Genomic DNA, 219,670 nt, shown 5'->3' with positions numbered 1-219,670 from the left:
ACCCGCAAAAAAAAGTAAACTCACAAAATGCATTATTTGGGTCTTTACAATAATTCACTAACACTTGAGGTTCCAAAAGGAGGTTTTCCCAGCAATGACATAGAAAATAAATTTTTGGTTCCTCAAAGAACCCTTCAGTAAACTGTTCTTAAAAGAAGACCCCCCTCAACCCCCGCCACTACACATTATAATGTGATATGATAAAGTATATGCCCATTTCATTGACAGTGTAAGTCTGCATAAAAGAAAGGGTTTGTCTACAAGAATAACAAATTATGATTATGATTTATTTTCAGGCTTAGAAATATGCAATACACACTAACACATGCACAGGTAAGTTAAAGTCCACGTGAACCGGACATTGTTGCCTACTTTATTTCAGTATCGTGGCGTATTTCCAGCTGTAACGGAATATTGAATATAGGGCAGGGTTTTTATTTTTGCGCTCCTTCTCTCCATCTCTCATTTGCAGCAAACTAATGGTTGGAGAGGTGTGGTTAAGGATATTCTGACCAAACTGTCAATGTCATGAGAGTAGGAACGCCATTCCAGAGCGGAAGCAAATGTTCAGATTTTGATTAAAGATTACCAAGACAATTTTTTTTTTGTTTGGTTTATTTCCCCCAACATATTAATTGTTCACCTCTTAGTGCAATAGGCACTAACAAAATGAACATTGTAAATTTTGGTTTCATGTGGACTTTAAAATCTAATTTAAAAATTCAAATTAATTAACTTCTCAATGTAATTTCATCCAAATATGAAATATCTTTCCCTGTCAATTTACAGCTTCAATAAAAAGTGCATTACACATTGCCTGTGGTCAATGTCAGCTTTTCCACAGCAAGGCAATGGACTTCTAGACTTGGAGTAATTGGAGCTCAACATCATGGCGACTGCCCTTGGGCCCCAGTTTTACATAAGCTTAAATTACAGTAATGCAGTCACCCATGCCCAGCATGTTGTCATCGCAAACCATAAAACGTAAAATAAGACATTCATCTAAAACACGCTTCCGCTTCTCACACAAACAGACTCTTCTGAGAAATATGAATTAAGTTTACAGCCTCAGCACTGAATTAATCTAATTTAAATCTACGCTAATGAGAATATTGCTGTGAGAGACGGCAGAGTTCTTGCTTGATTTAATTAAGAACAAGAAATGAATCCATAAGAGGATTTTCCCAGTGCTCTTATAGATACATTATCATTTTAAAAACCTCCTTCCACAGAATCGCATTGTTAATATGGAATCTGTCAGATCCTTTTAGAAATGCTTTTCACTCAAACGTTCCTCTGGGATGTTCTGCCATTACTTTATTTCACTGTTCCACACTCTATCAATTTCACAGAAAGTTAGTAACGGTCTCTCATGCTGTCCTCCGCTTGTACGCAAAGATTATTTTCGAGCTTTGTTGTGTCACTCTGTTTTTGAAAAATTACTGTCAAAGTGTCACCACGGATGGGGGGCATCGTGAGCGGCCTGCTTAAGCCCACCACAGTGGCGAATTTTTCTATTTGTAACACTTTCACCTGCTTTCACCCCTATATGAGCATGTTCTGCATACTAACATCTCAGAGTGGGAAAACAACAATGTTCTTAGCAATCTGTTATGTTGCTCTGTTTTTGCGGACGCCTGAAGGAGTTTGGGACTCTGGAATACTTTCGGAATTGGTTGATCCGCACAGTAATTGTGTATGTAAATGGTTTTGTTGCAAGGTAATAGTGAAATCACTGGTTCAAAACGTCAGAAAGCACAAATCAGCAGAACACGCACATACAAATCAACACCTAAGCCTTTCTCTAATTTATTTCATCTGTATTTAAAATCCAGGCCGGTGTTGCCTTAAACAAAAAGAGCATTAACAACCCAGGCCGCATTGGTAATGAGTGTCACAGAAGCAGCGTGGACTACAGCACATGGTGACGTATGTGCTCTATTGTTAGTGTAATGAACACCTGGACATCAGTGTAGTGCTAAATCAGACACGGGGAAGCAGCCACTCTTCACATCTGTAGCGCTGAAACGCAAGACGCTTCGCTTTTAAAATGAAATCTTTGTAGTTAGGAAAGCCGTGATTATGTATTTCATGCCAACTATTTAGCTCACACTGTACACTATAATGATGGAATTATTTGTAATGTTTCTGAAAGAAATATCTTATGCTCACCAAGGCTGCATTATATGTAACTTGTTATTACAATTTAAAATAACTGTTTTCTATTTCAGTATATTTTAAATGTAATTTATTCCTGTGATGGAAAAGCTGAATTTTTAGCAGCCATTACTCTAGTCTTCAGTGTCACTTGATCCTTCAGAAATCATTCTAATATGCTGATTTGCTACTCAATATATTTTTGTTGCTCAATTATTAATAATGCCTTATAATGAATTATCAAATCGAACAGAGTCTTTAACCATTTTCAAAAATGTGACCCTGGACCACAAAACCAGTCTTAAGTCGCTGGGGTATATTTGTAGCAATAGCCAAAAATACATTGTATGGGTCAAAATTATCAATTTTTCTTTTATGCCAAAAATCATTAGGATATTAAGTAAAGATCATGTTCCATGAAGATATTTAGTAAATTTCTTACAGTAAATGTATCAAAACTTATTTTTTGATTAGTAATATGCATTGCTAAGAACTTCATTTGGACAACTTTAAAGGCGTTTTTCTCAATATTTTGATTTTTTTGCACCCTCAGATTCCAGATTTTCAAATAGTTGTATCTCAGCCAAATCTAGTCCAATCCTAATAAACCATACATCAATGGAAAGCCTATTTATTCAGCTTTCAAATCTCAATTTCGAAAAATTAACACTTAAGACTGGTTTCGTCGTCCAGGGTCACAAATCATCTAAAGACACATCTTTTTCGCCAGCACCTGACCAACTAATATTAACACTTTCCTATTCTAACAAAAAAAAATCACTAGCTACAGGTACTGTGCCAGACTAACTGAGACTGCACTCTCAACGGTCTGATTGCTTCTATTGTTTTCATTTGTACGTCGCTTTGGATAAAAGCATCTGCTAAATGATTAAATGTAATGTAAATGTAAACTAATTATCATGCATGTGCGACTGTTAAGTACAGCTTTGTTTCTTATTTGTTACCATGTACATACACTTCAGGTAAGTACTTTGTGTTACCACTCATTTGCCTGTAGGTACAAGATATTTGTACTATGTATGTACCAGGGAAGTAAGTACACATACTGTAAAATAAAGTGCTACCGAAAACAGTTGTTTAAATTGTAATAATATTTAACAATACTAATATTTTTACTGTATTTTTGATCAAATAAATGCACCATTGGTGAGCATAAGAGACTTCTTTTAAACACATGAAAATGTTTTAATTATCTCAAACTGTTTCCCAGTAGTGTAGTTAAGTAAATTAGGACACAACAGGAGAATATTTGAACCTATCATACTTCTATCATATTACAACCACTACAATTAACTAGCTTCACTTTCTAGTAAATACAAATACAGTTTCAAAATGTTGGCGGAGTAGTTTGAAAATCAATTATTTTTGCAGTTTTGTTTGGTGTCACCAGTATCACAGCAATTACACAGACCATCTTTGTGTGGTTGTGGACATAAGACAGACAGTTTCCATCATTAGAGTCTAACTTACACCAACAGAGATCAAAATGGTTCGAAATTTCATCAGCCACATTCAAACCCAAAATCATAAGAACACCCCCTCTCACTAAACTACACAGCAATGGAGACCACAGGAGCGTGTGCATAATTTATCACGCCAGAATTTCATTAAGTGGCTTGATTAAAAATAACAAGCCCTCCTTGATGGAAACTGATATTGCTCTTGATGATAAATGTTCATTAATTGCTGCTAAGGTACATTTCTTTAAGATCATTCATTGAAAGCAGTGGTCAGTATGTGGTCCATTCCAGTGCATTGGGTACAGAAGTTTTTTATGATCCGAGTGTAGCTGAAACCAATTCGACCAAACTGAAGAGACCAATTAAAATCCATAAAAGATTATGAAACTTTCAGACAATTAACGCCTTGACTTTCTCAGACAAGCAGCTGACATCACAGCAGGAGTGAAAGTGGAAAAGGTTCCTTCTTTGATGATTATTTTATTATACTTCATATAGTAGAGCCTAGCATGGTCTCCAATATCTCCCAAATCTATCAAGTCTAGCTCAGATTTCTTTACATCATATACAAAAAGTAATACTATGTGTATACTGTTCAAAAGTTTGGGGTTGGTAAGATTTTTAATGTGTTTTAAAAGAAGTATCTTACGCTCACCAAGGCTGCATTTATTGAATCAAAAATACAGGAAAAAGCCTTTAAGCCTTTATTTTTTATATATACATTTATTTTTTATTTTACAGTATTCTTTAATGAATAGAAATGTCAAAAAAAAAACAGCATTCATTTGACAGAAATCCTTTGAAACATAAATCTCTCTCTTTCACAGAATATATAGGCTAAATCATGTATTATGAATACTGTTATAATTTATATTACTTGTGCTTTATATTGTCATGATATTTTGTAGCTTTTTCAAAGCTTCAGTAGGATTGAAGTAGTGGGCTTATACATGTACTGCTCAATTACTACTGAATATATTAGCCAACAGCCGTAATGAGGAAGAAATTAGTTAATAATGATCACATCTGTCAGACAACGCTAGCTAGCTTTAGGGGTGCCTTTGAAATGCTGCTTTCATTTACTGGGGTTGTCATCCAAATAGCATGCACAATTGTGAAAAAAAAAGTGTTTTGAGAGGACAGGATGCCTAAACCAACAGCTTGCATTATCACTTCTCAGTTTATTTTAAGCATATTACATCAGTTTTTGTATGGGCCACTAACTTGGTGGACATTGGCTCTTTTTTTGGGCTGTGATGGGTTGAGAAATCTTTACCTCAACACTCTGCTGCAGAATCTGTGCTTATCCTCACAGAATAATAAATGACAGTAGAGGGGCTGGGACAGATTGTTCCTAAAAGCAATCTGAGGTTTTAATCTTTTGGATGACAGATATCAACCTTTGGTTTTTCATAGTACAAATTGAATCTGTTTACAGTACAGATTCAGCATAATTGGACAATTACAATAAATATTATGTGCACGAATTTAATTTGTGTGCAATCATGTTATCCTGAAATACATGTTATCCTGATGAAATACACCCACTTCACTGCCAGAAATGAGCAATTAATTGGATTGTCACATTTTCACAGCTGGATTTCAGACTGTTTCTTGAACCTCCCAAAGCCACACTGTAAAAAATGACCGTGATTTTAAAGGTAAAAAACTGTGAAAAAGCTACAGTAAAAACCTGTTAAATGGTTAACGGTAAGTTCCCCTAATATGTACTGTGAAAAACTGTAATAGACATTTCTGACAATTTTACGGTGAAGTACCGTTTTTGGAAGTGAAAAAGAATGTAAAATTTACAGGGAAAAACCGTAAATTGCCGTTCCCAGAATTCCCTGCATTGCATTTCAAATTTTGTTTGAATTTGATGTTTTTTCTTTGAAATAACTAGGTTTTATCTTAGTTTTTTCTTATCAGTTATTTTTATTAGGGTTGTGCGTTACATCTAATGTTGTTAAATTAATGTTTATTGCATATTTCAGTTTAATGAGTCTCACCATGATGGTGTTTAGTGTTTGTGTGAATGACACTGTGCACCTTCTACTGTATATATGTTATTATTTAAAATTTGCTTGTGATGGGCTTTGGTTCATCATGTGACTTTCTCATCAACTCCTGCATTTGGTGGTTATCAGTGTATTTCAAAAGTACAAAACAGATTTCAGTACTTCAATAGGTTGGTATATTAACATTATATCAGTTAATGAAATTACGGTATTTAACTGTAAATTTAAGTTAAAACCTAAAACATTGCTACCGCATATTTTATGGTAGAATTCCGGCAACCACAGCTGCCAGTTTTTTACCGTAAATTGTACGGAATTTTTTTTACATTGCACCTTTGGTAGAGTACATACTGCATGAGAATGCTCTGTAAAAGTAAATGTAACCCTATGTGTGTTTATTTTTTATTTGTGATTTATCTTCACCATTTGGTGTCACCAAGCCTGTAAGGAAGGATGAAAGCGCAACATAACATGATAAGCCATGTTGATTTTCTTTCTCATGGCCTGATGTTGCACTTTTTCTGATAGAACTGAAAATAATGTTTGCTTTTGTAAATCACCTGTTGAGTGTTTTTATGATTATTGCACTGATGACTCAGTAAACATCATTTGTCACAATAAGGTGTCTTGACAATTTAGATTTATCATTTTTATCCACATGGTTTTGCTCTCAGAACGTGTTTTTGTAGCATATGCTTCTTGAATCACAATACATAGCTATCCAAAAGCCAAACAAATGACTATAGAAGAAAGAAATATGTAAATGAGTCTATTTTTTTGCATTTCACTAAAAGAACATTTCTCTCCACAAAGACTTTAGGATTTCACCAAATTCCCACAAAAAAACCAAAAAAAAAAACCAATCCTTTCAGAGACAGCAAAAAACAACATATAGATATAAGTGGCTCTGAAACTCACTAAATACATCAACTAAAATGAGTCAGTTTTAAAGAAACTCACTTTGACCAGTGAATGTGAAACCAGTTTTCCATTTGAAAGGATCAGTGTTGAGAGATTTAGTTTGGCTAACATGAAAATGCTGGATTTCAATCCATTCAAAGGAGTACAAGCAATTTAAACACTTGGCAGGGATGCTTTGCTTTGCCTCCGACTCCCTTGTGGTGCAGAACTAAGTAATTTTGGATATTGGCAGGGAGGAAACTATTCTTCATCTTCCTGAGCAGTGGTTCTATGCTGGTGTTAACCTTTCTGTCCTGACTTTTCGGGAGTACAGTCAGCCAGTAGGTTTTGCCCTGCTCAGTATGAACTCATGCACCTGAGGTTTATAGCTTTGGAACAGGAACAGATAAAGAGGAGAATCATTTTAAATGGACAATAAATAACCAAACGCCACATTCAGTTCCTAAAAACTTTGTTTACTTTAAAAATCTGTCAACATTTCCTATGGAAAAGTTTCATATTATAGATCAAGAGTGTCCAATATGCGTGTTAAGTGAGGTATTGAATTTAATATTTCAAAGAAGTGAACAAGGATCAAGCGCTCTGTGAGGAAAGGTTATCCCTGTTTCAGAGCTGGAGTCCTGTAATTGTTTCAGTAAGGTATTATGGGATAAGATTCCATCAGAGGATGTGACCTTTAGCTCCATTAAACATTCAGTCAGTCACCTTGTGCTCAAATACCTCTAATTAGACCAAAGTGCTCTAAAAATCATCACACTGGACATCCTAGCCCAAAATGTACAATCAATTTGTTGCTAACCTGTGCACTTGGAGGAATTACAGAAATCCCTTATGTATATGAGTTACAGTCATGTGTATAAAGAACATAAAATGATACTGAAGTGTATACAGCATTTTAGGGGGTCAAAGAGGCTGGTTAGCATGCCTCTTGCTGGTAGATGTTGTATTTATGGAAGCCTGTATCTACCACAGAATACAGAAATAAAAGTAACAGACTTGTTTTTTCTTACAATTCAGACTTTTCACAATTCAGAACTGCAAGATATAAAATCAGTATATCAAGATATGAACTTTATTCTGAACTTATCTCTCACAATTCAGAATAAAAATGGCATTTGTGACTTGATCTCACAATTCAGAGTTTACATCTGACACACATTGGAGGGACAGGCACACAAGGGTACATCAGGTAAGAGCTTTCTTATTAACAAAACTGAAGGCAACATCAAAAGGTAAGTGCAATAACTCAGAGTTCAATGAAGCTCAATAAACTGACGAATTAAGCATCCTTATCTTTCCCTCTTAGTGGAATCAACTGGAGGAAGCCATCCATGGAGCCACAGAGATCCAGCATGTAAGTTATCAGACAGATGAAGAGCTTGTAACCTCAAGACCAGACAATGTGGGTATGGATTGAGTGAAGTCTTATAGGGAGCTTGATTAGTGGCAACAGGTGAGGAGGATTCCCTGATGACCGTCAGGTGTGAGTGATTACAGATGGAGTGCAGGTGAGTGACCAGAAGGATGCTGGGAAATGTAGTGCGGTTCAACTGGTGACTGTGACAATATCTCACAATTATGAGTTCATATCGCACAATTCTGAATTTATATCTCACAATTCTGAGTTTATATCTCACAATTCTGAGTTTATATCTCACAATTACGAGTTCATATCGCACAATTCTGAATTTATATCTCACAATTTTGAGTTTATATCTCACAATTCAGTTTATATCTCGCCATTCTGAATTTATATCTCACAATTCTGAGTTTATATCTCACAATTATGAGTTCATATCGCACAATTCTGAGTTTATATCTCACAATTATGAGTTTATATCTCACAATTATGAGTTCATATCGCACAATTCTGAATTTATATCTCACAATTTTGAGTTTACATCTCACAATTCAGTTTATATCTCGCAATTCAGAGTTTATGTCTCACAATTCAGAGTTTATATCTCACAATTCAGAGTTTATGTATACATTTTTTTATTAAGTTTTATTTTAATTTTAATTTTACTACTTCAACAAACTACATGGAAATGAAAGAAAATTGAATTTATAAATGTGTGTATATATATATATATATATATATATATATATATATATATATGTATATAGATGTATGTGTGTGTGGTTGTACATACACATATATGTTTTTTTGTGTGTGTGTTTGGCTTAGTGTTATGTTAGAATCATTATTATACTCTTTAATATATTGTTTTTAGCTTTATTTTTTTGTTTTCATTTAAATGTTAAGTTTTGAAATTTTGTTGTATGCATTTGTCATTTTTATTTAATTTCTTTATTTTTTTAAATGTGTGTATATATAGTATTTATAAAGTTTTAGCTTTTAGTTTTGGATCTGTTTTAGTTGTTTTAATACTACAATTGATTGCTTCTGTTGTCCTCATTTGTAAGTCGCTTTGGATAAAAGCGTCTGCTAAATGACTAAATATAAATATATAATATATCTTAACAAACCATACATCAATGGAAAGCTTATTTATTTATGATGTATAAATCTCAATTTCAAAAAATTGACATTTATTACTGGTTTTGTGGTCCAGGGTCACATTATAGTGGATATTTCACCAGGGCCAATTTCATATAATAATTCTGGAAGGTGCTCCGGCAGATGAATTGAATGCTACAGATAACTTTCTCTAGATATTATAGACCTACTTTAAGCATTTAGGAAGAAACTGACAAAATAAAATCCATCAAAAGTGTAGTTTACATCATGCCACATCAACCCTAGTGTCACCACAGAACTGAGCGCTGGACCTCCTAATGTGCTTACACCGACCTCACTAAAATATTCAAGTCCATCTTGAAGCCCAATATGTTTAACAAGACCTTAACTGCCCGGCATTTCTCCGACACTGCCGAGTCGATGCTTTCGGTCCTGCTCTTCACAGCAGTTCATTTCGCTATTCAATAATTACTAGGTTCATTGAACTATGAAAAGTGTGATTCAACTCAAACCGTAGTTGATGAACACATCACAGCACAGAGCACCTTCATCTGCCTCCCATTTACACAGGGACGTTAAGTGTTGAGCACGCCCAGCTTTCACAACGCTGAAGGTCATGGTGTTCCCAAACCCTGCCCTCTCACTCCCATCTGTCAGTATCCCACTGATATATTCTAAATGTGCAACACACCTGCCAGACTTCACCAGTGTGTGTGAAAACTGTTGGAGCATCAATATTATCAACTGGACCACAGGCTGTTATGTTTTTAGTTTCACCTTTTTGATTTCCAGTAAAATGTTAATAAAGTGTATTCTCATGTAAACAATAAAATAAATACTTTACTTGAAAAACAAAAAAGAGGATTAGACTTTTTTCTGTGTCTTTTAAAAGCTTACAGTAAGTGATTATTTTCTCCAATAATGTAAGAAAAATAAAATCAAGGTTTCATGGTTTACTTTATAAAAACAAGTCTTTATAGAGTACCTTTTGCAATTTTGCTTTTAAATGTATCTTCTTAAAATTGGTCTGGAAAAAACTCCAGATGGCAATAGGTGAGAAAGCGCCTGAGCCTGAATCCTTATATGAATTCCTCCACTTCGTCCATACAGTTAATGAAAGCTTGAATGTATGAAGCCCCTAAAGGGATATGGTGATTAAAAAAAAAAAAAAAAAATGAGATGGGAGAAAAATTATATTTCAATGCATTTGCATTCAAATATTGCGTTCTCCTGCAAAATTATTGTGTGTTCCCCAGAGAAACTTTGCATTCTTTTGCAAAACCTTTACATTTTGCAAGCAAACACAAAGATTCTCTGGGGAACGCAAAAGTTTTGCAAGCAAACACAAAATAAATCTATGTATAAAAGCAATCTAATTTTTGAACAGAATGTTTGCTCCCATCTCATTTTTCCATCAGCATGACGTAGAATTGTGCAGAATCATTGTGTGTGGGTGTGGGTGTTTTTCAAAAGAAATAATATAGTATATAGTAATCAGAACTAATTATATGTTATATTTTAACGTGGTGTGCATTATACATGGTATATATTTTGCAAAGAGTGAATGCTGAAAAGCTGTTTTTGAACTGAAGAGTAATTTTTGTAGTACAGTGTACAGTGACTTCTTATAAATCAAAATATCAAAGAAAATGTTATTCAAGACATACATAGGAACTTCTTTTCTGCAGCGTATGATTAATCTCACATGAGTAATATTCCGCTGTTGTTGTTGTTGTTTTTCAGAAGGAACCTTGAAAGTTTTCTCCTCTTCTGTCAAAAACTAAAGATCTATGTCAGCAGTTCTCCTGCTGACACACAAACCATTAAACGCTCTGCGGGACGCTGAGAAAGAGAAAAGAAGTTAATGTATGGGACGCGTTATTCAACAGAGCAGTCTGTCTGATTTGTTATAAAAATGGATGACAACACCTGCCAGTCACCCATAGCCAACCGGTGGAGGGGAATAGCGAGTCAGTCAGTTGTGAATTTTATAATGACATTCTAGGAGGAGGTTGAATTTTATATTGTGGCAGAGATGGAGTTTTCAGACTTGCACTGATAAATTGTCAAAGCCAGAGACATCACTTTGGGCCTGCTTTATCACACTCATACTATTTGCATGCATTGATGTTCCTCTATCAATAGGAAAAAAAGACATTCAGGTTGATCTAGATTTAAAAAAAAAAAAAAAAACTCAAACTATTAAGTGGAAATAATCAATCTAATATGTTTTGTATTATCTTGATCAGCCCATCCTCCATCTTCATTTTTAAGAGCTCTGCTGTCTGATTCATTCTTGCATATCACAGAAAAGAAGGATAAGACTCGTAAGTGTTTCCTCTCCACAGTTTTATCTTACTCTTACTTATCGTTTAGCAGCAGCAGGCTCACAGCCTTGACAGCACAGCACAGCTTAACAGGCTTAAAAAGGCAGATGCACGGTCAGAGCCAGATCACCACGTTCTGGGTCAAAGACCTGGATGTGATGAGGGAGATCTGGGATGCCTGGCAGATGTTCTCTTATCAAAAACTCAGCCATGCTCTCCATTTGAAAGCCACCCTTAGCAAATTAATGCTGTTTAGTGTGGGATGAGAGAACATAAGGAATATGGCTGTGTTTGGTTAATAAAAAAATTTGTATTGATTGATTGATTGATTGATTGACTGAAGTCTCATGCTTTTTCAGAAATGCAAGTAGATCAAATCATCTTTAATTGTTGTGGTAAAGAAAGTTTTTCTGTTTCTAAGTGCAACACAGTCCCAAAAAAGGAAACAAAATTTCCAGTTGAAATGGCCACTAGGCGCAGTAAAACAGTCAAATAAAGCCTAATTTTCTGCGAGATTTGAAAACTGATGCATTTAAGGTTATCGTCACATATCCAGCTTCATATACATGAGTTTTCTAACTCAGTAGGTTTGCTTGATAGCTCACTCGATACGGGGTTGCACTTCGGTGAGCTTCGGTACGAAACAGCTCAAATCCTCATAAGGAAGTTAAAATAGCACAGCTGCATCAACAAATGCATATTTATTATCACTTTTGCATTTGTTAACACTATCGGGTAGGGGTGGGTTTGGTGTTGGGGATATTTCCAACATGATAGAGCATTAACTTTTAGTGACACTCATCGTATATTTGAATTATGAACCACCGCAATACGTACCTAAAGCAACGCAATAAAAACACAGCAATACGTGCCTATATCAACGTAACAAAAACGTGCCAGGGTCATGTATTGAACCCACGTTTTAGCGCCACTTACTGGACGTTTCACTTTGAAACTGCCGCGAAACGTGCAGTTAGGTGCTGCAGAAATGTATTTAGAGGCACGTATTTCGAATGAGCCGGGGTTGAAGAGTTCAGATGCAAAAGCCTCTAAGTGCCATTTGAAATTTTCTTCTAAAATGAGCATTTTTATCAGGCTCCTATGTTTATGTTTAATTATTTCACATTAATGGAAACAAAAAGAACCTATTTATTGCCATTAAAGTGAAATTACTGAACCTACAAACAGGAGCCTAATAAAAAAGCTCATTTTAGAAGAAAATTTCAAACAGCACTTAGAGGCTTTTGCATCTAAACGCTTCATATAGCATTCTAAAAAAGCAATGCTCACGTAAAAAAGTAAAACTTTTTTTTTTTTTTGTTAAGTTATTTTTATGGACTTTTATGCCTTTTTATTCTGATAGGACAATAGAGAGACTACAGGAAATTACTGGGAGGAGTTCGGGGAGCGGGATCGGCAAGGACCCCGAGACTGGAATCGAACTTGGGTCGCTGTGAACACAGTTGCACTATATGTCGACACACTAACCACGTTTAACTTTTAAAAAACACATGCTGAATTGACCCTTCGCATCGTGCATGACTGACAGGTGATCTGACCAATCATAATGCCGTATCTGCCGTTTTGTCCAACAAACAACTCAGACAGGAGAGTAGATTAATTTCGGTTTTGACATCTTTCTGCGGTTTAAATAAAATAACCTCTGATGTTCATTCATGTTTATTTCACGCTTTAAGTAAATATGAAAAGATGATTGGTTCACGTGCCGCTTGAACTGAAGCGCTACAGCGATCTGTCACAACACATTAAAGGATTGTGGGTTTTTGCGAAGGGTCAAATAATATCTTGCATTTTTCTCACAGTATGCCTTTCTTGATGTTTAAAAACATGAGACGCAGCACAGTGAAATTAAAGAAAAATAAATGTAAGTGTCACGTTTTGCCTGTTTTGTATTCAGACTCTTACCTCACCTGTTTTCCTTCCTGCAGACAACCTGTGACATAAAGATGCATTGAAATTCTTTTAACGTGAGCACTGCATTTTTAAAAAGCTATGTTATTCATAAAACACTACAGAAATATGTATGAAAGTTTATGTGAACAGCTCCTAGCACAAACTCCAAACAGCATATAATAGTGGTGATTCGTTTTGAATAAATCTGTGTATTTGAACGAGTTGGTTGAGTGAATGATTTAAATGACTCCATTAAAAAAAAGTGGTAATTTGTCACCACCTACTTGCATAAGGATGTAAGCTGCAGAAAGAGTCAAATCATTACATAGCCTATAGATATATAGCTCTATATAAAATCACAAAATGTTTTGTGCATGTGCAACATTGATATATGGATATTTTTGATATATATTTTTTATTTTAACGCTAAAAGTTCAGCCTTGGGTATGTGAATAGAATCCTTTAAAGCAAGTTATATAGTGCTGTACTGTATAGTTAATATGGCACCAGTCTTAATGCAGCACAAGTGTGACGTTTTGAAGAATAAAAGTTGTGATGTTTTCACATGTTACTATTGAGTTTTAAAATTCTCAAGGTAAAAGTCATCTTTAATGTTTTTTTATTTTTATTTTTAATTCTTTATTTATTTTTAATGGCTAACTCAATTCACATTAAATTATAATATATATGCCCCCAGCTTTTAGCCAGTCCATCATCATCTGTGAATGTGAAAAGACAAGAATAAAACAAAGAAATCAATATTTGCCTCCTTAATTCTGTTTCTAATCTCATTCTTCTATCAGTCCTCCCATTTTATTCTCTTCTCTCAGCAGAATGATTAATTGACAGGAACAGGATTTACATTAAATCAGCCTATGCCTTCATCAAATCTCTTCTTATAACCTCTTTGTTCGTAAATAAACAGTGAGGATCTCAACTGCTCACACTTAATGTATATTAATGAAGCCATGCACGTTGTTAATATAGCATCATTCATTAATATTGTAGGATATGTCCCAGATGCACTTACTGATGGAAATGGGTGATTCAGGATGATCGAGTCTAATGCCAAGAACTGCCGTTTTAGTTGCTGAAGTATAAGCATTCATTATGATGAATCTTTTCCTGCAATAAGATAGCAATCTTCATGTTTAGCTAAATACTGAGGGTCACCAGACCTCAACTTTGAGTGGTCCTTTTTACAAAGATGAGTAATACTGTTCATAGGCTCGGCTCAGACATTCATTTAAGTCACCTTGGAACCAAACACTGGAATTATTTTCACATACTGCATGTAATTCATTTCTATTACACAATCGTGGGTCAATTATTCCAGTAAAACAGGCTAAATGTGTTTTAATTTCTATGTGTATTATCACAAATAGTTTGATAGAGTTCAAATAAGTATGATTTATTGCCAAATCAGCTTAAAAAGTGTGATAGTTTTAGTAAACTAAAATGGTGCAAATCAGTGTCAATCAAAAATGGCTTGTTCAGCAGTGTCGGCAAAATATATTTATTGCTTCTGATGGCTAAAATTGATAGATTGATAGAAAAAATGTGCAAACATTTTCTGTGCATCTATTTCTAGCTTTAAAGGGATAGCTCACCTGAAACTGAATGTTCTGGCACTACATTTTATGTGAAGAATATCCTGGCAATTTGATATATTTTTTTCAATATGAAAGTGAATGAGGACTGGAGCTTTCAAGCTCCACAGTGACAAAAAAAGTCCAAATGTATAATTATACAAGTATTTAAATACTTGAACCTTTCTGGGCCTTGAATGTGTCAGTTGTGTTGCTGTCTATGCAGGGTCAGAAAGCTCTTGGATTTCATCAAAAATATCTTAACTTGTGTTTTCCGAAGATGAACAAAGGTCAAATGGGTTTGGAACGACATGAGGGTGAGTAATTAATTTTGGGTGAACTATCCCTTTAAATACTGTACATGAGTATGTAATAAATTAGCTTCATTTAAAGTGCTTTTGCTGGAGTGCTGTTTGGCACAGACTTGAATGAACTGCATAATGGTGCTTTAAAGTTCCATTCACAGATAAACTAGACGGAGAGTTTGCTCAAAGACAGGCGGGGAAAGCAATCATGCTTCAGTGCACCTTTTCCAAAGACGTCTTGGCCAAAAGCACATTGCATCAACTTGCCAGACAGACAGCTCTCAAGTTCTGCATGTGCCATTGTCAAGTCTTCACATCCACTGAGTCAGAAAAAGAACATTTCTTCTACCATCTGTTCTGAGAACTCCAGCCTCATGCAGCCAGACTCTCTTCATGCAGCTTTTCACCATCGAGAACATGCAGCATCAACACAGGTCTGTGTATTAAAGAAGTCTTTTCATAGAGCTCACTGGCTGTCAATAGTTCGACATAAAGTTTAAAGTCACATTTCATAGTGGCTGCTATTGAAGTCAGAATGATTTGTTTTGCATTCTATATAAGCCTGCTCATCAGCAGGAGTTAATAGAGGCCATTCATTCTGAGCTGGGTTATAATGGTAGCCCTGTGGCTCTCTCTCTCTCCCACGATTTGTCGGAACCCAGGGTCAGTTATTTAAATAGAGAAGTTTCATTGTTATAGTACAGCCCTTAAAGTGGAGGAAATGTTCCTGATCAGACTGTACTGTATTCTCCTGAGGGATGGCAGCAAGTCGTTTGGGTAATGTAAGGCTGTCCCTCATACACTTTAAAGGACATTAGTCTCGGAAAGTTTTGCTGCTTTGTGTTGTGCATGGTGATTTATCATCATTGTGGGATGGCATTTTCAGATTTGAGTCCCCAAAACAATCCACTGGAAAGTTTTTAAACAAGCTGACCTTTAAAAATTACCCAAGAATTCACTGTTATATTCGTGATGGAGCTCTGAATATCCAGGTGAATTTCCTTACATATATCAGCATCAAAACTACCAAAAAAAACCCCCAAACAAACAAGAAAAACAAGCTATATTTTCATGAACCAGTGTTTACCCTTCCTATTATTTATATGAACTTATTATGAGGATTTCAGGAGTTAGTCAACCAAAAATGTAAATTCTATGATCATTTATTCTCCCTCATGCTGTTACAAACACTTTTGTAGAAAATAAGGTATTTGGAAAAAAATGTGAAAAAGAAAGTGGATGGGGGTGAGGCACTGTCTAGCTTTAAAAAAAGAGTATCACAAAAGTATCATAAAAGTACCAAGAAAGTAATCCATATAACTTAAGTTTAAATTGACAAGGTGAAAAAATGTTGGCAGTATTCTCCTCATTTTCAGCAAACTATTCATTTAATTTGTACACAAACTTGTGACATTTTGGCCTTACAAGAAACGTCCTTTCATTTACAACATGAATTTATGCATAGAGTTCCAAGTAAGCCAATCAAAAGAAGGCTTTTCCTTCACACCTGCTCTATTTACTTGAATAACTGACAGAGTTTTGGTCTGAATCACCTTGTTGGAAGGAAAGAGCACGCCGACGGCGGAGACCAGAAGTCACTTTCACATTTGACTTTCAGAGCCAAATGAATGCTGACTCCTACATTTTCCACCAGGCTATTTGAGTGCTGAACTTTTCAACTTGAAAGCTGTAAGCCGATTTCTGAATAGTTTACGATATAGAGCTTTGGTATAAACAAACTGTATCCACAGTAGTTGAACTGTGTTCAACCATATGTAGGTTTTATTTTTTCAACTGTGCTTAAAGGGATAGTTCACTCAAAAATTCTGTCATTATTTACACTCCTTCATGTGATTCCAAACCTGTATGAGCTTATTTCTTCTGCAGAACCTGAAAGGAGATATTTTTTTGAGAATGAATGTTTTTGTTTTTGTCCATATAATGAAAATCAGTCCACAGAGGAAAAAAAAGTAAGGTTTGGAAGGACATGAGGGTGAGTATGATACCAGAATTTTTATTTTTTGGGGTGAATCAATCTGATTCTGAGGAATATCAAAAAACCAAAGGGCAATTGTTGTTTCCAGTTTCTAAAGCAACAGGGTTGTTTGATTTACCCACATCTTATCATTATTCTCTAAGGAGAGTAATAGCTTATCCACTGGCAGACTATAAGTGAGGCACTGGCAATGTAGTGCACATACAGTATATGACCTACTACAAATCTGAAACATGAATATAAATCCATCAAATATCTTCATTCATGCATGTATATATTTGAAGTTCCCTACATTGTTAAAGCCATATCAGTGCTGCACACAGTATTTGCACTTATAACCTCGCCGTGGTTTCATTGCATTGGCCTTATAGTCTCATAGCCCTAGCACACATGGTTTGGCATCAAATCCATTTTTCTGTCTACCATGTCTAAAGTCCATGCACTCAGATCCAGTCCTCAAATCCGCTTTCTGTTGCTGTAGGGGAAGTCGGGGCTTGGTTTTTTGTGTCCAAAGTCTTGAAGACCATTTGAAGGCATCTAATTCAATCCTTGCCCCCAAGACAAGACGCACAGCTAATCTTCTGTGGGCACCAGTGATGTTTGCTCATATCTGGCTGTAATGTGCCATGTAATCTCGTTTTAGAAAATTTGTCACCTAACAGCTGTTAGTAAGAATCAGGAGATTTAGCTGTGACAGATAAAGGCCGTTTAAAGTCACATGGAATGGAAACTGCGATCATCTTTTCTTCCCTGTTGTGACGTATATTCCAATGGCTTCTCAAATGGGAAACGAATTAGGGCGGGACTTGAATTTGTCCATTGGGAATTGACTGAATAGTTTTTTTTTTTTTTTTTGATTATGGGGGCACATGAATTAAGAACTGAAAATTTTGATAATGGTGAAAATAAATAAATGTATTGATATAAATCATGATAGGTCCATTGGAGATTAAACAAAAAGATAGATCCAAATGCCACAACCTCAATTAACTATAACCATTTTAATTCCAAACAAATATTTACTAAAAACCAAAATATAAAATAAGTAGCCTGCTCATATACTAATAGATAAACTTTACAGTTTGAAATGAAATTTATAGCCTACTTATTATTCATTTCCTTAAAAAGTCAGGAAAGCAATCCTATCAATCAGATCAATTACAGGGTTTTGAAAAGAAGGAGATTGTGATTAAAGAATGCAGCACTTGTATTTTATTCTTACTGATGTTTATGTAACAGCCCCGCCTCGTTTCCAACCTTCTCAGTCTCTGTTGGAGGGACTGAGATTGTCCCTCAGTGGATGCTGAAGGTTACCGCGTGCGTAAAGCGCGCGCTCAGATGCTGCGCGTTGCTCACACTCCGCTTTGACTCAAACGGATATGGGTTGCTCCTGCTAAGTGTAGTTTAACACCTCCACAAAACCAGGAAAAGCATATTTACATCATGTTCAGGTTCTTTTAATCGCCAAAATGAAATTTCCTCGTGGAAGTAGTCGTGTTTGCCGGTTTACAGAGGTTGTTTCCAGCCGTGGAGCTGTAATTGAGACAGAAGAGGAATACAGTTACAGTCGCTCGGATGGACAAGTGTATCCGATGGAGAAAAGTGGATTTAAAATCTAAGAAACGGGATACTTCCGCTCTTTGGATGAAAGTTGCGGTTTTGAAGGTACAGCACGGCATTTTCTCTCTTTTGTGAACTAGTTTTTTTTCTGCTCATGAATAATTAGAAAGCGTAGTAGAGCTGCTAATTAACAGATATTCGCTGATGCTGACACTTTAAGAGAAACTTTATTCCGCGGCGTGGGGAAAAACCAGCATTTGTTTTAAACGAGTAGGCTATGTGTGGACTGCTGGTTGTAATCTTTTCTAATTAATTTAGAAAGTGACAAAATTGCTGTAATTTCTCTATGCGTACAATGATGTGTGAGTGTGTGTTTGACAGAGAGAGAACGAGAGAGAGGCAATAAGAGGGTAAGGGAGAGGAAATATGGTTGTATCCCATGTATTTTATAGGTCTTGTTTTTAATTCACAGAATAGCTTAATTTTAGAGTTTCAGTTTTGGTGTTTAGGGTCTCACATTATATTAGAATATTAGAATTTAACTACTCTCTGTATATATTTTTAATTGCATATATTATATAGGTCAAACTGCACTATACATATGCAATTATGTTAATCAAATGTCTAATTACACATACCTGCGTTAAAATCTATCACAATATAAATAGTATATATACATATATTATATACATATACAGTGTAATTGTCAAATATAGATAGATGGATAGATAGACTTCTGTATTGATGGAGACAGTAAAGACAGGAAACAATGCGGAGAAGAGTGGGACAGTGGGTGGCTGATATTCATATAGTACACTGTTTATTTGGAGTCCTGCAGTAACCATAACCATAATGTTAACCCTAACCTTTGCAGCAGATGCAAATCTTAAGTTTCACATAACAGCATGTATGTATGTACACAATAATTGCACTGTATCTAAATAGGACACCTAACATAATATAAGTTGTGACTTGTTTTTGTTCCTGCAGACATTTTTTTTCTTCTTCTAATGAACAAAAACTTATCTAAAGATGCATGCACATCCTGAATTGTTCTGATTGAAAATCCCATTATAAACCTAACAAACAAACAAGCACAATCACAAATTATTGATATGAGAAAAAATGAAAAGGCATCATTCAGTTGAGCTCTGCAGGGAGTGTCAACTCTGAGACAGCTTTCATGATCAAAACTGACACTGAGAAGGCTAAAGAGGCAATTATGTGTAAAAACCAATAAGTGGTGGTCCCTTTACACAAGAGTGGGTTATATCTGTGATGATGGTGTTTTGTATGGGTTTTTTTCCCCCAACAGAATGCATTTTTACAATCATATTGAACGGTCTAAGTGATGGCATATTGCTATTGCACATTTGCACATTTATGTGGCACATCTGCCGACAAGGCACTGCTCAGACCCTGAGTGATGTTACATTCGAGGTGCGGCAAGGTTCAAGCATTCTTGCCTCTGTCTTTTTCCTTTATATATCTTTCTTATTTACATAACATTAGTAAACATACATAACATTACAAAGCAGTGTAAAATGACCAATTTGATGTGTTCAAATAGAATTTGCAACATGCTCCAATTTGACATATAGCCAGGCATTTATAAAAGTTTTATGGTAAATACAGTCCACCCAATAATGAAAAATGTGTAATCTCTAGGATGTTGTTCCAAACCTGTGTGACTTTCTTTCTTCAGAGGAACACAAAATAAGATTTACATTTATTGTATGCATGGGGAAGAAAATATAAATCCTTTGAACTATCTCGTTAAGAATTACCTTGTACCTTCTTTCTCAAAGCCATAAGAAATGATCTATTCATGACGTACAAAATAATTTGAGAAGACAAGTAGACCTTTGTTCTGAGTTTGATATCATTTAGATGGCCAGAATGGGTTCATTTGTCATGAAATGCAAATCAATTTCATCCATTTCCACATTTGGGCTATAATAAATTTGGTGCTGAGCTCACACAAATTTTGCAAAATCTGCTAAATATGGAATGAAAAGCAACTGCTCACTGTGCAGTTTCCTTTTTTCTAAGATTGCAGAGACAGTATATACTACAAGCCCGTTTGTTGTGATATTTTGTGAAATGCTCTCACCTCCCCACGTCCACTTATTATTTAGCTGATACTGCTTATGTTTCTGTCTGTTTTCTTGGACATCTTACAAGGGAAACAGTAGGGAGGGAGGAGACTTCTGTCCTAGTTAGTCAAGTCGCATCCAGAGTTCAAACAGGCTTTTCAGGACAGCTGTGCGAACGATCACCCATAAATAAAGGATAGACTTTACACAGTGTACCATGCGGCGCAAGGCCACGGCCCTGTGCTTTCTAGTGAAAGCTTCTGCTCAGGTGTTCCAATAAGAAATTGATTTTTCATGCCAAAACTTAGTGGCACACGCTGTGCAATCTGGTTGATATGATAAAACACACACTGGGATACAAAACACGTGACTTAAGAAAATTTAATTCTGGATTTCTTTCATAAAAAAACTCTTGTCTTTGGTTGTAGAGTCTCGGCTTGGCTTCAACCATCTGATGGAAGTCTTAACGGAGTATGCCTATAATGAAAGCTTCTTTGAAAATGGATCCCGGGGCTTCAATGGCACGGAACAAGGGGGGCGGCACCAGTACAATTATTACGCCATGCTTCTCACGCTGCTCATTTTCGTCATTGTCTTCGGCAACGTGCTTGTGTGTATGGCCGTCTCGAGGGAGAAAGCCCTGCAGACCACTACCAACTACCTGATAGTCAGCCTGGCTGTGGCTGATCTGCTAGTTGCCACACTTGTAATGCCATGGGTGGTTTACCTTGAGGTAGGTATCAGCGTGATTGGATGATAAAATGGATTAACAACCGACCATCTGTGGTTAACATTAATGCAAGCATGGGTTATTGAATTATTCTCACATGATAAGACTGTAATTTCTTGCGCCATCTTCTTCATAACTCATTAGAGTCAATCTGGGCATGAATTAACTAAGAAAAGCTGCAGGCACCGTCTTAAACCTCATTCTAGCCAATCAATTTGCAGTAGCCACCAGCACATGTCTAATTCTAGAAAATTTGATCCTAGCCACGGGTTAGTAGTTATTTTCAACCAAGAGAAGCCTCCCTGGTGCATGTTATTGAGCCATACATATTAGCAAAGCTATCAAATATCAAGCAAAATCCATAGGTTTGTAATGTTCATGCAGAAAATAATGCAAGCAGGTTGATTGTGTGATTTTAAACTGAGCTCTGAACAACGGGTCAAAAGTGAACACTTCAGATGCAGCATATCAAATTTACAGCATTATTATAACTCGCTATATTAAATTAGCCTTTTGATATTTTGTGATGTGTTGTTTTTCTCCTAAAGGGCAGCACCGAGTAACTGCGTTCTCATCATTTATTTAGTTTGAATCATTTTTACGCGTGAACAGAACATTAAGGAGCGCTATTGTGAGATGGTTGAAATGATTATTGGCTAAATAAAAATTGCTGTTGTTGCGTTGCAATATGAAAGTCCTCAATATTATTATTAGGGCCGATGAGATCATCATTCCAAATTTCCATAAACAACTTCAGAATATCTTCAGAACATGAATGAAAATGAGTCATGAAAATAACCTAATTATACTAGCAAGAAATGACCAATAAAATCAAGCGCTTTAGCTTAGCTGCAGGGTTGGGCCAAACTGACAATTTAAGAAATGTTCTCCTTTCAGTTCATTAATATGAATTTGAATTGAATTGTCCACGCCTCACAGTGTGTTGAATTAGAATTGATTCAATACCTCACTCATAAAAACAGTCCTTCACCAACTGCTGACATAACAATGTAACGGGTAAAAAGAGTCACTGCCACTAACAAAAATTATTCAAATTCAATTCAAAACTTATTTGTCACATACACAGATTACTGTTCAACTAGAATGAAATGTCAACTTGCATTCTAACATAGTTCATTCTTATGGCAGTGGAATACATTTCCATCCATCCATTCTTCCCAACGTTTATCCTCTGAATACATTTCATTCTATTTAAAACTTTTTTTTTCTTAATTCAGGACTCAAACAGAAATGTAAATGCATTCTCAGGTCAGTTCTGAATGCCACACAGCTCTGATTTATGGTAGCACGTTTCCGTTACGAAATAAAAATAAAATGGTGAGTTAATGTCTCACAATTCTTACTTTTCTTCTTTGAATTGTGAAAAGCAAAGTTCAAATTGTGAGATATAAACTCAGAATTGCGAGAAAACCTCAGAATTATGAGGTAAAAAGTTACAATTTTTAATCTGTGGTGGAAAGAAGCTTCCATACTGATTAGCTCTTTCTGTGCATGGCAATTTAAAAAAGTTTCTATTTCTCTACACACTACATGCTTGTTCTGCAGACCTCCCTCTCTTCTTCTCCCTCTATTAGTGCAAGGACATGTTTTGATCACTAGCGACGTCTGAGAATGATAGTGGTGAGGCTCATTTCATCTGAGTTTAGAGATATGGTGATGAACTGATTCAGGCAACTCGCAGCCGCTTTCATTAGAGGTGTCAAATAATTCTTTAATCAATGACAGCGGTGCAAACTCCAGAGGCGGGGACCTAAGACCATCAAGAGGTTTCTGAGTCCCTCGGCTTGCCTGAGGACACACATTAATCAGAGGCAGCTCAGAAAGCTCTGCTAGCCAACTCAGGAGATGCGAACTGTGGATGAGGCTGACCTGTGCTATATTGCTTCTTTCTGCCAGTTTTATTGCATAAACCAAAGAAAATGCCAATATTTTATTGGTTTAAACATTATTATAGTGGCTAAAGCTGTTGCAAATTGACTCCTGCAGACTTGCAGATGAGAAAGACAGGTGGTTGTGGTGTTAATATGAATATTTAGAATCTAAAGATATTAATAATACGCAATGCTTGCCAGTTCTAGCAAGTTACTAACTATTGCACATTTGCAAGCAAACAGTGTAAGTTTGCATTCAGATGCATTGTTCTACAATTAGCAGAGCGTTTAGTTGTCCATGTCTGTCCTCCCAGGTGGTGGGAGAGTGGCGGTTCAGCACAATCCATTGTGACATCTTTGTCACCCTGGACGTGATGATGTGTACAGCGAGCATACTCAATCTATGTGCCATCAGTATCGACAGGTAGGTGTTTCTGCACTGCCATTATAAGAGTGGTCTAATGCTGACCGAGACATAATTTGGTGGCTCAGCCTAAAAGAGGGACCAACTCAGCTTTTGCACACCTGAAAATAAACCAGATCTGGTGCTGAGGTTGTTATATATAGATGACAACAACTTTATTGTACATTGTCACTTACAATGTCACATGAGCTCAGAATAGTAACAAATACTTGTGAGATCAATAGCGGTTCATGCTAAACGTCTCCTCTATTTATATAGTAAGTAATCAGAGACTAGAAGAAAAGTCTTAAAAGGATTACAGAGGTCATGGGAAGCACCGATATGTGGTTCTATACATCATAGGTCACATGAATGCAGGTATATTTGGAAAATTATGTGCTGAGGCATGCAGGAATATGATACAGGTCATATAAGGCCTGTAAGATAACAACACATTTATTTTTGTCTTGTATCTCCCACAGGTACACAGCTGTAGCCATGCCTATGTTGTACAACACACGCTACAGCTCCAAGAGGAGGGTCACAGTCATGATTTCTGTCGTCTGGATTCTGTCTTTTGCAATATCATGTCCACTGCTGTTTGGACTCAATAATACTGGTAAATATAGGGGGAAATATATTCACTAACTAGATTGCCAGGCCAACACTATTTAATAGTTCAGGGTCAGTACGAATTTATTTATTAATTATTATCATTTAAAAAAAAAATCATTATTATTTTTGGAAAAGGAATGAATATTTCTATTCAGCAAGTATGCATTGAATTGGTCAAAATTGACAGTAAAGACATTTACAGTATAATGGTACCAAAGATTTCTAAATAAATGCTGTTCTTTGGAACTTTGTATTAATCAAAGAATTCTGAAAAAATATATATCAGGGTTTTTACAAAAGCACAACTGTTTTCAACACTGAAAATAAATCTTGAGCATCAAATCAGCATATTATGATTTCTGTCGATAATTTGACACTGAAGACTGGAGTAATTGCTGCTGAAAATTCAGCTTTGCTATCAAGTGAATAAATTACATTTTAAAGCATATTCACATAGAAAACAGTTGTTTTAAACTGTAATAATATTTTATAATATTACAGTTTTTTGAGCATGAGAGACTTTAAAAAAAATAATAATAAATTAATTAAATTCTTACCGACCCCAAACATTTGAACAGCAATGTACATTACATGTTTTTAGTAGAGCTGTCAATCAATTACACTTTGTAATCCTATGATATTCTGATTAATTAATCAATTTAAAGGCAATTCACTGCATGCATTTGTGGAGAAATGCCCTTGAATTAAAATAAAGACATAATATTTTTGTGGCAGACATTATGAAAAGAAGCATTAAAAGGCTATATACTGTTTTATATCTGTAAGCTTATCTCTGATCTACTGTCCATTACTGTGCACTTTGTCTCATCTTATATGCATTATTCTGCATGTAAATTAATAACCAAAAGGAATATGACAGCTAAACTCTGTGTAAGTAGATCCGCTTGTCTTAAACTTGAACAAATGGCTTCTGCTTATTAATACTATTATGGCACAACAGCTTGCACTTAAGAGCTGAATTTACAGAGTATTAGTGTCATTAACTTGCATGCACACTGGTGTTAGGGGCAGCTAAAATTAAGTTAGGTCACCACTTCATTTAAAAGTTACATTAGAGGAAGTCATTTAATCAGCATTCTTCTGCTTGAATGCTCGTGCTGGGAGGATGAGGTCAGGGATTTGTGGGCATGAACAAAACAAATCATAATGTAAGAGACTGGGAAGTTGAGCATTATACTCTGCAGTATTTAAAGGTGCCATAGAATGGAAAACTGTATTTACCTTGGCATAGTTGAATAATAAGAGTTCTGTACATGGAAATGACATACCATGAGCCTCAAACACCATTGTTTGTAAATCTCGTGAATAAAAAAGACCACTGAAAAATGGTCACTAATCACAACCACTGATCACTAATAGTTACGCCCCCAACATTTGCATATACCCACCCATGTTCTAGGCCAGCCGCCAGCTGAACCTACACAGCCGAATCATCAGTTCTGCAGGTATTGTGAAGAAACAAGCAAGGACAACAGCGAAAATGGCAGATCATGGAAATAAATGTTATGTTCCAGGCTGTGCAGGGGATGTGAAGTGCAGGGATGGGTTGGTGTCTGTATTCAGAAAGGCACAGAAAGCAAATAATGTGTTCTAATAAAATAACACGAGCCACTAAAGGGACATTGTTAGCTCCTTGCTAGCTGTAGCCTGTTACATTGCAGTACATAAGATTTCACTTACCACATAAACAGAGTAAGGAGAGATGACTCAGGACGATGGCGAATGATTTACAGATCCTGAGCACCACTGACAAGCATCATAGTATAAACAGAGTTCGTGCGATCGCGAATCTCGAAAGCGAAAGTAAAAAGCGATCATGCATACGAAAGCAGTTTCAGTGCCCCGCATATTAATAGCGGCTCCCTGATGCCCGCATTTTATATACAGTATAATTACCCGACGATATAACTGTGAGAGAAAGTATTGAAATATATATTTTCCACCCTGTGTTTCCTTCTTGCTGTGTGAGCTACAGAAATGAGCCGCACTGTGAAACAGCCAATCAGAGCAGAGCTCAACATTGAGCCACACTGTGAAACAGCCAATCAGAGCAGAGCTCAACATTATTATTCATGACCCTTCCAAATAAGCCAATAACAGACCATTTCATTCTAGGGAGAAACCCTAGGGTTGTAAATGCACATGTAAAACCATTTCTGGAGAATTTTTGCCCTTACCTAAGCCACATACCTTCTATGTAGATATCAGAGAACAATTTAAAATATTGTATCAATGCATTCTATGGCACCTTTGATACAAGCATTATGTCAGCTGCTGCATTGATACCTTTATGCTTTCCCTCTGTGCCTGTTAATTTGTTAATATATTAGTATGTATTTAGGAGAGAATTTTGTATTATTCAAAAACAGATTAAAAATGCACATACACAGTGATGTAAATACACTTAAAACCAATATCAACATCTATACCTATCTAGTCAGTAAACTCCATTTTGTTTATATAATACACAATACATAAGACAATGTCACTAATTTTCACTCTATTTTTTGATTGCAGTCACTCATGACGATGCTCTGTGTGTGATCGCAAACCCTGCCTTTGTAGTGTACTCCTCTATTGTATCCTTCTACGTTCCCTTCATCATAACACTGCTAGTATACGTGCAGATCTACGTGGTACTGCGAAAGAGACGGAAACGTGTCAACACCAAACGCACATGCCCAGTTACGGACATGGATATGAGCTCGACATTAAAGGTGAGAACAGCTGCAGGATGATGAAAGTTTCTACTTACTTGGCACTCCAGTTGAGTTTAGTGAATTGGGATTGTTAAAAACTGCAGAGTCAATTGGTTTCAAAGTAATTAATCAGCACTGCAATTCCCATTAGCTGTACATCAGTAATATAGCAGTAGCAGTATATCTGTAACAAACAGTTGGATAGTTGTAAATAGTAGCATATATTTTTTTAGATTTGTGATCATAACGTGTCTAGAACGACCTTTTCCTCTTTTTTTTTTTGCTCGTATTGATTCTGCCGACATACAACAAATCAATGTGTGCCATGCAGGAAATGACCACTGCTTCATATGACTGTTATTATAATACATGGCTATAGTCTGCATTGTTTTACACGGAGCAAAGACATCCAGGCTTCTCCATGGAGCGTGTGCCGCAGCAGAATAAATTCAATATAGCATTATTCAAAGAGAGTGATAGCTTATCTACCCATCCTAAGCTTCTGCAAGGGCATCAGTGCATTATTGAGAGCCATTTGTGGTTAGGGAGTGTTCATACTGTGTCCTGACGGCATAAGTAAACATAGCATCTCCTATCAGTGGTTTCTGTCACTGCTGTGTCTCCTACAAAGCATTCTGATGTGAAAACAGGCTCAGATCAACATCATGTTTATTTCAGGAGCGCTTTCATTTTGAAGTGTAAAACTCGTCCTTATCCTTCTATATAGCAAGTGTCTTGTTTTCAAAATGCTGAACTTTTGGATTTAGATCCGAAATTATCTTTAGATTGGTCACTTGTGGATCCAAAACATATGCTTTGGAGATTGAGAATGCAAAGCTTTGGCAATCCTCAGCTAATTTAAAATGTTAAAGGATTTGGAAACTTTTCCTAGCGCATTACCTATAAACATGATCTATAAGCTGACATTTGCAAAAAATATCACTGTGACAGAACGGAATTACCAACCTTCCTGTTGCACGTTTCTATAATTGCAAATAAATTTAAACTGAACCTAGGGTAGGACAACTAATTCCTTTCTGGTCTAAATCTGTCAAAACAGTCTGGTGTTTCTCCCATGTGTGTTTCAGAAATGCACCCACCCTGATGATGTGAAACTCTGCACTGTGATCGTCAAGTCCAGTGGGAATTTTCCTGTGAACAACAAAAACGTGGTACAGCCAATTTCACGTTTCCTTTCCAAATATCGCTCTTGACAGGATTCTTGAGCTTCTAACTGCTTGTCATATGCACCAGAAGCAATAACGACAGATGACATTTGAGAAATGACAGTGTGTCAGCAAATATTAAATGTTAATCTCTGCATCCAATGTAGACTTCATATAAAGTTATGTTGACTGAAACAATACACTGTTCTGTTATGAAATGAGCTGTTTGATAAAGTGAACCAATTCATTTCATTTTATTATCAAAGCCTGAGCACGTCAGCATTACTTTTAACCAAAATTACTTCTTTTTCATCTTTTTTTGTTAGATCTTCATAAAGGAGGTGGTAAACAATGGCGATGACATCCAAATGGATGAAATAACAAACTTAAACCCTCAGAGACAGAGGAAGCAGGATCAGTCTGGTACAAGTCAACAACACAGCAGGCTGGTTAACTCTAATCTAAGAGAGACTGACATATCATCCCCATTGCCTGAAGCTGGTGTCAAACCTGAGAGAAATGGCAACACCAGCAATATCACAAAAGGGGCCAAAGCATTTGAGATCCAGGTCTCCCCCACCGGCAAAACACAGACATCGGTCAAGACTCTTAACAAACGCAAAATCTCCCAGCAGAAGGAGAAGAAGGCTACTCAAATGTTAGCTATTGTCCTTGGTAAGTTTTGCTTTACAGTACTTTAATGGTGAACAGTGTGATTTTTTTTTATGTTAAAATACTTGAAGTTCAACATTTTTGGTTGATTTGCTTGTAAAGTGTAAACACTGTGGCACTTTCAAAACATTGCTTTGTATTTCATCATCACAACCAGCAGGGTTACCAGATCTGCGTATCAAAACTAGCCAAATGGCCAATCAAAAATAGGTCAATGACCCTATCCTCCAAATATCAAAACTCAACATACACTGTGTGCAGAATTATTAGGCAAGTTGATATTCTGGTCATATTTTTTTTCCAAGAACATTTTACCAATTCCAAACCACATCAATCTTAATAACTACTATTGATTTTGTATTTAATAATTTATAAGTGATATATAATTGTCCATGAAGGCTGATAGTCAGAAACTTCTTATTTCAGGTGTGCAGAATTATTAGGCAGATTTTCCTTTACAGATAAAATGAGCCAAAAAAGAGATTGAACTCAAGAATAAAAGTTAAAAAAAAAATTATTAAATGCCCATGAGAAGAATGCAATACTAATGCAATAATAGAATTAGCAAAGTTAAGGCATGACCATTGGGCAGCGAAATGCTCATTGGGTCAGCAAGGTCAGAAAAAACAGGTGGAGAGGAAAAGACACATGTTAACTGCAAAAGAATTAAGAATTAAGGTGAAGAATTAGGTGAGAAACCATCAGGAACCATTTAGTCTCCAGCACCATCATTTTCCAGAACTGCAACCTTCCTGGACTCTCCAGAATTACAAGGTGTCAGGTTCTCAGAGACTTTGCTTGGGTAAAAAATTCTTTAAAATGGCCCTCACTTAATAAGAATAACATGCTGAAGTGTTGTGAAATATATGAAGACTGATTTTGTATAGGCTTTATGGACAGATAAGTTGTGAGTGACTCTTGAAGGACCAGCATCACATCCTCTTGTACCACAGTTTGAAGAATTTATCTTCCAGAATCTGGCAGTAAGTTTTAGGAGCTCATTTTTTAAGTGAGGGCCTTTTTAAAGAATTACTGACGAGATGCGCATGACAATCGCATGCAATATATCGTGCAGCCCTATTTCCCACCTAATGCTGAATTATTACCTCTGTGTGCTTTATTTTCAGGTGTGTTTATCATCTGCTGGCTGCCGTTCTTCATCACGCACATTGTGAACACTTACTGCCAAGTCCCTCCTGAACTCTACACTGCCTTTACGTGGCTGGGCTACGTGAACAGTGCCGTAAATCCCATCATATACACCACTTTCAACATTGAGTTTCGCAAAGCTTTCATTAAGATTTTACACTGTTGAAAGAGAATTCACTTCACTGGAGCAGAAGGGATAGAAATGATACCTCGTCTGCAGTGGACACACTGTAAAACTTCAAATAAAGATTTTAAATTGGATCCCATGTGGACTATGGCCTGGGGGCTACATCTCTTGCATTTCACGGAGATTATAACTAAAGGAATGTATATAAATTGTCTGTATTGTAAAAATTATTTTGTTCCAAGATCATATCGCCCAGAAAAGAAAAGAAAAACACATATAAAATCCCTGGGGGAGATGGGGCTTAAAGCAGTATTTTCAGCACAAACAAAAACGCTTGTTTGGAATTGCTTCAAGCAATGCCTTTGCTTATCTGTTTGTCAGTATTATTATTATTTTGATTATTTGCTCAAAACCTAAATGTAACTAGGTGGAAACAGCGTTTTAAATCATAGTAGTACATACTGTGATACAAACAGATGCTTTGTAGTAACCAATAGGCCATGCATTGCATGGAGGTTGTAATTATTTGCTGGAAAGCTTATTTATGCCAGTCATGTCTGCAATGTTATGTCCCACATTTATAATGTTTGTTAGATGTTCTCTCAGAAAACTAACAGCAGGCAGAAATCTTAAATAATACATTCAGCAAATCTGTAATCAACTGTAATACCAATATCAAAGCATTTGTGCCACGTCTACAGCAAAGTGGATTTAACATAAAAAAGCAGAGAAAACAAATACAATCTCACTAAAATGCTGTGATTTTCAAACCAAAAAAAATCTTGACCGCCATTTGTCAGCCTTTCTGGTGGAAGCATTAACCATTTCAGCTCTTTGTTTAGGCCTTGAGGAGTAAAAGATAATACTGATGGAGTGAAAGGGGAGGATAAGAACGAACTGCATGCAGTCCCTGAGGTTTGGATTGTGTGAATGGACGACAGCATCAGCCAAGCGTGCAAAAACGTGTCAGCAAAATGAGTGTAAATTTAAATTTTGCTTTTTTACTATTTATTATGTTTATATATGTAGCTTTTCATGCTTTATATGACACACTTTGAATGTGATGGACCTGCCGTTGCATTGTAATGCATGTTCTCATAAGATGTATGTTGCACAGTGATATAAGCTTATGAATAAAGTAATTGTGCACTGACAGTTTGCCGTATCATGACAGATGTTTTTAGTGATACAACCTAACAAAATCTGCTATCTGACATCAATATCTTGGTTTCCCAGGTGAAAAACAAGTACACTTCCATAATGTACTTAAAGTGCTCTATTTTCGCGCACTAATTTTGTACTTAATATACTAAAAATGATCCTTTAGTACTTCTTAAGGTCAACTTAAGATCATCAAAGTGTACTCAACTTTGCTATTTTGAGACACCATGAATATGAACTAAAATGCACTTTTAACATACTATCTTTGTATTTAAAAAATGTATTTAGTTACCACTTGTAGTACACTTGAACCCATCTTTTGTACACTAGTACACTCAAGTGTACTACAAACTTAGTGCGTGAAAATAAAGCACTTTAAGTACATTATGGAAGTGCACTTGTTTTTCACCTGGGTTATCACTGTAAACCCTGGAAGAACTATAGGGACAGACCTTCCTGCAAACTTCATGGAGCAAAAGAACACTGGAGCCATAAAACAAAGTTTTCAGTCTCTGGCCTGAGGGCTGACTCAACTGATGTGGCACAGAGCGTTTGATATGAATGCATGTTCTGTGGACAACACAATGACATTAGCCCCATGGCAACCATCTGTGGACACAGCTGATGATCAACACACTGCTTTTTGCTGGCTACGCATAACTACAAACTACTGTACACACACACTGCTAAACTCTTGGCTACACAAACTTTGCGTAGTTTAGATGTACTTTTTGTTGTCAGAATCCATATAATAAGAATTCAAAAAGGGATAGAGCACCCAAAAATTTTTCTTCAGATGAACAGAGGGATTTTTAGAAAAATAATCAATTTCTGTGAGTCCATATCATGCAAGTATACAGGACCTCCAAATTTGAGGTTCAAAAACCACACAAAGTGAAAATAAGGTAACATGATGACCCAAATTGATGAATTAATGTCTTCTGAAGATTGGCCAAACAATGTATTATAGTTTTGAAAAAAAAAGTAAAATACAAATTTTTCTTTCATTGATTCATCAACTAGGGCCATATGCATTACCATTGTGTTTATTTTGTGTGGATTTTGAAGCGTCAACTTTGGAAGTCCTGTACAAGTGCATTATATGGACTCACAGAGATGCAATATATATATATATATATATATATATATATATTTATTTTATTTTATTTTATTTTTTTTGTTTCTGTTCATCTGTAAAAAGAAAGTCATATACTCATATAAATTATGAGAGTGTTTTCATTTTTGGGTGGAGCATCCTATTAACGTCCCAAGCCTTTAACTGGCTCACAACCATACTACCTAAAACTTTGGTATTGGTGGAACATATATTTATTTCCGAATTCAGGAAATGTTGGTGCATTTTTTAAAAATTTGAATAAAATAAAAACTAAAAGACTTTCAAATCACATGAGCCAATATTTTATTCACAATAGAACACAGAGAACATAACAAATGTTTAAACGGAGAAATTTTACACTTTTATCCACTAAATGAGCTCATTTCAAATTTGATGCCTGCTACAGGTCTCAAAAAAGTTGGCACTGGGGCAACAAAGAGCTGAAAAAGCAAGAAATTTTGAAAAGATTCAGCTGGGAGAACATCAAGCAACTAATTAAGTTAATTGACATCAGGTCTGCAACATGAATAGCTATAAAAGGGATGTCTTAGAGAGGCAGAGTCTCTCAGAAGTAAAGATGGGCAGAGGCTCTCCAATCTGTGAAAGCGTGCGTAAAAAAATTGTGGAATACTTTAAAAACAACGTTCCTCAACGTCAAATTGCAAAGGCTTTGCAAATCTCATCTACAGCGCATAACATCATCAAAAGATTCAGAGAAACTGGAGAAATCTCTGTGCGTAAGGGACAAGGCCAAATACCTTTGTTGGATGCCTGTGGTCTTCGGGCCCTCAGATGACACTGCATCACTCATCGGCATGATTCTGTCATTGACATTACTAAATGGGCCCATGAATACTTCCAGAAACCACTGTCGGTAAACACAATCTGCTGTGCCATCTGCAGATGCAACTAAAGCTCTATCATGAAAAAAGGAAGTCATGTGTGAACATGGTCCAGCAGCGCCGTCGTGTCCTGTGGGCCAAGGCTCATTTTAAATGGACTGTTTCAAAGTGGAAAAGTGTTCTATGGTCAGACGAGTCCAAATTTGACATTCTTGTTGGAAATCACGGATGCCGTGTCCTCCGGGCTAAAGAGGAGGGAGACCTTCCAGCGTGTTATCAGCGTTCAGTTCAAAACCCAGCATCTCTGATGATATGGGGGTGCATAAGTGTATATGGTATGGGCAGCTTGCATGTTTTGGAATGCACTACAAATGCTTAAACGTATATAAAGGTTTTAGAGCAACATATGCTCCCCTCCAGACGACGTCTATTTCAGGGAAGGCCTTGTGTATTTCAGCAGGACAAAGCAAAAATACATACTGCGGCTATTACAACAGCATGGCTTCGTAGTAGAAGAGTCTGGGTGCTGAATTGGTCTGCCTGCAGTCCAGATCTTTCACCTATAGAGAACATTTGGCGCATCTTTAAACGAAAAATACGTCAAAGATGACCACGAACTCTTCAGCAGCTGGAAACCTATATCAGGCAAGAATGGAATCAAATTCCAACACCAAAACCCCAGAAACTCATAACCTTGATGCCCAGACGTCTTCAAAACGTTTTGAAAAGAAGAGGAGATGCTACACCATGGTAAACATGCCCCTGTCCCAACTATTTTGAGACCTGTAGCAGGCATCAAATTTGAAATGAGCTCATTTTGTGCATAAAATTGTAAAATTTCTCAGTTTAAACATTTATGTTATCTATGTTCTATTGTGAATACAATATTGGCTCATGTGATTTGAAATTCTTTATTTTTCATTTTATTCAAATTTTAAAAAAACGTCCCAACATTTCTGGAATTCGGGTTGTGTGTGTGTGTATATGTGTGTGTGTATATATATATATATATATATATATAACACACACACACATATACAGGTGCATCTCAATAAAGTCGTGGAAAAGTTCATTTATTTCAGTAATTCAACTCAAATTGTGAAACTCGTGTATTAAAGAAATTCAATGCACACAGACTGAAGTAGTTTAAGTCTTTGGTTCTTTTAATTGTGATGATTTTGGCTCACATTTAACAAAAACCCAACAATTCACTATCTCAACAAATTAGAATATGGAGACATGCCAATCAGCTAATCAACTCAAAACACCTGCAAAGGTTTCCTGAGCCTTCAAAATGGCCTCAGTTTGGTTCACTAGGCTACACAATCATGGGGAAGACTGCTGATCTGACAGTTGTCCAGAAGACAATCATTGACACCCTTCACAAGGAGGGTAAGCCACAAACATTCATTGCCAAAGAAGCTGGCTGTTCACAGAGTGCTGTATCCAAACATGTTAACAGAAAGTTGAGTGGAAGGAAAAAGTGTAGAAGAAAAAGATGCACAACCAACCGAGAGAACCGCAGCCTTATGAGGATTGTCAAGCAAAATCGATTCAAGAATTTGGGTGAACTTCACAAGGAATGGACTGAGGCTGGGGTCAAGGTATCAAGAGCCACCACACACAGACGTGTCAAGGAATTTGGCTACAGTTGTCGTATTCCTCTTGTTAAGCCACTCCTGAACCACAGACACCATCAGAGGCGTCTTACCTGGGCTAAGGAGAAGAAGAACTGGACTGTTGCCCAGTGGTCCAAAGTCCTCTTTTCAGATGAGAGCAAGTTTTGTATTTCATTTGGAAACCAAGGTCCTAGAGTCTGGAGGAAGGGTGGAGAAGGTCATAGCCCAAGTTGCTTGAAGTCCAGTGTTAAGTTTCCACAGTCTGTGATGATTTGGGGTGCAATGTCATCTGCTGGTGTTGGTCCATTGTGTTTTTTGAAAACCAAAGTCGCTGCACCCTTTTACCAAGAGATTTTGGAGCACTTCATGCTTCCTTCTGCTAACCAGCTTTTTAAAGATGCTGATTTCATTTTCCAGCAGGATTTGGCACCTGCCCACACTGCCAAAAGCACCAAAAGTTGGTTAAATGACCATGGTGTTGGTGTGCTTGACTGGCCAGCAAACTCACCAGACCTGAACCCCATAGAGAATCTATGGGGTATTTTCAAGAGGAAAATGAGAAACAAGAGACCAAAAAATGCAGATGAGCTGAAGGCCACTGTCAAAGAAACCTGGGCTTCCATACCACCTCAGCCGTGCCACAAACTGATCACCTCCATGCCACGCTGAATTGAGGCAGTAATTAAAGCAAAAGGAGCCCCTACCAAGTATTGAGTGCATATACAGTAAATGAACATACTTTCCAGAAGGCCAACAATTCACTAAAAATGTTTTTTTTTTATTGGTCTTATGAAGTATTCTAATTGGTTGAGATAGTGAATTGGTGGGTTTTTGTTAAATGTGAGCCAAAATCATCACAATTAAAAGAACCAAAGACTTAAACTACTTCAGTCTGTGTGCATTGAATTTATTTAATACACGAGTTTCACAATTTGAGTTGAATTACTGAAATAAACTTTTCCACGACATTCTAATTTTTTGTGATGCACCTGTGTATATATATATATATATATATGTTAGTACTGTCAAACGATTAATCGAGATTAATCGCATCCAAAATAAAAGTTTTTGTTTATGTAATATATGTGTGTGTGTACTGTGTATATTATTATGTATATATAAATGCAGCATATATTTTGGAAATATTTACATGCATATATATTTATATTACTTATTAATATACTTAGATTTTATATTATATATAAATATATTTAATATATAAACATAGCATATTTTTCTTAAATATATACATGCATGTGTTTGTATTTATATATACATAATAAATATACACAGCACACACATATATTATGTAAACAAAACCTTTTATTTTGGATGCGATTAATCGTTTGACAGTACTAATAAATACACACACATACAGTCAAGTCAAGTCATCTTTATTTATATATAAAGTGTCAAAGCACTTAACAGTATCAAATTGGAGGATAGAGTGTCAGTAATGTATAATGATAAGATTAAACACTCAATTTTCTCAATTTTCAGTTAAAGACATACAGTATATATTTTGCATTTTTTTACATGTATTTACATGTATATATTTATATAATTTATATTATATATAAATATATTTAATATACAAATATAACATTTTTCTTATTTATACTTTTCTTATTATTATACTTATTCTTATTATTATTATATTTTTCTTATTTTTCATATTTTACTTTTATTTTGGATGCGATTAATCGTTTTGGGATTAATCGTTTGATATAACTATATGTATATATATATATATATATAAATAAATGCATCACAAATTAAATTACAGTGTGTAAGGTAAAGTGACACATTATGAATCATCAGCCTGTGTTGATTGTGAAGCACAGATCACTGTCAGAACTCTCAGGGCCAGGCAGTGACGGCCTTAAGATGAGATTAAACCTGTGGTGCTCGACCCTCAACACCAGGGATGTGTAGGGCACTAGTCATTCATTTCACATTTGCAAATAAAATCTGTCAAGAACATTTTTCACCACTTGTCTGCATTGCAATCACAAATGCGGGTGGATGTGAAAGTGCTGCATGTGAATAATGATTTTGCTCTGAAAAATGAGAGACACTTGAGCAAAGTAAACTTTGCACTTGGCTTTTCAATAGAAACAGATTAGGAACTTAAAATTCTTCAAGCTTCATTAGCCGACTAAATTACCTGTTAAAAATAACTTGTTAGCATGGACTCTAACAACAGAGAGCAGCTTGATAATTTGCACTAAAAATTCCTGAATGCAAAGTATGACATTGCGTGTAAGAAACACCATGAATTTGGACAGTTTCTAATTAACTAAATTGCTCCTTTGATACCCAGCAATCAGGGTTATTTTTCAACGGAAGGACAAATGCGACGGCAGGTTTCATCGTCAGACACAGTGTTCAACAGCCCTTGATTGCTGTCGGCACTTAACAGAACCTGAAAGGGGTCACGTGGGTGGGATATTAAGTCATTTTGGAGATGTGACAGGTGGCAGAACGTAACAAGGGAGGAAAGGTAACATTTACGAATCATTTGATGCTATTTGAGTTTAAAACAAACAAAATTTCAAATTTACTCATTCACTTTACTTATTCAAGCATGTACAGCATGTTTTTGTCTCTTCAAAACACAGTATCCTATCATCTTAAATCTCTGGGACTTCAAAGACTTTGGGACTTAAATCTCTGGGATGGGGATGTTGGGCTGAGAATGAGTTGTGCATGCAAGTAGCTAGAAAGAGAGAGAAAGAGAGAGAGAGAGAGAGGGATGGAGAGAGAAAGGAAGAGAGGGTGTGAGGGCTCCCACAGCGCTGAAGCTATAATCACTTGCTTGGCACGTTTACCCCCTCCTATGAGCCCAACTAAAGAGAATTAAGCTGGGCCAGCTGAGCCACAGGCAGGTGCTGTGTTTGTTTTTCTGATGTGTTAATAAGAGTGCTCCTGCTGCCCACTGGACTGTCCTCCACACACCCCACCCAGTCAAACCACAAAGTGCTGATTCATTTAACAGGGCAATGCTGTCAGGAATTGCAAATAGAAGTCATTAGTCCACACAATTACGTAATTATTTGAGGAAATAGCTTTGAACTGTGGCTCTCCTATCCCTTCAAATCAAAGTAAAGCCATGTTTTTATTTGAAGGGAATTTTGATCGACTAGATCTGCCATATAAACATTTATTTTCTAAGCAGACACTTCCACTAATGCAGTTTACAGGAAAGTTGGTTACAATCAGCCATTGAGTTACTAAGGGAAATAAACAGAAACATTTGTTCACTTAGTTGTAAATCTCACGAATGTTAATATTCAGATAAACTGACAAAGTTAAGAATAGCATAGACATTTGTTAAATGTGTTGAGATTAATTATTTTTCCATCAATGCGCAAGAGAAAAAATAATGCAGTGTCATCTAAACCAATTTTACCCTACTCAGTTACGATTTTTTTACAATACTGATACCAAGAAGGGCCTATAAGAATAGAGTTATTTATAAAATAACTATATAAGAATGACATATTAGTGAACGAAAGAATTTTGACGAGCACAGAAATGTGATTATGGGTCTTATGTCATGTGGAGAAACGCATTCATAAGCTCTTGAATTTTTTTTTAATAAAACAAGTTTCCGCTTTTAAATGTTATTAATGTCATAATCAAATTCAAACAATAAATGAATAATAAAAGTGGTTTTGACACTCTTTAATATGATATGACAGATCGCTGTAACCGTCTAAGGTCTCAATACTATTTACAACATTAAATAAACAGCTTAGAGAAGTGTATGGTCTCTCATGTAATCATCCAGTCGACTATGAAAAGACGTCCATAAAACAGCCTGTGAACAATCACGTGACATTACGTTTGCCTCAGGAAAGCCATTCAATATCCGCCTGTTAGTTCGCTAGAAAAAAAGATCTAGAGCATGAATATAAGTAGACTTTCTAAAAGAAATAGAGCATATCCAGGGGTGAGAACCAAGTGACATTTTTGGTGAAATGGAGATATATATATCAAATGAAAGCTCTTACACAAAGTACACAAAGTCAGATCAAACTATGGTAAAATCCTGTAAAGTTGGTGAAATGTCACTTATGCCTTTCTGGTTCTCACCCCTTGATATCACTAAAATCAAAATTAAAATCTGAAATCTTGTTAATTGCACTAATTTATAAACACATAGTTTTAAATATAAATATTTAGTCGATTAGGTTATTGTCAGGGAGTCACCACAGTCACCTCAGTCTACGCCAACTACGCTCACCAGATCCCAACATGGACATGCGTAGCGCTTATAACCTCTTTGTAACCGGTTGTAACCCGTTTGTAACCGGGAAGGCAACGAGTGGAAGATGGCGTTCATCACCCACACAGGTCACTATGAATATCAGGTCATGCTGCATGGCCTCTCCAACTCACCGTCCGTCTTCCAGGGGTTTATGAACAAGGTGTTCCGGGAGTTCCTCCACCGATTTGTCATAGTCTACATCGATGATATCCTGATTTACTCCTGGATCCTGGCCGAACATCACCACCACATCACGCAGATCCTCCAACAACTCAGGAAGCATCATCTCTACCTGAAGTTCAAGAAGTGTGAGTTCCACTGCCCCACGGTTCATTTCCTGGGCTATATCCTCAGCGCAGAAGGTATTCAGATGGACCAGGGGAAGGTCCGAGCCATCCAGGACTGGCCCCAACCTCTAACAGTTAAGGAGCTCCAATGATTCCTGGGATTTATATCGTCGCTTTATTCAGAACTTCAGTATCCTCTCGGCCCTCCTCACTTCTATGCTCCGTCAGAAACCCAAGTCGCTGTCCGTGAACCTCGAAGCTCGAGCCACCTTCCGGAAACTCCAGGAAGCCTTTTGTACTGCTCCCATCCTCACACACCCGGATCCCTACCTCCCGTTTGTCGTAGAGTAGGACGCCTCCACCACCGGCGTCAGAGCAGTACTGTCCCAGTTCCACAGAGAGCCTCCCCGACTCCACCCTTGTGCTTACTACTCCCGGAAGCTGTCCCCAGTGGAGCATAATTATGACATCAGTAATCGGGAACTGCTTGCCATTTAAGCTCGCACTGGAGGAATGGTGACACTGGTAGGAAGGAGCACAACACCCTTTCACCGTCATCACAGACCACAAAAACATTGAATATCTCCGGAATGCCAAGAGGCTAAACCCCAGGCAGGCCTGCTGGGCCCTCTTCTTTACCTGGTTCCAGTTTTCCATACCTTACCGCCCCGGAGACAAGAATATCAAAGCAGATTCCCTGTCTTGCATTCACGCCACTGATGAACCTTCCGCACCAGAACCCATACTCCCTTCAGCCATCCTAGTTAGCTCCATCCGGTGGGCCCTGGAGGAACAGATCCGCCTCGCCTCCGTTACCGAACCCGCTCCACTGGGAGGCCGAGAAGGTAAAACCTATGCCGGACTTTGTGAACGATCTCAACAAACTTGTTGTAAAACTTCCTAACGGCAAATTTTTAAAATTGTTACTATAGCTATAGAGGAAGGAGATACATATCGCTGATGAATGGTTTCAATTTGTATCTGTTCCTCACACAAAGCATGGATCACATGGATACCGAGGATTTGAATAAAAATAAAATACTTTTATGATCATTTTATTTAATGCTTGTGCATGATGGAATATTAATAAATTTATGTTCCCCATGGTAAACCAAATAAATATTACATGATAATGGTTAAATGATCTCTCTCTCTCTCTATGTAAGGATTCTAATATTATTTATACTGAGAATAATAATATAAAATATAATCAAAATATAATTAAGTGCAGTTGACTGATTTACTGATTTGCTTAATTTTGAAATGATAATGTTTCATTCTGTTTTGACTTGCCATTTCAAAGATTAAATTTAAACAATTGTAGGGAGTTAAATTATTTCCTTTATGAAAATAACTCCTCGTGAAGCCAAAACTTAGGAACTCTTACAATGCAAATGTCAGGCCACAAAACAGATTCTTCAATCAGGCTTTGATCTCTTTGTGAAGCCAAACACCCAGAAACCCTTACAATGCAAATGTCGTGCCGCAAGACAATAAACTCTCTAATCAGACAAGAAGATCTGAGAGAAAGACCATTTGGTCCACTCACCCATCCTTCCAACCTGGGCTCATGGTACTGGTCACTGAAAGAACTCCAGTTGCTACTCTTACAAAAATATTCACTATATCTTAAGAATGAATGATCTTAACCCTTTCATGTTTGGTATCATTTTAAAGGTCTCGGTGCGATGGGTAAACTGGTCTCAATTTCACAGTAGTCACTTATATTATGGGAAATATTGGAAACTTAAGTGAATTCTGTACCTCTGTTGTGGGCGGTCTCCTTTCAAAACCTGATAAACATTGCTCTACAGGTGTGACCATTTGGGGCACGAGAACATCTCCTCCTGCGGCTTCTCATTCCCCCATACACAGATCTAATCTGTTTTGGGGCAGAGAATAAATGTTTATGGGCCTTTTGTTCTGGTAGTATTTAAGGGAAAGTTGCAAATCAGTCAGGGCGATTTGTAGCCAGATCAGCCCGTAGTGTGGAGGGTATTTAATATGTTCCATACTATGTATCTTCTTCTTGAAGCCAGGTAAACATTTTATTCTTAGATTCATCTTTGAACAACTGTTATGTATTTTCTTATTTTTTAATTGGCTTCTTATTGTTTTATGTAATTGGCAAGATACGTTTACCTGACTAATAATAAATTGTTATATTTGATTTATTCTGATCTCTTCTGAAATCATTTTTTCCAGTAGATTAATGGTAGAGGTATTTCCGCAAATCTGCGTTCAGGACAGATCACACCAAAGCACTAATGGATGAACCATGGGGAGCACCATGAAGGAGACTTTGGATTTCTGACTGTCGCTGGCTTAACACGGCGTAGCTCTCGTGGTTATAGGGAAAAATACACTTTTTGTAATGAGCATCCAGGCGCAGCTCACTTAAAGGTATTATAACCACTCTGCACCCTCTGAGTAAGTTCAGAACTGACGAGTTTGTGTCGTGGATTTACTAAAAAATCGGCCGAAGTGTAATTCCTATGTGATACCTAGTCCCTAATGAATGAATAATTGAAAGTATGGGATTTTCAGAATGATCAAATATCTAAGTTAATGTACAATCGATATCTGTGATCAGTTTAATTATAAATATTGTCTAAACTTAATGATCACTTGAAATTGGAGTCAGATCAAGCACGGAGCTAGACTAAAATTGAAACTAAATCCTAATAAATTCAAAAGCGCAAGTAAAAGACCGAATATGCATTAAACCTTCGACCAGGCCGCTGGATTCCGTTGTTTGGACTAGCGGGTGGATCCTTACACAATACTACACCATTAAAATTTCTGTGATCATTTTATCATATTTTATTTATCTTGTTTTTCATGGGTCTCATAATATGCTGTCAGGTCACTGCCTGATTTGAGCCACATGATCACTGGACTGATCTGGGCCACACTCCTCCCACCAACAATCGGCCCTCATATTGTTTTCCGTGATTCGCCGTGCCATCATTGCCACACATGGCTAAGCTCTGGCTGAATGGGTACATGCCATTGCCGACAGGAGGCCAGCAGTGCCAGCTTGAGGCCACATTTGGGCCAAGACCGTTTGCTATGTGGGTTCCCCTCCGTCAGTATTCAATAAACCTGCTGTTTGTGTTTCACTTACCTCTGTGTCCCGTGTCTATCTGCTGACAGTTATGTTTCAATGTTTGAACAAAAAAAACAAAAAAAAAGTCCACCTGTTCTGGGTCAAACAACTAATATTATGATAAAAAGTTCTGCCTACACTGAAATTACACCTGTAAGTCAGTGATAAAAGCATTTCCATTTTGTCTAAAATAGAATAATAACTCCTTATTGTGTTCCACAGAAGAATAATATGTATCAAGCAGAATGAGGATAGGCCAAGGACAAACTGTTCAGTTTAAAGCAAACGTGAATTGTGAACCGGTGATTTATGACAAAGTTTTACAAAAACATTTCTGTTTTGACATTTTTTAGAAGTTGCTTTCAAAATACACATCAGGCAGAGTACATTTGGATGGGCATGACACTTCTGACAGTAAGCCAACCCTCTGGATGCGATAAATGTCAAAAGCAGTGATTTGATTCTGGCAAATATGAGCAGCTCATGGACAGACCTGAATGGAAGAGTTCCTAGATTTTGAGCAATTCAGCCTTCAAGAAAGTCATTTTTTTCATACACCCAGACATAAGTAAACCAGTTCAGAGTGAGTTACAGCAATTTATTGAATCAATATTAAACAGGAAAAAAATGAGTGGAGTATAAAGTGAATGAAAAATCTAATTTCCATTTTGTGCAGCATGTGACCCAGATCAGTGAAGGCCAATTGCGGTTTTATACATCAGGAAGTGACACTTTTGTGACCTTCAACCAAGATGAAAAGAGACTGAGCAATGAAGATGTACTGGAGCTCTGTCAAGGTTCAGTTTGAGGAGGCATCATGTCACAACAACACACTGAGAATTTCCTGATTTCAGGTGAAAATAGAGCGAGAGCATGCCGTTGTGTGCCAGATGAGGTAGGAACAATGTTATCAAGAAGCCTGATGAAGATGAATATCTTTGGCCAGAATACACTAGCCTGTGAAACTTCCATATTATAGTTTTGTCAAAAAAAAAAAAAATCACATTAACCTCATTCTGTCATATTTCAATGTTAAATTAACAACATAGGCATAAATTTGGACTATTTGCACATCTCTAAGGAATCCTGAATCGTATCCAGCAGTTCTTGAATTAATCTTATACAAGGCCCTTCACAAAACCAGTTTCAATCAATGTGACGAATAATCTGTAAACCATTATTTCATATTACTACAACATTTGGGACTGAATCCTGCATCAGCACCTTTGGTTGCCAATTTGCTCCTAAAAAGGTGATTTAGAGGTTTTTTGGATGACAGATGGTCTTAGGTAGAAGCAAGAGACTACTTTTGGGACTCCTGGGTTCTATTAAAATGTTCTGAGCAGCATCTAAAGATTCTTGGCAACAAAAAGGATCTTTAATAAAATATGAAACAAGTTGATATATTTTCCTTTGTGTTCATAAAATAATAAATACAGTACTAATTTCATGCCTAAATTACCCTGTCAGACGATTCTCTGACGAAGTCTGGAGTAAGCTTATTGTTTTTAACTATTGTATGAGTTTATGCCTATTACATACTAAACATATTTAGCTCATGCCTATTAAATGAATTATATATATATATATATATATATATATATATATAATTAAACTTTCATGAAGAGTGAATAGTTACTTTTCCTGTAGACTTTTTCTTTCTTTTCTAACAGCTATTTTTATTGCCGTAAAGTGGTACATTTTAAATATAATTTGTATTCTTTTTCCTTGGGTATTTTCAAAATTCTAGAAAGCATTTGATTGGACAAACATCTGTGTAGTGCAGGATGAGTCATCAGTATTTTTGGCCAGTTTGCCAAGAAGAGAAAGACTGTGTATTTTAAATATAATATCTAAATGCTATTTTGTCAACTTTTAGTAGTACTATAGATGACCTCAAAGCTAACATAATTCATGGGATGGAAAATGGCTATAGCATTTATGTAAACAAAATCATTTTAATGGTCTATTATTGCAACAGCTAATGTGTTGACAGTGAAATCATGGTGTCATTCTCTGGAAGAGGGTTCAGTGCATGCTGGGTATAACTTAATCAAGCACTCATTAGTAGAGCTATCTACGTGCTTGCCTAAAGGACCTAAAAGTAATGAAATGAAAGTCTGACAGAGCAATAATTGGTCATACTTCACTAGCAATCTCCTCTCGGAGATGGTACTGTATTTTTCAGCACATTTCTTTGGATGTGCAGTCTTGTATAAATTCATTTTTATCAAATTTGCTGTGGAGATTTAAACCTAATCCGCATATATGATGCTCTTTGGTGCATTAACAATAGTCCACAGGGAATATTTTCAGCTTTGGTATTATGAATGTTTTGAAGCATTAAAGAAAAATGTTCCCTCACAAATTCCACTCAGGATCCAGACACTAACAACTATTTAATTACATTAAATTGAGGATTTTCAGTTTGCCGTCTAAACATGAACACACAAGCACACACTGAGCAGAATTCTTCTTCTTTTCCTTACTTCGAATTAGACACGACAGGAAATTATATTATTTACACATTTTCAGAACTTTCTAATCTCAAGCAAGGTTCCTCTGCATGAGAAAAACAGCCGAGAAACATGCTATTACATAAAAGATTGTTTAATTTCATGTTACTGCATATGAATGAAGATTGCATCAATTCGTGCCGTTGACGCTTTTGTTATTATGCAGACTTTAATGAGACATTAAAAGTGTCATGTACATCACAGTGGAGAGGCTGCAGTGCAAACCACAGTCTGTGATAATGGGCTGCATGTGTTCAGATTCCTTCACAAGGCATTGATGTTTTATTAACATATTCACTTGAGGAAAAAACGCAAGCCAGAACCTTGCTAAAAAAGTGATTGATATTCTGATGTTTGTTTCAAAAGCTCAGAATCCTCATTACAACTTTCTCTGTGACCCAAGAGAGTATGTGAAATTACTGAAATTAACATTGCTTTATCTTAAGATGTCATGTACCTTAAAGTTTGTGATATACAAAACTGGTGCATTTCTGTCACAAGTTTACACCTGTTAAATATGAATAATGTAATGATGTCTATCATACTACCAGTTCAGTTATTATATATATATATATATATATATATATATATATACACACACATACACACACAACTGTATAATGACATAGAATGGAGGTTGTTACATTCATTCTATATAGTTTTTTTTTTGCCCTTTGTGTTTAGGACAAAGCTGTCGAACGTGAGCGGAAGCCTGCTGAGAAGCGATAAGCATGTTGTCAAACAGGTTTTTTGGCTTTTGTTTGTGAAAGTAACATGCCATTTGAATGCCATGAATGGTTATGATTTTTTTCACCATGACATGTGCATGTCTGACAGTTGTGGAATTCATGCAAGTATGAATGTATTGAATCATGCAAAATACCACACATGAATTACCATTAATAAATTATTTTACTCCTCTAATATGATGTGTTTTTAAATTAAATTGGATATTCAGCAAGAAAAAAATTTGTCTGGATAAATTAGATTGTTATACACCAGAATGGAGCCAGACCGAATGCGAGTGTGCTAAATAATTGTTATCTGTGTAATAATTAAAAGGGAAAATTCTCTCAAAAAAAAAAATCAAGTCATCATTTACACACCCTAATGTCGTTACATTGATTTTCTTTCTTTTGTGGAACATAAAAGAATATATTTTGAAAAATGTCTCAGTGTTTTTTTTTTCCTCCATACAATGAAAGCCAATTGTTACCAAAACATTTTGGTTACCAGCATTCTTCATAATATAATATTTAATGTTCCACAGATAAAAAATAAAGCCATACAATTTTGGAACAACATGAGGATGAATAAATCAAGACAGAATTTTAATTTATGGGTAAATTATCCCTTTAACATTTTTTAATAGCCTATGCGACCTAAGTGAATAAATAGATATAGAAAGTCATTTCAGTGATGGAGCAAGTTATTATTTTTTGATTAAATATGACAAAAACAAACAATTGTCTTCTTAGGAATAACACGCTCTGATGAATTATTCAAGATAAATAAACTAACACAATTTAGATTTTCTGTTGACTTCCACTACATACTGCTAGTAATCCTTCATTCATAACACTTCCATTCTGAGAACACACCTGAGCTCTTGACCGAACCCAAACAAAGGCGTTCAATTCTAGGAATCTAACTCACAAACAACAGCAGGACTGTTTATAAGAACAGGCTTTGCAGGAGGAAGGAAATCGATAGCAGAAATCAATGGTCCACTCCCTCTAATGGTGGAGTTATCTGTCACCAAACACGGCTTGCTCTCCGCCAGGATCTCCACCGGTGTGCTAGCTGTTCAGTAGCTCCACGGCTTCTGTATTGTTGCACTGTTGAGCCAAGGTTAAGGCAGTACATCCTTTCCAGTCCTGCATATCCCGCTGTGCATTATTCATCAGCAAGGCTTTGATGATTGGGAGGTTGCTGAGCTGGACGGCTAAATGCAATGGAGTCGACTGGCTGTTATTCTGGGCGTTCACATTGGCTTGGTGAGATATCAGCTGCAGAACACTAGGGAAGCAGCTACTGTTACAGGCTAAGTGGAGGGGTGTCCAGCCGTTATCCTCGGCCAGGTTAGGGTCGGCACCTGCTGTTAGCAGCACAGTCGCCACCTCCTCCTGCCCATGATGGCAAGCAAGGTGCAGAGGAGTCCAGTCATCTTTCCCTTGGACGTTGACTGAGCCATGGTGCTCCTCCAACATGAGGACAGTCTCCGGATGGCCTTTTAGGGCTGCCAGGTGCATGGCTGTCCAATTCTGATAGGTTCTGATATCGGGGTCGACTCCTTTACTCAACAGGAGTCTGCAGATACCGGTGTAACCCTTTAGAGCGGCAAAATGTAGGGGACTGTAGCTCTGCTCATCGACTGTTTTCACATCAGCCCCATTATTAACCAGCAAACGGACCACCCTGAACTGCCCCTCATCTGCCGCCAAGTGTAGGGAAGTGGATTGAATGTTATCCGGTTTGTTAACGTCAGCTCCATTTTTGAGTAAGAGGTTGACGATGTTCACGTGACCGTAAATGCAAGCCACGTGAAGCGGCGTACGGCCAGACTGGCGCTCCTGCTCATCCACGGCATCCAGACGCCGGAGCAGGATTCTCACAATGTGCTCATGGCCGTTCTGAGCAGCGAGATGCAAAGGCGTCCACCCGTCCTTCTCCTTGGCATCGGCTCTCGCCTTATTGTCTAACAAAAGGCGAACGGCTCTGTCATCGCCAGCCTGTACGGCAAAATGCAGTGCGGTCCATTGGTCGCCATCGCTGAGATTGACGTCAGCCCCACAGTCTGTCAGCAAGCTGCAGATCTCGTAAAATTTGTGCAGAACTGCAACGATGAGCGGGGTGTAGCCTTTTACACTCTGGCAATTCACCGAGGCTCCCAGATTCAGGACCATCTGCGCACTTTCTGTGTCCCCGCTTGCCACGGTGTGATGAAGGAGAGAGTTGTTGTCTCGGAAGACCATAGACACGTGCTCTTTTTGCAGAACTTTCTTAAAGCTCTCAAAGTCTTTCTTTACAAGGAGAGAGTGAATACTAGAATCATCTGTAGGGGAAAAAATTGGATGGAGTAAGATCATGGAGAGTTTGTACAGACAAAAAAAAAAATAAATAAATGTTGCATGTGAGGACTTGGACAAAATACTTGCCTGAGGAGTCAGCTGTTTTCTTTGGCTAAAGGAGAGAAACCAAAATTGAATGTTATTTTTCTTTTGTGACTAATTAATAACACAATTTGCTGACATCAGAAAGTGTTATTGTCATGGATTTTAAAAAGTTTGTGTTAATTTTTTCGTTCACTGTCACGGTTTTCACAAACTTGCGTTTTCCTAGTTTACACAGAGATGATAAGAGCATTGTTTTCAAAAACTTGCACTTCGAAACCTGTTTTCAAAAGTTTGCATTTTCAAGCCCCAAAATATACTGTTGTTGTGTAAATGAAAGGACAAAACACATAAAAAGTTTTACATTTTTAGTTGCAAACAGTGATGTGTAAATTCCCCCTGAAGCCAACTGAAGAGTCAAAGTGCAATTGACCATTGGCAAAAACCTGCCCTCCTTAGTTACTGTTGCTATGTCCGACAAGCCATGCCGCTCTCACGCCACGCACCATGTTCTCACGCAGTAAAAATACATCATGGAGCAAAGAGGAAACTGACAACATGCCAACAGATAAGACGGAGCAGGTTACTTCTGGTATGAAACAAGGTCTTAGCTTTCAAATATATATATATTTTTGTTTTAAGGAAATTGAATCAATAAATACCATTTTGTGGCTCTTTAATGTGTCGTGACATTTCTGTATTGCCTTAAGCCTGGAATACACTACACGACTTTTAAAATCTGAACATATTTTTAAAACACTAGGCATCATACACTTACCGACTTTGTAAATAGTGACAAAGGAAAACTGGGCATCATACACTATGCGACTGAAGATCATACACTACCGGACTTTAAAGTTGTTCCGATCAAAACAAACTCACACAGAAACGTGTGCCTTGTTGCTAGGAGACGCATGACAAATGAAAACATACGTGCTCTAAAATCAGCTGAAAATATCAAACATGTTTGATATCCTCCGACTGGATAGAATCAAAGTCGGAGTCTGTGACCATCATACACTACACAATTTTCTGTGGAATCTGTCAGCTGTAATCTGCAGACTGGCTCCGACTTTCCTCAACTAGCATCAACTTATTCAGACTGTAAAATCAGGGGAAAATTGGGGCAAAAATCGCGTAGTGTATTCCAGGCTTTAGTTCAACCAATGGTCTTTTCATATTTACTTAAAGCACAAAATAAATATGAATGAACATCAGAACGTGTTTTATTTAAACCACGGAAAGACACAATAAAGTCCACCGAAGTTAATTACTCTCCTGTCTTAATTGTTTGTCGGGCAAGATGGCGGATTCAGTGTTATGATTGGTCAGATCGCCTGTCAATCAAGCTCTTTGCGAACGGTCAATTGCATCACAACTTCAGTCACACTAAAGTGCTTATAACTGAGCCCTATTGACGTCTTCATTAAACCGAAACATGAACAAAAATGTGTTTTTTACCATAAGAAAGCAGGCCTCCAGCTGCAGTCTTACTAGTCAAGCTAATCTTCTTGTTTAAAAACATGTTGTGCATCGTCAAGCAAATGTTCAACATTGCCGCCAATTGCAGTCCGACTAACGTACATAAATACTGGACCAAGCTGAGCTGCAATCTATTTTCCTTGGTCTATTAATCTGAACTGGGCTGGTAAAATTTCAAGTTTTTATGACATTTGAAAAAGATGAATTACTCTTTAGATATAAAAGTTTGATATAAATAGTTTTGTGAATGAATATTTGACCATGTTTAAATCATTCCTTAACATTGAGAAAATAGTGGAATGTGTTCACAGATCCCTGAGTATTACTCAAACTAACCCCCTTTTTGCTGACAGTGTACTGTGGTCTAAACATGCACTGGACGAGTCACTTACGTTCCATACCTGTTCAGGCAGACGCTTTCTTATCTCACCCCTTGCATTCGTGTCTGGGATTTTTAGGACTTCGCTAAGGACTTCAGTCAACCGAACGGTCTCTGCAGAGAAATGGAGATGATGCAGCTGAATGTCACTTTGGGAAGCAGTTTTGCTCTAGCTCTTTTTCAGGCCTTCTTACACAAGAGTGATCATTTGATATTGACAGCCTTTTAGCCTTTTACATTAACTTAATTGGGCAGCGTATGAGATAACATCATAGTGCAGGGGATATAACCGTACTAATCACACTGCATTTTTAGTAATCTGATGTACAAGATTAATTGTATTCAACTCATTATACAATACGACACTGCAACAGAATTAGCAGAAGCTTATTAAACTACTTTAATGCTCGAACACAAACAGTGAATTTTAAAATTCAGTCTCGCAGTCACTAAATCAAATAATTTAATTAGAACTTTTACTGAAGGTGACCTGAGGAAGAAACAGTCACAGAGGAACTGGGAAGCTGATAAAAGATGCAACAATGTTGGTTCTTTGCTCATTGTTATTTCAGAAGAGTAAGACAACCGAGTAAACGTCTGGTGGGACTTTTGGAATGCATTTTGTCTGCATATAATCAAGCACTATTATAGTCTTCATTAAACAGAAACAAGAACAAAAATGAGGTTTGTTACCAGAGAAAGCCGGTCTCTGACTGCAGTCTTGATGCCAACACTGCTGCATGACACCAATCATGTCCTCGCACTCAGGGGGCTTGTCTTCAGGGATCTTCTCTACACCAGGCCTTTTGCCAGATGACACTCTGATTAATATTTCTGTCATATTCAGACCTGTGACAAGGAGAATAGAACAAATTGCTTGGAGTGTTATTTTTGTACTCTACAAACTCCAAATAATTCACTTGTGAACAAACACTTGTGCTTCTAGCACTCTCAAAACAAACAGAGAGGAAAAGGAACTCGCTACGAACTCATTTTCTTCAATAAACAGTGAGTGGAAGATGGTTCGGTAATGCTGACTGGCAACCTTTAGGTGGTTAAAAAGGAATATTATAAGCGGTTTTGTTCGGTATTCTTTTATATGTGCAGTCAACATTATTACCAAAATGCAGGATGTTTAAATATAGTTTAAAAGTTAGTTTTTTTTGTTGTTTTTTTTTTACTATAAACTTATCAACAAATATAGAAGAAATCATTTTTGCACATTTAATCTACAACAACAACAACAAAAAACAAATTAGATTTTTTTTTTCTTGAAAACACTTGGGTTGAATGATGAATGCAAAACTACAATTTGTGTAAAAATCTGTGGAAAGTGCCAAAATTAGGAACAATTTATACCTTGATATGCACGCTGCTGAGTTAGAATTTCCCACATAATAATAGAAATGCTGCAAAATGAGAATGTTTACATGTTTACTTCATGGCATATCATAAGTCACTGTCAAAATGGCAATTTATAAACATACTGTAAATTTCTTTAAGTTATGAACTCTCACCTGTAAACATCGTACTTTGTTCCAGGTGGTTCAGGATTCTGGGTAAAGGTCTCTGGAGGCACATAGTTTATGTTCCCTCGAGCTGTCAGGTGTTCAATAAACTCTGTCTTACCAGAAAACTCCTCCCATTTAATGAGGCCAAAATCTGAAATCTTTAAATATAAAATAAATCTGAAACTGCAACAACACTGTGAGGTTGTATATAAACAAGGCATATATGTAGAAAGTAACATTAAAGACTGATAAAAGCACAATCTATACAACTGTATTATAAGGCTTTCCAAAACCACTAGATGTCTTTCTTTCAGTAGATTTCTTTTTGAAGTTTATTTTTTACCAGAAATAAATTCAGAAACATTTTCAGTAGTATCTGACTCACCTTCACATGCAGATGATCATCAAGGAGAATGTTGGCTGGTTTCAAGTTCAAATGAAGAATGGGTGGTTTCATGCTGTGCAGAAAATTCATGCCCATTGTCATCTCGTGGATCATTTGGAACTTCTTAGGCCACATTAAGAAATGACTGCTGAGGAGGTTGTCCAAGGATCCCTTTCTCATATATTCCATCAGTAAACCAGGTGGATCTTCGCTTATTCCATAAATGGAGATTAAATAATTGAACTTCATTCTTCCAATTTTGGACATCTCTGTCATGTTCCTGGGCCATAAAATATAAAATCATAGTATATATAAAATCATACACAGAGACTATATACACACACAATATACAGAAAATATACAAACATAACACACAGTATTTTTCATATTTATTTTAGTTAACTTTCAATAAATCAGATTACTTACAATCTCACAGTTTTAACAGTAACATAGTTTTAATCTTCAACTCTAATGTGTACTTGTACCTGTAATCATTAGTCGTTGTCTTTAGGGCGCATGTTTCCCGCCACACTTTAACCTTCACCTTATAGACACGACCAAACTTGCGCTCAGCCAGTTTCTCCCAGTCACTTTCAAACTCATCTTTTTTAAAATGAGTAAATCTCTCCAGGCTGCCATCTCTGAAAGAATCCTGTACACTGAAATTAGCTGCTGTCATTTTGTTTTCCAGTCTCAGGAAATGAAGACGCTGCCCTTCGACATCTCTTCTTGGCACACAGAAACCAGGTCAAGGAAACACATATTAAACAAAAAGCTCTGCTGGTTTTGGTGGGAGGAGTCAGAGCCCTGATTATTAGAATAGAAATGTAACAAAGCCAGTTCTGAATGAGGTACACAGGTGAGGCTGTGCGGTACACCTGATAACTGGATATACCAGCTTCATGTTTTTACATAACAGTGGGAATTGCCTTATAAGGCAGTTATTGCCTCATTCCCTCATGTGTGCATGTTTGCGGTTTGTTGCTAGGGAAGCAGTTTCATTTTTTTAATATATTTCAGCAGAATGTCCAAAGGTATTTGATGCTAAATACTTAATTGAAGGTTAATTGTCTTACAGTTCAACAGATAAATAAAGTGCATGTCACATTTTCAGTATAATTACTGTTGTTCTCTGGAAGTCTTCCCATTGTTCATTAATCACTCAAGTGCAACATCTTGAATTTCTTGGCACATTAGCAAAAACCTGTTGAGTGAATGTTATTCTAAGCCAAACTGTGATGCAAATTACTGTAACCTTCAATGACAGGCTTTCAAAGAATAATACTAATAACAGTAATTAACAATCAAGCAGTCAGCAGCACTTTTAGGTGACGATGCCTTGCCTCTTCAGCCCCCTTGTAACACTTTTGGAGGAGAGACTTGGCATTCAGCCGTTGCGATTCAGTCATTGTCGGACACCCGAAGAGACACTTCATCCTTTAAGAAGTGCACAAAGAGCCAGGCCACTGCATTTGAACACGAATACGGGCTCTGTTGATTTTCTGCACGGGTATACAGTGAGGAAAATAAGTATTTGAACACCCTGCTATTTTGCAAGTTCTCCCACTTAGAAATCATGGAGGGGTCTGAAATTGTCATCGTAGGTGCATGTCCACTGTGAGAGACATAATCTAAAAAAAAAAATCCAGAAATCACAATGTATGATTTTTTAACTATTTATTTGTATGATACAGCTGCAAATAAGTATTTGAACACCTGTCTATCAGCTAGAATTCTGACCCTCAAAGACCTGTTAGTCTGCCTTTAAAATGTCCACCTCCACTCCATTTATTATCCTAAATTAGATGCACCTGTTTGAGGTCGTTAGCTGCATAAAGACACCTGTCCACCCCATACAATCAGTAAGAATCCAACTACTAACATGGCCAAGACCAAAGAGCTGTCCAAAGACACTAGAGACAAAATTGTACACCTCCACAAGGCTGGAAAGGGCTACGGGAAATTGCCAAGCAGCTTGGTGAAAAAGGTCCACTGTTGGAGCAATCATTAGAAAATGGAAGAAGCTAAACATGACTGTCAATCTCCCTCGGACTGGGGCTCCATGCAAGATCTCACCTCGTGGGGTCTCAATGATCCTAAGAAAGGTGAGAAATCAGCCCAGAACTACACGGGAGGAGCTGGTCAATGACCTGAAAAGAGCTGGGACCACCGTTTCCAAGGTTACTGTTGGTAATACACTAAGGCGTCATGGTTTGAAATCATGCATGGCACGGAAGGTTCCCCTGCTTAAACCAGCACATGTCCAGGCCCGACTTAAGTTTGCCAATGACCATTTGGATGATCCAGAGGAGTCATGGGAGAAAGTCATGTGGTCAGATGAGACCAAAATAGAACTTTTGGTCATAATTCCACTAAACGTGTTTGGAGGAAGAAGAATGATGAGTACCATCCCAAGAACACCATCCCTACTGTGAAGCATGGGGTGGTAGCATCATGCTTTGGGGTGTTTTTCTGCACATGGGACAGGGCGACTGCACTGTATTAAGGAGAGGATGACCGGGGCCATGTATTGCAAGATTTTGGGGAACAACCTCCTTCCCTCAGTTAGAGCATTGAAGATGGGTCGAGGCTGGGTCTTCCAACATGACAATGACCAAGCACACAGCCAGGATAACCAAGGAGTGGCTCTGTAAGAAGCATATCAAGGTTCTGGCGTGGCCTAGCCAGTCTCCAGACCTAAACCCAATAGAGAATCTTTGAGGGAGCTCAAAGCCAGAAACCTGACTGATCTAGAGAAGATCTGTGTGGAGGAGTGGGCCAAAATCCCTCCTGCAGTGTGTGCAAACCTGGTGAAAAACTACAGGAAACGTTTGACCTCTGTAATTGCAAACAAAGGCTACTGTACCAAATATTAACATTGATTTTCTCAGGTGTTCAAATACTTATTTGCAGCTGTATCATACAAATAAATAGTTAAAAATCATACATTGTGATTTCTGGATTTTTTTTTAGATTATGTCTCTCACAGTGGACATGCACCTACGATGACAATTTCAAACCCCTCCATGATTTCTAAGTGGGAGAACTTGCAAAATAGCAGGGTGTTCAAATACTTATTTTCCTCACTGTATATTGATGCAAAAACCAGATTCACAGTCAGGTGTCATAATGTTCTGCTTTGTAATGATGTGCTGAAGGTGGCAGTAATTTTCAGTGTGTAGTGCGCAAAGCAATTGAAAGGGTTGTAAATGACCTTTTACCACATAAGATAACGGAATCAATAAGCTAATTACCTTAACTACTGAAGGAGTAATTATGTAACAAGCAACCACAAGTGTTTCTAATGGTCTATTTCTCTACTTTCAAAGATTTAATATCTTAGTTTGTTTCTTTTCAGTTCTGTGACATATTCGCTTCATTTCCCGTTGGGCCCATTTTGATTGTACTTTCAATTACAAGAAGCCATTATGTTTTTTATTAAGTGACAAGCCAGTAAATCTGCTGTGCCCCTAGGTTGTCCCAGCCTGGCGGTGGGATTTACAAAGAGATGCATCTCAAAAGCAGTGTGCTTGTTACTACTTAATTGCTTATTTTTTCCCTCCAACGGCGATTATTTGAAAGGGAAACACATAATGTGAAACCTAATAAGTAGCTGAACAACATGTCTAATCTCCGAGAGCGCCGGGGTAGCGATACATAAAGGGAAGCATTCATGTATATCTTTGCATTCATGTACAGTATATCTTTGACATCAGTTCGTCCTACATTAAAGAATGGTAAATCTCAAAGCAGCAAAGAAACTATAGGGAATGTTAGGATGAGCAACCCAAAACCTAAGAATGAAAATTCTGTCATTGTTTATTAACCCTCATGTTGCTCCAAACCTGAATTACTTTTGTTCTTCTTTGGAACACCAAAGAGGATATTTTGAGAAATGTCTTATTGTTCTTTTTTTTTTTTTTTTCATACAATGAATCTTGTTTTGGACTCTATTAACTTTCACAATTATTCTTCAAAATGTCTTTTGTTTTTCTTTTGTGTCTTTTGTACTTACCCAGTTGATTGATTACATTAGGAATTACAAACATTTTTTGTATTACATGTTTTTTTAAATGTTATGTTTAAGTATGCAAATGAGGTGCTATCTAATTAAATATGCGCTAACTGCATACATTCTACAACAAAAATCTTTACATTGGATGAAGCCCGGTTCAAAATACTTGCTTCATTTTGTTTGGATATCTCTTTTTATTGAATTTTTTTATTTTTGGGGGGAATAAAATGTTGTGTAAAACCAGGCAAATTATACAACAAACCTCTGTAAAAACCTAAAGAATATAGATAGAAATAAAACTGTAAAATATGGTGTATGTAAGTGATACTGAAGTGGAGATTTTGAAAAAAAAAACACACATTTTGAGAAAACAGCCTTTAAAGATATGAATTGTGACTGAAATCTACAAACACAAATAGATAAAGTGCTATAAAAGAAGCACTTAAAGTGTATTTGGGATGTTTTCCTTCCATTAGTCTGAAAAAATACTTTTGAGATATATATTTGAGAAATACCAAAATCTTAAAATTGACAAGTGCATAAAAAAAGTGTAGTCTACAATCACAGTAAATTATCACTAGTGTGGCAATTTTCAATTAGAGAGTCTGTGTGATCAACTTGAACCCACTGCGAAAACTTTTGCCTTCTCACGAAATTCACAGAAATGATTGCATTTTGCAGGTGAAAATTTTGTAAATCTGACTGCACCTTTACGAAGAGGAAAGAAAGGTTTTGGAACGACATGACGGCAAGCTGTTGTATGAATTATCCCTTTACACGGCTATCTGTTTACATTATTTACACATTTACTTAGCATGTATATGTGTTCACAATGAAATGGCTGACTGGCTTGCATTTTTTACATCTCTATTGTAATATTCAAAGCATGGCACTATGATAGAATAATCGCACATTCAAGAGCACATTGGGCCTCTTTTAACAATGTTAATAGTTTCATCAGCTTCCCAGTGCAGCTAACTAAACATAATGATAAGCAATTCAAAACCTGTCAGATAATGATTGAATGCTCAATGCAGATTTCAGTCCGGTTGGGCTGGTTTGCAGTGAGCTCTGTTCTGTTAGCATTCACAAAGGGCCCTGGACCAGCAGTAGGCAGACCTTTGCAGACAACGTCTGTTTGCCATCCAGACAAGAAAGAGAGCCAAACACGCCAGCAAACAGCCGGCCACTGAGCTGATAATCACCACCACGGCTTCAGTGTCATCTGTACGGCATTAACAATCCAAATCAGACCGACAGTTCAGCTGAAATATTTTCCCATTAGTTTGTTTTACTACCCCACCAGAACAACTTGGTAATAAGTTACCTGCTGTTTCAGAGAATGATGAATTGTCTGCTTCTTTCAAAACAGGGCCGAAAGAAATGCGGTTTCCCGCGCTGCTGAAGATGGCCCCTGCTTCCTCTCCGAGATGCGCATTTCGACTCTGAACGCACTGCTGAGATGAGAAATGGATAACCAATAATGTCATCATCCTGAAATCAAGCCATTATACGGGGCCAAAATAAATCCCCTGAACTTCTGCATACTTTAAACTTGTTTACAGGCTCGACGAGTTATTCTGTTAGCCTACGAATTGCCGACCACTTCACTTTCTCTCTTGCAGTGACAGAGTAACAAGCAGGGGAAGATCATTTATTTAGAAACTGCAGACGCTGTCATCAAAACAGGGAGAGTAATGAAAAGTGGAAAATCTTTCAGGAGAAATATTGAGACCTCTTCAACAGTGATAAATGATCCCCATGTTTTCATCTGTGGGCCGGCTTCATACTCACCCTCTCACACTCAGAATGGTTCCTCAAACACACGCTCAGGTCACAGTGCAGGTAAGCGGTGGAATAATTGATCATCTGGAAGAGACTGATGGTGAAGCTGGCCCTCTTTGACAGGACGCTAGGAAGCAGTCTAATGCCATGAGGGTCTATAGGCAGCCTGAGGGAGTTCACATCAAAGAGACGCATTAGCTCTGATAGTGCGAACAAAACTAAAATAATGAACTCGCCGGGTGATGCAAACAGAGGTGAAACGTTTGGTGCTGAAAAGCGTGACAATTAAATCCTGTGGATGGAGTGCTATATGCAAATATCTGATGGTTTTGTAATTATAATAACAACAAGAGCAGTGGTTTGATTTAGTCCAACGTGAGACGGATACAGTTTATGGGTTATTTGAACATCATTTAACATAATTTATCTTATACTATACTATCATACAGCATATAGCATATGTTTGTACATTACCATTTATTAATGTCTGCATAACTCTGTCTGCTTTCTAAATTCATCTTGTTGATGTTTTTGTGAACAACTCAGCCAAGCATGTGATTCATTAAATAAAAAGGGCTTAAAATCTTCTTTGACCCATCCCTTACACCTTAACCCACCCTTAAACCTACCCAGACCACCAAACCTGTCCCTAACCTTACCCGTATCCCACCTCAATAGCAGCAGTAGTGTTTTGCAATACAATATGAACACAATAAGTACATTGTACTTACTTTTTGATGTAAGTACATAGTAATTAAGGCCACCTAATATAAAGTGTAACCGTTCATTTTTTTAAAACACATTTTTACACAGCTTAAAAACAACTACACTAATACAATAAGGAACATATTTAGTGTAGCTTTTTTTTTTTGTTATATTGCGTAACTGTCTTTACATTTCCATCGGTCTGACACATTTATGCGGATCTGCAGGCTACCTGTCAATTGGGCCAATCAAAATAGTATATTATTTTTCACTAGGTTAAATAAAATTAAATAAGTATCTAATCTAAAATTCAAAGATACTACTTATATTATCCTATAAATGGCATAGAATAGTACAGGAGTATGCAAAAAAGGAAAGCACTGACTTCCTTCCTCTGAACTTTTATCTGCAGCTTTCGATGTTCTCCAATCAATTTTATTTGATGAAACAAGACCTCCCATGTCACTCCTTATTGAAAATGTTAAACAAGAGCACACTGCTGTACTTCCAAATGACTGAATTTTGAAAGAATTTACCTCATAGATGTTCATTTTGATAAAAGGTTTAGTAAATAAATTTACTGAAAGTACACATTGTGCTGTCTCTGGATATTTTGGCAATGTGCTATTGGCAACAGAGCCGAGAGACTCACAGAAAGTGAATACTTCACACACTAGCAGGGACACAGACATCAGCAGTTTACTGTACTGCTCTAACAGCTCGATATAGGGACATGCTTTGCCCAGGATATTTATAGCTTTCTCAAGTTAAACAGTTTGAGGGAATGTTTCTTAGCCAATCATTATAATGCTGTTCCCCTGTGATAAGGTGACCAGTTAAAACGTAGCTGAGTCATACAAACAGGAACTAATGCTGATGTATTAAACTTCCACATAAAAATATGGGAGACGGGATCCGTATAATCCAGCCATGCTCTGACCATGTAGCTGATTTGGTACCATAATGTGAAATGTGGCCTGGTTCAAGGGCGCCATGTGATTTCAGTTAATCTAAAATAACCTGAGAGGTGCACATTACCTGGAAAAAATGCAGCAGGTGGTGTTAAATTCATCAAGTCTGACGGTGGGCGAGAGGCAGCAGGATTTTATCTCTAGGTTCACCTGGCTGTTATTTGTTTTGAGGCTGATGACGACGCGTAGGTTTCCGAGGGCAGGGATGAGATCTCCGGGCATGATATCTCTCTCCAAGTTCAGACTCATCTCTGCTGTGTAGTTGCCAGTGCCGCAGATATCATCTGAGATTTGCGCGAGACTGGAAGAAGACAATCAGACGGTCAAAATCCAATTGAGTGCTGTGAAAATTAATCATGTTGACTACAGTTTATCACCATGCTGGCATCTCTATAGATTGCATCTGTACTTGTGGAGATAAAGTTTATTCAGTAAAGTAACATTCCATCCACAACAACAGCAGACATACTTCTTTATTGATATCACTAAACTGAAATGAAATTAGTGCAATTTTTATAAATGTTTTGTTTTTCAATTACAATTAGTACATCAGACAGTTTCAGATTTTCTTGTTTTGTTTTTGTTTTTAATTACAGTTTTAGTTTCAATTGTGTATATGCATTTTTACAAAAAATAAAGTTACAGTAATGGAACAAAAATAATACAGCATATTAGGAGATAAAATATTAAAATAAACACCACAAAAACATCTGCTCAAAAACATCTATCTATCCTATGCTGCTGATTGATCTAGCACTACACAAATGCTAATAAAACAGTTTGTTTCCCACATTAAAAGTGATTTAAGAGTTGTGTGTCATTACCCACTGAGGGAATCGGGTGCTATAATCCTCCTCTTCCTGTTTATCACTGGCAGGTCTGACATGAACTCAGCAGATACCCCTGAGTCACTTTCAGCAAATGGAGTGGTGCCATGTGAAATATCTTCACTCCCTTCCCTAGACTGTAATGAACCTTTGGGGAGCGATTGTGTCTCTGTACTTGAGAAACTCAAATCCGTGTGGACAATAGGAGAAAACTTTTCCCCAGTAACAGCAGACAGCACAGTCCGCCCAAGGTGTTTTTGTACATCATCTGTTGTGTCTGAACTGGACATTTCGTCAGAAGGAAAGTTTGACTGTGTTGTTCGCGAATGCTCATTTACTGTTGAGAAAAATTCAGTCTGGTTTTCAGCTAAGGTCATATGCTCTTTATGCAACACATTCTGCATATGAATAAGATCCAAAGGGAAAGTTGGTGAAGTTGTTCGAGTGAATGATTCAAGGGGTGACGTGTTCAAGGCCCCTTCTGGTTGTGCTGCAGCTGTTGTGTGCCTACTGAAGCCAGAAACTGGGCTGGATGTCATGTTCTTAGGATGCTCTTTAACATCTGATAAATTGACAAATACTTGAAGTGAATCTTTGTGGTTGTCAAGTCCATTTATCTGCGTCATTGTCTGCTCAATAGATACTGACGGCAAAGCAGAGAAGGTCAAATGTTGTTCAAACTCTGTATTTGAGAGAGCAACAGGGGAAACAGTAGTGTGAATTGGACTTGAAACAATCCTGTGCGAATTTGACGTGAACGAGGTTTGATTCATGCCAGCAACGGAATGACTGCTCTGATTATGGTGTTTCAGAGTTGTTGGTTCAACTGTGCCATCTCTCTTCTTTAAGTATGACTCAATCTGAAGTCCAGATTGTGATTGCGGTGTTTCTGTGAGGAATTTGTCTCCAGGGTGAGCTTCAACGAGCTGCTGGACTGATGGGATACTGCTAACTGTGTAGCTGCCCAAAAAAAGCGTCACATTCCCTCTTGGGTTTTTAATAAGTTGTCTGTTGTCTAATGGCAAACCAGTGTTTCCAGTTTTCATTGAGTGATTTAAAAAGGCATACTCACTATTACGTTTCTTAGAGATGGACAAAACTCTGGCATCTGTTGTCACTGTATTTTGTGACTTTGCGAAAGTTGTTGGTAGCAGAAAGGACTTCTTTTGTGGAACAGCATGAGAAAACAGGGAGATGTTGGCAAAAGACTCCCGGGGTTTTAAAAACATAGTTATTGTAATGAAGGACTTTGTTGTGGATATGTAGCTGTTAGGAGTCTGATGTGTTGGGGGAATGCTAAAATGTGATATGTTTTTGTTTATTGTGGTTGTGTTTACCATTTCGTGTCTTGTTAATCTGTTTGAGATCATGTTTGGCCTCTCGGTTATGTCAGATGGGGATTTTTGGTTTTGGTTCGTAGAGTCAAGTTTAGTAAAGTCTTCCATATTTGCGAATCTCCTCACAGTTGCATATGTAAACGAAGGTGGAATCGATTCAGGAGCTTGAACCGATACAAAAGGCTTTAATCTCTCTGAGGGAAAATGATTTAGAGGCTGTCGAGGCTGATGATCGTTCACTTTGAAGACATTAAACACATTCTTAAGCTTTGTCAGAGGTGGAGGAGGCGCCGCTGTAGATAATTCGTCAAACTGATAGAGCTGTTTTGAAGCATCTTCTTGAGGTGAAAAGGTTCGGGGAGCAGCAAGTGAACTTTGAGTCTGTTTCATGAACATTCGCTTATCACTCGCTGTAGTTGCTTCCTCAGCGTTGGTTAATGAGGCAGTACTAAAGGCCATCAATTCACTCAGCCGAACTGGAAAATTATCCATTCTGTTACGTTTCTCCATCACAGAGATATTAGATGTTCTGGCTCCTTTGGTACAAAGATGGGACGTTTTGAGTAAAGATGAAAAGTTTTGAGTGGGCAAAGAAAGGTCACTTTTATTCAGACGATGAAGGAAACTTGTTGGTGAGGTTTGGAGCGTTTGTTTAATTTGACGCTCTTTACTTGATTCGGTGTGAAAAATTGATTTGCTTTCTAGTCCATCCCTCACTGAGACAATTCTATGCACGGAGTCAGATATCAACCGCGAGGCCACAAATTGTTTTGTCACGTGCATTTTGCCAGCAGCTGTTACCATGTTTGAAAAATAATTCAGCGTGGTTGTGTCTGGATTCTTTGCAGGGGTCAGCTTTGAAGCGGAGAATAAAAACATTGAGTCTGGTTGCTTTAGTGACACCCCGAAGGGTTTTGGTCCATTGGTGCTGGGATTTTTGCTGCTTTCTGCCATTTTATTAACTATTACTTGGCTGGTTGATTTCACTTGTAATGGAGTATCAAGGATGAGTGAACTTGGTGAAAGCAGATTCTTCTGTTCTTTTGGCTCATGCTCAGATCCATTTCTTGGATTTTGACCATGCTCAGTGGTTAAAATCCCCGTACCCTGCAAGAGTGTAAAATGCATAATGGTTGAATGGTTCTTATTCAAAGAAAACTCTTCAGTATGATTCAGAGGGTCATCAGCTCCAAACGACTCCAGAGTCCAATTTTCAGTCTTGTTTTCGACCCATCTTTCCACGCTCTCGTTTGACTCCCCAAGGTTATCAATTACTGCTGGATCAGTGGCCGATACCATGGGAATGCCATTTGCGGGCGAAGGAGTAATAGACTCCAAGACTCTTTGATTCTTGCTTTCCAGCGAAGCGTGAAAAAAAGCAGAGATCTTTTCCCTGCCTCTGGACAGATGAGCAGCAAGCATCATGGTGTCATTCATCATTGACTTAAATTCAGCCTCAGCTGAGGGATGAAGCCTCTCCTCATCATTGGAGATCAATGAGAGGTCTCCGTCAGACTGAAATGGCTTCGCTGCCGTACCGTCCTCACCCGTGGAACGTGAACCTGTATCATAAGCTAAGACAAAGCTCGGCCCATTTGAGGTAATTGCGTCTTTATCAGTGGTTGTGGTTGCATTTACTGTACTTGAGTGCTGCCTCTCATGTGGCGTATGGAACAAATCTGTCCCTGGAGAGGCGATTACAACCATAGTCAGGCGAGCAGGGCTTTCAGTGGAAACTTTTCCACCGTTGTCACTGGAGCTGTTTTGCTCTTCTGATGGCATAGTTGTTATGAAGGTTGCACTCTCGGTTTGTAGGGACTGAAAGCCTTGCAGGTCCTCCTTAGCACTCACTGAAAAAAGCAGTGTTGCAATTTTGCTTGTGAGATGCCTCATAAAATACACATAAATACCTATAGTATAAACAGTTCGAGAGCCATTAAAATTTTACAACTGAATATACAAAATATATTGAAGTAAAAAATATTGCATGCATAAGGATTATTCCGTAACATAATACAGATAAGCAAGTTGCAACATTTGCCCTAATACATAATTCAGTACTCTTTGTACTGTGTCTCAGTTCTATCACTGGGGAAGCACCCTTTCAAAAGGTACTAATATGCTTTTAGGGGTAAGCAAAAAAGAAAAAAGTGTATCGCCCTAGTATTTTATTTATTTATTTATTTTGAGAGTGTGGGAAATTAAGAAATCTGTGAGTAAGTTGCTACCACTGAACAGAAAATTTAGAAATACAGAATTGCACATATAAAGATGGGCCCACTGTAAAACAAAATTATTTGAAACATTTACCCTACATCTAATCAATACTGCTCTTATATCACAATTAAATATATTTAATGTATTATAATAAAAATATATAATTATAATATATTAAATGTAAATACTGTTTAAAAGTTCATTGGTGGGTGTAATGTATCTCAAAATTAAAATATATATATATACTTTTTCATTATGTGAGAACATCAACAAAAATTCTATATAAAATATAAATTACATTATGTAGAATTATATACAGAAATAATTATATTATTTTATATCATTTTAAATTGAATTTAATTATTTAACAAATTAATTCTAATTTAAATTGTAATTTAATTACTTAATAAAATACAATTTGAAATAATTAACAATTATAATTCTATAATATATGTAGTATTATATATATTTAATTAATATGTTAATTTAATAACACTATTATATATTAACACATTAAATATTCAATTAATAATATTCTTACCATATATAATTATTGTATTTTTTTTATTAAAACAAATTCATACAACCATAATAATTACAACCATTAATATTACAACTATAGTTTATAAACTTTAATATCTTTAATCAATCATTTCTTATGATATTTGCTGCTAGCAATAAAATCACTTAATTGTGCTGTCGGTAGTTACGGAGGAAAAACTTAGTGTACATACCTGTGAGTCCGAAAATGAAAAATATGAAACCAATCCCCATACTTAATCTTCTCTTTTGGTTTCTTTTAAGCTACACATACATAACACCATAATGAAGTTCTGTTGAGATGCACTACACAGGATACTATCCAACAGAGCTCACACTACACTCTCTGCAGGAGCCTACTGTGAGCTTTACCTTGCTCTCTAGTCATTTATAAGTAGATTAGATTACTGACACGTGAACAAAAGCAAGCTGAGAAAAATAAAACGGATTTCTGCGTCAGTAGAATCCCTCATCACCCTCATCGCGTTTGACTGCGTATAATTTTTCATGCGCGCCTCAGCCTGTGTGAGCTGCTATGATAAGGTAGTATTCGAGTCATCCATTATTAAACAGATTCAGATAAAGCTTAAATACAGGGTAGAGAGCTTGTAGTTTTCATGTCAATTCATCTTCAGGTGAGTTTACACATTTCCTTCGCCAGAAAGATTAAAGCTTAGTCTAATCCACTCATGGTAAATAACGTATATGTGTGCCAAGATCTGCAGTTGGGCAGAAATTTTATTTATCTGCCTCACTGTTCACTTGCTGGAAAGTTCAAAGACAAATGTCTCTGGGGGCCTGGTTCTGTCTTTAATATAAGAATATATGAATGTAGTTTATATGGCTAAAAACTCATCTCTTCTGTGAGCACTTGACCGTATCCTGCTGACTCTTAAAAAAAAGTCTTATATGGTTTCACTATTTATTTCAACACTTCCTGTTCTAGAAAGTACTACTCTAGACAATGTTTGAAACTTTGTATTGTTAGCACTTCTCATGCTCTTTATGATGAATCATCTTGTTGTCTTAATCAGTAAATTGCTTTGGATAAGTGAATAAATGTAAAATGTACAAATATGATATCAAAGGCACTGTAAGTGATTCTTTACATTTTCCCTACTACATGACAGATATCACTGAAATTGTGAAATAGGTGTCTTGAGAAGTCACACCTGTCACTTGGCTCTGTAAACAGCAAAAACTGACCAACCTAAATGTGTTTTGTAAATATAAACGATCTTTAATTTATGATGGATGCAACACACTCCACAAAAGTTGGGACAGAGGCATAATGAAAGTGAAATGTTCTGACTTCTGAGCCCTCAGATGGCATTGCATGAGAAACATCATGCTGCTGTGTGAAATATAGCCACATGGGCTCAGGAGTACTATGGAAAACTGTTGTCACTTAACACAGTCGGCAGCTGCATCAAGAAATGCAACTTGAATGTCTGTTACTCAAAGAGAAATCTGCCATCAATTCTAGTCAGAGATGTCAGTGAGTTCTCTGGGCCCGAGCTCATCTTAGACTGTCCAAAAGACAGTGAAAATGTGTGCTGTGGTCAGATGAGTCCACATTTCGGCTAGTTTTTGGGAAAAACAAATCAAATTGCCAGTTCCAAAGACGAAAGGGCCATCCAGACATCAATCAGTAAGAGGTGCAAAAGCAAACGTCTGTTATGGTTTGAGGGAGCATCAGTGCAAACGGCATGGGTGACTTGCATATGTGTAAAGGTACCACTGACATGAAGATGACATCTTTCATGAGAATCCATGGGTATTAGATCAAGACAATGCCAGGTCTCATTCTGCATGTGCTACTACAGCATGGTTTTACAGACACATGTGGATGTGACTGACTGGCCATCTGTCTACTGTTGAGCAGCTGAAGTCTTGTATCAAGCGAGACTGGGCAAAAATGTTGCTTGTAAAACTTTGAAAACCATCATCCTTAATTCCCAGATGATTAAAATGTGTAATTAAAAGGAAACACAGTGGTAAACATGCCTCTGTCCCAACTTTTTTGGATTGTGCTGTAGCCATCAAAATCAAAATTTGTTTATATTGTATTTACAAAATAAAATTAAGTTGCCCAGTGAAAACATTGGAATTTTTTCTTTGTAATTTAGTCAATTAAATAAAGGTTCAAGGAGACATTGCCACAGGAGACATTGCCACAGTTCTTCTGGATTTAGTCTGTCTCAGTTTGTTCTGTTTCTTCATGTCATTCCAGACAGATGATGATCAGATCAGATCTCTGTGTGGAGCACTGGCTGTTGTCAGACTCCTTGTGCAAACAAAAATCTCACTGGATTATTACAATTAATGGCAAAATCAATGTTTGGAAACCTACTGACACACTACAGCTACAGCTACCACTACAGGGTGGTTTAATTAAAGGAATAGTTCAGCGAAAAATGAGCTTTTCCCATCATTTACTCACCCGCATGTCATTCCAAACGTGTATGGTTTACATTCTACAGTGAAGATCTTTACTATTCCACAGAAGAAAGAAAGTCATACAGATTTGGAACACACAAGGTTGAGTTCACAAAGACAGAATTTTCATTTTATGTGAACTACCCTTATCCTATCCCTTTATACATGTTCTGGGACAAAGCTGAAGTGTTCAGGTTCCATATTGCAGTCTGTTTGTGAAATCCTGTCCCAAACCCTGGAGTACACTGTCAGACTCTAAAGCAGATCTTTAGATCTTATAACCCTTTTGAATTGTAACAATATTTATTTTTCTTATTACATCATCAAATGCTTTCTAAAGCTATCAAGTCTGCAAAGATGAGCAGGCTTTAACCATAATTATCTTCAAATGCAGTTTTATTAATCTTTTTTTATTAAACACATGAAAGCTAATATTAATCCATTTATCAACAAACAGAGCAAAATGTAATCAAGGCAACACACTCCCCAAGCGAGTCATTTGAGATGAAAGGAAATTGAAACGTTTCGAATATCGTCCCAGGGCAACATGTTCTCTACAACAGCAGATAACTGAGTCACATGTCAATGTGAATTCTCTCTAATTAAAACGAACACAGGAAACAGCTGCATAATCAAGATAGGCCTTAAGGCATGACAGTAATTTGTGGCCTCACTTAAGATGAGCATCTTAAGCTGTGAAGCAAAGAACGGCATTCATCTCTATGTGTGTGTGTGTGTGTGTGTGTGTGTGTGTGTGTGTGTGTGTGTGTGTGTTTGCATGCGTGTCCTGAGTTATGGGGTCATTTATTGAGGAACCGAATGAGTGGTAGTGGCTCACGTGATCAATCTCACACAGGAGTGAAGGATTTCTAAACCATGGAGCTCCCTGAGTTTCTCCATGTGCCTGAAAAAATCAAAACAGATATATATCAAACCAACAGAATTAGGTTCTTTCTCATTTTGACCACACAATGAACTCTAAACAGTCAAATATAAAACCAGAGCTAAGAATATGAAATGCAAACAAGGACATGAAAACGTCAGCCAGTTTGCTCTGCATATAAAGTAGGTTCATCGGTTATGTGTAATATTTTTGGCAGTGTCTGCACCTTCCACTGTTTTCTGTTTAAAATGTCTTTTTTAGGCTGCACTCTGATCTCAGAGGTGTGAAATCTCACTGTAAAACTCATGCTCTGAGCAGAGTTACCTCTAAAAAGTTGAAAGCTCATCAAAGTTGAATGCTGTAAGATTTTGACTCCTCTTTGTTGGATTGTCCTTGTTTGATGCTGACTGGGAAAATAAGACGCCTCAAGAACACTTAACAGAGCTGCTACTTTTTCACAGACCTGAGCTTGTGGACGCTTCATAAATTAAAGATGAAGGGAAAAAAACTCAATAGTTCTCTAGGTCAATGAATGTATAAAGGCCCAATCGGTAAATAATTAAAGAGACTCTCACATCTGTAAAAGTTCTCGTTAACAACCCTAAAATGAGATGAGAATATAAACGAATTTCAAATGCAACAAACAAACACGCTAATATCTGAATCAAATCAAAAACTGGAGATCTGAGGGGTTTTAATTCATTATGCATTTTTGTTAAGGTTAATTATAAGGAGGCATTAACTTTTCACCTTCATGTTTCCCAGAGTATCACTGCTGTGTATAAGTACATCAGCATGAATGTTAATCAATATAATACAGGTGACTTAAAGAGGCAAGTCAGACTTAATTATACCTGGGCTCTATTTTGCACAGCTTCCCAAGAGTAATGGCTGCATTCTGTCGAACGGCTGCTCTTTTGGCATCTCCAGAAGCGTGGTGTAACAGCAACTGCACACAGTCTGTGCCTAGGAGGCCACCAGCAGCTCCATCCACTTCTAAGCAATGGCCCATACACAAAGCTGCGTTCCCCACCACCAACTTGTCAATACCACCCAGGAGTTTTCTCAAAGTGCGCAGCCCTGAATGAATAAATGTGGGTAACGCACACACACATACACAAAGTCACCGTAAAGCCACAGAACTTAAGACACGTTATTGAATCCAATCCTCTGCCTCCCTGACCCTCAGAACTCACGTTTGTCAAGCTTAACCAGCTCCTCACAGGCCTGTGGGATTGAGGCAGTACAGACTGTCAGGGCTTTAATGGAGTATCTGGAGCTCATCTCTCCTCCTACCTGACAGGACAGAAGGACAGACACACAAGCACATTTCAGTTAAATCTCTACGATTGCAACCGCAATACTCTGCTGAGAAAAACCAACACACCTGGTCAACAAAATACAAAAATGTGCGATTGTGGCGGCCCCCAAAGTTAAACTCTTTACCCTGTAAAGCCTGAAATTTTAAACAATGTTTAGAAATAAATAAATGAATATTAAAATATGTATTGCAATTATGTTTTATACATTATATTTGATACAGGATTGGTTTGGTATGATCAGGCTATTATGTGGCTATTTATAAGACCAGTGTTGTGGTATAGTGTAATGAGACTGGAGCCGCCTGGCAGAAGCCCCTCCCTGACGCGAATTCGCATCTGTTGTGAAGTGAATTTCACACGCGAATGAAGCGAGTAAACTCAAAATGTTCAAGCGTCCAACTACGCGCGAATAGCGCGATTTATTCGTGCAAGTCGCGACTGGTGTGAACGCACAGTAAGTATATGAAAGGTGGGAAGAGTTGGATCTAGATCCAACCACGCACCCTGGATCTTGAGACGCTCCTCAAATTGCTTGTCGCTGGAATCTTGTCACGTCGCGTGTAGTTAGGACACGGTGTAATGTGTCAGCAAGGTTGAACTTTCTCACACAAAAAACTTCCCATGCTGGGCTAAGATGTGCTTTTCTGTAGTGCAAATTGCATAATCTCTACAATCTTTAGTATCTTTTATCTAATTTAATTTGACTTTCTTTCCTTAACAGACACTATACTGAATTCTAAAACCTGATATAAGCTCTACCTTCAGAATCTTCAGCAACTTCTTCACTATTCCATTCCGCACAACTTCTTGAGTGGCATCAGAAGACATCGGGAGCAGAACGCTCAGCAAACCTGCAGCTCTCTGAAGCCCAAACAAAACAAGATAACATGTTTGATCCCACAACAGGATGGATAGGACATTTCAAAAGGATTAGGCTGTAACTCCAAAGTATTTTGTGGCGGGTTGTCAAAACTGCAGTTCAAGCTGTATCACAAGCACTAAAAGTCCACCACGAGGTGGAAACAGTCAGTTCCATTATATATAAACGGAGACAAAGACAAAGTTCCTTCACCTTAATTGTACTCTGCCTAACAGCCTGCCTGGAAAGACATGAAGCGCCAAGGCAGCAAAACCCAAGCAAACAACCTGGAACCTGATTTACATAGTCAGAGAAAATAGTCCCCAGGCTAGGGCCTGTGGCTGCCACGGTAATCATTATGTAAATACTTCCGTGCATGCAAAATCCTTCTCTTGGGGATGTTAGCCATCTAAGGACATCCATATATTTAAACTCTGAACTTCCATTTTTGATTCCGTAGAAGCCATATGTGTAAATGTTTTGTAGAGATGCTCTAGAGATGCTAATATGCCGGGCTCCACAACAACCCACATCCTGCAGGATGAACATTTCAATAATTAATGTGCAGAAATCTTCAGTTCAAACGTTCTGGCTCCAGTCATCAGGGGTTGGGTTAAAGCTTGCCTTCGCCTTGCTAAAACGAATTCAACTCACTGTGATGACGCCTCCAGAGGAATCGCTCAGCAGGTCCAAGCACCTGCTGCTGGCCAGAACAGCGTGCTCCTGTATGTTAAAAGAGAGCCAAAAAAAATTCTCTCCAATTTTCCTTTGGTGTTTCAGACATGATTGCAACATATGGAGAGGAAAGGCGCTAACTGAACATTCTGCCTATCCAAGGCCCTTTGGCTACAAAAATGCTTGATGTTTCCGATGAGGGCTGGCCCAGAGCCCACTGTATTAAACTTCCTGCTTTACCTGGACAACTTGAGAGGGATTTGAGGCTAAGTTGATCATCAAACCCAGGAGGGGATAGAGGACACTTCTACATTCACAGCCGACGCACTGCTCCTGCAACAAAAACAGAGCTTTATCTTGACAGTGCCAGAAATTAAATTCATGTCCTTTTGCAGTTTTAGCGTCTGTGGGAAATGGCTGTTTCACAGCTCATGCAACAAGATAGCACAAGGAGCTTAGAAACAAACCCTCGGAATCAAAATTCAGAGTGCAAGACATCATACATAATTCAGCAATGCTCAAGGACAGAGTATTTGGGAGCTCGGTTGTGATGTAAAGGGTTATCATCTCCAAGCTTACCATTGCTTGGAGAGAGCATCTCCAAAATTCGTTACGTCCTGCTAGCTTTTTACTGATGACATCATCTAAAGCCATGGTCCCGATTACAGAAATCACAGAAGCCAGTGTCTTGTGGTCAGCCGTCATGATATTTGACTACAAGCGCATAGGAAAAGCAGTATTAGCTGAAAAGTTGACGATTTTAATTATATACAGTAAACTACCATACAAAAGTCTGGGTCAAGATGATATTTTTGTTTGTTTTTGAAAGAAATTCATATAATGTTATTCATAAAAAGATGCTTTATATTTATCAAAAGTGGCAGTAAAGACTAATGTTACAAAATTTCTATTTCAAATAAATGCTGTTCATTTGAACTTTATATTCATCAAAGAATCCTGAAAAATAAAGCAGCACAACTGATTTTAACACTGATAGTAATAAGAAATGTTTCTTGAGCAGCAAATCATATATCATACTGTATATGCAGAAATATTTGTCAAATTTTACCAACCCCAATCTTATAAATGTTAGTGAAAGTTAATGATGTAAAGCTAATTATGTAATTAGTATTTTAATAATTATGAATTCTAATTATAAATATAGAAAATACTGAAGAAAGTTTTTGTCTGTTACCATTCATGATAAGACATAATAAGAAACAGCTCTCATGATACTAGTATTAATATGATAAATACAATTACTAATCATTTGATTTAATTGGGTGTCCACATGGACTGTAATCTATGTTGCACTGAAATGCAGCAACATATTTGCGTTCTTTGAAGACTGGGGTCTTTTTCTATCATGCAGTATAGTAAAATAATCAAATCAAAATTAAACAGACTCCTTAGCATGTGGGGTCTTAGTCCTAAAGATACACAAAGTAAAGTACAAGTCCTATAAGTTATTTATTGTCATACAGTATCTTCTAGTTGTGACTGATAATGGTAGCCAGGTACAATCCGAAAATGTCTGAGAATTCAGACAACAAAGTATTATTGATGAGAATATTATACGCTATTGTAGTTTAGATTATTATAAATATTAAGAGGATGACTATGAATGATGTTTCATAATACATCACCAGCAGATGTTCAAGAGGAAGGGCAAACACTGCTGTGAAGTTCTCCCTTGACTGAATCTTAAATCTGAAAAAGACAGACAACAACAACAAATTATTAAATAAAGACACTAACTACTAACTAAAAAAGCTCAACAGACTTAAATCCTCAGATAACCCTCGCGCAGTAATGCACAAAGAGCCAGAGGAGCAAAAGATAAAAAGGCGTCATAATGTGGTGGGCGCTGATCCAAGCAGAACGATGGTTTCAAATCTCACGTTGCTGACGCCCAGCGTAAAACACAAGACAAGACCAATATGCCTAATCATCCTTATCTAGAAACAAGAGAGCAGTTTGAATTCACTGAACACTTTTCATTGACTATCTATCAAACTGTTACGCCATTCTCATTTCCCTCTGTGCATGAAGTGGCTGTTTAATTCCGTCTCCTGGTCACCGGGAGCACCTTATTCTATCTGTAAGGTGGTGAATGACTAAAAACGGCGAGAGGCAGATCGCTTTCACAGAGATAAATGGAGGGATTTGTGAATGTGATGGATTGTTTTGTCTTAAATGTGTTCACTTTGCATTCTCAAGGGACCTGGGCTGTTGAGCTGAATGAATTTGAATATGTCTCGATTTAATACGTGCGACTATGATGTATGGGAATCTAATGGACTCTCGGGTGGGTCGTGCCCAAGATTACATAAAAAGGGGCAGTTTCACTGTCTCTGTTTCAGGCATTCACCGACTTCACATGAAAACAGGGCATGGTATATGGTAAGGGCAAATATATTGATTGTGCATACTTATTTTCTGCAGCCAAGTTCTCCAGAACTGTAAGCACCAATGCAGAGCTAGTATCCCGGCAAACACAGCTCATCAGGTTCTCTGCCATTCTAAAGGGGACAGATCGCATTCATTATAGGCTCATTAAAAGGACTTTAATAAAACATGCTACAACAGTAGGAGGTCGTCTGCACGCTAGCTAATGAGATGACTCGCAGATATCATAGGAACACCACGCTTAAATCTGCTCTGCTTTATAAACAGCACAGGAAGTTGAGAAATATTTGACATCAAAGTGGATTCAAATAAATATTAGTAAATATTATAAAAGCAATATAGATAATTATTTATTAAACATATAGAATAAATTAAATATTTAATCTATCTATATTTAATTTGTCTATAGATCTATATTTAATTGAATCTATTTCGTTTCACACGATTAGTCCTGTCTAAATGGCTCCTCGTGTGTTATACTGTAAATAATTAATTCACTGCACTTTTGTAAACTACAATGCAATGCATTCAATATGGCACAAAAAATACATACTGGGTTAAATTCAGGTTGTCTATGAGCACGTCTCTTCCGTGTTGAGTTTGTGAGTACATGCCGAGCAATTCCAGGCTTTCCCTCTGTATTTCACGTACCGGTGATGCCAACAGCTGGACCATGTGTTGTCTAGTACCGAGACACTCCATCAACAGCTGCTGGTTCTGCTCTGGGAGGAACACAATTATGGAGAAGGTTTAATAAAGACGAATGCAGATTTAGTTGACCAGTTAATGAGATTATAACTGAAGGGCACAAACTACTTACTAAAGAGACTTTTAATGTGGGTGGCAATAACAATTTCACTGCTAGCAGGCAAGAACAGGATAAATTGATATCGACTTGGATTTAGACAATTTCACGAATGCTCATTACTTTAAAAGAAGCAGGGAAAAGCAGAACCAGATTAAGTGGTGTCAATACATTTAAAGTTTTCCAAACAGAGACAGTCTGAAAGTATAAAAAAGAAATGTGCAAATGGGACTGAGACTTTTTCCTCAGCAATTGCTTCTTTCATTTTCAAGGTCTCTTAATAAGAATCATATGCTCGCTGCATTTCATCTTACCATTTCCACTGCAAACTGTCCTCCATAATTTGACGACAGACATACATAGGTCAACCGCATATGGATCTTTTGAATTCTGTGAGAGACAGCTAAATACAAAAGAGGAAAAACTGAGATACAGTAAATACATTTCAGTCATGCACTGTAGATAAAATGTTAAAGCGATAATTTAGCCAAAAACAGAATAATCTGCTTTTGCATCCTTTTTAAAGCTTGAAAGCTCCATTCCTCATTCAATGTAAATGCATGAAAAAGAGCAACAGGCATATTCTTCAAAAACTGTTCCATTGGAGAAATAGTGTTGTTATTGTTAACTATAACTATTCAAAATAGTTTTTGTTAATTGAAATAAAGCTAAAATAAAAGGTTACACTTTATTTTAAGGTGTCCTTGTTACAATGTAATTATACATTTAAGTACTGAGTAATATTAATTAACAAAATTATACTTAATATATAGTTAGGGTTAGGATTAGGTTTTGGTTTAGGGTTACTTGCACGTAATTATGCAAAATTTATTGTTATTATAAAAGTAAGTACATGTAACAAGGATATCTTAAAGTGTTACCAAATAAAAATTAAATTAAAACTTAAAAAACTGAGAAAATCTTTTAGAAAATTAAAAAACCTTGGAAAATACCTGTAATAAAATTTCAATAAACTGAAAAAAACTCATAAAAAAAAGACAAAAACTCTAAAACAAAATGACTAAAACAAACTAAAATTAAATTAAAAATTGAAAACAAAGTTCAAATATTAATAACTTAAATAATACTAAAATAACACAGATTCGGTTTGGAATGACATGAGGTGGTGTAAATGACAGAATGAACTATCCCTTTCAACAGACATGTTTTAAAGATGAGAGACCACATGTGTGCAAACTGCATGAAACAAACAAAGCGAATCTCCCAAACAAACCAATCAATCATTGTCAAGCACAGATAAACCCTTTCAATTTCATTCTGGTGGTGGAAAGGTAAATTCCAATACATGACATGATCATACAGCCAGATTACACATCTGTTGGTCAAATGCATTCAAATTAGTAAATTAATTTTAATAGCATATTTGGTTGGAACAAGACAACCAATAAGAGCAGAGAAAGCTGAAGATGCCATCAATCATACGTGGATTATGCATGCACACTTTATGATACTACAGTAAGATCTTCTCATACAATTAAAATTAAACCCAACTTCTAGAGACCTTTACACCACATCAGCCATTTTCAAATGTGCAAAGTACATTCTGACCACAAACTGTCAGGTTCACTTCATTAGCAACCTTACCTTCTTACAGTGTTATTGCCATTAATGATACTGAAGCCATTGTTCAATCTGAATAATGTCTGCCCAGTACCTGTGAGGGACACCAGATAAGGTCAGTGTTGGTAGGTGTGTAGTGAGAGCCATATATCAACGCTAAATCACAGTAGCCAGACTCAGACACACAATACGCTCCGTTCAAGGGCAAAAGAGAGTGCAAGGAGAATAAACAAAAGCTCATCAAGAATAAGAGAGCGCTGCCTTATCTACACAAAGGCAGTGTTCATTCTGTGGAAATACTAGAAATTAGTTTACAAAGAGCTATTCAGGTATCTTACCTGAACAAAACATTGGCAAAAAAAAAAGCTTTCTGTCTTGGAGTGCTTTCAAGATTATGCTGCACAATGTGCAGGCCCATATTTTACCCTTATAAAATACTTCTGAAACTTTAAACAGTTTTTAATAGAGGATATCTGCCGGAAAGGATTGCAGTATATAAAGTAGGAAGTCAAAATTCAAAGTTAAAAGTTTGATTTAGCATGTTGTTTTTATAAAGTTACTTTGATACGAAGGTACCTGTATATCAATTTGAAGTACAGTATAAACACAAACATGGTGCCTGTAAAGGAGAGACCGGGGCTAGTTGTCACACAATATCCAATATCCCAATAGCTGGAAGGTTTGAGTCAAAAGTCATATTAAATAAATGTGCTTTCCCTAGAAAAGGTTTTTTTGGTTTCTAGTTAGAAAAAAGTAAAAGTAAAATATCAAAATAATTTTTGTAATATCTTTTGTGTAAACAAGTGAACGCAATATCATCACATTTCTGTATAAACATTACTAGTCAAACATTCTGAGTGACAAAAGTGACAGCAAATATTTATAATCTTACAATAGTTTACTTTTTAAAATAAATAATGTTCTTCTGAACTTTCTATTTATCAAAGAATCCTGAAAACTATGTATCAAGGTTTCCACAAAAATATAAAGTACAACTGTTTTCAACATTGATAAAAAAAAAGAACTGTTTCTTGCACCAAATCAGCATATTAGAATGAATTCTGAAGGATCATGTGACACTGAAGAATGGAAAATTCAGCTTTGCCATCACAGGAATAAATTAGATTTGAAAATATATTAAAATTAGAAAACAGAATTTTAATTTCTAATAATATTTCAAAAAAATAAATGCAGCCTTAGTGAGCAGAAGAGGCTTCTGTCATAAACATAAAAATCTTACAAACCCAAATTTTTGAACACTAGTGTACATTAAGACAAGAGCCAATTACATAATAGATTTAAGTTGAAATTGAATTGAATTGAATTAAATTTTATAAATGCATACAATTTATTACTACACAACAGTTTAATATTTTGTGCGACCTTTTACATTTGATTTCATAATAAATATACTTTTACAATTTCGCTGTAGGCAGAACTTTAAGGTTTGTGCTTATACAGAAATTGAGTTTCAAACATAAACTCACCCTGAGAGACATTCACTAGGGTAAAGTGAATTTAAAAAAATATTCACTTTACCCCTGTTCTGACGTGTGGTAACAAGCCCTGGTTCTCCCTTATATATAGTATATTTTATCACAATCTGCGCTGATCTGACACAGGATCAGAATTGAGCAAACACAAACTGAAAGGTAATGCACGCGTTCACAAATAAAGTCTAAAAGTCTTGAGCTTGTGCTTGTGATAGGACTGTGTCTGTCCTCTGTGGCTGATCATGAGGATTAGTTTCCTCATCATGAACTGCAAATGAACCGCAGAGCAGAATCAATGAGCCCTCTGCACAAAATTCCTCACTCCTCTCCTCTCCTTATCGATCTTGAGTGCAAGAAATATCGCCCTGGTTGCTGGAACAACACTGGGTAAACCGAAGGCATATTTCACACAAATCTGAGGTTCAACACTGGCGTAAACATTTGTTCATCCTACAAAAACCGCTGGAGTTCAGTGACAATTAAGGAAATAAATAAGAAAAATCAACAACATCCGATTAAAAAAACAAAGGACTCTGAATTAATCATGTGAACTTACAGTCTTTAATAGCCTGTGAGAGCAGCTCCAATCCACCACAGTAGTAAAGATTGATCTCATTGGGTCTGTCGAGCTTCTTCAGCAGCTCTGGTACTGCCATGGCCTGCTCCGTTCCCTCCTGTAGCTCTTCCCAAGCGGTCTTTTCCTGGAGAGATGCCTTCTCTTCCAAATCCACTTGTCTCAGATAAGCTATTGTAATGCAAAGTAATGTGACTGCTTCACCAACATTATTTCTTTTTTGCAAATTCATGTGGAAATATTCTATTAAAATGCATAGAATGGGAATCCATAATGCCATTATTCCTCTTGAAAAGTTCAAAATCAATTTAAATGAGCAACTAATGTTCTAAAAACTGCTGGTGTAAGCATGTGACGAGAAAGAGGGAACGTGTGAAAGAGACTTGTGTAAAAACTACAAGTGAATTCAGTTTATTCTGAGAAATGCTTGACTAAAAGGTACATATCCAGACAGCGTGGATGCTAAAATAATAGCTATGCCAATCCTACTCTGGTGCTAAAGCATGGATCTAAAGTATATTGACCTTGCCTTCCCTTGCGTCAGATCCTCACAGCATTTTTGGATCATACCTTTGACCATGGTCTCACGCTGTGGCTCCATCTCCAAAATTTTTCGATAGCAAATCCTGGACTGAAAGTGCAGCAAAAGCAGCAGGATGAAAGGAGAGAGGTCAGATAAATTGAGAAATGTAAGTGTAATCCAGATTTACACTTGAAAGGACAGAAGGACTTCTATTGAACGATACTTACCTGTTTGAAATCCTTGAGTGCTAGGTGAGATTTTCCCATGTGTACATACGCTTTAATACACTTCTCATTGCACTGTGAATGAAAGTTTTATATATTCATTAGCCACTTGAAAATGATACAATAAACATAATACACTAGAATCTGTAAGGTGATTTATTTTGTCCCAATCAATTACTTTATTGGGCAAACTATTACTTTACCCAATTTATTACAACTTTTACATATTAAAACATTTTTAATATCTCAATTAAAACTCATTTGGATATCTTTTAGGGGGCATAAAAATTCATCCTACTGTATATAAAAGGATGAAATACGTGAAAAGAAAACCTATTAGGAAACTTGGAAAAAATAATTTCTTTATTATTTAATAGAAAAAATATTAAGCAGTGAAGTATTTTCGTACTTAAAATATTACATTTGAATAACTTTGGTCTTCCATATCACAGTCATATAGTGTGACCAACATGCAGAAACAAACGGGAAAAATATAAAACAGGAAATGATATCAAGAAGACCATCATGACTGTGTTAAGGTCAATAAGTCTCAAAATATCAAATAATTTGAGCTTTTTATTGTAAAGTTAATTCTGTTTGTCATGTGTGCAATCATCCAAAAAATATAAAAATTCATGTTTTTTATTTATTAACTTTTTAAATTATATTTAAATATATTTTTCTAAATAATGATCCAGATGTATCCACTCACGAGTCCTCAAATGTAAAATTTCTATATAAAATAAAATGGTATACATTTTTTTTTTAAAGCATATGAAACATGAATGCAAAGATTACATTAAGAACACAGCACTACACTGGCAGTTTAAACTAGATTTTTTAAAGATTTTTCCTTTTATTTTTTATTATCCTAGACACTGTTATTTGTCACTGACCCAACAGACAATATGTTGGATTTTCCTTTAAACCATAGGGATGTATATATATATATATATATATATATATATATATACACACAGAGCTGTGTTCAAAATAATAGCAGTGTTTATAAAAGCGAGTAAAGCTCAAAATCCTTATAATAACACACAAATGCATTGGGAACATTGCACATTCTATTCTAAATTAAAACATGAAGAAAAATTTAGTAAATTTGTTATTACTTTACAGAAAGTGAAATAAAAGGAATATTAAGCTGTTCAAAAAAATAGCAGTGTCTGCATTTTTCTTTACAAAGTCAAACATTTACTGTATAAAGTGAAAACTGCTTGAAGATTTAGCTTTCTTGTGAATGACTGAATTAACATTTAGTTGTATTAGCCACGGTTTCTGTGAACTGCTTCACATCTGTGTTGCATAGAGTCTGGCACCCATGAACAGGTATTCCAACCCAGGATGACTGCACTACATACCACAATTCCTCTGCATTTCTTGGTTTTGCCTCAGAAACAGCATTTTTGATGTCACCCTACAAGTTTTCTATTGGATTAAGGTCTGGAGATTGGGCCGGCCACTCCATAACGTTAATCTTGTATGTCTGGAACCAAGATGCTGCTTGCTTACTGGTGTGTTTGGGGTCGTTGTCTTGTTGCCGAGGGCATTTCCTCTTCGGCATAAGGCAACATAACCTCTTTAAGTATTTTAATGTACTCAAACTGATCCATGATCCCTGGAATGCGATAAATAGGCCCAACACGTAGTATGAGAAACATGCCCATATCATGATGCTTGCACCACCATGCTTCACTGTCTTCACAGTGTACTACTGTGGCTTGAATTCAGTGTTTGGGGGTCATCTGACAAACTGTCTGTGGTCCCTAGACCCAAAAAGAGCAATCTTGCTTCATCAGTCCACAAATTATTGTGCCATTTCTCTTTAGGCCAGTCAATGTGTTCTTTGGCAAATTGTAACCTCCTCATTTTCTCAACAATGGGACTTTGCAGGGGCTTCTTGCCGATAGCTTGGCTTCACACAGGCGTAATTGTTACAGTACTCACAGGTAACTTTAGACTTTCTTTGATCAACCTGGATCTGATCATTGACTGAGTCTTTGCCATTTTGGCTATTCTTCGATCCATTCAAATGGTAGTTTTCCATTTTCTTCCACATCTTTCTGGTTTTGGTTGCCATTTTAAAGCATTTGATGTCATTTTAGCTGAGCAGCATATCATTTTCTGCACTTCTTTATATGTTTTCCCCTCTCTAATTAACTTTTTAATCAAAGTACGCTATTCTTTTGAACAATGTCTGGAACGACCCATTTTACTCAGATTTTCAGAGAGAAATGCACAGTACAACATTTGCTTCCTTCGTCCTTAAATAAGGGCCACTTGTTTGACACCAGTTTTTTCACTGAATGATTTACCTCTCTAATTAATCTCCACACTGCTATTATTTTGAACACACCCTTTTCAATTAATGATTCAATTATACAGAATCATGACTGTTGGGTCTGTTGGTTTTCTATTACTCTACCACACCTACTAGTAAAACATTTGCCATGTAGAAATATAATTTCTACCAAAAACAGTGATTGATCTGGTTAGTGATGTTGGACTGCTATTATTTTGAGCACAACTGTATATATATATATATATATATATATATATATATATATATATATATATAAACTCTTATTTAACTTTCTAAAAGTTTTCCAAAAGCAAAAACTATTTGGCACAGCTCGGAAGGAACTTCAACCCAATTTTCTAATGCTGCGCAACTATCCAGTTCAATAGATACCGCACTATGTAGCCTGCTGTTCTCAGCAGACAAGGTAGGATGAGAAACTCTCTGCTTCGGCTGACACTGAAAAATGAGAGGGCACTTCTCTGACCTCTTTCCCAGTGTTTTACTCACCCTCAGAGCCCACTCACAGTCACTTATGGCCTCCTTATATCTCCCCAACTTGATAAAGGCCTACATAATACATGAATGTAAGAGACAATAAAATCACAAGAGGAACAGTCTCACAGGAATAGCAGTTATGATACTGACTTATCAGCTTATTGTACAAGAACTCGTTGAAGTGAAACGTTGAAGTACCTGTGCTCTGTTTGTGTAGAGAGCCTGCATGTCACGCAGCTGGTCCAAGCCTTCAGTATAAAACCTGACAGCCGTCTCATAGTCACCTTGAGTGAAAGCCTCATTCCCCTGCTGCCTTAACGCTGCGGGTCAAACGAGGACAAAGCAAATCTAGACGTTGCAAACTGACAACGGAAAACACAAACTGCCCATTTCACTCTCGGGCTTCAGAGTACCCACCATTGGCTTTTTCTTCCTTCATCTTTCTTCTCTGTCTTCTCTCCTCGGCATCTTTTTCTAATATCCTCAAGAAATTCTCTGATGAATCGAAGGGTACAACAAACCGTTGCAAGATTTATAATAAAAAGACAAGCAGTGAAGATGAAGGTGAGCTAGTTTGTATTGACTTATGAATCATTTACAAGACTTCAAGGGCAGACATTCAAGTTTTATACTCGAAACCAAATTATTCAACAGAGACAGAGACATCTTGTCAACTGCCGAACCAAGTACAGATAAGAGACTCCAATACACAAACCTACCTGGATTTTGACTTGATTCATACAGGACGTTCTGAAAACAAGAAAACAGTTGTTACTCGCTTTTTGAAAGATTAGGCATTAATATAAAGCATGTAACAATCACTTAATTTATTAAGGATAATCATACACTCTAACATGTACTTAAATTGCTATAAAAGTGTGTTTTATTCATTCATATTATATTTCTAATACAGACTGTAAATACTGTACCAGTGGCCTATTATCAGATGAAGGGGTTTTGTTTATAACAGTCTTATTGATTTTGGTTTTACGTGGCTCCTTCTGCTCCAGGGATGAGATGAATTGATCTGCCATTACAATTGCTTTCTCTTGGCACGACACATCGCTGGAATTTAACTGTTTTACCAACTCACCTGCAAATAGAAAGGAACAAATTCACATTTTTCGAACTCAAATTACATTTATCTCATGATTGATAAATATGTGCGCCACGTTCATTCAAAAAAATAAAAAATAAATAAATAAAAATGATAGCGCAACGTTTTATAATTACATTTTCTTATAACGGCAGCGTCGCAGCGGGAATATGGTTTGTAAACAAACAGCACTTACTCATCTGGTCAACATCCCTCAAAAACCTTTCGAGGTCGTCGTTATCTGGCAAATTCATGCTTAAAAACGAGTTTACAAAGCACAGCAACTGAGAAGTTTTACCTAAGAGAAGTGAGGCAGGTTTATTTACGGAAGTGTAACCCCGTGACCATAGCAACAGCAGCCATGTGCAAAAGGAATAGTTAACTCCTGCTGGTAGATACTTGTAACCACGTATGTCTATATCTATGCTTGTAACTACATGACTACACGGCCAAATTTAATCTTTGATGACCATTCAAAAATCTTTTTCATTTTAAACTTATTTTATTCGGTTATATCCGATGTTTTCTCAACAGTAAGCGCTCTCTGAAAATCACCACCATGCCCTTGTACAAGGACAGAACCACTCTCATTCTTTCAGAAAACATAATTTTGAATTACTGTTGAAATGTATAAAGCCAGGAGTTCTACTTTATGTTTGAGGGTTTATGGGAAGATGAAGGTGCTCCGGTTTATTCATGAATATGAACAAAGTCTGAGATGTAATCCAAAAGCAGGCATATTTAAACAGATAAAAATGTTTTATTGTTCCTTTCCTTCGCTTGTTGTTACTCCAGATAAACATACTTTATTGATCCCTACAGGGACATTCAGGCATGAAATAGCAGCTGTATCAAATGTGAATAGCAGAAAAACACCACTATAAATACATAAAATGCAATCAAACAAGACAATGCAAGACAATACAATGAATACAATGGCATATATGCCTATAAGTATTTGGTAAACAAGATTGTTAAAGTCGCACTCAGACACCCAAGAAGTGTAGATGGACTGTCTTGCACTGCTTTATAGTAAACAAACACACACAAAAAAAGAAGCAGAGATTGTTTGTTGCTGCTTTAAAATGTAATCATTAGAATTCTGCCCTGAGCATTTTGCACTGTTAAATCTATTTTTAAACTCAAAGCTCAGGCCATTATTTCACTATATATTCTCTAAATGCTTGTCTGCCGTTTTATTTTAGTCATAATCTAATACCATAAATCTTAACTACTGGGTCATGACCCTAAAATTGGTCAAGAGGTCTGTGTTGAGACGGTCATGGACAGCAGAAATTATGGTTCTAAACACAAATAAATTAAATGCAATAAATCATGTGATTACATGGTCCCATTTCACAGAATTTCCACAGTTATTAACTTCGTAAATCTAGCAAGGTTTTATTACATATATGGTCACATTTAAAAATTTGTAAAAAATAAAATAAAATAATTTTAAAAAAAAAACATTTACAGCACTCTTACGCTGGCATTAAATTAAAACAAAACTAGTTAACACTGCTGCAGTTTCTAATGGCTGAGACAGTAACTGTTAATTTGACATCTTTCTTCTTTGGGAAAGGCGTGGAAATGCTATCTTGGATTTTTTCTTTTGCTATTTGCACAAATTTACAGTATAATCATAAATTTATATTAAATAAGTTAATTAATACATTTAACTAATACCTGTTCCTGTGGCTCAGTGGTAGAGCATTGCGTTAGCAGCGCAAAAGGTTGTGGGTTCAATTCCCAGGGAACACACATACCGATTAAAAAAAATATAAAAATGTATAGCCTGAATGCACTGTAAGTCGCTTTGGATAAAAGCGTCTGCTAAATGTAAATGTAAAAAGATAATTCACCCAAAAATGAAAATTACCCCATGATTTACTCACCCTAAAGCCATCCTAGGTGTATACTTTCTTTCAGACAAATACAATCGGAGTTACATTATAAAAATATCCTGGCTCTTCCAAGCTTTATAGTGGCAATGAACGGTGGTCTTGAAGCAAAATAAAGTGCATCCATCCATCATAAAAAGTACTCCATATGGCTCTGGGGGCGTTAATAAACATTTTCATTCAATTTTATTCATTTCATTCATTATATTTTAACTCCCCCCTGTTTTAAGAAATTCCACTCTGAGGTTGTGCGTCCAATCACACTGTATGGTATTCTGGGTGCAAATTTGTGTCGTTTAGTGGAAGCTAGTCAGATTAGGTAGATACCAACATGGTCAAATTCTGTAACATGCCCTTATCCTCAAAAACTACATTAAAACAGAGGTCTGCTTGTTGCAGTTTTACGCCCATTTTAATGTTTTATCTTAGTGCCATTTTTTTTTTTACTTTTGTACAGGAAAGTAGTTATCTAACTGTGCTGGGTCATCACTGGAAGCAAAACTAGAAGCTCTAACCCGGTCCAGGGGCCATTACCATCCAAGACGATAAGGCCATCCGCTGCCTCGCAGCATATAACATGCCTTTGAAAGCTGGATTTATCACTGTCAGAAAGGCAGCACTGTTCAAAGTTAAATTGTCAGTTCATGGAGAAGCGGCATCTTGGCTGTCTGGGCCGTCGCTGAGTGACGGGTCAGTGTTGAGGTGCTTGATCTCCAGGCTCTTAGGAGACTCTTTCAGGAGACTCTCGACCTGGCGGAACACTGAAGCCTCTCTGTATTTGCGCAGACATCCCAAAACCTGCTGCCCAGAGAACAGCACACATTCGAAATCTCACACTCCGACGAGTATTACTTCTGCCACATCAGTCTGATCCTACAGCATCTGTTACATCCCTGTGAATTACTTGGCAACAGCTATTGAAAATGCAAGGTGCGAATATGACAAAATAAATCAAACTTACATCCTCTGAGAAAATCCCAGGACTTGGCTTCTGCACTCTTTCCAGCAGAAGACCATCGAGACCTGCGTCAGATGCCAAAACCTTTGTCCTCTTGTCATCAGTTTGTCCCAGTCTGGCATGGAACAGCTCACTTAGGCCCACCTTTAAAACCTACAAAATGAGACAGGGTATGATGTCTATAAGAAAGATTCTATTAGCACATTCCTTTCTTGGCTTGTTCAGGCTGTGCTGGTGTGGGGCAGTTTCTATTAGCACCTTGAAAAAGGCCCTTTGGAAAGCGAGAGTGGAGTCGGTCCTCATCTGACCGGTGGAAATGTGTGCAGCACAGTGCATAAGCAGCAGAGAGAGGCCACCCACTGACTGCAACCTCTGACAGCGAACAAACAGAATCTTCTGTCCCTCCTGAAGAAATAGGAAGTGCTAAGTGTACAGGGGTTTGTACGACAGAGCACTAAGTGTGCTTAACATGAATTAATTATCGCTCACCTGGTGACTGACAAATGAGGGCATTTAACCTTAGTGCAACCGAACTAGCCATGAGACCAATTATATCACAGAGAAAACGGTGCTAATTATCACTTCTCAAAGTTTGGTAAATTATTAATAACTTTTTTTCATATGTTCTTTATATAGCTGTTTCAGTACATGCATGCCTAAGTGTAGAAATACCTGATAATAGAAAGAGTTGCGGAAAGCATTGTTATGGTAGTCGTTGAAAGGAAGAGTAGAAGCCAGTTGAAGGGTTACTGCTGGTATCTAGGATGAAGAAATAAAAGCTGTGAACAAACTTCAGGCTATTTGCAAACTTGAAGTCAGTGAGATTAAAAAAATGAAAGAAAAAATGAAAGAAATTAATACTTTTGTTCAACATGGGCACATTAAATTGATCAGAAGTGAAAGTAGAGACAGATATAATGTTACAAGAGATTTAAATAAATGCTATTCATTTCAACGTTCTATTTATCGAAGTATCTTGAATATAAGGAAAAAAATATATCACCGTTTCCACAAAAATATTGGGCAGCACACCTGTTTTTAACATTGATAATAAGAAATCAGCAACAGTATTTATCTACCACAAAAACACTACTGTGTTTCAATAAAAGTGACAGCATAAGAACTGATTCATTTATATTAAATACCAATTAATCTAATAATTAAACTAATATATATATATATATCTTACATATAAATTAATGAACCAAATTATATTATTTTTTATAATTGTTTTAAAAATACTTTATATAATAAATAAACTGTAAAATGTCACATTACTATCAATGCAGGAACTCGAATGATTTTTTTTCAATTGGTACATTTAAATGCTTTAACCAATTAAAGCTAAGCTGCATTTGCAGCCATCAACTTGTTAACAGAACTACTTTTTGAATCTACTTTTCTATGAGAAACAAACATAAAAGCAACTGAGAAAAAGACAGACAGATCCAGACCATTTTATGTAAGTGAAGATGCTGGAGGAGAAACTGTCCATGCTGGTAGAGCAGAAGCTGTCGTGGGTTGAGTGTTTCAGAGCTCACTTGAATCAGCTCTCCCTCGCACTCCCACTGGGCATCCATGAAATCCACGAATGACCGGCCTGCACCTGAATGCATGTATCAACACACCATTTAATGTGTCAGACTGATCACTCTGCATCTTTGCAAACTTCACCAAAAAATAAAGCTGTTAATTAATAACATCGTCACATGAGTATTAAGATATAACACAGCCCCTTAACCTTAAGAAGCTGCTATAAATAAAGCTTAAAGTTATATTCCCACACTGACATGTACGTGATGGTTCTCATGGCTTTAAGTTATCTGTTGCTACACTAATGACTTTGCAGATCTGATGAGTCCAGATTGCACATTTCAGTGGTGATAATTAGAGCCTGACCCGAGGGCTGGATCTTGAGAAGACCTCTATCTCTGGCACTATCCCTGAGCTGCTGCTCCACTTCCTTCATCAGCTGGAAGAGAGGAGATAGCGCTACTAGTCTGGTCCAGTCCTCCTCTGCAACACCATAAAACAAATACAGAACATCAATACAGGAAAATCACATAAAAGCTGTTTTTTGCCGTCAGGTTTCTTAGCATTTAGAAAATGTGATTGGTTCTCTCCAACTCAAAATTTGCCACCACAAGTTACTAAACTATAAGTTTGAGTGGTTTTTAGTATGTTGCCCATACTGCAATACTAACACGTTGGCCCTTGAAATGATTCCTTTTTTCAATGGGTTTTTTGGGGTCATTTTATTGTTCGCTCTCAAAAAATTGGAAAGGTGGTGTCACATTGGTGAAATTCTCAGCAAAAAAAGGTTTAATATCAATATCAATATCACAAAAAACTAATACCAGTCTAAATAAAAAACTCACTGAAGACAAGTAAATAGTCAACCATTAAACAAGAATAAGAAACTAATTACAAGTAATAGGACAAAAAAACAACAGTACAACAAACAAATAAGAAATGCTACATACATTGTATAAAGTAATTAAATGTATAAAAACACTGCATATTCTTCACTGATTAAATTAAATATATATTTCTTCTTATTAAAGTTACAAAAGTGATTTAGTCAAGAGCAGCGAGAGATTTTCGCTCTTTTGTTGTTTGATTAACTTGAGGATTTTAGACTGCTGTCACTTTAAGAGCTGCCCGGATCCAATATACTGTTACACATGTTTTCTTTCTCAGCTGTTTGCTTTCACTTAGGACATAAATGATGGTTTATGATGATAAAGACAGGCATTTTGACACATACAAGTGTGTGTATTTAACCGTTAAAGCTGCCTATAAAACTGCAAAAATAACTCTGTTCAATATTCCCACGCTCTATGACTACCGTCTCGATGTGCGTGCCTCTCTGACAGCACTCAGAAACAGTCTCTCAGATAGCGTGCGCATATAATAAAATGAGTTACCTGTCATGAAGTTACCAATACCAACTTGAGTCATGTGCTAAAGCAATGTAACAAATCACGTTTTTGCATCAATGTTCTCCTGCAGTTCAAATGTGACCTTCAAGGTTAAAAGAACCTGAGTCCTAAACACACTGTTCAGCTTAAAGCTCTCAAGTAAAACACTCTGACCTGCTAGCTGTGGGATACTGATGTGTGTGGACAGACCGGGTTCCTGGAGAGATTGGACATCTGAATGGAACAAGAGAGAACATCATGTCGTGATCTAAATGAGGATGCTGGTAACATCTCTGACTTAAGTTAGCCTCACCCTGGCTGTGGTTCAGCTTTGTTTTTTCCTGGCTTTTTTGAGTGTAAGATGGGTTTGACAGAGGAAGAGAGGGCACCATGGCATTCTGTTCACTCGCAGATGGAGCCTTCATTTGATCTTTAAAGGACTGAGTTGAGACACCTGGCACAGCAGGAGAGACAAACACAGCGGTGAAATTCTACAGGCTGACAACCAGAATATCACTATTTATTCTCCTTGCATTAAAAAATACCTTTTACAACAGACACAGATTCGGTCCACGCTCTGGAAGCGCTTTCTCGGCTGAACGCATGCTTCCCTTTTAAGAAACATTTCGCAACCATTTTCACAAACACTTCAACAAAAGCATGATTAACATTTCTATAATAAGACATAAATGAAGATATTGTACCAGAGCTCTGCTGCCGCTGCATGCTGGTCGACTGGTCAAGTGCTTTGGTTTCCTCCAACAGCTGAATAAGTCGTTCAAGCAGAGGAAGGATTTTCTGCTGAGTCATGGCTATTACTTTCAGAGGGTTTCTGACACCCTTGGGCTGCAGCACGCCAAAATCCTTATACCAGAATGTGCCAGAAACCAAAGACTAGAGGAAACGAATCAATTCAGTGGAAAAGGTGAAATAAAGTATGCTAAAGAGTTCCTAATTGTACCAAACAGATACAGAACTGCTCTAAGGTAAACCAAGGACATCACTACACAATTATCAGTCAGTGTCATGAGTATATATTGCACGTCTGGCCTCCGGCACATGTTACCTGCGCGGTGTCAGCATGCAGCTGGCAGACCTGACGAGCACAGAGGAGAGACGAAAGCACAGCATCCAGCCCTGCTTGTCTCTGCATTAATTGCTCCCACAGTTCCTGCTCCCTCAGTTCCCCATCCTGTGATAATCACAAGACACTGTGTTATTCATCCCAGACCACACTCCATCAAACTGGAAAATGGACAGTGCAAAAGCAGAATATTGGAGATTGCAGCAATAGCCAAGCTTCCAATGCATTGATCTGCTCATTCAGCTGTTTAACGACATAGTAATGAGCTCAACAGACTGTTGTCAGCATTGTAGCTTTCTGTCTGAGGGTGAGAGTGTGTTTTTATGTTTCAATGTGAAAACAAGCTGACCAGATGCCGTGTTTCCTGTGCCGACAGCTGATCCCGGTCCCTCCGCAGTCTCTCCATGGACAAACTCACTTGGTTTAGCATGGCCTTAAGCTCGGTGTGCCAGTAACACTGCTGCTCCCACTCATCCTCGTCTCCTTAAGATGAAAACTTTGTCATTATTTATTCACTATCTTGTCATTCCAAACCCTAAAGCTGTTATGTGAAACAAAATTGAGGACAGAGCATTTTTCCAAGCAATGACAGTTAATAGTCACATCCATTAAAGGGTGGTTGATTGCAATTTCACTTTTTTAACGTTAGTTAGTGTGTAATGTTGCTGTTTGAGCATAAACAATATCTGCAAAGTTGCAGCGCTGAAAGTTCAATGCAAACAGAGATATCATCTTTTAAAATTCTGGAAGTTTAATGCCTACAAAAACGGCTGGTAAGGGACTACAACAAGTTACTTCCCGGGTCTGATACGTCACGAACCCAGATAAACCAGATAAACAGTAGCTGTTCACTCGAGAATTACTGTGAATGGATCATTGAATCTTGAACTGAATCAGTGAAGGAATTATTATTGTGGACCGATTTGCAATTCTGACCTTGATCACAAATCAGACTGAACAATTTGATCACAACTGATAAACAAATCAGATTGATTTGTTCACAAATCAGAGTATGAGCTTTGATTCTTGAGTTAACAGCTTACTGGAGGGGAAGATTATCAGCGAATAATGACCTGTATTTTGCTGGGGTTTTTTGTCTTAGATTTTGAATTTGAGCAGCCATGGTCACTTCAAACTACTTTGTTGTATAGAAAAGAGCTGTATGAAGACTCTTCAAATGATTACATTTTTTGTTCCACGCAAGTAAGACATGATAGTAAGCAAATAAAAACTGAACCGTCACTGTTGAGTGAACTGTCTCTTTAACATAAACACAAGTTGTCGAAAGCAGTCTGTTACTTGTCTATATATTATACACTACTGTTAAAAATTTTGGGGTCAGTAAGATTTATTTTTTTAAAGAAATGTATTCATTCAGCAAGGATGCACTAAATTGATCAAAAGTGACAGTAAAGTGATTCATAATGTTACAAAAGAGTTCTATTTCAAATAAATTTGGTTTGCATGACCATATGCAGTATTAGATCCCGTAATCCTACCCTAGTCATAAACTTAACTACCTTAAAAGGAAAACGCCACCGTTTTTCCATATTACGATATGTTCTTCCTTAAAATTAGATGAGTTGATACGTACCTCTCCCGTCTCAGTACATGCACTCAATCGCTGCGCGCGGCGCCACTATGCTAGCATTTAGCTTAGCACCATTCATTCCTTAGGATCCAAACAGGGATGCATTTAGAAGCCACCAAACACTTCCATGTTTTCTCTATTTAAAGATGGTTACATGAGTAGTTACATGAGTAAGTATGGTGACACAAAATAAACAGTAGCGATTTTCTAAGCTGATAAAAATGATGACTATGTATGGCGGAAGCTCTAGTGCGATTGCGTGCATGTACTGAGACGGGAGAGGTACGTATCAACTTGTCTAAGTTGAGGGAAAAACATATTGTAATATGGAAAAACGGTGGTGTTTTCCGTTAATAACTATTATTAACCAGCAAATTATAAGTTAATTGAGGCAGAAGTCATAGTTTATAGTTAGTTAACAAGAGAAATAAATTCTGTTCATTTCAACTTTCTATTTCAAAGTTTTAAAAGAATCCCGAAAACAAAAGTAACATGATTTCCACCTTTTCAACTGTTGCACAACATTGATAATAATAAGAAATGTTTCTTAAGCACCAAATCAGCATATTAGAATGATTTCTGAAGAATCATGTGACAGACACTAAAGACTGGAGTAACGATGCTGAAAATTCAGCTTTGCCATCACAGGAATAAGCTGCATTTTAAAATATGTTAAAACGGAAACTTTTTAATTGCAATAATAATCACAATATTACTGATTTTACCATTTTTTATCAAATAAATGCAGACCTGTTGAGCATAAGAGACTTCATTCTTTCTAAAACATTAAAAAATCTTACTGACCTCGAATAGTAGTGTACAGGAGGATCATGAGCTCTGTGTTTTGAATCTTTAAAGCATAACCATTTGTGCTCTCAGTGGGAGTACTGACCTCCTGTGAGAGCGTGTAACACATGGGCTGGTAGAAGCAGCGATAACTCTGAGTTCTGGAGAGCTTTTCTCTGGGCCTCACACTGAGCGCTTTCCTGAATCTCAGCGGCGTTCTCCCTGAGCTGCCTGTCTGGGTCCATCCAGTCTATCTGTTTCACACACACACACGAACATGCACAGAATCTCATTCAGGATGCAAGGATGGTGGAAACGGTTCCCATCACACTGACACTCACAAAAATAAAAATAGACACAAGGTCAATAGACTTGCATTTTAAATAGGCCACAGAGCGTAGTGTCATCTCTGTGGAGTCAACTCACACAGTCAGACTCGTGTACGGATGTGGAGAGATGGTGTTTAACGGCTCTGTCAAAATCTCCCATCATCTCCTCTTCCTTCAGTGTCTGCTCACGCCAGTAATTGCCCCGTACATTGCTCTCCTTCTGGAGGGCTTCCACCTGAGGCGAGCAAACACACATTTGCACACATATAAACACCCCGAAGCCAAATGAGCTTTTATGCGGCTGTGATTTAGTTCAACTTCGCTCACCGTGACACTGTCTGGGTTCTCTCCTAACGTCAGAATCTGGGACACAGTTACAGGAACTACAGTCCGCTTCCAAACATCCAGACTGGCCCCCACAACCGGAGCCAGCACCCCTGTCACTGGGTCCACAGTCTGCGCTCCAAAACATATGGGAACTAGCCCTGAGAGTCATAATATACTCTAGGTTAACACCTAGAGATTAATGTAACAGGATTTGGACATTGCTAGTAACCTCCATTACCTTTACCATCTGCATCCTCCATGGTTCCTGCCAGAGGCACCATGCATCCTGACACCCAGTCCAATTGAACTCCCAGAACTGGGACATGCAAACCCGAGCCTCCAGGGTCAGGATACTCCAACCCGGGGAGAGCTGGCAAGGAGAGCTCAATGCCAGGAAGCTTGATTTCCCCTAATGAAAGAGAAGAAAGCAAGAAGGCAAAATTAGCTTGAGCAGAAATTCAGATGACTGTAAACGTTCAAATTAAAAAATAAAAACTATTCCAAATCAAAATATTTTATAAATATAAATAAAAATAAAAAAAAATCAGTGGGATTTGTATATTCAGATCAGTATATTTAAGTATGTTCAGATACTGTACTGATCAGTATATTTAAAAAAAATTGTGTGTGTGTGTATATATACACTGAATATATGTTTTTTTTTTTATGCATTATATTGATCAAAATATTTCTATTTAAAATAAAACTGTTTTTTTTTTTCCATCAACGATTTATCAAAGAAAAATATAAAACACGGTATTATGGTTTCGGTAAAAATATTAAGCAGCATCATTTTTCAACATTGATAATAATAATAAATGTCAAATCACCATATTAGAATGGTCATGAAAGATCATGTGACACTCAAGACTGGAGTAAGGGCTGCTGAAAATTCAGCTCTTCCTTCACTGGAATAAATTACATTTAAAAATATATTAATTAAAGTAGAAAGCAGTTATTTAAAATGTAATAGTATTTCACAATAGTGCTGTTTTTACTGTATTTTTGATTAAATAAATTCAGCAAATGCAGATGGTGAGCATCAGAGACTTTAGAATTGTACCGTATAGCATATTCTTATTTTAATATTACTTACCTATATAACTATATGACTGTTATTATAAAAGAAAAATTAATCAAACTAACACACATTCTGAAAGCTCTTGCACTGTTTGAATCTTCACTTATCTCCACTCCCTATTGGCTACTGTTGCCAACTCACTCAAACAAGCCTTACAGAACAAGCCTTAAGAATGAACTGGAGATGTCTATGAACAGCATGGCTTTCAGTAAAATCTGCTCATAAAATGGTAAAAAGCGATTTGATATTAATATTACATGGATGGAAATGAATTGTGACACTGCAAAGTATTTTTGTTAGCCATTTTTCTTATAAATAATTGTTAAATTATGCAGTAGCTTGATTTAAAACTGCAGAGACTGCAAATCAGAGGACAATATTTCAACACACTCACAGTCAACAGAAAATAAAAAAAGCCTCATTTGAAAGTGATTACCAAGTGATTCAAATGAACTTGACATCACATTTTTGGATAATTTCCATCAAATTTTCTTTAACACCATCCAAACACATAGATTCTCCATAAACATTACAAAAGAACAAAAGCTAGTCTGAGAAAATGATAGACAACAGTTGGCAATCTACATCTGATCAGTTTTTTTAGCCAGCTTTTATAGCTTTTAAGGCAGGGCTCAGTGAAGGGCCATTGCATCACAATTTTACCTATCAATTGCTGATAACTTCGTTAGAATGGTACTTTTTTGCATTAACCTAACTTATATTAATGTGCAGATCTTGAGATGAACAGATGTTTTGTAATAAAGAGCTCCAACCCACCCACACTACTGCCATTCTCCACCACACCTCTGGCCTGTTCCTGAACGGCTTCAAAACGACTCCGCATCTGCAACATACAGCGTTGGCTGCTTTTCCAGGCCTGCTCCAGCTCCGACGTTGCGGCTGAGACTCTGTCCAGATCACCTTGTGGATCTGCAGTTGCTGAGCTCCACTCCTCACTGAATCCTTGCAGGAGCTCCGCCACCCGCAAGCAAGCGCCCAGAGCCTGGCTGTCCAGCAGAGCCTGGAAACCCCCAGCATGAGGCACCACCTTTCCTCCTCGCACACTGCCTCCACCAACCCGCGCCATCCGGCCGCTCAAGGGCTCGATGAAGGACTCGCCTAGGAGGAGCCCCCCAACTGGAAGTACAGCCCCTGAACAGAGACACTCATCAATCAGGCTGTTTGAACATGCTGAGACACTTTTTCAACAATCAGAAACGGACCTGTATGGGGATCAAGACTGACGCCGTTGATGAGCACCAGGTCGCCTGTACGAGGGTCTAGCATGGGAGAGCCAATCTGAATAGGCTGCCTCAGGCGCAAGATGGGACACGTGTACACGCCTCCCAAAGGATAAACCAATCCTGTTTGTGGATGGATGGTGACTGCCAGAATAGGCACCAAAACACCAGTGTCACAGTCACACATGGGTCCTCCAAACACCAGCCTTTGGCCTGAACGAAGCCCCCGTAGTTTGGAAGCAGCATGGATTTCAGCATGGCGGGACGGAGGGTATGGAATAAAAGGCAGCAGGGGTGAGTCCCATTTTCCCACCTCACCTAAGAAGAGAAACATTGGGTTTAATAAAATTTCTAACAACAGTACTTGTGGCCCAATGAAGGTTATCTCTACCCTGCTTTTATTTGAATAAGCAATTATTTGGGTTACAGTGAGGCATTTACAATAGAAGTGGATGGGGCCAGTCTGTAAACAGTATACATATGCTTATACATAAGTACTTTTATAAAATTTAAAATTTGACATTTTTGCTTTTAAATCCCCCCAAAATGGCCCCAGTTACTTCCTTTGGAAGTGCTGCACTATAAACGTGATTTATCAAAAAGCAATAAAAAAAATAAATAAAAATGAATCAGACTACTGCAAACATTAAACCTACAAATAAAAAAAGTGTGAAAATAATAAACTACAAAATTAATAAAATCTTTTAAATCTGTATCAATATTCAGATCATTTCCTTATTTAACCTACTGTTATTAATATTACAGTAAAACACAACTGTGATCATACACTAAAAAAGTATCGAAATAACAAACGTTCTGAAAGCTCTGAAATTCCTTGCTTAGCCCCGCCCCCTTGGTTACTGTTGCTAACTCATTCAGATAAGCCTAAAAGAACATCAGATAGGAGAACAGTTTAGAGAGGTTTTCCTGGTATTTTTGCTTCATTGCCATGACAACAAAACATCTTAAATATCAATAAAACTGGCGAGAATAACTCTACAACTCATATAGACTACAACACAAGTTTAACAAAAAAGTACTTTTTAAAATAAAAAGCTGTAGATCCTTCAAAAACTGGCCCCTTGTACTTATATTCTGCGCACCTCACCGTAACATCCACTCTTGTTTGTTTTTTTGAGTCAGAATAATTTTTTGCTCTAATCAACATTAAGCCACACATGTGCTGTCAATTGAGCTTGCCTTGCACTGAACCTAGAATATTCATTTAGATACACTAACTAGCATATTGAGTGACTCACCCACACAAGCATCGCCTGTAAAGACAAGGGTGGAGGAAGCAGGATCAAAGCCCACGTTTCCAGCCACAGGGAGTAGTTTGCCAGTCTGGGGGTGCAGGAAGAAGTCCGGGGGCACTGGCATGCTGTGTCCACTGGCCAGTAACATATGGGCGTTAGAGTTGGGTTGAATTAGGCCTGTGAGGGGGTCTACATGAACGGCATCACAAGCTCTAACAGCTCCATCAGGAGCTGTGGAGGGAAAAAGAGTGAAATCTTTAATCAATCAGTCATGCCACAGACATGCCAAGTTGAGCCTCAGAGGCTATTTGTCAGGATTTGACCAGCAAAACTTGGGCAATGTTGTAAAATACCTCCGCCTAGTGGTGCAGCATGACTTTTCAAGTCTTATGGATATTTTCTATTATATTCCACTAGGGGACATGATTGCACAGCCACTGACTGTAAATAGCATTAGGTCTGAATTACATGGTTAATATCTGTAAACGACTCAGACATATTATTTAAAAGGTCTCACCGATGACATCTTCCCTACTGAGGACTGATCCAGTAGCAGGGCATAATAGCTGTGCTCCAGTGCCCTCTTTAAGCACAACCCAGGCCCCCAGCCTCTGGCTCTCCACTGATACCATCTCAGTCATCTCATCAGACAGCACAACTACACGATCCAGAACACTGCAATGCACAACATATACAGTAGCTTATGAATCATAGATTAACATAACATTTACACAACAACTATAATGAAACAATACACTTTAAAGTTTGTTTTTGAAGGGAAAATAATTTATAATAGGTTTACTATGGTATTATGACAAAAAGTATTATTAAGGTTAGGGAATGTCAACACATTGGGATGAGTGGAGGATTTGGGCTTTGTGCATGTGATTTGTGCGATCAGAGGGAGGTGAAGGGCATAGGCTGGGTAGATCCAGAGGCATGAAGTCAGGCAGACACTGGTTTTACTGTGGCCTGGCTGTGTCGTGCCCTTCCTTATCTGATGTGCCTGATGTGTCATGTCTAGTCTAGTTTTCCTTTTCCACAATGAAACCTACTTTCTTTTAACGCTCTTCATATTATGCTAATGCATAAATCTCACTGCAGCCGTGCAGAGATATTGGATATAAACAGCACATCCTAAACAAACAGATCCAGTTTCATCACAGCAGCAACTAGACAGCCAATCCTAAAGATCGGATGTGAAAATAAATCACAACTGTGTGCACTCTGAACAAAGCTTTAAGCTACTCACTTCCTTTGTGATTATGGATCTGGAAATGCGATAAGAGGGCTGGGACAAAGATGATACTAAGAGATTCTCGGTTATTCAAACTATATTTTTCTACCAATAATTAAAGTCATTGAGAACCTTGAAAATTTTGACATTCAGAAACCATTTTGAGAACATAGTTATATTCACACACTTAGCTATCTAAATGAAGGCACGCAATCACATTCTACTGCTTTTAGTTAACACTAACATAAATTAAAACAGGTTAGTTTTACCCCTTTGTGGGGTCCTGCCTGGATGTGTACATTTTAAAAAATATGACAGCTCAATTAAAATAATCCATCCTATGTGAATAGCCTACCTCGGACAGATCGACAACTTAATTGTAAAACTGTAAATTGTAAAAATCACAGTGATCTGCAGGCCAGTGAGAGACTTTAATGATATGAAATGAAAACATACACCACCATTCAAATGCTTGGGGTTGGTAAGATTTTTAAATGTTTTTGAATGAAATCTCTTAGAAATCTCTCAGCATGTGCATTTATTTGATTAAAAAGTATAATTAAATATCTATTTGAATTTATTTATTTTTCAGTGATGGCAAAGCTGAATTTTCAGCATCATTACTCCAGTCTTCATTGTCACATGGTCCTTCAGTTCAGAAATCATTCTAATATGCTGATTTGATGCTCAGTAAACATGGCTTATTATTATCAATGCTGAAAACAACGTTTTTGCTGCTTAATATTTGTATGGAACTATGATAATTTTTTCATGATTATTTGACATGTGAACCTTATAAATGACATTATAAATGTCTTTACTGTCACTTTTGATCAATTAAAAAAAATAAATATTGTATATTGTCTTCTAAAGTCACTTTTGTGTTATATCCATTCAATGCATTTTTTTTCTGCCACAATAATGCAATGTCTTTGGGGGCTTTTTATTTATAATATATGTGATCAAGTATGATTAATTAAACATTTTTATTAATTATTCAAGATATAATATGATTAATTTGATAATATTGACAGCATTAATGTAGTTATGAACCACACTTTTGTGGTTGAGAATTTTTCTTTGTGTCACCAAGTTTCAAACGCACGCATACACATGAATAAGCAAGCAGAGATAAAACAGATACATATCTGCCTCTCCATACTGTTGCTTGATGTGTTTATTCCAGAGCGAGGTCTGACCCTCAGCCAGCAGTCTCAGAAGCCTCACGCTCTCTCTCAGTCGTGCTCTGAAGGTCTTCTGCATGGCCTGCTGCGCTCTCATCTCCACCCGCAGGATCTGCAGCTGGCTGTCCAGTAGCTGTGTCAGCTGATTGCCCAGTGCTCTCCGTCGCACCATCTCCTGCTCCACCTGCCTCTCTAGACCTTTGGTTTTCCCTCCAAACATCCTCCAGCCAGGGTGGAGCTCACTCAGCTTGCCCAGCACCCCCTGATAGAGCTGCTTCACCTGCACGTTTCCATCAATGAAACAAGTTAACAAAGGAACGCTATACTTACAACTCATTTTACAAGTTAATCCACACACTTCGCCCCAGGGTAGTAACAATTCACTGCTGTATCCCGCACAGTATGTATCATAGTGACCAGTGAAACAAGAGAGACTGTTAATTACAACCGAGCATCTCAGTGATGCTATTCAATATGGGTAAATATGTTTGAACTTTACGAGGGTGATATTTGAAGCTCAGAGGGGCAGGAAATAGACTGTTGTTCACAGTCTATGAATCTCACCTCTCCTCTGAGCTGCCCGAGACGTATTGTGACAGACACGCTGTGCTTGAGTAGGATGTCATAGAAGGTGCTGGAACTGAAGGCTTCGAGATCCACTTGCTCTTCGTAATCCCAGAATTCATTTGACACCAGAGCCACCGCTGCAGGCAATGTGAGCACAGTCTGTGGGAATTCTAGCTCTGGACAGAGCCAACACAATACCATAGCACAGCCAAATGTGTCACACTCAATACATCTCCTGACAATCACTGCACTGAAAGCAAAGAGTAATCTTTGGTAACTGTGTATGGTGCTGTCTAGGACTATAAGTGTTTGTCAAACAGAGATGTGGTTCTGCCAAAATGTCAGGGATATCCTAAAAACTTGAACCTCATGAGGGTAAAATGGGGGTCAGTTTTGCTACAGTCATCATGAATGTAGCCTGATATCAAGGTTATCTTAAGAAGACAAGGAATCTTGGCAATGGATGCTACTTGGAGCAAATAAAGAAAAGAGCTTTTGAGATCTTGGTATAATTGCTTTCTCCTTTATTGTGAAGTACAGGGGGATTCCTTGTAATTTGATACTGTTAAAAAAATGGATGTGATGCCTGAAATCATGTGTTCACTTTTAAGCATCTACATTTATCAGCTTTAATTGATCAAATATTTTCTATTTATTTGGATATTAGATACATTCCTTTTTTGATATACTGTATATATATATATATATATATTATTATATGAAATAATAATAATAATAATTATTATATGAAAGGTGTTACTTTCTGTCACCAATAGTATGTTTGTACTTCGTGGAAAAAGGAAAAGAAAATGTATCAAAATAATAATAATGAAATAATTTTTTTTTTTTTTATAAATAATTCCAAATCTCCTAATGTTTAGACAACATTTTCTACAACATCTTCTAGACAATAAGGTTCTACACTACTGTTCAAATTTTGGGTCAAGGGTCTTCTGCAAAAAAGCATTAAATTGATTAACAAAAAACTGATTAAATTGTTAATATAAGGTTACAAAATGTTTATATTGTTACAAAAATCTATTTAAAATAAATGCTGTCCTTTTGAACTATCACAGTTATCTGTTTTTAATATTGATAATAATAAGCAATATTTATTCAGCAGCAAATCAGCATATTATAATTATTTCTGAAGGATCATGTGACTGGAGTAATGGCTGCTGAAATTGTAATAGCATTTCATATATTACAGTTTATGTTATAGTTTTGATTAAATAAATGCAATCAGTAGCATGTTTAGGAATGCAAACCACACTCTATACATATATATATATATATATATATACACATACATACATATATATATGTATACATACATATATAGCCTATATATCAAGTTCATTCTTAGTTCTTTATTGTAAAGTGTTAATGTTTGTTAGTGTATGTGTTAAGTTAGTGTTAGTGTTAAGTCTGTGTAATCTTTTAACTCTTATGGAATGAGATGTGGCTGTACATGAGGTATTATGGTCCTGGGATGCACAGGGTCAGAGGTGATCTTATAAGGTAGGTCCAATTGTGTAAGGTACTGTAGCAGCATATGTAGCCCTTGCTACTACGAAAAAAAGGTTTGCTCATGTGTCTGTGGTGTGTGACGTCGGTGGTTACCTCTCTGCACCAAATCCTCAGTCAACCCCACCTGCAGGTTTCGATGTGTTTTTTTCACAGCCACCACCCTGGAGCCCTTCGATGAATAGTCGTCCATGTTGTACCTGAGCTGCAGATCACGGTACCTGGCCTGAGATGCCAGTTTCTCAGGCCAGCCGTACTCCCTGAACAGGATCTGTGAGGACGCAGTGTTCAGTCTCTTCAATAAGCCAAGCTTTGTTAACACTGAGGTTTTTGTCAAAGCCTCCCTTATCATTTACCAGTATTGTGACGCACAAGCACAGGATTACCACAGCTCCTACTAAAAGCCCACCGATCATCAACCAATCAGGGCGGAGCAGCAGTTGGCGCCTCTGTGCAATGCCCATGCGAGTCAAATGATGTGGGTCAGAAGGGAAGAAGGGTCCAGAGTCATAGCACTCTCCACCTGCAGGCACTACCTTCACATACTGAAGAGACCAAACAAGAACATCAGTGAATAAACAGACATAGTGGTTGATTTTTATTACAACTCACAGATTTTAACTTTTGGTCACACTTTATTTTAAGGTCTAATTCTCGCTACACTGCAAAAAGTGATAAGTTGACTTAACTTAAAAAAAATGAGGAAACCCGTTGCCTTAAAAAGTTTGAGTAAATGATCATTAAAAAAATAAGTTAAGTGAACTTGACAACTCAATTTTTTTAAGTTACGTCAGCTTATCACTTTTTACAGTGTATTAATTAACTATTAACTACGACTTTAGCCTCAATAAACTCCTAATTACTGCTTAGTAAAGTAATTGTTAGGTTAGGATTAGGATGTAGAATATGGTCATGCAGAATATGTGCTTTATAAGTACTATTAAATAGTCAATATTCTAGCAATATGCATGCTAAATAATAGCGAGAAGTCCCTATACTAAAGTGTTACTTAACTTTTTTTTCTTTTTTTATATGTGAAAGCCTTGGAAACTATTTATTATGCACTGATTTTTTTACTTTTGCTAAATTTCAGTTGTTTTTTATGATTTCCATTGTTTTTTTTTTCTTTGTCAGACCAAGACTTTCAATCTTCAAACAGGAATAATTGTTAAATATTTAAAATTATGATAAACTAAACAAGGTGAAATAAAAACAATAAACAATTTCAATATTTATTGTGTGAAAAATATTTATTAATAGATTTTCTTTTGATAATAAGAATAGAATAAATTAGAATAAAATACAACCATGTCATTTTCACAATAACAAACAAATTTGCCCGTAAAAGTTGAGATGAGATGAAAATATATGCTGTGATGTGTGAGAAAAACTAAGAAATACGGGTTTTATCATTTAGAATATAATATATAAAGAAAACACAATGTTTTTAAAAGAAAAAAAGTATTACTTTTATTATGCAAGGATGCATTACTTGATGAAAAGTGACAGTAAAGATACTTATAATGTTACAAAAGATTTCTATTTAAAAATAAATGCTGTTCTTTTGAGCTTTCCATTCATCGAAGAATCCTGAAAAATGTATCACGGTTTACACATAACCATTAAACAGCACAACTGTTTTTAACATTGATAATCTCAAGAAATGTTTCTTGAGAACCAAATCAGATTTCTGAAGGATCATGTGACACTGAAGACTAGAGTAATGGCTGGTGAAAATTCAGCTTTGAGTCACATGAATAAATTTCATTTTAAAATATATGAAAATATAAGTTATTTGAAATTGAAATAATTTTGCTGTTTTTACTGTATTGTTTAAAGCTGTTATTTTGCCAAAGTATTAGAGTAAACATATATAATGAAAAAAAAAAATCTAATTTACTTTTACATTTAAAATAATTAAATTTAGTTTTAAGTATTTTATTTCATTTGAATTTATTTAGACTAAATAATAGAGAATTTTAAAAACATTTACAATGGTTATCTTCCTTAATGTGAAAATGGATCATAATACCATGTGTCTATGCTGGTGGCTGCTGAGTTTGAAGGCGTACACCCCGGGCTCATGGAGACTTATGGAAAAAAGGGAGTGGGCAGATCGTGCCAGTTCTTGGTCCTGTGCCAATAATCTGAAGGGACCCCAGTCAAACGCAGCATTAGTGTTGTACAAGCTGTCTCTGTGGAAAAAGCAGCATTCCCTCTGTGACAGTCTGGGACAGTGAAAATGGATGGGCAGCAGATGAATCACATGTCAGCATGTACTTACACATCATACTGAGGATAGTGCTGTTGGGTCACGGTAAAAAGAAGAATGTCTCCTGGATGTAGACATGCTGTTGGGTTCAAGACTCCTCCAGGCCTCATATTGGATGTGCCAAACGCTGATGATTTACTGGACCAATGAGAGTCCCAAGCTTCCTCTTTGTCTTTGATGTTTCCTAATAAAACATACCTCATCAAACATGTTTAATACACTTGTTGTGTGTATATATAAGACATTCTGATGTATTAGATACCTCGGTCTGTATCTAGAGGCCCAAAATGGCTGTTGGTTTGCTGGCTGTGGGCCAGAATCAACCTCCTGACCTCCACAGGGACAGCATTAAGCAGACCAAAGAAGGCCGCCTCTGCACAACAGCAAACAGAGAGCAGGCTGCTGATAAACCGTGGTCACAAAACTCTCTGTACTTCCTGCTCTTGTCTCTAGCCACTCACCCCCTGTTTGCACTGTGTACACAGGCCTGGAGAAGTTGAGATGAACATTGCATTCCAAGCTCCCACGGGAGTCCCAGTGTTTGAGGACGGTCTCCAGCATGCTTCCAGACATGCTCACCTTTTAAGAAAACACAAGGGTAGTTTAATGACAAATAGGTCAGAGTGTTATCCTACCGCTGTTTGTGCTAAGCTCTCACTTGAGTGTAAACAGGGCTGTATTACACTCTCAATGTCCTGTGCAAGTCCCTCACATTGTGTATTTTGTTGTAAAGTTATCCAGTCATACTGTGTTTCCTTTCTTTTCTTTCTTTTTTTTTTTTTTTTGCATTTAATTGTCCAATGGATTATGACATTAAAGGAATAAAAAAACTCAAAAGATCAAGTCTTTGCTTGCTGTTGAGGATCTGTACAGAGTCATGTCTGTACAGAGTCAACTGGAACACTATACTTACATTTCCATTAAGTTATTCATTATCATAAAAATAAATAAATAATAATAAATATATATAATAATAATAAATATATATATATATATATATATATATATATATATATATATATATATATATATATGCTTTAATTTATTTCTTATTTTTATTATTTAATTTTACAACATTTTTATTTCAAATTATGTTGATTTATGAAACTATGATAAATTATTTTTATGAATTGCATACTTGTTATGGATGTTAATTTTTGCACTACTTTTTAAAATTTTCCAGAATGTCTCTTTTCCAGAGTGTAATATGTTTTTGTTTTGGATTTTTCCCCAGGCATTTGTCCTCCAGTATAGCATTGTTGTTATTTTTTAATTATTTAAATTGTTTTCGGTAACTGAAATACAGCTGAAATAAAATATAAATATTAGATGAAAAAAAGCATCTAAAAACTTTTTTTTTTTTTAATTTTAAGAAAATTACAAAAGCACATAAATGTACTAGACTAAAAATAAAATGGAAACTGACTATATATAAAATAAATTCAAAATATTAATAAATATAATAACAGTATATAAATAAAACAAAATAGCACTGTGACACAGTCTGCATAAAATGATCTAAATGTCCATGGACCACAAAACCAGTCATTTTTTTAAAAAGCAAGCTGAATAAATAAGCTTTCCATTGATGTATGGTTTGTTAGGATCTGACAATATTTGACCTAAATACAGCTATTTGAAAATCTGGAATCTTAGGCTGCAAAAAAATAAAAATATTGAGAAAAATCACCTTTAAAGTTGTCCAAATGAAGTTCTTAGCAATGCATATTACTAATCAAAAATTAAGTTTTGATATATTTATGGTAGGAAATTAACAAAATATCTTCATGGAACATAATCTTTACTTAATATCCTAATGATTTTTGGCATAAAAGAAAAATCTATAATTTTGACCCATACAATGTATTTTTGGCTACTGCTGCAAATACACCCTTGCTATATACAACCAGTATATATAGATGTTATGAAACAAATGACATGCAACTATACAATTTTGGGGAAAACAGTCATTTGGCACATTGCTTGTAACTTGTTACCCCAAAACCAGACACTACTACAATATGAGGTGGTCACCATGTTTTGGGCCTCCTTACTAACACTAAATCATGATGTGGATGGACTATAGGTCTGACCTGTTGATTAGACTCAGTGTAGAGCAGGTAAAGGCTTCCAGTGCAAACCAGCTGCAGAACTGGACTCAGGATGCTCCGGCACCAGCCCACACACTCAACCCTGTCTGGCTCAGGCCTGGACAGCCCTCTGCAAGCGCACAGTCCCAGGGAACCATCATAGCCCTCATACAGCTCAGGAGATGGACACACCTGGGGGGGTACAACAATTGACATATTGCCAAACGAGAAAACTGCGTCACTGGGTCCTGAGTCACATATTACGTTCAGTGGTACACAAGTGGCCTCTATGTGTGTGATAAAAGTTCATGGAGGAAGGTATTTTGCTTTAGAGGGCACTGACTTGCTGGTCATCCATTCAACACTGAGAAAACACTAGTCATCTATTCGACACTAAGAAAATTGCTTGTCCTTGTCCTTCATGAGCAAAATAACCAAGTTGTCATGCACCATTCATAATATTTTGAATGGCAATAGCTGAATGGCGAGTGTGTCATAATCACTGTGCAAACATCATGACTGTAATACAGGTTTCTCAATATTACCTCGGTTTCCTCTGTCCTTGTGGACGCTCACCTGCTGAGAGCAATACTGTTTCCACTGCTTGTGGTCCAGACATTCTCCATGTTGGTTACGTGCTCTTCCATCCTTGCAGATCTCATAGACCTTCAACACACAGTCTTCTCCTTTCTGTGTGTATCCCAAAGTACATGGACACTGCCCGTCACTGGCCTACATTCAGGATTGGGAAGACGGCATCCGTTAGAGACAACAAATCCTGACTGATTTCCCTAGTGCCTAGTAACTGATGAAAAGAGCATTCAGCAGTCAGTGAGAGTGGTAACCAGACTCCCACTAGGCTGAAACATGAGCGTCTGTCTGAGAAGAGGTCTGCAGATTGCTTCACCTCAATTAGCTACAAATGCATGGGAACTTATGTAAACAATGTAATAAGCTGTTACCTGAAAGACTTGACCCTCTTGCAAACATGTACAGCTGTCCTGTCCAGGCAGAGGCTGCTGTGACCAGGGTCCACAGGGCAGGCAATTGCTCAAGCTTTCTCTAGGTCCATAGTGATGTGGTGGGCAGCTGATACAGTCGTTTATGGACGTGGCCCAAAAACTTGGTCCAAATGTTCCTCTGGGACATGGAACTGGACCCTCACCTCCCTCCGGGCAGTAAAAACCTTCAGAGGGTTCAAAATTAGAAGGATAATCTTTCTCTAATAATCAAACTCAATTTAATTCTTACAGGAATAGTTTACACAAAAATTAAAAGGTACTCACTCTCAGACCAACCAAAATGTAGATGAGTTTTGGAGAAATTTAGCATTACATCGCTTGTTCACCAATGGATCCTCTGCAGTGAATGGGTGCCGTCAGAATGAGAGTACAAACAGCTGATAAAAACATAACAATAATCCAAAAGTAATCCACATCACTCCAGTTCATCAATTAATGTCTTATTAATTTAAAAGCGGTGTGTTTGTCCATCATCAACTCCATCATGCAAAACAAAATCATCCATCAAACAATTTTAATAAAGCGTTTTAACTTTAAATTGTCAGAAGCATCGATCTTAATTATGACTTTATTAATGATGAATACAAACGCACAGCTTTTCACTTCACAAGAAATTCATTGATGGACTGGAGTCATATGAATTACTTGTGGATTATATAATTGTGATGTTTTTATCAGTTGTTTGGACTCTCATTCTGACGGCACCCATTCACTGCAGAGGATCCATTGGTGAACAAGTGATGTAATGCTAAATTTCTCCAAATCTGTTCCAATGAAGAAACAAACTCATCTACATCTTGGATGTCCTGAAGGTGAGTAAATTTGAAGCAAATTATTATTTTTGGGTGAACCTATTCTTTAAGTATTTCTTGAAATACAGAATTTTTGGCCATGTGAAATTTTAGAAAATAAGCTCTTAAAACACACTTTTCACAATCTAACTAATTTGCTTGGTCTTCTAACAACTGTGATTGAAATTAAATCCAAAAATGGCTGAATTCTTCTTGATAAAGCCAATTTCCGTTACTAGCAATACAAATATAAATTGCATTTGTACTCTTTTTGAATATTTTCACAAAATTATATCTGTCACGGTGCACACAGCAGGGAGGAACGAGGAACACGCAGATGAGGAGTAACTTCAAAATAACAGTCTTTAATGAGGACATGAGGACATCATGACAGGGCAAGGCAAGGTTGACACAGACAGGAACACCAGGGAATAACGAGTAGACCAGACGAAAACTAACTAAACAGGCAGGAACTAAATACACATGACAATTACTGATAAATACCAAAACACGGCTGGACAACACTTAACTAATAATCACACTTAACAAGGACAGGAACAAGACCAAATATGGACACAAGAGGCGGGAACACATGACACACACGACAGAGGACGTGACAATATCATGGCTTGCAATTAAATTAATCACAAGTGATAATAATTTGAACACAATAAATTTCAAAATGGTTATATCGCTCTTTCTAGAAAATTGTATTTAAAAAATTTTATAATGCATTTTCAGAGTTTAACAGAACAAGGGTAAAATATCATTATTTTTTTATTATTAAAACACACATAAAAGTAGCCAACATACATGGTCAAGGCAATGTAAAGAGCTCAAGTCAGTTGTCTTGTTCACACTGCAATAAAAATGAACTCCTGGGACTCTAATAAACACCCACTTGATGCAATTTCACATCCTCATGTCCCAGAAAAATTCTAGTTACCTGGTTTGCAAGAAGATCTTTCAGGAAGTCTTAGAGTTATGTTTGATCCAACAGCAGTGCTCAGTCTTGGGGCAAAGAACCAGCAAAGTAGGGTAGGCCAGCAGAGGCAAACCCTGAACGAGCACATCACGTCAGTTTGCTGTCCAGGACTCAGAGACAGCTCGAAGGCATACAGGAAGCTCTCTCCCTGCCATGCTGAATGATTCATGAACAGTCTAGAGATAAAGTATCACACATGCCAATAGGTAGAAAGATGCAACCTGATGCAGTCAGTTCAGATTACAGGCCACAGTGAAACCATGAAACTGATTAATGATTTTGGCTGTGCTTTAAATGTCTTTCAGCACATCTGAAAAACATTAAATCAGTCACAAGTTGCAGTCTTACGAAAAAAAAGTCCTATCAGAAATGTTCTACTAGAGTGCACTTTCTCAAATGCTTTGGCAGGAGAAGAGAACATTCCAGGCACTCTGTATTCAAACAAGCAATGGGACGCTGAAACAACAAACCTTGTTTTTCACATCCCTTGGCTTCATTTGTTTGATGCGCACCCAGTGGGTGAGAAGGCCACGGTCAGCCTATAGTAAACCGATTGCGATATCTGGGTTAAAGTTGATTCTGCAGGATCCAGAGCCCTATATTAGCATAAAAAAGCTCGAATTAACACAACATTTTTAAATAAACCAAACTTGTTATACGATCTTTGAACTGTACAAGGAAATCATATCATAAAGTTTGAAGGGAAAAACAATATGAATTTATTCAGTTAAACTCTATGCTTACCACACATATGATGACATAATTTTTTTGTAATGTGCTTCAAAATCAGCGAACTTGGACCCTGAATTACTCACTTACTTACATAGCTAAGTGTGTGTGGACTATGACCTAATGGTGACTTCAATTATGTAATATACATTTTGACATTTCACACACTTTTAGCCCTACATAAGAATGAACTCAATGACTTGGTAGCTTTAGTGTTGCAGTAGTAAAATGGTAATATGATAAAAACATAATGATAAAATAATAAGAATAAAACCACATGATTATATAGTTAGCCTACTTATTAGCTGATACCCATTCCCACAAAACGACCTGTTGCACAATTTGTTATCGTAAGTTTAACTCAATATTGTGTTTCCAAACATGGAGAGTTATCCTGCAATCCCTTCCTGGAGAACAACTGAAGAGTTCAGATGCAAAAGCATTTTTCTCAGGCTTCTATGTTTATGTTCAGTTATTTCACTTTAATGGCAATGAATGTATTCATTGCCACATAGGAGCCTGATAGAAATGGTCATTTTAAAAGAAAATTTCAAATGGCACTTACAGGCTTTTGCATCTGAACTCTTTAACTGTGTCGTTATTTAAAGATCTAACTCACCAGTGACGCAAGCGTCGCTGTGTATAAAGTCTGTATAAAGTCTGTTTAGTTTTTGGGTTAGTGATAAGATATAATTTCACAGCCAACAATTTTTTTTTCTTTTCTTTCAGATAAGGAATATAACTAGTGATACATTAATAATATTTGGAAATATATGGAAAAGATAAAAGTGCACCATAATTGCACGATGGCATAACATCTCTAGCTAAATCATGTTATTGCCCAGACAGCCATGGTACAAAATGAATGGAGCAAATTACAATGACGTAGTGCTTTAGATTTGCACAACACATAACCCAATACACAAAACAGAACGTTTGGTAACTAAAACTATGGCATTTGTATGGCAAAATTCCCTGTGCACTGTTTGTTCTTGCCTAATGTTCACTTAAACAGCTGCCAGAGAGTGGGTCTAAACTGGAATAATCAAATGTTCAAAGCAAGCTGCTTTGTATATCACTAGCTACGACCCTGTAGACTCAAAGCAAACCTAAAAGGACCCATTCAGTAAAGTACAAACAAACAGCACCTTTGTTCGTGGAGATAATGCAGCAAGCACAGGCCTGGAGGGTTCATTCTCTGTGACTTATTTCTGTGTCATTGCTGTGGGAAAGCCAAGTAGGTCTCTTATGACTGATAAAACTAAGCCAAATTTCATGCAGTTAAGTTCACAGCCAACATAAGTCCTGGGACAGAGCATCCACATTTGAAATGAAAAGTATTCAAACCTGTTCAAGTAAGAGTTGACCAAACACCTCCGGTTAGTAGTAAACATATTCCAATAGCATTGACCTTGCCTGACTTGGAATTGCGTCAATATTGTCCTTGATGTGACATCACTGAATACGCTGAATTTGTGTTGTTGGAAGAGAGCAGATTTGAAGAGGCCAATCTGCAAAATACCTTTAGGTTCCGAGGGCCTATCGTTATCAAACTGACCCTCCACGTGGTATGTGTTGACACAGATGAAGAGCAGGACAACCTCTGATAAGGGACTGCTTTAAATGTGGACCCTGAGAAGAAATTCTCATTTTCTCATCAACAGGTAAGAGCCAAATGTCCACTTAAATAGAATAATTAATTGATGAGGTGTAAATTGTCCTCTTTAAAAATATTGTCAATCAATAACATTTAAATGAATGGATCTAAATACTTAAATCTTCTTTCTGTTTTTTAGAATAATCTTCAGTAAAAAAATATGAATCTGCGGTTTGTTACGCTGGCTTTGGTCTTTGCTACCACAACAGGTTTGTTGCTTCTTCAAGTTCATTTCCTCTAAAATGGGGATTATTATTATTATTTTACATTGATCTAATGCAACCATCCTCCCTTTCAGCATTTCCACTCAATGATGAGATCAGTCGAGAAGCGTGGAGTTTGCAGAGAGACAATCAGGCTACTGACAAAAAAATGTCTGCCAAAGATTCAAAGTAAGTTCACTCTTATAGTAGTGTTGATTAACAGGCACAATAACTTGATACTCATTTATTTTGATAATTTATTTTGATATTTATTAAAAATTAAATTCATACATGCCATGTCTTGAATATATCACTTTTGTGATGAGCATGTTTTTAATTTCTAAATTAAAATTAATTTTGATATTTTTTTGGAGACATGAAGTCAAAATGTAGCACTTGTGATATAACGAAGAAAAACACCTTGAATGGAAAACCTTATTATGTAGTTTGACATAATATTGTATTATTATTTCTTAGGGTGAAAAAAAAACATTTTAACAAAACTGCTTATTAATATTTTAAAAAAAAACTTTTGTCATGTCATGTAGTGCAACCCACAAAAATTCAAGATATTTATGAATCAATAATTAATATTTATTAAAAATACTTTTCAACTTGAAAATTACATTTAAAAATGTCTTTGAAAATAATGAAAATAGGTGTACACTCATATGTTTTCAGGGTGTATGGAAAATGTCACTTCTTTTTTACTTGATGGTCATACCACTTGACATTTAAATTGAAACTTTTCTTGAAAGGTTTATAAAGGTTTCTTAAACCAAATGAACTAGCAAGAAAACAAAAATTACATTTTGAATAACTTGCCACAAACTAGTTTTTTCTTTTCTTTAACATGGACATTCTAGTCTTTGTCCAAATCATTGACCCCCTGATGCTATTTTGCAGTGGTGTGTGGAAGAACCAGGTGGTGAGCAGTGATCTTTACTCCCAAGACTCTCACAACCCCATGGCGGCTGAATTGAGACGAAAGCTGAGTATGGAGTCTGAGCGCCTGAGGGCTCGCCTAAAGCAGGAGCTTTCTGAGCTGAGGGAGAGACTATCTCCTTACCCCAGCCACCCAAAACACACCATGGCCAATATCAAGGAGTTCCTCACCCCCTTCACTAAGCAGCTCCAGACGGCTCTCCAGTCCAACACTCAGGAACTCTGTGAGAAACTCAGTCTGAACCTCCAGGACCTGAACCCAGAGGAAGCCACACTCTACCAGGAGGCAGTGCAGAGGATCACACTAGCTCTGGATGAAAGCCACCAGAAAAGGACAGCAGCCTTTGAGGACTTTAAAACAAAAGCATTTGAGGCTGTAGAGGAAGAACGAGACAGCAGCGGAAAGGAGCTTTGGGAGGAAGTCACTGCCAGACTGGGACAGGAAGTGTGTACCTTCAGTTTAGAGGTACAAGGGAAGGTGGCGGCACTCAAGATAGCTTTGGCAGGCCATCTTGCCTCGGCACAGCCTCCAAGGGATGTGATGACTTCAAAAGTGGATCAGTTCTGCCAGAATTCCTCAGCTAGGAATCAACAGTTTATTTCTAACTTAGACCAACAGATGATCGCTCTACAAGAAAACCAGAGCCATGGTGAGTCAGCTGGTTTCCATCAGACAAACATAGAGTCCATACAGGAGGATTTCTCAACCAGACTCACAGCCCTATTACAAGATATCGTACACACTCTAAATTAAACAACACACCAACATTCCAATCAGAAATGCAAATGTAATGTACTGTAAATAATAGCTTTTATGTTCGGATTGTACATTGTGAACTGTAACTTTTGAAGAACAATATTGTTGTTTGTACAGTTTTCAGAAAGAACCTTATGTAAAGTTCAGTGAAATACATTGAAGTGAAAGACAGAACAGAAAAGCGTTCTGCCTTTTACTGAAGATATTTTGTGTAATGTGTATATATGTTTCATAAACCTGTAAATAAAAAAGTTCAATTTGTACATATTTGAAATGAATTTATGTTGTCCATTGACTACTGCCTCAACTACAGTATATGAATAAAAATTATTTCTAAATAAATCACATCTAAACAACTGTGATATTACAGGAAGCAGCAAGTCATTGGCTAATACAGAGGTTTTCAAACTGGGGTCCATAGAACATTTGAAAAATTATACACAAAGAAAACTGTTCTAAACTACTTTAAACTATAACAGAAGACTTTTTGAAATATTTTTTTTAGGGCTGTCAAAGTTAAACTTGTTTTTGAAATGCAATCATTTTTAACACAAAATATAAAAAGCTTTTTACAAATACATTTTAATTTAATTAAAAATAATATTTTATACTAAATTCTTCTCTAATAGTCAGTAGAAAACTTTCCAGATATTATTTGAAAATTTACTTTGCTTATAATACAGTCAAACTAAAAGCCAATTATTTAATTGTTGGAAAACAACATCGTCTTTATAATATCAAACTTAATATTTCTCACACAATATAAATGGTTCTTTATACATGATAAAATATAGCTGCCTTTATATTTCAAGAAGAGGGTCTTTCGATCTAGGTCCTGGCATCAAAAAGTTTGAAAACCCCTGAGCTAATGTGTAGAAGAAGCAATGTGTAATCAAAATATTACAAAAGGATTTCATCCACAGTTTGTTCCTCTCAATAATTCAGCTGTGCCTACATACCTCTTACAGTATAATTCAGCTAACATACATTTAAAACATATGAAACAATGTCAATAGCAGTATTTGCATTTACATGAGAGAATTAAGCATTTGAGTTTTCTTCCAAGCGCATGATGACTAGACTACACAGTGCTGTCTAAATAGATTAAAATATGTTAAATAGGCATTATGCAAAGCGGTTCTTTGCTGGTTTGTGCAGATGCTGTGATGTGATCAGACGTCTTATCGGTATATCAAATTAAGCTTCATTCAACGCAAAACAGATGGTGAGTTGATGGATCTCTTAGTGGAAAGCCCGAGGCAGAGCACCGGCCCAGCAAAACCTCTTCAGCACAAACCATCCAGCCATAACCAGCAACACAGCACCTCCGGTGGCAAAAATGACCCCCACCACCACTCCAGCCAGGTTCATATTGTCCCTGTTTAACGGCTCACTGCCTCCTGATTCACAAGACAAACAAATAGTTGCTGTCAACATATGGCACTGTGCTGTTAGTGTCTATTTATCTTTAAGTATTTTCATCTGAATTTCAGTTACATCAAAGTGCAATATTTAATCTTTTAAATACTGTTCTATTACATAATTAATAATTATTTGATATTTCACTATTTTGTTTTTCATTTTACTATTTAGTATGTATGCAGCTTTTATGACCTATTATTTTTAAATAAAATGCTATACAATGCTACTTTTTATAATACTATTTGTATCATGTTTAAAATACTTTTTATACTTTATATATTTTTCATAATTATAACTATGCAAAAGGTGATTAAAATGGTATACCAATGGTTTAAAATATATTTTTATACATTTTCTACTATTTCTTTTTTTAATTTGACTATATTAACAATTAGTATGTATGCAACTTTTATGACCTTATTAATTTTTAATTTTGTATTTTCTAACAGAATTTTAAATTACCTATGAAAAATAATGATTAAAATTGTATACAGATTGTTTAAAATATTAAATACATATTACATAAATTTTATATTTTTATAAATCATATGTATGCAGCTTTAAAGGCCTTTTTGGGGGTATTCTAACACCATTTAAAATGAACTAGGCAATATTTTGATTGAAGTAAAGTTTCAAAAAGAATCTCATACCAGAGGCCAATGCAGAGGGAACATCATTCTCTACAGGATCAAAAAGAGAGTAGTAAGGCATCTCAAAATCGCTCTTATTTGGAATTCAGTATGTTTGACAATAAGCTGGGTCTCAGACTGGTCTCATTCTGGATTCATGTGTGTATGTGACTGACTTACTCAGGGCTGCGGTGTACAGAGGACCCACAGACACTGTGGCAGAATCTTTAGCTGGCGATCCATAAGGTTCTAGGGCCCTTCGCCTTCGTGTTCTGGTAGAGTTGCAAGACTGTACAAGTAAAATAAGTAAAATGATAATTGGATGATATTTTCAGTAGTAGTATTCCAATCAATCCATTCTATTCAAACAGTAAAAGACTCCTACATCAAGAAGTTCTTGGCACTTGTTCGGTTCACAGAGTCGCAGTATGCAGTGCAGGTATAGAGTAGACATTTCTTGATTACGGTGCTCCACAAAGCGGAAGGCTTCAAATGAAAATCTGGAAAATTTGGAGCGGCCATTATAAAGCACTGTTGTCCGGTTCTCTACCACGCATCTGTGATGAAACAATAGAGAAACATTGATGTACTAGCACACACATCAACAACTAAGAGTCAAATTTAGCGATATGAGCAATAAAGGAACTCACCCTGTGAAAAAGCTGTGCTGTTTGTGGTTGGTGTGATTATAAGGTGATGGGGTTGCAAAACAGTGGTCCAGCAAAAGATGAAAACTGAAAAAGGCAGAAAAGTTGTATTTCATTTCACAATAAAAACCCTTAAGAAGCATGCAATTCACTGCCCAAGAGAAAAGTGCAGTGTTCTTACTTTCCAGTGAGATTGGCAGCTTTTACTTCAACATAGACTTTACTGCGCAGCTCCAATCCAGTAGGCGGAACCACCAATGGGCTATTAAAATATGTGTTCTGAAACAGAAATAATCAAAAATATCTTTAAAATGGTACATATTTTCAATTCAGAGTGAAGAATTCAAGACAAATCCCCACTTACATTGAAGACTCCCATGCTGAGAGTGTCAATGAAAGTACCATTGTTGTCTCTAGTGGCCACTGACACTGATGACCTGCATGAAGAATATTAACCAAGTCATACTGCCATTGGTGAAGTATGCAGTGAATGTCTGAATACTCACGCTACAATCTGAGTGTTGTTGATGAGATATTCCAGCGGGTAACGGCAAGAGAAGTGGTAGTAGAGGTCTGTGGAGTAACTGATGACGCCCTCTGAGGAGCTGGGCGTATCAATGTATCCTGTGATAATGACGGACTGAATGCTGGAGAACATGCTGAATGGACCAGAGGAGCTGGGCACCTCATCCACAATCTAAAAATGTCCACATTGAAATTCAGTAAAGTGCTATACAAAAATGCAATACATTTAAAACTAGTTTTACATTTTTAAAATACATTTTTATTGTTATTTATAATTTTTTTTAAATAATTGTAATATATATTTAAAATTTTTATTTGATTATTTTCTACATTTTACCATTTTTTAAAAATATGTATATAGTTTCAAGACATTTTAAAACATTTTGTATTAATTTAAAAAAAAAAACGTTTTTATACTTTATATAATTATTATTGTATTTGTATACTGTATTTAAAAGTTTTCAGATTTTTTAAATTTAAGCTGTTTTTATGACCTTATTCATTTTTGTATTTTCTAATACAATTTAAAATGATCTAGAAAAAATGTGATTAAAATGGTATACAAATAGTTAAAAATACACATATATTTTAAACATTTCCTGACAAGTTTTACTTTTGTTTTACTATTTTTTTATGATTATATGCATGCAACTTTTATGGCCTTATTTTTTACACCATTTATAACGAACTAGGCAAAAGGATAAAAATGTTTTTTTTAGCATTTTAATGACCGTAGTCATTTTTATTTTGTGTTTTTAAAAATTTATTTGCCACACCACAACTGTGATTTAAAAAAAAAAAAGTTTGAAAGCTTGAAGATTGATGAGACATAAATGTCCTTTTTCTTCCCACCTGCAGAGACTGTCTACATGGGTTCTCCTGGCTGTGGTTGACTGGCAGATGGTAGCGGACGACAGGTGGGTTGACAGTGATATCAATGATGCCCTTGCACTGGGCATTACTGCGCTCCCCGTTCAGGGCCAGGCCGTTGGGGTCAAAGCCTGCCCACTCAGCGGTGCACAGGTTTACCTCCAGAGTGATCATGTTGGCGCCACAGTCTACCATCAGATCATTGTTGTCTAACCAAAAAGAGAGGAGTTAATGTTGAGGAAATTTCAGAGAATGGAGGATTGTCTCACATCTGGAAGGTCAGAGACTCACCTGGGACCCTGTTAAACACTGCGGAGCAGTTATAGGCCGAGTGAACCGGCTGCAGGACGAGAGCCAGTGCACAGAAGCAGAGCCACAGCATCATTCCTGCTACAGAGCAACTGCAGAACATGACTAAAAGTCAAATCATCCAATATTACAACCTTAACTTCTGTTACAGTTATAATCATGATGAAAGTAATTACTTTGAATGTACTGTGTTGTTTTTTTAACATTTAAGAGAAAAAAGCAGTAGAGATCAGTATACAGTATACCATACCTGTTTAGCTCTCAGTCAAGGGAACGGACACTATTTGAGAAAGGTGATGAGATGTTTCTTATATAGTGTTGGACCCCAGGCGTAATTCAGGTGCAGGGAGTGTCTCATCCCTCCTCCTAAATTACCGTACAGTTCCTTCCCACATTATAAAATTAATCCTCTGCTTATAATAAACGTCCTTGAATACAGTGACAATGAGATTTGATGCATATCCAAGAGACACCAGTTTTGATTTTTAGACAAGCCAAATAAATAAAGACTGATAAAGTTGTGATTATGACCACAAACATATAAAAGACATATGTTAATAGATTTATATTAGCATTATTCTACAATCAAAAGCATTTTTACCATTGATTTTTATATTTTTTATGTGTAAAGTACTATTAGAATCAGTTTTAGGATTCATTATGTATAAGCTGGAAACTATTGACATCTATAAATGCATTAATTAAATCTGCTTATCCTGTTGGCTATTACAGTCGTTTGAAATTTTGTTTGTTGATTGTTTTAAAAGGGAGTAAAAGTTTCTGAGCAACGTTTACTTGTACAAATTAATGCAGGTTTATTGTAAGACTGGTGTTTTTGTTATATTGCTGTAAATTACATGAAAAAACATATCTTTAAACTTTGTTGTCTGTGTTAACCAACAGTAAAAACTGTACAGAGCTTTGATTTGTCTATTTTTGTCCAATTGAGAATGTATTTTTTTCCCTCTGTAACAGTATTACATGTCAAAGCCTTAGAACGTAAATTAAGAGTCTATTGTGTATAAATCATTTGAAACATAAAATGTTGCATCATCTCCTGGGAATAGAACATTATGAATACAAGAAATGTGATAATGTGCCACAAGGTATGAAACACAGAGCACCAAAAATAGCCTTTGTTCGTCTGGCTCGCATGCAAGCATCTATTGTGTTGTGAGAGCTGCTAGATCAAGACACCCCTGCTGAAGGCTAAAGGGTCAGTTTTGACTGAGTGACGGTGATATCTGACAAAGAACTTTGAATGAAGCACATACACTTCTTTGTGCCAAAAAGCCCGTTGGTGTGAGAACATATTTCACATTATGCTTGGATGCGTCACACCTTGATGCTTTTCTGTTCTTGTCCACTGGAAGTCAGTGAAAGCAATCTAGATCCCTGTGTTCTTCAGTCTTATTCTCAGTTTAGATGAATTCATGTGACTGCAGAGATCACTAAATCTGCTTTGGAGAGGTTGTAAAATGCATAGTGTGACGGATGAGAATCATACTTGTTCAAGAAGTCAAACAACCTGCACAGTCAGATATGGACAGAATTGACAGAATCCTAACTGTGGGTACGTTTTGTAATTTATAAGCCATAATTGATAAATGTATAGGGCAACAACTTCACATTCTGATTTCATCCTTTAACTGCAGGATCAATATTTTAGCCAGACCGAAAACACAAAGAAAACAGAGAGCAGAGAACAGAAAGAAAAACATAAAGAGAACGAAGCAGACAAATTTGTCACTGCGTCCTGTATCTCATGTTCCAGCAAAATAGCATTATATTGTAATTTAATCATATTTTGTGGATGAAAAAATAGTGGATATCAAATTAATTTAAGATTAATCTTAATTTCTGTAAAAAGATATACTGGGAATTCACACACAGTGCGGGAACACCATTGCAAAGAACAGAACTCTGTTGTCAAATCATGATTTATGATTCCTTTATGATTGATGGCCTAATGCTATGTAAGAAATCTGTACAATACAATGCTTGCAAATTTTACAACTGGGGAAAAAAAAAAAAATCGAGGAAAGCGTTTGAAAGGATGACAACTGTTACAGCATTAGAGTATGAATGAAGGACAGGAACGGTTGAGCATCTTCAGAACAAAAAGTAATACAATAGTAGGCCTACTAGTACAATACTACCACCTGCTGGTTCCAAAAAATATATATATATTTACATATAAAAATACATTTTTGTTCTGTCCGTCCTGCATTAATACCAAATACATTTGGCCTATAGACCTTATTCAGGTTAGACAACATACAGTGTTGCCAACCTAGCAATTACATTTAGCAACTTCTCAGATTACCCTAGCAACTTTTTCTTCCAAAAGCACCTAGCAACAGCTATTTTTAAAATTTATTTGGCAACTTTTGATAAGTGACTCCATCCAAATTACACAAAAAGAGGAAACCATGCCTAGCAGTACACACATCACGTGAATTAAATTAGCTGCTATTTGCAATTGTTCAATTTAATAATAGTAATAATAATCATTTATTAATTGTTCATTTATGATACACTTTGTTAGTAGCTTGTACAAGCAATTGCTGCTTACACTGTAAGAAAAATGGAAAAGATACAATTATTTTTCCAGGACATTACCCATTATCCATTGTAACCCTGTAACCCCAAAAAACAAAGCGTAATTTACAATGCAGGTAAAACTCTTTCATATTAACATAGTAAATCGTGGCCTATTTTCACAGACTTTTCTTAGAATGTAGCATACTAGCTAACTACTAATACACTACTTAAAGCATAATTGTTGAGAATGTGCAGTATAACTAGTTTACTAGCTATTAAAAAAACTTAATTTGTAATCATACAAAAATGTGTCAAATCATACAAACAAATCTAAATTAACATAAAATATAGTTTGACATAAAATAGAGATTTGATGTTGTGACATTTGTTCTCCAGCTGAACGCACGGTATCCCTCAGCCTCGTTTTCATTTCCGTCAAAGTCAAATATGGTGCTTCCCTAACTATTATCTTGCCTATGGTTCGAGCGCAAAATAAGGAGACCGAATATTGATCTTAAACAGAAAAATATAACCCAACTGGTGAGTCTCCAATCGCTTTCACATTTTTTAACAGATGTTGTAGTTCAATCCATTGTCAAACTGCATGGTTTCTTCTCAAACTCCTCTCTTAGTAATTACAAAAGGCAGTCTGTAGGCCTGTTAAGTACTCGTATCTGGCTGCGGCAATAACTTTCCTGCATCCAGGTTATAGAAAATTCATTGCATTTGGTGAGATAAACTTTAATGTCCATTCTATATGCATGTGCAATAAATATGCATGCAGCAGCAACCACACAAGGTGACACAAGCTGAACATACCTAAACAAATTGTACAAGTTGCATGCTACTGTAGATTATGTGAAAAAAGCATAACCTTGAAAATGCCAAGAAGGCATTCTCTCAAAATAGTCATTATTCAGGTATACACAACTAGTTCCAGTCCCAAAATTTGAATGGTCAAACAGCTTTTCTAGTGTGCTTACATACAGGTTACACTGTTACGGCAAGACTTTATAAACAATTCACTGAATCGTTCATTCAGTCAGCCCATTAAAAGACACTGATTCTGGAAAAGCATTCTATTATACTTCCTATTTCTCTAATATCTTTCTATGACAGAAATAGTGAGAGTAGTATTAGCATCTAGTAATGAGTGAGTCATTGAATCATTCACTAAAACAAAACCATTTCATTTAGGTAAAAAACAACAAGTATGTTGCTTGGAGGTACGCTACGATTCTGCTGTGGCGTAGAAAAAATAGGAAAATTAAAATTCTGTCATTAATTACTCACCATCATGGCGTTTTAACCCTCAAGACCTTCGTTCATCTTTGGAACACAAATTAAGATATTTTGATGAAATATGAGAGCTTCATTGGTTCATTTCTTCTCTTCCATATCAGTCTTTGACACGTTCAGGGCAGTATACCACTACGCATGCGAAATTATTGAATAAAGTCGTTATTTTTGTTTTCTTTGCACACAAAAACTATTCTCGTAAATTATGGTTGAACCACTGATGTCACGTGGCCTATTTTATCGATGTCCTTTCAGGGCCTTGAACGTGGTAGTTGTTTTCCTGTCTATGCAGGGTCAGAAAGCTCTCAGATTTCATCAAAAAATATCTTAATTTGTGTTCCGAAGATGAATAAAGGTCTTACTTTTTATTTTTTGCATTTAATGACAGAATTTGCATTTTTGGGTGAACTATCCCTTTAACTGGCATGAAATGTAAAAGCTTTTAATAGAACAATGTAGATTTAAATACGTATGCAATAAACAATGAAAAAATCCTCGCAATTGTGCTCTTTTTCAAAAGGTTTCAATACAAAATTCAAGCATACGTTCAGAAGTGGTTCTTAAAAGAAGTGACTTGTGCCTAATCAAAGGGACATGACAGACTACATTCAGTGAGGAGGGGCAATGAGTCCGGGCAGCCTGCCAGAGATCAGCACAAACAAACTATACATGCAATGCCACTGGCCTGATGGCCTCACCCTTATTTCTCCAAAACCTCATGACATCTGCAGGATCTGTTCATAATACCCTACAAAGATTTCACTGCATATATGATTACACAGTAGGAGGTTGCCTCTTCCAAGAATTTAACCCATGTTGTAATTGGGCCTCTTATAACTGTCACAAACACCAGAAAAGTTTTTACTGTTTATATTTCCCAGCTTAAGCTGTTTAATGAATTTATTTTCTTTGTCGGGTCAAGGGGAAAATGTCTGGAAATAAAAAAGGACAAAAAAATAAACCACAAAGATGAAGAGGAAACAGGCTGTTGAAAAACTGTGTGCTTCCTTTCCTGACTGGCTTCCTATTCCTGAGGATAGTGTGCGTCTGACTGTGAGCTGGCAGGGTCAACAGCAGCGACTGAGCTCCTTTGACTTGCACAGACCAGTCAACCTCATAAAAAGTCATCTTATTTCCTCTGCCAGTTTGCTAGTGAGCCAAACAAAATTGGTCCCTCTGCACTACATGTCTCTGAACAGATTTTATATGAACTGTAAACCACAGTGATTACACAAAGATTGTCATGTATTAGTGATACAGGAAAAGCACAAAACATTGTTAAAAGATAATGCACATGATTACTTTTCACCTATATCCTGCAACATATTTAACATACAAAAGTCAAAGCTCTACAAAATAAAAACAAAACAACAATTTCACAATTTAAAGATTGTGTAACAGTATAAGAGTAGTTCACCCAAAAATAAACTCTCACTCTAAGGTTGTCCAAGATGAGTTTGTTTCTTCATCTGAACAGATTGGAGAAATTTAGCATCACATTACCTCTGCAGTGAATGGATTTTAAAACCCGTTTCCGCCACTGAATGAAAAAATTAAAAAGGTAATTGCGACTTTTTATATCTCATAATTGCGTGACATTAACTCGCAATTGCGAGTTAAAAAGTCATAATTGTGAGATATAATCTTGCAGTTCTGAGAAATAAAGTCAGTATTGTGAGATATCAATTGTGAGCACTCAATTTTGTGAAAAAAAAGTCAGAATTGTGAGATAAAAAGTCGCAATAACCTTTTTTTGTTTTTTATTCAGTGGCAGCCGGAAACGGGCTTCCATAAATGGGTGCCATCAGAATGAGAGAACAAAAACATTTCAATTCACAAATAAATCACACAACTAAAGTCCATTAATATATTATGAAGTGAAAAGCTGCTTGTTTGTAATAAACTTCCATCATTAAGCCTTTTTTAAATGTAAAACCTTTGCTAAAAAACAAGTCCTCTATCCATAATATTGCTTTCTCCAGTGAGAGAGTCATATTGCCTGAATCAGGAGAGAAATATGCAGATCAAGCAGTCCAAGGTGGGAGGTGAGGTGAGAGGACAACGGGGGATGAACTTTTCCCACTGGAGGAAGTGTTATTATGGATTATGGATGGTATTTTGACCAGTTTAATGTTAAAACACTTTACTAATGGATTTTTTTTAAAAATACAAACATGCAGCTTTTCACTTCACAAGACATTAATTGATATACCGGAGTTGTGTGGATTACTTGTGGATTATTGTGAGGTTTTTATCAGCTGTTTGAACTCTGGTTCTGACGGCACCCATTCACTGCAGAGGATCCGTTTGGTGAACAAGAGTTGTAATGCTAAATTTCTCCAAACTCATTCCAATGAAGAAACCAACTCATCTACATTTCGGATGGCCTGAGGGTGAGTAAACTGTAGCAAATTTAAATTTCTGGGTGAACTATTCCTTTAAATGAAAATCGCACACTAAGCACACATACATTTATGTGAAAAAATTTTATATGCATTTGTATACTTATATAATTATTATTATATGCATTTGTATAATCTTTTATACATTTGTTAATTAATTTAATTTTACACATTTGTTAACTAATTTAAGTCTGCGAACAAACACAAAAAATGCATTGTAGAAAAGTACTTTTTAAAGTTCGCACGTAATGAGTGGGAGAGCAAAAACAGCTCCAACAGTTTGTGCTAGCATGCGCTTTCATTCGGACACTCAAGCTGCCTTTCTCGAGTCACAGCGAAAACTTGCCTGCGTTTGTTTCGTCTGACAGCGGGACGTTTTGCTTGGATCTAGAAAGAGTCGTGTCGGGTCGTGGCAATCGCACACCCATTGAAACTATGTAGAGATGGAGTTCATGAAACTGATCGGAACTGTTTTGGCAGTTTGTTTCCATCCCTGCTGCGCATCAAGCGCGTTCGGTGGTGAGTTTGTGCTTATTTATCTAAAATGTCGGTTCATTCACGGCGATATGGCAAATGATCTTACTCCCTTAGATTTTTTATGCATCTTAAATGCACAAAACTTAACAATAATAGTCTAATAATACGATTGCTTCGGGTAAGAGACGTGCAGTCTTTTTAAATAAAGGTTTCTGAAGCTTTTGTGTTGCAGAACCATATTCAACGAATATACGCGTCCGGTGATGCAGCAAACGTTTAACCACGGAGTTCTCTTTGTGTACAGTGGTGTGTTTATGTACAGTTTTCGGGTTTTATATTTGGGTCACAGCTGTTTTTTAGTCGGGGAGGATATGGCTGATGATTGTCGCACACATGACTTTGCTTGAGAGGATTTTCCGCCTGACAGTTTGTGGAAGTTCTCCTGGTTTGCTCGCCTCGTACATGTCACTGTGCCAACTTTCCTATAACGGTTCCTACAATGTTTCCATAATAGTGCTTTAGGTTCAACATCAGGGCTTTTTGGTGATGTGGTTTGCAGATCACAGGATATGCCGGAGAGGGACAGAGAAGCCCTGCTATAAGATCACAAGCTTCCAGGACAGCAGGCTCAGGGCGAGCTTTCAGGCAGCCAGACAGAAATGCAGGGAGGATGATGGAGAGCTGCTCAGCATTGAGACTGAGAATGAGCAGCGTCTGGTGGAGAGATTTGTTCTGGAGCTCAGGGCCTCTGATGGAGACTTCTGGATTGGGCTACGCAGAAGCCCACAATATAATGCTGATTGTTCATCACAGTATTACTGGTTGGATTACAGTCAGGCCACATTCAGGTAGGATATTTTCAGTAATAACATCCTGAAATATTCTGACAACTGATTGAATTAAAATTAAAATTCTTTCATCGTTTCCTCATCCTCATGTCATTCCTGTGACGACTTTTCTTCACAAAATGGCCACAAAAACTTCATAAAAGTGGTCTACATACCAGTGTTGTTGGTATTGTTAATTACTAAAACTCCATACTACCAAAATAATTTTTGGTAATTGCAATAAAGCTGAAATAAAATAAAATATACATATATAATAAAATATACATAAATTAGAAATGTCACCTTGGCAAGTAACTGAAATAAGTTGTAGTATTAAAATGAATAAAATGGAAATAAAAAAAAGTATAGAAATATTTTTTTTTTAAATGACAAAACCACATAAAATTACTAAAACTTAAAATGAAAACTGTAAATGTAAAAATGAAAGCTATTTGAAAGTCTTCTGAATCATGATGGTAAGTAAATGATGACAACATTTTCATTTTTGGTGATTGTTCTTTCAGTGAAAGCAAAATACTAAAATGTGAATGCGTATAGAATAGAAATATGTAAAAAAAAAAAAAAAAAATACAAAAGGACAACATAATTATTCAAACTTAAACTAAAATGAAAGCTGACAGCGTAAAAGTAAAAGCTAATTGAAAATAAAAATTAAAACTACTGTAAATACTATAATAGTATATAAATAATGTTATTTTTTCAATTGATGTATTCTATATTCTAAGTCTTCTGACTCATGAAGGCAAGTAAATGATGACAGAATTGTAATTTTTTGGTGAACTTTTAAGTGAAAGCAAAATAGTAAATTTGATACAGAATTTTCACATACAGTCTGTTGTGTTTCCAGGAACTGGCTGGTGACGGAGCCCTCGTGTGGCCTTGATCAGTGTGTGGCGCTATTCTACAGGCCCTCATCTTCTGCTGGCCAGAAGGAGCACAACCTGTTCAAGTGGACTGACTACAACTGCAATTCCAAGAATAATTTCATCTGCAAGTACTCAGATGGTAGGCTTTTGCTTGTTAATCTTAGCTGTCACATTTAGATATTTAATAGGCAACAAATCTGAGACAAGCATCTTTAGTGTCAACATATTATGTAAGAGGACCTCAAATGTAAACTGTGCTGCCTCCTGTATGTGTTTAGAGAAGCATCCTGTCCCCACTCCAGCAGGAAATATCACCACACTCACAGGTAAACAAATCCTTAAGCTTTATCTGCTGCATTTACTACTTTTTCCTGACACAATAATGGTTCTAATAATCTTGTTTTACTTAATATATATTCATATGAGAGTGTCTAAATTATTGTGAGATATTAGTGTTTTTATAGTACCTATAATTTTTATAGTACTTTTAATTACAGATTAAACAAAATTATAGCCCACATAATTAGAAGATTAAAGGGATAGTTCCCCAAAAAGTGTAAATCCTTTTCAGAAATTGATATAATGATGAAATAAAATAAATATTAGACGAAAAACTAAAGCTAAATAGAAATGTTAAAATAAAAATCAGTAGACAAAAGTATAAAATTAAAAAGACAAAAGCTTAAAAAATATTAAAATAAAAGGTAATTCAAAATATTGATACATAATATAATAGTATATAAATACTACTAAGATAATACAAATACTAAAATAATAATTTAAATTTAATTACATGGGGAAAACAATAACATTCTGCTAAAATTAGCTAAATTATATACAGAATTATATAGGTTTAAAAGGGCAAGAGGATGTGTGTAAATAAGGACAGAATTTAAATTTTGGGTTGATTTATTAGTTTAAAATGACAAATAATAATGCTTATGATGACCTCTAGTGGTGGAAGTGGAATTATACTTTTGCTCACAGTAGTCAAGCTCAAAATCAATAATAGGTCAATCATCAAGGTCAAACACCATAAAAGCTTATTTATCATTCACAGTGATTCTTGTTTTTAGGTACTGATGACCTGACTCTGGTGCCAAAGCAGCCGCCCATTACAGTGGACAATGACAGGAGAAAAACTGAACTCTCCGAGTCATCAGGTGTTTTTTTTTTAGAAAAGAATGGTCAATTGAATAACCAATGGTTGAATATCTATCTATCTATAAATGTGTGATTATCTTCTGAATATTACATTTTTATGGACTTTGTCTTAGTTTCTATTTCAGATGACGCTAATATTTACTACATCCTCCTCGCCACTCTGCCTGTAATGCTGCTGCTGATATTGGTGGTGTCGGGGGTTTTCTGTTTCAGAGTCATGTCGAAGAGGTATGTAACACACTGCAAACTTTTTTTTTTAATCATTTCTTAGTTTGTTATTCTCTATGAACTATTTTGTCTGTCAGCCTGCCATATAAAATACTCTCTGACTGTGTCTTTGCAGGAGAAAAGAACAGAATGAAATCTATGCTGTGCCAGGACAGTGGGTGCGTCCAGTAGCTCCAAAAAGTCAGACTGATTACAAACACACCGACAAATTCAACCAGTCTGGAGCTCATCTGGAGTACATGAGCTCTGAAATTAACAGAACATTTAGTGTGACGTCCACAATCAGTCAGTTTGAGGACTATGAGAACGTCCCGAGCCACCCCACGCAGTGCGGTTTTGTCACTAATGACATCTACGAGACCTGCCGGAGCTCCTCGGCGGTAGAGGCCGGATGGGTGGACAATGACATCTATGGATACTAAAACACTATACAGTGCGTATACTGACTGGTAAAGTCTCTCCCCCCAGTAGTATGGCTGGTTCTCCCACCATGTTTGATCTCATCTCGTCTGTATGTCTGCTCTTTGATGTGCACTATGTGACCCGGTGGGGAAGCCAGTGGGGGTCTAATGCAGGGGTGTACAGATTCCCATAACTGACTATACAAAGAAGCATAAAGGTGTCATCGGCTTGTGAGAGCTTCCTCTGTGGAAGCTGGCATCCTGGAACGGGACCTTCCATTTGAAAATTCACAAAACAGTGCGCTGACCTCTCAGCCCATCTCAACAACATCCTTCTGTGTCTCTGAGAATGGCCTCTCTAAAGGATACCTACTGGTTTTTAAAGACTGGGTATTTGCTTTGTAAGCTCTTGTGTAAAAACAGAATTAAAGGATTTGTACGTATAAAACATTATTGTAACATATTGAATGTATTTTGCTTTTGGGTATCAAACTATGAGCAGAAAGATAAATAATGAGTTTCTCTGTATTCGGATTGTAAATGATGTTGTCTTTCCTTATAATAATAATAATAATAATAATCCTTGTCAAGTTATTTGGACTTATTCTTGAACACAGAATAGCTTTTAATGGATGCATTTGTGTTTTTAATCGACACTCCTGGAGAACATGGAAATGTCTGGGAATTTTAAAATCAGGCCTGGAAAGGGAGAATGTATATTTTTATAGTGAATATACATTTTTCTAGTTAGTTATACTTAACTAATTGGTAAGAACATGACTGCAAAAGACCTGATGCAATGTAACTCTAACAAACGATTTTATTGAATTGTATTTGATAAGGAATAAACGGTTTTGAAATCTCATTCAGTGGCCTTTGTCATGCTGAGAATAGATCTCTACCTCTTCCATATAGTCAAATGTCACTGCTGCATGCTTGTAGCTTCTCATCGGGTTCAATGACTAATTTTCCAATCCATTCTGTTATTTCACATTTTGTACCCTTTTAGTGACTGCGTCACTGTCAATTTATTGCAAATATTTTGAGCTAAACGCGATTCTTTGGAAATGCATTATTATTCAGCTGAGTTCCCTGACGTAATCAGAGCTGTAAGAAGCAGTGAAGTGTTTTTTTTTTTAGACCTGAGTGACTGCAGTGCAGCATGTGACCGTCAGATGTCGCCATATGATAGGCCACCTAAAACTGAATTACGTGCAGCTTTGAGGACATATTTGTTGCACTTATGTCATGGAGGTGTTTAAATTACATTTTCCAATACAAATCATGCACCGTCTGTAATGCGTTTCTATGCTTACATACTCTTTAATAAACAAGTCATTCATATCAACTGTTGTATAAATTGTTGAGTAGGCCTACTGCACAATGCCGCTCTCGCTCAGTTGATTCTTCCAAGACACATTTAATGTTTGTAACAAAATTCTGCTTTATATGATGATTATGTAATTGAACAAATATGTGCCACGCCTGCTTTGATGTCTACAGAGTTGGGTTGCAAACACTTGACTTTTAGTAGTGCCCTAGATGTCAAAATGTGATTATTTAAAACAGGGGTTTTCATACTGGGGTCCAGGGACCTCCAGGAGACCGCAAGGGGGTTCGTGGAAGTGTTTAGAAAAAATAAATAAAATAAAATAAATAAATAAATATATATATATATATACATATATATATATATAAGTAGCCTAAATATATTCAAATAAAGAAAAATACAGTCAAACCAAAATTTATTCAGACACCTTCAACATTTCTCACATTATCACAGTTTTTCACTATAGTTTAGAAAATGGCAATAGAATATGACAAGAACTGAAGAGTTAAACTGTGTCAGAACAAATTCATCTTGGTAATGCCACCCTTCTGTTAGACCAGGGGTCACCAGACACGGTCCTGGAGAGTTTAGCTAGCCTCCAACCCTAATCAGACACACCTGAAGCAGCTAACCAATATCTTAACTAGCTATACTTGAAGCATCCAGTGAGGTGTATTGAGGCAAGCTAAACTCTGCAGGACACAGGCCCTCCAGGATCAAGTTTGGTGACCTCTGTGTTAGACTGTCTCACAAATGGCTGTCAGCTGTTAAATTTAAGTACACAATTAGATAATACCAATTTAGGTCAACTAATTACCAAGTGTAAAAAGGAAGCATTAGCAATTAAAGAAGAAAAAAAACAACAGTCAGGTCAAAGTGTCTGAATAATTTTTGGTCACAAATTAAAATCAACTTTACTGGTAGTCCACTGCATGAAGTCACAGTTTACTTTATTTTTGCTATCCTCACTTACATAAACTATAGTGCCCTGCACCCACTAGTAAAAAAAAAAAGATATCAAAAATTATATCTGGTGTCTGAATAACTTTTGGTTTGACTGTATATGCATGCATCTAACACTACAGTACTGTAATAATATAACTTATAAGAAACTAAATATTTTCCGATAAATATTTTTCACTCGCAGTATAAATGGGGTCTTTACGCAGAAAACTAAAAATGTGCGATGATGTTTCCTCGTAGGAGGATTGTCATAGTTGGAGAGTCCGTGGAATCTAAAAGACTGAAAATACTTAGAACTTCTAACGTTACTTGCTTTTAAGAGGCTATAAAGCCGGGAAAACACAGCGTAAAGCTACCGCCTTCAACCAGCTAGCGAGCACGTCGCCGTCGGCTCTCATTCCTCGACTGAACTACGCGAGAGATTTTATCAAAGTTGCTGGCGGCAGGCGCGCGCGCGCACACACAGCCAGCCCTCGAGCAAACACAGCGACTCTCTGGCCGTTGACGTAAGAGGTGGGTCTGGTCGTCTTGGAAACGAATTGGCACTGGAGTGTGGAAGCGCTTCGAAGCCCCGCCCCTTGTACAAATACCCCCATAGGCTCTGACGTCAATGCACGTCAACCAGAGAACATGATGCCTCCTGCAAGTCAACTCGTGTACTCTCGCAAACACAGCTGAAATATTAGAGCTCTATTGTATTGAAGGAGGTGGCGTGACACATCGCCGCGCTCCTAAACGCTCCCTCGCTTCTTTGCTGAGACTGGAGCGGACCGTCAGCGAGCACCCTGGCCGGCACGCTGGCATTTTCTACACGTTTTAGCCTCTGCCGACCTCGTTATCTTGAGGCTCAAGTGGCAGGTCTCTATCTTCTCGCCCCAAACCCTAGTGCTTCACTAACAGCATGGTCATGGCTGACTGTCACCAAAAGCCAGTGCTCAGGGGTCCCGTCCGAGTGGGCTTCTACGATATCGAGCGGACTCTTGGAAAGGGGAATTTCGCTGTTGTAAAACTGGCAAGACATCGTATAACCAAGACAGAGGTGAGTTGAGAATATATCAGCTGCTCAGCCCTCTCTAATTAACCCTTGTGCACTGCACAGAAAAACTACGAGGTACAAATTAGTTTTACTCACACTGTTGTTGACTGGCTACTAGTTTTGTGAGAACTTAGTATCTTTGGGTAACAAACAACCTGTTTGTCTGGGTGTCACGTTTTGTTTTTTAAGGAACCACCTGGATTTGATTTTTAGGAATGTTTTATAACTTCAAATCATGGCTGATTTTGTTGTGTTTTGAATATTTTTGTTGTCAAAATGCAAAATGCTTAAATGTTTAATTGAAATCAGTTTTTTTTATTGGAAAATAAAATCATCAAGCCAATATCCAGATATATGAAATAACATATATGTTAATAACAAAAGAAAAAATAATTAGTTTGTAATATCAGAGGCATTTTTGTTGCTTGTTGTGTTTTTTTTGTTCATGGTCTGAAGTATATTGACTTTTTTAAAATAGTTTTTATGTTTATAAACATTTGTTTTCAAAATTTGTCAAATGCATGTTCAATTAAAATCAGTGATCTTATTATAAAATACCATCATTATCAGATCTGTATAATATGTGTTAAAAACAAATAATAAAAAAAAATAATAATAATAATTTTTAATACCTGAGGCATTTTTGTCACTTTCAGTTGCAATTTAGTTTAATTCAGACTCTGGTCTGAAGTATGTAGACTACAATTAGCTGAAGCTTTTGTGCAGCTTTGCATGCACCGATAAACGCATGTCCAGCAGACTAACGCCTCAATGGAAATATGCAGAGTATTCCAAAAGTGCAGGGTGTCCAAAACTAGTCAAAGAAAGACAAAGGCTGTGTACAATGGCAAGAAATTATGCTGGTTTAGTGCCCTTTAAATGTGGGCCATACTGTTGTGCATTTGTGCAGTGGTTGCATAAGCATAGGGTGATTTTGTGATAATGGATGTCATCTCATCACAAAACATGAGCTGATGATTGTCTCGCATTCCTTGCAAAGAAACCCTGCTGAGCACTGATTGCATGACACAAGGTTACCGCGGTCACAGAAAATGTCATAAACCATTTAAAAATATAGTTACACTCAGCTCTAAAATGTGCTTTGTGAGTGCGGTCCACATTAAGTGATTTCTACAAATCCAAGGTATTGACCTTGGTGACATTGTTTTGCTTTGCAGTAAAGTTTTGGTTCAGGGTGTTATAAGAGTAGGTGCGAGCTGTAATTTATGCTTCTGTGTTTTTTTTCAGACTGTCTGCAGATGTAGAGTTTAGCATTGGAACACTGTGTGGAATTATGATATTTAACAGGATTATGTTGTACACAGTTGATGCATCTCTGCAATGGCTGCCTCGAGGCGGCTTCATTTCTGTGGGGACGACACTGTCTCAGCTTCCCATCAGTCTCTTGTGTTTTGTGATTTCTCTTGTTCTTCCTCTGAGCTGTCTTCAGAATACACAAGCTCTGGTAGCATGTGTCTGCTGCTTTGTGTATCGCCTGCATTGTTCATGGTTTCAACGGACAGTTGGATCACTGTTACTGCCAATGAGAATGACTAACCACATTCGCATATGACAGCTGATTCATAGTGATGTGCTCTAATGTTTTCAATCAGTTACCGTTATGCTTTCCAGGGGTCAACAACAAGGCTGGCCTGGGGTCAGTGTGAGACAGTTTCAGGCCAATAGACAGAACGGTCACTTGTCAAGTACATTATGTCTTTCATGCGTTGATCATGCAAATATGTTTTTATGCCTTTCAAATATAAACATCTGGATTTATGTGAAAAAAAAGATTGTTGTTGCAAAGTCTGTTGATTTTGATGTCACCTAGATGCTGCCTTGGCACAAATAAATGATGTTTTGTTAAAATTGCGTGAGAACAAATCTTTAAAGCATCAATTACAATTATAAACCACTCAGAATATATGTGTGTGTGTGTGTATATATAATATGAGCCTTTGAGTCATTTTGTATATATTTGAATGTATTATGTTTATATTTTTTAATATATTATGTTTTTAATATTTTTATAGAAGATAATTTTTTATTTTTTTCCCCCAATATATGAATGTTATTTTTCTGCTTGCCTGAATTTTTGCAATCCTTACCAATATTTTCACTGGGCCCATCAGTTTATTTTTCAGAACATTATTATTAATGTTTTTTTAATGCAGCAGTGTTTGAAAAATATATAAATTGTGGTAGGGCTGGTGAAAATGTTGGCAGGGAGGGTAAAAATCCAATCTGACTTGACCAGCAGAAAAAAAAAATCTCATTGTTGATCATTATTTTGGCATTTAGACACATTTGTGGTTTAATGTACATCAAGATTGACTGATATTTTTTTCAAGATGTCTTTTAAAATATTTTTTATTCTATTATACTATGAAGATTCCTCATACTATCAGTATAGGAAGTAAACTGAAGCACCAAAGTGTTGTGAATCTTCATAACATAAATGTTTTATCTTACTGTAACGATATAGAACACAGGTCAAAGTCTTAACTGTGGAATCTGTTCTGTTTTTTCCGCTTCTATATACTTACCTGAAGATTATTATTATACAGTCAAAAGGGGGATTAAGGTATGAGTGGTTATGAAATGGTAAATTACTCCTGTTCTTCTCCCATTTGTCTGGCAAATGATGAAAAGCCTGTGGGAAAATGATAAGATAATTTGGATCATTAGCCTACTTCAATAGTTAAGCCGTTAACCAGACGCTCAGGTGCATATTAGCTTTGTTCACGTGTATTTTGCCTTTGATCCGCACTGGGGCTTGTGAAGACTGGATCGACTTGCACTGCAGACAGCAACAAGACTAATGAATTTCACTGAGTAGCTCGAGGCATTAGGCTCTGTGCCAATGAAAGTGTGTCTCTGTGCCCTTCGTTCAACAGGTGGCTATAAAGATCATCGACAAGACCCAGCTGGATGCTGTGAACCTGGAGAAGATCTATCGTGAAGTACAGATCATGAAAATGCTGGACCATCCGCACATCATTAAACTGTACCAGGTAATGCCTGCCCAGGCCATTCCTACCAGTATTGTTGGCTCTTATACGATAACAACGAGAAGCACCACAAGCAAGTTAAGTTGATTTGGATAAAAGCTTCTGCTAAATGTAAAAATAAATAAAAAACCCTGTTTAAAAAAATAGTAAGGTTTTAAGAGGGATGTACCAGTGTGGAATTTCTGGGCTGATAATTGAGTCTACAGCTTGTTGTGGCAGGTACAATAACTGATTTTAAGTTTTAGATCATTCATTAATAAATAACACAAAATTGACAATTTGTGGTGCTTCTAATTAAGTGATAAAAAGCAGTTGCAAATGTTGTACAAAATAAATATCACCACTACTCATCTTTGCACCAATAAAACGTGCAACACTTTGTTTTTCTACCAAATTATATGTAATGATATCTAATTATTATATTAATATTGAACTTGCATTGGAAAGGTTTTTGTGACCTCTGGTGAGATCTCGGCAAAAATCTCTCAATTTAATTCCAATGCATGATGGGATACACTAAGCCTCGAATAGCGCTCTGGAGCGGTATTTTAAATTTTTTTTTTAGATGGATTTTGTGGATTTAGTGTGTGTTAAGGGCACTGCGCTTTGGCATTTTTTAGATCTGAGACAGTCTTGCGCACGCACTTCCTGTTGTGCGCACATGCTCTCAAGTGGCCAAGACCGCATGTGTGGGTATTTGGACAAGGCAACAATGGAAATATGGGTTTAGACGTCTGTGTGTGGTAGCGTTGACCCAGTACTTGTTCTTGCATTAATACACACCAAACAAAATGGAATGAAACAGACACTCATAGTGTAGGATGCTGAAAAAAACCAGCGAGAGGTGCGAGAAACAAAGTCCATCTGAAATGTGTAAACACAGATCGATTATTAAATAAGAGCAGTGGCAGAACATGCAAACAGCCCGTCATTTACAGATGTGGCTTTTTTGTAGCGTTTTCACTCAATGGTAACTCTTAAAAAGTCTTTCAGGATCACACATAATTTGACAATGATACATAAGATTGTAAGGTCTTTTTCAAAAAACAATAGTACAAGCAAATATAGTGTAACAATTTAATATTCCCAGTAAATATTATATGATACACCATGCAGCTCTCACCATGTTACCAGCCATCAAGCCAAAGTTATTTGGCTATTTGGCTAACTATTTTTACAGTAAACTTTCACATGAACACATTAAAGTTGTCCAGCTAGAAAAAGCCTTTCTTTTTAAACTAGAGATCATTCACACTTTGGAGTCAAAGTCACACAAACACTTAGAAGATGAGATAACTTCTCCCCCAGTGTGACTTCACTGCAGCATTATGTAAGACTTTAGGTCACTTTGGTTTTTGGGAATGGGAATAGCGCTTCCTTATTATACAACGTAGCGGCACCAGTCCAAGCCCTTGCCGTGTAATCATAGTGTATCATTATTTCCAACGGTTACTCCATTCAAACGGCATGGGTCAATTAGTCATTTCCTTTCAAGCCTCATAAACAGAGGGCAGCTCTGCAGGCCCTGCCATCTCATCTCTAACCCCCGGTTTCCCTTTGCCCCATCTGCCATGGCTCAGGGTCCTAACACCAAGCAGCTGCTCTGCACACGCACCCTCATGTACATATAATGCAGCAGCAAGCGGTCCATAATTACTGTGGTGATCTGCCCCTATTCACACGTCATACATCACCAGCATTACATGTCAGCTTTTTCTTTGGTCATATCAGATGGGATCACATGTGCATATGCACCGCACATGCATTTCAAGCACATTCTAATCATAATCAAATTCTTTATGAAGCATGAATATATTGAAGGGTTAGTTCACCAAAAAATGAAAATTCTGTCATTACTCACCCTCATGTCGTTCCAAACCCGTAAGACCTTCGGAACACAAATTAAGATATTTTTGATGAAATCTGAGAGCTCTCAGACCCTCCATAGACAGCAAGGATAATACCACGATCAAGGCTCAGAAACTTAGCAAGGACAGCCAAATAAAATAGTACATGTGACATCGGTGGTTCAACCGTAAGTTAACAAAGCAGCGAGAATACTTTTTGTGTGCAACATAATTTATTCAACAATTCTTCTCCCCGAGGTTTGTAATGCAAAAGTAATCTAAGTAAAACAATTTGTTACCTTTTATTGAGTAGCACAATATTGTAATACATTACTTTTAAAAGTAACACTGCATACACACACAAACTTTTTTTCTAGGTTGTACATAAAACAAATATTATTGTATTATCTTTTACAAGAAAATGCTATTTTAGTTTTTCTACATCAAATGTTTAATTCAATGCGTTACTTGTGTACAAAGCGTTAAGTTTTTTTTAATTGTTTGAGAAAATTACTAGCAATTGTTTCTACACTAAATTATTTGCAGTGTATTAGAATAGGCATATTATGTAATTTCAAATTTATTGATAGTCCTATTTTGTTGACAGTTATCTTTGGCAACAGCATGACCCATCCCTTGGCGTTATGTGACTAACCACTGCTGGTGTGTCACATAACAGACAGCCTAGTGTAGCATCAACTATTCATATGAGATAATTTGAGTTATTTCCAGTTATTTGCTTATTTGGCAGCTGATTGGGATAAGAAGTGCTTTCTGATCATTGTGTTCTGAACAGCTCTGAGATCACAGCTTCCATCAAAACATGTTTCTGGAAAGGAGAATTAGTTTAGGAGTTTAAAAGATGATTCATTTTCTGGCCTAGTTGCTGATTTTATTAGTCAACTCTGTAATGCCTTTAAATGGCAAGAGCAGAAAAACCCATACAAGTTGAGCTCAGATAAGGCTGATTTCAAGCCTCTCTAGGCCGATGTATCACTAAAACAAACTGACTGTATAAATGGCCGACAGTAGTGTTTATGTGGGACTCTGTGAATGTTTCTGAATTATAACACGCCGCTTCTCTTCACTACATTTAGGTCTATTCATCTTTTTGTTTTCTTTGGCTAATTCTGGAGTCCTCCCACACATTGCTGGCTCTGACACTGCACTGTGAATCGAACCTACGAGTAAACCAGCATCCCACTCTGGTTCATATGCGTTTCATTATAATACTGTGAACTCAATGGGACACTTCAGATTTCAGCTGAATGTAGCAGTCATTTTATCACTCAACGCACTTTTTGTACTCGCTTTGTGGTTCATGTGTATTTTGGATCAATGCACGCCATCAAAGACAGAGGATTTTACCCATAATGCATTATTTTTTCATCCTCACGCAGGTCATGGAGACCAAGAATATGCTGTACCTTGTGACGGAATATGCCAAGAACGGGGAAATCTTTGGTAAGTGGTACCATTTACAATGATGCGATGCAAACTTTGGTACCTGATATGAAATATATTGCATAATGAATCATTTTTATTATAATAGCAAGCAACCAATAATACTCACAGGGCCTAAATATCTATACATCTATACATTATCAGGTGAATGTTGTATTCAGGTTAGCAAAGTCTTACATGAGATGATTTACAGAGTTCGCAGGATGTACAATTCGGCAAAAAAGCTGACTACCATATTTGGATGATGTTGTTCTTGCTCTTGTTGTTGATTCACAGTGACATGATGCTTTGCTTATGCTGTCTGGCAGCCAAATCTACCTCTTATCAATTTTACTATACGTTTATCTTGATGCCACATCACTGACACAGAGAAAGTGTGTATTCAGACTAACATCTTGGTTTCAGATGATAGTGACAAAGGTCAGGCTGAAATTAGCTCAGGCGAGACAAACACAGTCTGTGTGAATAACCATCATAGTCACAAGCAACAAATGTGTCAGCGATGATGATCATATTCTGACGGCTCAGCTGTCTTTCTTTCCGTTGCTTTGGAGTTCTGTTCTGTCTGACACACAAGCTCGAACCTAAGAGCAAAATTGAAGGTCAAAGAAAATTAAAGGAATAGTTCATGCAAAAAATTTATTCTGTCATCATTTACTCCTACTCTTGTTATTCAAAGCCTGAGTGACTTACTTTCTTCCGTCGAATACAAAGGGAAAATGTTTAATACAGTACCAGTACTGGTCACCTGTTTCAGTTAGAGTGGGGGATGGCGGACTGAAGTTTTAAAGGGATAGTTCATTAATTACTCACCCTCATGTTGTTCCAAACCTGTAAGACCTTTGTACATCTCCGGAACACAAATTAAGATATTTTTGATGAAATCCGAGAGCTTTCTGATCCTGCATAGACAGCAACATAACTGAAAAGTTAAGGCCAAGAAAGGTAGTTGGGACACTGTTAAAATGGTCCATGTGACATCAGTGGTTCAACCATAATGTTATGAAGCTACGAGAATACTTTTTGTGTGCAAAGAAAACAAAAATACCAACTTTATTCAAAGATTTCTTCTCTCTTGGGTCAGTCACCGACACCATTCAGAAGAGACGATACATGGACTGTTTTAACAATGTCTTTACTACCTTTCTGGGCCATAAGCATTTCAGTTCCGTTGCTGTCTATGCAGGGTCAGAAAGCTCTTGGATTTCATCTAAAATATCTTAATTTGTGTTCCAAAGATGAACGAAGGTCTTATGGGTTTGGAATGACATGAGGGTGTGATTAATTTTCAGAATTTCAAAAAACAACAAAAAGCTCCACAATAACAGTTCAATTGACACATTTGCACTAAAATTTAGGTACTTATTCACTCTTCCATTTAGTTTTTCCCACAAAACTATTGTATGACTTGTATGGACTTGTATGGAATATTAGGGAACAATTCCTATGGATTGCTGTAATGAAATTGTATAATGGATTTTTTCACTGTAGCCATTCACTTGTATTACAGTAAATGGAAAAAATATATTCTGGTGGTATATTCACACAGAGAAGAGTAAGACAGGTTTGAATTTTCATGTTTTAGGTGAACTATCCCTTTAAAAATCACTTCTTGAAGGTGAAAGTGGTGTAAAAGTAGACTACATCACTTCCAGTGACTGATCTCTTTGACTTTGTAGCAGCAGCTGTTGTGCACCACCTGTGAAAACTCACATAATCATCACACATTATTATTACATAACAGTGTGTCTGTTTCACAGTACACGGCAATGTGATATGCTACCAAGAAATTGTTCCTACCCTGGGGAGTCAGGTTTAAAAAAAAAAAATTTTTTTTAATGCGTTTTAAGGGAAATTCTGTAATATAAAGCCTATAGATAGAGAAGCCCTGCCCACAGTGAAATACTATTGGTCCAAAACTGTATTGGCTTGAATTGGCTGTTCTGCATTGTGTAACATTTCGGCTTTCATTGCAGACAGACAAATTACTTAACACTGTTTTGTTTTCGGATATATTTGTTGTATTTTTGGTAAACATATTTGTCACGCATATTCTGTTTGGCCAGCCACCAATCAGCACTGGTAAAGTGTTTTATTGCTAGACAATAAAACAGACAATTAGCGTGATTCTTTTACAATCTCGCGGTTGCGGTGTACTTTGTGTGGACACCATGACCCTGGTGTTGGATGTGACAACAGCCTCTCTGTTTTGAAAGAGATATAAAGAGGGATGTCGTGGCTGGAGCAAACCAAATGACTAGTTCCCACCCAAGTGTACTACGGGGTGAGATAACAGCCATATGTCCCATAGAGACTTAAAATGAGGTTGCCGAGGTCAAACAAATAAAAAAACAAATAAAATGGTCTGTCGACATAGCATAACTAATACGTACATGACAGTTTTTGTCGAGATTACCACATAATTATTGTCTTGTACGGAGAGGCCATGCTGTCCAGCTATTGTGATTCTCTGTTGCACAATGTGATTATGCAACTTATTTACAGCATGTGCCATCGCTATCAAGACTAAAAGTCTCCAGGTAATCACAAATTATGAAAGATACTTTTTGGAACCATTAAGACCAAGTGGTGTGTGCTGGCATCACACTGAATTTAAGCTATCCTAACGTAACACAGGCACTCACTTCCATCAGATAATCTTCACAGGGATAAAAGAGAGAGAAGAGAGAGCTAGAGCAGCATTTGGTGCTGTGAAGTGCTGGGTTCGGTCCCCCGTGGTGGAGCTTAGCAGCCCAGAAGCCCACCACGAGAGCCTGTCTGCTCCACCAGCACCGCAGAGCAGAGCCGAAGCATTAGAGGGACCTGGAAACTGGGTCAACTTCGAATAAGTAGGAGCTGCAGAATGCACAGGCAAAGCAGGAGAGAGAGAGAGAGAGAGAAAGCTAAGGGACATTGATTTGAATTTTGGAAGTGGAGGGGAGAAATGTAGGCCATGCATATTTTAGAAAAATTCAGCTGGAGAAAAGGTTCTTTTTGAACATGTCAGCTGATCAGTCTTGACACCCGTGTCTGCCCTCAGCCTCTTGATCCCTGCCTTTTACCCTCAGGCTCTATTTCTAGTCTGTCAATTTTAGGTTTCAGCATTAGTAATGGTAGTAGGTTAAGGTAGTATAGGAAAACTAGTAATTCCTGTCTAGGTCATTTATGATTCCCTGGAAAGAGCGTGCATGTGTTTGAAGACCAGAGGAAATGTATTCTGTATGTTGGAAATAGTTTTGTTTATTTGTTTGTGTGTGCAAGAATCCACTAACAGAAAATGACCAAATTTATCTTGGTATTACCATGTTTTTTTGCACATTTACTATGGAAGTACCATAGTTTTTCTTTTGAATATTTAATATACCATAGTATTGTTATTTTATATATATGCAGTTTGATCTCATAAATGAAGAGACTGTTTGATATCTTTTAAATATAAAAATATTTCTTATAATTAAAACAAACTCGCACAGGAAGAGTATGAAGAATGATGATGAAAGAGCATAATGATGTGAAAAGCTTCAAATAAATGGTCATCTAATTAAAGAAGAATTATAAAATACCATGGTATCCTTTGAAGTATTATTGATTTATTTTTAACAATTTTTCTAATTCTTTTAAAATTCATTTTATATGCTTATATATTTAGAAAACATATGAAATGTAACATGAAATATTTTTATTACTAAAATATTTTATTAATTAAACAAATATTTTATTTTACTTATTTTATTTCAGTGAATTAATGTTGGTTAGTTTTTTGTAAATGGCACTACTGCTACAAGGTTCAGCTAGTTCATGCTTTAAAACCCAAGCCCTGCAGTAAAATGCACCTTGCTGAGAAGAGGAAATGCTTTTTCTCCTCTCGTGTGCCTCTTTAAGGCAGTTAGTCAGTCCATGCGACTGTGATGCGACTGCCGCTCTGGTTTGTAAGGGTCAGTTGAGAGCAACTCGGTTGTACTACTTATAAAGTAGAAGCAACTTTTATTAGGTCAGCTCAGGCTCTTTTAGGTCTATCTTGTTATGCTCACATGCCTAAGAAAAGAAAAAAAATCATGTATAACAAGTGCATTTTAGAGGCCTGATGTACCTGGTATACTGACACCAGAAATGATATGTTGTTCTGTTGGCCAAAGTCCATAGTCTGTGATTTAGGGAGGGTGATTACAGCCGGTTGAGTGGTATAAAGCAGAGTGTATGAACATCTTATCTCAAAGTAGATTCCTGCTGGCCATTTGACACAAATATGAGACATTCCTATGTCAGGTGTGTTTTTTGATTAGCAGTGTAGTCCTAAAAAAGTTTAAAATGGAGCACAATTTCAGAATGTTGCATCTGGTATCTAATTGGTTAGCTCAATGAATTTTACATTCGACATTATATTATATTATATATAAATTATTTATTTATGATTAATGTATTTTCTATAGTGCAGTCTCTCTGCACAATTTTGTTGCCAAAATCAATAATTTCTGTAGGAATCTGCGTGATTGGAAATTCCGTGTGCGGACGAAAAGGTCCCCTGTAGATTTTGCACATTTTCAAATAACGTGAATTTGCCAACGAAAAATTGTTTTGTTTGAAAGTGACTTCTGTCTTAGTTGTGCTTCATACATTTCTAAACTATTGACAATCAACAATGTCTTTATTGCCTGTGAAATTTCTCTGAAGCTACGCTAATGTGACTACACCTAGGTTATCCAAGGTAATTCTACGATCACAAATTGCTATCTGTTTTTGAAAATTGTTTTTGATATTTGAAAAACAGCTTATGTAGAGAATGATGCCTTAAACACACTGCCATGTACCCACAGTCACTCTGCCAGCCCACCTCAATGTAATCCCAAGTCGAGTATGGAATGGAATGTGTGAGGACTGTAGGTTTGGCTACAGGCCGAGGGCCAGGGACTGACCCAGTACTCTAGGGTGTGGTGACCACATGATTACACTATCCGGGGGGATGTTTACCCCACTCACACACCACAGAGCCTCCTTATTGTGGCTCATCAATCTCTGCCACTAGCCACACCACACCGCCGGAGCCTTTCCCAGTACAACGTGTGGTCATGGTTTTCAACTTTTTCTTTTTTTTGTCCAGTACCATTTTATGACCCATTTTACACTATATTACCCATGCAAAATGCTTAATTGATTAATGTCTGTGCTTTGTGTATTTGTGATATTTAGTTAACCTCATTTCATCTTTATTTAGACTACCTAGCCAAGCACGGACGGCTGAGTGAACCAGAGGCACGACGCAAGTTCTGGCAAATTCTGTCTGCTGTGGAGTACTGCCACAATCGAAACATCGTTCACCGGGACTTGAAGGCGGAGAATCTGCTGCTAGATGGACACATGAACATCAAGATTGCTGGTAAAAGGCTGTCACAGTTACATTATCTAAAATTTTGATACATTACTAGTCTTTGGTACATTGGTATTGATATTGAATTGTTGTAAAATATAAAACTCTTTTATATTATTTTATATTACATATAATTTTATTATTTATACTATATTATTTTAACATATATACACATTTACCCAAGCTTTGATTATATTGATATAATTGATTGATTATTTGATATAATTTATAGGTATAACAATTGAATTTTTGTTATATATAATACAATAAATGCACAATAAATTGGTTTATTTATTTATTTTACTTATGCTTTTTATTTATGCAGTTGGGTAAATGCACAAATAAAAAGCATAAACAACTGTTGTTTGTGTGTTTGCTTTTATCATCACTGAAGTGGAGACTCTGGGTTGTAATGTAAAACATCATTTAAGTTTGTAGCACCTATATACACAAAACTGAGCTGAAAGTTGGTGTCAGAATGGTTTGGAATTTCCCTTGCCTTGAAAGATTTTCACCTACATTTTTGCGATTTCGACAAAGGGTGTGATGGGCAATTTATTAATCAAAGCTGTACCGCTCAGGATGATGACTCAGTTGGTGGAGCCATGACTTGCGTCAAGAGCACACAGGTGCTTTCTGTGCTGAGCTGTATATCCAGACTAAGGTTCATTTGCAGTTTCATTTGACTTTAAGCAATCAAGAGGTTACTGACTATTAAGTGAGCCAGGCTTTGAGCATCCATACAATGCTCTCAGCAAAAGGAGAGCTTCCCACACACATACAGTATGTGCGCACATATTCACACGCAGACCAAACATTGCCAGTTTCCCTGACATGTCAACCTGCTCTCTGCCCAAAACTCCACTATCATGTTGGTAGATTATGATGTTTGGCACAGCAAGGAATGCAGACGCCAGTCACAGAGGAGTGTCCCGCAAGGCTTTGTTAAAGGTCCTTTTTCTTTTAGCCCTCACACTGATTCACAGTCAGTCTCTCAGAAGATGGCTGAAGCTGGGTCACTCAAAGAAAGGTCATCAGCCTTTTATGTCCCACTTCAAACATTTATGTGATTGCATCATGACTAAAAGAAGACCGTGAAACTCTAATCTATGAACCATGAACACATATTTCCATACTATACAGATATATAGAGCAAAATATTTTTCGTTTTACAGTAGTTTTGTATTGTGATTACATGACATATTCAAATTTCAAAGCATGAAGCAAGAGAAGAGTGTACAATACAACTGTTTTCCCATAAATCTTGTTGAATGAGCAAACCTGTGGGAGTGAGAGACTTCCTGGGGGTGGGCAATGATTGGGAAACCGTATTAAAATTGTTAGGATTGGATCCCCAGAGATCTTTACACAATCAACCTCCAGCACCAATCCAATGCACAGCGTGGTTACGTATGTCCACTGCATAACAAAATTATGAGAGCCAGAGCTATTGACCTCAATAAAAGCTTTTATTTAAAGTAACAAAAAGATCAGCTCTGCCTGTAAATATGGCACTAGCCACTGTTTTCCAAGCTGCAGGAGTTAAGCTCTGGGGCCGGATGAGATTGAGTGATTCCTGTATTGAATGTTGAGGCTCGCTCCTGTAATGTCTGCCTCTGGACTGCCTAGAGCATTGACGTCAATTCCTCCTGCTCAGCATTCAACTCATGAAGTGGGTCAGCGCAACTGATATGGACTCATCATACTGGCTTCTTACATCAGTCACAATGTAAAATGTACATGCCTGCTTTTTATCTCTCCCTTAAGGTTCACATTTTCATTTTATGAGGCCCCTGAAGCTCAGATTCTAGACAAACTTATAATACTACTCACTGGAATTGAAATACAATCAAAAGATTTGACATTCCAGTGATAATCTCAATTACTAAATTGAATTACTAAATCCCAAACAGAATACACTGGAAAAAATCTGTATATATGTGTATATAATAAATACAAAATATAATACACACACATTTATATAAATTTTATTATAAAAAATATGATATTAAATTTTGCAGTGTGGGATGGTGAAATTATCACTGGAATATCAAATCCTCTAACTTATTTTTATATAACCTTAAAACAGTAGAATTGCAATAAGATCAACAATTAGAGTTGTTTATTTTTTACCCCATTGGCATTTTTTCCTGTTTTAAGTATAAATCTAACAAAATTTAGTGAGCTTTTTTCTTAAAACAGGAAAATAATGGCAATAATAAACCTAATTCAAATATGTATTGTTTGGAAGCAGATCCTAATATCTTATGCAGATCTGCTTTTCAAGTAAATTGATATATATTTTTTTTCCTTCTGGAAAAGATTATTTATTTATTTATTTTCCACGGCTGCACAGTTATGAACAAATACAGGCTTGTAGCTTATGCTTTTAAGGAAGGTCGACTGTTATACTCAAGGACTTTCATATTTTTCCGAGAGCATAGTTGGCCATCTAGCACCACTGTCTTTGGCTTCAGGCAGTGGTGGCCTTTGTATCTAATCTCTGAACACTTTGTAAAGCTCATCCAACCCATTGAAGTCAGAGTGAGGTGGTGATGACGGTTTCCATCTTCAGGGTTTGCACGGCATGATCCACTAAGCCCCATTACAGATGCTGCTCAGCCTGTGTGCTGGCTTAGCGACCCTCTGTTTCTTCGTTGGCTGTTGTCAGCATACCGTGTTATACAACATTTGCCAGTAGACGTAGTGTGGTACTGTATAATGCCAATTTAGTCGCATAGGAATTTTAAGTGACCTTGTGTAATTTAGTCTGATCTTTTCGCATAATTTACACTGTTACAGCTCATCAGTCAAAGTATAAATGAAGTCACCGTTTATTTCTTTCATAAAGACCCCATGATGTAGTTTTGATGTATTTCCTATTGAAACAGGAATTTAAGATGAGACATTTCGAAGGGTTTGTCTTTTATAAAATAGCCAATGGGCTTTAGTTATATCACAGCCATGAACATTATCCACTATATTCTAGTCAAGGCAGTATTACATGGAGGTAATTTAAATGATTATATCTAAACTTAATTTGTAGGAGAACACGAGCATATAGATGACCTCAGAGACGCAGTCTCAGACTCAAAAACAAACTCAAATTTTGTTTTCATGGGATCTGAAAGATTTTTAAAAAATGCTGTCTGACTGTACTGCAGGCAAAATTACTCACTAATGGCAAAGTTTGTGTGGAAATGGTTTTTTTTTTTTTTTTGGTAATGGCCTCTCAATGAGTACAGCACTAATATTAGTCATCAAAGTAGAAAGCAGTGGGCTGCAAAAGCATCGTTCTGTGAGCTTTGAGGATGTGTGGAGGAAATGTGTTTTTGGCTTAGGTTATTAGAGAAGGATGTTTTTGCAATGTCTGTACTTTCAGAGTCATGGGTAATTTAAGGTAAACTTTACACCTCTGGTTCATCAGTAAACTGATTTCGCACAGGAATTACGGTATGCGAGTGGAAGGATATTATATTTCCCAACTCTTGATGTTTGATGACAAATGATTCACACACTTACAGGATCCATTATTCACACTTGCCAAAAGTGGATAAATTGAGAAAATTTAACAGCCATAAATATGTCTCACCAGTCATAAACCTGTGTTAGGCATTATTTTTTAATGAATATTTTATTCTTATAAGCATCTGGAATTTTAAATTTGAGACTTCTAGCCCTGGAAAAGTCATAGAAATGTAATGTACACTGCCTTTGGGGTCAGTATGATTATTATCATTATTTTTTTTTTTTTTGTAAAAAGAAATTAATACATATATCCAGCATATATTCATTAAACTGATAAGTACTTGCATCAAACCCATTTATAATGTTACAAGAAATAAATGTTAGTCTCTTCAACTTTCTGTTCACGAGACATTGAAGACTTGAGTAATGGCTGCTGAAATTCAGCTTTGCCATCACAGGAATAAATTTACATTTTAAAATATATTAAAGTAGAAAGCAGTTATTCTAAATTGTAATAATATTTCAGAATATTACTGTTATTATAGTATTTGTGAGCATAAGAAACTTCAAAATCATTAAAAAATCATTCCAGCCCTAAACTTTTGAACAACAGGGTAATTTATTAAATCGGTTTATAAGAATATGTGCAGGGTTTTTTGTTTTTAAACACAGCAGTCACAAATGACTGAAAGTTCACCAGTCACTAGGTATGGGAACCTGGGTATAAAATCAATATTGTAATGAAACCTTCCCGTTTGTTGTCCCCCTAAAGCTGAAATGTGATCTCCCTGATGTCCCTGAACACAGACATAGTAAACCCTGTCAGTTTCATTGTTATATCACCTTTCTCTGTTTTTTTTCATCATTGCAGATTTTGGCTTTGGAAATTTCTTCCAGTCAGGAAAGCCCCTGGCCACATGGTGTGGGAGTCCTCCATATGCAGCCCCGGAGGTGTTTGAGGGACAGCAGTATGAGGGACCCCAGCTGGACATCTGGGTAATGCCACTCTGCACTGATCTGACTAGCCGGCGTATCCATGCAGGTTCACACCAGTGTGTTTGACAGTAAATGATTAGTGAGTCAGCTGACTGTTGTTTGTGTTACCACCTATTCAACCTTTGAGAACTCGGCTGACGTCAAAGCATAAACCAAACACCCTGTGGTCCGTGTGAGAGAGATAGAAATCAGATCATGTGAAAGCTCTTTTGCTCTCTTTTTACTGCCATTAAAGGAAGAGTTTGCCCAAAAGTGAAAATCATTTACTTACCCTTAAGTCGCTTCTAAACCCATATGACTTTTTTGTTAGGCAAGATTCTCATATACAATGAGAAAACAGCAGCATTAACATTCTGCTAAACATCATCTTTTGTGATCCACAAAAAAGAAACTCATACAAAGCTAGAACTGACATGAGGGAAAATAAATATTCATTTTTAGGGTGATCTATCCCTTTAAGTGTGTGCACCTGCACATTTGCACATTGTAATCGTGTTATTCACCACTGAGCTGACGCTGTGTGTGTGTTCCTACAGAGTATGGGGGTGGTTCTGTACGTGCTGGTGTGTGGCGCCCTGCCCTTCGATGGCCCCTCTCTCCCCGTCCTGCGGCAGCGTGTTCTGGAGGGCCGTTTCCGTATCCCTTACTTCATGACAGAAGGTGAGACGCTCTCGTAGCACACGAAGCTGCCACTAGGAGAGGTTTTCTGGCAGCAGTTGCTGTTTTTTCATGAAATTCAAGCCTGGTCAATTAAAACATTCCATAAGTGCTTGGCTACAGTTTGTGTGTGTCTGGACTGTATAAAGAGGAAGGGCTCTAACTGCTCGGAGACGTTTAGCAGTGGAACATAAAATGAGTCATGATGATCCACTAGTAAACTAGTCATCCTGTAACCGTCTAGTCTATTAATGAGGTCGACTGGTAGGGATGCAGTGATATTACAATTCTGGTCGATACCAGTAAACTGATTATTTATTTATATTATTTTTATAATAAGCCAATTATATACAATTAATTTAAAATGCTACAAGTGAATTTAAGCATTACATGTAAATAGGACTAAACTGATGTTTGTTTTGAATTTTGTTCAATTGCATTTAAGTGTATTAAATTATTAGCGCTTTCAAAGATTAAAACCAAAGGTAATGTACACTTACTGTTGAGAAGTTTGGTTTGGGTAAGATTTATTAACTAAAGTTTTATAAACTAATATTAAAATTAACATTTATTTGCAGTTAATGTAAAATATTATTAGAATTTAGGATAACCGTTTTCTATTTAAATATATTTAAAAATGCAGTTTATTCATGTGATGCAATGCTGAATTTTCAGCAGCCATTACTCCAGTCTTTATAGTCACATGATCCTTCAGAAATCATTCTAATATCATTTTAATGCTGATTTGGTGCTTAAAAGCATGTCTTTTTATTATCAATTTTGAAGACTGTTGTGCTGCTTAATATTTATCTGGAAACTTGTGAATACTTTTTTTTCATGACTCTCTCAAAACAGCAGTATTTATTTGAAATATATATTTTTTATAACATTATAAAGTTTTTACTGATAATTTTGATCAATTAAATACATCCTTGCTGAATAAAAGTATTACTTTACAAAAAAAAATAAAAAATCTTACTGACACCAAACTTACTTTAAATAGTGCTTGGAAAAATAAAAAGCAATAGAATAGTGTATCTGTTTTTTCCCCCTAAAGTATATATTTTAGCATGGATTCCACTGTTGTCTATTTTATAGTGTCAAGTCATAGATAGTATTTTGAAAGCATGTCTCAAGATCTCGCTAGCTGAATTAACCCACTAATTAAGGCCCCTAAACAAAACGCATCCAGTCAGGGTCAGGTGAACCAGAAAGCCAATCTAATTACACAGGGCTTCCTTAAAACTGATTAGTCCACTAGTTGTTAACCCACTCACTTTAAAGTGAGTGACCCATGCTAAATAAAATCACAGCAGTCAACAGGCAGAATAACACAAGCCACAAAGCCCAAGATTGTGATCGAGATAGAAAGGAGGGCAAGAGATAAAGTGGGAGGGTAGCGGGTGAGAGTAAGACCGTTCAGACTATCCTCACTGGCAGCGAGCCAGTTCATGGCAGACACTGAGAAGGGAGGGTGGTGGGCCGCTCTTGACGTAAGAGTCAGAATGTCACATTCGTTCATTCGTACACAAGCTTTGCTCGCTGTGATTAAGCACGGATCAAGTAACCCAAGGAAGAGCGAACATACGCTAACCTACCGGTCCTGGCAGGATGGCCCCTGATTGGTAAGGGTCAGTTGACTTTGTTCAAGACATTTAAACAATTAAGCCACGTTGAGACTTTTACCCGGATAACTTAAGCCCTTTCAGGTCTTGGAGTGAAGCGGAGCGTTACTCCCCAAATGTGAAGAACAGTGTGTGCTTTTCCTTTACATTTCCTTTTCAAATGCTCTCATCACACAGGATTTCTCCCCTACGGAGAATCGACCCCTCCTCAGTGTGCTCTTAGCCAAGAGTGCTAGTACACACCACACACTACATGCTACACACTACGCTACACTGTAAATACAGCACACGCACCATTGGAAAAGATTATGAGTGCCTGGTGTGTTATACAGGGAGTTTTGGCTTACTTCTCTGTGAAGGAGAAGTACTTATCCAGAATTATCCTGGTAGGTTTAATGAGGACTTGAGACGATGGAACATTCAGGAACTTGCACAGGAATGGCATTATGCTCTATGACATGTACTGTAGCACAAATATCAGAAAAGCCCAACTTTCCTACAGTATTTGTCTAATAATTAGAGGTAAAATAAAATTAGATACTTTTACTTAGAAATCTGGGTTTCGGAGGGGATTTCCTTTTCAGTTAGACAGAAGAGTAGCTCATTGGCAAGCTTTAATTTGATAGGATGAGCCTATAAACAATTATTTTAACAAATCGTTGGGTATTTTGCTGAGGAGTGCGAAAAAAGCAGCGCCGAGAAACATCCACAGTTCAGCAGCCATGGCCATGGATAGAATGCCAGCTACAGCCCGGTTAACCCATGAGGAAGAGGCCGAAAAGGCGACTGCTGATAGTCTTGTCACCGAGCCTAACCTTATACAAGCTATGAAGAGCATGGCGGACAACATTGTCGCAGTGATCGATGCTAAGATCTCGACGGTTCTTGAAGCGATAGACAACCAGTCGTCTAAAATTCAAAGTATTGTACAGCGAGTCCAAGAAGCAGAGGACAGAATCGAAGTGATTGAAACTACATGCACTGCCAATGAAACCAAGATTCAACACTTGGAAAAATGAACATGTGATTTGCCTGAGCAAGTAGACGATTTGGAAAATTGTGGAAGGAGATGTAATGTACGCATTACCGCATTAATGCTTACCGGAGGATACGGAGGGATCAAACCTGCTGATTACTCAGCGGCTGTGGTGCAGAAGAGAAGAGCGTTCAACGAGGTCAAAATTAGTCTTGGAGAGCTGCAGATGGATTACGCGTTGCTCTAATATAATATAATCAAGTATATTCATCATCTTTTTCGTCAAAGAGTAGAGGGGTATCAGAAAGGACATCCCACTGAATGTTGTTAAACTGACAGAAGATGACAGAGGCTGTTTTGTTATTATAAATGGTACTTTGTACGGCAAGTCTATTTCTTTGTATCTTTCTTCTGGTAATACCAAACTCTGCTACTTCGCTTTGCTTCATAGACAGTGTCTGGAAGGGCACAATTGACAAGCGTTTACTTTCTCATGGGCGGGCGCTTGTCTGAAGTTTGAAATCATTGGTGTACCCGTAAGCCAATCACATAACGGTTGGTTATGACGTATGTTATTTGCCGGCTCAGCCGCCTCGAACCTCCGCTGAAAACACAGGTATGCGGCGAAAACAAAACCATTGAGCGAAATACCGGAATGAAGATGGCTGTGAACGACTTTTGCAGATTATGTGAAGTAAATCTACGCATCCACTTTGGCCTCCCCAGTTTCTCGCTGACGATCGGCAACAGTTGATAAATTAAACTTTTCCCAAAACCTGTCAGAGTAGGGCCACAACATCACCTCCATTCAAAATGTGAACCAAACACTCTTCTTGTTCGGGCTTCAGTTGGCAAATGCCGGGACTATTCTCCACAACAGAGCGAATAGCATCCTGTGTCTCCATGTCTGCTGTCATTTTAGATTTCCCTCACCTAAACCTAAACTGCAATCTTAAATTCGGCGCTTAGCGTCTAGGTCACGGCTCTCAGCCCGCCCTCTGTTCGCTGGTTGGCCCGGCTGCTGCGGAGCCGGAGATAATCTGGGAGATGGTTTGCTATATCAGACTGAGTACAGAAGCTAAATGAAATTGAGCGGAAGTACGAAGTCTGACGTAGTCAGGCTAATCCTCCAGGGTACCCCTCTAATTTCCTTATCAAGGCATTTGCTGACTTTCATGATTTGAGATCGGATTATATGATTGCTGCAGGTGATTTTAACTGTATGTTAAATCCTCTCATTGATCGATTTCCCCATAAAATAGTGGCTCCATCTAAGATAGCTAAACAAATTAACGGCAGTTGTGAGGACCTAGAATTTATAGATGTTTGGAGAGAATATAGTTTTTTCTCCCCACCACATCAATGTTATACAAGGATTGATTATTTTTTTATGCCTAAGAGTTCAGTGCATTTAGCTATATCATGTTGTATTAACAATATTGTAATCTCAGATCATGCTATGGTTGTTTTAGGGATAAAGGCATTAAATGGAGATAATTTTCAGCAATGGAGATTAAACACTAATATACTCAAAGATCAGTTAAACCTTTTTTCTCTATGGAATTTACACCTTTCTATACTATTAATGCTCAAACCACGCGAGACTCTTCTCTATTATGGGAGACTAGTAAAGCTTATATAAGAGGATTAATTTTGTCCTTTTCTACTTCTAAGAAATGTAAAAAAAAAAAATGAGACCCGAAGATTATTAGAGGAGGCCTTGAAGAGTAAAGAAGAAAATTATATTAAGACTGCAGATAAGGTGTTACTCAAAGAAATATCAGCACTGAGGTGCTCTATAGATTCACTGCTTAGTCAAAATGCAGAAAACAAATTGAGGTTTGTGAAACAAATTTCTGGCATCCCTTACTAAAAAGAAAAGTGATTCACATTCAGTCATATCAATACTAGACACAAATGATAAATTACATTATGATCGAATGTCAATTAATAACACATTTAGAGATTACTATAAGAACCTTTACAATACTGAAGTGTCTAGTAGCAATACTACCCTATTAGAAGCTTTTTTTCCCCCAAATTAGTTTACCAACTATCTCAGTAGAGCAGAAAGCAAAGTTAAACGCTCCTATCTCTAAGGAAGAGTCAATGGAGGCAATTTCACAGATGCAGAATGGAAAAGTGCCAGGCCCAGATGGCATATATTGTGAATTCTATAAGGAATGGCACACTTTGTTACTTGAACCTATGTTTAATATGTTTAACCATGCATTTAACATTGGGCAGCTCCTGAATCTCTGAGAGAAGCTAATAATTCCCTTTATACTGAAAAAAGGTAAACGTCCCGAAGCCTGCTCTTCATATAGACCCATATCTCTATTAAATATGGATAGGAAATTGTTAGCTAAAATCCTGGCTTCTTGTTTGGAGAATGTAATAACAGATGTTATCAAAGATGACCAAATAGGTTTTATAAAAGGCAGCTCATCTTGTAATAATATGAGACGTCTTCTTAATATTATACAAGTCTTTAAGCAGCGTGAGATTGATGGGTTAGTGCTTTCTCTCGATTCACGATTGGATTTACCTAATATTTAGCTATATCAGTGGTCTGCACAATTAAGATACATTTCTGTTTGGGTTGTTCTCGATAATTCTTCTACTTGGTTGGACCTTGAGCAGTCATTGTCAAAACTTCCCTTTATGGATCTGTTGTTTCTCAAAAAAAAATGAAATCCTTATTGGAGAACTGTGATAACCCTGTAACTGTAAATACACTTAAGGCATGGAGGGCTGTTTGTCGTTTTGAGGGAAGAACTAAAGTAACCTCTGCTCTTACGCCAATTGTGAATAACCCGGACTTCCCTCCAGGCAGATTTGATGGGAGGTTTAAATTTTGGGTGAATCAAGGTATTAATCCGCTTAAGGATGTGTTTGAAGGAGGCCTAATGTCCTTTGAGGATTTGAGACCGAAATACCAACTATTAAAACAGGACTTTTTTTCGTTTTTTTACAAATTAGAAACTATATTTTGAAAGATACCTTGTTATGTACTAATAGAAGTCTGTCTCCTACAGAAAAAGTACTTTTTCAAACACCTGGAAAGAAGTCAGTGAGTTTGTTATATAAGGTTCTTAGTGTTACATTTGAGGGACAAGTAGTTTTGAATAATAGTCTTGCTTGGGAGAGGGAACTTTCTATCTCTATAAGTTAGGAAGAATGGGGTAATATTTGGAAATATGCCAAATCCATTTCGGTATGTAACCGTGCCAAAGTCATACAATTTAAAATTGTACATAGGTTGCATATTTCACCAAACCATAGACATGCATTTAACGATACCCTTTCACCTCTATGCCTTAAGTGCAAAACACAAATTGGCACTCTCACTCACTGTCACATGACTCACTTTGGTCATGTAATCAGTTGCAAATATACTGGGCCAAGATTGTATCTGAAATGAGTAATCTCTTTGATAAGGAGTTGGCTGTTGATCCTTTATTTTTGATCCTTGGTCTGCTGGATAAAGCTTTGATTTTATCTAATGAAAAGAGACTTTACAATCTTCTCACATTCGCAGCCAGGAAAAATATATTAATGAGATGGACAAGTGATAAAACTCTGACTATATACGGATGGAACTAATCCCTCTGGAATATTTAAAGGTACCATAGAATGCATTGATACAATATTTTAAATTGTTCTCTGATATCTACATAGAAGGTATGTGGCTTAGGTAAGGGCAAAAAATCTCCAGAAACGGTTTTACATGTGCATTTACAACATTAGGATTTCTCCCTAGAATGAAATGGTCTGTTATTGGCTTATTTGGAAGGGTCATGAATAATAATGTTGAGCTCTGCTCTAATTGGCTGTTTCACAGTGTGGCTCTGCTCTGATTGGCTGGTTCACAGTGCGGCTCATTTCATTAGCTCACAGCAGGTAGGAAACACAGGGAGAAAAATATATATTTCAATACTTTCTCTCGCAGTTATATCGTCGGGTAATTATACTGTATATAAAATGCGGGCATCAGGGAGCCGCTATTAATATGCGGGGCACTGAAACTGCTTTCAAACGCACGATCGCTTTTTACTTTCACTTTCAAGATTCGCAATCACACAAACTCTGTTTATACTATGGAGTGGCAGTACTTATAAGCCACACATTCTACAAGATCAGATGCTTGTCAGTGGTGCTCAGGATCTGTAAATCATTCGCCATCGTCCTCAGTCATCTCTCCTTACTCTGTTTATGTGGTAAGTGAAATCTTATGTACTGCAATGTAACAGGCTACCGCTAGCAAGTAGCTAACAATGTTAACGCTTTAGTGGCTCGCGTTATTTTATTAGAACGCGTTATTTGTTTTCCATGCCTTTCTGAATACAGACATCAACCCATCCCTGCACTTCACATCCCCTGCACAGCATGGAACATAACATTTATTTCCATGATCTGCCATTTTCGCTGTTGTCCTCGCTTGTATCTGATGATTCGGCTGTGTAGGTTTGGCTGGCGGCTGGCCTAGAACATGCGCGGGTATATGCAAATGTTGGGGGTGTAACTATTAGTGATCCCGACTGTTACGTCACAGTCGGTGTTATGTTCAGTGGTCTTTTTTTATTCACGAGATTTACATGAGGAGGAGGAAACAATGGTGTTTGAGGCTCACGGTATGTCATTTCCATGTACAGAACTCTTATTATTCAACTATGCCACGTAAATACAGTTTTCCATTCTATGGCACCTTTAACATGTTTAGTTCATGGTCAGCCAGCTCAGTTTTATAATGTCTGGAAGCCTTATATCAGTAACCTCGGGATTGATTTGTCAACTATTCTGTGGAAGAGTTTTCCTATTCATGTACCCCAAGTGAGTGCATAAGATTTTGAACTTGTATTGTGCTACCACTATTTATTTATTGTTGTTATCCACTTATTTTTTTAATATCTAATTTTTCTTTTCATTTTTAGTAGCCTAGGTTAAATCTGCTTCTTACCTTTGCCGACACCCCTTTTTTTTGTGATCGTGTTTTATAATTGTGTGTTTTGTTAAAGTTGGAAAATGTTCAATAAACACATTACAAGTGCTATGACAAGTCTTGGTTAGCCTAACGCAGTACACGTAGCAAGGTTTTTTTTTTTTTTTTTTTTAAGAAACAAGTAAATAGAATAGAAAAAAGAAAGCTAGTGTTAGTTTTTCAAGAAAAGCTAGCAGTTAGAGAACAAATATGCAATTGATAAAGGGTCAAGTAAGTGTGTGTGTGTGTGTTTAAATAAAAAGAAGACCGATAAAATAGAATTGGAATAGAGAGTGCTAGAGTTACACCGTGTCCTAACTACATGCGACGCCGCGACATGCGATAAAGGGTATCTTTTCCATGTTAATCAGAGTTTTTGTCCTAACTAGCCGCGACGGCGACACGCGACATTTCTAATTTAGAAACGGTTTCTATTTCCGCGACCTCACGGCTGGAACAACAACATACAAAACTATATGACAGTAGATAATCTCAGGTGATTAGTTAAACGTGTCTAATATGAGTTTAAATATCATATTGCGTGACCCTATAGCCATACTGAAAGCAACAACAGATAGTTTACCTCAGATCTTGAAAAATAAATTAAATCAAAGATGACCTTTAAAACTGTGAACTCACTGCGAACCAACGAGTGTATTCCATAACAAAGACGTTATCAGTCACTCAGTATGTATATTTAATGATGTTAAAAAGCTTTAAAATTTATTAATTAGATTATAAACGTATCCATGTCGTTGCAAGAGCAGTGCGCTTCCAGAGAGAGCCCGCCCACACACGCTTCTGATTGGCTGTGATATTTGATTGATTCTGTCGCGGTGTCGCGTCGTGTCTGGTGTGGACACCCAAATTGCTTGTCGCTGGAATCTTGTCGCGTCGCGTGTAGTTAGGACACGGTGTTAGAGGGTCAAATAAAGATGGAAGAGATGTGATTTAGGGACCAGTTCTTACTATTAATTAGTTGCTTATTAACATGCCTATTAGTAACATATTGGCTATTTTTTAGTATTCATAAATCACATATTCTGCATGACCATATTCAACATCCCTAATCCTACCCAATACCTAAACTTAACAACTATCTTACTAACTATTAATAAGCAGCTAATTAGGAGTTTACTGAGGCAAAAGTCATAGTTAATGGTTTGTTAATTGCGAGAATTGGACCTTAAAATAAGTGTGACCAAAAAATTTAAACTGGCTTGAAAAAAAACCTGAATTTCATATAACTTAAACTTGAAATTTGTAAAATTATTTTTGATGAATTAAAATAATGGAAAAATATTTGTTGCCATGATGTATTGATTATAGCATTTTATATATATATATATATATATATATATATATATAGGTGTCACCAGAAATCACAAGTATATTTGAAAAAATCTTTTTTTAAAAATGGATGGAGAATATTTAAATTTTTTTATTTTTACGCAGAATCCCTGAATTTACGTAGGGAAAAAATTTTTTTGTGAACAATCTGGATATAAGCTTAAATTGTTCCTATGTGATCTGAGGACAAAATGAGCCGTACAGTGTCTTTACATAGCAGAAGTCCTGCAAAAGCTGCATCTTAATCTGCATATATACCACAAATGCATTTGCTGTTGCATGCTGCATAGGGACTGTGCATTTACACAGAACGTTTACAGCTGGAGATTTTTGTTGAAATATACAACAGTAACGTTTAAGGCTTCACTGATGTTGCATCATTTGCACGGAACCAAAGCAGCATCTGATCCTCCTCTGATACTGGGGTCTTTAAGCAGATGTTAAAGTGGACAATACTTCTGAAACAAGGTTCTGTGGGCTGAACTTGAACTTTTCGGGTAAATATAAACATATTTATGTTCAGGGAAAACAAAGCACTGCATACCAACACCAAAACATCATCCTTACCATAATTGAAGAGGTGAAATGGTGTTGAGCTGCTTTGAACAGCCAAGATCAATGAACTCCAAGAGGAAACAAGACTCTACAGCAGCTGTGTAAGATCTAAAGCTCAAAGACGCTGGGCCACGTTCCATGATTCAAAACACAAGTCCGTTACAAAATGACTCAGACACTCTGTGTTTTAGGATTTAAAAATTCTAGTCCTGGGCTTGAAAGGGATAGTTTACTCAAAAATGAAAATTCAATAATTTCCTCGCCCTCACGTTGTTCCAAACCTTTATGCGTTTCTTTTTTTTTTTTTTTCGTGAAACAAGTTAGAAGATATATAAGAATGTTGGCAACCAAATAGCTTTTGTTCCCATTTTCTTCCATTGTATTTTTTGTTCATATAATGGAAGTCAAAGGAACCGAAACTTGTCACCAACATTCTTCAAAATAGTTTGTTCCATCTAATAAGAAAGTAAGTCATACAGGTTGTTACTGACATGAGGAATAAATGATAACCGAATTTTCATTTTTAATTCATAAATACTGTTCTCAATTTCGTCTTTAAAGCACATGGTGATTAAAAAGCTAGAAATATCAGTATAACATATCAGTTTGCAACTGAAGAACCATTCATCCTAAAATGAAGGTTCACAAACTGTTCCTCGCAGCTGTATTTATGCATATGATTTCTACATGAATATGGTAATAAGATTCTCTGATTCCCGCTGCTGAAGTGAGGGAGCCATCGGGAGGAGGATGTTTCCAGCAAGACATCCCACTGTGTTCCAGCACAAGGAGTATTACTGTAGCTGTGCGACTCCCTCTATTTGCTCTAGTGTCTCACAGGCTCTCCAGCAACCGTACATGCAGCAGATTAACAGGATGAGCAAGTCTTGAATAAAATGGTCAGCAGCGAGATGCAAAGGAGCATTGAGAACACCCGCATCACCACCAGTGCCGTGACGTCAGTTTCATTCAGCCTGGCTGAGTCAGACATGGTCAACACTCAAGGGCACAGGGACAGACAAAAGACCTTGTGCATTCTTGGTTGAGATAATGTGTTTTGGGTTTGTGTTAGTCCGACAGTGCAGTGTTTGTTGGGTTTTTTCTTTTTTTTTTAGCTGTTCCACAAATCTTGTCCCAAGCATTGGACGGTACAGGCTGTCACCACTTCTGAGTGTACTGTGTGCCTCAGATGCAGCAGTGTTTACTGTGAAGCAAACACACTATGACCCTTTCAGTTGAGCCGCTCAGTTCTCACTGCTGAGACGAGCACAGAACTTTCTTTCTGCTCCCACAATGATGATAATACTTGACTAGTAATAATAATAGTTTACTGGTAAGTGTTATCAGAAGAAACAGTTCCTCGGCAAAGTAGACTGTTGGCTGTTTGGGTTTTGAAAAGCAACATTGTAACTTGGTGCATATGCTGTTGCGTGTATTTAGGAATATTTTACAATGGGTTTTGAATCATTGTAGCACGTTTAATGACCATAAATGTTTGTTTTTTTTTCTTCCACAAAGCTGTATTTTGTATTAAATGTTTATTAAAATGGGTGTTCTTAGACATGTGAAGCAAAACACCTAGTAAATAGAAGCCAATTTAAGTACTTTTGTGTATTCTTTTAAAGGCAAAGCTGATTTTTCAAAGCAGATTTCAGCCATTACTTCAGTGCCTTCAATGTATTATGATGCTTGAGAAATCATTCTAATATGCTGATTTGGTGTATTATTATCAGTGTTAAAAACATATTTGTGGAAACCATGATACATTTTTTTCAGGATTCTTTGATGAATAGAAAGTTCAAAAATGTTGAAATGGAAATCTTTTGTAACAATGTCTTAACAGTCAATAAAACAATAAAAGAAAAGAAAAAATTCTAATGACCCAAGCTAGTGAATATGATTTAAAAACATTACCCATCAATTCACATTTGGTTTTTGGTGTAAGGGAGGCCAGCTGGTAGGAGCTGTGCAGGTAAATCTCACTCGCCTGCCATCTTTAATGTCCTTGGTAGCACACCTTCATCCCATGCTGGAAGTGCTGGTTTGAATCCTGCTTGGAGCGAGTTGAGTAGAACCGGAAGGGTTATACTGGCAAGTGTTATTTTTGGCAAGTGTCATGTTTATCTTTTTTCTTTTTCTCTTTTCTGTGCAGACTGTGAGCATCTGATCAGACGGATGTTGGTGTTAGACCCCTCCAAGCGTCTGTCAATAGGACAAATAAAGGAACACAAGTGGATGATGATTGAGGTGCCTGTGCAGCGGCCGATGTTATATCAGCAGACTGCAGAGGGGGAGGCTGGTGTGGGAGAATACAGTGAACAGGTGCTCCGGTTGATGCACAGCCTGGGCATTGACCAGCACAAAACTGTAGAGGTGAGAAATTACACAAATTTTAAGAAATAAAACTGCACTCTTAGGGTGCTTTCACACTAGCACTTTTGATGCGCATTGACGTCAGAGTTCAGTTCGTTTGGATGATGTGAACGCTCTCTTCTGACCTCGGGTGCGCACCTGCGAACCGTACCCGAGTCTGCTTAAAAAGGGTGGTCTGGGGTACGGTTCATGTGAACTCCAGTATGGTTTGCTGCTGATGTGAACGCAGTCGTACCAAATTGCGGAAGTGAACCGCTATTAATGACATATTATTTGATAAAAATGTAGGTTTGTGTGTGCTTCACTCACTTTCCTGACAAGCATGACTGACGCGCTGCAAGCAGAAAGCTGTATGTCTCATTTCTGTTCGCCTTCAGCGTTCATTAGAGCATTTGCAGTACACTCATAAGACAGACGTAAGTGCCGTTATGCACTGAAGCTTTGTAAACCAAACGAACGGTTCAAAACGTCAATATATAAAAGTGCAGAGAGCAATGTTATGCATTTTGCCGCGTTCTCCTGCGCCTTCGTTACTAAGCAACGGGGTAAACAGCTGCTGGCTTGATGACGCAAACGACCGCGGTTCGGACCCAAATAAAATAATATGAAAGCAGTCCAGCAGGGGGAGGGGGGAACAATCGAACTCGAGTTTGGACCAGACAATCGAACCAAGTGTGAAAGCACCCTTAAGCCCAATTTATACTTCTGCGTCGATCCTACGCCGTAGCCTACGCAGAGACGCTCAGGCCTGTGCCGTAACCTATGCCGTACCTGATGTGCACCTCTCCAAAAATCTAACAGTACGTCAATTCTACACGGACCGCAAGCGCTGTGATTGGTCTGCTAGAACCCCTCCCTCCGTATGCACTTGAGTTTTGTGTGCGTTTATGAGCGCTGAAATATAGTTTAATGTTACACTTTCTTATTTAAAATAAAACAAAGCAAAGAACAAGTGTCTTATCATTTACAAAGTCTCTAGTCTTTGTCATTTATTATACATAGCATTATACATCACTAGTTGTCCGCGAAATAGTGTTGATCTGCGGTGGTACACATCCATATGGAGATTGAAAGAATGTCATCTTCTCCTGATTTGATATTTATTTGCCGCCGTCACGGCTATGCTTCTCTGACGAGCCGCTTCTTCCTCGGCTTTTGCTGTGGTACTGCAGGTTCACAAGCAACATGCCCGTGGACACTGCGGACTAGCGGTCTGCATGTGTACTGCACGTCGACGCGGACGACGACGCAGAAGTATAAATGAAAACTGACGCACAGCTTACGGCGTAGAGGCTATGGCGTAGGTCCAATGCAGAAGTATAAATTGGGCTTTAATGTTCACACAGACCTGACTAATGTGGCTCTTTTTTGCTAATTTCTCCATCTGTTCTGCAGTCTCTTCAGAATAAGAGTTACAATCATTTTGCTGCTATCTACTACTTGCTGGTTGAGAGGCTAAAGGCCCACCGCTGCAGTTTCCCAGTGGAGCCCCGACTCGATGCCCGCCAGAGACGTCCAAGTACGATTGCAGAGCAGACTGTTGTCAAGGTATTACTCTTCAAATTGCCTTTGAAAATGAAATGAACAGCAATGTAAACACGGCGTTGGCCAAGCAGTTGACTGTATCTCTTTTTCTGCACTGTAGGCGAGCAGCGCTGCTCCTCAGGTGAGCCTCCTGCCTCAGAACATACGTCTCCTGCGATCCCCAGCTGTGCCTCAAGCCTCTGCAGACTCCTTCACGTTCCCACAGTCCTCCTGTGCTACCGAACACAGCCTCATGGAGGAGGAGGTTGGGACTCCCAAAGTGAGTGAGAAATTGATTAGAGGTTGAATTATGGGGGAATTAAGCTTTTGTTACTCTCTGTGGCCTGTTTAGACTGTAGCATAGCAAATGTTTAAAATCTCCTAAATTCTGAGTGCCAATACCGTCGTTGGATAAAATGGAGACCAACAACCAATGTCAAAAATAATTTTTTATTAAAGGCGATAGATGGATAGATAGTAGGGGTGTGCCATATCATACCATCCATGATAATACCGGTATAAATTTTTACATGATAAAAAAAGTGTCATATCGTGATATCAATGATATAGCGATGCAATGATGTATTTACTAGGGATGCACCGAAATAAACAAAAAGGCCGAATAAATTGTACCGAACAATGACGTGACACGATCAAATAGAGGTGCGCACTAATGCAGCAAACACGTCAGCAGTGTGGAAGCATTTAAAACTGTCCGAGAAAGATGCAAAAATCATTACAAGCACCAACAGCGAGAGACCGTTTAGTACTGCATCTCGTGTCTCCGATGAGAAGAGGAAGAGGTGGTTGCTGCTGGTTACTGTATGATGATTAAAATCGCAAAATGGTCTTTAACAATTAAATACACTGCAGAACGTTATGTTTTCTAATACACGCATGAATTGCATTCAAACAGCGCTGCAGGAGCTCGCGACGCTGTCTCGTTAGCCAGGGTTCAAAGTCCAAACCGCGAGGGAAATCTGCGCTGAAACTGTATTACTCGTCAGTTGCTCAGTAACACTTTTATGAATTTTTACAAGGCATGTGATAACGTGATACGGGCATCTTCCCAAATTAGTATTAAGAATAATTTATAAATCTGCTGCTGTCAACAAAAAGAAGCACTGAGGACTTCCTGCGGGTTTAGGCTAAAGGAATTAAGATGAATTTCGTTCCCACATATTATATATTTTTTTATTTTCTTAGAATGTCTTGCCCACTGTCTACCATATATGCGTTTTAACAAAATCCCCCATAATCCCATTCTTGGGGGGTGTTGAGTAGCTGGTACAAACATCTGTTGTGACAGAGTTGAATCTGACTGCTGCCCACTGAGTGCTCTTGCACTCCTTCCCTACATTGCTGTTAAGCAACTTCAGTCCTTCCAAGGTCAGGCAGTGGGCCTGGCTGTTTGCTCAGGCCTCCTCATCACGCCCGCTCCCCAAGGAGCCTTTTGTTCAGAACCATCCTGACAGACGGCCAGATCGGCTGCCAGCTTGGCATACAGAACAGGAATAACAGCACAGAAGCCGGCCAGCTCTGCCACTCTATCTCACTAGAGTCCTAGTTACGCTGTCTTCGTTTTTATCTGTCTGTCTCTCTCTGCTGTCACTCTGAGACAGTAATCTGTTCTCTCCAAGACTCTTCTTTCACGCACATACTTTGTTTTAATGCCTTTTGCGTCGATGAGGGAGAAGCTGTTTACTTTGGTTTTTAGCAGCCTTAGTCATTTTTGTCTCTGTGCGTCTCTGATGGTGAGGTGAGACATACACTGTGAGTGTTTCCCCTTGAGGCCGTCCACAGCTGTTTGGCTTACATAAGCGGGTCAGACTGCAGTCGTCTCTGGCAGTGACACACATTGGACGTGACAGCTGTCCATTCGTTTTGGCTTAGTCGTTTCTCTCTTTCTTCTCTCTCTTTCACTATCACATCAAGCACACCACAAACTGTCTGGCTTTGTGTGCGCCGGTATTTTACCATCTTCGGAAATGTGGAGTTATTGCGCATTCATGGCTTTCATACTGAACATTGCATCAGCCAGTTCCTCTCTTGAACAATGTGTTCCGTAAACAATTCATCACAAAATTTCTCTTATTGTAAAACTTGTATCGGTAAATGTCACCTGTATACATGTTTGGGTTTGGTTTTGCAGAGGAAATAATTGATGCAAAACTCAGTACTAGGAAGTCATTTGGTTGGTATTTATATAAATGACATTCATAATATTTAAATAGGATGTTTAATGCAAAAAAGTCCTTTCCAATGTTGTCATTGTTTTATGATGGTTTTTGTTAATATTTAGAATTAGATTTTTGATATTTTATTTTCACTTTAATTTTAGTTAAAGGTTTATTAATTTTGTATTTTTGTCATTTATTAGCTTTTTAGTTTTTTTATGTGCAGGGTTCCCGCGGGTCCTTAAAAAGCCTTAAATTTACTTGTATAAAATTTAAAGTCATTAAAAGTCTTAAATTGTACAAGAAAGTCTTAATTATGTTTCAAGAGGTCTTAAATTTGGGTAGGACTAGAATTGCGTTACAGCTTAATGCGACGATTAAACTTCAAAAGGCTATATATGATTTTATTAAATAAACATGAGCGCTGTATGTCTGGTGCTGTGCTGCTTTGTGGTCTGCCGTTACCGGGGAAACAGTTCGAAAGCGCCTCCTGCTGGCAGAGAACGAATCTGCATTTTCAATAAGGCTGTTGTTGTGAGCAGGCTGCAGTTTCAGGACCGCATTTCTAGGACCCTATAGTTTTTTGTTTTTTTAATTATATTTTGTATTATGTATTAGCGGCTCATACCATTTTATAGCACTTGCTATTCAATTCTGATTATTATTATTTTTAAGGAATTAAGTAGTTGTTTAATTGTATACACTTAATTATTGTCCTAACCGACTCCTAACCCTAAACATACCCATTATATATATATAATATATTATTCTGGTTTTAAATTCAGTTTTCTTGGAAAGAAAGACTTGTGTCTGTGCAAGACTTCAGTTCATTAACCGCAGCACAGTTTCACGTCTGATGTGTGACCCACTTAAAGTGCTGTAAACGGTAAAACAATTGTGTTACAAATTAGTGTGATTTATTAGTACTTTAATAAATGTTAAATAATTTGAATACAAATGCTAATTTACAACATCCAGCAGCACAATGAACTGTTTTGCACAGCTAAATAGGCTAAATGGAGATTGCTCACGCTCACGCAAGTTCACACTAGCTCTTACATTAAAAATAAGATGGAAATATAAAAAATAATAGTTTCCATGGATCTAGTCTTTGCATCTGTTTGTTTTATGTTCGAGTCAGGACTCCTCTGTTGGAATAGAATTGGCCGTGTTTTCCCAAAAATAGGGTCCTATAAATGCAGTCCTAGAACTGCAGCCTCCGATATTGCAGGAACATTGGGTTGTTTTTGTTCAGACCAATGCAAAAATCGACCCATGTTCTTACCCTGCAAACACCCAGAAGCTATAAATATGGATCAAATCTAAACAGTAAAATGTGTTTGTATGCTATTTAATTAATATAATAATTGATTGGTGATGATTGTTTAAATTAATATAATAATTAATACTTTTGAAATTTAAAGCCTGAAATGTGAAGTGTATCATTTTATACAACTTTTTGTTTCTGTGAAAACGTATCTGAACTGTAAATCATGTGTTTTACAGTCATTTAATAGTTTACCATAGACATTGCCCTACCTCGCTCATATGGTATTAATTTTATTTGTGGTCTTAAAAAAGGTCTTGAAGTCTTCAATTTGAGTTTAAAAATCATGCAGCAACCCTGATGTGTGTGTATATAGTTTCAATTAATTTTTATTCGTCAGTTTTTGTTTTAGTTTAGTACATCTAGTTTAATTGAAACTGAAAAATGTTGCTTTGGCAAGTTTGTTTTCTTACATTTTATTTCAGTTTACATTTATTTTGTTTAAAATAACAATTTTAATGGTTTTAGTTTTAGTTAACATTAATAACCCTGGTTTTATTATTCTTTTTTTTTTCATCACAAATTGATTAGGTCAAAAAAGGGCTATTTATGATTGGAGTGTGGACAGGAGAACTTGTTGACATTAGCAAAAAACAAAACTTTACAAAAAGATGACAAAAAAACTGCACAAATAGTGGCTGTTTTCACACAAGTTTCCCCAAACATGCCCCCATGTGCTATTGGCTGAACAAACAGATAGCCCTGCCCCAAACTCACACCATTGGTTGAGGCAGTGTTGCTGTTGTCGGGCTAGTTGAGATGTTCAAATATACATATTTTGAAAGCACCATAGAGATGGTGTTTACACTTTTAGGGGAAATAAATGCCTACAAATGGCTTATTTATAGTTGTCTCTGCATATTAAGATGAGACATTTTAGCACTGAAAAATGACACACTTTCCCTTTAAGATCAGAGGAATTGTGGCACTCTCCAATATGAGATGTTTAAAATATGAAGCTTGATCTCAGAGAGTACAGCACAACCCCTGGTAGGGAGGGGACAGTTGCGATTACATAATTTTTTCAGAGTCTGTATAATCACACTGTTTGTGTGTGAATAACAAAGGGGCCGGGCAAAATGATGGGCTGAAATGTAAAAAAAAAAAAAAAAAAGAGAGAGATAGAAGGACAGAAGAAAAAGAGAGGATCTGGAGCTGTTCTTTAACTGTGTGTTGGGATAACAGCATTCCTGGCCCAGCATGCTGCAGGAAACTCAACTCATCCAGATGATCCATGTTGGTTGAGTGTGTGTGTTTGATGGCATGTCTCAGTGTACTCTGTCTGCATGAGGCTCTGACGGCCCTCTCAGCCAAAACACACTTCCTGTCCCTGCATTCCAGACTTCCACCCCCTCCTCTCCAGCTCACTCATTCGTTTGAGCGAGAAGCAAGAGTGAAAGAGAGGGAGCAATAAAAAGAGGCAAAAAGGGAGAGACTGCAGTGCTTTTGTTTACTCTCTCTCCGTCCCCAAATCATTAGGGAATGTGTTCATGAAGTTCGGCCTGACATCGCAAAGCACGTTAAAGTTTGTGTGTGGTGCTGACTGAGTGGAAATGTGCCTCAGGACTGTGAGTGACTTATGAGTGCTGATGGGAGATTAGAACTTGTTCTTGGGAAATACAGTGCTTGAAGACATGTTGGTGAAATATCTTATCTACATAAGTGAGAGTTCATCCAAAGACAAAGAAACATCCTAAAAGGATGTCATCTACTAAATCTTTTAAAGGAAATACATACATTGCATATATATTACACTTCCACTTCAGAGTAATAAAGAAATTGATTATATGTGACCCAAGACCACAAAACCAGTCTTAAGTCGCTGGGGTATATTTGTGGCAATAGCCAAAAATACATTGTATGGGTCAAAATTATTGATTTTTCTTTTATGCCAAAAATCATTAGGATATCAAGTAAAGATCATGTTCCATGAAGATATTTTGTAAATTTCTTACTGTAAATATATAAAAACTTCATTTTTGATTAGTAATATGCATTGCTAAGAACTTCATTTGGACAACTTTAAAGGCGATTTTCTCAATATTTAGATATTTAGACCATCGTTCATCGTCGGAAAACACATATGAGAAGTTATTTTGTTTGATGAAATCCAAGAGCTTTCTGCAATGCAGCAATGCAACTGACACGTTCAAGGCCCAGAAAGGTAGTAAAAACATTTTTAAAATAGTCCATGTGACATCAGTGGTTCAACCATAATGTTTTACCTGTTTGGAACAATATGAGGGTGAGTAATTAATTTTTCATTTTTTAGTCAACTATCTCTTTAACATTTCACAGTTGTGGCTTTATTTTTCATAAATGTGACTTGAATTCATCAAATTGTGACTTTATAGTTCGCAATTTTTATCTCACAGTGAGACTTTTTATTTTTCAAAATTACGACTTTATCATAATTGTGACTTTCTATCACACAATTTTGACTTTATTTCTGGCAAATGCAATTTAATATTTCTAAATTTTGATACCGTCAAACCTCCTCCCTCTTTTACCTCGGTATACGGTATTACCGTGAATAATAAAAAATTATGACATAAGGCTCAGACAATGTCACCAAACTGTTGGTTTGTGCCTAAACCGTTCAGAAACTGAATACCAAACACTAATACTGAAACAATAACAAAATAACATGCACAACAATATTAACAACTTTTATTAGCAACAAATAGCAGTTTAGAAAAAAGTGCAAATACAACAGTCAAACAGAATTAAATTAACATAAACATCCAGAACAGTTTTTGCGCAGAGACGCGCACACAAATCAATTAAATTAAATCACACCGCCTGAACAACTTTTAATAACAAAGAGCAGCTTATAAAAAAAGTGCAAATAGACCCACAACAGTCAACCAGAGTTGAATTAACATAAACATCCATATTATAAAAAGTATTGCAAAGCGGCTGTCGGTGGACCTAGATGTTGTTGGTCCTGCATCGGAGGCGTTGAAACTGTTGCACTGAGTGAACTCGGGTCCATCCTCGCAGCAGTGAGTGGATGGTGGTTTCAGATATGCGACCTTAGGTCTGAGGTATTTCCATCTCTCGCGGTCACCTTTTTGTTGCACAATTTGCAAATTGCCTCGCCTGTATTTACCGCCTCTCCCTTCTCGTTCGTCGAAACCCAAATACTGCCAAACTGCAGAAGTTGTGTTCTTTTCGAGACCAGGTCACTTGGTGCGCGACTCGCCATCTTTCCCCCTCTCTCTCTTTCTCCTCCACGCTGTCACGTGATGACAACCAAGCATACACATTTTTAGGCATTAAATAAATTATATTTAATATTTAATCCTCGTCTCCTATATAAGTGCATTGTTTTTTATGACGGTATAACGGTATTGAAACTGATACCGTTGCTATTTTTAGATCCCGCGGTATACCATATTACCGTATTACCGCCCAAGCCTACTATAAAACTTACAATATGACTTAGTGCTGTATCTTGCAGTGCTAATATTTTACATTTGTGATTGTAACTTTGTTTTTGTTAATTCCAAATATATTTCTCGCAAATGCAACCTTATATCTCTAAATTACACCTTTTATAGACTTTTTATCTCAAAAAGTGACATTATATTTTGAGATTATAACTTTATCATCATAATTGCACCTATTTCACAATTGCAACTTAGTTACAATTATGCAAAATGGTTGCATAAGAGAATATGAAACTCAAAATATGATTTAATATCTTGTCTTGTGACTAAGTCTCAGGTTTGCGACTTTGAATTTATATGTCCCATTTGCGATTTCAGGTCCTCTAGAAAAGCTTTCCAAATACTTTTCGCTACAAAAAAACATTATATTTAGAGATCTTTACATTGTTTTGCAGGTCAACGGCTGCATGCTGGACCCCCTTCCCCCTGTGGCTGTTCGCAAATCAAGCGCCTCGTCCCCTAGCAACATGATGGAGACATCTATAGATGAGGGCATCGAGACAGAGGAGCTGGACACTGAGGATGATCATACTCATGTCTTCAATGCCTATCAGATGGCCCGCTTTGGTCAGCGCAGACACACGCTGTCTGAGGTCACCAACCAGCCAGGAATCATTACCAGCGGAGGTGGGTGTGGATTAAGGCTGATGATACACTGGGCAACTTTTTGAGCAATGTTGTCTGGCAACTTTGTGAAATGTTGCTGTTATCAGGCAACCAGGTGAGACACAGGGCCCGTAACCGATCTAAAGTATCCAGATAGAAATTTGTTACCCATTCTCAATGGAATAATGCCCAAGCATCAGCCTAAGGGTAACCAAAAGTTTATAGGTTCAAACTCCACTTCATAATCCCTGTATTAATAATATCAGTTTGGATAAAAAATGGCAAAGAAATCACAATAATCTATTTCAGAAGTGTTAAGACTATAAATCTTTGTCACCTCTGCCCTTTTTCTTTACCCAGGTAAACTGTTCAGCGTGGGTCATAACCCCTCTCTGGGTAGCGTGGACTCAGAGTATGACATGGGCTCCATGCACAGTGACCTCAGTCTACTGGAGGATGCACCCTCTCTTAATGAGGTGGTCCTGGCCAACACACCCGTCACCCGCATGACTCCACCCTTCATGAGCGCTCGGCCCGCTAACCCTGCCATGCAGGCGCTGAGCGCCCAGAGGAGAGAGACACACAACCGCTCTCCCATCAGCTTCCGCGAGGGCCGCAGAGCATCAGACACCTCACTCACACAAGGTGAGCAGCAATCTTGTGACTTTATACACTATCATTCAAAAGGTCAACAAGACTTTTTGTTATGTAAATAATATTTCTATTTTGCAAGGATGCATTAAAATGTACAGTAACACGTTTTCCACAAAAATGTTAAGCACAAATCAGCATATTAGAATGATTTCTGATGGATCATGTGACACTTATTTGTTACACTGATTAATTCTAATAAATAATATAATTAAAATAAAACTAGCTTGAAATTAAATAAAAAAATAAAATCATTTTAAGAAGTGCACAATTTTGCACATTTACTAACGGTCTCAAATGTTTGGACCCACTGAGGTTCATGCATTAGATTCAATATCTCGTCCTTCTCTTTTTCTCATGCTTACTGTTATTTTCTCACACATTCTCTCCCTGTTTCTCTCTTCTGTTTTCCTCTAAATGCACCACCCCCTGTCAGATGATTCATTGAGTGAATCACAGAGCGCTTTGAAGATTAGGCCAACTCGGTCCTATTGAGTTCTCTCATCCTGTGGCCTGAATAATTACCCTTAATCACTTGAAGCCCTAAAATAACCTGAGAATCCTTTTTTTCAACCCTCTTCCGTTCAGCAGCAGTGTAGTCAAGAGCCACTAAACGGCATTTTAATGTGCACTTGAGCGATGAATAAAGCATTTGCAGTCTGCCTGGACATATCTTCTCCTGAAATAGACTGATTAGCTACGTTAAGTAAGGTCACATGGTAGAACCACACCGGAGCAGTCAGAGGTGGCGTGAGGGAATGAGAGTCACTTCCTGTTTTCTGACACTCCCATGTGAAAATTCATGACCACACATGGATGTGGACACTGGGGGTGGAACATCATCTGATGATCTGTAAGTCATTCGGAAATAACAGTGCTATTATTCATAATCTTATTCCTCTCTTCATGTAGGCTTGGTGGCCTTTAGACAGCACCTACAGAATCTGGCACGGACCAAAGGTATCCTGGAGCTAAATAAGGTGTATGAGCAGATGGGCTCTGGAGAAACCCCTTCCCTGGGGCTGCTGAATCCTCAGGGCCATCCACATGACTTATTGGATCCTGCACTACAGGTCAGTCCACCAGGGAAGCTACTAGAAATCACAGATTTAAGCTAACCTGAGATCGGTTTTGTAGCATCCCTTACAATCAGGAATGACTAATGCAGAGGTTTTAAACTTAGAGCCCCCTGGATGTCTGCAGAAAAAAAGGCTAAGAACAACCTCCTTAGCCTATATATATACTGCCGTGCAAAGGCAAAAGACCGTAACTTCGATTTTGGTCAAAAATGAGTTATTGATATTTTTAGGACATTCAAGACATCCTTTATCATGTGCATAAGTATCTTGAGTCAATTTCGTTGTTTTTCCGAGAAAATAATGGCTGGTCTCAAACGTAACTTCGGAAAGCCCCGGAGAAACCAAGGCAGAACACTGTATAACACCAGTTACAGCTCTTTCACTTTGTTTGGATGCTCAAATTGAGTTACAGTGTTCTGCCTTTGTTTGTTTAACTGCACGTCAAAATGAAGTTACGGTTACGGCTTGGAGTCATACGGTGTTCTGCCTTTTTTTTTTACTGTCCATTAAAATCTGCCGCATTTAAATTACGGTGTAGACAAACAAATTAGACAGATAGGCTAGTCTTTACAGTGCTTTGTCCTGCTTGCTGGCGTTCACATACATTTCTGTGAAACAGGAAGCCATGGCTGGATAATTTCATGTTCATAATCACCATGGAGTGGCCAAAATTGTGAATATGAATGGGAATATACCTCAGAGATATTTTACAAATAAGAATTTCTAGGGGTACCAATAATTGTGTCCAACATGTATTAGAGAAAAACATTTATTTCATTATGATATTTCCCCCCATTTTAAATTCAGATTTTTGTGAAAGATCAAAAGGATTAACAATGCAGATTAATTTTCATAGCCTTGTTTGATCATATTCACCAAGGGTGCCTATATGTTTGGCCATTACTGTATATGTGCGTGGAGAGTTTGTGAGTGTTTGTGTGCGTCTCATATATAAATGTGCACGGAGAGTTTGTGGGTGTTTGTTCGCGTCTCATGTCTATGTGCGCGGAGAGTTTGTATACATCTCATATGTGTATCTGCGCGGAGAGTTTGTGTGTGTGTGTGCGTGCATTTCATATATATTTCAGTGTTTCCCCTGCCATTATTTTAGGGGGGCGGCCCGCCCCCTCAACGTGCACCCCCCCCCTTGAAAGTCAAGTTAATTTTATTTTATTTTCTCTATAGCGCCAGACCACAAAATAAGTAATTCAATGTTACCTTCCCTATAGAACAGGTCTATACCTTGTTCTTTATTAAACAAACTACATAGCCTTATGTTATTTATCTTATTTGCACGACGGCGTGTCATTTCTGTCTCTACGTCACATACAGAGAGTATCGCGCTCACAACGGAGTTCCGCCCCGGTTCGCACGCACACACACACACACACAAGTGAGCACTCCCACTCCTATTTGTAAATATTAAGCCGCAAAACGACTATTTAAATATGACTTCTGCCTGTCTCTGTGCTAATATATGGCGCAGACGCGCGGGTTTGTTCACTAACTTACTCATACAGAAGCGCGCGTGACGCTTGCGGCGATAACGTCTGCCGCCTCACTAATAAATGAGGACATAAATACATGAACAACATCTCCAGAACTGCTCTGAGAGTCACTTCATGAGCATTTGACCGTTTCATTTGAGAAAAACTATCCTCATATCATATACACACCGAAATGTAAAGGTATTCACGGCAACCCGTCAAAATAAAAGTTGGGTTTCACTCGTAGACATCGGGCAGAACGTAATTCCCGACTACTACTACTAAAACTATTAAAACCTTATCTTTAAGGAATAATCATACAATGTCTTCAATGTTATTATCAATATTAGATCCCCTTTATTTTCCCAAAATAAGATTTGTTTAACTTTTATTCATTAAAATATAAATTAAAGGAATGTTTTTTATGTGGGGAAAAAACGGAACACGCTTTCGTGAGTGAAGGTTTGATTTAAGACCTATACGGCGCCTCATATAATTGTGTTGGCAATGTTTGTAAATATTTTGCTTTATTTACTGGTATTTTAGCCTACATTATTTCTGAATGAAATAATAAAATGTGATGTACAGACTACTAATTTAGGCAGTTTTTTCTTCTCAAAACGCTTGTAGGAGTAGCCTTTTTTTTTTTTATCCATGCTGCAAACATCAAGACTCGTGGTTTTTTTTTAGTAAAGAAAACACTGTACTTTATTATTATTATTATTATTATTATTATTATCATTATTATTATTGGCAAAGAAAAGGTAAAAAATAAATAAATAAATGACTTTATTAACCGGTATTTTTTCTGCTCAAACTGGTTTTGGAACGGCAATAATACAGAGGAACAGGAACAGAAACTTTTAAATACCAGTTCTGCTCTGAGTGAACCAATGGAAAAAGTTTTTAAGCCCTGCTTTATGCAGTTGACCAATATCGGTATTGGAATCGGTCAATAGTTGTTTAAAATCGGTATTGGTCCAAAAAATCCAATCGGTTCATCCCTAATATATATATAGCATAAAATTCCATTCATTGGAGTCATGCTGGAATGTCCTGGGTACCAAAACCCTCTCAATCTCCATTTTTGGGAAATGAATTACTCCAAGAAGCACTGTGCGTTACTTTGGTTGGAAAGTATCAGAATGCCCTTACTTGAACTCTTCTACCCTTCTAACCTCCCTACTGACACACAGACAGCCCCGATTATGTAATTACGGGAGAAGAAGCAGCCAATTGTCAGTTGTTTACTGTCCATCCGGTAAGCCCCCTGAATGCGGCCATTGTTGAGTAACAGGCTGGTGCCCAGTGCTCCAATGCAGACTCACCAAAGACAGAGATTTAGTATGAATCAATGAATAAATACTTATGGGAATAACACACAGGGATACCGGCGCAGTGCAGGCGCCAATGTCTAGATGAAGTCCGAGGAAAACAATCTGCTCTAAATCGAGTTCATTTTACTAGGCTAATATAGCAGAAAAAGAGCAGTGAAAATGATCTTCCATTAGAGGCATGTGGCATTGTAAGGATTAGCTACTGGAGCAGACTGGCATGTTTTTCCCAGAATCCCTCTGGGTCAGCGGACAGCTATTCAGCCTTTTCATAACCAAGTAATGAATTCATGCATTTGAGTGCACAGCCGTCAATGTGGCTGCCTAGCGAGGCACTGACATGTTTTCTGTGTGCATGTATGGTTTGTGCAGGAGGAAAGAGGTCACCAGCACGACATGGCTCTGTTCTCAGGTGGAACACACCCCGCACTGTTGTCAAGGAGACAGAGTCTGGAGCCACAGTACCTCTCTCACAGAATACAGGTGACGTACCTTTACTTCTGCCAATATCATCTAAATAACACTCATCTGAGATGTGTGTACACTAATAAAGCACATTTCCAAAGCCTTACGGTCTATAAGAGTTGGTTACTAATAATACTTTGACATACATAACTATTACTACTGCTTTATCTCACCTGGTGGACCACATAGCAAGATCCTACCAACCTCTAAGAATACCCTAGAAACCACATAGTACCATTCCAGCAGCCGCACAAAATACCTTTTGTCAGTGAGTTTCGTAGTAGTTTCTTGACATTTGCAGATAATGTAATTTAGTGTTAAATACTCTAGCAGTTAGTGAATGGGATCAAATCTGACTCGCAACATTCTCTGTTTGTGTTATATCTCCCTCTCCATTTTCTGTCCTCTTTCTGCTGTCACTATCAATAAAAGTGATAAAAGGCCACAAGTTCACTGCAGTATTTCTGAAGATGTTCATGGCAGCGCAGAATGATTTCTACAGCTCTGCATTTCAAAATCCTTTACATTGTGTATCTCTACAGAAAGCCACACTGATGGCCAACAGCCCCAGCAGCTGCCAGATGTTCTGCAAAGAAACTCCTCGCAGTCTGGAGCAGCAGCTGCAGGAACACAGGTCCTACGGTTTACTCCGCTTTCACTTGATGTCAAACCTTTTATCTCTGAAGCATATTTTATTAGATTGTGCTGGTTTTAAAGGGTTAGTTCACCCAAAAATGAAAATTAGCCCATGATTTACTCACCCTCAAGGCATCCTAGGTGTATATGACATTCTTCTTCCATTCGGAGTTATATTAAAAAATTTCCTCGTTCTTCCAAGTTTTATAATGGCAGTGGGTGGGGGGGTTTTTTCAACTGTCCAAAAGAAGTCAAATAAAGTGCATCTATCCATATTAAAACATGCCTCACACGGCTCTGGGGGTTGAATAAAGGCCTCCTGTAGCGAATCGATGCATTTTGTTAAAAAAATATATATATTATCCATATTTAAAACGTTATAAACACTTTTCTCTCACTTCAGCTAATTTTCATTTTTGGGTGAACTAGGGTAAACGTACCTATTAAGCTCACGTACCCATTAAGCACACTTCCATTTTTGAGATCAGATTATAAAAAGAAAACTTTTATAATCCTACTTGATGTCTTAACCAATTGATATGTATGTTACTATATACCTCCTATAATTTCAAGTCAATCAGATCATTGCACACTGAGATATGTGTCTACAAATGTTCACACTGTTTGGCGGCCATTTTCAGAGCTGTCTGAAAACTTTCACCAAAAGAGGAGCCCCTTAAATGTGCATTTTTTAAGCCTTTTATTTTGGGTAGGTTTCACTACTTGTAAAATTAAGAGATTAATGTTCAGACTTTTGCATATTATAACCTGGAACTTGGATGTGGGAAATAATTACATTAGATCCAAAAGATAGTTTTAGCAACACAGCACAGATGCTACAGAACACAGTTAGCTGATTAGCTGAATAAGATTGTGTGCTACGCTAATATATTACTTCACAGTAAAGATCTGCGCAGGACGGATTTTTCAGTCCCACTCCCGCAAGATTCTGTCCAACTCCCGCAAAAATATATCTTATCTGGTCCCGCTCCCGCCCGCGACATTCATGTTTTGTCCCACTCCCGCCCGCATAAAAGTAATCTATATGGATTTTTTTATATGGTACATCGAAGAAATTTACATGAAATGGTTCTGTAACATCTCCTAAGCTTCACAACATCCCAGCATAAATGCTCCCGATAAAATATTTGTTATTTAGGCTAAGCATCAACTTTCACAAACCACTGTGACATTTGTATCAGAAAAGAAAGCATGGGCTGCTGAGTGCACGGTTTGGCATGGCAGAATGTGAGCAGCGTTTCCCTTATTATCACTAAAGCCTGACATCTCAGTTCATCGCGATGTCATAAAGCTCTGTTATAATACAATTAACTTTTCACAATGTCTACACTTCGTGTGTTAAAATGAGAGGATTCGTGAGCACGCAATTTCAGCACTGCGGTGATGGCCATTGCATTCCAGAAAGTAACAGCTGACTCTGTGATTGGCTACATTGCGCAACCCTTGTGTTATAAATAGAAATTCTGCCTAGCTTGCGCATGTTAATCATTTTAATGTTAATATTATTTTTAATATTTTTAATAACTTTTTGCTTTTGTGCAACAGATAAATAACAATTTATATGTTTTAGACATTTTATATTTACATCCTTTCTATTTTGTGGGAGTCCCGCAAATCATTTTATTCTCCAGCATCCCGCGCACACACGAGTCTCTTTCCGCCTGCACTCGCTCATCAAGAGTAGTCCCCGCGCCGCACTTGTTGCGTTGGGTCCCGCGGGAGTACCAGGTCTCTACTTCACAGGCATTACTGGCTTGTACTTTTACATCCATAATATTATAAATTGACCGTTTATTGCCGGTCTGTGGTTTTACACTGCTTTTATTTTTAAAGATTTCATATTATTTTAAGGTGAGCTTAAAGATTACTATGACTATGAAAATCACACAGATTCAGTGTGACATCAATAAGAAAAAAATAATTTCATAGATATTGTTAATAATAGTTGTTCATGTTAAAATATGTATGAACTTAATACATGACCTAGACTATTTATTTATTACATGAAGTTTATTAAAAATTGTTGCTGCTCCAATTAAGTTCAGTGTGCTCTCTTTAAGCTCATTCACATTGAACATCTATGGAAATACTTCATAAACATACATATAAACCGCTGGTTGTCACTTTAAGTTAAGTTAATGGATTTTCTATGGATTCTGTCAACTCAAATCTGCAGACTTGCTCTGATCTTTGGCAACTAGCATCAACTTGTATAGACTGTAAATCTGGGCAAAATTGTGTAGTGTACTCCAGCCATAAGAGAGTATAGATAAGTTGACATCCATTTAAAAAGAGGTTTCATAATGAGGCTAGTTTCTGTGTTCATCCCCATGAATTTTATTGTTTGTTTTTTTTTGTTACTTAGCTGAATGTGGACTAGTCTAGATGTTACAGTGTGCTTAGATGACACTTCATTATGAATATATAACTGATCGACTTGAATGCCTTGTTGCTTGATTTTAGTGGTCCGTTTTTTTTTTTTTTTTTTTGTAATTGAGTTTGTACCTTCAATAAAAAAACACTTTTTTTTTTTTACAATTATTCTTTAAATATTTTCCTTAAAATGAACAAGAATTTTTAATAAAACTATGTGAGCTTAATGGGAACAGGGGTGTGCATAAAGGGTACAGAAATGTACCCATTTAGCACAACCAGACTTTTTGAATTTAATGATGTATATCTTAATTGTAATGCTTTTGTCATTTAAAATAAAATGTAAATATTTTTGTGTGAGAGATTAATATTATATTTTAACATAACTTTTTACACTGAAACCAGTATCTTGTGCACTAAAAATGTCTCAATGTAGATTTTGGTGAGCTTAATAGGTACGTTTACCCAAACCCTTTAATCCTGTGAGAACACTTTTTTTATTAAGTTAACTCTTTTGAAAAGATTTTTAACTGAGTTAAGCCAAATGCAGTTTTAGAGTTTTTAGCTAAAGTAAATTTTTAAAATCTTTATATAATTTGTTATAAATTGCTCCCGCCATGAAAATAGCCACAGAAGCTGGCATGGCGTTCTACACAAACAAACAAACTTTCCCTTGATGTTAAACCGGTGATCTGTCTATTAAACCCCTTGTGTTTGATCTGCAGGCTGCAACAGAAACGTCTGTATCTTCAGAAACAATCCCAAATGCAGGCCTACTTCAACCAGATGCACATTGTGGAGGACCCTTACGCTCCCTGTGCAACCATGGGCCACCAGGACTCCGGAGCCCCACCTCAGCCGCAGGGTTCGATAGCACCAGCACATCAGCAGCCGCAGAGCCCCCAGGCCTCACCTCAGTTTGCACACACACAGCCGCTTGGCCCCCTAATGGAGCCCAACCCAGAATCCCTGACCTATGAACCCTACCTGGGCCATTATGCTCAAATGCATGCTCTGCCACAAAGCTTCTCCGCTCAGCTGCAGCCCCAACAGCCAGAGCCCCTGAACTACACCTACCCAGCCTGCGATCCAAGCCACTCCGCCCCAGGAGAAGCACTGTATCCGGAGCAATACGACTATCCGCTTGATCCCGGGCAGCTGCCTCCACCCACAGAGGGCGGCGCGGCTGGGTACGAAGGGCTGGCGTTGGCCGACCCATTTCTGGACAGCGAAATGATGGAGACGGTTGGACTCCCAGCATGGTTTTGTGCTGGTGAATTAAGCTGAGACTCGAATAACCAGTATTACCTTGATTTCTGACTCACTACGGATGAATTGACGGATGAGATGACGTCACGGGAACGGACAGAGTTTTGTACGTTCGACGTTTAGGTTGTGGCGAGCGTGAGCTGTAATCTTTATACTTCACGAAACTCCTCCCTACCTCCCTCCTCGTTCTCCAGTGGTCCCACCTGCTGCTCTCTCACAATAGAGTGCCGGATGGCGTGGCGTTCGGGCCAGCTGCATTGGGGGGCTCACCTCCTCTCGCCTCCGAACCGACTGCAGGATAGGAGCTGCTCGCTACGCGCCGTATGTAGCACAAAGACAGCCTAGATCTGCAATACGGAGCCTGCTCGACAGCACAATTAAATATTTACACGTTTTGTACTGAACAAAATCACTCAAAGCGTCTGACTTTGATTATAAAAGACTAGTCATGCGCACTCAAAAAGTGCAACGTTAGTTAAAAACACATGGCAATATTGAAGCAATATACTGATTCATCTGGAACTGAAAAAATGAAGCCATAAGTTGGAACTGCACCACCCAAAACTGCTATAACCAGATGTTTCTCAACTTTTAAACGGCCAAAACTGCAGATATTTGTGGACGAAGCTGTGATTTTGATCTTTTTTTTTCACTGGATTCCCTCCTCACACTCATCCTAAAGGCCCTAAAAATAACAATCTACTCTCCTTAAACCGCAACAGTGTTATTTTGTTTGCTAATATCGCAGTTCCTCAGAATTGGCGCACTGTGAAAGATGAGTCATGACTCTCTTTACATGCTGATGATTAATAAGGAGTGGTTTATAAGTCAGGTGACATCACCTCCATGGGCGATGTTGGTATGCGTTTAAATGATTTAGAAAATTCAGTTATTATTATTTTGGTGGTATTTACCCCTTTACACTAAAGAATACATCAGCATTCATGTTTAGTCACAAGACACTGGATAGTTCGGCCAATTCATTGCATTTATGACACAAAACAGAGATTGTTTTTGTTAGCAGCACTTAGTAAATCTGTTCTACTTGAAATGACGAGTCTGTGACTAAACTCAGATATCAGATACTCTACAGAAAATGATCATCACGCAAAACTGGTCACAAGATTTGAGGCTTTGTAACAGAACATGTATTAAGGCAGATAATATACTGGAGCACTTTGTCTAGCAAGCTAAAGGAAATGTAGCTGAGGAGACAGCAGATGGGTGAGGTGAACCTGCTCTGCTTGTTTCTTCAAATAAGAGACACAAAATTCATCTCTTTCCAATAACGTGCTCCAGCGCTCTCTCAAAGAAGGATGCAGAGAGAGCGCGACTTGGCGATTGTTTTGTGTAAAGTAGAGATTAGAAACTTTGAAAGTGCTTTCAAAATGCAACAAATTTTGTATTTAATGTGATAGTGTTCCGTGTGCCTTTTTCTTCTTTCTTTTAAGTTAAGATCCTAAAAGGATAATTCACCTAAAAATGAACATTTCTGTCTTTAATTACTCTCCCTCATGTCGATCCAAACTTGTATGGATGACTTTCATCTGTGAAACACTTTCAAGCATCAAAAAGAATGATGAAAGTATCGTGGCCCATACAGGTTTGGAGTGACATGAGGGTGAGTAAATGCTGTTGGTTTTATTTTGGGGTAAATTGTTCTTTAATAATTTTGTTTTTTTCGGTTTGATTCTGTTGGTATTGTTACAAGACATATGTAGACCCAGGTTTTACAAAGGTACAAAACCAAAGTCCCCTCAGAAGTGTTCCTGTATAACCCCACTGTGTGGAGTTTGGAGCTTCTTGGTCAGCTTCGTAACAGTGCTGTTTTTTTTTTTTTTGGTCAATCAGTATATGCCGTTTAAAAGTATTAATAGCAATATTTCTTATGAATAGTTCAGAAAGAACAGATTAGTGAATGTGTTGCCATATATCATAATCACACCTCCTGCTGGCGAACACAGTTCCTTAGACATCCTACAATTCTGCATTTACCTTCATGGTTGTTGACCACACATAAGCTAATGTGCTGTTAAAATTAAAAAAGATTTATTGAACAAAGCGTTTTGTGTCTGTTTGTTTTATCTTGTGGGAATTTAACTACATACAGAGTCTACTTTTTATGGTTTTTATGTGTGTATTCGGTAACTTACAGAGCCTCAGAGCTGAAGGTTTTAGATCCAGTCACTGTCTTCCACCGAACCTGCTCCCGTCAATTTTGCTTGACTTTGGGTATTTGTTCATACAGACTTTAGTTACTCCTCTAAACTGCTGTGTAAACGAGACATTTCTGCGGTTGTCAAACCCAAACTGACAGTGTGAACGTAGCGCTAGACGGATATGCCTGACCGTTACATAAATTGCGCCCTTTGCAGTGTCTCGCACATGATGGGTTCGCGCGCGTTCTAAAAAGACTCAGGATAGTCACCATGAAAACAAAATCCTTTTTTATTGAATATTTTATTGTGGTATTTATTATAAATGATTCGTTCGTGCACATATTTATTTTAATCCATGAGCACTTAAAAATTAAAAATGTAATGATTTGACGTCATTCTCTCTGTATTTTTCCTCTTTCTGAAAGTCGAGAAATCACTATCATGGAGATTTTTTTATTTTGGCCTTTTTTTTTTTTTTTTTTGGAGCATAGGAAGTTTTAGGAACACAAAAAAATAAATTTGATGGGGTCTCCAGTTATATGACTTCTGCTTCTGAGAAACCCTGAAATGTGAAAGGGTTCCTATTTCAACAACTGGTACAAAAGTATAATCCATTGAACACATTTTAGCTTACTTCTATCCCTACATTTTTGACAGGAATTAAAACTTCTAGGCTTGGTTTCATTCCAGTCAAAAATTAAATATGGCATTGCCCTGACTAAGGCCTATGACATGACTCTTCCTTGACTTGCACCTGTCACTCACATGAAAACACTGCAACAATTACAAAGCAACAATCCACTCAACTGCTGATGCACAAAATCAAGTTGCACAAAATGGAGTTAAAAAAAAAAAACACATTGAAAAACAACTGAAAAGCAGTGTAGTGGGGAAAATTCTGCCTCTTTCAAACACTCAAAAAATCATAGAAATTACAAAGTATTTCAGGTTACATCAGTCAATTAAACAAATGAATGCAGTTTTGGAGTGTAGGGGGGTTGTGGGTTTAATTATGTGCATTTCTGCTTACGAAACTTTCGATTCCCGTTTCAATTAATTTGTTCAGTGGCGTTCAGTAGAGCGTTTAGAGTTCACTCTCCAAGGGAGCTTCCTCTTCTCTGCTGTGATTTTCACATGACCCCGAGCTCTCTTGTTCTCATTCACACTTCCATGTACGTTCTCGCCCTTTCTTTCTCACTCACTCATTCTGATCACACATGAGGCAAGAGCCCTATTTCCAGACAGCTCACCACACAAGAATGCTCACAAAATACACAAGTGGAGAAACTGTTGTTTTTTCCACTGTTCTCGAAATCAACAACCACTAAATATTTCTCTTACCCAACTCAAATCAGACTGTTTTGTGGGCTAAAGGCTTTTCCAGCAGTTTGAAAAATGTCCATTATCAGACATCTTATCATCTTACCATTATCAGGTTATCAGACATCTTATCCTCAGGGGAGCATCATGATTGGCACAGATTAAAATGGTCTGCTATACTGGACCGAAACAACTGATCCAATGAGGTCAGTGATGGCTGACCTGTAAATACGCCTCTGGCACACAGTGTCTTTCGAATTTTAATTGCATCAGCCTGCAGCAGTTTTTTCCTCATGTTTAGACAAATATGATAGTTCATTTTGTAATAACTAATATCTGTCTCAATGAATTGTTTAGCACTAACTAAAATGTTGACACAATGTATGTTACAATAAAATGAGAACTGCTACAGTGATGAGTAATTTGTATGTTTAGAGCCAGAGGAACAAAAACAGAAGGTTTTGTAATTTTTAAGTAATCTTGATGGCCATGATTAGCTTGTTCATGTATGTTCAATCCAGCCTGTCATGGTGAGTTTCAGACAATGGTATGTAGATTAAAATATCTTTAAAAAAAGTGCCATATTAAAAAGAGGGCTGAGTCAACTATGACACTTAGATCAAGTTTTTAAGAGAACTTAACCTTGAATGTTGACTCATGAATCTGGCTTTTTGAATCACACAATAGCCAAATTTCAGTTAGTTAGAGCTCATCCAGTGCTTGATGCCACAGATATAGATGCAGCAAGGAAGCTGACAGAAGTGGTGTTTCAGTCGGTGCTGAAATCTGAATGTCATCAGCGTATTAGTGAAAGTTGAGACCATGGAGATAGATGATATCAGCTCAGAGAAATGAAAGTGAAGAAAAGAAAAATGTGCCAAGTACTGAACCTCGGGGAACACCTTGTGTAAGAGTGCAGAAATGGTAGAATTCAGATCACAGACTTAACACTGATGAGAGTGCAACTTAAGTTGTGACTTTAACATCCACTTTCTTCAAGATAGAGGTCCACTTCACTTTTAGTTCTGCTTTAGTTCTACATGCTATAATATACTACGTGGCCATTTATAAGAGTAATTGCTAATGACATTAATTTGAGGTTTAGACAGCTCACTAATGGTCCATTGTCTCCACATTTAGGTTCAGGTAATGAGATGGTATTAAATACCCATGCAAACCATTGAGCTAAAGTCAGCCTGATCTATGACTACATGCCTCAAGAATTGTAAGGGTCCAAATTTAAATGATACAGGAGTTTGTAACCCTTACTAATAACTTAACTATGCGAGCTGTTCAAATTTGTTCCAAATAGATCTGGTCACAAATCCAGCCTAAGAGTTTTTACAGCCTTTGAAATAATTCTGCTTAAATAAGACATCTGATACTCAGGAGAAGTGCCAGAGTGCAGCGCCACCAGCTCCTGCCAAATTCAGTAACGAAAACATGCAATCCAACGCTGTCGATAAGATCATTAGCCAGGTAACTGTAGAAAACAGTTCATCAGGAGACCAAAAACCTGATTCCACATTAATATTTAAAATTCATATAGGATGACAAACTCTTAAGAGACGATACTAACAGGTGTGACGCACACCCTGTTCCAATTAGAATTATGCAACGATTAGTCTGTGAGAGTACGTCAAAGGAAGACAACAGCAGGATACGTAGTTCAAATGACTTTATTTAGTCCCAAAAGTACACCAAGTTCCCAAATGGGTTAAAAAACAAAAACTACAAGTTCTCATGATATTGAGCATGAACAAAGGGTTTCCTCAGAATGCAGTAGGTACAAGTTGTTTGTAACAATGAATATTGCTGAATTACGTCCCACAAAAGACAATATTCCTCCATACCAGCCGAAAGATTTAATGACACGACCACATTTTTAACATGCCTTCTACTTAAAGAGAAAAATGTATATTGAAAACCTTCAAAATGATAAATTGTATTATAACTAGATATTTCATTGGCACAAAAGTTCAAGAAAATCTACAAGTTTATAAAGGGGCTATTCATGACCAATATGAGAGCATAAATGCAGGCAAAACTACATGAATTGATGTTTCATACGTGCATCACGTGTTACAGCACAACTGATTCAATTATATGGTCCCCAGATGGAAAAAAAGCTCATGATAAAGGTGTGACTTCATTGCGTAAAGCTAATTTCTAAAGAGACCGCAATCTAACCATGTGCTCAGAACACAATCTGCCCTGTGCACACGGAGGACTCTGCGGTTAAACCGTGTGAGCACATGAGATTTTTTCCCCCCTCTAGAGAGGGAACACATGTAAACAATGTGCTGTGCGCTAGCAAATCTACTAAAGCAAATAAACAGGCATTTCGCACCATCTGCTACTGGCAGGATGAGCTCCGGTCTAAGAAAAGCAAATGGCATGCTGAAGCAGGCATGTACCGATTCCGATACGATCGCACTGGAATGGCTCATGGGGTGATGTTTGCAAAGAGCTAAGCGTAAATTGTACAAGCATGCAGAGCTTAGCTGCACTAACAATGTTTGAGGTAAAACTTGATAGAAAGTCCATCCTTTGATCATTCAATATCTTTGAGAGTAAATAAGAACACAACAACGATACTTAATCATTCAAAACGAACAATAAATATAATGCAACAGGTCTTGTGTTGTCAGTTTTTCACTGGATGTGGTGAGGAAGTCAGTCAAGCCAAGTCAAGAACTATGGAGAGAGCAAAAAAAAAAAACAGTATAGAGGAGAATGAAAATATTTCTGAGAGGATTCATGTTTCAAAGGTTAAAGAGATAAAAGGAAATGTACCACTTATAGCCTCTAGAGCAAAGTACTTCACATCCATATCTTGGTCTGTAGCTAGTTTCTCCAGGACTGGTTTAACCTCGGCCTGCAAAGCACTATTGAAAACATCATTGTTAGTATTGCTGGTTTGTTTGCTTATGCCATCAAGACACAAAAGGGTACAGGCAGCTATTATTTAAAGATACCTGCTGTCCAAAACTGGTCCGATCTTCTGTAAGCACCTGGCCACATTGAAGCGCACATTGGCCACCTGATCAGTGGACATCTTGAGGACTACAGGCAACATGTGCTTGGTGGTGATTTCCTGTCCACATACTTCAGACAGAGACTGACCCCACCCCACCCAAAAAAAAAAAAAAAAATTGAAAGGCTTTCGGTTATTCTCATTTTGCAACACCAGATATTAATGAAATTACTTTCAACTGGGAGAATGTTTAGGTTTAAAAAACAGGCACCAGCCAGGGCATCCAGACTTACATTGATGCAGAAGAGAGTGGTCATCCTGTGCAGGTAGTTGGAATCATTGGCCATGCCAAGGACTTTGGGCACAATGGTGTTCTGGGCCCATTCTGCTCCAAACTTCTCCACCAGCTTCATGAGGTTGCAGGTGGCAGCCTCTCGGATGGCAAACACTGCAGAACAAGGCAAAGATACTAATGTTAACTCACAGGCTAACATGAAGATCAAGATTTGAGACGAGGATGAAAATTGACATTTAGATAAATGTCATTTTTAAGACACCACCAGACATACAGCCTACTGTCATACAAACTGAAGACATACATTCTTCAGCATCACAAACAAATTGTCACTTAGAGAAAAGTAGAGAAAGAATGATTGTTTTTGTCAGAAAAAAAAAAAACATTAAAATATCTATCTACAAAATAATTAATTAAAATTAAAACAAAGAAATTAAAAATAAATACTTTACAGTGGACAAAGTCCCATTCTAAACATATATAGCATGGGACTTCATCTACTGTAGATTAACAGAATTGTGAAAACTGGACATGTCATTTAGAAGATTCACCAGTACATAAAATTTCAAAAATTTAAAAAAATATTGTGCCCATTTAAGGACACATTAGTGATTCATGGATTGTCCCTTAAGGGGTTTAAAACTACAATCTTCCATTACCAATCCAGATTTTTATCCACTACACTACACCACCCTCGTTATCCAACAAAGTACCGCCATTCCACTTTTCTCCTAAAAAGATGATTTAATGTGAATAATGCACTTGTTTTGCAATATTTACTTTGCTAGTGTCAGCTTTCGGTTTGTTTGATGAGATTATCTGCCACCACAGTTGGACCCAAGCAGGGTTAATCAACATTGTTTTGGTGCTCAGCATTACCTCCACAGATTACATTCCACCTGACTTCACAATAACTCGAATAGAGATCACAATCAAGCCATTTACCCTTCATTCTGGGAAGAGTAAATATCTACAAACATCCTGTGAAATTGTGCATCACAAATCTGCTAAACATCAGACGGGCGGCTCTTTTGAAATCCGTCTGACGGTGACATAACCTCCTTTATGAAAAGACCAGGAATTTGCCTGAGACAATCCTATTTAGAGTTTAAAATTCAAGACAAAACCCTATCCATAGTCCTTACAGAGCTTATGAAAAAACTAAAATGCTGCACATCACCCAAAATGTGGTGAGCAGTTTCATGAAGTAGGTCAAGCTTTAAATGGAGATTATAAAACACTTAAAATGAGACAATCCATTTGACACCGTGTACCTCTTGCAGATGTGCCTGTGTGTATTTGTCAGAAAGAGGAGTTCACATTTACACATGACAGACAGCCGAGCACAGCGCCGCTCCGGCTCTGAGCTCTTATGTAAGAGGACAGCACTGGCCCAGCAGCACAGGATATACAAGAACATTCCAGTGATGTAACCCATCTGGCCCTTTGTCTACAACTGTGTCAGAGTGAAATTGCGTATGTATGTGTGTGCACACGGTCGAGGTCCTCGCTGAAAATCACCGTGCAAAACACCTCAACAGCTGGATCCACTCAGCGCATGGTTCAAAGTGAGATCATAACCATTCTGACAACCATTAAATTGAAGATTTACTAAGAGGCTCATCAATCTGAAACATTCATTACCACCGACACGCCAATCAAAGCAAGATCAGAAGCCAATTTAAAAGTCTTATCTGTTCTACAAAAACTAAAGTGGCACCTGTACAAAGCTGGATATTAGATATTATGATGGAAAATGTTGTATTATCAGCAGCTATTACTCCAGTCTTTAGTGATCTTAAAGAAATCATTCAAATATATGGATTTAGTGCTATTTTTCAGAATTCTTTGATGAATAGAAAGTACAAAAAAAAAAAAACAGCATTTCTTCTAAATAAAATGATTCAATTATAAATGTCCTTACTGTTACTTTTTGATGCACCCTTGCTGTATAAAAGGAGAATTAAATGAGTATTTTTTAATCTTACTGTCACCAAACTGTAGAAGAAAAGTGTACATGTAATCTAATTTGAATTATCATTAAAAAAATACTCTTGATAATATGCAGTCTATGACTACAGTATTTAGAGACTGTATTTGGATGTGAATTTAGATATTTACTAGTGTCAAACCGATTAAATCGCGCACAAAATAAAAGTTTGTATTTCGTGATTAGTAGTAAATCACAATCACCTGCTTTCAGATGGAGCGGCATTTACTACTCAGAGCCGTAGTTCACTGACAAGCTAGGCAATAAATCGCATTCATAATTGAAGGCGATTCGTCTGCGATTATGAACGCTATATTGCCTAGCTTGTCAGTGAACTACGGCTCTGAGTAGTAAATGCCGCTCCATCTGAAAGCAGGTGATTGTGATTTACTACTAATCACGAAATCTGCTTTACTGACTAGATGAGCATGATAATCGAATTCGATTAATTGCACAGCCCTAATATATATATATATAAATACACACATGCATGTATATATTTCAGAAAAATATTTTGTTTATATATTAAATTTATTTATATTATAAATTATACAGCATGAATATAAATAAACGTGTAAATGTAAATATTTTCAAAAAACACTGTGTATTTATATATACATAAATATACACAGAACACAGACATATTATGCAAACAAAAACCTTTATTTTGTATGCGATTAATCGTTTGACAGCACTAATATTTACCTTGTTAAAGGTTCTCCGTTCACTTTTCTACTTCAAAATAACATTAAAGGAGAGAATGACACAGGGAGGTAACATTGAGAGAAGGGGGAAGAAAGCAAGAGAGCTGTAGAGAGGGAGAGAGGGCTAGAATCTTATAATTGGCTAATAGCAGAAACTTCTAGAGATGAATACGTGTTTCTCTTTCTCCTTTTGGGGAAGGAGTAGGACAGGAGAGAGGCTGAGGCAACTGCTGCATGTCTTCGCTGTGCTATCTTCAAATGTAAGCAAATGTATCTGCTTGAACTTATACAGTTTAAAGGTTCTGGTTCATTGTTGTCAGTAACTCAATACATCTATTTTTCTTATGGCACTCAGGAAAATCGTCAGACTCAGAAAACCTACCGTGATCAATGAGCCATGCCATGCACAGGGAATTCAACTTCTCATCGAAGAACTCCACTCCCTAAAAATAAAGTCGGAATATAGTTACAATCCACCCATTTGTCATTCTAATTGCATTTCCAAATCAGTCTGTGGTTTTTGAGCTTAAAGGGGTAGTTCACCCAAAAATAAAATTCTGTCATTTACTCAACCTCAAGTTGTTCCTAACCTGTATGAGTTTCTTTCTTCTGTTAAGCACTAAAGAAGATATTTTAAAGAATGTTAGTAATCAAACAGCTGACGGTAGGTATGGAACAAAATACTACAGAAGTCAAGGGAGATCATCAACTGTTTGGTTACCGACATTCTTCAAAATATCTTTTATGTTCAACAGAAGAAAGAATCGGTTTGGAACAGCATGAGGGTGAGTATCCTTTTCCGCCCAGATACAACTAATCAATCTCGAGTAGAGCACAGACTCACCAGTTGGCCAGCCAGCAAAGGCATGTACTCAATGATGGCCAGTCGAACCCTCCACTTGGCATCCTCAGCCAGCTCTACTATAGCTGGCAGCAAAGACTGAGAGAGCTGCCGAATCCCGATCACCTCATTCACACAGTCCAGATTAGAGATGATGTTCAGACGCACCTCAGGACACTACAGGAAAATATGAAAAAAAATTATATTAAAAAACTTTTATATTCTTAAATATATATATATATATATATATATATATATATATTTTTTTTTTTTTTTTTTTTTTTAAATCAGATGGACACCAGGACACTAAAGGAAAATTAAATATTTTTATATAAAGTAATACATAAACTATATTATATATTTTGTTTTAAAGGGTTAGTTCACCCAAAAATGAAAATTGTGTCATTAATTACTCACCCTCATGTCGTTCGTCCATCTTCAGAACACAAATTAAGATATTTTTGGTGAAAACGCAACTGACACGTTCAAGGTCCAGAAAGGTAGTTAGGACATTGTTAAAATAGTCCATGTGACTTCAGTGGTTCAACCTTAATTTTATAAAGCTACGAGAATACTTTTTGCATGCAAAGTAAACAAAAATAATAACTTTATTCAACAATTTCTTCTCTTCCATGTGAGTCTATTCTCGTAGCTTCATAAAATTACGGTTGAACCACTGATGTCTTTACTGTCTTTCTGGGCCTTGACAATTTCAATTGCTTTGCTGTCTATGGAGGATCAGAAAGCTCTCAGATTTCATCAAAAATATCTTAATTTGTGTTCTGAAGATGAACAAAGGTCTTACGGGTTTGAAACGACATGAGGGCGAGTAATTAGTGACAGAATTTTCATTTTTGGGTGAACTATCCCTTTAACATAAGGAATAACAATAAGTTTCAACACCAATGAAACTTGCAGAAAAAGATCAGCATGTTAAATGTGTATTAAAGAAGGGAAACATACTTTAAACATTTAAAGTACCTATAATTTCTAGCAAGTATGAATTTTACTGAAGACAAAAGGTCTCCATCTTTTATATTTCCCTTAAATGGCTCCAGGAGGACGCCACACTCATGTGATATTGTTACAGCGCACACATACATGCTGCCAAATATTTGATGACTTGGTTAAGCAAGTGCACTTTGGTGATGACTGACTAAAATCCAAACAACAAAGTTTGTTAGTCAAACAGAGCCGGACGGATAACCAGCCAATGGAAATACACTTCAGGACAGAATTCACAGAATCCAGCTCTTAACATTTTCAGATGGTGTGTTTGACAATTGAGAGGAGTCCAATAAAACAGAAGGGAACACAAACACTGGAGGAAAGAGTTTGGATGGGTTTTGGTTTGGCTTGGTCTTGCTGAAAGCTGAGGCCAAAGTTCAACTTCATTTAAAAACAGACTAAGAGTTTATTACTACAATCTAAAAGCTAATACAACTCGGAGAGTGGTCATGGACAAGAGCCCAATCAAAGGAACATCAATCAAGGACTTTAGAGAGGACAATTTAGCAAACAGCCCTTAAGCCCAACACAAGGTGACCTATCAGACCTGGAAAATGAACAGCGGTGTCTCTGCTCTAATACAATCAGAAGGATCTTTGAGCACAAGAGAAATAGAGACAGACAGATGAGAGACTGGGCCGAGCTCCAGGTGGGTTACCTCGTCCTTCAGTTGGGCCAGGAAAAGAGGCAACAGATGTTCTACGGTGTTGTCCTTGCCCAAGATGGTAGAGAGACCCATGATGACAGAAGCCAAGGCAGACTTCACATGCTGGTTTGTGTCAGACACCAGCTCCTGTTAAGGGAAGAGAAGGAGGCTTGAGAGCTTTGAAATCAAGCTATTTTTCTACAAGTAGCTGTAATTAGAGACAACAACAACAAATGTTTAAATAAATATTTTATAAACAAAAGCTTTTTACAATAGTTGTTACTATTATTATTCATTGTCATTTTTTAGCAGAAACAATAACAAGATATTTATTGTCAGTATTATCATTAACAATCAGATAACAATAATTATTCTTATTATCAACCAAATAACAGTAATAATAATAATAATAATAATAATAATAACAACAACAACAAAATTATTATGATTCTTAACACAGACAGGACATTTTATTATTGAACATTGAACATTGAAAAATTATAAGATAATATTTATAGTTAGTATGATCATTATTATTCACAATTATTTTTAGCAGCAACTAAAACAACAACAGTAACAGGGCAATATTTATTGTCAGTATTATCATTATTAATCATTTGTTTATTATTATTATTATTATTATTATTAACAGCATCCATAAAATATTTGTATTATTAGTACTACTATTAACATCCAAATAATTATTAGACAATAATAATAATAATAATAATAATAATAATAAGTTATTATTCCTAATAATAACAAGATATTTATTTTATTATCTCTCGTATTATTAATAGCAACAATAGCTATGTTTCCATCACCCTGTTTTAATGCACATTTTGAAGCATCGCATGAGAAATGCCAAATTTTGAACAAAAATCCCTTAATTCGCAAAAAAGTTTTTACACTCGCTCGAGGTGGTTTTTGACTTGTGCGAAAAAGGGTTAATGCGACTAATGGGAGATGGAAATGCATTTTGCGAATAAATTCCTCCAAGTGCATTAAAAAAGTCATGTGACTGCGCTATGAGACGGGATAACTTGACTAGCAGCGGACTGATCTCGTTCCACAGCATCTGAAATGTTGTTATGGTTATACTCAAATGCCTGAGCAAAGTCTGTCATCAAAGTATTTCTGTATAATTGTCTTACACGACTGCGTTCCCTAACAGCAGGCATTCACCTCCGAAAGCAATGACAGCATTTACTGTGCTTCTTCTGCTAGGCGCAAGTAATTTTTCATACATGAAAATTATTATATTCAGCAGCTTAACCTAGTTTTCTTAGTGATATTTAGTGCCAGTGTACCAGGAAGTGATGATTTTGTTCTCTTTGACTCGTTGGATGGAAACGGTGCTTGTTCGCAAAATGCTTTATGATGCGATATTCCAATTTTACGCATAAGTTAAATTCGCAACTTTGGATGGAAACCCAGCTAATGATAATAATAACCATAATTAATAAGATGTGATTTGGAGGAGAAGAATTATTGGATATTATTTTTGTTTTCTTTGCGCACAAAAAGATTATCGCAGCTTTGTAAAATTACAGTTGAACCACTGATGTCACATGGACTATGTTATCGATGTCCTTACTGCGTTTCTGGGCCAGGGAATATTTCAGTCGCATTGCTGTCTATGGATGGTCAGAAAGCTCTCAGATTTCATCAAAAATATCTTAATTTGTGTTCCAAAGAAGAATGAAGGTCTTACGGGTTTGGAACGACATGTGGGTGATGACAGAATCTTCATTTTTGGGTGAACTATCCCTTTAATATGGTATGGTATATTAAATAAGTAATTCTGTCTAATTTAAAAACAATGCAGCAACAAGCCACCCACACTGCTCATTTACGCTATTTCTGAAAAAACTGAAATGTATCTGGAAATGTTTTTACTCCCTAAACTGATTCATTAGGTGTCTAAACATCTCACCCCCATTACTGGGGTCTTTGAAGAAAGACAGCATCACAGCGAGGGAGGAGGCGCGATCCATTTGAGCCTGAAAACCTGGACATTTATTTGGTTGTAAAATGCTGCAAAAGGTCTGAAATCCTGAGTTATCTTTGATCTGATGTTTCGGCGAACAGTTTGTATGTATAGGCTAATTGCCGATCACGTCTGCTGACAAAGTAAGCAGAAAGCTGTTTGTATCTGTGAGGAATGATCCGCTTACATAAGCTTATTAACAGATATCAAACATCAGGTCATGAGACTCTCAGGCCACTCATGAGCAAAGTACGCCCTGTGAAGCTCAAGCAGGAACACGGAAAGGCTCCACTGTTCTTTGCAGTCTAGATCAGTAAAAGAGAGGCTTGTCCTGAACTGTCCTCTACTCTAAACTTCCATTTCCATAAGACAATGACTATAAATAGAAAGTTAAAGACCAAACAATATATTACACCATATGTTAAGCAGGTATCGCAGGTGAATCATTCATTTGAACTGCCTGATTCAATTCACAAACTGAACTGCAGCCTTATAAATTCAAATGGGATCTCCTTTAAACAGGGCAAAAAAGGTTGCTTGTGTTTTTTTGTATTTATTTTTGTGACTAATATCAAAGTACCAGAGTTTGACAGTATTTTGGCAGAAGATATAGTTACAATATTAAATGTTTTTTGTACAATTTCTAACTGCAGTATTTTGCCAAAATGTATTTAACTACACATAAAAATGCCTAATGAAATCAGCAAATTTCTTAGATTCATCGGTGTTCCAATAAAGCATACGTTACATATTGTATTTGATAGTCAAATATTTTTAGTATATACATCTTCTACACTTCCCATAGTTACTAGGAAGGCAAGCTCAGGCTGTATACAGTAAAACTGGACTAAACTCCACTAATATAAGATGCAATTTCACTTCCTCTAGCATTATGATTCAGTCAGTCACAGGCATACACCAGGAAATAAAAATAATAGAAGTCTAATCCTAGGCTGATGCTAAATAAACCTAGAGACAGACAGCTGACACTGGATCACTTACGGGTGTAACGGATAACAACAGTGACCCCTGCTGCCCATCACCTTAGAAAGGATGGACAGTTCAACAAGCCGAATGAACTCACCTGCTGATAATGTCCTAAATATGAGTAAACTCTGATTATCTGTACAGACGAGGCGTAAACTCAGTCTGCATGTTTGATGTATGAGCTAGATTACTGCATGTGTATGAAACAATTATTCTGTCATAAAGCTACCACTTGTTTATGTCGAAAATGTAAACACCCCCAAAATAACACAAAAACAACCAGACCTACAGCAAGACCTCTTGCAGAGACAACCTGGATACTTTCCCAGATATGATATCACATTATCAAAAAACAAGTTCGAGTTTTCTAAGTACCCCCTCCTGAGAACTTGGCCAGCACCGCACAGCATAACTGTTCAGCCACACGCAATTTCATAAACAAGTGGGCAAGATTAAAATGTGTACCTTGACGCATGGCAGAATATGAGTCATGATGATGGTCTCCCTGCTGTCTTCAGGCAAATTTTCACAGAATACTGCAGAGATAAACAGGCCATGGGATAAGGGTGTTGTTGTGTGGCTCTTTTCATAGAGACATCAGACTTTGGGAAGCTGGCAGTGAGACACCTCACCTTTCACTTTGTTGGCAGCAGCAGCCCGGACCTCTGCCTCACAGTCTTTCAACAAGTTCTGGAACGCCGGGACCAGATCGGTCTTGGTGATCTCTGGGCCAACTGCTTTTTGCAACTTTACAAAAACAGAAAAACAACCAGAGTTGTTTCAGAGTCTCAGAGGCGACGTGGATAACGGCCAAATATGCATTTCATAAGTACCCACTTCTGAGAACTTGTCTGCCACCATGTAGCGCACCCTCCAGGACTTGTCCTCGGCGGCCTGACGTAAAGTGGGCATGACCAGAGCCTCCAAGTCTTCCTGTGGCAGCAGAGTAGCAATGCTGACGCCAGCTTCTACCGCCAAGAGACGCACAGAGTCCTGCAGAGAAAAGAAAATGCCTGGATATACAGTCATGGCCAAAAATATCGGCACCCTTGGTAAATATGATCAAAGGAGGCTGTGAAAACTAATCTGCATTGTTAATCCTTTTGATCTTTTTTTTTTTTTTTTTATTCACAAAATCTAACCTTTCATTGGATAAGAAGAATTTAAAATTGGGGTAAATATCACTCTTGAAATAAATGTTTTTCTCTAATACACATTGGCCACAATTAACGGCACCCTTTTATTCAATACTTTTTGAAATTTGCCAGTTTAACAGCTCTAAGTTTTCTCCTATAATGCCTGATGAGGTTAGAGAACACCTGACAAGAGATCAGAGACCATTTCTTCATCCAGAATCACTCCAGACCCTTTAGATTCACAGCTCCATGTTGGTGCTCCTTCTCTTCAGTTCACCACTCATTTTCTACAGGGTTCAGGTCAGAGGACTGGAATGGCCAGCAGAAGCTTGGTTTTGTGCTCAGTGATCCATTTTTGTGTTGTTTTTGAGGTTTGTGTTTGGATTATTGTACGGTTGGAAGATCCAAACATGGCCCATTATAAGATTTCTAACAGAGTCAGTCACTTATTGATTTTTATATCTGTTGGTATTTGATAGAATCCATGATGCCATGCGTCTAAACAAGATGTCCAGGACCTCCAGCAGAAATATAGGCCCACAACATCAAAAATACAGCAGTACAGGTGCATCTCAATAAATTAGAATGTCGTGGAAAAGTTCATTTATTTCAGTAATTCAACTCAAATTGTGAAACTCGTGTATTAAATAAATTCAATGCACACAGACTGAAGTAGTTTAAGTCTTTGGTTCTTTTAATTGTGATGATTTTGGCTCACATTTAACAAAAACCCACCAACGTCTCAACAAATTAGAATACTTCATAATACCAATAAAAAAAAAAAACTTTTAGTGAATTGTTGGCCTTCTGGAAAGTATGTTCATTTACTGTATATGTACTCAATACTTGGTAGGGGCTCCTTTTGCTTTAATTACTGCCTCAAATCGGCGTGGCATGGCGGTGATCAGTTTGTGGCACTGCTGAGGTGGTATGGAAGCCCAGGTTTCTTTGACAGTGGCCTTCAGCTCATCTACATTTTTTGGTCTCTTGTTTCTCATTTTCTTCTTGACAGATTCTCTATGGGGTTCAGGTCTGGTGAGTTTGCTGGCCAGTCAAGCACACCAACACCATGGTCATTTAACCAACTTTTGGTGCTTCTGGCAGTGTGGGCAGGTGCAAAATCCTGCTGGAAAATGAAATCAGCATCTTTAAAAAGCTGGTCAGCAGAAGGAAGCATGAAGTGCTCCAGAATTTCTTGGTAAACGGGTGCAGTGACTTTGGTTTTCAAAAGACACAATGGACCAATACCAGCAGATGACATTGCACCCCAAATCATCACAGACTGTGGAAACTTAACACTGGACTTCAAGCAACTTGGGCTATGAGCTTCTCCACCCTTCCCCCAGACCAGGGATCCTCAAATCTGGCTCACGAGATCCACTTTCCTGCAGAGTTTAGCTCTAACCCTAATCAAACACACCTGAGCATGCTAATCAATGTCTTCAGGATTATTAGAAAATCACAGGTAGGTGAGTTTGATCAGGGTTGGAGCTAAACTCTGCAGGAAAGTGGATCTCGTGAGCCAGATTTGAGTATCACTGCTCCAGACTCTACGATCTTGGTTTCCAAATGAAATACAAAGACTTTGGACCACTGGGCAACAGTCCAGTTCTTCTCCTTAGCCCAGGTAAGACGCCTCTGACGTTGTCTGTGGTTCAGGAGTGGCTTAACAAGAGGAATACGACAACTGTAGCTAAATTCCTTGACACGTCTGTGTGTGGTGGCTCTTGATGCCTTGAGCCCAGCCTCAGTCCATTCCTTGTGAAGTTCACCCAAATTATTTAATCAATTTTGCTTGACAATCCTCATAATGCTGCGGTTCTCTCAGTTGGTTGTGCATCTTTTTCTTCCACACAACTTTCTGTTAACATGCTTGGATACAGCACTCTGTGAACAGCCAGCTTCTTTGGCAATGAATGTTTGTGGCTTACCCTCCTTGTGAAGGGTGTCAATGATTGTCTTCTGGACAACTGTCAGATCAGCAGTCTTCCCCATGATTGTGTAGCCTAGTGAACCAAACTGAGAGACCATTTTGAAGGCTCAGGAAACCTTTGCAGGTGTTTTGAGTTGATTAGCTGATTGGCATGTCGCCATATTCTAATTTGTTGAGATAGTGAATTGGTGGGTTTTTGTTAAATGGGAGCCAAAATCATCACAATTAAATGAACCAAAGACTTAAACTACTTCAGTCTGTGTACACTGAATTTATTTAATACACGAGTTTTACAATTTGAGTTGAATTACTGAAATAAATGAACTTTTCCACAACATTCTAATTTATTGAGATGCACCTGTATATTTCATTGTACACATGGGGTACTTTTTATGCCTGTGTTCACCAAACCCATCTTGAATGTTTGCTGCTAAAAAGTTCATTTTTTAGTTTCATCTGACCATAGAAGCCAGTCTCATTTGAAGTTCCAGTCGTGTCTGATAACTGAATATGCTGGAGTTTGTTTTTGGATGAGCGAGGAGAATTTTTCTTGAAACCCTTCCAAACAACATGTGGTGATGTAGGTGCTGATTGACAATTTGTTTTTAAGGTTTTCTGACCCCGAGACTCAACTATTTTCTGCAATTCTCCAGCTGTGGTCCTTGGAGAGTCTTTAGCCACTCAAACTCTCCTTCTCACCATGCATTAGGACGATATAGACACATGTCCTATTCCAGGCAGTTTCGTAACATTTTATGTTGATTATAAATTATTAATTATTGCCCTGATGGGAATTTTCACTGCTCTAGTGCTTTTCTTAAAGCCACTTCACTAATTTGTGAAGCTCAATTATCTTTTGCTGTTTTTCCTCATTGTGATGGATAATTAAGGGAATTTGGACTTTGTTTTTTATTTATTTACCTATTTATATTTCTGTGAAACAGGAAGCCATGGCTGGATAATTTCATGTTCATAATCACCCTGGAGTGTTCAAAATTGTGAATATGAATGGGAATATACTTCAGAGATATTTTACTCATAAGAATTTCTAGGGGTGCCAATAATTGTGTCCAAAGTGTATTTGAGAAAAACATTTATTTCATAATGATATTTCCCCCCCATTTTAAATTCTTATTATCCAATGAAATGTTAGATTTTTGTGAATTTTTTAAATAAAGGATCAAAAGGATTAACAATGCAGATTAATTTTCACAGCCTTCTTTGATCATATTTACCAAGGGTGCTGATATTTTTGGCCATGACTGCATTACAAATAAGAGCACCCACGAAAAGTTCTTAGAAATGTCAGTTATATTCATGTTGGTTTCAAAAAACCATTTATATAATTTTAAAGAAATGCTCAAATTTAATGACTCTAAAAATGACAGTGTAACCATCAAAGGCAAAAAAAAAATTCCTGCATCTTTTTTTTAATCATATTTAATTAACTTTATTATCATTATTTTTTAATTTTCTTTAAGTACAAAGATCATGAAATATCAATTCTTTAAAAAACTTTTGTCAGACCTGCCGATGGCTGGTCACTTAAGAAAATTCACCAGCCATAAATATTTTTTTACCAGCCATAAAACTGGATGTGCAATTAAAAAAAACTAAGATAACATCTAATAGTAATTACTATTATTAATATTGATTATTACTAAATATAAAGGTATTTTGTTGTTGTACTTAATTACTGCCATATCAGCTTCACCAGCTATTTTTAATAACTGAATAAAAAAAATCACTACAATACTACTGTACTTAAAATAAAAATTCTATATTAATAATAATAATAATAATAATTATTATTATTATTATTATTATTATTGTGTTGTTATAAATATTAATACTATTATTTAATATAACAGAATAACTACAAAAACTGATATTTATGGTTGTTGTTTTCTTTGCTCTCAAAGGTTAAACCACAGAGCTTTTATTTTGGTTGAAAACCGCAGGGAAACTTCTCTTTTGAAAACAAACAACACACAAGCACAACAAACCAAGCTTCATGTCACTGACCAACCAATAGCCCAAATAAACAGTCTTTCTATATGTGAATGTGTACCTGCTCATCAGATGCTAGTGCCGTAAAGAGAGGAATGATGTCACTCTTAACATAGTCCAGCTCCAGAACCTTCGCAAACTCGCCCAGCTTAGAGGCGGCAGCTCGACGCACCATGGGAGTGTCGTCCGAGCAAAGTGTGCGGAAGTGCCTGTGAAGACAACCATAACATTAAATAATGAACATGACCACAGTGATCAAGCTGATTTCAAAAGTGCACGTGATAAAAACAAGGCATCATTTGAACTTACTGACGGATTTCCGCTTTAACTGTACTGGACACACGTGGGTAGCAGACGCTGAACAGTCCGCACGCAGACGTTCGGGAGGTGAACCAGTCCCCGCTGGCCAAACGCTTCACAAGTGGTACAAAATGCACCTCTAGGTCTACAGGGGAATGTTCCTGAGAGATCTTTCGCAGAGACTCCACGGCCTTGTCCCTCACAACCGTTTCCTCCACTGTGGCCAAACTCTCCAGGGGAGGCTGATGGTGTATGGGAACATGTACATGTGTCTCAACTTATGGCTAATACCTGATCTGGTCATTTTTAATTGAGTAACCAAATACCTCGCTTTTGGTGACTTACCAAGAGACAGTGCACAAACTCTGGGCCTCCAACCAGTACAGTGAAGCTCCCAGCTGCTCGGCCAAGGCAAGGAGAACTTCATCCTCATCATATATGGTGTCTGCAGATGAAGGGATGTCAGTTAGCTAATTGATATTTAGGTAAGTAATACAAACCATAAGCAAGTGTAACAGACCAAGATCTTTGAAAGAACAACAAATGACCAATAAACAACAATATGACTACTGAGCTAGACAATCTCTGAATTCAATAATGAAATGCCTTTAACTAAAAATTGAGTGTTTAATCTTATCATTATACATTACTGACACTCTATCCTCCAATTTGATACGGTTAAGTGCTTTGACACAATCCGTATTGTTAAAAGCGCTATATAAATAAAGGTGATTTGACTTGACTTGACTTGACTTGATGACAATTTAAAAAATCTATTTTCTCTTCCCATATATTTCATAACACGTAGTTGTTCAAATTATTTTTGGACATAATGATAGTTTTATAAAAAACAAAAACAAACATAAAGCCTAATTAATATACCAAAGGCTTGCATGTGAACCAAAAAAGAACTCCGTATGATTCATAGGGTTCGATGTGTTTATGCATTGCAGCTGCATAATTCATTCACATTATTTTTCAAATGCATGTTATTAATCTTATGGTGAAAGATTTATGCATAATATTTCTGGCCTTGTAAATGAATCAAAACGTCTTGATCTTCTGATGAAACGACAGACTCTGGTGACATATGAGGGACTTCTCCAATCATTTTGTCCATTTAAACCCTGCCTAGGGCTTACAATCAATTGTAAAGTTGCGTTCACATATGCCTCAATACAATCAACAATCAGCGGATTGAAACACGCCGCGCCTTACATTTTTCTCTTCTTTTTCAACAATCAGATTCATTCAGATGTACATCTCATTACGGAAGAAAGCATCTGTTGCTAATTTCATTACATCGCAACTTTAGCTATTATTGCAAATTAAAACCCAATAAGTTTGCTAAAATACATATATAATTACATATAAAACAACTGAATAAAATATATAAGTATATTATCTATACAACAAAAAAGGCAATAAATAAATGTTTTAATAGATTACAATGAAAATTAATTGACAGGCCAAGTAAATATCTGAACTACTAGCCCTACTAGACACTGATGAGCCATGATTAACAAACAAAAGTTAAGTTCCATCTAACAGTTCATTTGTTTCAGAAATACAGATACTGGGATTTCTTACCAGTAAGGAATGGCAGTAGTTCAGTCCGTGTTCTTTCCACACCCAGTGCCAGAGCAATAGTGGACAACTTCTTAATACTGTTCAACCGCAACTGAAGATGTGCACAGAATAACATTAACAGTCACATATTATGCAAACCCCCTGTCTCACACACACGGTTATGTTTCATCACATTGTGCATAAAAATTCAGGTCAGTGGTTCTCATCCATGGTACTGGAGGACAGTTTATTACCGCTCCATCATTTAACACACATCATTAGTAAAGGCTTCAAGACCTGACCTGGGTGTGTCAGGTAAAGGCACCAAACGCTGCAGTGACAGGATCGAGAAACACTGACCTGGATAATGACACAATGACTAACATCCTAATGTACACGTTTTAACAGCCCAAAAATGCCGCCAAGATAAATGTTGAGAATTAGCCGGTCAATTTCAAGCTTATTATGCCCGGATCCAAATTCTATCTTCAGGCTTTACGTTATGGATCAAACAGACATCAAAAAAAAAAAAAACAACAACACACACAAAAAAAACCTTGATGCAAGTTGATTATTTTCTGGAAACAGCTACATGAGAGAATATTGAGGAAAAAGTAAGGAGAAGAAAATGATGTTTCTTTTGTAACGTTAAACGAATTTCCAGCAGGTTAGCGGGCAGTGCTGGAAGATACTAATAAAACACGATTTTTTTTAAATACATATGAATCAAACTCGGATTATCTTAGACTGGTGTCTACCTGAACGTCTTCATTTCTCAATTCATCGATTAAAACCGCGATGGGATAAAGCGAATCGTCTCCCTCTGCGCCTGCCATTTTAGACTTGGATGTTCACTGCAGAGGCGTTTGGGGTTGTGCTGCTCGACTTCCGCTCGCCGCGCGGGCTGATGGGTAAACACCCAACAAATTTTAAGTCCAGTTACAAATCATGTATTAAATGCATATTGAACGGCAAATTAAAAAACAAAAAATAGCACAAAAAGATCAAATGGTTTAAAAATAATAATAATAATAAAGCTGATCAGTTAAAATAATAATTTTTGATTATAATTTTAAATATTTTTTTTTAACAAAAAGGTTTTAGATTTATGAGTAAAATAAATGTTCAAACTCGTCTACAACATGTATTTCATACCTCACACATTTTGAAATCAGTGTGTACTTCGAACAGGTGAGTTGCTATCAAGATACAAAACAAAAAACAAAACAAAACAATAGAAACCGTCACAGAAATTAAAAAAATTTCCCCCCACTACAAATACCATTACAAACCATTACCATTACAAACTTTTAACCATTAAAAATGCTTTTCTGTAGTGTGTTTTGAGACATATTCCATTAGGATTTAGTGGTTTTATCAAGGCGGCCGATTAAAAGTGTGGAGCCCATTTCCATTAAAACCAGTACAGTACAACTCATTCTAACCAGTAAAACCATTACAAATTCTGTGATGGTTTCTATTGTTTGTTTGTTTGTTTGTTTGTTTTTTCAGCAGGGGTTCGTTTGAAGCACATAAACTCAAATTTATGTGGTAGGCTATGTCACGTAGAAACATGTTAACCAATACACAGCAGCTTTAAAAATTCACATTTGAAGCAATGACTCATGTCTGGTCAATGAAAATGAATGGCTTACTGGCGGGAAACATTTAGAACACTCGGAATGTAGCGCATGAGTCATATGTACTATTGTAGTATTTTTAGAATACTTTTTATTGTGCTTTTGCACACTTCTGAGGTTTGAACACGCCATTCCAGTTCCCATTCATTCAAGCAACCACTAAAAAATGTTGGTGCTGAACAGAGGAAAGAAAATAATGATGAGGTTTGGAATGAAGTGAGAGTGAGTGAATGAGGACAGAATTTTCATTTTTGTGTGAACCATCCTTTAAAAGTTCTTAAGCTACTGAATGAAAGTATTAGTTTTATTTAGGCTATGCCAGGGAATCAGTATTGCTGTATTATAATTTTTGAAAACACAAACATATCAAGAGTTATTTATATACAGTGAGGAAAATAAGTATTTGAACACCCTGCTATTTTGCAAGTTCTCCCACTTAGAAATCATGGAGGGGTCTGAAATTGTCATCATAGGTGCATGTCCACTGTGAGAGACATAATCTAAAAAAAAATCCAGAAATCACAATGTATGATTTTTTAACTATTTATTTGTATGATACAGCTGCAAATAAGTATTTGAACACCTGTCTATCAGCTAGAATTCTGACCCTCAAAGACCTGTTAGTCTGCCTTTAAAATGTCCACCTCCACTCCATTTATTATCCTAAATTAGATGCACCTGTTTGAGGTCGTTAGCTGCATAAAGACACCTGTCCACCCCATACAATCAGTAAGAATCCAACTACTAACATGGCCAAGACCAAAGAGCTGTCCAAAGACACTAGAGACAAAATTGTACACCTCCACAAGGCTGAAAAGTGGGGGGAGCTGTGGGGAAATTGCCAAGCAGCTTGGTGAAAAAAGGTCCACTGTTGGAGCAATCATTAGAAAATGGAAGAAGCTAAACATGACTGTCAATCTCCCTCGGACTGGGGCTCCATGCAAGATCTCACCTCGTGGGGTCTCAATGATCCTAAGAAAGGTGAGAAATCAGCCCAGAATTACACGGGAGGAGCTGGTCAATGACCTGAAAAGAGCTGGGACCACCGTTTCCAAGGTTACTGTTGGTAATACACTAAGATGTCATGGTTTGAAATCATGCATGGCACGGAAGGTTCCCCTGCTTAAACCAGCACATGTCCAGCCCGACTTAAGTTTGCCAATGACCATTTGGATGATCCAGAGGAGTCATGGGAAAAAGTCATGTGACTGATCTAGAGAAGATCTGTGTGGAGGAGTGGGCCAAAATCCCTCCTGCAGTGTGTGCAAACCTGATGAAAAACTACAGGAAACGTTTGACCTCTGTAATTGCAAACAAAGGTTACTGTACCAAATATTAACATTGATTTTCTCAGGTGTTCAAATACTTAGTTGCAGCTGTATCATACAAATAAATAGTTAAAAAATCCTACATTGTGATTTCTGGATTTTTTTTTTTAGATTATGTCTCTCACAGTGGACATGCACCTACGATGACAATTTCAGACCCCTCCATGATTTCTAAGCGGGAGAACTTGCAAAATAGCAGGGTGTTCAAATACTTATTTTCCTCACTGTAAATATAAGATCTGGAGTTCTTTATTTTGACAAAGCTTTATTATTTTTGTCCATTCCCATGATGTTAAAACAGAAGTAACAAAAAACTAAAAAAATCCACATTCTGGGCACTCTGCATTCTGTTTATTTCGGTATATGACCCTAAAGAGCATGCAGAGGGTGGCTGTCAGCTGTTAATAATCAAGTAGCTGGAGGCCACTCCGAATGACGTCAAGCATTCCTCCCTCACATCAGGCTCTCTCTGATCCAGCCCTGCTCCAGATCGCCTGTATACTCTCTCCTCAGATGCCTCCTTCATATTTTCCACTCTGAGCTTATTAATGTTAGAACATGATTCCTGTACTCTCTCCTCAAAGGTCCAGGCCCCTCCAGGTGTGCGCAGACCACCCTTGGCCCTTGTTGTTTATATAACATCAAGCTAAGCTCTTTCATGTGCACCACACTTTTAGGAACCACTGGGAAGGAAAAGATTCATCCTGCACCCCCTATGCCCTCATCTCAAGGATAAACATGATCCTGAAGTACATGCATACATAAGCCTGTGTGCATAGTGTCAGTGTCTGTTTCACAAATGGGAAAATCATAATACTTTATGCTAGAGGAGTGCAGGGATAATTGTGACACTTTTGGTTTTCGCAAATCTGTTCAGAACATATTTAGCCTAAAAATTTCACATTTTGCATCAAACATCTTGGACGTGTCAGTTAAAGGAATAGTTCACACAAAAATGACAATTTGCTGAAAACTTTGTTTCTTTATTGGAACACATTTGGAGAAATGTATAGCATTACATTACTTATTCACCAATTGATCCTCTGCAGTGAATGGGTGCCGTCAGAATGAGAGAGAGTTTATAAAAACACTGATAGAAACACAATAATTCACCAGTATTTGTGATAATGCCATCGTTAATATGTCCATAATTAAGCTTCCTCCAGTGAAAAAGTCCATCCCCTGTTGTCCTCTCACATCAAAATCCTCTGATATATTTGTTAACAACTGTTCTGGCTTGCAAACGGTGGTTGATCTGTGTATATTTCTCTCCTGATTCAGATGTGATGACGTTTTCACTGGAGAAAGCAATTTTGGACTCGCATTGTAGCCAGAGAGAACAGTTTGAAGTTAAAACATCGTAATGTGATGTTTTTATATCTGCTGTTTGAACTCTCATTCTGACGGCACCCATTCACTATTAAGAAGCAAGTGATTTAATGCTAAATTTCTCAAAATCTGTTCTGATGAAGAAACAAACCCATCTATATGTCTTGGATGGCCTGAGAGTGAGTCAATTTTAAGCTAATTTTTCATTTTTGGTAAACTATTCTTTTAAGAGAGCAAAAAAAATTGTCCTGGGCTGTGTAAATTTGAGCAAAGGCGCTGTATTATGGTAAGGAAGGTAAATCCATAAATGCCTCATGGTACTCACATGAATATGCATTGAATACTGTCACAGAAGAGAAGAAATTATTGAATAAACTTGTTATTTTTGTTTTCTTTACGCACAAAAAGCATTCTCGTAGCTTCATAAAATTAATGTTGAACCACTGATGTTGAACCACGTGGACTATTTTAACGATGTCTTTACTACCTTTCTAGGCCTTAAACGTGTCTGTTGTGTTGCTGTCTATGCAGGATCAGAAAGCTCTTGGATTTCATTTTCATTTTTGGGGGAACTATCCCTTTAACATCACAAATGATTTTTCTTTTTTACAAAACAACTTATTAAAGGATGAGCCAAAGTCAGACCCAAAACTATCCATTGCTTTCACACAAAGAAAACCATGTTCAAGTAGGCAACAACTATTTGCTACTGGCTGATATGAATTTAAGATCAACAAAAAACTATTCTTTTAAGAGAGCAAAAATATTTCCTGTGCTGTGTAAATTTGAGCAAAGGCGCTGTATTATGCATTAAATTATTACCAATGTTACATTTACACCTACATGACAATGTGTCATCATATTTCTATTTTTACTTCACTCTGGGTATATAACACACCAGTGTCTTGAATTATCCATTTGCATAAATTACTTCATCATGTCTGATTAGATGTTATACTTGAACTGCTGCTTTAAAAGTATAGTCATTACCTGGAAAAGAACATTTGTTCTTTGAATTAATCGCCTTGTGCTTTCTTGTTTCCTGATGTATTGCTAGAAAAATACATGGGAGAATCCTGACATGCAATTTTCTGCAATTTTCTGGTTCAATTTTCACAGCTAAGATTTCATTTAGTGTATGTACAATTACTACGTATAAACTGATTACCCTGGAAATTCAAAAGACATACGATTGTTAAAATCACAGTACATTTGCCAAACGGACATAAACATATTAACTGCAAGCAGATGAACCTATCCTGGTGGATATGATGTCAGCAGTTAATTGGATGAATGTTCCAATGGAATACATTTAGCCTCACACCTCAACCACAGACATCACTGTTCGCTCAACTTCCTGAACATAGAGCACCAACTTAGTGTGAATGACTCATGCCTGAAGATGTGGGCTGGTGACAGGTTACAATTTAGACTGAACGGTGCTGGTGATAACATTCAAACAGCACATGGTGGTCAGGTTCAGTGTTACAGATGAGTATTGTACATTGTCTCTGCACAATGAGCATGATGTTGGTGAGTCATTTTTCAAAAATAGCTAGCACACTAATGAGCAAGTCACGGTGAGGGACAACAAAGCAAAGGAAGAATGGTAGCTCAGGGTCACAGGAAAAGGAGGACAGATGTAGGTAAAGGGTTGCTTGTCTTGTCATAATATGGTCAGTTTTTGAACTGAATGAAACTTTTATTGGTACAGTGTCCTCTGGAGTTTATAATTGTGGAAAAAACCCCGAAAACTATTTCTGTAATGTTCCTATTCTGAATAACTTTTGCTGTTAACATTTTCTTGTTGTAGACCACATCCTGAACATTTAGCTGCACATGGAATGTACTGTTATTTATAAATGACACACAGTTTTACAGTAAATCTAGCCAAGTTTACAGTTTCTGGTTACAAGAATATTCTGGGAACGTTAGTTTTTGGTTCTCAGAATGTTTTGAGCTTATTTTTTGGTTAGCAAGGAAGGTAATTCCATAAATGCTTCATTGTACTCATATGAACATGCATCGAAGACTGTCACGGAAGAGAAGAAATTTTCTTTACGCACAAAAAGCATTCTCGTAGCTTCATAAAATTAATGTTGAACCACTGATGTTGAACCACGTGGACTATTTTAACGATGTCTTTACTACCTTTCTAGGCCTTAAACGTGTCTGTTGTGTTGCTGTCTATGCAGGATCAGAAAGCTCTTGGATTTCATTTTCATTTTTGGGTGAACTATCCCTTTAACATCACAAATGATTTTTCTTTTTTACCTAACAACTTATTAAAGGATGAGCCAAAGTCAGACCCAAAATTATCCATTGCTTTCACACAAAGAAAACCATGTTCAAGTAGGCAACAACTATTTGCTACTGGCTGATATGAATTTAAGATCAACAAAAACACCATATTCATGCACTTCTCCAAAGTGAAATGCTGATAACACGTTGTAGAACCTTCCAGAGCAGAGCACTTTAGTACTTTTCAATCATCCATCAGATGATGCACGGCCAACCTCCCCCTCATATTTGCACAGCTTATAAAAATGCGTTGCTCTGTTTGTTTGACGTGAACTGGGAGAAAATGTGAGGAGAGACCTGAAACAGAGCAGCTGCTGCCACAGACCAATTAACTGGAGGCTCGCTCTGCTCTTCCGAATCAATTACTGCAGCCATTTAGCAGCAGAGGCAGACTATGGGCTGAGCTGACACTCGCTGACGTCAAACCTGCGTCCCATAAGGCTCTGCAGGCGGAGGTGTGATAGCAGGGATGTGAAAGTGAGGGAGGGGAGGGGGTTGACTGCTCAAATCAAAGCTTCTTGAAAGCTGTTTTCCCCCATGGATCATACATCTATTTCCTCCTTTTTCTGAGTATGGCAAAGACATTCATTGACGTCACGCCATAAAGCCTATGAGTGTTTAACAGAGGTGATGGAGAAGCATCATGCTGCTGATGGGTGTTTTTTGGGCCAGAATGTGCCCTAGATTACTTTGAACTGAACACGAGGGACTGGTTGCTCAAACACCTTTTATATTATGAAACAACACAGCAGAGTGTGATGTTTGAGGCAAAGGTCAGGCAAGTGCTGTTATGAAACCCAGGCTGTAATACGGTTATCTGTCTGGTCTGATTTTTACAGTAGACATTCATTACATAATTGAAAACATTTATATTAGTCATAGCCTTAAGCAACCAGAACACCCTAGAAACTGCCCAACAACATGCTAAATTCCACTCAGAACTATTTAGCAGCCACCTAGACATGCTGTGAGCACCCAGAACACACTAACAACTGCATAGCATTTATGCTAAAAACTGCTCAGAACACCTATGCTGCATCCGAAATCGACTACTTACATACTATATAGTATGCGAAAAACAGTAGGCTATCCACATTTTTTCTTCCTGTAAAAATGGGCGTGGCAATTTGTAAATTCTATGGGTCTAGCTTCCAGTCTCATCTGAAATGATGCCTTGGTTAAGCAGCAAGTTAGATTGCTGTATGGGAAGCACACCCCACTTAGAACACCCAAGCAACCACATAACATCGTTTAAAATCACTTAAAACACCTTAGCAACCACATAGCAACACTCTGGCAACAACCTTCAACATTCTACCATTGTGGCAATGAGATTTTACCTTTTCTTCATAATTAGGTTAGTAACTACAATTAAATTTGGAGAAACTGTATCAAGCAGCTGATAAGTTAAGTCAAGTTATTGTGTGTTTGGCACATATAATGAAGATGAATACATAAGGACACTTGAGTAAGTTTTCTTTTTCTAGTTTTGTTAGATAAATGCCCTGCTTTTTGAAAATGCTTCGTTTGAATGCATCCCTATGTGATAACAAATTCTCAGCAGTGATGCTGGTGAAGCCTCCAGTGGTGTCGACAGAATCCAAATCCTTTACGTCAGGTTGTCATGGCAACGGCAGCAGAGTGACCCATGATTCATTTGGTGGCTAATTGAAGCAAAGTGTGTGAGAGGGTCAGCCTGGATGCACAACTGATTAGGAGAGCAATCCGGGAAACAGCGCATGTTCAGCGCACGGGCTGCAGGAGCTGTCCATTAACCTTGAAAGCTTCTCAGCAGAGGGCATGTTAATGAGCGCCATGGGGTCCACCATGCTTAAACCACATGTCATTTGACTTCACCTTGAGAAATATTTACTATAACTGTGATTTTTTAAAACAGTATAAAAAGAATCTGATCAGGTTTTCTATGCTAAACTGTAGCTGCAAGAATGTCATAAAGAAGGTCATAAATCTTGACATTAATAGTATTAATCAGTATTAAGCTGTGGTCACATTTAATACTCAAGGCAAAGGTCTTCTTTTAGGGGTTAAAAAGAAGTTGGAAATATCTTTGCAATGAAATTATTCAACAGTTTCTGCTCCTCATACCAGTCTTCACCACACGTTTACACGCATGCGTCGTGGTACTCTTGTGAACTTTTGTTATTTTTGTCTTCAATACATCATTGCCATGGACCAATGGTATTTCAAAGGTGTTTACCTACTGGAAAACACTTTTCCGGAAAGCGTTGGCAAGCTGTTTTGAACTTACAATCAAACTTCGTTTTGGCCTGATTTTGTTCGAAATGACGTTACATAGCGTGTATACTGGGGCCTTTATTACGGAGGAGTACAATTATTGTTGTTTGGCGAATATTTGTGGGTGAAATCCATTCATTCAAGTTGCACTCACAGTAGCGAAATTTCATGGGCAAAAAAAGGTCCATTGTCATTTGTCAATCATGTAACGATATATAAAGCACAGCTCACACAGAAGTTACTTTCAAACCAAGCAACTGTACCTGTTGCGAAATCTGTGTTGGAAATTTTTTTGCCCTCGCACAAATCGCATGGATTCCTATTGAAGTTACTTGATTTTGCCCATGACATTTTGCTGATCAATGGTTATGGTACACATGGTACCACAACAGGAATTCACACAATCAGCAATTTTACACGAAGGCAAAGGATTTACCCAGATTTCACAACGGTTTCACGTTTGTCACCTGAGTTTGTGATGAACAACAGAAAGCTGCTTGGTTTGAAAGTGACTTGAGCAGAGCTTCATACATTGCCACACTATTGACAATGGACCATTTTCCTGCTACGTTTTGACAATAGTGCAATAGTGTATTTAATAGTGTTTTTTGAATATAAAAGAATAGATAAATCAAAATATAATAAATGCCAGCCATCATTTAATGTTGGCGTGAGAAGCTATTGTTAAAGCAGAATGAATGACTGACCACATAGACAAAGGTGATTCAAAATTAAACTTACTGGAGGGAATCACCACAACTCAGTACCAACTTTGAGGATGTATACTTCCTCCGTTTGGCCCATTTGTAATCCTCTGCAGGATATGATCTTTTTCTAGCTTCGATAAATGATACTTATCATCCGCCTCCAAGAACCAACCTGAATGGGATTTTATCAAACACATGCCTGGTGACTCACAGATATGATGTCAATAAAGAGCTAAAAGCACATGCACACTTCAGTGTAATCTCTACCTATATGCAATATACACGGTGATGCACACATCTGATCCTCTGTAAACCATACCTACGTCATATATAGACCAGACCAGCAGATACAGACTACATTTAACTCAAAAGCATAGCTCATTCCTGAGTAATGTGTTTTAATATTGTGAGGAATATCCTGAAATAATTCAACCCAATTTCTGGTAATGCACTCTTATCTTATGATAGAGACAAGCATCTCTACACCATCACAATATGACGTAAATATGCAGTGCTCTGCAGGCAGAACTCAATAAAGAAGGATTATTGGATTGACCTGCTTGGCTAAGGTAGTTCTGACATGGTTAACTTGAAGAAGGAACATACCCCACACAATTCTGTAATTGTAGAGTAATGTGAATCAAATAAACAACACGAGATCAGTGTTCTTCCTTCTAGGCAAAATCAATGTCCAGTCTTCTGAACAAACAGCAAGTAGATAAATTATGCAGCTGATTCCTCAGGGAAATATTTTGCTTTGTTGAACTTAGAAAGCATAAATGATTACTTTAATATCAAACAATTATAGGGCTGATAAAAAATTTATTATAGTGGCTTAACATGTTCAGTTACACTACCATGTAAGGCTGCATTTATTTGATCAAAATTACAATAAAAAGCAATATTTAAAATAACTGTTTTCTATTAGAATACATTTTAAAATGTAATTTATTTATTTGATGCAAAGCTGAATTTTCCTCAGTGTCACATGATCCTTCAGAAATCATTCTGATTTGCTCATAAATAAACATTTTCTTTAATATTCAATATTTTTGTGGAAACTGATACTTTTTTTCCACCCAGGATTATTTCATGTAGAAAGTTTAAAAGAACGATTTTTATTTTAAATGTATTTTTTTAAACATTATAAATGTCTTTACTGTCACTTTTGATCAATTTAATGCATCCTTGCTGAATAAAAGTACTATTTTTTACTGACCCCAATCTTTTGAACAGCAATGCACATTTTTTAGAACATGTTTTGTTATTCTCTGATTCCTCCATTTGTGTAAAAGCAACCTTTGGTTATAGAAAGGTGGCATTTAAATAAAACACATTATTACTTTGTATAGTGGACACTTTTTTCAGCAGCTTCACTCATATTTTCCAGAACATTAGGCACTCCATCAAATATCTCAAGCAAGCAAACTAACATGAAACTAAACGAAAAACAATATATTTCTCAAACTACTTCAATTTGAATCTGTTTCTCACCCACAGTATTAACTTTTTTCTTTTTAATGATGATATGATGATCATTCTGAGATTACTGCTGAAGGAAAGTTAGGTAGGCTAAACTGGTTTGGTGTCAATGAAGGGGCATCAAACTGGACAAAAACATCACAGTATGAATTGGAACAGTCACAAAGACACCAAAAGGGCACAACCTTTAACGGATCAGCCTGAAATTCCCCTCAGCAAAATCAAGTCTGAACAGCGTGTTCCTCTGAGCTGCGTTAATGAAGACAGAACAGCTCAATCTCAGCTGATGAAAGCTGGCCACATTTAATTTGATTTCATTATGAAGCTTGGCAGCTTGAAAGTGTTAGATAATTTTCCGAGTTGTTTTGAGTCGTCGTGCCAAGCTGTTAGGAAAGGGCAGTGTTCATTACCATAGAGACGCAATGTTCTTTACGCCGACTGCTCCGCTTTTACCGCGGAAGATGGCAGCCGGTGATCAGGATAATGAGCGGTCACCCCTCACCGATACACACCGCTCGTACAACGCACGTGGACTCCGTGGAACTGAGCAATAAACACTGACAAACAAGTCAACTCCTCCGAGCGGACTTTAGCTACGTTACTAATAAAAACCTGTTGTTTTCCAAAGTCTGCTTTAATGATATACCGTAATTACATTTATATGACATGAATGTTTGACCTTTGGCAGTTTAGTGCAAATGAACCAGTGAAAGCGGACACATTAGCAAGAGGAAGTAGTCATTATCCGTAAATGTCGGAAGCAAACAGTAGCGAAATACCATTTACTGTAGGTGTTTACAAGCAGAGGTTCAAAACAAGTCATTAAAAGACAATCAGGCAGCCTCGATTCGAGATTGTCGTCTGACGTGCAACAGTGCCACCTTCCGGACAACTGCCATATGACATATTATGTTACTCATACTGAACGAACACAAATACTGTTTGGCTAAATTGTTGTCTCACACACTCATGTCTGGTTTGCTATCCTTGTGGGGACTCTCCATAGGCGTAATGCTTTTTCTACTGTACAGACCGTATATACTATTGCCCTCCACCTAAACCTACCCCTTACAGGAAACTTTCTGCATTTTTAGATTTTCAAAAAACTTCATTCTGTGTGATTTATTAGCTTGTTTACCCGTGGGGACCTCAATTTAGGTCCCCACCGTGACACGAGTCCCCATGAGTCTGTGTGTATTCAGGTTTAAGTCCCCACCTGAATAGAAAAACGGGTACACACTCTCTCTCTCACACACGTTTGTTTTTTTGTGAAAAGTGGGGACATCCCATAGGCGTAATGGTTTTTATACTGTACAAACTGTGCTATTGCCCTACACCAATCCTACCCCTAACCCTACCCCTTGCAGGAAACTTTGTGCTATTTCAGATTTTCAATACACTCCATTCTGTGTGATTTATAAGCGTTTTGAAAAGTGGGGACATGGGGTAATGTCCTGAAAAGTCACCACCTCCTTGTAATACCTATGTTATACTCTTGTCATTATACCAATTTATGTCCTCATTTGTCACAAAAACGCACACACACATTTGTATTGTCATAACTGACAGATTCAAGTATATAAGTATTAAAAAAAAATTCAATCCAATTTCACAGATGGTAGAAGAATACCTGAGTTTTTTATGACAATATAAATTGTTCAGTCTGACGAGTAATAAAAACATGTTCAGAGATATATAAAAATATTTAGAAAAAACATACAACCTCATAAAAATTTGACAAATTCTCCTTGATGCAAACATGGTAAAAACAGCCATCAAGTGTCTGTTTGATGAGGTATAAAGATCAAGTTAATGACTTCAGACCCATGATCAAGAGTCTCTCAAATATGAATGATATGCACAGTTTTAAAACAAAGTGTCTAGAGTTAGCAGAGTCAAGCATACAGGTAATATTGAAAAGTCAAGCATCAGAGCTCTCCTCTGATCTCTCCTCATTCGCCACTTTCCAGTTTTTCCGCTTTTTCCTTTGCGGTTCGGTCAGTGTGTCCGTTTCAGGGCAGTCTCTCTTCCTGTGCGTTCTCGGCCTTGTGTCTGAATGGCTGTCCTCCGTGTCGCTGTCCTCGGTTCTGTCCTTGTTTTTGTGCTCCTTTTTCCTCCGCTTGCTCTTACCTCCCTTCCTCCTCTGTTTCCTCCTGACGGTGTCCTCTGCATCGCTGCAGGTCTCAGAGCCTGAGGCAGCAGTCTTCCGTCTTTTCTTCTCCTTTTTCTTTTTCTTCTTCTTAGATGACTTCTTGGAAGATTTCTCTATGTCAGCGTCTAGTTTGTTCTTGTGTTTTTTCCTTTTGTGTTTACTATTACTGCAGTCTTTTCCCCTGAAATAAAAGAATAACTGTAGCATCAAACAAGCAAAATATACTGCTGAAATATTTTAAATAATTGTATATATTGAGATTATGAATTATATTATTATAGTTAATCATTTATTATTAAATAAATTCATAATTAAAATATATTACATGATTTAGGATTATTTAATTCTTTAGAAAAGAGAATTAAATTAAGATGTAGTCATCGTTCATTAACCTTTGTATTTACATGTTTTTCTCTGATGGCTACATTGCAAAGCCATAAAAATAATCATTACAAATATATTTGTAAATTACATTTTAATTTTACATAATACATTTTAATTTGGGTGGGACAGTGAAACATTTAGTTGAACTTTGTTTTTTTATTCAATTTAATATAATATATTTGGTTAAAACACATGTTTTCCCCCACAAAATGTAGTCCAAGATTAAACCATAATTAGTGACCCCTATTCTATAAAACCTCTATACATTTTAAGATTAAATGGACTCTATAACAGGAATCTTTTGGATTTACATACAATATTATAATTTTACTTTGAATTAAATGTGATGTATTTTTATTTTATTTTAGAATGTATTCTTTTATTATTCTATTTTTTTTTTTTTTGTAAATTGTTTCACAATTTCAGTCAAGATTAACAATAATGTCAATGTAATCATCAAAGAATAATGGACCCCTGCATTACCACAACAGACCATGTTAAATACCACTTCTCTTTAAAGATCCTGCAAAAATATGCTGAATATTCATTAGATGGTGGCAGGACTGCTTCTCTTTACCCATCAGAATAAAAATCCTCTGGATAAAGCTCCTTAAAGCCACTGTGGCCCCACCTGAGGAGACAGAACAGTGATCACAGGAAATGCCTCAAGCATACAAAAATAATCGCACGTTTCAACCACACAAAATAATTAAGACACCATGAGAACAAAACAAACCAGCAATACCTGTCAGGATCATTGGCTTCAAACTCATACAGTTTTCGCGTCCAGTATCGAGCCTCTCTCTCGTCTCTCTCAGACATCTCATCTCTCCTGTCTCCAAGCCGCTCTCGCATGGACCCTTCTGAATCATCCAAGCAACGGTCACAGTGCATGCGGCCCCTAAATGAGAATTACACATGGTCACTAAAGAGAAAAAGAAATCATGAGCAATAAACAAAGGTTGTCCCTTGTGTACCTCTGCTTTGGGAAATGAGCAGACGAGGTTTGTCGCTCAAGATCCCTCAATTTCCACATCTCAGACTCCTCTTGAATCTAAAGTTAGAAGTTTAATCATAAAGACTGATTTGATTCAGATGATATAAAAATGCTGAAATAATGCAAATTTACAAGTTAAAATACCTTGTTATGGGCGTCTGTGTGTCTGATGACATTTCGGAGCAGTACTTTACCCATAGACACCTTCGACATGATATCAAACCTTCAAACAACATACCACAGCAAAGTTTAATGTTTCAAAATCTCTATATATAATCTACACAAGGCTGTTGTCTGAGAAACCAAAGATTTTATATATATATATATATATTGGACAGAATCGCTTTTATGTTAATCCAATAGCCAAGCAAATGAGCTGAATATGCAAAAATAAGCGATTAAATACCAAAATAAAGATTAGACTTGGCATATTTTTGTCATGTAAACATGAGTGCGGCAACATCTCTGTTGACATTAGTTCACTAATTGGTTTCCTCTTGACGTTTTTTTCCTACTAGCTAACACAACCGTTCAGTTAAATGAAAGGTTTATTTAGTTAAAGTAAGTTACAGTTATTAAGCAGCAACACAGTGTTTTAAAACAGTAAAGGGTGAACTGACCTTTCTGTTATTCAATAAATTTGAAATGTTATGAGCAACGTGAACGTGGCATCAAAAACAGATTGTATCAACTTCCTGAGCAACCTACCCACAGGAATTATTTCAAAATAAAAGTACCGAATTAGCGAAAACATTCATTTCATAATAAAAGTCACAATTAATCACGTCTTTCTAAATATTAGAAGTGCTATTTGAAAATCATCTAGAAGACACCAGAAAATGATTTATTTTTTTAGTTAGTTTAAAAACCGAGTATAATATGCATGTTTTTCACAAACTGTTTTGAATATTCATTTATGTTTGACAATGACAAACTTAAGCAGAACATTGTGGAAATTCGGTCCGTGTATCATCTGATCATTCGTTTTTTGATTTAATATTGATAGTAGAAAAATGAGAAAACGGCGCCTATTTTCGTTTTTTCGTTTGTTCAGAGAAGCGCAAAAACAAGATTTTGGCTCGATTCTCATTTTTTGGTTCACGGGGTAGAAAACGGATAAATGACTTCAAAATTCGTTTCCCCCTATTTATAAATCTATTTATAAATCTATACAAAACTTTTGTTTACATGCCAGATGGATCATGTGAACTCTCATCACTTCTCTTTAATGGTAACGACCTCAAAGCTTCCCAACAAACGTGTTCGTTCTTGGTTGTCTAGACTGGGCTTGCTTCTGTGTAGATATAAATTCTATTCTTTGCATCAGCTGGGCATGGCTAGGTATGATATGACGGCTGTTATATTCTACCCTGCTTATTTGTTTGTTTGTTTAATTAAGTAAATAATTACTTAATTCATTTCAAAATAAATATTTTAAACACTAATACGAAAAGGAAAGAATACAATTGGGTATAATAGGCCTATAACTTTCACGCAAGAAACTGTCATTATGACTGACAACCGGAGAACAGAGATACATACTCTCCTGAGTTTTATAATGTAGTCTTGTATTTTATTAAAATTGATTGATAAGAATTTGTATCTCAAAATATGCGCTCGTGCGCGGCGCGAGCTGCTGCCCACTCGCACATTGGAATGTGAGATTTTAAGAAAAGTAAAAACTTGCCATTTTGGTTGTTTCTCACCAAACCCAGATGATATACCCTCAGAACGCTTGGAATATACACCACAAGTTATTTTACGACAGATTTGCATCCGCTTCAAAAAAAAAAAAAAAAGAAGAAAAAGAAGAAAAAAAAAAGAGAGCATTCTCTGCCATTAAATGGGCAAGTGCGAGCGGGATATTGTGTGTGTGTGTGTTTCGAAAAAAGAAGGTAGCTATAGCCAGGGGCGCCGTTAGGGGGGATGCAGAGTATGCCAGGCATATGGGCCCAGGCCGCTAGGGGGCCCCAAATTACGACTTTGGTTATTTTTTTTTTTTTTATTTGATCGCGTCTTCTAGCACTTTAAAGGACAGATACACCTTGTCAATTTTTTTTTTTTTTTTTGTATGGCTGTTCATAATATTTTTTATTAAATGTGACCAAATTTCATTGTGAATGAATGACATTCTTGAACTGACCCGCATGCGAAAAAGAACAACAACAAGACGGCATGAAGCGCGCTGTCATAAGGAAGTAAACATGGAGGCCACTGCATTTTAATAGTTTACCCTAATTTTACGCGTTTACTCTTTCATTTATAAGCTGATGTGCCACGAAAGCCAGCAAATTCGCGAGTAGGCTATAAGGAGGAGGATGAAGTTGAGGAGAAAGAGAGCAAAGTTTTTAAATATTTACAGTACGACCCCTTATGTTTAGCTTGTAGAGCTGTCACTGTAATACACCGTAAAACAACACCACTGCCTCTCCCTGACTCCCATCTGCAACTTTCTGTCATGTTCAGCCAGTGACCAAAGAGCTACTGATATGTAAAATCTTTGAAGTGACTCCCGACAGCGTGGAATACAAAAGTATGTCAAAATACTCTCTTGGCCGCCTCAAAAACAATTTATTATCTGACAATTTAAAATCCTCAACAAGGCAGCCCAAACGATGTAACAGGCAACGTGATGTCTGGTCCTCCCATCCCCAAAAGTTCGTTAGAGTTTTCCCTATTTACCTCGCTTTTATTTGCTTTAAATGCATGTGCAATTCATTTAAAGCAATTCGGCGTCAATTGAATGAATTGACAACAACAAGTACGACAAATTCACTTAGGCTATATTAAACGTAGAATGTTTACACAGAATGTTTAATAGCCTATATTAACAAAGCGGATACAAACACCATGCTATCAGGTCTAATATAAAATAAATAACTTGCACAAAGTTGAAATATAAAACACTGAAAATCAGCAAACATTATTAACACATTTATTTGGTGGAACTAAATAAATAAGAAACGAATGTTAAAAAAGTTTCCAAAATCATTTTAGATAATGGCAAAAGTCAAAAGGCCTTCCAAAGTCTAAAATATTTTTAAAGCAGGCGCTTTTATATTTTTGTTTCGAAACTAAATCTTTCGCCAACTTCCTTGTCTTTCAATTCAATTCAAAATTGCTTTATTGGCATGACTGTAAAAAATACAATACTCGTCAGCTCGACTCACTCTCCTCACGTGATGAATGAAATCCGACTCCTGCAGCTGATCTGAGATGCGACTGTTGTTCGGCACACTGCATTGTTAAAAGAAAAACAAAACAAAAAAAACAACCTTTATGATGTTAGTTTCAATAAATAAAAAAATGGTAAAAACAAGGAAATTTCTCTGGCATTTCGTTCTTTTTGCTGTATCCAAACTTAGGCTGCCGAACCGTGACACCACTGTGAGTCCTATCGAAACGAACTCACTGCTCTTGACTGAATAACTTAAGATTAATCTATAGCCTATTACATTTATACAGTGAAGAGTATGCAATGTTATTTTACATTTGATTATTTAATTTCTGTACTTGAACGCCTACAAATCTAAAAACCCAAAATATCTTTAATTTGTATCTTTGTTCTATTTATTTATTTGTGCTATTGCTTGTAATTTGTTCTTCTTACTTATTAAGCGTTCAAAGGAAAAAAAAAATCATCTGGTAGAAGGGGGCCCAAATTTCTGTTTTGCATACCCCCCTTAAAACGCTTCATGGTGCCCCTGGCTATAGCCTGTAGAACAGGTGAGTTGCCCTAGTTCACACAGTTCCAATACACTGCGATGGGTTAAATCAATAAGCAGACACACGGGACTACAGTCAAGCACAGAGGAGTATTGCAGTGCACAGAAAATATGCAGCAGTCATTTTAAAGCAGTTTATTTAATTAATATTGAGTATTAATTTATGTTCACTTGTATTTTTTTTTTCCTCAACAGGGGAAATAACTAAATACTCTATTTTATTTTATTTTTTTTGTGTACATTCAAAATAACTACAAAATGTCATGCCTTTGAAAAATAAAGAAAACAACAGCATGCAACACTTTTGGCGCGTCTTGGTCTCCCTGAACATCTTTCTGTGGCACACCACCACAGGAACCAATCCACAGTGATACTGTCATGACAGAGACTCGGAAACAATCTGCAAGTAACTCAGTTTATTGGTAAGGTGAAAATAATAAATATTACAGTCCAGAAATAGATACAGGTTTGTGGCGCAGGGACTTTGATGGTCAGATGAGTCCGTGAAGAGAAGTGTTGACGTGACGTGACGAATCCAGATAACATCCACAGAACACGAACAGGAACAGGAACGAAGACGGCATAAACTGGAACGAAGACGAGACCAAACACAACCGGAACTCACAAACAACGATCTGACAAAGGAGATGAGAATTGGGTGAGTATTTATAGGTGGTGTGATGAGCTGCAGCTGGTGATGGTGATTGAATCAGCTGGAGCGTGATCAGCGCCGATGAGTCGGCACGCCCACACTCTCACACACACATAAACAACGAGCACGAGACAAGGAGGAAGCAGATTTCTGAACCGTGACAGTACCCCGGCGTTCCCAGGCTCCCTTACCTGTCGATTGTAATCATCGATAAGGGTGTGGTCCAGGATGTCCCTAGCCGGAACCCAACTTCTCTCCTCCGGACCGTAACCTTCCCAGTCCACCAAGTACTGAAATCCGCGTCCCCTCCGTCTTGAGTCCAGAATACGATTGACCGAATAAGTCGGTTCCCCATCTATGAGTTGCGGCGGGGGGGGGAACTGGGGCCGGCGGATTAATGTGTGAATGAAAAACGGGCTTTATTTTAGATACATGAAAGACGGGATGAATTCTCCTGTACACTGGAGGGAGGTTGAGGTGGACTGCCACCGGACTAATGATCTTGGTGACAGTGAACGGGCCAATGAATTTGGGTGCAAGTTTATTAGACACGGAGCGGAGAGGAATGTTCTTGGTAGAAAGCCACACTTTTTGACCAGCGACGTATACGGGAGGCCTAGACCGGTGGCGGTCGGCTCTGGCCTTGGTGCGTGACCCCACTTGGAGTAGAGTCTCACGGGCTCTAGTCCAAGTGCGGTGACACCTCTGGACGAAGGCGTGGGCTACCCCCGACCCTTCTAACCAGTGGCGCCATTCCTCCAATGCTAACTTAACTGCCAACAACTCTCTGTTACCAATGTCATAATTGCGTTCTGCTGGGGATAGACGATGAGACAAAAACGCGCAAGGGTGCATCTTGTCGTCTGAGAGAGAACGCTGAGATAGCACTGCACCTACCCCCACCTCTGACGCATCGACCTCCACCATGAACTGACGTGAAGGATCAGGGGTAATAAGGATGGGGGCTGAAACGAAGCAACCTTTCAGTTTGGTAAACGCAGCCTCGGCTGCGTCTGACCACCTGAACGTCGTTCTGGGAGAGGTCAAGGCGGTCAGAGGCGCGGCTAGTTGGCTGAAGTTGCGAATGAAACGCCGGTAGAAATTGGCGAATCCCAGAAACCTCTGTAGGGCCTTACGGGAATCTGGGCTTGGCCATTCTACCACAGCCTTAATCTTCTCAGGATCCATACGCACTCCCTCAACCGACACGATGTAACCTAAAAAAGGAACAGACTGTGCATGAAAATCGCATTTCTCCGCCTTGACAAAAAGCCCATTCTCTAGCAACCTCTGGAGCACTTGTCGGACATGCTGCACGTGTTCCTGGAGAGACGCAGAAAAATCAATATGTCATCCAGGTAGACATATATGAACTGATCGACCATGTCTCGCAGCACGTCGTTGACAAGTGCTTGGAAGACCGCTGGAGAGTTGGAAAGCCCGAAGGGCATAACCAAGTATTCAAAGTGCCCCTGGGAGTGTTAAAGGCGGTCTTCCATTCATCCCCCTCCCTGATGCGAACCAAATGATAAGCATTCCGTAAATCCAACTTTGTGAAGACAGAGGCTCCCTGCAACTTCTCGAAGGCTGAAGACATCAACGGCAAAGGATAAGTATTCTTTACCGTGATGTTGTTCAACCCCCGGTAGTCAATACAAGGTCGCAGAGACCCGTCCTTCTTCCCCACAAAAAAGAACCCCGCCCCCGCTGGAGAAGAGGAAGGACGGATGAAGCCGGTTGCTAGAGAATCAGAAATATATTTCTCCATAGCCTCCCTCTCTGGAACCGAGAGTGAATATAACTTGCCTTTAGGCAGAGATGTACCTGGCAGTAACTCTATCGCACAGTCATAGGGACGATGCGGAGGAAGAGAAGCAGCCCGAGACTTACTGAACACCTCCTTCAGGTCCAGGTACTCCGCGGGCACGTTAGACAAATCCACTGCCTCCTCCTGAAACACAGGGACAGAAACAGACGGACAGGCAGACACTAGACAAGACTTATGACAATAATTGCTCCATGCCGACACAGACTTAGATTTCCAGTCTACTTTAGGGTTGTGGCGAGTGAGCCAGGGGTGACCAAGGACGATGGGTGCAAGGGGGGTGTCCAGTATGTGAAAGGAAATAGTCTCTGTGTGATTGCCTGATGTGATGAGGGTGATGTTCTCTGTGATGAATGA

The 219,670-nt window shown here is 37.3% G+C and overlaps 10 protein-coding genes across 23 annotated transcripts; 4 read left to right on the top strand and 6 right to left on the bottom strand.

Moving 5' to 3' along the window:
* The first annotated feature begins 18,460 nt into the window (after positions 1-18,460).
* Positions 18,461-31,467, top strand: drd2a (dopamine receptor D2a). 2 transcript variants are annotated; one of them, XM_058744464.1, is made up of 8 exons: positions 18,461-18,855; positions 21,275-21,579; positions 23,783-23,892; positions 24,354-24,490; positions 27,025-27,224; positions 28,295-28,378; positions 28,699-29,047; positions 30,172-31,467. In XM_058744464.1, the coding sequence occupies exons 2-8, from the start codon at positions 21,301-21,303 to the stop codon at positions 30,357-30,359; spliced, it is 1,347 nt and encodes a 448-aa protein (XP_058600447.1). In that variant the 5' UTR covers positions 18,461-18,855; positions 21,275-21,300; the 3' UTR covers positions 30,360-31,467. The 2 variants fall into 2 exon arrangements, with proteins under 2 accessions (XP_058600447.1, XP_058600448.1); XM_058744465.1 differs by lacking the exon at positions 21,275-21,579.
* Positions 31,468-45,108: 13,641 nt separating this feature from the next.
* ankk1 (ankyrin repeat and kinase domain containing 1) lies at positions 45,109-53,686 on the bottom strand. 2 transcript variants are annotated; one of them, XM_058745603.1, is made up of 8 exons: positions 52,600-53,686; positions 52,115-52,394; positions 51,736-51,887; positions 51,578-51,627; positions 50,912-51,067; positions 50,232-50,332; positions 48,403-48,427; positions 45,109-48,299 (listed from the first exon to the last, which is right to left on the bottom strand). In XM_058745603.1, the coding sequence occupies exons 1-8, from the start codon at positions 52,791-52,793 to the stop codon at positions 47,044-47,046; spliced, it is 2,214 nt and encodes a 737-aa protein (XP_058601586.1). In that variant the 5' UTR covers positions 52,794-53,686; the 3' UTR covers positions 45,109-47,043. The 2 variants fall into 2 exon arrangements, with proteins under 2 accessions (XP_058601586.1, XP_058601587.1); XM_058745604.1 differs by having other exon boundaries at positions 50,241-50,332.
* Positions 53,687-55,181: 1,495 nt separating this feature from the next.
* LOC131554407 (tetratricopeptide repeat protein 12-like) lies at positions 55,182-82,549 on the bottom strand. Of its 6 annotated transcripts, XM_058799804.1 has the most exons (25): positions 82,397-82,549; positions 82,034-82,197; positions 81,824-81,854; positions 81,522-81,599; positions 81,303-81,424; positions 81,117-81,176; positions 78,302-78,373; positions 78,122-78,182; positions 77,534-77,722; positions 75,509-75,578; positions 74,218-74,306; positions 73,652-73,820; positions 73,122-73,211; positions 72,336-72,399; positions 71,269-71,403; positions 70,930-71,022; positions 70,669-70,737; positions 69,915-70,016; positions 69,030-69,129; positions 68,688-68,913; positions 67,789-67,854; positions 59,658-59,891; positions 57,924-58,080; positions 57,457-57,586; positions 55,182-57,354 (listed from the first exon to the last, which is right to left on the bottom strand). In XM_058799804.1, exons 1-25 carry the CDS (start codon positions 82,452-82,454, stop codon positions 57,209-57,211), a joined length of 2,775 nt encoding a protein of 924 aa, XP_058655787.1. In that variant the 5' UTR covers positions 82,455-82,549; the 3' UTR covers positions 55,182-57,208. The 6 variants fall into 6 exon arrangements, with proteins under 6 accessions (XP_058655787.1, XP_058655784.1, XP_058655783.1 ...); XM_058799805.1 differs by lacking the exons at positions 55,182-57,354; positions 57,457-57,586; positions 57,924-58,080; positions 59,658-59,891 and adding an exon at positions 63,463-63,604; XM_058799801.1 differs by lacking the exons at positions 67,789-67,854; positions 68,688-68,913; positions 69,030-69,129; ... (16 more) ...; positions 82,034-82,197; positions 82,397-82,549 and adding exons at positions 60,415-63,604; positions 64,706-66,798; positions 66,955-67,785.
* A 414-nt stretch (positions 82,550-82,963) lies between these two features.
* On the bottom strand, positions 82,964-109,243 carry si:dkey-103g5.4 (uncharacterized). 5 transcript variants are annotated; one of them, XM_058799795.1, is made up of 34 exons: positions 109,228-109,243; positions 107,821-107,946; positions 107,312-107,526; positions 105,515-105,738; positions 105,129-105,284; positions 104,556-104,744; positions 102,924-103,041; positions 102,725-102,835; positions 102,475-102,646; positions 102,223-102,385; positions 100,547-100,735; positions 100,287-100,461; positions 98,661-98,839; positions 98,075-98,376; positions 96,193-96,350; positions 95,679-95,906; positions 94,402-94,737; positions 93,956-94,330; positions 92,336-92,506; positions 92,098-92,255; positions 91,868-92,005; positions 91,548-91,695; positions 89,414-89,547; positions 89,047-89,172; positions 88,685-88,874; positions 88,526-88,591; positions 88,294-88,434; positions 88,155-88,214; positions 86,959-87,075; positions 86,514-86,665; positions 85,732-85,818; positions 85,318-85,464; positions 85,063-85,212; positions 82,964-84,902 (listed from the first exon to the last, which is right to left on the bottom strand). In XM_058799795.1, the coding sequence occupies exons 3-34, from the start codon at positions 107,517-107,519 to the stop codon at positions 84,744-84,746; spliced, it is 5,427 nt and encodes a 1,808-aa protein (XP_058655778.1). In that variant the 5' UTR covers positions 107,520-107,526; positions 107,821-107,946; positions 109,228-109,243; the 3' UTR covers positions 82,964-84,743. The 5 variants fall into 5 exon arrangements, with proteins under 5 accessions (XP_058655778.1, XP_058655777.1, XP_058655779.1 ...); XM_058799794.1 differs by lacking the exons at positions 107,821-107,946; positions 109,228-109,243 and having other exon boundaries at positions 107,312-107,624; XM_058799796.1 differs by lacking the exons at positions 107,821-107,946; positions 109,228-109,243 and having other exon boundaries at positions 82,964-84,899; positions 107,312-107,624.
* A 482-nt stretch (positions 109,244-109,725) lies between these two features.
* zgc:162608 (uncharacterized protein LOC100037332 homolog) lies at positions 109,726-111,822 on the top strand. Its single transcript, XM_058745499.1, has 3 exons — positions 109,726-109,945; positions 110,035-110,128; positions 110,846-111,822. The coding sequence occupies exons 1-3, from the start codon at positions 109,897-109,899 to the stop codon at positions 111,636-111,638; spliced, it is 936 nt and encodes a 311-aa protein (XP_058601482.1). The 5' UTR covers positions 109,726-109,896; the 3' UTR covers positions 111,639-111,822.
* A 294-nt stretch (positions 111,823-112,116) lies between these two features.
* Positions 112,117-122,762, bottom strand: LOC131520929 (zona pellucida-like domain-containing protein 1). The gene is made up of 11 exons (XM_058745495.1): positions 122,635-122,762; positions 116,026-116,135; positions 115,717-115,943; positions 114,846-115,036; positions 114,704-114,776; positions 114,521-114,618; positions 114,343-114,426; positions 114,078-114,249; positions 113,873-113,981; positions 113,714-113,743; positions 112,117-113,041 (listed from the first exon to the last, which is right to left on the bottom strand). Exons 2-11 carry the CDS (start codon positions 116,117-116,119, stop codon positions 112,884-112,886), a joined length of 1,236 nt encoding a protein of 411 aa, XP_058601478.1. The 5' UTR covers positions 116,120-116,135; positions 122,635-122,762; the 3' UTR covers positions 112,117-112,883.
* On the top strand, positions 122,131-127,137 carry laynb (layilin b). Of its 3 annotated transcripts, none has more exons than XM_058745497.1 (7): positions 122,131-122,279; positions 123,325-123,613; positions 124,461-124,618; positions 124,758-124,805; positions 125,556-125,642; positions 125,757-125,871; positions 125,987-127,137. In XM_058745497.1, exons 1-7 carry the CDS (start codon positions 122,213-122,215, stop codon positions 126,291-126,293), a joined length of 1,071 nt encoding a protein of 356 aa, XP_058601480.1. In that variant the 5' UTR covers positions 122,131-122,212; the 3' UTR covers positions 126,294-127,137. The 3 variants fall into 3 exon arrangements, with proteins under 3 accessions (XP_058601480.1, XP_058601481.1, XP_058601479.1); XM_058745498.1 differs by lacking the exon at positions 122,131-122,279 and adding an exon at positions 122,505-122,807 and having other exon boundaries at positions 125,769-125,871; XM_058745496.1 differs by lacking the exon at positions 122,131-122,279 and adding an exon at positions 122,507-122,807.
* A 2,029-nt stretch (positions 127,138-129,166) lies between these two features.
* sik2b (salt-inducible kinase 2b) lies at positions 129,167-178,517 on the top strand. Its single transcript, XM_058799514.1, is given in 16 exon segments — positions 129,167-129,604; positions 132,499-132,615; positions 135,860-135,923; positions 141,136-141,297; positions 145,628-145,752; positions 146,289-146,412; positions 158,049-158,269; positions 159,665-159,817; positions 159,915-160,073; positions 167,145-167,376; positions 167,716-168,000; positions 168,919-169,079; positions 172,279-172,389; positions 172,914-173,005; positions 176,127-176,649; positions 176,651-178,517. Coding segments are annotated over 16 exon segments (2,700 nt in total). The 5' UTR covers positions 129,167-129,466; the 3' UTR covers positions 176,684-178,517.
* Positions 178,518-181,810: 3,293 nt separating this feature from the next.
* Positions 181,811-199,447, bottom strand: ppp2r1bb (protein phosphatase 2, regulatory subunit A, beta b). Its single transcript, XM_058745253.1, is given in 16 exon segments — positions 181,811-182,846; positions 182,946-183,037; positions 183,128-183,270; positions 183,420-183,574; positions 186,498-186,558; positions 186,960-187,133; positions 188,623-188,757; positions 192,053-192,123; positions 192,220-192,334; positions 192,425-192,580; positions 196,728-196,875; positions 196,976-197,208; positions 197,312-197,358; positions 197,361-197,411; positions 198,557-198,647; positions 199,294-199,447. Coding segments are annotated over 16 exon segments (1,767 nt in total). The 5' UTR covers positions 199,372-199,447; the 3' UTR covers positions 181,811-182,829.
* An 11,749-nt stretch (positions 199,448-211,196) lies between these two features.
* nkapd1 (NKAP domain containing 1) lies at positions 211,197-213,824 on the bottom strand. Its single transcript, XM_058744639.1, has 6 exons — positions 213,732-213,824; positions 213,256-213,334; positions 213,092-213,168; positions 212,860-213,015; positions 212,692-212,745; positions 211,197-211,911 (listed from the first exon to the last, which is right to left on the bottom strand). Exons 2-6 carry the CDS (start codon positions 213,322-213,324, stop codon positions 211,500-211,502), a joined length of 768 nt encoding a protein of 255 aa, XP_058600622.1. The 5' UTR covers positions 213,325-213,334; positions 213,732-213,824; the 3' UTR covers positions 211,197-211,499.
* Between the last annotated feature and the right edge of the window lie 5,846 nt (positions 213,825-219,670).

This window comes from Onychostoma macrolepis, chromosome 15, assembly GCF_012432095.1.
Source record: "Onychostoma macrolepis isolate SWU-2019 chromosome 15, ASM1243209v1, whole genome shotgun sequence".
Classification (NCBI taxonomy): domain Eukaryota; kingdom Metazoa; phylum Chordata; class Actinopteri; order Cypriniformes; family Cyprinidae; genus Onychostoma; species Onychostoma macrolepis.
This window is presented reverse-complemented; position numbering and strand designations above follow the sequence as displayed.

Coding starts and splice junctions, on each gene's coding strand:
- drd2a (XM_058744464.1), top strand. CDS start 21,301: ATGGAAGTCTTAACGGAGTATGCCTATAATGAAAGCTTCTTTGAAAAT. Junction 21,580..23,782: donor CATGGGTGGTTTACCTTGAG/GTAGGTATCAGC, acceptor CTGTCCTCCCAG/GTGGTGGGAGAGTGGCGGTT. Junction 28,379..28,698: donor CTGTGAACAACAAAAACGTG/GTACAGCCAATT, acceptor TTTTTTTGTTAG/ATCTTCATAAAGGAGGTGGT.
- ankk1 (XM_058745603.1), bottom strand. CDS start 52,793: ATGACAGCAGCTAATTTCAGTGTACAGGATTCTTTCAGAGATGGCAGC. Junction 52,395..52,599: donor ACAACGACTAATGATTACAG/GTACAAGTACAC, acceptor TTTATGGCCCAG/GAACATGACAGAGATGTCCA. Junction 48,428..50,231: donor TGCCTGAACAGGTATGGAAC/GTAAGTGACTCG, acceptor TCTCTCCTTTAG/CCAAAGAAAACAGCTGACTC.
- LOC131554407 (XM_058799800.1), bottom strand. CDS start 64,745: ATGGGGATTGGTTTCATATTTTTCATTTTCGGACTCACAG. Junction 63,605..64,705: donor TTTCATTTTCGGACTCACAG/GTATGTACACTA, acceptor TGCTTTTTTCAG/TGAGTGCTAAGGAGGACCTG. Junction 59,892..60,414: donor GCACCCGATTCCCTCAGTGG/GTAATGACACAC, acceptor GTCTTCTTCCAG/TCTCGCGCAAATCTCAGATG.
- si:dkey-103g5.4 (XM_058799795.1), bottom strand. CDS start 107,519: ATGAATCATTCAGCATGGCAGGGAGAGAGCTTCCTGTATGCCTTCGAG. Junction 102,647..102,724: donor GCCTCTAGATACAGACCGAG/GTATCTAATACA, acceptor ATGTTTTATTAG/GAAACATCAAAGACAAAGAG. Junction 87,076..88,154: donor CAGTATCCCACAGCTAGCAG/GTCAGAGTGTTT, acceptor ATGGTGTTGCAG/AGGAGGACTGGACCAGACTA.
- zgc:162608 (XM_058745499.1), top strand. CDS start 109,897: ATGAATCTGCGGTTTGTTACGCTGGCTTTGGTCTTTGCTACCACAACA. Junction 109,946..110,034: donor GGTCTTTGCTACCACAACAG/GTTTGTTGCTTC, acceptor CCTCCCTTTCAG/CATTTCCACTCAATGATGAG. Junction 110,129..110,845: donor ATGTCTGCCAAAGATTCAAA/GTAAGTTCACTC, acceptor GCTATTTTGCAG/TGGTGTGTGGAAGAACCAGG.
- LOC131520929 (XM_058745495.1), bottom strand. CDS start 116,119: ATGATGCTGTGGCTCTGCTTCTGTGCACTGGCTCTCGTCCTGCAGCCG. Junction 115,037..115,716: donor CATGTAGACAGTCTCTGCAG/GTGGGAAGAAAA, acceptor GGACATTTTTAG/ATTGTGGATGAGGTGCCCAG. Junction 114,619..114,703: donor TCAGCATGGGAGTCTTCAAT/GTAAGTGGGGAT, acceptor TTTCTGTTTCAG/AACACATATTTTAATAGCCC.
- laynb (XM_058745496.1), top strand. CDS start 122,732: ATGGAGTTCATGAAACTGATCGGAACTGTTTTGGCAGTTTGTTTCCAT. Junction 122,808..123,324: donor CGCATCAAGCGCGTTCGGTG/GTGAGTTTGTGC, acceptor TGTGGTTTGCAG/ATCACAGGATATGCCGGAGA. Junction 124,619..124,757: donor CATCTGCAAGTACTCAGATG/GTAGGCTTTTGC, acceptor GTATGTGTTTAG/AGAAGCATCCTGTCCCCACT.
- nkapd1 (XM_058744639.1), bottom strand. CDS start 213,324: ATGTCGAAGGTGTCTATGGGTAAAGTACTGCTCCGAAATGTCATCAGA. Junction 213,169..213,255: donor ACACAGACGCCCATAACAAG/GTATTTTAACTT, acceptor TTCTAACTTTAG/ATTCAAGAGGAGTCTGAGAT. Junction 211,912..212,691: donor GAGGATTTTTATTCTGATGG/GTAAAGAGAAGC, acceptor CTTTTATTTCAG/GGGAAAAGACTGCAGTAATA.